The following is a 253,913-nucleotide window of genomic DNA, read 5'->3' on the forward strand; positions in this document are numbered from 1 at the left end:
TATGCATTTGTGTCAGCCTGGCAATCTGGAAAATACCCCTGACAAGTGTTTTGAAAGGTAAACTAGTATAGTGACAATCCAGATTTAAATTCAAACATGGCCCTTGGTTCATACCTGCAACGCACATTTATGATGAACCTGGGAGAATATTGCATTAATGAATGCAGCTTATACATTGCTGGAATAGATGATGTGACACAGATGGAGAGTTTGGGTTGAGATACATCCTTTTCTTTTGATACATTAAGCCAAGGGACTAAGTACAGTTCAGTTTCTCATGCTGAGGTATTTTTGACATATTTTTCCTTAGGTTTGCTTGTAAAGGCAGAATAAATTGCCCTTGACATTCATAAACATATTTCTTCTGTCAGTCCATGCCCTTTCCTCTCTATGCAATACCCCACGGAAACTGTACAAGGGGGAAGTCATGCTTAGTATTCTGCAGCATTGAGTGCCTGAGAGCTCTGAAATGGGAAGCTCTCCCCTCCAACAAATTACTGCAGTAAAAAATAGACCATGTTTGCTTTCAGCCTACAAATATTTGACTTTGTGAAGTGTAATACAGTTTGGGAAAACAATGCTGGTGGCATTTTCATGTGAATCTGGTTTTCTTGTATTACTGAGTAGCGGGAAAAAAATGAAAAGCCAAACCATCCAGATTATTCTAGATAAGAACATACTCCCTGGACTGTATTTGTCTGCCTAGAGTACTATGTTCAGCTCTGGAACACCCAGCATAAGCATAGACCTGTTAAAGTATGTTTAGAGGAGGGTCACAAGGATGATCATGGGGCTGGAGCACCTCCCATGTGAAAACAGGCTGAAAGAATTAGAGTTGTTCAGTGTGGAGAAGAGAAGGCTCCTAAGAGTCCTTATAACAGCCTTCCAGTACTTAAAGAGGACCTACAGGAAAGATGGGGAGAAACTTTATCAAGGAGTGTAGTGGTAGGAGGAAGGGTAACAGTTTTAACCTGAAAGAGAGAGATCTAGACATGATGAAGAAATTCTTTACTGTGAGGGAGAAGCTGTGGATGCCTCGTCCCTGAAAGTGTTCAAGACCAGGCTGGATGAAGCTTTGAGCAACTTGATCTAGTGGAAGACATCCCTGTCCATGGCACAGGAGTTGGTACTAGGTGATCTTTAAGGTCCCTTCCAATCCAAACCATTCTGTAATTCTATGTATACAATGGTCTTTGTGCATGTATGCAATCATGCATGTGTACATTATATAGTTGTTACCATCAAGGGGTAAAAATCCTACTCCAGAAACTACTGATGCTATCTGCAGTCCAGTCTTCCTCCTTCCCACATTCACTTTCCTTAAAGAGCTCATTTGAGATAGAGGTTGTGTATAGGTCTAATGCTGGTCCTGTGCAAATGTAAATCCATTTCAAACACTTGTCAATGTTGATCTGCTGCACAGGTCTATTCTTGCCTGTCTTGCCAGAATTGCCTGTCAGAGTCTCCTTTGTGATCCTGCTTAGCAAGAACTTGAATGTTTAGGCTGATAGTGCTGTGAGACCCTTGCTTGTCACGCTGACAAATACAATTGCAGTGTTTCTTTCTGATTTCTCTGCCTGTCTGGGTTAGTCTGCTGCCTCTAGCCTTGGACAAAGGGCAATGGGTGGAAGTTTAGGCATAGGAGGTTACATGTAAATGTGAGGAATTTTTTTTTTTCACTGTGAGGATGATGGTACACTGGAACAGGCTGCCCAGGGGGTTGTGGAGTCTCCCTCTCTGGAGATATTTAAATCTGCCTGGATGCATTCCTGTGTGATTTGGCATAGGTGATCCTGCTCTGGTGGGGGGGGTGTGGACTGGATGATCTTTTGAGATCCCTTCCAGCCCCTAACATTCTGTGATATACTTCTAGAACATGTTTTTTCATTTGCTTGCTTTGCTTTGAGTTGTACATCTCTTTGGGGAAAGGAGTGTTGGTCTTTAAGCATTACAGTAATGGAAATAAATAATAAATGAAAAGTGAACTCACTAATACCACACTCACACAGGATGAGCAATGAACAGCAAAGCCTGAAGGAATGAAAGTAAATTAAAACAGACAAAAGAGGCAAATAGAGGAAAGATAAAGAATGCAATGTTTTCTATTTGAAGAGCAATAGCACTTTCACAAGGTCCTTGTTGGCTAACTTAGACACACTAACATACCATAATTAAATATTTTCTTTCTTCTTTCAAAGAAGACAAACAAATAATTCCTAAACATCTGGTGATGCTTTCATGCATGCAGGCTCTTTATACCTGGAGAAGCTTTGGAATTTGGATGAGATTAGAGCACCTGCAAAATATAAACTGCATTAAATGCAGGGGACAGGCATTCTTTGCTCACAAAAGCTGCTGTGCTGCAATGCCACATGTATAGCTGAGCCGGTCTGCACTCTGTGGTCCAGCTCACAATGCTGGATTGCAGCTAAAGAGGTTGAAATGCTACTCTGCCTGTGTCCTCAATCTCCTTGTTGCTCCAGACATGGCTGAGGTGGTGCACAACGGGCAGCGTGCGCTTCAGCATCCCTTAATTTCAAATAAGCTAAAAATAAATTCATTGATAAATAGGCAAATAGAAGCTGGCAGCTGGTGCTGTGCAGTGAGCACGGGTGTGGCGGAGCCTGCAGGAAGTGCAGGGGTGTAAGTCAGTGGGAGTGCTTCACACAGGGGGTACTGAGTCTCCAGAGAAAGACATCTGTCATAACATGAAGATTGGCACTGCATATTTGTGGTACGTAATCAGTTTAGATTGTGTGGAAAGTGGGACCTGAACTCTGCTACACTTAACCCAAAACACTGCATGTGAGATGCCTCTGCAAGCTCGGTTTCCATGGCAATGAACACTATTATTAGCTTCCCTTGGTAAAGGGAATCTATTAGGCTGAGTTCAGTATTACAGGTATTTTATCCCAAGACATTCAGGGAGAAGATAAGGATTAGTTTAAAATCTGCACATGGCATTATAAGAGCATGGTTTGATTATTCCAGTGGGGCTTTGCAAGACGGGGAACTACGAGGCTGTGTTACGTAGGTAGAACAATACCCATTTATGCTGAGCTGACTCAGATGCTTAACTCTGCCAAAACCTTATGAAACTTGCACCAAAAGGAGGACAAAATAAACTTGAATATATCTGTCCTTGAATTAGACTTTATTACTGACACGATCTTCCAAAAATAGAATGAGTCTGGTTTCAGGAAGCAAGGGAGGTGTTTCAGTTGCCCTATTGATTATTTGTTTTTCCTTTCTTTACGATTAGGTTTACCTTAATTTCCTACAAGTAAATCCTCATCCTTACCACAACACTGACTTAGCTGATCATCTAAGTCAAGTGCAAAGTAGACCTGTTCTGTAATAATATTACAGAATAAGTTAAGTTCTATCTCAAGTGTGGAGGGAAGGTGGGATTTATATAGATTTTTTCGCAATGTACGTTACCAGAAAAACTGCCTGATGGGTTCCTCTCCCAGAGCTGTCAAAGAAGTGGCAAATCTCCAAGGAATATTCTGGAAGGGAAAAGTTTTAAAATAAACCAAAAGAGGTTTAAAAGATATTTTCAAAGCATGGCGGATCACTGAATTTTGACAGAATGAGTACAGTGTTTACTCAGTTCAAATGTGGTAATCTTATTTAGTGGTCAGTCAAGTGGCTAATACAGAAAAAATGGAACCTTTTTTCCCTCAGTAGATCCATTCTATTTTCATTTCTGTAAGCACTGGAGTCTGAGAATATCTATGGGACAGGGAGTGTTACGTCATGGCCCATGGATCATTAGTAGGATTGGTAATTAGAAACTCGGATGCAAAATCGTTAGTTTCTTTCTTTATGTGAGTGAAACCTAATAAGACTTCAGATCCTAGGCTGGATTTATGAAACTTGGTTCACAGTTAAATAAAAAATACTTCTGTGGAACCAAAGATAATTTGGCTCCCAAGGCAGAAAAACAACTAAACCTCTATCAAATTTTAAGTGTGTTCTTGGCTCTTTTAAGTCTTGACATAAAATAAGAGAAGGCTTCACATGGCCTACTATGCTGACATATGTCAGCTTGACTCCCAGAGTTTAGGATATGTTTTCACGGAAGATAAAGTAAGCAAGTCAGGATGCCTCTCCTGAAGGGCAGCACCACTACTCTCCCACAAAATCCTGCAGAACAGAGTTCCCATCATCCCATCCACACTGAATCATAGAATTATTTCAGTTGGAAAAGATCTGTAAGACCGAGTCCAGCCATTACTAACTACCAAGTTTGGTGTTAAACCATGTTCTCTAGCACTGCATTAGCAGCATCTTGCAGAACTGGGACTCTGACAAGCCATTCTGTCCTGGTAGGGGGGTGCAACAACTATTGAGACATTTAATGTCTTTTTGAAGCTGAGGAAGTTTTCCCATAGTCCAAACTTTCAGAGACCTGCTATGTAACCTCTCTATCCATAAAGTTTTCAGGTAAACCTGCCCAGTCTTTGGTCTATGTCATTATTGCTTGCCTTGCAAATCTCAAAGTATATGAGAAATCTATAATCCTTTAAAATGCATACTTCTGTCAGTCTGAAGCAAAACCATATTAAACCCAACCATTTAAAAATTCCACATAAGAAATGAAATGCTAACACAAATGAGGTTATAAGAATGTCTTACTGATGCAGCTAATTCTGTTGGGACATAACCTGATCTCCTACCCTGCAACAGTATGCTGTTTATAACCTGCTCTTTTAAATCAGTTCCTGAGCAAATCCATCCCCACTTAATTAAAAATCATTCTACAAAAGTAGCTAATAAAAGAACTAATTGGGACACAGTCCAACATCTCCCAGCTTCTTGAAAGAGTCCTGACATTTTAGGACTTTTAATTAAGTGTATGTGCTGGTGTTACAATGTGCAATAAATTGTTCAGTAAAAATGCAGAATAAATTTCAGAACTCTTTGGGGAGCATATAGATTTTTATTTTAGTTTTGAAGCAGATGGGCAAAGTCCTCTTAAAATTCTTCTCTTGAATAAATGCACCAAATTTTGGAAGCTTCTCCTCCTCTTGGTCTCATAATCCTGCAAAATCTTTCTGTTTCTAAGGTTTTCTAGATTTCATTGCCTGGAACAGAAGCATAAGGTTATTTATTTAAGTGTTTGTTTAATTAGTGATACTCTCAGCAGAGATCTGAAAATGAGAGTTCTGCTACTATGCTGGCTTTCTGTTTTGTTGCCAAGATCAGTTCATGTTTTCATTTATCCTCTCCTTCGTCAGCCTGAGGTGCAGAGTTTATTCTTCATATGGCACTTGCTGAAATCCTTGTTCCCATTGCCATTTAGGTAGATAGAAGCTCTGCAGCTGACATCTGTGCAAGCAGACTCAGCCTGGACAATAGATATGTGCAGAGACAACAGGCTGTTGTATAGAAAATGGGGGAGGGGCTAAAATGACTAAGGACATCATAGTATGAATAGGGACTTTGCTTGTACTCTTTCTATCCACACAAAAAACCTTATTGCTTGTCATTCCAGTGTCCCTTCCAACAGACACAGGTGAAGTCTGAGCTAAAATTTGGACTAAAAATTCACTTGGACTAGTAAACCACCCACTTCATAGCAAAGACAGGCGTGTACAATGCCACATACAATCTGATAGGCCACTCCTGCCTTCCCACTCTTTGCTTAATAAGCCAGAAGAAGAAACAAGGCTTCCTGTAACAGCACCAAACAGGTCAGGTCAAGGCAGCACAGAAGCTTGTGCACCACACTGCAAGACAGCCCAGTTGCATGGGATGTCTTCAGTGTGGCTCTGCCCATCCAGGTGTGGTTTGTAGAGTAGGTTGCTCACTCCAGCTAATTTTCAGTACAGCTGCAGTCTGAAGGTGATTGCCATGTAATAGATATTTCCAGAATTTAATCAGCTAAGTGATTTCAATCTGTTTTCATTTCAATCCATTTATTTTGACTGTAAAGCCATCAAGGGTGTTTCCTTTTGTTTGATCTTCTCAAATGAGAAGCCAGTGACTGGGTAGATAGTATGCAATTTCCACTGCACCCTTATAAGTCTGAGACTCAGACTGCTTCTGTGTATGCTTGTAATGTGTTCTGTGTATGCTTATAATAAACTGGAGCAACAATGTGGAAAGCTTGCTCTGTGGCTGCATGTATCTCTTTTATATTGTCAAAAAAATGTTATTTCTTGTCCAACATTGCCTGCAGGATGCTTTTCATAGGTGTATTAAGTCAACAAAAGGAAGGTCAGTGACATCAAAAGCAAAACTTGATATTTCTTATATCAAAGTTTAAACCATTTAAAAATGTTTATAATCTGAACTTGGAGGTCTGACTGTAATTATATCACTATTGCAGTGAGATAAAGGAAGAAACAAAAATTGCATATTTGAGATACATTTATCTGTTAACTGTTATCCATGTCCACCACCACACTGAAAATCCTAGACAACTGCAACAATATTTAGGTTAAGGAAGATGATAAAGCGATTAGCATCTGATCAGGCATCTCTAAACAAGTAATGTAAAAAACAGCTTTTTGCCCATAAAGCCTAGTTACTTTGGGACAAAATCCTTCTTTGAACCCAAGGGCAGAGCATGTGCTAGCTCTAATTTATGCTGATCCTTATATATTGTGCAGTAGGGATCTGCCTTATCCCTTGGCTGTCTCTACGTGACATGCAATTTTGCAGAGTACTTCTCAGTGATTTTCAGACTCCAGGAGCAATTCAGCATGGAGAACAATGGCAAGAGAGATGCGGTGAGTTGTGCCTGCTCATGGCAATGCAGTTATGTTATCTTCCAGCAATCTGAAAAGAGGTTGTATGTTACGACTACCACTTGCTCTTGTAACAGGTGTACAGCAGAAAATCATTTCTATCTCGTCTTTCACAATCTAGTCATGTTTCCCTTTAAAAGTAATTCCTATCTTTTCTTTCTTCCATTATTTCTTCTGTGTCAACATCTTCATTTAGTAAGGAGATGAAGCCATGCAACTCTGTGTGCAACAGCTAGCAGACATTCCATCAAATACAAAATATTTCCTCGGTATAACTTTTATGTTTATGATCTTTCTGAGAGCACTGCAAAATCCTTGGGTGATATTACTGGTACAGTAAGCATGACTATTTTAGGTGTATGTTCATATTTCAAGATTAACAGGGGAATCTTTTTTTTTTAACATGGCAGTTACTATAGTGACAGTGACAGTTTCAGAGAGGAAAGATGGTATTGTGATAAAGATGATGTACTGAGATACAGTTTGAATTGTCAGGAACTCTTCAGAGTGGATCACTTACATCTTTTTATTTTCCAGTATTTTTTTATTCTCATGGCGGTGCTCTGGTGAACAAATTGTTGACCTGAACTTCAGGAGTAGAGCTGGCTGGGAGTTGTTCTATATAGCTCTTCCACCTGTAAAAATGTTCTTTTTCTGTATAAAAACAACCTCAGTTTTTTGGGAAGCTATTTTGTGTAAGTAAAGGAAGTCATCTTAGGAAAGTCTAATGCTGAAGACCTGTGTTTTGTGCAGAAAGGTGTCCAGATTCTAGTCTTCCAACCTGTCCCAAAGAGGCTACAGGGATGAGGAAGTTGTTTTTCCCTTCATTCTGAAAAGAATACATAGAATACATTCATTATGGATTTGAAGAACAAATAAACAACACCCCCCTCCCCCAACCACCACCACCACAATAACAAAAACAAACCAAGAAATTGTTTCCTGGCAAGAAGTTTGTTGCAAGTGATATGCTGCTATGAAAAGCTGAGTTTCTAATGATTTGCTGTTTTTCAAAGACCTTTGTGGGGTTTCAAACAAACAAGCTGTAGCCTGCACAGCTATGCTGGTCAGTTTACAGGTATCTAAATAAAAGATGAGAGAGAATTGATCTGTATTGATTTCCTGAAGTAATTCTATAACTTCTGAGGCTGAGCACTAATTCAGGCTAAGTCAGAACACATCTGTTTGTATGTCAACTTTTCATCTATCACTAGAAAGCTACAGAAAACCCATGCTCAGAGTCACAGTCAAACACCTTCCTTGTGCTTGCCCAAGATGCAAAGATGGAGCTGTGCAGTTCAAATCCCTTCAACACATACTATGTAAGGGGGCTGCTGTCTCTCAGTGAATTCTCACTGCCCATGGTAACTATAAGCATAGCCATGATATTATCAGTGATGGAGCAAGTGGTCCATTCTTGCCTCTAGTGTCAGTAATACACTTGTTTTAAAGTATGACAAAACCCTTAGCATCCTAAATTCACCGTACATATGGAATCATTTGTGGCTGTTGGCAGCTAAAATGTTCATGGCTAAGGCCCCAGTGACAGATGAGACAAGGTTCAGGCTGTTGATCTTTACTTTGTTTCAGTAGCTGATTGCCAGCTTAGACCTGGTAATTAGATACCTGAGGTATTGCTGTCTGCGGCCCACAAGAGTAAGATATCAGTGTAGAAAAGCCTAGTCAAGGAATGCAGGATGCTGGTCACCAGCCTCAGCTGGAACTCATTGATCTTCTAGTTGTCTGCTAAACAAGGTCAATATCTCCATGGGCTGGCAGGAAAGTGCTAAGACCAAAATTTTTCCTGGTTTTAGCTGAGAAATGAATTTATCTCTTCACCTCTTAGCTACCTGTGAATACTCCAGGGAAAAGTCTACCAGCTTAGCTTCCACCACTGTGGTATCCATTGAACTGTTTAAACATTGCCCTGGAAGGACTGGCAGTCTCAGCATACTCAAGGAATTATAGAATTATGGCCCTCCTCTGGACACGCTCCATCAGGTCCATGTCCTTCCTATGGCTCCAGACCTGTACACAGTACTTCAGGTCTTACCAGAGCAGAGTAAAGTGGCAGAATCACCTCTCTGGATCTGCTGGCAACACATCTTTTGATGCAGTCCAGGATGCGATTTGCCTTCTGGACTGCAAGCTCACACTGCCTGCTCATGTCCAGATTCTCATCCATCAGCACCCCCAAGCCCTTTTCCACAGGGCTTTGTTCTATCACTTCATCCCCTTGTCTGTATTGACTGATAATTAGTGCATCAGGAAGCTTTCTAGATTATCTCTGTGCTGTAGTCTTAAAGTCTCTGTCCATTCCCTGTGCACCCATGCAGGAAGAACAGTAGGTTCCAGAGTGTCATAATGCCACATGGTAATCTTCTGGTAATATTGCTGTATCCAGACACATAAGGGTGTCCTATGATAGGCATGATGGTTTCTGGCAACATGAAATGCTTACTTCCCACTTCTGTGTTTTTCACCCTGTGGCTTTGGTAACCCTGCTTACAAGGGAATGATGGTAACTGTCTTCCAATAAAGGATAAGGAAATCAAATTTCTTTGTTGCTGCAGTGTTACTGGAGTGCTGCGATGACAATACAGTTATGTCTTATTTGGAGGCAATTTGGCTCATGTGAACAGCATTGGCATTCTTGCCATTTGGCATGGAGCTGAAAGGCCTAAAAAGCTGATTATGCTGGTGTGTTTGAAGAAGGGATTTGGGACACAGCCCTGAGAGCATTATAATCCTGCTCAAGCACAATGTGACTTAAAACCCCACTGTTCCATTTCAGCTACTTCCTCCCTGTGCCTGGAAATCTTCTGTATCCTTCAGTCCACTTCCGATTTTGAATAAGGTGATGCAAGGTCTGAAAGAAATGTTGTCACCTGAGCTCACTCCAGAAATTAGCTTTTCAGAGGCCATGGAATCAGAGCAAGTCTCTGTTGGTTCTGCTGTCAAGGAGTAAAACAAGTAGTATTTAGGTCTTGAGACTACAATTCCATCTGAGCTGGTTCTTTGTCCTGATCTATAATGTTTAGTAAGATGAGTTCAAATGGGTCACATTACCTTGGGTGAGCTGGATCACAGTGGGGCCCTATCCTGAGTACAAGCTCTGCAAGCCATCAACAGAAGAAGATGAATGCTTGAAATGGTCACCTACCTTATAAGACTAATAATAATCAGTTACAAGGGGAAGGTGAGGGTCACAATGGGAAGAAAACAGTAAGATTTTTAGAGACCTGTATCATCTTTAAGGCCTTAAGGCCATGGATGTGATAAAACACACATCCAGATACCCTCTTGCCCTGAAGACCTTTTCTGCTCTAAGTCCCTTAACGTAAAGTTATGGGCATAAGACAAACACCCTAAAGCACAAGCTTCACAGTGTGCCACTGAAAGCACCACCTTCCTGTTATTAGTGATCTGCAGCGCTTCTTGGGGCTGCTGGGTGAAGAAGTTTAGGTTTGCTCCTTGAACTGCCATCTCACTGCTAAGTAAGTATTGTGAGAAATGTTCAAAGTCACAAGAGGAATTGGGCTCAAAGCTCTGGCTGTTGATTTTCTTGAGACTCTCTTTTCATTCCATCACCTTGTATTATATTACTATCTTTTGAATCATTTTAGTTATCTGACAGGCTGTCATGTATATAATGGTGTGCTTGTGGGTTCAGCTCTTTCTTTTCTGAAGAGTTCCAGGACGTTGTTTCAAGCAGATCCTTTCCTGATTGTTATCCTAAAGAGTATTTTCAAAAGTTTCTGCTTTGCCATATGTACAAGGCCATGGCACAGGATGAGGAGACCATCAGGACACTATTGCCTCTCTCTGCAGAAACAGATATTACAGGACTTGTGTACTCCCAGGGACAAGTCCAGAGGAAAGGTGCAATGAAAAGGGCTGGGACGGGAGGAGACTCGGGCAAATGTAGCAGGGAGAGATTTACTACCCAGTAGTGTGGCTGTTTCCCAGATTATTGAAGGGATTTGTATTCCAAAAGCATGTATGTGTAGCAGGGTCAAGAAACACCTGATATCCCTGTTTCACAAAATTGTCATTATTAGAACTATTGTCAGATGGCCTACTGAACCCAAAGTAAGCCTGTAACACAAAAGACTAACAAGAAAGAAACATTTCTATCGATTCCGTTTGAACTTCACCAGGTCCATGAAAATTGTCATTGTCGTAGAATTATCCTTTTTGATACCTCCCATCAGGTCTGAGAGGGCTTTTTTTGTTTGTTTGTTTCTCGCCAGGACTACCAGTTTCGATATAAACTCCCAGTTCTGTGCATGTATTTCACCCAGTGACTTAAAGAGAAAATCCATGAACCGTGCCCCTTCTAGGAGCAGGGTTGGGATTGGATCTTAATCAACGGGACTGACACTTCAGCATGGCTAAATCAGCACTCCTCTTATTTAGACTCTTTTTACCCCTTCACATCTTGCATTCCTATCTGCACAGCGGCCCACATTAAAAATGGGGCTGGAAAATAGTTCCGTCACAATAGTATCGTTAGAGCCACCACCCTCAGTAAGAAGGTGAACTGGAAGCTATTTAAGTGGAGAAATGCTTAGAACAGAGCTCTCTCCAGACCAAATATTTATCCTACCAGAATGAGTGATTGTTACCTCCCATCCTCTAATTTATTCCTAGCTTGCCAACTATTCCCCCAAGAGATCAGAGAAGAGCCTGTTCAGACGCAGCCAGTGCCTGGGGTTTCCTGTGGGTTAGTCCTTGGCATCTCCCTGCACAACTTTCAAGATCACTCTATCATACAAGCTCCTCAACACCCTGCAGAGTTAGGAGAATGAGCTAAAAATGCTACCTGGGGTACTTCTTTGTGCAGCTGAAGTGCTTGCCTTTTAATAGTTTCAGCATCTGAAACTATTAAACTCTCTGAAACTATTAAACTCTCTGAAATGGTTGGATTCATCTCACCCACATTAGATGATCTGGAAGGTAGATGCTTGGTCCTGACTAATTATTTCAGCTCTTTATGTGTAATGATGGCACACTGGTACCTCCAGGGATCAGCTTCTCTCATTTAGCTCAGATACCTGTTTTAGTTATCTGCCTCTGCAACTGTCTGTCTTTCTGCAGTGATTTCTTAGGGAAGTTGTATTACTAATTCAGACTGAGTCTCCAATTTTAGGTGGGATAAGGTGAGTGGGGTATTATTTATTTGCACAGCATCCCATCAGAATATGGTCCATTGCAGTCCACACTTGATATAGAGTGGACAGCATTCAGTGTCTACCACTTACCAGATTGAGAGTGCACTGTTACAAGTCCATTAGAACCGATTCCATATAGGTATGATTACAGATCATAGAGTGCTGAGCCAGGCCAGCTTGTCCAAATTCAAGTTAGATGGGGCTAAAAGGAAAGAGAGAAAATGCTGGTCCAGGATGTGCACATTAGCGCACACAGCACAATGCACAGACTGTCCCGAAGGAGAAATTATCTGGTTGTAGCTTGTAGAGTGTTTGAAGTTTAGAAGATGATATTTTTACAACACTCTCCAGACATAACTATGCAGCTATACATATGTAGGACACTGAAAGAATGTTTCACTCAAGGGCAAAATGATACCCTACTTGCATAAGCTGTTCATCCCTTAGGGACTGTGAGATTATGCTGTCTTTTCCACTGAAGCCTTACTTGTGGCATTTAACCAGATCTAATACACTTGCTGTTAGACAAACACTGGGAGTTACAGTACCATAAAGATGCAAAGAAGGCTGCTTAAAGTGGAGGGATCCTACCATATTAGGAATAGTTGCATTTACTGCAGTTTAGCTCTTTGGATAGTATTTAATATTATTAAAAGATAATTTTTATACCTTTACAGGATATGCAAAGGTACTTTAACTTTTTTAATGCCTGAAAGGAAGGGAATCATGCATGCAGTTTGTGTAGGAAGCATTGCTTTTCAAGTAGCTCTAATTACAAAACAATATTTTTAAGAATATTGATGTTTGAGACTGGAAAGTTTATCTATTAACCAGATTGATTACCATGAGCTAGGAACTATTGGCCCAAATCATCTTCTGGTACTTGAAAGATGAAAGTACAATTCAGAAACAGCAGCAGTGGCTGCTTGGTCCTAAACTAGTTCTATGGTTGTGTACTTCCAGTTTCAACACAAGTAGCCTCAGGGCTGCTTTTGCTTGTACCAGTTTTCCAACTATCCAGCATTGCTGCTCTGATTGCTGAGAATACAGAGAGATATGGGGGGGGGGGAGGAGGCAGGCATGGGACGGTGTTCTCAACTAGAAGAGCCCAAGACCTGTGAAAAGTAGCAAAGATACTTAGAGAATCATAGAAGCAATAAGGTTGGAAAAGACCTCAGAGATCATCAAGTCCAACCTGTCACCCAACACCTCATGACTACTAAACCACGGCACCAAGTGCCATGTCCAATCCTCTCTTGAACACCTCCAGGGATGGTGACTCCACCACTTCCCTGGGCAGCCCATTCCAATGGCTAACAACTCTTTCTGTGAAGAACTTTCTCCTCACCTCGAGCCTAAACTTCCCCTGGCACAGCTTGAGACTGTGTCCTCTTGTTCTGGTGCTGGTTGCCTGGGAGAAGAGACCATTCCTCTTTGTGTTTGCTCTCTTTAGAGTAGATGTAGGGAATAATTTTAAGAGTCTTTCATGGTCTCACTCCAAAAATGCTTACATGTAAATGTAAATCATATCTGCTTACGTTGCAGCCTTAGTAAACACGAGAATAAAACATGTAGCCACAGATATTTTGTTCCTGATATTAGCTAACAACTTCCCAAAGCAAACACTTTCCCCTACAAACACATATAAAAGATACTCAGCAAACATCTTAACCTTGGTAGCAGATTTTCTGTACATAAAATTATAATAGGTTATCCATTCATAAAGTGTAATATGTCATGACATTACAGGCCCAGAAACAGAAAGGTTATCCTTTCAGCTACAGGAAATCTGCAGCCTACTAGGAACCATTACTAGTTGTCTGCCTAGATCTCAAGAAAATGTACTCAGAAGGCATGAGGCATGTTGTTTTCAGATGTTTTATGGAGTACTATTACAGATAAATCATATCAATTTATAAGGAGTAGGATATGGAATGTAGCTCTGGTAGCATATATAAAATCCTCTTAAATACTGTGCTTTATTTTCCCCTCCCCCTGTAATATATGTGAGGTCTCCCAACATCATATGTTCTGCAGGGGGTGTGAGAATTTTGCATACATAAGTTTTGCATGAACTACGTAACTGATTCATGGTTTGCCACCCACGTGCAGATAACTAGCCAAAAGCTGCTGATACTCCATGGAATGGCTATGTGTCATCAGATCATTTTCTAGTCAACGATAGACATTTGCATACTGAACCACAAAGTTCTAACTTCTTTGGGGAAAAAACCCAACAACCAAAACAAAACCAAAAGAACTATGATGCATAAATACATATGCATGTGTTTCCTCTTTGGTTTTAGGCTTTAATTTTCACAGTATCACCAAGGCTGGAAGAGACCTGAAAGATCATCAAGTCCAACCTGTCACCACAGACCTCATGACTAGACCATAGCACCAAGTGCCACATCCAATCCCCTCTTGAACCCCTCCAGGGATGGTGACTCCACCACTTCCCTGGGCAGCACATCCCAATGGCAAACAACTCTCTCTGTGAAGAACTTTCTCCTCACCTCGAGCCTAAACTCCCCCTGGCACAGCTTGAGACTGTGTCCTCTTGTTCTGGTGCTGGTTGCCTGAGAGAAGAGATCAACTCCCTCCTGGCTACAACCCCCCTTCAGGGAGTTGTAGACAGCAATGAGGTCTCCCCTGAGCCTCCTCTTCTCCAGGCTAAACAATCCCAGCTCCCATTTTCTTCATGAATGTCCCTTGATAGTCATTGTATGAATGTCTATCAGGGAAGGTTCTGCTCCAGATGACACAGAACACAATGTGGGAAACTTCTGCATTGGAACTGAGCAATTTATATGAAGATTAATACTCGTGTCTAAATCTTGACAGTAGCCTTTTAATCACATTTAGAAGAAAACCATCCACAGGATGAGAAAAGGGGTTAATGACACATCTTCCCTGGAAATAGCTTGGACAGACATGGTTCGCTATATAATTTCATTTTTTAGAACCAGATTTATAGATTACATCTCAGTGAATCAATTATTCCTGTAAATACAGAGGAAATAACTATCTTTCCAACAAGAAGCAGCTGTGTTTTTCCAATACTATTAACATTTGAATTAATACTTAAAGGAACAAAAAATGAAGGGAGTAAGTGGATTATAGGCATGACTTGTTCCAAATGATATAATTCCACCACAGGCTCTGCACTAAGTATTCGTTGTAAAATGATACTTCAGCTTTAAACTATTATTGCTGAGCTCTTGTTCATATTTACTGTAAATTCTTCTCTGTGGAATTGGCAATCACTCTCTTGAACAAAAGAAAGAAGCAAAACTCAACACGAATAAAAAGCTTTTAGCTTCAAAATGTGATTAATTAAGTCTCAGCTCTGCTCTTCACTGATTTCCTTCATGGAGGTGATGGCCAGTAGGGACCAATATAATCAGTTGGTCTGATCTTCTCTGTCTGAAGACTTTTGCTCAGAAGCTGGATTAAAGCATATTTTGTAGGAAGAAGCATAATAATTTCTTGAAGACCTAAGGCTGTAATAACTTACAGCCTCCTGATAAGCTGATCCAGTGTTTAACTACCTTCAGGAAATTACATTTCATTTTAGGGTTCAGAGTTGTTTTTTCCCCCTTTAACTCAATAGTTACTTAAATAGTTTCAGCTATTGGTTGTTAGAATGCCTTTGCCTGCAAGACTGGGAAACCCACCACTATCTGAACGAGTGTTTTGTTTGTGGTGGGTCAGATCTTAAGAAAAAAGCGGTAGTACTTCTCAGTCTCAATACTGTAAGTTTTGTCTTTCCTGACCTGAATTGGTTTTGGGCCACTTTGTGTACTCTGCAGCTTCCACATAGTTACTCAAATGGGACTGTCAAGAGTCAAGAAGAGGGTCTTGGTAATGGCCTTTAGCAATGCTGTGTTTGGAGGCAAAGTGCATTCCCAGCAACATCTTATTAAATGCCATGGCCACAACATTGAAATAGGTCAGTGAAGAGGCACTTTGGTGTTTCTAGTGATTACTTCAATGAGTCTCTTGCCCTGTAAGCACAGCTGGTGTTCTTTGTACCCAAATATGTGACACAGCACTTGCCTGCATTAGAGTACATTTCGTTAGACTATTATCAATGACTCGTTGCTAATGTCATTATTTACTGCCTCACCCATCTTGTTGGCATCTTTATTCTACAGAGAGGAACCATATGTTCTATAGCTCATAGATAAAAACAAATTCTTCTGGGAGGTTTCAGATGTTGTAGGTGCTGGATCTAGGAATGAGATGAAATTGTTTCATTAATATCTTAATATGCAGTCCTGAGTAGAGATGGGTGTTTTACACCTCCTTTGGCTCTCACTGCACTTTCAGGAGACTTTTCATCTGCCAGCATTTATAGAAGTTTTTGAAACAAATTTTGGCTTCCTCTTAATTTATCTGCATGCAGGTGACGGGTTGAATCTGTGAACCTATCTTTATAATTATCTTAGGTATTTTCAGGTAGTGACATTTAAAGCCTTACTTGTATGCAAGTTTCTGTGAGTAAGCAAAAGGCCAGAGAATGGCACCACATCCAAACTACCTTTGTATCATTCAAATAATCTCCAAATACTACCTGAGATAAGACTTAACATTTTCACACTGTATTTACATATATACAATGATTTCCTACAAGTCTGTTAGGACCTTACATACTGTAAGAGCTGCAGAAAAGTTAAGGTGAAACCTGCCAGCTTTTTTGTACATTCTTGGATGAGGGCAGTTGCACCAGGTTGACTTAAGGAAAAGAGTTTGGGACAAAAGTGAAAAATATTGGTGAAGATGAAATGCAGAGGAAGAATAATGGTGGAGAGACCCTTTAAAAGCAGTAGTGGTCACATTTCTCCACAATGTGAAAGAGCCAGTAAGTGGTCAAAAAACATGATCAAAATGCAGATGGTTTTAGCTGTCTGTAGTACCTCTCCTGGTTTTGCTGGGATGAAATGACAGGCCAGCCACAGGCTGCAAGCCATTAACAGTTCTGAGTCAGCCAGGGCAGCTGTCTTGGGCTGGCTTACCATGAGCATCACAACTAGTATTAAAGAGGCAGTTTGCAGAGAAAGGGAGAGCCTTCTGTTAGGGTTTTTCCTCACCATGCTCTTTTTCCCTCTCCTGCTCTTGAAGACCACCTTTCTGGGTATTTTAACTGCTGCAGATTTGCTGGTTTGCGTGTGTGTGTGTGTACACATATATATATATGGTACTGACATTGCTACTAATTTGGCTATTTCATGCAATCTATTTCATTTTAACCTGTGCCTTTTCTCCTTTTCCTAATGCCCCCTTCTCTGCTGGGGAGGGGTTATCAGGTGATAGAATAACTGCTATAGTTTAGCTCCAGATATGGGCTAAACGTTGGCAGCACCATGAGACATATGGATCTGACAAGGCACTTTCACAGACTGTCATATACAAAGGTGGAGGAAGAGAGTTAACCTGTAAGAATGGGTGAAAGCTCAGCCTCATGAAGGACACAGGATTCAGTTTGTTGGGAAGAGTTTTGTAGAAGTCCACAGGAAAAGATTAAGTAGTTTTGGGTGAGTGGGATAGGGATAGTTGTTGAGTCCGAATGGCAGTACCAACTTCTGTGAGGGTGAGCTGAGCATGGAGACAATGCCCCAGTAAACACAGTAGTAATCCTGTAATGCTGTGGGAAGGTCCAAGAGATATGAACAGCACTGCAATTTATTCTAGTTGGAGTATGCTACCGTTGAACTTCAGATCCTTGGTAAGTCAAAATGCTGTTCTGCAACAATCAGTCAAATTTAGAATAGTGATGATGTTTCTCCCATGTCAGTTCTTCTAGCAGGTCTAACCAGTACTGGACAAAGTGAAGCTTGAAGAGAGCTGCTGTCAGAATGTGGACTGGCTTATCAAACAGTCAAAGGAAATAGGTGTATGATGGTTTCTTCTGAGAAAGAAAATGTGATCAAGGATGTGAACCTGATATGAATGCTTGATGGAGTGCCTCTGCAGTCTGTTTTAGTAATGTGTGGTTTAGGCTATTCTTCACATGTACTACACTAAGGGCTAAACCCTTCCTCTCTTTCTAATACTGTGCTTCACAGAGTGACCAAAGGGCAGGATTTAGACGTAATGTCCTTGAGGCAGTGATTCTGCAGCCAGAAATGCAGGAATTAGCTTCTCCTCCTTAATATAGAAGCTTTGCCACCAACACAAGCCTGTGAGGCATTTTCCTTCTTTACCTCTAATGACACAGCTTCCTAAAGTTCTTAGCCTGAAAACCTGAATTTACCTCCGCTTCTCTCCATGTAGGATGAATGATTCATTCTGTTCCCTGATGCTGTTTCCAATTGCAAAACTGTTACATAAAGTTGTTGAGGCCTTCTGCTTCTTATTCAGCTTTGAAAATTTCCTTCTCTTGCCACCAAGACCTAGGTAGACTGAACCAGATGATGATTTTGAGTTAAATGTCAACAGTGCACACAGTATCTTTCTTATTGGTAAAATTTTTCAGTGCACCCTCTGGTATTTAACAGAGAGTGCTCCTACTTCAAAATTCAATATGTTTAAGCTAAGTACTCTTTCATTTTGTCTATGAAAGATCTCACCGCATAGCTAAATGACATTTATTCAGTCCCAGTTCCAGAAGACTGTGCTATTCAGGAGGGAATTCAGGTATCTGCTTAAATCACAAGACCATCAGTGGGAAGAATGTAAAAATCTTTAACTAATGAATAGGAGTGGACTACACTGAGAACTGGTTACTCCCCAAAAGACTTACATTTCTTTTTCTACTTCTCTTTGTCTAGTTTTAAAAACAAAAGTGCATATACTTTTAATTATGAGGTTCTTTGTCTTAATTATATTCCTGGTTCTCATTAATTTATTTTTTTTTTAATCTGTACTTGTGAGTTTTACACTTGTCTATGGATTCAAAGGTACTTCAAAAGTTCTTCACAGAGAGAGTTGTTAGCCATTGGAATGTGCTACCCAGGGAGGTGGTGGAGTCACCATCCCTGGAGGTGCTCAAGAGGGGATTGGACGTGGCACTTGGTGCCATGTTTTAGTCATGAGGTCTGTGGTGACAGGTTGGACTTGATGATCTTTGAGGTCTCTTCCAACCTTGGTGATTCTGTGAAGTATGTATCCTCTGACTAGGCAGGGGCCTCCCCACACATGCAATGTCTCTTCAACGCAGTAAGTCCTCAAAGAGCTGAGGGATGACACGTGTAGAGATATGCAATGGGCAGCTGAAGTCATCTTTTGCTACCTGACCCAGGTTTACTTTCTTTGTAATAAACTAGGATGTTGCTTTGCTCCCACCACAGTTATGAACCATTCCTGACAAAGTAATTTCCACTAGGTGAAACTTTCAGGTTTAACATTATTTTGAGTCTGGAAAACTGGTAGTTAGCATATGCTGAGATGGTATACATGACACTTTCTACTATTACCTCTGAAGCAAGGAAGGAAAAAAAAAAGCCAGGGGTAATGGACCAGAGTTAATTACATTTAGTTTGGAAAGTGCTATTAATATCCTTTATATAAAATCAAACATGTATTCAGTGCACTGTAAGCTATTAGAATGGAATAGAATTAACCAGGTTGGAAGAGACCTTTGAGATCATCGAGTCCAACCTATCACCCAACACCATCTAATCAACTAAACCATGGCACCAAGCACCCCATCCAGTCTCTTCCTAAACACTTATTACTGAGACAGAATAGAGGCTCTCATCATAGCATTCTAGATCATACACTTTTCTGTGTCCATGTGTTACACATGTGACAAATGTGTTAGCTAAGCATTGAAATGCTTTGTTTTGTTTGGGAAGGAGGGGATATACAGCAAAACAGCACTATTGGGCCATATTTTTAGCGGCTGCAAATTAACATAGCTCCACTGGGAGCAGTGCCAGGAATTTAAAATGAATGTTGAACTTACAGTATAATCAGCTACCGTGGTACTTCAGTGATACAGAGGGCTAGGGTGTAGGAAACATTTTAAAGAAAGAAAGATTGTCTGGGGTTAAGCTTTGCTTCAGTGCCAGGTGAACTGAATAAAATACTTCAAGCTGCAAAATATTGAATGTCTGTAATATGCATCAGTACAGGAATTATAAATGATCAATAGAGGGAAAGGTGGTGCATGGTACCCCCCCCCCATTTTTCTAATACAGTAGAAGGCTGTGTGCAGACTCTGAAGTAATGGCTAAAACCTCCTGTTGTTTATAATCGGCATGGGGATTCGCATGTTCTCTAATGAAATCTCTGTTAAATAAGCCATATGGTCATTGCAGTATGGTTGGAAGCAAGAGGGAAAGTATTATCCTGAATCAAATCATAGACTCACAGAATTCTAAAACTCAAATAAGAAGCAAATTCAAAACTCAGAGAGGAAGCATAAGACATAACAGTTAATAAATTTACCCTTTTTGGGGGGTTTTGTTTCAGATAGCAAAATGAGATAGCAACATTTGTGCTTTAAAATTAGACAATATTAGGAAAAAAACCCCAAACAAAATAGCTGGGAGCCATAATATTTTGTGATATAATAATATTACGTGAAACACAATATACACTGAAAGAAAGGCACTCGTCTAGTTATAGTGTGGCTGAATGTTAAATAAATTGTTTCCACATTCAAAAAAGCATTTGGCACCATGGAGGATAGGTTAGTGGAGTCACTGTTATCCAATGCAAGGTCCTAAAATCAAAGTCAGAATGTTGAAGGAATGGAGTGGAAAATGCAACTGAAAGTAATCCAGTATTGTGCAAATCACTCTTTCCTGAAATGCTGCGTTCGTCTCTGCTCAGCTTGCCTCAGCAGAGATATAAACAGGATGCAGGGTTCAAAACTGGGTCAGTGACACCACAAACAAGAGTGGAAGTCATCACCACCAGTCATTAAAATTGAGACCAAAAAAAAGAGACAATATTAATCTTATGGCAAATAAATTATGAAACCACCAACAATTACAGCATACAAGGCATCATCACAACTCAAACCGAAGGGAAAATTAAGTAAGGGATTACCAGGGCCAACAAGCCGCCTTTTGATAGGTCATGAGTAATTTGTCCCATCTGCTTTCAGTTCAATGGGTGCCTCACCAGCTGGCTGGCCAAACCCTGTCTCTGTAAACCAGGCACGAGAGGAGAGTCCTTGGTAATGACACCCAGCTCTGGGTGTAAATCTCAAAATGAAGAACATTATTACTGAAAGGAAAACTGAGGTTCTGAGGTAATTTCCTGATTAGTAAAAGGGAGGATTCTTAGCAAAAAGAACACACAGAGGATGTGATACCTCTTAAATAGCCTAGAATAAAGCAAAATAAAAATCATAATCCTGAAAGAAGAAACAAAGGTTACAGCCCACTGGCTGCTTTGACTGCTGCCAGGCTGGTGAGCAAAATCCACTCCTACGTGAACTGATTTCAGGCATTACTGAGAGCAGGATCCCAGTAACAAAATGCAAATAGATTCTTTTCCATTTCCACCCCAAATTATGGCTGCACCTTGGGTTCTGGTTTTAGTCTTTTTGAAGAGTAGTAGTGAAATGAGGCATTTCAGTCATTTGACATGTAACATTAATGTTCAGCCTTGGCTGGTTTCTTTTAACATGCAATTATTTCTTCCCTGATAAGGTTCAATTAATTGGTGAAATAATGAAGTAGCTATTCCCCAGGAATTATTACATAACTTGCATTATCTTCTCTCAACCCAATCAAAAATATTAAAGTTGGAAACCTTTAATTTCTTTTCTGTTTTCAGCTTTTTTTTTGCACATTTTTACATGGTAACTCTTCAGTATTGTAAAAAACTTCTAAGCCTCAGACATGTGGTGTTTCAACAGCACATCACTTCACTGATCTGCTTGGTGAATATTTGTTTTGTTTTTATTAACTACCAATATGCATGTAATGATACACTGGTTTGATTTCATTATGTTACACAGGCTTTCTAAAGCCATTACCTAAGGAGTGTAATCCAATCTGCTGAGCCCTAGGCAGAGTGATTTACAGAGTGCTCTACATTAACCTGTAGTTCATGCATCACTGAGCATTTTCATCTTCTAATTAGAGACCAGCCAATTGCACTATTTAGAATTACTTAATATGATGAAAATTTAGGTAGAGAGATTAAATAAGAGAGATTTACCAAACTCAGAGTAGCCTAAACATTTAATTAAAGCAGTAAGTTTTAGGATACTAGTATCTTTCAAAAGTTCTTTCTATTAGTTTTTTTTTTTGTTGTTTGAGACTGCTTTCTCCAGGTGGGAAACACCTTGGCATACTCACAACCCCCCCTCAGTCTTATACAGAAAGCACTGACACAAACGTCTTGTTTTGAATAAATGTGTTGATGCAGATAATGGTACATAGACTAGACTAGACTAGACTAGAATAGACCAGGTTGGAAAAGACCTTTGAGATCATCAAGTCCAACATATCACCCAACACCATCAAATCAACTAAACCATGGCACCAAGTGCCTCATCCAGTCCCCTCTTAAACACCTCCAGTGATGGTGACTCCACCACCTCCCCGGGCAGCCCATTCCAATGGCCAATCACTCTTTCTATGAAGAATTTCTTTCTAACATCCAGCCTAAACCTCCCCTGGTGCAGCCTGAGACTGTGTCCTCTTGTTCTGGTGCTGGCTGCCTGGGAGAAGACATCAACCCCCACCTGGATACAACCTCCCTTCAGGGACTTGTAGAGAGCACTAAGGTCTCCTCTGAGCCCCCTCTTCTCCAGGCTAAGCAACCCCAACTCCCTCAGCCTCTCCTCATAGGGCTTGTACTCCAAACCCCTCCCCAGCTTTGTTGCCCTTCTCTGGACATATTCCAGCAACTCAACATCTTTCCTAAACTGAGGGTCCCAGAACTGGACACAGGACTCGAGGTGCGGCCTAACCAGTGCAGTGTACAGGGGCAGAATGACCTCCCTGCTCCTGCTGGCCACACTGTTCCTGATACAGGCCAGGATGCCTTTGGCTTTCTTGGCCACCTGGGCACATTCCTTAAACATTCCATGGGTTACCTCACCTTTCTTCCAAAGCTGATGCACCCTCTTTTTTCCCCTTAATTCAGCCACAAGTTCATTGCCCATCCAGGCTGGCCACCTACCCTGGCGGCTCTTCTTCCGACACATTGGCACAGCCTGTTCCTGCGCCTTCAAGAATTCTTTCTTGAAGTGGGTCCAGCCCTCCTGGCCCCCTTTGGCTGTTTCCCAAGGTACCTTCCGAGTTAGTTCCTTGAGTAACCTGAAGTCCGCCCTCTGGAAGTCCAGAGTGGAGGTTTTGTTGTTGTCCCTCATAGCTTGACTGCATATTAAAAACTCAATTATCTCATGGTCACTGGACCCCAGACAGCCTCCAAGCACCACATCTCCCACCAGCCCTTCTGGTGGGTAAAAAGAAGGTCAAGCAAAGCCTTACCCTTGGTAGGCTCACACAGCAGCTGGGATAAGGAGCTATCCTCCACACATGCTAAAAACCTCCTAGACTGCCTCCTCTCTGCTGTGTTGAGTTCCCAGCAGATATCAGGCAGGTTAAAGTCTCCCATAAGAACAAGGTCTGGCGATCTTGAGACAGCTTCATCCTGGCTGGGTGGTCTATAACAGACTCCAACCAGTATGCCTGCCTTGTTGGTCTTCCCTCTAATTTTCATCCACAGGCACTCTACCTGATCATCCTTGATCTCTAGTTCCATGGCATCTAGTGCCTCCCTGATGTATAGGGCCACCCCTTCACCCCTTCTCCCTTGCCTGTGTTTCCTGAAGAGCCTGTAGCCATCAATTACAGTGTTCCAGTCATGTGAGTCATCCCACCACGTTTCTGTCATGGCAACTACATCATAACTTTCCCGCTGTAACAAGGCTTCCAGCTCCTCTTGTTTGTTGCCCATGCTGTGTGCATTAATGTACCTGCATTTCAGCTGGGCTTCTGATTTCACCCCTGACTCCAGCTTACCACCCCCAGACTCCTTCCCCTTACAGGAGTAATCATTCTGTACTCAGAGCTGTCACTAAATTATGTTGCAGTACAGTTAGGGGGTGGAGGGTAGCACAGCTCCTCTACAGATTTGTTTACAGCAGTTTTCTGGAAAAAAAATATTACTTTTTCATACTGAAAATTGGAAGAAAATAAACAACCCTCAAACCTGCCAAAAAAGCAGGTTTAGCATTGCGATCAGATGTGTTCTTGTTTCTTTCCTGTGGAACAAAGCTATTTCTAACCTTGTACAGATCAAAGCACTTCAGCTTTCTCAAGGTCTTTTGTCTTCTCCTTGCCTCCAACAAATTTCCTACTGCAGGTGCTAGAGCAACTCAGGTTGGCTCAATAAACCCAGTTGCTTGAATGATTACTGCTGTAGCAAGCTTGGATTGAACTGCTAATGATATGATTATGCAAGTAGTTGCTCTCTTGCTCTCTGATGCCAACTATCTGGATGATGCAGGTTTAAACAAAAAAAGGTGCTTAAAAAGATGTTTCCCCTAACCCAAGTCATACTGACAGAACCAGGTTACAGTGCAACTCCCTGTGACACTATCCAAACAGATTAGAGCTGAGCATCTGTGAGTGTGTGAGGGAAGAGATGATACCCTGATCAGATGCAGTCAATCATATCTTAGCAAAACAAAGACCCTAGCCTGTTTCTGTTCTGTTTTCAAAATATTTCTCACTTTTTCTGGGCTTATATCTGCAAATTAAATCACAGGATAAAAACTTTGGCATAAAATCTGATCCAAAAGTGTCTTGAGAGAGCCAAATAATATTTACATGTAATGGCAGAAATAAAATCTAACACCAGAGAGATTAAATTTTAAATCCCAACAAAAGTAAGACAGAGAAAGGAAATTATTTAGAAGAGCTAAGACAGTGAACACAAAGGAGCATTACAGTTCCAAAATGAGAAATAAGAAACTCTGGATGTTTCTGAAACAGCAAAGCAATACAGAGTATAGCCCATCATTTGTCAGCACCTTTCTGGGAGTGCTTTCAAACACTCATCTTTAATATTGCTCAACCTATAACATTTATGCAAATGAAAATGGATAAAGATTTACCACCATGAAACCAGGGGCTGAAACCTCTCACATGTCATGGCTAATATGTGCCACAGCTTTTCAATGAAAGAGATGGGACTCTGGGTGATTTCCTCCAGATGAAGCACAGGGAGTCCTTGTGGCCTCCTTCTCTATGCTGTTTCTATAGAGTCTCATTTGTTCCCCAAGAAACTACTGTTCACTGAGATAGCCAACATATACTGCAAATGAACAGTAGCTACATATCAATTGCCCACCATAAAAAAAGCAACAGAGGAGAAAGCCAAGCCTGTATTCAGGAAAAGTGTGTATGATACAGTACAAATGACACTTTTGCAGCTATATGTAGTGTACTTACTTTTGAAAAATTCATATATAGGTCCCTCAAGACAAGAGATGAAGCTCTCTAAGCAGTAGTGGGCAGACTATGGCTTATTATTAGCAGCATGTACGCTTCAGTTTAGTCAAAAAGAGGAAGGTGTGATGCCCTCCTTCTGGAGGAGAGAAAGGGCGACTGGGAAAAGGCACAAGGTATTCAATTAGCAACTGTGTCATCTGCCCACAAATAGTTGAGAACTGGTTAGATGTATGTTGGTTGCCACATGATGCTTTCAAAAAGGCAAGGCTGTATGTTTAACTTCCAAGACAAAGCTACACTGCTAGATAACTAATGTCAGTTCCTAATACTATCCAGTGCAATCTCTGTTGAAAAATATTCACAGAACCACAGAACTGTCAGGGTTGGAAGGGACCTCAAGGATCATCTAGTTCCACCACCCTACCATGGGCAGGGATACTTTCCACTATATCAGATTGCCCAGAGCCACATCCAGCCTTAAAAACTTCCAGGGATGAGGCTTCTACCACCTCCCTGGGCAACTTGTTCCAGTGTCTCACCATCCTCATGGTGAAGAACTTCTTAGTGTCTAATCTAAATCTCCCCTCCTCTAGCTTGGATCCATTCCCCCTAGTCCTGTCACTACGTGACATCCTAAAAAGTCCCTCACCAGCTTTCTTGTAGGCCCCCTTCAGATACTGGAAGACCACAATAAGGTCTCTTGAGACCCTTCTCTACTCCAAACTGAACAGCCCCAACTCTCTCAGCCTGTCCCCACAGGAGAAGTGCTCCAGCCCTCTGAGCATCCTTGTGGCCCTTCTCAGGACATGTATACTCTAGCCTAATTCACTAGACTGGAACAGTGGATTTCTTTCAAACTCCCTAATGTATATTCAGTTAAGAAAATACACAAAATCATCAGTGACTTGACACTAACACACTTCTGTTGTGAAGCAAAATGAGGGGACAAAGCCAAAGACAGTTGCATTTTGTCAGTCCTGTGGACTGATGGGGGCTGTGGAAAGGGCACAGCAGGAAGTGAGGGAGCCTTGCACTCAGGCTGCTGACTCACAGATTTCTCCACAGCTGGGCTCCACAATTATATGGCTGACCTGAAAGGAAAGTCTAGTACTGTCTGGTTCTGGTAGCACTGCTGGCATTCACTGAAGTATGCTTTCAAAGTAAAGATTTGTAGTTGTGAGGTTTAGGATAATGCTGTAGATTACAGGAAGAAACAAAAGCTCTGAGCTCTGCTTTATGCTACCCTTCTCCCCAGTAAGGTGGGCTCTTATGGCTCTTTAACTTGTTTTTGTTATTCTCTCTACCAAGCAAATCTAAATAAGTCAACTGTTACACAGATGCTTGGAAAAACTGCTGAAAATTGCTATATAAAGGAAAATACTAGTTTTGTAAACTGTTGTGCACTTTGGGCTAGTCACTTGCTCCTGTTTTTATGTCATAGTTCTAAAGCCTCTAATGTTTCACAAGGGCACTCAAGATCAACCTAGGGTTTCTTTGCCTCATGCTGAATGAAATGCTCATGCTAGAAATGTAAGGGTTTATTTCATATGTTACAGATAGCACAGTGATCACGTGAATACTGCCTTTGACACAAAGGATTTTCCTTAATAAAGGATGTTGCTTTTTGTGTTAGCAACCAAATTGGTCTCTTGTAAAACATCATTCAGCTTCTTAAATGGGCTGAAAAAGTTTGAGGCAGGTAATCCATGGCTATTATTTTAAAAGGTGCATTTCGTCTTCAGAAGATAAACAATGGAAGGGTAAAGTTATCCTAAAGGTAAAGTAAGGTCAAAGCTGTTCAGAGCCATCAAATGATTTATTCTGGAAAAAGAATACTGTGAGGCCAAGCTAATTGAAGAGTTTGGGTGACTGAACATTGGCTAACAATGTATGGAACTCTATTGACTTTCCAGAATGTGTCGATTCCTTTAGCTTCCCCTGTATTACTGTAACCATGGAAGTATGGCACACATCACAAGCTCTGATACAGTTCCAGCTACAAACAAGGAAAAGACTTCTGAAATACTGTTTAGTGCCTTTTAAACCTTAATACTTCCTCAGGCTGACAAAAAACTTTCTAAGACTAGAAAACCACTTGGTGCTTTCCCCAAGAACCTCTGTGCCTGTGAAGTAACATCTGTTGTGAGAAATCCTCTTTCTACAAAAATAATAAAACAAAACATTAATCCTGCCAGTTGTGCAGTCCTGGTTATATATTTGGAAAAAGCCAAGTAGCATTTGCAGTTTAGATTATATGTGATCTATAGAGCTATGATTTTCCAGAAAGGGAGTGCTTGTTATCAGCAATCAATATTGCTATACTCTCTTGCTCCTCTGATGGATTAAACCCAAGAATTTCCATTTCAGCTTGTGTTTCACCTTTGCCTTCCTTTGCTAGCAGTCCCTGGCTGCCATGAATCTTTCTCCCATTCTGCTAACTGAAGACCTTGTGACTTTGCTTCTTCCTCTTCACATGAGCTGCAATCAGTTTAACCTTTTATATAGTCTCCCCAACTGAATGAAGTAACATCCACTCAAGCTCCTGTGCAGCTCATGAAGTAATTAGCATTTGTAAGAAAGGGATAGAATCATAGAATCAATAAAGTTAGAAAAGACCTCAGAGATCATCGAGTCCAACCTATCACCCAATACCTCATAACTAAACCATGGCTTCAAGTGCCACATCCAATCCCCTCTTGAACACCTCCAGGGACAGTGACTCCACCACCTCCCTGGGCAGCACATTCCAATGACAAGTTACTCTTTCTGTGAAGAACTTTCTCCTCACCTCAAGTCTAAACTTCCCCTGGTGCAGCTTGAGACTGTGTCCTCTTGTTCTGGTGCTGGTTGTCTGGGAGAAGAGACCAACCCCCACCTGGCTACAACTTCCCTTCAGGTAGTTGTAGAGAGCAATAAGGTCTCCCCTGAGCCTCCTCTTCTCCAGGCTAAACAACCCCAGCTCCCTCAGCCTCTCCTCATAGGGCTTGTGCTCGATCATTCTACTCAGTGGCAGGAATGGGGAAGCAAATACCTAACCATACTGAGATAGAACTATCTACACAGCTCCTGTGCTCTCAGAGAAACCAGATGGTTCAGGACTTATGTAGTCTATGTAGCTGTCCTGCTATGCTGAAAAACAGAGAATTTATAGAGCTGCTAGGCCAATCCTGTATTCACCAGAGCATAAATCTACAATAATTCCATTAGCTTTTGTGGATTTATGTCACTGCAAGGAAAATTAGAAACTGACTCCTTGTTTTCTGTGTTTTATGTGATAAAAAACATGCTCATCATAAAAATAGAGCGTCAGGAAAATCCAAATTTTACATCATGGGGCTTGAAGTAGCTGCTCTTTAAAGTGGCTGGGCATCAGTTAAGAGGAAAAGATGTTCCTGATGAATACACACCCTAATTTCTAGCTCCTGTTCTTAACAAAGTCAGATCCAACACATTTTTCGAACCTGACTTTAATCAGAACAAAAAGAAACCTGTGTCATTTGCCAGTCTGTTTTTCTGAAGGGGTTCACCCTAGACAGTTCTGAAATGACAGCTTAGAGAGAAAGGAAGGAATTCAAGATGATATTTTTTATTTCCTTTAGCTAGATTTCAGAGTTTTGTGAGACTAAATTGTTGAGGACTCAACTTCAGGCATTTTAAGCTTAAGCAAAGACATCATAAAAAGCCCCTTGTTCGTCCTTGTCACAACTCTTAAGGTAAAGAAACTACATGTTTGACATATGACAACTCTGGATGCCCTCTGGTATTGAACACAAATTAGCTATGCTATGTACTGGACCACGCTACATGGTTAGTCACCTGCAATTTGGCCATTTGAAGGCTGACCTCTGGTATGAGGGTCTCCAGGATGGTCTCCAAGCAGTGAGCAGCTTGATGCAGCCAAGTTTGGAAGAGGAGCTGTGAAAGGATCAGCAATCATGGTGGGGGTGGCATCAGACTTGAGTTTGTGCCTAGGCTACACAGGCTCTTGCGCTTCCAGTTTCTGAATGATCCTGGCGTGGGAACAAAGCAGGTAGGTCATCCTCAGACTGTATGTGCTGAAAACAATACTTTGTTTCACGGTCTGAAGTGGGTCATAGACACTGATATTTGATCTTGCTGTGCTGCTCCTGGAGCTCTGTGTCCTGGTTCAAGGAGGAGCAGGGAAGTAAGGAAGGATGCACCTACTAAACTAGGGGGGTTTATTATGAAATTAGAACATCACAAAACATGGAAAGGTTGTCATTACCAACAAATTAGTCTGATCTCTGACTTTGTGTTGAATGTGCAGGGAGCTCTGAATCACTAGAAATCCATTTATAAGCTGCTGTAACTTCTTGTTTACATAATAGGCAATTATTACTACTAATCACTTCTGATAAACACATTTAGGGCTAATGACATATTTCCATAAATAGTATTCCTCACAGCCATTATGAGGCCAGAAACTAGTTATGATAATAGGCATCCTAAAATACTGTGGATGATACTGACTGTCAGCTGGGCCTGGATTTACTGGGCAAATGCAGATTTATAGCCCTGTATTAGCAGAGGGTGGTGTACCACAAGCACTGTATCATAGTATCGGTCAGGGTTGGAAGGGACCACAAGGATCATGTAGTTCCAACCCCCTGCCATGGGCAGGGACACCTCACACTGGATCAGGCTGGCCAGAGCCTCATCTAGCCTGATCTTAAACACCTCCAGGGACGGCGCCCCAACCACCTCCCTGGACAGCCCATTCCAGGGCTTCACCACTCTCATGGTGAAGAACTTCCTCCTCACGTCCAGCCTGAATCTCCCCACCTCCAGCTTCATTCCATTCCCCTTAGTCCTATCACTACCTGAGATCCTAAGAAGTCCCTCCCCAGCCTTCTTGTAGCCCCCTTCAGATACTGGAAGGCCACAATTAGGTCACCTTGGAGCCTTCTCGTCTCCAGACTGAACAGCCCCAACTCCTTCAGTCTGTCCTCACAGGAGAGGTGCTCCAGCCCTCTGATCATCCTCATGGCCCTTCTCTGAACACCTTCCAGAACCTCCATATCCCTCTTGTAATAGGGGCTCCAGAACTGGAGGCAGTACTCCAGGTGGGGTCTCACCAGAGCTGAGTAGAGGGGGAGAATCACCTCCCTTGACCTGCTGGCCACACTTCTCTTGATGCAGCCCAGGATCTGATTGGCTTTCCGGGCTGCAAGTGCACACTGAGAGCTCACGTTGAGCTTCTCATCCACCAGCACCCCCAAGTCTCTCTCCTCAGGGCTGCTTTCCAGCCAGTCACTGCCCAGCCTGTATTTGTGCCTGGGATTGCCTCGACCCAGAGGCAGGACCCTGCACTTGGTCTTGTTGAACCTCATGAGGTTGGCTTGTGCCCACCTCTCCAGCCTGTCAAGGTCCCTCTGGATGGCATCCCTTCCTTCCAGCATGTCTGCTGAACCACACAGCTTGGTGTCGTCACACTCTGTAGAAAAGGCAGTGCCAAAACCCTCAAAAACTGAAAAGGAGAAGCATTGCAGTGGTGGTTTACTGGAAGCTGGCAGATTGTGGCAAATAGTATTCTGAAAGGCAGACTTCTGCTGTAGCAGATATGGAGATGAAAACGCGACTTCAGGTTCCTGTTCCCTGCCAGTCTAGCCTGCAGTTTCTTACCATAGATGTTATGCTCCAAGGGAAATCTTTTGGGATTTCTAATCTAAAACATATTTCTAAAGACATATGGCTGATTGCTGTAACTGTCAATAAATTCTGTTGATGTCAAGCATCCCTAGTGTCAAAGATTCAGATCCCCATACACACCTGTCTGCATTGTTACTTCTTTGTTTGCCTGCATTTACTTGAAGTATTTCCAGACTGGACAGAAATTCAGACCAAGATTATGAATGAAAAATAGACATGTTTATGAAGAAAAAAAAAAAGTAACAGAAAGATCTTATTTTCAGACTGATTCTAGCTTATTGCCTTATATATTCAAGCTGGGGTGTTCTCATGTCAAAATCCACACATACTATATATATTTGGAGCAGCCTACATTGCCATTACCATTGCACTGAATTTCCAGAGAGGAAATCTTCCTTAAGCTGAAAGCAGTACAGAGCTGTAAGTGTATGCACAAGAGGATTACAAAGCAGATAAGCTTATTTTAGCCTGCAGTGTGCCCGGGCAGCCAAGAGGGCCAATGGCATCCTGGCCTGCATCAGGAACAGTGTGGCCAGCAGGAGCAGGGAGGTCATTCTGCCCCTGTACACTGCACTGGTTAGGCCACACCTTGAGTACTGTGTCCAGTTCTGGGCCCCTCAGTTTAGGAAGGAGGTTGACTTGCTGGAACGAGTCCAGAGAAGGGCAACGAAGTTGGTGAGGGGTTTGGAACACAAGCCCTACGAGGAGAGGCTGAGGGAGCTGGGGTTGCTTAGCCTGGAGAAGAGGAGACTCAGGGGTGACCTTATTGCTCTCTACAACTACCTGAAGGGAGGTTGTAGACAGGCAGATGTTGGTCTCTTCTCCCAGGCAGCCAGTACCAGAACAAGAGGACACAGTCTCAGGCTGCACCAGGGGAGGTTTAGGCTGGAGGTTAGGAGGAAGTTTTACACAGAGAGAGTGATTGCCCATTGGAATGAGCTACCCGAGGAGGTGGTGGAGTCACCATCACTGGAAGTGTTCAGAAGGAGACTTGACAGGGTGCTTGGTTGCATGGTTTAGTTGGTTGGGTGGTGTTGGATGATAGGTTGGACATGATGATCTTGAAGGTCTCTTCCAACCTGGTCTGGTCTATTCTATTCTATTCTATTCTATTCTATTCTATTCTATTCTATTCTATTCTATTCTATTCTATTCTAATATATGTTGTGAGCAAGCAGTGATCCAATTTAATTTCAAAACTGCTTGGAGACTTGGACCCAATGATTCACATCTTTCCAGTGATGCACTGGGTATTGGGAAGGCACAGCTTTCAAACTAGTTTTCTGCAGATGCAAGTTTTTGCTCTGGAGAAAAGAGAAGCTGTTATCTCTGCAGAACTAAATACTAATTTAATGAGATATTTCAGAACCTGAAGTCAGCAAAATACCCTGTGCCCAGAACATGCTGATAGCTGGTCATCTGGGGAATGGTCAGAGAGCAGAGGCGTGGGCAAAGGGAGCGGAAGCAAAGACTTCATAGCAGTGTGCACAGTGCTCTGTACAAGCCTTCTACAAATGGTCCATGCCCTTCTACCTCCATATCACATTTTAAGATTTATCACTTTGACATGCTATTACTCAGAAGAGCAGGACACAAGAAGATTTATGAGTAGGACTGGGTACTTGACAGACTTTTTAGGATGTCTTGTTTCATATTCTAGGCACCACATGCAAATCCTGCTACGAGAGGCAATTAACATCACCAAAATTACATGAAATTGTGGTGATGGTAGTGGGGTAGTAGAAAGATGTGATCTATGTGTGTGGGGGGCATGAGAGGCTTATTTCTATAGCATCCTGAGCACTTTTTTTTCTTTGCTTTTATGGTTTATTAGGTTATCCTTTCCTATCTGATTACATAGGTTAATCAAATGTGTAACTTACAGAAAATTAAGATACTACCTTCATCTAAACTAAAGTATTTGTGCATGTGTGTGTATCTGCATGCATGTGTGTGGGGGGATGTTTTATTTTTTCTAACTCTGGGGAAAAATACCTGTTATTTATACAGGAGTTAATGATTGTTTCAAAGTATAATGTTTGTGTTGCAGTAGCACCTACAATTCCAGCTGGAGATCAGGGCCCCTGCTTGGCACACACATTCAATTGCACTCTACACATCTATAACAAAAACATGCCCTGTCCCAAAATCTTACCATCTGCACCTTTAATGGAAGATAACAGTGGATACAGTAGGTAGAGCAGAACAAAGAAATGGAGATGCATTTTAATCAGTGTAATAGGAATCAACATGAGATGAGCCAAAGACTGACCTTTCAGTGCTTACTCAAGGCAATGGGTTCTGATATCTTCCTATACCTTTATTTTACACTGTGTAGAAAGAAATCCCTTCAGAAAGGTCATTCCCATTTCAGGCCATCAGTTATTGTCAGTGATATCAGAATGACAAAAAGAACCATTACTTTTGGATGCACACATTACAAACAGGAGGGTTTGCTCTGATAGAATAAAACAGGATAGAATAGACCAGGTTGGAAGAGACCTTCAAGATCATCACATCCAACCTATTATCCAACCCACCTAATCAACTAAACCATGCAACCAAGCACCCTATCATGTCTCCTCCTGAACACCTCAAATGATGGTGACTCCACCACCTCCCCAGGCAGACCATTCCAATGGGCAATCACTCTCTCTGTGTAGAACTTCCTCCTAACCTCCAGCCTAAACCTCCCCTGGTGCAGCTTGAGACTGTGTCCTCTTGTTCTGGTGCTGGTTGCCTGGGAGAAGAGACCAACCTCTGCCTGTCTACAACCTCCCTTCAGGTAGTTGTAGAGAGCAAGAAGGTCTCCCCCGAGCCTCCTCTTCTCCAGGCTAAGCAACCCCAGCTCCCTCAGCCTCTCCTCATAGGGCTGTGTTCCAAACACCTCACCAACTTTGTTGCCCTTCTCTGGACTTGTTCCAGCAAGTCAACCTCCTTCCTAAACTGAGGGGCCCAGAAGTGGACACAGTACTCGAGGTGCGGCCTAACCAGTGCAGTGTACAGGGGCAGAATGACCTCCCTGCTCCTGGTGGCCACACTGTTCCTGATGCAGGCCAGGATGCCATTGGCCCTCTTGGCTGCCTGGGCACACTGCAGGCTCATGTTCACAAGATTATGATCCTCAAGATTATACTATTTAAAAAAAAACCCACAATAATATGGAGCACAAGATGTATGTAAAATGTGGACTTCATGGTGCATTTTTATTTACTTCCATTTGATGGCAGATCCTGTTGACTCAAATCAGTTCCTGGCAGATGATTTTCATGCTAGCAAAATCACAATGACTGAACAGAAGCAGTCCCTTGAGTTGTCTTTTAGACAGTTTGGCCATTGCTAACCTGTTGAACGTTGCCCAAATGATCATATTTTGTGGTAAAGATAAGAAAAAGTAATTTACCCTAATTCACAATCTATCACACACCTTTAATTCTGAATCTGTTGCATTTTAAAGTACTTTTAATATAAACATTTAGCTTGTCCAAAGGTAGATATCTTCTCCAATTTTATACATCAAAGATATCTTTCTCCAAACACATATCAATGAAGAGATTTCCCCCTGCATATTTAATAAATAGTGGCTCACAAATTATAGCTCTCAAGCACCAACTTGGATAGCCAGCAGCCCAAAATAGAAAGGAAAGCCACACAGTGAGAAAATGCTTTCCATCTCCTTCTGGGCAAGCTTGTCTAAAAGCTTCCTGATAAATGAGAAGATAAAGGTTTCAGAAAATGTTTGGGTTGGGGTTTGGGGTTTTTTGTTTGTTTGTTTATTTTTGTTTTGTTTTGTTTTTCCCCTCTAGCAATTGGGGGTAGGATTAATGATTTCCTGCTTTCACATGCTATCACAGTATCACCAAGGTTGGAAGAGACCTCAAAGATCATCAAGTCCAACCTGTCACCACAGCAAGTCAACATCCTTCCTAAACTGAGGGGCCCAGAACTGGACACAGTACTCAAGGTGTGGCCTAACCAGTGCAGTGTACTGCCGTAACGAACCACAGATTCTATAGTTGTAGGACCAGAGAAGCTGAGGTCAGGTATTTCATGATCTATTTCTGCTGTTCAGCCTGTTTGTCCTGAAGGCCTTCCCATGAGAAATGGGTCTCCTGGAAATACATTTGGATTGGTCATGAGGATATAACAGAATGAACACGCTCCCAAACACAGTATTTCTTGTATTTGTTGAATATAGGAAAATATAGCTGTATCTTGCACCTTCATACCACAATAACATAACATCCAGCTCTCAGAATATATATATATGTATGTAACAAGTTCAGTAATCCAATACCTGGAGTGCATAATACCACAGTATGATGCAGGGGTTGATCTAGGACCAACCCAGGGCGAGGTTTGTCTGAGGATATACATGTGACTGCAGAAAGACACTGCTTTCTGGCTGGTTTTTGAAGCTGAAAACAATCCTTTCCAAAATATGTAATTTTGCATATGTATTGAGGAAAGGAAGGCATGTGCCATTCATTTGATAAAAAAGAAGGACTAATTATCAGGCAGCCAGATGGCAAAACACAAACTATAATTCACAGGCGAGCATTCAGCACAGATCAACACCTCCCGTATGGCTCCCACACCCCAACAGCAGTAAAAGCACAGAGCTACAGAAATGAAATGCTGCAAGGGTCTCAAGAAACCATCTAATCCATCTTCTTGCATTCAGCAAGGAAATTTTGGCTCAGGGCAGTACAATTTTATTCCACAGAAAGACCATATTGACCAAAGGTTTCAATAATTAAAAATTCCTACACACACAAAATGGACAACAACAACAACAACAAAAATATCCCCAAACCTCAGAGCAAAACCTTGAGAAATTTACTGAAACCCAAACCACAAAAACCTCAGAGGAGAGAATAACCACAACTCACATCCTGACCGCTGCAGACACATGCAGATCTTTAATGTGGTTACAAGTAGGGCACGCAGTGGGAACCTTGTATTGCACATGGGATCATTCATACACATACTGAGCGAACCAAAAATACCTTTCCATGACACGTGCACAAAACCCAGCATCTGAGACGGACTGCAAAACAAGCTTTGCTGTAACAGGCTCTGAGAGAGAAATGTGAAGGACAAGATACAAGAACCTGAACAGAATATGAATAGCATTCACCACAAATCAGTGCCAAGAAAAGGCAATTGATGAGTTTGCACAGGGAGGGGTACAGCTGCCATGCGCTGAATTTGTGAGGGATGATGAAGGTGCTTCTGCTCTGCCACAGAATGCAGTCCTCAACTGGCAGTGTGGAAGGGGACCCAAACCCTAAATCTTGCCCTCACAGAAATTGCTGTAAAACTCCTTTAAAGGACTGTAACTCCTACACTTACCCTGGACTCAGACACCCCCATAAGTCAGGGATCTTCCTTGTGTACCTCTTTATTTGCACAGGTACACTTGAGACACATTGCTGTGGCAACCTACAGTCTGGGGACCAGCTTTGTGTTTGTCTGCCTATGTGACACACCACCTGCTGACTGCTGAGAACAAATGGGAGACAATAGCATCTTACAGTACTGTGTGGTTTAATTAGATCTGTATTTCTGCTCTAGGTTCTTTAAGACAGAAGATATTATGGTGGAAGCCTTCTTATGCAATTGTAACTGTCAGCAGAGAATATATTTGGAGTTGTTTGCTTTGCACTCAGAAGAGAAAATAAGAAGTTGGAATGTATATACTTAATTAGTGATGTTTCTGAACAAAATTGCTAATTATCATTCATGGGAGTTTGCCTCTCACACTCAGGCCCAAATCTAGTCCAGTTACCTGGTCAAATGCCTGGAAAGGGTACAGTAGCAAAACATTGCAACTAGATTTTCACCCAGGGCAGTTTATAACTGAAGGGAAAGCTTTTTACTTTTGAAATTTAGCCTTCATGCTTTTGCACAACTCCTGTGGCTCTCAGTGACTGCTAAGGGCTTTTTTCCTCCCAGTTGATGCTTTGAACCTTAACTTTCCATATGAACTTGAAATGTAATAGACATTTGATGTATGTTGTGACCTAATTAACTACCTAAAGTATACCATCGAATTGAACTGATAAAGTGTAGGAAATGTTTGCACATGCTTATAGAGTGGCAACAGCAAATTGAACTTCATATTCTACAGGAATTACTGAACTGCTGGTAGCAGATTTATTTGAATTATCCTGGCTACACAAGATGTAACACAGGGAAGCAATAATGATGGAAATGTCATTATCTTTCGTATTCAGAATCTGCTGAAATATTGACTAGAAATTCGAATTTCAGGCCCTTGTTAATAGACTGGACTCTGAGAGGTGTCTCCATAACACTTCCCTTCCTTCTTGATTCCTTCAGTTGGAGATGATCTCTGCCTGAGTTGTCCTCTTTCTACCGTGCTTCAGATGCCTCTGGATGGCCCAGGCAAAAGGTTGCAGTAAGTCAAGAACCCAGAGGAACCAGAGTGGCTTTGTTGTGTAATATGAAAATGCTTAGGAAGTCTCTAAAGTGGGTGCTGGGATCTTAGTTTCCCTAGTGTTTAATTTTCACAAGATTACACAACAGTGTATGCCAAATGATAGACCAGATGAGATGTGTTGCAGTGAGTGCACAGATTCCCTGCTCAGATCTTCCCAATGGTTCTGCTTTCTAAATGGGAAGCATTTTTCTGTTCCCAACAGGAACTGTCACTGCCTACCTCTAATGTGCAAAGTCTTTTTGAGGATTCATATTTTGTGTCGCAATATTTACATGGTGTTTGACATCTGCAAACTACATTCATAATCTTAAGAGGTGTATTCTAGGCAATGTTTTTTTTCTGCAAGAAGCAGAGTGTAAATCAAAGGAGGTTCTTTTGGTTCGGGTTTTGATTTGGTTTTGTTGGTTTTGTGTGTGTGCGTTTTTTTCCTCCTCTTTTCTTTCAGAATATAGGGCTACCCAATGTAGTAACAGCATCAGAATCGTGTAGTGGAGATGACCTAAATAATTCAGGACAAGGGTGGTTGTTTCTGACATTCGATACTTACCCCACAAGTCCTTGATTTGTACCTTTGGAGCACAAATTAAAGATTTCTACAGTCTTTACAAATCACTATTGTGCCTACAGAAGACATTGTAAAATACTGAAACAAGAGGCTTCTCCTTATTCTGAGCAAGGTTCTGTCCTTACTGGAAAAGTAACCAAGAAGACAAAGTATAATGCCCTCCTTTCAGCTGACCACTTTGCTGAGAATAAAATATAAAAGGTATCACATAGTGGTGTCTTAATGGCAGTCAGGGTCTGGTACTGATCTCAGACATGGGCATAATTACTGCGAAACCATCTTCTCTGTAGGTCCATAAGCAAGAACTGATGTTGTAAAATCCTTTCTATGTATCTACCCAGGATTAAACCTTGTTGAGAAACTATCTTGATAAAGCAAACAGTCCTTAAAGGTTAATACAAACATGATTTGGGGACAAGATATCCACATGAATTGTCAGCTACAAGTACATGCTAATGTGCTACAATCACAGACATGGCTACAGTGGGGCAAGAGATGCACGGATGGTGACAGATGTGAGGGCTACCACCTCAGGGTGCTCCACAGGTCCAGGTTAGACTCTGGAACAAGCATCTGGCAGCTGAGAAGAGCACAGAGGGCAGTGAGACCATGGGGAGAGAGCTCCAGAGAAAAGAGCACTGAGGGAAATAAAGGAAACCAAAATGTCTTGCCCCTCTCTTTGGTGTGTGGACCAAACAGCTCTGTGTGTGGACCTGCAAGCCCTGTGTATCATCAGTGCATGGCTAATTTATCTTATTAAAATAATTTTATTTGGAGGGAAAGGAAAATCTTTGAGCATTTACTCATCTGAAATTGACTTGCATGAACAAATCTTCTAGTATTGCTTTATACATGATTTCGCTTGCCTCTGTTTTAGATTACTGTAATACCAGTTATTTCAGCAGATATTTTACACTTTAACATCTGAGGCCAGAACGGGTCCCTCAGAACAGACTTTAAGCATTGCAGCATTGAAGGGGATCTTTCATCTTGTGGGCTAAACATTTTTACTGAGAATATTCAGACCATAGTTTTTGTACACATTTTAAATCTTGTGTATAAGGGGCCACAAACAGCTTCTGTGGGAATGAAAGCTTGCAATCACAAGGCTGAAAGTTCGAGATATTTGCAAGATTCACCCTTCAGAGTCTCATTAGGGTGTACAATTCTGCTAGCAAAAAGGATTAGCTGGTTTTCCTGCTTCTGCATACCCCTTCTCACACAGCATGCATTACATGGCTAATGTGTAGGTCAGTAATCTATAGTTTTGAGATTTTCTACTTTGATTTCTCAGTCCACAGTATTTGACATTTGACCAAGATTATGCTTTGCATATTTCAGTGTAGGTGATGATTTTATCAGAAACTTAATTAAAGGACTCCAAGAGGAAATTTAACCTCTGTCATGCTTAGCTTGTAGCATTTGTGGACAAACACAGTGCTTACTGTGCATCTTTATTAGGGGATCTTCTTTCCATTAAACTTTATGCATTACCAACATGGTCCCCTGTTAAAACAAGAAGCCTACACAGGAATTGCACACAAGTGAGTTGTGTAACTCCACTGGCATCATCCCTCCCTTATCAGTGCTGCCTCCTACTGCTCTTCATTCCATGTCTTTAACTGTGTGCTACAGGGTGGTGGACATTCTTCTGCTAAGAAATGTCCTCTGTAATGCTCAAATGTAATTACAATGTGGAGAACTTGTCTGAAACCACTGCAGCCTGAAACCGCTGGAGACCTTATGGCCATCTACAGCTACCTGAAGGGAGGCTGTAGCCAGGTGGGGACTGGTTTCTTCTCCTAGACAACCTGTGTCAGAACGAGAGGACACAGTCTCAAGCTGCACCAGGGGAGGTTTAGGCTGGATGTCAGGAAGAAGTTCTTCACAGAAAGAGTGATTGGCCATTGGAATGTGCTGCCCAGGGAGGTGGTGGAGTCACCATCACTGGAAGTGTTTAAAGAGAGACTGGATGAGGCACTTGGTGCCATGGTGTAGTTGATTAGATGGTGTTGGATGATAGGTTGGACTTGATGATCTCAAACGTCTTTTCCAACCTGGTTTATTCTGTATTGTGTATTCAGCCAGCTGTAATGAAGTAAAGTCCATTACAAACATCTCTCTTACACTATGCTCATTTATGAGACACACACCCCTCCACACACCCCCTCTGGCACTGCATGACATTGTGAGGACACAGTGACTGAAATAATGAGTAGTCACTGTGCAGTAACATGTCATTTTACAGTGGGGAACCTGTGTCTGGTAGGCATGGTGCCACACAAAGACTGATTAGAACCAGATGGTAAAAAATGCATTGCAACTGATGCCCTGATGAGCTTGCTGGAGTGATTAGTAAAATGGTAGCTTGGTCCTCCTGAGGCACACACGCTCTCACTAAGGCGTTCCCTTGTGTGGTCTGAATTCCACATGTGGGTATTGGGATGGAAATGGCTGTAGCTGACCACACCATATGAATGTAATTATATTGGTGGTGTACAATAAAGAAGTCACATGCCTACCAAACTCCAATAAAGTCAAGTGTTCCTACAGTCTTTGCTCTGGTGCAGAAGTCAGAAAACCTGTGTTCAGATTCTGTCTTCACTATTTGCTGCCTGTACCACTGCAGTACCATTCTTGGGGGGCAAAGGCCTAATCCAATGGCTGTCACTAGCAACTGACCTGCACAGGGAGAGATTTTTCACTCTGAATCTTCATGTTCCTCATCTAGTAAATAAAGAAGATACTTCATTTCTCCTAGTACATCTGTCTATTGTTGCTTTATTTTAGAGCACTTTAGACAAAGACTTTTGCTAATTTTGACTCTTCTATAAAATTGTCAGTAGCAACCTGTGTCATCCCCAAATAACATCAGCATGTGACAACCCAAACATCAGTACAGTAAGTTTCTAGTAATCAAGTGTGGCCACCAATGGGTAGAAAAATATGGCTACTAATTTGTCAGAGGCTTACATGTGGCCCTATCCTATGATTAGCTTTTCCCACACCTTCACAGCCAGCACTGTATCAGGTGCACAGAAAACATAACAATGTTTTTCTGGAGTTCACTGGGAACTTAGAGCAGCTCAGCTGCCCCAAGTACACTGAACAATTAGATCACTCTGTTAACTACTCTCCCCAAAGTCTGATCATTTCAGCACAGCTGATACTTTCTAAAGTGGCCATTCTCAATTGGGGTAGATTAATGTGGTTAAGAATATTAAACTTAGACAGTCTCTGGCATAAAGGCCCTCAGTCTCAGTCAAAATCTCTCTGGGTTACAGTGATATAAATAATACTTCAATAATTACTGTGGGAATTAACTGCTATTTAGCAATTTCAGTTCTACTACAGTGCTCGCTCTTTGAAAGCCAAAGATGGAGCGATAGATTCTATAGGAGCTCTCAATACTTGTAGAAACACAACTGTGATTAATGGTAACAGCAAGATCTGTTCCGACGAAAATGTGATGAAATTTCACAGCAATTTTAGACTTGTTTCCCCCCCCCCCAGATTTGCAGCATTAGCCTATTTTAAAAGCATTTGTTTTGTTTATTTACATATTCTGCAATTTATTTTTGTTTTAAACATGTAAGTGCTGAAAGCATTCTGTGCTGAATTGCAAATTATCTTTGTAGTTCTCCTTCCGTGAGACGATCCATTCTACTGGAGCGAACCATGTATTTCTACTCTAGTCATTTCTTCCAGTGTGCTAGCTTTTGTCTTACACTACAGTACAGAATGAATAATTTTCCCTCATAAACAGGATTGTTTTCTCACTTAAGCAGAATTATTTTTTTTCTTCCCAATTTTCATCCTACCAGCGTTTAACTCACTTTGGGCCCATCTTCCATTCTAGCTAGTTGTGTAATTCATGCCCATCTGTTTCTGTGCAAAAGGCAAGGGTTCATTTTTATTTTTGAAATGTGTTCTGCTTTTGGTAGGTTGCAATAAATGTTACAATAATATTTTGCTGAGTGATTGGCTCTTTCCACCTGGTACAAAGGAAACTTAAAAAGGAGCGCTGGAGAGCTTCCTTAACACCTGTAAAGTTCACATTTAGTGCAATGATCTTCTTTGGTCACACAAAAAAAAATGAAAGCAACTGTTGCTGTGAGTGCCAGGTTTATTCTACACATCCACAGCCAAAGGCAAGTTCTAGTTTCTAAATGCAAGTGATTTAATATAGTCTCTCGGCTCTAGAAGAGTATGTAAGAACAAGGAACAGAAAAATCGTAGCTGAAATCCATCATAGCATTCTGCTCAGATCATGAACAGAGAGTGGGAAGCAAAATATATGAAGAACAAAAAGCAAAACAAAAGGGAAAAAAGAGATGTAGGTATTCAGAAGTAAAAATAGTGAAATGATTTCTCCCTTATAATAGGAAATTAGATTGCTTACTGTCAGTGGAAATATGAGTGTAACTCAAGAAGCTGTTGAACATCTTTGTTACAGTATATTATACTGGATTTATCCAACTTGTCCTCTTGTCCACACCAGTGGGAAAAGACTTCTTTCTGACCTTAGAAGCACTTCTCAGTTTAGGCTCCAGCTGCTGCTTAGCTCCCTTCCTTCCATTGTGGGAGAGACCTAGAGCAGCTACTACATAAGATGTTCATGATAATTTTCTCTGTCCCATATTCAAAGGGAAGGGCTAGAAGACAGTGCATCAGACATACAGCCTCCAAGGGCTGCTCCTGGAAGGAGTAGGTTACCCAGCACACTTTGCTTAGAGCTACCACTGAAGACACAGCCTAGTCTTTGGCTTTTTGTCTCCTGTGGCAGTTAGGCTTTCTCTTTTCAAACCTACAGGAAAAATCAGTTGCTTTAATGAGACACTTCAAACAATATCCCATGCTGTTGAATAGCTCTCTTGGCAGCAGGCTACCACTTCATGTGCTTTCATAAAAGATATATAGAGGGGTTCTGCTCTGAGCCTTCTCTTTCATTTGGAAATAAGCTATTGGCACCCTAGATTTGTGTCTCCTACTGAAGGGCTCCTGGAGCAAAGTTAAAGAATCATTCCAAGTAACTCTGAGCATACAGTGGACTTTGTCTGTTTTGAGGCATCCTCACTTTATTTTCTAGCCTACCTTTCCAAGGACATTGAGCTTATAAAATTACACAATTTGTTTATTCTTTAGCTGATTGGAAGCAGTTCCTGCCCTTCCCCTTCTTCTCATTGTCTTTGGTACCCTTTGACCAATTCCAGCCCTGAATAGCAGATGGTTAGAGATCTCAAATACAACAAATATCTACACTGAAATCAAGGTGCTGATTAAAGAAAAGATAATCTTCTGGTGCTTCCTCTGAAATAAAGGCAGAGAGAGTTCAAAGCGATCTCTTCAGCAGCATCGAGCTTGTCAGTCAGCAGACACAGAATCATAGAATCAATAAGGTTGGAAAAGATCTCAGAAATCATCAAGTCCAACCTGTCACCCAAGACCTCATGACTAACTATACCATGGCTTCAAGTGCCACATCCAATCCCCTCTTGAACACCTCCAGGGATAGTGACTCCACCACCTCCCTGGGCAGCACATTCCAGTGCCCTGACAGACCAGCTCTAGCATGCACATTTTACCAGTCTACTCAGCTAAAAGCTGAAAAAAGAGCTGGAATTCCTAAATGGTGAGAGGAGAACTAGGTTGACAGACTGGAGGACTACTGTGGTGTGAAGAGAGTATATGGGTCTTTGAAAAGAGGCTATATGCACTACAGGATAAGATAGGAGGACAACAGGTATCACAGCAGCACGGCAAAATGACATAAGGGCATCCTGAGTGTATTGCAGGGGGAGTATTTTAAAGGATACTACACAAACTCATAAGAAATCCAGGCTCACCAATTCCACTAACATCAGGAGTAAAAAGAGTCCATAGTTTGGAGATCCCAACAGAACTCTGGCAGCCGTGTTTTGCTGTGGAGCAGGCAGGGCTGAGATAGCCCAGCAAGCAACTTCAGTAGCAGCCCCAGCCATTTTGATTTAATGGCATCCCATAAACCTCAAAGAACCACTTTTTATTTCCCTTGTTCAGACAAGTCAATCTAGGACTAGATTGGGTATCTTTTATGTTGTCTGAGTACATTTTACCTGGCTCATTGCTTTTCCATTTTGATTTCATGGCTTGATCTTCTGCTTTCCTAATTTGTGTAACTACTTTGCCTCTTAATTTCTATGGATCTGAACTGAGAACACAGAACAGCAAAACAGGAGATTATTTTCCAGTCTTGCAGGATCCTCAACCTTCCTCCACACCTTATCTGACTGAAATTAAAGTTTTTGAAGAGGAAACAAGACAAAACCTGTACCTTCAGAATGGGAGAGCCCCGTGATGTGGGCATTCACACAGGATCTGCCTCACTACCAGGGGATTTAATTTAGATCCAAGCTTATAGCACTTTATGAATGCTTGATCTTTACTATATAGTGTGTGCATATAAACATCAAAATGCACAAACATATATCTATGGTTCACTTATCTGTCTGATGTGCAATACAGAAAACCCTGCAAAAACTATCTTCCCAGCCCTGCCACTTATATATGTATTACATGCATGTTTGTGTGTGTGTGTCTGGTCATGTATCAATACAGATATGTGCATCTACAAGAATCTGAAAATGCTGTCATGTTTGCAAGTCTGATTACAAAATAGCTAAGTCAAAATGAGTGCTTTTGCTTGCAGCTCCCAGCACAGTGAGGTTGGACACCTGTTCACTTCAGCCATCAGTGTAGCCATCAGGACTGGGTCAAGTTTAGCCCCATGCAGCTACCATTTGTGAACTATTTTATTTTGCTACTGAAGGTAATCTGTCAGGGTAGCTGAACTACAGGATGAGATGATGATTGCCTCTCTGAGCAGGTCCAGTGTCCTGGCAAGCCCTAGCAGCTCTTGGTTGGATTTGTTAGCCAAAAGGGGAAGCAGCACAGAAAAAACTAGTATTATGCTCCTGCTGAGCTATACCAATGGGAAGATAAACTGCTGCATTATTCACATGCCCTTTAATAGATTAAAAAATTAAGCAATAGGTGGACAACTCTTCCTTATAGTATAAGATCATTAAGCAAATTAACTTGGAAGTATTCCTAGACTTGCAATTATTCTTATCAAATTTAACAGTATCACAGGATGATGTGGGCAGCCAGCATGTTTCCTGATGCAGTTCAAGTGATGGGCTTCATGCTGTGTAATTTGAAGTCAAGTCATATTATTGCTTGTCATTATTTCTTTTCCATGTTGATTTTGCTCTCAGCAGAGTGCATACATGGTATCTTAGTGTTGGGAAGTATTTGTACTGTCTGTCTTTCGACAAGCACTCCTTGTTCACCAACAATTCACTTGAAAAGGAAAGATCAATAATGCGACAAAGCAGTCAATCTGGAGAATGGCCATTACTGACTTCCTACTCCTTGGCAATGGCCATCAGACAAATACATAGGTATGACTTTTCTACATAAGAAATGGAAAGGAAGCTAACTGTACAGACTCCCCATATTAAAGATTACTCCATCTCCCCTGGAAGAGAACTCAGGCTGCAATGAAATAAACACACTTTCTCTCTGCAATGACAATATTCTATGCCGCACCACAGCAATTTCCTAATATTGTTGTTACATCAAATTAGACGATACAAAAAGATTCTTTTTTTTTTTCTATTAATGCTTACTTCACATTCAACCAGAACTTGGTTGTGTTTAACTTTTGTTGAATGGTGAATTAAAAAGCAGGGCAGTTGAATTTCTGCTTGTTTGCTCAAAGTTCTGTGAACCTCTGCTGAGCATCTAGAAATCTGTAGCCAGCTATGAGTGCTATAGGCACACCAGTGTACTGTGCCTTTGGAAATGCCTAGCTGTCATTACATTTCATAGTACCACAGTATCACAGCATCACTAAGGTTGGAAGAGACCTCAAGGATCATCGAGTCCAACCTGTCACCACAGACCTCATGACTAGACCATGGCACCAAGTGCCATGTCCAGTCCCCTCTTGAACACCTCCAGGGATGGTGACTCCACCACCTCCCTGGGCAGCCCATTCCAATGACGAATGACTCGCTCGGTGAAGAACTTTCTCCTCACCTCGAGCCTAAACTTCCCCTGGTGCAGCTTGAGACTGTTTCCCCTTGTTCTGGTGCTGGTTGCTAGAGAGAAGAGACCAACCCCTTCCTGGCTACAACCACCTTCAGGTAGTTGTAGAGAGCAATGAGGTCACCTCTGAGCCTCCTCTTCTCCAGGCTAAACAATCCCAGCTCCCTCAGCCTCTCCTCACAGGGCTGTGCTCAAGGCCTCTCCCCAGCCTTGTTGCCCTTCTCTGGACACGTTCAAGTGTCTCGATGTCCTTCTTAAACTGAGGGGCCCAGAACTGGACACAGTACTCAAGGTGTGGTCTATTTGGAACCCAGATGAACACAGGAGGGGAAAGAAGAATAGGATGAATACAGAATTACAGTTCTGTCACATATACCCATCTATATACTAATAATGCTGTTTAGGTAGCAACTTTGAGGTCTTTTCCAACCTTGTTGATTCTATGATTCTAACTGATGTTGATCCCTTTACTGTCTTTGATGCCAAGAAAGCGTCTTTGCTGAAGGAGGCTCTTGCTTTGTATTTGAAAATGCGTTTTCACTAGCCATTCAAAGCTATCATGAGAAGACAGTGAACATTAGAGCCTCAATATTTCAAAATATTTCATTTCAATGGAAATGAATGGAAGTTTTCTAGCAATGATTATTAATTTTCTAGTACTCTGTCACTTCAGAAGTCAAGGTGCTTACAATGGAAATTTAACTGGAAAACATCAAGGTCATCTCTGAGCAATTATGGTCCAGCATGGTGTCTTTCTTTAGCCTCTCTGAAACAATTTCTGTGTATCTGCTAAGCCTTCTTATAAAGACATTTAGGTGCACATGCCCTAGGGCTCCCTGAAGGGAGATTGTAGACAGGCAGGGGCTGGTCTCTTCTCCCAGGCAACCAGCACCAGAACAAGAGGACACAGTCTCAAGCTGCACCAGGGGAGGATCAGACTGGATGTTAGGAAGAAATTCTACACAGAGTGATTGCCCATTGGAAGGGGCTGCCCGGGGAGGTGGTGGAGTCACCATCATTGGAGGTGTTTAGAAGGAGACTTGCTAGGGTGCTTGGTTGCATGGTTTAGTTGATTAGGTGGTGTTAGATGATGGGTGGGACGCAATGACCTCGAAGGTCTTTTCCTACCTGGTCCATTCCATTCCAATTCTAATTCTATTCTAAGCTGTTGGTGGCTATCACTGACTATCCATCTGCTTTCACTTTCTAAAAGTTTATTCTGATCAGGATCCTGGTTTACAATTACAATTTATTTCCTTTGGTCCCACGCATGTGGAGCAATGGGAAACAAACATCAGCATGGCATTCTAACTGTCAGGATTCCTCACTGCCTTATCAGCAGGGGCACTGACTGGCAGCTGCTTTCCTTCTCCTCTGTTGCACTGACAGGCTTTGTGCCTCTCTTCAGCTGATTAGCATTTTGAATTTTGCCACAAGATCGTTCTGTTTCTATAGTGATTTTGGCACCACTCGTGTAGGCTCATTTCCTATCAGTCATGGTTTACTTACGTCAACGAGCGCATTATTTTCAACTGCGTTTCTTTCATTCCCGCATCATGTAGGTCATTATATTTATATGCAGCCAATGAGACCAACAAGTTTCTAAAACTGCCAGAATATTTAGAGCAGTCTGACAAACTGTGCTGTGTTCCTGCCTATTAATGTGCCATTATGTTTGGAAAACAGGGCATAAGTAAACGCTAATTAGGAAAACAGATAGAAAAACTAGACAAATCCAGTACAGCAATCAGAAGCAAAAATCTAAAAGATATGGAAGTTAAAGAGTCAGAACACAATAATTTCATAGAGGCAGAAGTACTGAGTCCTAAAAGCTACACCAGGAGACTAGGAAAAGGGGAAAAAAAAAAAAAAGCTAAGAAAGCCTTCACAGAAACCATTATTGTTGTTTCTGCTTACTTGAGGTTCTATTATTTACTGTAACGTGCATATAGCACAGGGCAGATCCCATGTTCTGAGCTACCTTTTAAGAAGGCAGCTGTAAATCAGATAAATGAGCTTTTCTAATGTACTGAAAACACTTCACAATTGTCTATGCCAATTCATCTCTCCAGCCTTCAGTAGCCACTATAATGATTTTTTTGTTCTCTTGGATTATGAATGTGTATGTCGAAGGAGACCTCTGTTTCCAAACAAGGAGTGAATTCAAGATGAATTTGTCACTGAGTGGGACAGCTAGCAGGTAAAGACTTTCCCTGGATATGATTTATTCTTCTTCCACCACAAGTAATATAAAATGTACTGATGTAGCTTAGCTGTGACTGTTCAGAGAGTTTATTAAAGTGAGTTTGACTTTCTCTGACTTTTCTAAACCATGATTTCAATAAAAGTGTTGGAATTCTAGAGTCTATTGAGGTAAACCTTTGCAAAGGAAATTAAATCAATTAGCAAATGTTTCCATTTCAGTGGAAGACAAGTAGAAAAATGTGATGTTTTATAGCAAGGGTGGGTAGACATAAATGCAAATGTATTCCTTAATGATCACTTTGCTCTACTTTTCAGTAATGTTCACGGGGGGAAAAAAGGCTAAAGAGAATGAGTCTGCAGGCACAGAAATGGAGGTATAGCTACTCAATGTCATATTTATATCACTTCAGTTATCATCAACCTGTGAAACCAACCTGAAACTCCAGAGAAGGTTATTTGATTTTGAACTTGAATACATCACTACCTCTGCCACAAATATGGCTAGCTGTTTTATTAAAGGTACATCCATTAGAAACAGACTTTACAAAGCCTCTCCCCAAAGCAATATCTTTGATGAAAGGAAGGGTTTTCAAGGCAGGGATCAGTTATTATTTGCATTTGTGTTTTGTCTCTTGGAACAGGTGATTCTTACTGGCTAAGCTGTGCAAGAATGATTCTTTTGTTCAATAATACTTCAACAAAGTAGTGAAAGAAATTAAACTAGAAGGGACAAGAGTTATAAGTGGTCCCAGCACTGTAGAACACTGGAATGAAATTTTTGAGAGGCTTCTTTTTCTTTTTTTTTAATCTCTTCCCTCCCCCTCCCCCTCTTTCCCCCCTCCCCCTCTTTGCCCCCTCCCCCCCCTTAAATAAGTCACTGAAAAATACTGTACAGAGCTTAAGCAAATTGTAGGCTGGGGTCAAGTCTGCAGGTGATGTGCATAGGCATTGTATTGTTCTTTTGGTTGCTTGTTTCATACAAGAGCCAAGAATCTGGTCTTCAATAAATACGAAATTTGATTCTGTTAATTGACAAAGTTAAAGGATACCAAAGAAGGTGAAATCACAGAATCACAGAAACATTTAGGTTGGATCACCAAGTCCAACTGAAAACCCTGCTTTACAAAGTTCACCCCTAAACCATATTCCCAAGCGCCATGTCTAAATCACCTTTAAACGCATCCAGGGTTGGTGACTCAGCCACCTCCCTGGGCAGCACATTCCAATCCCTGACCGCTCTTTCTGTGAAATTTTTTTTCCTAATGTCCAGTCTAAACCTACCCAGTCATAGCTTGAGGCCATTCCCTCTTGTTCTATCACTAATTACCTGTGTGAAGAGACCAGCACCAGTCTCTCCACAACGTCCTTGCAGGTGGTTGTAGGGAGCAATGAGGTCTCAGCCTCTTCTTTTCCAAACTAAACAGCCCCAGCTCCTTACAGTTGCTCCTCATAAGACTTATTTTTCAGGCCCTTCACCAGCTTCATTGCCCTCCTCTACACTCACTCCAGCACCTCGCTCAAAATAGCTCTGTACCTAGAACAGCTCATGTTCAGATTCCCTGAACTCCATATCCACAAAGTGGATCTGAGAATAAACATTGCTGAAGACAACTATATTAACCATAACAATATCACAGCCAGACACTGAAGTAGAAATGAGACGAAGGTTTTAGTTTGAGCCAGTAACTAAATACAATAGCTGACTCAGGAAAACTTCTGATTAAAGGATCATTACAAAAATCTAAGCTGTTTGTCATGAAGAAAATGGAGGAATTAAAGAAGGTACACAATAGCAAATAAATAACTTGAGGGCCATGGTTCACTGTGTCAGTTGACTAGAAATGCTGCAGAGTAATTCAGACTAATATACCTACACTCCAAAATGTAAGAAAAATAGAGAACATCAATGCACAATTTTCTTTTTCATCTAATATCTTCAAATCAGACAGGTGAGGGAAAAGAGAAATATATTGATCAAAGAAATATTAGGAAAAGAGGAGGAGGTTTTGATGAGGATTCATAAGATTGTGGCAGGTAGTCAAAAATCAGCATTACAAATAAGGCAGGAGGTGAGTCACACTTATTTGTAGGTTGTTGTGAGAATTCTGGCATGTAAACAAATTGTATTGGTCAGGCTGTAGCACAAACATACATCCCGAGCAAGCCTGAAATCAGTGGTTGCCATCATGCAGTACATCTTGGCTCCTCAGAACTAGCTTTGAAAGTGTCACAAAAGGAAAATCTCTGCTAGCTGATAGAAAGATTTTCCATATAACAAGTGTTCGAGCAATACGGTATCATCAACCTATGCATTGATATTCACTATAAAATCACAGTATGTTAGGATTCTTTTTCAAAAGACTACTACAACTTCCACATTTCTCTGCCTGTAACATCTTTTTGAAACAATCTTTTTGAAACAATCTTTTAATGTCTTTTAAGTAATCGTTTTTTCTAAACATACCATTTCACTGCAAAGTATACACAGTATTGTCAAAATGTTATGCTTGAGAAAAACAGAGCAAAATAATGATCTTCTAGCTTTCATAGAAGAACCTTTGTGGCTAGGAATGGCCAAGAGAGAGCAATTTTGTCTCATTTGTGTGCCTATCAAAATGGTGGATGAAATGACTTCTCCTCATGCCTTTCCAGTTGGAAGAAGTGAAAAGACAGACTGCCAGTGGCCTCAACAACTGGGCAGTCATGTTTTGGAGCTGAGAACTGCCATGAAAACAGCAGTGAAATTTTCATGACTTCTGTCCCCACTTGATCAAAATTGAATGTTTGGACTCTTCACTGCCTACTGTAACAAAACAGGTTGAGACATTTTCTGATTTGTGTAAGTTGTGTTGCCTGCTTGCTCACTAGCATGCTCTATGGGTATTCAAAGCAGCACAGTACCAGTCTGACTAACGTTCCAGTTTCTGAAGCATCCCAAGACAAATTACCAGACATCAGTGTTCATTACAGTCCTCTGCCATATATCCATCTAAAAAGACATGATTCTGGAAACAGAATGGAAGCTGTACCCTCTATCATGTGCCTCAATGACAGCTAAGATAAACCAAAGTACTTCCTATTCCTCTTTGCTGCAGTTCACTCTCCCTCTGCAAAGTAATGTTAGTGTACAAAGATTTTCAGCCACACAGCCTCCATACAGTGTCTCACTGAGCTTCTCCTATTCAAAGTATCAACAGCCTTGACTTCTCTCTTCAACCAGAAAATAATTAGCACTTTTTTCTCTTGAAGTAATTGATAGAAGTCCAGCAATTTCTTTCCATAATTTGCTTATTACTCAGTTGAAGGGCTGAGACAGTAATTTATTTGCTTTGGTGTTGGTTGCATTTTGTCACTGTCACTTCACAGGATTTTCTAATATGCTGCTGGGTATGTTTTCACTTTCGGTAGTGACTTGCTTTAGAGTGAACCATGTATACATCCTGTTGCAGTAGTGATGATTAGCTAGGTAAACAATGCTGAAGAAGAAAGAGCAGCTCTCCTAATGCAATGAATGAAACTTATCTCAAGGACAGCACCCCCAGACTAAACCTTGCCTCGTTCACAAGATTTAATTAGTTTTTATTTCTGCTTCTGTGTTGCAACATGCAGCTGCTATCAAATATGTTATTTTATAGCTTTCATATACTAAGGCTGCTTTTTTTTTCTTTTCTATTTTTTTTTTCTCTCAACTTTTCCTCAACTACTGACCCAAAATGTTCAAAATAGTGTGCCAGCAAAGACCAGTTTAGGACTAGGCATTTTAAGCAGGGAAATAAATGAAGCAATATTGGATTGCAGTTTGGAGCCTTTGAACAGCTTACTGTAACCATATTGTTGCTCAAATCCCCTCACAGCATGACACAAAGAGAATATAAAGGCTTGGCACAGTCATCTTTGAACAATTTGTCAAATTCTGACTTTTCTGCATATTAATAATGCTTGTCCATCAGAATGGAAAATTACTTATCCTGTGACATGTCTAATTGCATATTTTCAGGATCTTCCATGGAAAAGGCCCATGACAATAATTAATACCTAATGCTATAAACACTATTGCTTTGGACATTGCTTAGCAACCAGCATCTCTTAGGCTTCCTAAGGGGCCGCAAATAAAGGCGAGAGAGGGATCCTTTCATATCACCATGGGTGAGAAGTAGTTTTGTGCTAGGCTGATGCTCTGTTCTGGTTGTTTCTAGAGTGATCTCTGCAAAAGAAATATCCCTTAAAAGGCTGCATGTCTGAAAAGCCTTTTCAGATGCTAAACAGATGCCAAATGCTGCACATGTTGGGTTTTTGTACTTTGTGATACCTTTTATGACCAGAAGTATGACCACTGTCCTCTTGTCATCCTTCAATAATAAAGCCTTGTTTCCAAAGGAAGTGTTTCTGTGGATTCATTTCTAATTGGAATAGTTTCCAGTGCAGATTTTGTCACAGTCAACTATTTTTCTGGATAAGCCATACATTAAATTTAAAAGATGACCTGGGATGTGAAATGTTTTTTATACAAATACTTTTGTATCTCAGTAGTATATACTGTGCAGAAATAACTTCAGCAAAATGCAGTCTTTCACAGCTGTGAAAGCATTCCTGTTTGATAGCGCCATTTTTTAAAGCACCAGTTCTCTCCCAGTGCAATCTCTTTATCTTGGCACAGGGACATTTAAATCTCATTTAATTTAATGTATGTATTTATTCAGATGGTCACTTCAACAAGAGCAAGAGCCTGGATAATAAGTATTCCAGGATTTCCTTTCTCAGCTGAACTGTTCTGTGATCCTTAGCAAATCAGTGAGATCTCCTTTATCATTTGTTTTTACATTGAAATAGCTGCTCAAGTATTTTCAGACTCAGATATTGTGGTGCTTACTTAGTAGCTACTATGCTATTTGATAGCCCTTAACAAAAAGTCATCAGGAGCAGGACATATTAAAATTTTGCCATAAATAATGCAGAACTTATATAGTTTTAAGCTAACACATTCAGCACTGTTTGAATAGAAAAGACAGAGCAAAAATTCAGATTTCAAAGTGATCCTTTTATCGACAGGACTGTGCAATACATTTGCTAGGATCTGGAAGAGGTTTGCTAGGATATGATTGGTAGTCCAGTCCTGTGTTTCCATGAGTCATATTTCATAGCTTTAAAATATCAAAGATGAAATATTACATAAATATTTTTCATTCCAAATCCACTGACTTTCCTTTTTTTCTGCCATTGTCCTGCAGCAGGATTATTCAGTGTTTTGAGATATTCTGTAAAGTCGTCATAATCACACAGATTTCCAGCTGCAGAAGTTCTTCTGTAGAGCTTTGGGTTTATATTCACACCTGGTCTTGAAATCTCCGAAGAAATTGTCAAAGCAGAGAAGGCAGGAGAGTCCTCAGCATTCAATGAGAGCTGACAAACCTAGACACCCTTTTCGTTTCTGTAACACAGCTAATTCATACTCATTTTAAGAATTTCATTCTCAATTCCCACTAAGGTAGACAAAGGGCACACTGAGAAGCAAAGTCCCAAACAAACTGATGGTGTAAAACATCTCAATCTTGAGGGACACGCCGAGCAAAATTCTAATGAAAGATAATCTTATGGATATCCAGAATTTAAATTGTACAGCAAAAGCAGAATCCCTAATCCCTGACTTCAAGATTTCAGTGAGGTTGTACACTGAAAGATGCTTGTTCTTGACAGGAAAGACTAGACAGGATTATCTCTTTCCTGCTCATTGCTTTTCCTCTCTCTGCCTCATTTACATGTAAATAAGTGCATTTTGCACTCATCCCGAATGCTGCACGAATTGCAATTTCACCTTTTTTACTTGTGATTTCACAATCAAAGTCTGTCTCATTGAATGTATTTTCTGATTAAAGCATTCATCAGCACTTGTGTTACCCATAAACTTGAATCACAGACTGGCACAGGAGTTGTCTGTCTTTAGTTCAGGTCACTATGAGTCTTGACCACACGATCACATTAGTGCACTTTATGGAACACACACTCTCAGTTCTCCTGTCTTCACATAACTATTTTTCAACTTTAAGAGTATAAATAAAGTAACTCTGCAAAAGTTGAATTGCATTGGTAAGTGCATCACTTTCCTAAAGGCAAGCAAATGTGTTCTTTCAGTCTAGCATATGGTTGTTTTCCAGGAGGGATTTAACTCCTCAACACAATGATTTCTGTTCTATGTCAGCAGCACAGGAGCTAATTCCCTTGGGCTGTGATTCTACAGTGTCAGTGGCGGAGCTAACAACCTATTGAAGCAGTTTTGTGTCATTAGCAAGGGGATTTCTCCCTGGTGGAGCATTTCAATACAAACAACATTTCATTACCGAGTCCCCATAAAGAAGTTCAATCCAAGTTCTAGGGTAGTTGCCACTTTTCCAAGATCCTTCCTGGCAATGAATTGATTAACCTCCCTTGAGATTTTATTTCTACAATTACAGAGTAAAGGTCCTCTTGAAGCACTTGCACATGAGCCCTCAGAGCAATAGCTGAGCTTTGGCAGACAGGACAGCCTCCACTGTGTGCGCTATCATTTTCATTCCAGCTGAGTTTCTTCTAAGATACAGCAGTCCCGTTTGGCAGTGGTACGGTTTCATCTCTACAGGGGGGCATTCAGCGATCCCATTTTGTTCATAGGATGACAGTAGCAGAAGAGAATTTCAAAATTAATCTTTTGCATAATAAAAAGGGGAAAATGCCAAAACAGTGGGGAAAACAATCAACAGATTAGGTTCTCGAAAGGAAAAACAAACAAGCAAAAATGAAATTAAAAACAAAACAAACAAAAAAAGGAAGGACAAAAAAAAGAGAGACTCTGCAATGAAGTGATTTAACAATTACTGAAGAAATTAATTTCATAATGTGGTGATTTGTGGGCTAAGAGTTAAATTCCAAAATGAGGTAGTGTACTTCCCAGCACTACAGATCACTGCCAGTGAGGGAACAAACTCTTCCACATCTGGCAGCTGCAGCATGAATTCCCCTGCTCTTGCCACTACCTCCAGTATGATCACAGCAGCATGCATTTCTCCTCTGTCCAGAGGAAAAAAAATACGTGTTTTTTTTGCTTGGAAGTGCTGATCCCTGTAAAATTACATTAGTCATCCTGCCTGCTCAGGGAAACTGATTCTGAGAATTACTGATTCCTGCACCTTTATTCTTTCAGTTAGCAATCTCTTGTGGATCTGCATCACATTCCTTACTTGTACCCATGACAAGATGAGTGAAAGAGAGGAATTCAGCTTTTCTGAATACTTTAGTACATTTTCACTTCAACAATTTTAACTGTCCTGTATCTTTTGAGTATTTTAAAAGCCCTACACTATTTCTTGCCTTGACAGCAAATGAACTGTCACTTTCTTCCTCATAGGGAAAGACATGCAAAACGAGCAAATAGCCATTTTTTTCAGGTGTTAGACTGAAAATAGACTTGAAATACATGGATACTCTAAGTAGAAGCTTACAGATTTCAACTCCAAGGAGATCAGTGCATGATCTTTTCTTTTTGCATAATGCAGACTGCAAAACTTCTCTATAATAAATGTTTCAAATTCATAGGCTGTACCCATTTTTAGTTTCTGGATTCCATTCTGGGCTCAGATTTCCAAAAGTTAGGCACAGCAACTGCTCAGATTTTAGCTTCCAGTTGGAGCTAGCTTTCCCTCTTCAAATGTTAAAATGAGATCTCACTTTGAATTCTCCTGCTCAAGGTTAGCATTTTGAAGTGTCACCTGTAATTTTGACACTTCCAGGTTGTTACAGTATTGGAGGACTGTTATAATTCAAGGTGAAGCCTTGCTGATAGTAGCTTCCTTTTTCTGTGTAAAAGACACTTAAGTATCTTGTAATTTTGTACTTTAAGTATGGTGTGAGGTTTGCAGCAGGTACTAATACATCATTTCATGTTTTAAACATTAAAACACCATTCACAAACATTTAAATAGCCTTTCCTGAGATGTCAGCAATGCTGACACACAGAACACTCCATTTTGATAATGTTTTCCTTTCTTTTTTCCATGCGTGCCTTTCTAAGCAGTTTATAGCCAGGTTTTCAACATTCCAGTCACATGGATCACATCACTAGCTTATAGCATAGCACTGTTGAGTTTATGCTCATAAATCAACAATTCCAACACTTTTTATTTATCAGCTATGCTCCTTGTGCATAGTCAATTAAATCATCTCTTCTGTTCATGCCTACTGGAGATTCCATTTTTTTCTCAACACTGATTTTTGTCTCCTTTTCACCTTACTTTTTTGAGGCAGGCTTTTTTGAGGCAGGCTTTTTTAACATCATTAGAAACAGCTAACATGTCTTCTAGAATTCAGAGGGCTGGAGCACCTCTCCTGTGAAGACAGGCTGGTCAGCCTGGAGAAGAGAAGGCTTTGGGGAGACCTTATAGCTACATTTCACTATTTGAAAGGAACCTACAGAAAGGCTGGGGAAGGGCTGTTTAGAAGGGATTGTAGTGATATGACAAGGGGCAAAGGTTTTAAACTGCAGCAGGGTAGATTTAGGCTGGACATAAGGCAAAAGTTGTTTACAGTGAGTAGTAAAATACTGGAACATGTTACCCAGAGATGTGGTTAAGTCTCCATCCCTGGAGACATTCAAGATCAGACTCAATGTGGCCCTGGGCAACTGGTCTAGTTGGAGGTGTCCCTTGCTCACTGCAGGGAGGTTTGACAAGATGACCTTTGAGGGTCCCTTCCAACCCAATGCAATCTGTGAATCTGTGAATCTTGATTCTTTTTCTATTGAATTTCATCCAGACAGCGGCATGACATCTTCCAGAGACAGCAAACCCCTTCTTCACAAAACCCAAGCTGATCAGAGTGTTCTGTATTGCTTATAGGTCATCAAGACCAAAGTTCCCTAAAGAGGTAATGAGTGCAGTGTTTGAATTATGTTGTTTGGCTTGGCTTGATGAGTCCTAGATGAGGGTCATGGTGGAAATGCCTCAAGTTAGCATGGGGTGGGTAACCTTTGAAAAGCTTGTGATCATACATTGATTAGTTACTTTTTAACAGATTACAGATATTCTATAAACATTTATATTGGGAATTCAACATCTCCTGCTTCCTTTAAATTCAGACACAGGCTTAGTTTTTAGCACAGGTGAATAAAATAGCGTTTTGCATTTTTCTGTTTCACTCAAATGGTTAGTAGCAAGGCAATAAAGCCTCAATGCGTTTGTTTCCTTGCTCATGTAAAGCCAAGGCATGCATTTTCTATCACAGCAGTTGTGTGCTAATGGAGGGAATGAGCACCAGCAGCTGCATCCTGTAAGGTGTGGACATTCCACAGCTTCGTGCCAGCTCTCTAATCATAGGAAAAAAATACAGTTAAAGCTCAGTTGTAAGGCTTGCTTCTAGGTCTGGCCTTTCACTCACGCCAAATAAAACTGGAACAGCAGAAAAAGAGTTAATTGCATTCAGGTTGCCAGCTACGTGCTAGTAGTAAAACAGTAAGCACCTTCCTCTGAGAAAGGCAGTCCATTTGCCTTACTGTAGTGATAAAACTATCTGTGAAAACACAGGCAATTTCTTCTTCTAGAAGGGTTCTGGTTTAATCATGCGTTAAAGAGGTGTTTCAGTCTGTATAATGCAGGCATCACAATGACACTGCACTATGGGAGCAGTTACAAAGTCATGCTGTCTTTTTGTCTCATTTACTATGTGTATAGACACTGTATTTCTGAGGGTTTAAAGCCAGTTCTGAAAGAGGGTATCAGTAGCACGAACAGACTAAACAGACAGTAAGTAAAACCTCACCCAGAGAGGCAGTACTATCAAGAAAAAAAACATTTCTTACTTTGAAGATGATCCTAAGTCCAAAGCAGCAATAACCTCCAAGGTATTTTGGCCCTACCACCATCACTGATGATGCAGCAACAATTCCTATGCAGCATGAGACTCTACTCCCAATAGCGACTGTTAACATGGCTTTCAGTGCTCTCGTGACAACAGTAAGCCTTGTTGCTGTCATTGGGGAAAGAGGGAAGAAACACAAACAATTACAAAAATCAGTCTTACTTTCAAAATGTTGTGATGATTGGAAGAATAATCATTTCTCTTTCAAAAGGATGCCTATCATCTTTTTGACCACAACGGCATGTCAAACTGTTTCCAATGCTTGGATGAGGTGCTGGATATTAGTTCTCTGGGGATGGGCTTTTAAATGAAGTGTTGCTAGTTCATCTACCCTATTAATTTATTGCTGGCTGAGATCTGAACATCCTCCATCTTTCTCAAAAATCATTCTAAATTTGTCTTCAGATGAGGAAAGAGATTGGTTCTCAAAACTGAGATGGAAAGCTATGACTAATCTAATATTCATTGTTATTTTGATAAATGTACATTTAGTAATTGATAAAATATCAGCTAAACCAGAGTTTATGATCTCAGCAGAGCAAGAGATAAATGGTGCAGCCTTTGCTACATCATTACTGTGATGTGGATGGAGTTTTAAATTTACCCTCTACATAGCGTTTGTGCTTTGTAACAATTCAGGTAGAAAGACACATCACTAACTCTGATGGTCATCAGATGCCATTGTCCCTTGTCTTATCACTACAGGCCTTTGTAAACATTCTCTCTCCATACTTCTTGTAGGTCCCTTTCAGGTACTGGAAGGCTGCTATTAGGTCTCCCCAGAGCTTCCTCTTGTCCAGGCTGAACAGCCTCAGTTCCCTCTGCCTGACTTTGTAGCAGAGGTGCTCCAACTCCCTGATCATTTTCATGGCCCTCTTCTGGACCTGCCCCATCAGGTCTATGTCCTTCCTATATTGAGGGCTCCAGACTGAGGGCTCCAGACCTGGACACGGTACTCTGAGTGAGATCTCACCATTGCAAAGTGGCAGAATCACCTCTCTGGATCTGCTGGCAACACATCTTTTGATGCAGCCCAGGATGTGATTTGCCTTCTGGGCTGCAAGCTCACACTGCCTGCTCATGTCCAGTTTCTGGTCCCTCAGCACCCCAAATCCTTTTCCACGGGACTGCTTTCTATCACCACATCCCCCAGTCTGTATTGACAGTGAGGATTGTTCTGGCACTTTGTTCTCAATGAAGCCAGCAAGCAACGAATATCCTAAAAACAGTTAAATGATATTATAGTTCTGGGAACCAAGAAAATAAAAATGGTTTAGGCTTTGTGTCATCAATGAGTTTCTCAGCTTCAGCAGTGCAAAGGATGCAAGTACTCACTATAGTTATAAAAAGTATAAAGCTTGTGTAGGAGGAAAGATCTATGATTTTTTTAACGAAAAGGGAAAGCAAATCCTAAACCCAGAGTGCAGGTATTTGATTGAATTTTATGTGCCTGTAATGGACCCTATACACTGCCTTCTGCTCACTCTGTTCAGTGCACATTTATGCTACAGTTTGAGTTTATTCTACTGGTGGCTTGTTGGTTCTCCATCCAATAGTACACGTGCATGCTTTTACATTCATCTTTAGCTGCTCTCTCTGATCCAGGGAAGGCATTGGCAAAGTCACTTTATAATGGCAGCAAGTTCATTCCACATTTGGGTTTGGTTTTGGTATACCATCCTCCTGGCTCACCACAAGTTCCCACTGTGGAGGGGAACATAGAGCAAGACATTGAGGAACACTCCCTGGAAGCAGACTGTGGCATAGATAAGCGGTGCACCTGGTGGGGCAATCTTAACCTGAGCGATCGAAGGTTTGGCTCAGCAGCCTGAATCTTCCTCAGGAGATAAAACAGGCTTTGGCTTCAGTAATGACCTGGAATGGCAAGGGGCAGCCCCAGGACAGGGTGGGCTCCAGTCCTGGGGCTGGGAGGTGTTGAAAGCCTGAGCCTGACATTTTGGGCCTGGATGAAGGTCCAGCCTCACACAGGCTCTGAGGCCATCCTGCTTTGAAAATAAGCCACTAAACAAGGGTTGTCAGCACAAATGTCGGCCCCCGAGACCCTCCACGGGGAGCTAGGAGGGAGAGATGACTCGGTCTGTCAGCACCTCCAGAAGAGGCGAAGAGATAACCTTCCCTCAACGGCTTTAGCTGGTTTAAAGATCTCACCGATTAGGTGAGTCAAGCCCACTGTAAAACCCTTTTTTTCCCGCCTTATCCATAACCTTTCCTTTCATTCTCCAGCCCCTTGCCACGGGGGAGTGGCAATAGGAGAGTGGTGCCTGCGTGGGGCCCGCGCAGCACAGTGGCGGGGGCACTCCTCTCAGCCACCACTGAGCCCCGGCAACCCACGCCACGATCCCGCTCCCCCCCTCCTCCTGGCTCTGGGCCGCCTTATGGCGGACGGGCAGGGGTGGGTGGGGAAGCCCGAGCGCCCGCCGGCGGGAGTCTCTCGCCTCGGCCGGCGAAGGGGGTGGCCCGGCTTCGGCAGCCCCGCCTGCGCGGCGCCGGAGGGGTTAAGGACTCCCCCCTCCCGGTGGGCTCGCTGCCGGCGGGGAGGGGGTTAAGCGCCTGGCGGAGGCTGCCGCCACTCGGCTCCGCGCTGTTCTCCGCGTCGGAGCCGTTACAGCGGGAAGATGGCGACGGACGGTGCGTGCGGCGAGCCGGTCTCCGACGGACGGGAGGACTCAGCGGCCACGGCAGCGGTAACTGGCTTGGCGGAAGAAGGGGGCTTCCTGTAGGGATGGGACGAAGCGGCGCTTGGAGACTTGCCTCCCCCGCTCCGTCCCTCCGCCCTTCTCCCCCGGGGCGGGACAGGTCTCGGCTGCGGGACTCGCCGCGGCCGAGCCCCGTCCCGCCCCGGGGGAATAGAGAAGGGGGCGCGAGGTCTGCCTCCCTGGCGGCATCCGTCTTCCCCTGAGCAGAGGCGGCGGGTTTTCTCCTCCATTGTTCCCGCTGCCCCGCCGCGGGGCTGGCGTGCGGCGCCCATGAGGGGGCACGGAGGCCGGGGTCCACCCCACGGTCTCGCCTCTCGCACACCCACTCCCTTTTTCCCGCCACTTGCCACAGCCAGGGCGGTTGCGCCCCGTCTCTCCGGGCGGGCGGAGGTGGTGACTGCGGCCAGGGCGGTGGGACCTGTCAGCGCAGGGCGAGGGGAGATGTTCCATCATTAACCCTTTGCCAGACCCGCGGGGAGCCTGCTTTCTCCTTCCTTCCTCCCCTGCGGTGTTTTTGGCGTCTGTTGAAACGGTGTCGGGTGGAGGCTGCGCTCACCTTGATGAGCGGCGGACTCCTGTCCTGCCTACCGGCCCGAACGGTAAGCCCCGGCGGGGCAGCTGGAATCGATCTCCTCGGGGGGGCCTGTTCCTTTGGTCGGCCCCCGGCTCCTCACCCGTACACTGGCAGACCCCTCTCAGCGCCGCAGCTCTCCCTTGCCCAGCGCATCCCCCCGAGCTGGCGTGATCAAACCTGCCTGGGCACAGACCGCGACTAATGCCCGTGTCAGCGCCTGGGTGACAGCCGTAGTGGGGGCGGCGTGGCCAGGTCCAAAATCAGGCTGCAAATGCTCGGCCTCTTAGCGACATGCAAAGTTTAGGGCACTAAAACCGTGTAGGTTTTGCGTGGGATCGTTTCTGAAGGTGATGACCCCGGAGGGGAGGAACACCAGTTTCTGTGAAATTGAGGTTATTGCTTGCATTTTGTTTGTTTGCTTTCTTTCAAACAGGCACTAATTGTTGTAAGTGCACTTAATCTTCCTTGCATGTTTTAACTTAGGCGGTGTTGTGGACATTTTTACTTAAAAAAAAAAATCCCTAAATCTTACACAGTGAATATTTATAAAATGACTGGATTTAAAAAAACCACATAGCCCTGACAATAGAATATTAAGGTAAGAGTTCACAAATGCTTACTTGTTAAACACCTTAAAGCCCAAGTTTTGAGTAAAAAAAAAAATTTATACTACATTCTTCAGTATAGCCAAATTATTTACTGGCTAAAGTTTCATTTTTCAAACTCTAACAAGTAGCACTCTAATATTGTCCTGTTAGGCAGCACAAATTTAGCCACTCATGCAATTTGTAGTCCTACTGTGGAAGTTACTAGCCACAGCTCTGCACTGCACCCTGCTTAAAAATATTTTTTTAAACATTTTTTTAAAAGTGAAGAGATGCTAGGAAGTAACCTGTGTATTGCTCCCTAGAAAAAGTAATAACTGTACTCATGCAGTAACAAAATATTTTGTGAATAACTGTTTTTAATTCACCTCTAGTCATTAAATATTTAAGATTCCGTTTCATCTTTTTTCCTCCTTGCCAATGTGTGGTGCAGTTTTTGATCCCGTTTTATCTCTTGTACAGGAAAGTAAAAATAATTCCTCTGTGCCATGAAAAGATGTTTTAAAAAATACACAGTTCTCCAATATTCCTTTTTGAAGTGCTAGTATGAATAGCTTATTTTCTGTCTTTAGACTCAAGATACAAAATCATGAATTGGATCATCTTGCTTACTTTTAGGATGACAGTAGGCATCCAGGTGACTTGTCTTGTAGGTCACACTGAGCTTCAGGTTTTTTATGAAATACTGTTTTCAGTACAGTTTTAGATCTTCTATCTTCAGTTCATAGAATCCTGATTGCAGAAATGGTTTTGCAAAAAAAAATTGTAAGAATCTTATTTGTGGTAATAATATGTTAATGTGCCAGTTTTATAGTGTAAGCAGGAGACACAGGACATTACAGCAGGATTTCTTGTTACTAAATGCTATTATTTTATCTTGGTACACTATCAGTAACATCACTGGAAAAAAAACCCTTCTTTTGCTGCTTTTAGAAGCACTGCAGAAAAGGATTAAAAGTGCCCACCTCCCTTCTTTTTTTACATTCACCAGGGAATTTGACTGAAAAAGCCTAGACTGTTCTATAGTGTGTTACATTTAGGAACAAAGCTGATATCTTGTCATTCTGAGTTTCCCTGGATGGAGCACAGCATTTGGTAAGCACAACACTTCTCCCCCACAAAACACTGGTATTTTTATAGTGGTAAGGATGACAAGGGAAAATATCAGGGGAGTGGTTCTGATTTGTTTTCATACCTGCACAGCTTAATTACATGGAAGCCAGGGAAATTGTGTTGGTGCAATTTGGACTGGAATTGAGGGAAAACATATGTGTGTGTGTTCTAAAATATCTTTGAATGACTTCCATCTGCATAATGTCTAACAATAATGATTATATAATAGCAAGAAATAATCCAGTTTGACAGTCTTTTTGTTGAAACATTGAACATCAGCCTGCTGTGCATAGAGGGCTGGCTTATCACATGTTACAGCTTCAGTGTAGCTTTAACAAAGCCTGTGAAAAGGCCCTTTTGTCAAAGATAAGTTTGTTTAAACTATTCTGTAAAGTTTCTGGGTTTGGTTTTGCTTGACCAGTGATCAAAAGCAAAAATGCTTGTTTTTCTCCAAAAAGCCATACCTTTCAATACCTGTGAAGCTGTACTTACAGAGGATATTGCTAGAATGGAATGTTCACTCCTCTGAAGTGAGTAGGGACTTTGCTGCTGTCTTCATTGGTCAACATGTCATTGAGAACTGTGTGCATCTTTAAAAGGATCAGTCTGGGTTGTTGTGGGTCACATAACAGTACAGAAAAGTTACTCTACGGGGAAAAAAATTGTCAATGTTACCAAAAAAAGTAAAATTGATAAATGGAGAAGAATTCCAGGACACTTAATGGTGATACTGTGTAGGATTTTATCCTGCCATTCTGGTCAATATAGTGAAATGCTAACTAGTGCTTTGACCAGATCAGTTATACAGGCTGATTTAGATCAGTTGAAAAGTTTCTTATCTGAAAAATATTGCAAATATCAGAAAATGAGACCATAACCCTTGAAAAGCAAAGGCTGTCTCTCTTATTAGGCATTACATCCTGGAAAATGGTCACTTGCAAAAGGACCTCCATTAATTACTACTGTTTAATCTGAATGTAACATTACTGTTCTGAGAAGTTATTTTCATCTAGTCATGTGTGATGCTATTGAGGTGGTCCATTATATAGGTAAGGTGCAGTGATAGTATAGTTCTGTCTGATTTAGTCCTGTTACTCCTTGATGCGAGACTGGCCTTGATCTACCTTTTAGTGGTACACTTCGAACCTTTCTGCATCTCCTCCCCCTGCTCCAAACTATAGCACTGCTTTTTCTATGCCTTTTGCTCCTTGACTTGCAGTGCAGCCTCTCATCCCTGGGGTACAAGAAAAGAAAGCCGCTAAATGTAGTCCGCATAAATGCTCCCATCTCTTCTAAATGTGGACTCATCACACTGCCTGTCCTTAAAGGTAAAATGCAGAGGGGCAGTGCTGTGAGCCAGTTGTGTGAAAGTGTCAAGGAGGTGCAAATATGTAGGATGCAATACAGCCTGCTGTTTTCCCAACTGCTTTGACTTCATTTGTGTAAGCATTGCTTTGGCCTCAGAGGTAAGCAGGATAGGAATAGAGATGGAAATTGCAGTAGGAAGGAAGGAGCTCAGGAAGACAAGAGCTTGAGGTCTGCCTCTGCAACCATTTCTGCCTAAAAAAGGGATCTGTTGATTTATAAAGCCTCTGTAATCCTTGAATATGTAGATGTTCCAGAAGGTGTCAAGCAGACTAAGGAAGGACATACTGCCTCTATGGTATGTGAGTTAAAGCTTTCTTGAGAATTGATTTTTTGGTTCTATGGTAGTGCAGGATGAGGTGTAAAATTCTAGAAGACTTAAAGATAGCTTCTGGAAAACTTCTAAATATAGCTTCAACAATATGTACCTGCATCTGGATCTAATCATATACTATTTGCCTTAGAAGTGACATCTGAAAGCAACTTTCTGAATAGAAATTACCTGTTAAATTTAAGCAAGAATTTAGATACGGATATTGAAGGGTTATGGGCCTAAGAGACTTAGTTACCTAACTTGCACTGAAATAAAAAATGACTAAGTACCTTTGTGGCTGTTAAAAGATTGCAAGTATGTTTTAGTAGCAATGACAATATCTGGGTATGTGTAAAGGTCAGTGTCTTACTAATTTTTGAGAGGTTGGGGGTTGTTTTTTTTTGTTTCCAAAATAAACTTCCCAGTTTTGAGGTATATTTATGTTTAATGTTGAAGCTGTTAACAGTTTTGCAGTTGGCAGAAACAAAAAAACCCTGCAACAACTAAACAAAACCTCCCCCCATACCTTTTAAAGAAACCTTTGAAAAAAAAGAAAGCCAGGGAGCTGTGCTTGGGAAGGAGGAGGGAAGAATAAGCAGGTAAATCTATGTGGTGGACAATCAAACAAAAGTCACTGAACTATTGGATGGGAATAATTAAATGCACATACAGTCCTCTCATGATCCCTCAGATACAATTGTATGAAGCTTTATATAAGAACTGGATGTTAACATCAGATGATATTCTCTTCTGTAAGAAATTCAGCATTAGTTGAGGAACAAATCCTCAACTGCAAGTTGTATGCAAGTTCCACAGCCTTGCTTTTCCTGGGAAGATATTTCTCTGTTTCCTTGTTTTTTTGTTTTTCTGTTGCCAAGAATATTCCTATTCATCTCATCTTACTTAAGTTCATTTTGGATGGGGTGGGAAATGGACATGTATTTGTGCAGCAGATAATTTGTGGAGTGCCATAGGATCACAGACCCACACCATATTTTCAAACTAGGTCTTCCATACCCAAAACAATAAATTTTTTTGTGGTTTTCCCTGAAGTATTCATGAATGGATATTATGGATATTGTAACTACTTATTTTAATACTCTGTTTGCAGAGTTCTGTATTAGAAAAGGGTTAGGATTCATTTGGCCATACTTTTGTTGAGCTAGGGCTTGAAACTTGCTTTTATAGTTCATAGAGTGAAGTAAGTAGTTAGAAGGAATAACCTGTTTTAGAAACAGGTTTGTGAGCTTCTCTGTTTTTGAGTGAAGTGACTTAGCTAACTTCTAAAGGTGTCGATGGAGTTTGAGACTCTTTAAATTTAGGTGTTTACACAGTGTTTAATACCCTGTTACAGGCAGTGGAAATCTGACCAATACAGTCAGTGGAGCCATGAACTAATGGTTCTGGTGGCTGGTTGGTTGAATAGCTTTCTTGGTTGGTTTGACTAGGCTGATGAGTTCTCCACTGAAAGCAAAGGGACATTAGATACCTGGCTTGTGGGTCTCACACCTACCTTTACATGCTTTAGTTCTGTCTTGAGGGCTTCCTTTAGTGGTCCGTATGTGATACTCTGGGGTATTTCAGCTGGCCTTCTGCTACCAGTCCAGATGGCATGGATGATTCTCCTAAGTGCTGGATCATATCTACCTGTCCCCGAAAGATATCTCTAATCCCTTAGACATTTCCAGTCACACTTGATACTTCTACTTCAGGCAGCTAAATAGAATTAGTCAAACCAGATTTTTATACTTGGTCAGATGAGTTGTACCTGGGGGTCATACTTGATGTTGTAAAATACATGAATCAAGATTGTGTTTCCCTGGTGCAGTTGCTTCTTGAGCCTGACAGCATCATGGTATTAAAAATTTACTTTGTACAGTCTAATATGTAATAGCAAAACTTTCTAATTTTAGAACTTCATCTTGGAAGTCTTTGTGAATCCTCAAGAGGGGGTTGTGTCTATTTAATGGAACTCAATATAAAATGTGTAACAGATGCAAATATGTACCTTTCAATTCTGCAAGGACTCTCTTTTGATGGCTTTTCACAGGAAAACAAAATGGCAGGGGTTGGAAGGGACATCCTTGTCCAACCCCCTGCTAAAGCAGGTTTGCCCAGATCAGGTTGCACAGGAGCATGTCCCAGCAGGATTTGAAAGTCATCAAAGAAGGAGACTCTGCAGCTTCTCTGGGCAACCTGTTCCAGTGCATTGTCACTCTCAAAAGTAAAGCAGTTTCCCCTTATGTTTAGGTGGAACTTCTGTGTTCTAGTTTGTGCCCATTGCCCTTTGTCCTGTCACTGGGCATCAGTGAGAAAAGACCAGCTCCATCCTCTTGATGCATATCCTTTAGATATTTATAGGCACTGATAAGACCTCCTCTCAGTCTTGTCCAGACTAAACAACCCCAGGTCTCTCAGTCTTTCCTCAGAATTATGCTCCACTTCCCTTACTAACCTTATAGCCCTCCATTGGACTCTCTGCATTAGTTCTGTCTCTTGAACTGGAGAGCCCAGAAATGGACAGAGTGCTCCACATGTGGCCCCACTAGGACACTTTCCTATGTGTTTTCTGTACACCATTTTTATACTTCTCCTTGCGTCTTTTCACTTCAGCTCTCTATTATGCTCCACAGATTCTTTCCCAAAGTCCTGGGTACCAAGCTCCATCTTTAAAAAGGCTATGTAGCTGCTTTCTGAGCAGGAAGGAGCTTGTTTTCTCTGGTCACTTGGAGTTAATCCACAGCTGACTTGTTTTTTGTCTTTGTTCTGCTTGGAGAAAGCACAAAGCTGTGCCTTTCATACTTAACCTATTCAGACTTCTGCGGAAGGCAGCAGTGTTTGTAATAGCTTCTGGGGGAGCACAATGAATGGCAGTCTTAGCTCCTGAAGTTGCAGGTGCTGTCAACTGGGCTAGGTCAGCAAAACCAAAGTATTGGCACTGTCAGTCCCAAACAAGATATTTGAGGGGGGGTTGGTTGGGTGGTTTGGTGGATTTTGTTGTTGGTTTGGTGGTGGTGGTGTGTTTGGGTTTGTTTTATTTTTTTATTTTTTTTGAATATTATTATTTTATCTTTTGGGAGTACGTGTGTGTGTGTTTTGGTTTGGCTTTTTTGGTGTTCTGTGTTTGTTTGGGTTTTGGTTGCTTGGTTTGTTTAAGGGAGAAGAGTGGGATAGACTTAATCCCCAAAACTTTTGCTATCTCTGCTCCAAAGAGTAATGCATGTGGGAAGCATTCCCTTCTGTCCCTGTGCCTCTTGGTGACCTTCCAATTTCCAAAGATGACAGAGGTGGAAAAATGCCTGTCCAGTTTGATCACTGTTGTCCTAAATCATCCTTCTCTTGCTCAGAAGATAGGCTTTTTTCTTTCTTTTTTTTTTTTCCCCTTCATGGTAGAGCTTCTTTTAATCTTTGGCAATGCAGGTTATTATTTTCCCTGTCCTCTCTTTGTGATGTGTGCACAGGTAGTTGAATGAGTTTTAGGTAATTAGCAGTTTGCTCTATTGTCAGTGCACTTGCTGCCAGGCAACACAGAACCCTTACAAAACTGATCTGAAAAATAGCATGTGGAGTTTTAGAGAGAAGTTGTAGTCTTTCAGGTACTTTATTCTTATAAATCATATAAACCAGACATTTTAAAATCCAAAAGAGGTAGAGGAAAAAATTCTCCTGTGTTTTGGTTGTACATGCCAAATGTCTCCCTGAGGCAACATATTCACGTATCTGTTATAAAACCAATATAATGGATGGCTTGGGTACATAGTTGTTAAATTGTTGGTTAAATTGTTACAGCTTGGCATTCTACCAGAGGCATTGTAGCTAAACCCCCAAATGACACATAAACCCTGAACTACTAATGCAAGTCTTTATTTTCTGGAGATCTAAGACTTACTGCCACACTGGAAGATGTTAGGAAGATTACTTTTCTAGCTCCAAACAACAGTTTTCTCTATGATTTAGGCTGTGCTTCATCTCCATAAAAACTTCAGGTGAGCCTGCCATGACTGACATCTTGATCCCCAGAAGATGGCAGGGAGTGTTTAAGAGAAAGGAGAGTCTTATTTCACCATATACTTTATGTACTCAATTTAAAAGAAAATATTTTTATGACTATACTTGAGAATATATTAAATCTTTATGTATTTTAGTCCAGTTAAGGTAAGCTATATTGTAGCTCCCTAAGTGCTGATTCAGAGGTGTGCGTGGGTAGATGTAATAGCTTCAGCAATTGCCCTGCATAAGGGGATTCAATGCGCTTTATCCATAGTGAACAAATCTGACTTGTCCTTTTCTGCTGGAAGAAAGTGGTCATTCCAATGTCAGTATTTGATGGACAAAGTTATGATAAGAAAGCCTCAGTGGGCATAAAATTATTCATGAACAAGACTTGAAAAATTATGTCTGCCTTCTTCATTCAAAAAGGCTCTTAAATTTTTAATTTCACCTTTTCCCCCCCTGTTTCTGTGTATTTTGTGGTTGATTTTGGATATCAGTTTTGGGAAAAGTCAGTTGTTCTTTGTGTGTATGAAGACTTGCCTGATACAGTGTGTAGCACAGAGGGTACGGGTGATACTAGATTGTTTTCCATGCTTAATGAATCAGAAGACATCAAACAGAAGTAGCTTATGGCAGACTGATAGCAAAGTTAGTGGTTCTTCATAAAATGTGCAGTTGTGCTGTGGAATGTTGTGGCTGCTAAAAATACACAGAGGTTCGAAAAGCAACAGGGCAAATTCACAACAGGTACATCAGCCAAGGGCTACTAGGTGTAAAATCGCAATTTCTTGCTCAGAAGGTTCTTAAGCTGAAAATTGCTGGAGTTTGGGAGAGTATTTCTGGGAAGTACCATTATGTGCTGTCTTATTCTGCTGCTGATTTCAAGGCATCAATTACTGGCTGCTTTTGGAGACAGAATGCTTGGCTAAGTGGGTTTTTTAGTGTGATGTGCTAGAACTGTTCCTATACGATGTGATTTTGCTAGTTCTTATTTCAAGTTTTTAAAATGAAAAATGTAAACCCTAACTTGTGTATCCTGTTGGCATGTCTTTCTATTTACATTTTTTTTTTCCAGTTTAATTTATATCTGACTGAAAATGACCTGAGAATACTGTTAATGTCTTTTCATATGATCTAGTTCAAGGTGTGTACTTGAGTTTAATTGCTTGACCGGATGCATAGTTAAAAAGTTCATCAATGAATCACGTATGTTGAAGAATGCCTCTCCTTTGTCAAGCATGTAAAAGTGTTTTCCTTTATGTCTTGTGGAATGAAGAGTTTCACCTATGATATACAACCAATCTTTTCACAAAGAGCTGCCCTATGTTATACTTCCTGACAAGCTGAATTTACTGACTTGGAGAAAAGAGTAGGATCGTGTTTCTTGCACTGTACTTTTGTGAATGCTTCTTTTAGCTAGTCTTATCTAGCTTTTACCTTAGCCTTATCAGAAACCTTGGGTGCCATTTTTGTCAGAGAAGGCAAGCATAGTTTAGAAAAGGATGATAATGTGGTGGTTAAACTAAAGAATAGAGACTTAAGACTGAATATTGGTTTTTGCACTACATGCTTTCTATGTTGTTTGGAAAAAAAATCTTTGCATCGATTTTCCATCTGAAAAACAAAGACAGTTTTTTTTCTTTTTCTGTTATGCAGGAAATTATGTGAATAAGTCAATTGCTGTACTTGAGCTATTAAGTATTATGAAGTGGTTCATAGAAGGTGGGTGGGTGAGTCCTGCCGACTGAATTAAATTAAGGAATACAGAGAATGAAATCTGCTGCAGCCTATAAGATAAATCTAGTCTGCTGACACTGGATTACGTGAGGAGCTGTATACACTTGGTAACTTCTCACTTCATGCACATCCCTAGATTGATGAGAAGTTGCTTCAGTGTATGTTGGAAAAAAGTCTTCAGAGGAACTGGTTCACTGACATGGAAGGGTTTGGATTGGAGGAATCCCTGACCTAGGCAGCAAAAAATAAGAGTGTGACTGTTGTTTGGTCTAGAAATACTGTTTAGAGTGGATGGCTCTGGCTATGAAACAATTTATGCTTCACAGAAATCATTGTTCCTCGTGTCGATCTGTGTTGTTCACATAAATGAAGTAGATCAATCCAGTGTACATTGAATGCAAATCACTGAAGTTCTAGCATACAGTTCTTGCTAGCCATTTGTGCACCTCTGTGTTGTTTTAAGTACAAAGTGAAAATGGAATACAGGGTAAATCTTACCTAGTTGTAGCTTGTGGGTAGGTTTGATCTATGACCTTCTAGCCTGAAGGAAGAACAAGTGTTTTGTGCTTCTCTGGCCTCGAGGAAGCAGAAATGGCATTTGCTTTAATTTTTGTTGGATTTTCCTGTGATGAAGTTAAGATCCTAGGTAGCTGGACTCTTAGCAAATAGGTAGTATATCCAGATACACAGTTCAGCTGATTTGGCAACTGATTCCTTCATACTAAAGACAGCTGAATGTCTGCATCTCAGGGCTTTGCTAGGAGATACATCTATATCATGGCAGGGACTGCAGTATTTCCCTTGTAGTGGATAGCATACTGGGAATCAAGCTGATCAGCTGAATCTAGCACATGGAATAAATACTGGTTTATCTCCCTTAAAATGATCCTCTTCTAATTTCAGTAAGTGTTACCTGTGGATATTGGTGAACAAGAGATTGTATCAATCTTATCTACTCTCTTTGTGGGTTTATAAATATTAATAACATTCCCCTGTCGCTACCTGCAAGATCAAGACTTTCAGCCTTCTAGGCTTTCCTCATATAGCAGTTGCTGCTTCTCTCTTCATCCTTTTAGTTGGCCAGTTTTGTACCTTTAAATAAGGACCCTATGCGGTACTTGAGATGTGGGTTTACCTGGGTTTTATATAGTAGGAAAATGAGAATGGTAACCCTTTTAAGTGAGATATTATGTGCCAGCTTCCACATGATATAGATGTCTCTGCCACTTCCCTATCCTTTTTCCAGGTTATTGATGAAGAAGTTGAATAAAGCTTGTCCGAGAGGTGCCCCACTGCTTCCCTGTCTCCATTTGAAAAGTGGTTGTTACTCATAGTGCTTGCTTCCTGTCCTTGAAGTGTCTTTTCATCCAGTGCTGTAGGATAGGAGTTTCTGTAAGAATATTTTATATAGAACCTTGTCCAAAAGTTTTTGAAAATCCATATGTATTGGCATCCAGTGGCTCCCCTTTACTCATGTGTCTATTGACATCGTTACAGAATTGTAGCAGTTTGTGAGGTGGATGTGGTTTTACAAAAGCCGTACTGATACTCTCAGCAGGTAGTGTTTATGTGTGTGCTCAGTCATCTTATTCATCAGTATGAACGCCTTCTCTCTTGCTGAGCTGAAAGTCAGACTCAACAGTCAGCTTGCTGACTTCCTCTTAAGCCTGAACTGTATCCTCCAGTCAAACAAGTGGGACTAAAGAAGGCATAGAGATAAGACTTTGCATCTTTTCACAAGTTTCATTTCACTGTATAGGGGAACTGTCAATTACAGCATTGTTTCTTACCATTTACTTTTGTCATTCACAAGACTTTGCAGGATCTTCTTGGCCACCTGAGCACATTGTTGGCTCGTGTTCAGATGGCTGACATCTAGCACCCCAGGTCCTTTTCTGCCAGGCTACTTTCCAGCTGCTCTGTCTGTGCCTGCAGCATTGCGTGGGGCTGGTGTGACCTGAGTGCAGGACCCTGCACTTGACTTTGCTAAACCTTGTACAACTAATCTCAGCTTATCAATCCAGCCTGACCAGAGCCTCCTTGCCCTCAAACATATCAACAGTCCCACTAGCTGCAAACTTAAGAGTGCACTCAATTCCCTCCACATCACTGATAAAGATATTAAATGTTTGCAAATGAGGCACAGGTTATGCTGAAATACATGTACTGGGGTGTAGGTTCTTTCACCATCCCTTGCCTTCATCAGCTGATTCTGCTGAATTGTTTCAGTGATTGTTCATCAGTGTGTTTTGTGTTTCTTTTCCTTGCAGAAAAGGGAGTTCGATGTGGATAGCTTGAGCAAGCCAGAATTGCGAATGCTGCTGAGTGTAATGGAAGGAGAACTAGAAGCACGAGACCTTGTTATTGAAGCCTTGAGGGTAAGTTACTGGGTGGTTGTGGGTTTTAAAGTTTTAGGTTGACTAAATCTTGGTAATCACATAATATTCCTTGTTTAGTTGTTGCCATTTGGTATAAAATGCTAACAAAAATTCAGTGAAATAAGTGAAAACTACAAAATTACTGCTTCTTTGAATTCTTCTGTATTGTAGGGTCTTATTTGTGAAAAGAAGGAATAACTCCAAAGGAAAATTCAGTCCATTTGTTGTCTGTTCTAGTGAACTATTTATTTGTGTATCTAGTCTCTCTTCAACACATTCATTTTCTGTGAGATGGAAGGAGGAACAAAACTGGATGGTCCTCTTAAAGAAGTTTTTTGTGTTGTTGCTTTTTTTCTTTGTTTGCCCCATTTTTCCCCCCTTAATAAATATGGGAGATATATATATATAATATATATGGCATATATAGATATAATATATGGCATATATGCTTTTACTAGCACACACAAGTACTTGATTAGATTTTTACTGTGCAAGGCACTTGTGAAGGTTGGTTTCCACCTTCAGAAGAATGGCAACATAGGAAAGTTGAATGGAAATACACAAACAAAACTGTGTATTAATCAAAAGATGAGAATTTTTTATTATTGTAATGGCTTTAAAATCAATGAAACAGAATAAAATTTAACAGAGCTGCTACACAGACTGCAGATTTGGGGGGAAAACTGTTTTACATAATTTGAAAACATTCATAGCTTCATAGTTGGAGAGAAGGTATGGCCTTCAAGATTTCTTGAAGCAAAATCTCAGTGTAATAAAGATATGTAATAGTAGTTTTTAATAACATATGTAATGATTGCCAAATAGTTTGGGGACATTTTCTACTTGTAATGTCAGAGTAGCAATTGTAAATGGATTTTTGTTCAATTTCAATTTGTTTTGTAATGGCTTCAGATCGCTTGATGCAAATGGACCTTCAAAGTAACTGTCACTGACGTACCTGCATTAGTAACTGAAGATCTTACAGGAATAATCCTTTCCTATAAAATTCAATTTTCATTTATTAATGAAAATAAGACACTGGGAGCAGTATGCTTCTGGGGGATTACTGCTGTTTGAAGTTGTTTGGTGTTTGGCCTTCAGGTGTATGCTTATGAAAAGGCAGTGCATTTCATCATCTAGCTGTTTCACAATTTCACATCTCATTTGCCTAAAATAGGAATTTTTATTTCCCTTGATTGCCAGCTAAGGTTTTGTAAAAAATGAAACCATGTGCACACCTTATCCAGAATCTCTCTTCTTTGACTCTTCTGACTTTGGAGGAAAGCAAATAGAATACTCAGACAATTTTTTATAATACATATTCATGAACAACCTACTATACTACTATACTGCATACCAAACAATGGGAGTATTGAAATTGAACTGAATTTAAAACAAAAAAGGGGGAAGGAAAAAGAAGATTCCTATGCACCTGATGAAATGGCTAGTAAGTACACAATGTTTATTGACTAATAAAGGGACCTCGACCGACTGGACAGATGGGCAGAGTCCAATGGAAGGCATTTAACAAGTCCAAGTGCTGGGTGCTGCACTTGGGTCGCGGCAACCCCATGCAGAGCTACAGGCTGGGGTCAGAGTGGCTGAGAGCTCCCAAACAGAGAGGGACCTGGGGATACTGATTGACAGCTGCCTAAACATGAGCCAGCAGTGTGCCCAGGTGGCCAAGAAGGCCAATGGCATCCTGGCCTGTATTAGGAATAGTGTGGCCAGCAGGAGCAGGGAGGTCATTGTGCCCCTGTACTCTGCATTGGTTAGGCCGCACCTTGAGTACTGTGTCCAGTTCTGGGCCCCTCAGTTTAAGAAGGACATCGAGACACTTGAACGTGTCCAGAGAAGGGCAACAAAGCTGGTGAGAGGCCTTGAGCACAAGCCCTATGAGGAGAGGCTGAGGGAGCTGGGATTGTTTAGTGTGGAGAAGAGAAGGCACAGGGGTGACCTCATTGCCTTCTACAACTACCTGAAAGGTGGTTGTAGACAGGCAGAAGTTGGTCTCTTCTTCCAGACAGCCAGCACCAGAACAAGAGGACACAGTCTCAAGCTGCACCAGGGGAGGTTTAGACTCGAGGTGAGGAGAAAGTTCTTCACAGAGAGAGTTGTTAGCCATTGGAATGGGCTGCCCAGGGAGGTGGTGGAGTCACCATCCCTGGAGGTGTTCAAGAGGAGATTGGACATGGCACTTGGTCTAGTCATGAGGTTTGTGAAGACAGGTTGGACTCGATGATCCTCGAGGTCTCTTCCAACCTTAGTGATACTGTGATACTGTAATATATACTAATATTAAAAATTGCCTCAGTTTCACATATGGTATATGAATGTTGAAAATTGATTTTATTTTGGGGTTTTTGGTTGTTTTCTTTGGTTAGTTTTTTTTTTTATTCTCTTGCATCTTGGTTTTCAGTTCTTGTGTTTTTGTAGTAAAATCCTCTAAATAAAGAAAATCCATGAGGAACTCAACTCTTCCCCTCAAAGGAGGCAGTCTTTGTGTAATTCTTTCTTATGAGCACTCATACTACATGAGATGACTTAGGATGGTTCTTTTGGAATCTGTAATTTCTTTATTTTAGTAGCTCCATGATCAGGATGACACTGCAGTTTAAAAATAAATTCAGAGAAACCTTTAAATCACGAAAGTTGTTTTGTTAATGAGACGTATCATGCTGTTTAATTGCTATTGAGAATGCATATACTTTAAAGACGGAGGGAGACTTAACTATAGCTGCTGCTTCCATCTGTCTCAATTATCCAAATAATCTGTGTGTAATAAGAGGGTGATGTATTCCTAATGTGGACATAATGTGGCCACATAATCACACACAGCTCTGGCTTCCCACAACTGTGATCTCTAATACAGCACTCATTTTTTGTTTGTTGCTGGGGTTTTTGGTTGGTATTGTTTGGGTTTGAGTTTGGTTAGTTTTGTTTTGGTTTTGTTTGTCTGGTTTTAATCCATCCATAAAATGGCTGTTTTATCTGCCTCCTTTCTAGTGGCTTTATTAAAGTGCAGTGACCTTCATATGATAAGGCTGGAGCACCTCTCCTGTGAAGACAGGCTAAAAGAATTGGGTCTGTTCTGCTTGGAGAAGAGAAGGCCCAGGAGAGACCTTAGAGTGGCCTTCCAGTACCTGAAGGAGGCCTACAAGAAAGCTGGGGAGGGACTGTTTACAAGGGCTTGTAGCGCTAGAACAAGGGGCAGTGGTTGTAAACTAGAGAAGGGTAGATCTAGGTTGGACATTAGGAAGAAGTTCTTTACAGTAAAGGTGGTGGAACACTGAAACAGGTTGCCCAGGGTAGAGGCCCCATCCCTGGAGACGTTTAAGGTCAGGCTTGATGGGAATCTGAGAAATCTGATCTAGTTGGGGATGTCCTTGCTTATTGCAGGGGAGTTTGACTAGATGATTTTTAAAGGTCCCTTCTAACCTAATGTATTCTATGACTATGATTTAAGGTGCAGTTGTTAGCTGTCAAGCATAGTAATAGTGATTCATAGTGATTCATATGATAGCATAGTATTGGTGATTCTCTCATAAAGTTAAATAATCAGTAGGTTATTGTTCATTTTAATTTTTAATGGCAAGTTTAGTTGGGATTTTTGGTTGGTTGGTTGGTTTTTAAATAATTTTATTTGCCTAAGTAAATTTCATTAAGTGGTAAGTGGTGAAATCATAGAATGGTCTGGGTTGGAAGATGCCTCCAAAGATCACCTAGTTCAACCCCCAAAGAGCATGTTTATTATACTTCTATAGTATACAGTAATTAATGTCAACAAAAAAAGCAAATTCCTGTCATACCAGATCCTTTAATATTCCACACTGCATAGATTTAGAAAGACTTCTTTGGGTTGTTAGGAAAAATCACCAGTGAAATAAAGGGCTAAAAGAATTGCCAATACCACCAATGGATATATTTTTGTTTAATTAAAATTGACTACAGTATCTATGGCAGTGGAGCAGTGTCTTTTCTCAGAGTTTAAGTGAGCTCCAGGTCAGCACAATCTATACATATGATGGCTGGGTGAGGAAGACAGGATGAGAATGGCAATGTGGATTAGGTTGTATGTGTTTCTTTGGTGTTGTGAAGTCCTAATGTATTACATTTTTGTCACAACTTCCAAAGTTGGGAAAACTTCTCTTGTGTGTGTTTCATAGAATCAATAAGGTTGGAAAAGACCTCAAAGATCATCAAGTCCAACCTGTCACCCAACACCTCATGACTACTAAACCATGGCTTCAAGTGCCATGTCCAGTCCCTTTCTGAATGCCTCCAGGGACGGTGACTCCACCACCTCCCTGGGCAGCACATTCCAATGGCCAACAACTCTCTCCGTGAAGAACTTTCTCCTCACCTCAAGCCTAAACTTCCCCTGGTGCAGCTTGAGACTGTGTCCTCTTGTTCTGGTGCCAGTTGCATGGGAGAAGAGACCAACCCTCACCTGGCTACAACCTCCCTTCAGGTAGTTGTAGAGAGCAATAAGGCCTCCCCTGAGCCTCCTCTTCCCCACACTAAACAGCCCCAGCTCCCTCAGCCTCTCCTCGTGGGGCTTGTGCTCAAGGCCTCTCACCAGCCTCGTTGCCTTCTCTGGACATGTTCAAGAGTCTCAATGTCCTTCTTAAACTGAGGGGCCCAGAACTGGACACAGTACTCAAGGTGTGGCCTAACCAGTGCAGACTACAGGGGCACAATGACTTCCTTGCCCCTGATGACCACACTATTTCTGATGCAGGCCAGGATGCCATTGGCCTTCTTGGCACACTGCTGGCTCATGTTTGTACCAATATCTGTTGAATCTTTTAGCCAGTTTCTGCAAAACTTGACAAAATGCTAAGCATACAGTGTTATAAAACCAGGCAGCTGGGTAAAAGAAGTCAAACTGTTGTCAGGGCCTTAGTTAAAGGAAGGGCAGAAATTTGCAGTGTTATTGAACGCATTGTACAAACTGTAGAATACAGAGGCAGGGAAAGTCAGACTTTAATTTAGCTACTCAGAGAATTTAAGTTAGACAATTGAAGTTTATAAAAAGATGAAAAGAAGATCTCTCCTGTTGGCATTAGTTCTGCCAGAATTGTAAGTACAGTCTATCTCCCTGAATCTAAGCATTTTGATAAGACTGTAGGCTAATCAGTAGATCTGGAAATGAATCATGCTTTCTATATATTATGTCTGAGTAGAAAATCTGTATAATATAATTTCTGACTTCCCATAGCAAGGCATATGAGTTTTTGAAAAGCAGTGAAGGTATGTACAGTAATGTAATGAATAGGTAGGTCAAAAGACAGAAATTAATGCATCATGGAACAAGCTGTCAGCCCATGGCTTGGATGGGAGCACACTGCGATGGGTTAGGAACTGGCTGGAGGGCCGAGCCCAGAGAGTGGTGGTGAATGGTGCCACATCCAGCTGGCAGCCAGTCACCAGTGGTGTGCCCCAGGGATCAGTGCTGGGCCCCTTGCTCTTTAACATCTTTATTGATGATCTGGACGAGGGCATCGAGTCCATCATCAGTAAATTTGCTGATGACACCAAGCTGGGGGCAGGAGTTGATCTGCTGGAGGGTAGAGAGGCTCTGCAGAGGGACCTCGACAGGCTGGGCAGATGGGCAGAGTCCAACGGCATGAGATTTAACACATCCAAGTGCCGGGTTCTGCACATTGGCCACAGCAACCCCATGCAGAGCTACAGGCTGGGGTCAGAGTGGCTGGAGAGCAGTCAGGCTGAGAGGGACCTGGGGGTGCTGGTCGACGGTAGACTGAACATGAGCCTGCAGTGTGCCCAGGCAGCTAAGAGGGCCAATGGCATCCTGGCCTGCATCAGGAACAGTGTGGCCAGCAGGAGCAGGGAGGTCATTCTGACCTTTTCACTGCACTGGTTAGGCCGCACCTCGAGTACTGTGTCCAGTTCTGGGCCCCTCAGTTTAGGAAGGATGTTGACTTGCTGGAACGAGTCCAGAGAAGAGCAACAAAGTTGGTGAGGGGTTTGGAACATAAGCCCTACGAGGAGAGGCTGAGGGAGCTGGGGTTGCTTAGCCTGGAGAAGAGGAGACTCAGGGGTGACCTTATTACTCTCTACAACTACCTGAAGGGAGGTTGTAGACAGACGGATGTTGGTCTCTTCTCCCAGGCAAGCAGTACCAGAACAAGAGGACACAGTCTCAGGCTGCGCCAGGGGAGATTCAGGCTGGATGTTAGAAAAAAGTTCTATACAGAAAGAGTGATTGCCCATTGGAATGGGCTGCCTGGGGAGGTGGTGGAGTCGCCATCACTGGAGGTTTTTAGGAGAAGACTTGACGGGGTACTTGGTACTGTGGGTTAGTTGTTTGGGCGGTGTTGGATTGGTTGATGGGTTGGACGCGGTGATCTTGAAGGTCTCTTCCAACCTGGTTTATTCTATGTATGTATTCTATGTATTCTATGTATAATACTTCATAGCAACGTTTAAGTTTAATAACCCATTCTATTACCTTTACCTTCAAAAGCTCACAGTCTAAAGAAAACCACCAACCAACCAAGCTAAAAAAAAATTAAAAAAAAAAAACCCAAACCCCACATCTTTTAGAAGGTATAGAAATGGCCTCAAATTTTTCACCAGAGGAGGTTTAGATTGGATAACAGGAAAAATTCTTTACTGAAAGGGTAGTCAGGCATTGGAATAGGGAAGTGGTGGAGTCTCCATTCCTGGAGGTATTAAAAATCATGACGACGTGGCACTTTGGGACATAGTCTAATGCCATGGTGGTGTTAGGTCTCAACAGCTGGACTCAATCTTAGAGGTCTTCTCCAGCCAAAACAATTTCATAATTCTATTAGTCTATGTTGCACTGCCTGATAATGTTGGTGTAGTCACTGCAGCCTATAAATGCTCTTTTCCAATGTTGTTTATATAAATAAAGTAGGACATATGAGCTGGTTTAGATGAAAAAAACCCCAAAACCAACTTAAATCTTAATGGTCTAAAACCAGGAGATCCCCAATGCATTCTGCCATTATCAAAAGATAGGCTTTCCTTGTGAAATTGCTGGACAGGTCATTGTTAAATGCTCTTCCAGAGATACCTCCCCAAAAGGCAGAAGGCATTTTCTGTTCAAGTTGGTTTGATTTCAAGTCCTGAGCTCTGCATTGTGGAAAGTGATTATTAGTAAACTTATCTTTTAATTTCAGTTTGCAATGATAAAGCACAGAAAATATACCTTTATTTTAATCTCATTGAAAACGTGAACTATTTTGATCATAACTTGTATGTACATATTTCTCTACCACTTTTGCAATTCACAGAATTAACCAGGTTGGAAAAGACCTTTGAGATCACCAAGTCGAACCTGTCACCCAACACCATCTAATCAACTAAACCATGGCACTAAGTCCTTCATCCAGTCTCTTTTTAAACACTCCCAGAGATGGTGATTCCACCACCTCCCTGGGCCGTCCATTCCAATGGGCAATCACTCTTTCTGTGAAGAACTTCTTCCTAACCTCCAGCCTAAACCTCCCCTGGTGCAGCTTGAGACTGTGTCCTCTTGTTCTGGTGCTGGTTGTCTGGGAGAAGAGACCAACCTCTGCCTGTCTACAACCTCCCTTCAGGTAGTTGTAGAGAGCAATAAGGTCTCCCCTGAGCCTCCTCTTCTCCAGGCTGAGCAACCCCAGCTCCCTCAGCCTCCCTTCATAGGGCTTGTGCTCCAAACCCCTCCCCAGCTTTGTTGCCTTCTTTGGACATGTTCCAGCAGCTCAACATCTTTCCTAAGCTGAGGGGCCCAGAACTGGACACAATACTCAGGGTGTGGCCTAACCAGTGCTGAGTACAGGGGCACAATGACTTCCCTGCTCCTGCTGGCCACACTGTTCCTGATACAGGCCAGGATGCCACTGGCCTTCTTGGCCCCCTGGGCACACTGCTGGCTCATGTTCAGCCTACTATCAACCAGTCCCCCCAGGTCCCTTTCTGCCTGGCTGCTCTCCAGCCACTCTGACCCCAGCTTGTAGCACTGCATGGGGTTGTTGTGGCCAATGTGTAGAACCCAGCACCTAGATACATTAAATCTCATGCCTTTGGACTCTGCCCATCTGCCCAGCCTGTCAAGGTCCCTCTGCAGTTCTTTAAGGGTATGTGAAGATCAAACTGTATATTAAAAAAAACCCCAAATCTAAGTTTATTGTAGTTTATCATAATAGTGTACTGTATAACAAGATTAGGTTTTTGGTTGGTAACTGAGAATTATACTGGAATAATGGCAAAATGTGGAGGCTTTCATGCCTGTTTCTTCATTTTCCATAATGAATTAGCTGCTTCTTGGAGAAAAAAATAAATCAGGTAAATATTAATTAAAATATTTGCAAGGAGAGTTGTAGGTACTTACAAGATGTACTTGCCTCATTTGACCTGTTTTCCCAGTGAGTTCTGTCTAGCAAAAGAACTTCCTTCACTTGGCCAGAGCAGAATTTTGCCTACTGTGTCTTGAGATTTTAGTTGAGAAATTTGATTTATCAGAGTTTACATGTCCATTTTATGTTATTGTTTTCTTCATCCTGTGATGAGGTCATACTTGGTTTTGCCTGTATTCCATGTGTTACATGTCACAATAGAATTGTTACCAGCAGCAGTATTGTCAGTTGCATGTGGATAACGTTTGTGTCCTGAACTACTGCACAGAGTCAACAAGAATTGTACTATAGGACTTAAGACTATAAGACTTCTAGAATGAACTTTGAAGAAATTGGAGAACTAGAAGGAAAAAGGGAATGAATTCATACAGTTCAGTTATTCTGAAATTGATTCATAGGTAGAAAAACTTCATGTGTAATACATGTTATCTGTCAAAGGAAGCTACAGCTCCTATAAATTGTGAAGAACCTCACCTGCAGAACGGCGTAAAGTTGTGAATAAAATGAAAAGCTGAATATGAATCCCACCAAAGAATGGAGCTAAGAGCACACAGAAGGTGTGCTTTAGAGATTTCTGGCAACCTGTTCTGTAGCAGGTGTCTTTGAAAAATGGCAATTAGGCAGAAGGAGAAGCAGAAGATGCTAAACTATATGTAACAGAAGGTTATTGTTGTAGAGAATATGATGGCAGTTGTTTGCCTTGGTGGCAGAAGTGAACCCTGAAATAAAGTCAGATAATGCCTAGTTTGCATTGTCATTTTTGCACCTTGCAATTTCACTATGAAAGTTTAATTTTTACTAAGTTTTGGGGAGATAGTGATCTGCAATTTGTGTGCTTGCTTATCTGATTACGACTTTTGATTTATTGGCTTCAATTATGATTGTATATATTTTTTTTTCTGCTCTTGAATATAGTTTGTCTTTACCTCTCCAGTGATTCTGGTTATGATTAAAGCTTTACTTTCTTAATGCTAATTATTTTTTTTTGGTAATTTTCTAAACATGGCTGTTAAAAAGTGTTGTTTCACTGTTGTAAGCTACTTACAATTGATTGCAAGGAAACTATGAAATATGAAGGAACCTTGGACAAGTTAATAGATCATTTTTTTTCAGTGCTTTGGAATGATTGCATCTGTAGTTTATCTAAAGTTTTAAAGGAATGCAGCATGCTTTTTCATTCACCTAATTGAAAAAAGTGTTGTTAGATATAACCTTAAAGAGTGTTCAGAATTTTGATTTTACTTTCAGGTGTTGTTTGGGTTTTCTTTTTTTAGTTTATATTGCGTCAGCTAAGTTTATTTCTATGAAATTGCTTGACTTGTTTTGATACACTGCTTTATTCTCAAGCAATTCAAGAAGCTAACACTGTTCCAGTAAATAACTGTGTGGGCCTCCATTTTTGAGAATTGCATGACTGGTTACAATGTAAGAAAAGTGCTTTCCTTTCATGACAACAGAAGGACCCAGCCTGCTTAAGATAGCAAAACCTGATGCTGTGCTTCGGTTTGCCATCCTGACTCATATTGCCAGCAGTTAGAAATGTTAACTGGGTCTTCTGTGTATTGTTATGGTAACTGAGGATGTGTCCTCTATGCCAATAAATGGTACAGTTAATAATTGTTCATGGTAGCACTAAAGTGCAGCTGGTAACACTGATTTCTTTTGTTTCTGAGTCTCTTCACATTACTGTTGCTGAAGAAAAAAAAAAGTGTTAAGTTTGTTCTTGGTTCTTCCAAATAAATTATGATAGTAACTTATAATTAAGAATAAGATAAGAGATTTGATTGGGGGCCTTTTAAAACGCATCCCTTGTGAAAATACTCACACAGCAGCAATTACTTTTGTTATTCTAGAGTGTATGTGTTCCCATGCTTTTCTCCTTCCCACTCTGTTTTGATGCTGTTCTGACTGGTGAAGTCTTTCCACCTGCAGTTCTTCCAGAAAGAGGAATCTATTAGAAGCTTCAGCAGCATACTAAAAATACTTAGCACTAGGTCTCTTATAAAAGCCAGTGTTCCATTTGTACAAATTTGAGAAAATAGAGCTTACTGTGATTGTAGTGAGTTCTCTCAAACAGCAGAGTCAAATTTTAGCTAGATATTGTGGAGATGTAAGCTGTTGTATGGCAATTTTTAAATCAGAAAGTTGTAAGTAATGGCATATGTAAAAAGAGCTAGAAAATTGTCTTAAAGTTTGAATAAAGGGCATAAAATCCAAAATATACAATTCAGATGTGTATTTTGTTTACTTAAAACAGTTTCATTCTAGAAATCTATTAATTAAGAGTTAATAGAATAGTTATGTGTATTCTATTCATTCAGTTTACCTTCCAGTGAATACTGGAAATAATTAAAGAACACTAAATTCTTTTACCTCAATTAAATCCATACTGTTAATAGAATAGGATAGATTATTGCAGTTGAAAGGGGCCTGTAATGATCATCTAGTTCAATTGCCTGATACATTCAGGGCTGACCAAGTTAAAGCATGTTATTGAGGATATTGTCCAAATGCCTCTTTAACACTGACTAGCTCTAGGAAGCCAATTCTGGTGTTTAACGACCCTCTCAGTGAAGAAATGCTTCTTCGTAGAATTGTCAGGGTTGGCAGGGACCTCAAGGATCATCCAGTTCCAACCCCCCTGCCATGGGCAGGGACACCTCACACCAGATCAGGTTGCTCAGAGCCACATCCAGCCGGGCCTTCAAAACCTCCAGGGACGAGGCTTCCACCACATCCCTGGGCAACCTGTTCCAGTGTCTCACCACCCTCATGGTGGAGAGCTTATTCCTAACATCCAATCTGAATCTACCCATTTCTATTTGTGCTCCATTCCCCTTAGTCATGTCATTACCTGACACCCTAAAAAGTCTGGCATAAACCTCTCCTGGTGCAGCTTTGAACCGTTCTCACACATTCTGTTACTGAGTATCAAGGAAAAGATATCAATACCTTGCTCTCCACTTCAGCTCCTCAGGAAGCTGTAGAGAGCAACTGGTTTGCCCTTCAGCCTCCTTTTCTCCAAACTAAACAAGCTCAAAGTCATAGGACATTGTTTGCAGCCCTTTCACCAGCTTTGTTCTCCTTTGGATTCATTCAGGGACCTTCACCCTCTTCTTATATTGTGGGGCTCAGACCGGCTCACAGTACTAGGGTGAGACTGCACCTAATCACCTCTCTTGACTGGCTGGTTGCCCTGCATTTGATGCACACCAGAATGTGGTTTGCCCTCTTGGCTGCCAGTCTTTGATAAGTTTTGACTGTTACTGAGCTGAAGAAACTTTTAAACTGCTAAGTGTGGGTGTTAAAATGTTCTTTTTTGGTTAGAGGTAAAGTCAGGTTTTCTTCAGCACTTCAGAAGGGCTGACATGTGCAAAGAATTATGAGGTGATTTGCATGAGTTTGAACATGCAAAAAAGTCTAGATGACAAATGATTGCTTAAAGTAACCAGAAAGCTCAAGTCTCTCCTATCCGTTGAGACTCATTGTCAGTATGAAAATCTGTATTATTTTCAGAAATAAATGTCTGGGTGGTTAGATAATGAGAACATCAAACAGTGATACTTCCTTACAAAATATTTGCCTATGATTTTCAAATGTTTAAGCATCAGACAACAAAGCTGTCAGAAAATAGGTCTAATGTATTTTTTATATAGAACATCTGGATGGCTTTTCTCAATTACAACCACGTGTTACTTCAGGACCTGAGCTTTTTTTCTTCTTCCTTATTTAGAAACTTAGTGCAAGGCTGGAGTTTCACCTATTACATCTGTAAGAAGTGTTTTGTATTGACTGTGTTGCTTGGGTTTCTTTCCTTACTGATACTGATCTGTTAATAACTGATCTTAGTTTTGTAATATTGTGCATTCCAATTTTAAATTCAGAACTCCAAAAAAGTGGATTTTCATTAAGGGAGAGAATTAGTAATGAAAAATTGGAAGCATGTGACTGTCCTGTCTGCACCTCTTTCCTGCATGGAGATTTTTCTTAAGGAACAGAGAGAAAGAGAAGGAGGTTGTGCTACTTCACAGTATCAGGGTAATAGTAAACTTGTGCTATTGGGTGATGCTGTCTTTCTCTGGAGTTAGACCCCTAAGGAAATTCAGGCTTCATCATTACCTTGGTTGTATAATTCTTCTGTAGTGCTTTCTGTTGTATTGTAAGCCAGAAGTGGTTAAGTGTTTATGTTTGTCCTCATACACAGGTAGATTTGGATTAATTAAGCAGGTTGTAGTTTTGTTGAGTCTGCTTCCTACTGCAGAGAGGAGGAAACAGAGCAGCTTTTTGCAAACCACTTTAATATTTGGATACTTGGCACGAAACAGAGAAAATCTGGTTTGCTGTTGTTTTTGTCAACTGTGAGGTAAGATCTGACTGTTGGTGCCTTAAAATGACGGGTTTGTTTAGTTTAAATGGAGGTTATTTAGGACAGCCTTGTAAAGCAACATACAGACTTGTAGGTAGAGCTTTCTTATTACCTTGAGAAAAACTTCCTAAAAGCTTGGATTTTAAACTATGGACTCTGAGAGAAACAGATGCTTTGTGAATCAGAAATTTCTGGGAAAAAACCCCATAGGTTTATGTGAATGATATAATAGTGCAGCTTCTTGTTATTACTCTTACTGTAATGGTTCATGTTTGGGATAACTTTCCTAGAAACTGGTTGTACCTCCAGTTTCTTGCCGTCCGCTTCACTGATCCAAGATAGTTTTGAATGCTTTTTATGAGCATTAGAAATTACTAAACAAGTGTATTCTATTATCTTTGTTAGTACCACTTTTAAAAGACTTTGAATTCTTTCATGATTCTGCTCAGTCATCTGTAAAGAGCAATTTTTATAGTATAGTATGAAGCAATTGTATAGGTCTGTCAGAGCATAACCAATTTGTGTGGTGGTTTTGTTTAACCTGTTGATTGCATTCTTCTATTTCTCAATACTCTCTACAGTTTTCACTCTTCTTAAACTAACAACCTATTAAAATCCTCAATCTTCTTCAGAGAGTCTTGATTATTTTTATCCCTAAAGTGTCTACACAAGTTTCTGTCTTATGATACTTGACACTTAACATGGATACAGACAATTTGTATATATTAGGCAGGTATTTTTTCATGTAATACTGCATTCATGAAAATCTAACTCACTTGTAGACTTTGCATAGATAGGCACTGTCACAGTGCTGAAGAGAGGAATGTAGACTGTAGTTGAGATTCTGAGAAGTTCATTAGTAGAAAGCCTGCTGCAGCATACGATTTCTTCAGCAGTCACTGATGTTTACATTTCCTTTTTCAGTCTGTTGTGTAAAACTATATGGAAGTAACATCTTAAATGATACTTTGAAGCATTCATTTACACCTGCATTTCAAAAATAAAAACACCCCAAAAAAGCTAACAACTATTACCATTCTTCCTTAATTAATCATCATATCCTCCACCTCACTCCCACCCATGTATTCTGCAGGTATCTCTGAAAGTACTGTTTTCATTATGAGTGCATATTAATTGCTTGAATTAATTAAATAAATAATTATTTGCACCAGCAAATAATGTCAAGACACTGTAATGCCAATGAATAAGACTTATGAACATGTTCTCCTTCAGACACTTTCCTCTTTGGAAAAAAAAATCTATTTCCCTTTCAAATTTGTTTAGAATTAATAATCCTTGTCTTTAACATAGTAAATAAAATAAGCTTTTGCTGCCTCCTCTTCTATGCTGTTTAATTTTAGGAAGCGTTTTTACCACTCCCTAATACATATGTCAAGAGAAAATGTTAATGTGAACTTATTGACATCTGCCGAAGCAATTTTGGTATATGTGGAAAAGGAAATTAATCAGAGGAACACACGCTCCTGAAAGGAAGGAAATTTTGTTTAAGGGCTAGGGGGCAGCTTTAATTCGCTTCCATTGTTCCACAGCAGTGTAGGACATGCAGTCCCATTTTTGATGTTTATCATCAATTGCTGATGAAAGATTTGGACTTGCTGAACTCTTAACTTGGCAGGTAACTGAAGAGGAAACTAAGATACATTGGGGCAAAAATGCAGGATTAACCTTAAAAATACTGTTGCTTATATATTCTGTTACTGATTATGTAAACTCATTTCATCAAATGTGTACAACTAATATGAATGTGGATTATGACCAACATAAAACTAATATGATATTACATGATCAATGTTATGGGGTTTGTTATTTGGCTAATATCTTACTTATTAATTGGTTCTTTTTCTTTTTCCTCACTTCGTTTATGTTTTAAGCTTGTAAGTCTACAGTAGGGTGGATAGAATTTGAAGGTCTCCCTGCCTTCTTACATACTTATTTCAATAACAGGGGTGGAAAAAAATATATCTAATTATACTTCAATAATTCTGTTTGGTCACTGAAAATAGATTTTTAAATTTTTTTTTTTAATCTTTTTTTTTTTCCCTTCCTTTTGAAGTGGAACATATGAAACAAATGACTGCAAACCAATTCCTGTACTGGATTTGCTACTTTTCGCACAGCACATCATCCACATACCCCCTCTCCTTTTGTTCCTCTCCTTGCACATTCTGCTGACAGTCTTTATCTGCCAGTACATAAGTGAGGTCAGTGACTGCAAAGGGTCAGCTTGAGAGATGTAAGTGTGAATGAGGTGTCTTGCTGTATGTGATAGGAGATAAGCTTCCCGAGAGTAAGAAAAGAATAATCTTATTTTACAGCCTGATCCTCCAGATTTGTGCTGGCTGCAAACCCAGGAGAGAATACTTGAGAGTACGCTTTCCTTCTGCATCACACAGCTGCATAATCCATAGGATTGTTCAATATTGAGATTTTTGTTTACAATATCACACAATAAAAGTTCTGTTTTCTAAGTCACACAATACAAAGTATTCTCATGATGTGAAACAAGGCATAATAAAGCTTGTTCCACAAGTTTGCTTGCTGCTTCTTCCTGTGAAAGCTCCTTTCTGTCATTTGTTACTTGAGGAGATTGCTAGTGTCTACAAGATAGAAAGTTAACAGTCCTAGAAGAAATCACTAATCAGAGAGTAATTTAGGTTGGAAGACACCTCGAGAGATTGTTCAGTGTAATCGTCTGCTTAAGAGCAGGACTAACGTCAAACATGGATTGAGTTTTTGATGGCCTTATCCAATCTAGTTTTGGAAATCTTCCAGTGACAGTGGTTATGTCTTTTCCCTGGGCAACACGTTCCGGTGCTTATCTGCTCTCAGCGAGAATAATTGGTGTCCAACTCCAGTTTCCCTCATTGGATCATGGGACAACTATTAGTTGCCCTGTCAGTGTGCAGACCTCTAGCATGACTCTCCTTCTTTGTTTCTGTTCCACACTGAAAAGTCCTGTTTACACTTAGCTTTTCCTTGAATGAGGCTGTGTGGTTTCTTCTGACCAACTTTCGCTCTTCCCTGAAGATGTTTTTTGATTCTACTTTTTTTTTACTATAAGCTTCTAGTCCATCCTTAATTTAACATACTGCTGTACACCAGCTTGTCTATAAAGGACCTTCAGGTTTACATTCTTTTTTAAGTAGCAGTTAAACTCATAGTTTAATCTCCTTGTTTAATGTTTCAGTTCCTGTGATTTAAAAGCTCTGTCTAACTGTGATATTCTTACTGGACTGAAGTCAAAAGCATTTGTAAATAAGTTTAAGCTGCTAGTCTATTACAGTAGTGAAATTAATGAATATTTAAGACTTCTTTCTTCTTCAGTTTTAGGTGTTTTCTCTTGATTTGTGTGTGCTGTCAGTTTTCATTAGCAGTTGCCAGTTGGAGGATTTATCTTAAGTCTCTAGCCATAATTTTGTGCACCACTGACACAGGCTAGCAAAATTACAAATTTCCTATGGTCATCTTTTCATACCTCTAAATACTTTCAGTCTAAGACCTTCCATTAGAAAGCTAGTCACTGTGCGAATGGGTATGTACAGAAGAACAGAGCTGACAGTTTACAAGTTCCTATAGCACCTCTCCCAGTGCAGCAGTCCTGATTACCTCCTACAGTAGCTGCATATTCTGTGGTTTTGAACTTTGTATGTGAGACACTGATAATGCTCTTTTAGCACAGCCACCATATTGTACAGACAATTTTAATGGGCTCATTGCCTATATGATATTGGACTGTACATTCTCTAAACAATGAGTGTTGTAAAAACCAGATATCTATTACTCATAGCTCTCAGGGCTGAAAGATGATCTAAGAGATAAAATCTTCTGATTCTAGTATTTCTGTTTCTCTCATCTGATACACTTCAGTGAAGTGCAGAAGGGCAGAAATAGTACTGAGATGCTGAAGGGATTGTGAGAAAACCCAAGCCTAGCTTGTCTTTCTGTCATTTTGCCACCTAAGTTTTAGTGAACTAGTCATTGTTTCCCTTCTACCAAGCTTTTGCTTTATTGTTTTAGTATTTTCATTGGAAATTTACTATTTTTAAAGATTTTACTCTGATACAATAATAGAATAGAATAGAATTAACCAGGTTGGAAGAGACCTTTGAGATCATCGGATCCAACCTATCACCCAACACCATCTAATCAACTAAACCATGGCACCAAGCGCCCCATCAAGTCTCCTCCTAAACACCTCCAGTGATGGTGACTCCACCACCTCCCTGGGCAGCCCATTCCAATGGCCAATCACTCTTTCTGTGAAGAACTTCTTCCTAACATCCAGCCTAAACCTCCCCTGGGGCAGCTGTGTCCTCCAAAGAAACAAAAATGTGTCAAGCAAACTACCTCTGTCCTTCACTATTTAATATTTTGTGTTATGACAATGAAGTGTTGTACTGCAGTTTGGAAAACTCTTTTCAAATAATGGCATGGAGAAACATGTCATCTCCCTGCTTGTCTCCTATTACTTACAAAAATCTCTATATATGTAAACATACCGTCAAACTATGTTTCCATATCTGGTAGTTAGCATCATGGTAGTACTCTGAAATAGGGAACTTCTTTTTGGAATATTTTTCTTCCCTTTTCTTTTTGTGTATCAGCCACTTTACAAGGTGTTATTTTTTTTTGATACTTCTGAAACTGCACCACATTGGTATTTCTGTACTGAATTGAGAGGGGGAAGGGGTACTTTTATGTGGTGAATTGTATTGACTGTAATAAAATCTCTGAGCAACATCCGTACTTTGTGTAGGAATTGTAAAAAAAATACCTGAAGAAAGTATTTTTACAGCCTAATACAACATTTTCCTGTGGTGTAGGATTCTTCTGTGTGGATATACTCCAAAGACTGCATTTAGGTTTATTTCTTTATCTGTTTGGTTTCTTTATTAGGCCCGGCGCAAAGAAGTTTTTATCCAGGAACGATACGGAAGATTTAATCTGAGTGACCCATTTCTGGCTCTTCAGAGAGACTTTGAGGCAGGTGCCGGTGATAAGGAAAAGAAGCCAATATGCATGAACCCTCTGTCCATTTTAGAAGCTGTTATGGCTCACTGCAGGAAAATGCAAGAAAGAATGGCAGCTCAGTTGGCTGCTGCTGAAAACAGACAAAAGAAGGTATCCTGCTACCAAACTTTTTTCCTTTTCCATCTGCTGATTTGTTCTTTCATACCACTTTTTAAAATGTGCATCTTTGTCTGACTTGGTTATCGTTAAGTATGTTAAAATGTTATCACTTAATAGTCCTATATGCTGGGGTGCTAATTTTCTGGTGATATTTTATGTGCATTTTATCTCATTGATTCTGTGAATTTAGCTCTACTTCTGGAATAAATAAAATATAACTGGTACAAGTCAATGCTGTATATAAGTGGATAGCTCAGGTGAGCTGAGAAAGCAAATCACAATACATTTTTAAATCAACACCATTGAAACCTAGAGCAGCTACTGTTACCTCTGTTTTAACCTAAATACCATAAACTAAAGAATTTATTTGCAGTTTATATTGGGTGTTTCTGTTTCATAAATCGCTGAAAATAAACTGTAGCTTTAAAAAATACTTTCTGCATATTTAGAACATTTGGTGTAAAAAGAAAATTATTCTGGAACAAGTATGCTGCAAAAAAACTCTTATAGAAGATAAACCAAAGTTGTGGACATATTTCACTAATAGCCATACATTCCTGAGTCATAGCTACATATGAATATGCTGTATGGGGATGGGGTTTCTGAGAGGAAAGAGGGGAACAGTAATAGAACTGACTAATTGTGGTGGTTTGAGCCTTAACTGGGACTTAAGAGCTCAGATGGGGACAAGGCTGAGAATCCCTCCCCAGCTCCCTCCTCCTCTTTCTCAATAGAGAGGAAAAAGAAAGGGAAGGAGCAAATCCACCAAGAAATAGTTTGGAGTTGGCTTGGAAGTAGAGAAGTAAAGAATTTTCTTTAAACAACATATGTAACAATAGCAGGTAGGGTTCACAAGGGTAAGGAGCAAGGATGGATGGGAGAAAAAAAAGAAAAGAATACAAAACCAGTCTCTTTGAAGAGGTGTGGAGGTAGCAGGGAGAAGGCCTGACCATGTGGCAGAGAAGCAGGGAGCCATCAGCAGTTCTTGTCCAATCAAAGGCAGGGGCCAAGAGACCTAATGGCTGCAGTATCCTCTTTCTTATAGCCTTGCTGGGCAGGGAGCGGGAGTGGAACAGACTAATTTAGTTTCCTAGGGGGAAAACCCCCTGCAGGGAGGGCAATACTCTCACAAGCCCTCCTCCCCCCCTCTGCTTTCAGGATGGGCATTAACCCATCAGACTAATACAGACCAGTTATTTTTTAATTAGAAAATAAATGCTAACTAGGTATTAAATTATCTTCACTGTGTATAAGATGGTTAGCATGTCTTCAGCAGCTGTGAAACAGCTCTTTGGTGACAGTTTTATGTTGATTTAAAAGAAAAAAACCACCCAGACAATGCTAAGACAATTAAAGTAAAATTGATTTTGGTACTAATTGCTTTTGGGGAAATAATAACGTCCACAAGAGTACTGGAAAGTATGATGCAAATGCATGCTCAAATTAAAGCAGCAAACCTTTTCTTATTAGCTTAGCTGTGTTATTTAGTTTACTTCAAGCATCCCTACCTACTGTGTTAAGACTTCAGAAAAACAGCACATATGAAAAATGAATAATACTAGAGTCTAGGTACGAGGTATAAATGTTAAAACAGTGTAGTGGCCTATGTAGTGAACTGTTACATGTACTCACCTAGTACTTCTTTTTGAGAGCTCTGAAATGCTGAATTTCATATGCTCTGTAAGTAAGTTGGTATTTTAGGGAAGGGATTGTCTCAGCATACAAAAATATGCTTATTATGGTGAAGAATGATATGGGGAGAGACCCTGAAACATTTGCATGGAAAATTTGATTAGTTTCTTGTTTCAGGGCATGACCATAAGTCTCTCCTAAACTCTTCATCTAGCTCTGATTTTTAGTATATGGGCAGATACATGCATGTTAGTTGGACCAGTGAACCAGTTAGTGTCCAAGGGAAACCAAAAACAGAAAGTAAGGGGAAGAGGGGTGTGTTCAGGGAGGATGCTGTTCCCTGAAGGGGAAATGCAGCTTTGAGAGTATGTCTCAAAGTCAGGGTATTGATACGTAAATTCAGTTTTTTGTTTACACACACCACCACCCCAAGTTCATTACTGAAGTCTGTAAGTCTGCATGTACAGGAAAGGATGCTCTTGTCTTGAAAGACCTGGAGCACATGACCTATGAGGAGTGTCTGGGAACCTGGGGTTGTTCAGCCTAGAGAAGAGAAGCCTGATGGGAGACTCATCACTCTACAACTACCTGAAGGGAGGTTGGAGCGAGGAGGGGGCAGCCTTTTCTCCTTGATGACAAGCAACAGGACTACAGGAAATGGTTTCAAGCTGTGCCATGGGACATTTAGGCTGGATGTTAGGAAATACTTTTTCACTGAAAGGGTTATCAAACATTGGAATGGTGTGTCCTGGGCAGGGGTGGAGTCACCATCCCTGGGGGTGCTCAAGCAGTATGTGGACCTGGCACACAAGGACATGTTTTAGTGTTGACTATTCAGTACTGGATCAAAGGTTGGACTGGATGGTCTTCGAGGTCTCTTCCAACCAAGTACATTCTGTGATTCTTAATTTATTTTCCAGTCTGAGTCTTGCCTTGAGTAGTACTTAAACCTCTCTAGTACACTCAATTCTGAGGTCTCTAACTTTCAAGCTAAACTTTAAAGCACTACACTTGGAAAAGATGTGTTGCTTTGAATGCTCGTCATTATGATTCTACCAAGTTTTACTCCTTGTAACAAACAGGAAATTTAAATATCACAGGAATGAAAACAAACTGCATGATGTTGAGCATTGGTGACCCAAAATAGGAGAGAAAAAATAAAAGTTAAGCCTAAGCAAACATGACCTAAATACAGAGCTGGCTGCACCTCCTCCCTCCAAGAGCGGATCCTCCCTCTCTAAATGTGTGATGCCTCTATCTTCATGTTTGTTATTGCCTCACTGTCTCACTCTTAATGAAATCTGTGTACAGCTGTGTTTATTTTCTCTGGATATTACTGGACTTTAAACAGGCTTAGACTTCATTCTTATTCCTGGGGATTTATAATCTGAATATAGTGACCTTAAAAGTGTTGTGGTTTAACCTCAGCTGGCAACTAAGCACCACCCAGGTCATTTCCCTTCAGTGGGACCAGGGAGAGAATCAGAAGGGTAAAAGTGGTAAAACTCATTAGTTGAGATAAAGACATTTTAATAGGTAAAGCAAAAGCTGTGCTCAAGCAAAGCAAAATAAGGAATTAATTCACCACTTCACATCAGCAGTTCAGTGATCTCCAAGAAAACAGGGCTCTATTACATGTAACAGTTACTTGGGAAGCAAACACCATCACACCAAACATCCCACCCTTTCTTTCTCTTGCCCCAGCTTTATATGCTGAACATGACATCATATGGTATAGAACATGTCTTTGGTCACTTGGGGTCAGCTGTGCCATCTGTGTCCCATTCCAGCTTCTTGTGCACCTCCAACCTACTCCCTGGTGGGATGATGAGAAGCAGAAAATACCTTGATACTGTGTAAGCACTGCTCAGCGGTAATGAAAACATCTCTGTGTTGTCAGCACTGCTTTCAGTACAAATGTGAAACAGAGCTCTGTACCAGCTACTATGAAGAAAATTGACTCTATCCCAGCCAAAACCAGCTTGACTATTCTTTGAATTAAATTTTTATTCGATTGTAAAAAGCAAGTTATAACAACCTGCCAAAACAGAGAAAAATGAGATGGGCACAAATGACTGTCTGTCGTAGGCTTACCACATAGCAAATACCTAATCCTCAGATGTCATCTGGTTTGTGTTAAGTCTCCATCCTCCATCCTCTACCATTTCTTTGAACGCTTTTCTTGGAGCTGCTATGAAAATGAATTTTGAGTTTTCTTGAGAACTCAAAAGCAGATAATCAAAATTACAGTTCTTGATTTGTCAGTTGTTTGTACAGATACATTGGTACTGGGGTACATGCTCATAGAAAGATGTGTTGGTTGAAGGAGGCCTATTGATGTGATTGAGTTTAACCTTGTTCTTAAAGCTGATTATCAGCAGCAGTACATCTGGTCATCTGTGAATTTGTCAAGCTCAGTCCTGAAAACCCTGAGGAATGGCAATACTGCATTCTTTCTGCACTGCTACCCTTGTGAAAATCTTGTGTTCAAGATTGAGCCTTTTAAAGGACAACTTTTCATGTTAGCGTTGTGTTATGAGACCCCCACCTGCCACTACCAAGAAGAATTTGACTCTGTCAGATCATCCTGCAGTATTTTTTTGTTTGCCTTTTCCTTTTTTCTCACTAGACTAAGCAAGCCAAGCTCCTTTGACCTTTTCTTACACAGCATGCACTCTGTCTCTCGCCTTTGGGGGACTTTTGCTGCTTACTTCTTTCTGGGATGCTATAAATTTCTCAGTATCTTTTTTTACCATTTTTCAAATCCTCTTGGACACATTTCCAGATGTTTGCATTACTCATATGGTTTAGTATATGCATGTGGTAAACTTTGCAAAAATCATGTTATAGTTAGTTCATAAACTCATAAATAATTACAGTTAGGTCCATATCTGTCATCTAAAGGAAAAAAATGCAGTCTTTAAGGGTTTTCCAATTCAAGATATTGTAGCCAAAACAAGCGTGGGGGAAGAGATAGAGGTAAAAGATAGGGTAAAATGAGAAACCAATGCTGCTCTTGTCAATTTGAAATCAAATAAGGGGCTTTATGTATTAGAGATTGATTCTGTATTTATGTGCAATGTTTGGCAAGCTGATTAGATCTCAAAATATATTAAAATCTGCTTGCAGTTATTTGGAAGTAACGTAGTTTCACAACAGTTAATTTATAGAACCAATCCCTCATCTGAAAGCAAAATGCAGCAATAATAAAACACAGATCATCTTGATAACATTTTCACTATAATCTTGTTGCATTTCTAGACTTTAAAAATTTATTTCTCACAATTTTTGTATCTGTTTTAAGCAAAAAGAAGCTGTTCAATGCGTAACTGCTGCTGTTGGGTACTTCACTTGATTTGAAGTGCTCGTAAAGCATCCAAATGCTATTGGATGCTTTGAAGAAATAATGAAATCACAGAATCACAGAATCACCAAGGTTGGAAGAGACCTCAAAGATCATCAAGTCCAACCTGTCACCACAGACCCCATGACTAAACCATGGCACCAAGTGCCACATCCAATCCTCTCTTGAACACCTCCAGGGACAGTGACTCTACCACCTCCCTGGGCAGCCCATTCCAATGGCGAACAACTCTCTCAGTGAAGAACTTTCTCCTCACCTCGAGCCTGAACTTCCCCTGTCGCAGTTTGAGACTTAAGTGCTTGAGAAAAAATAATCATTTTTCTGCATGTGAGGAACTGTGAATGGGGCCATTCCTAAATGCAGTATCATCATCATAGCTTGTTAAATGGTATGATTTCAGGAGGGAAATACCCTATTGCTATAATAAATACCATATTGATACTGCCGTATGCTTTTTACCCCTCTTATAGAAAATGTAAGACAAATTTACAGTGAGGTAGCATGATCAGAAATGCTGGGAAACTGAGACACATTCATCTATAAGTATGAATTCATGAAGGATTTAGTGTTTGCTCTCTCTGCCATTTCACTTCCCTTCTTTTTCAAGTGTTCTGTTGTGCTTTAATTCTGCTTTCCACTTGGAAAGAAATTATCCTGGACACAAGTGCAAACTTGCTCTCTCTTGTGCTCATCTCTTGATGGCATGAGTTTCAACTCCACTGTATAGTATAAGTCGAGAGTAATAAAACTCTTATCTAAAAATTGTAATAGCTTTTGTATAAATGCATTTTAATTAAAGATTAATTATAGACACAGCATGTGGAGAAAGCTTCCAGAGTTAAGAAATGTCTTCTTTTGTTGGAGACCACAGGAAACTGTATAGCTTCTATAAAGCTCTTGTATTGTAATGCCTGGTTTGTTGGAGTTTAGTGTTTGTTTTTTTTCATTGTTTTCTTGGTTGGGGTTTTTTGTGTCTGGTTTTTTGATGTTGTTGGGGTGGGTTTGTCTGTGGGTTTTTGTTTGTTTCTTTCTTTTTTGTTAGTTGGTTGGTTTTTTCCTTGCCTGGCTTTCTGTTTGTTTTCATCTAGCAGCCACAACAATATTTTAAGCATTGACTGAGAGAAGATATTTCATAGCTGTTACCAATCCCCAAGGCCATATTTTTTCCCACATTGCAATTTATAGTAAATATATTCATGACACTATATTGTCTTAAACTCTGTAATTAATATCATTTTACCATGATACTACAATTTGAATCTACAACACATAATTCTTCTTTCATCTATTGAAGCAAAATTTTTATTCATTGTAAGATTTTAAACTACTATTTGAGACAGCTCCTCTTAGTTATTTTTCTTTAGTACTGTAAAATGTTCTTGTATTGTAGAAGCTTGAAACAGTTTCCTGCTGCAGTAGAAATCAATCATTCATGCCTGTGAGCCCTTTATATTTTATTGTAAACTTTTTTATAGATACCTGAAAGGATTTTCCCAGAAAAAGTTCCCACATAGAAAATGTGCTTTAGTGGTACAGTTTTGAATTCTTAGTTCTGTATCAATATGTGTGTAAACTCACAAGGCTAAACCTTTAAAAAAAAAAAAAAAGTTAAAAAAAGGGGGGGGTACAGTAGAGGGAATTGTCAGCAGAGGGAATTCTCAGCACTTTCTTAGTGTTTTCTTCGTTTGCCTTTGTTAACAGTCACTCAGATAAGCCATATAGGGAGCGACCGCATCAGTATGTGAAGGAAGGAGCAGGAAGAAAGAAATCTTTTTTTATTTTATTGTTGTTTGACTTGTTTAAAAGTTTACTTGTGAAAATGCAAAACAATTTGAGTTGCATTATTACTAGTAGGTATTTTTATAAAATAGTGCATTAACAAGTGTTTCCCTTGCCTTTCTAGAACAGGGTCATTGAATAAAAGCAGAATCAGCGAGCAAGGTGAATTAGAGGTGATGGCTATATGAGTGAGGGCAAAAATTACTCTTATCCACTACCTGTGTGTAGCAGGTGGGTTTTTGATTCTAGCTTATAACATAGTTTATACATCACTGATGTCAGTGAGAGCCCACCTGCTCACTCTGCTCAGTAAGTGCAGGAAAATATTTTTGCCTGCATCAAAATGTTGATCCCCCAAATTATTGTATTTTTAATAAATATTGAAATAAGATATAAGGTGCTTATTATGGGCACAATGGACTGTGTAGAATGGAATAGAATAGAATAGAATAGAATAGAATAGGAATAGAATAGAATAGGAATAGAATAGAATAAAGCAGTTTGGAAGAGACCTTCAAGATCATCGCGTCCAACGCATCACCCAACACCATCTAATCAACTAAACCATGGCACAAAGCACTCCATCAAGTCTCCTCCTAAACACCTCCAGTGATGGTGACTCCACCACCTCCCCAGACAATCACTCTCTCTCTGAAAAATTTTTTCCTAACATCCAGTCTAAACCTTCCCTTGAGACCATGTCCTCTAATCTCCTTCAGTCTGAGGAAGACCTGAACCCTAAACATTTCATTTCTGGGCCCAAAGATTTTTTGCAAAGCTCATCTCTTGCTTTTGTCTGGTTCCATTACTGAGAAGAGAACTTTCTGTGTTGTCCTGAGCTTAATTTCTGGAGAACAGGTAGTTCCTCACTCAGGAATCGCAAGCATTTAATCATTTTAGGGAGTCCCTGTTTTGTCACCAGAGGAAAGTTGGTGGGCTTACTTAGTTTCTGAACTGCTCTTCAGGGATGCCTATCTCTTTGTTTGTGTAAGATTATAGGCACTTGTATAGATATCACAAATCACTTTCCTGGGGTCACATTCATTTAAGGCATACTTTCAAAGGTTACAATATCTGCGTCAGGTTAATACTAGTTAATGTTGAAAGTTTCCTTCTTGTTAATAAGAATTTTTCTCTGTGCTTTCTTACAGTTGGAAATGGAAAAATCTCAGTTACAGAGTCTTGAACTGGAGCACAAAAAGTTATCTGCTCGTCTTGAGGAGGAACGTGGAAAGAATAAGCATGTAGTATTGATGTTAGTGAAAGAGTGTAAGCAGTTGTCTGGCCGAATTGTAGAGGAAGCTCAGAAACTGGAAGAAGTGATGTCAAAATTTGAAGAGGAAAAGAAAAAGGCTACTGAGCTCGAGGAGTCTCTTGCAGCTGAGAAACAAAGGAGTACACAAATGGAAGCCCAAATGGAAAAGCAGCTGTCCGAGTTTGACACAGAGAGAGAGCAGTTGCGTGCCAAACTGCATAGAGAGGAAGCACACACCAGTGACCTCAGAGAAGAGAGAGATAAAATGATCAAAATGATTGAGCAATTAAAAAAGGAGAATGAAAGTAAAGCTAATTTCTCTCTAAAAAACAAAGATAAAAATAGAGATAGGAGTCTTGTTTCTGTTTCTGTTGAAACAGAAGAACCAAGTTCAAGAACTGTTGCCTGCCAAACAGATACTGTAGTGCTGGACAGTAGCACAGAAAGTGTTAAGAAGTTGCCTTTGACTGTATCTGTAAAGCCTTCTACAGTGAACACAACAATATCTGGCAATACAAAAATGAATGTGTGCACCAATGCAGCATTTGTGAAGCCTGTCATTGACAGGCAAACTTCATCTAGTGAACTTGTCCCTCCCACAACTCCTGTTCTTACACAGAATCAAAACAGAATTGAGGAAAATGGACCAAGTACAGACTCATCACCTGATTTACCAAGTAGCACTTCCCCTCTTCCAAATAGTACTTCCCTTTGCGCTCCTGCAGCACCCACTGTTGCAGCTCAGAATTCCTCACTTGCTTCATCTATGCAAAGTTTGCATTCACCATCTGCCAACACTGCTGGGCATCCAGGCCTAAATCCACGAGTCCAAGCAGCTAGATTTAGATTTCAAGCAAATGCTAATGATCAAGACCAAAATGGCAACACAACCCAAAGCCCTCCCTCTAGGGACGTATCCCCCACTAGTCGTGACAACCTAGTTGCCAAGCAGGTAGCTCGGAATACCGTTACCCAAGTCCTTTCAAGATTTACCAGCCCTCAGAGCAGCGCTCCGTCACGGCTGGGGACATCACATTCGATGGAAGTTGGCACTTACCCCCCAGTTGGTAGAATGAATTTAAAGACTCCCAGTGTATCAAGAATTGACAGAGGAAATCCTCCACCTATTCCTCCTAAAAAACCAGGGCTTTCGCAAACTCCTTCTCCACCACACCCACAGTTTAAGGTTTTAATGGATAGTAGTCGATCCCCAAACACAAGTGCAAAAACTGACAGCAAAACTATGACCTCACCTCTTTCAAGTTCACCACAAGGAATCAGGGTAATAAATGAGGAAATTATTTCTAAGTCCTCACCTCAGCTGCCACCAAAACCTGCTATAGATTTATCTGTGGCACCTGCAGGCTGTGCCATACCAGCCATAGCCTCATCTCAGGTGGGTGCCTGGCCTTCACACTTCCCTGGACTGAATCAACCTGCATGTTCAGAAAATTCCTTTGTCATTCCCACCACCATTGCTTGTAGCTCCTCCATAAACCCTGTTAGTGCTTCATCCTGTAGACCATGTGATTCAGACAGCCTCCTGGTAACAGCATCAGGTAAAGGGATTGATATGCTACAAACTGTCTCCCTCTAGCATAATATTTTGATTCTTCTATAAATCTATTGATTTATTAATCTTTTTATACCTTTCTCCTTTTTAATTTCTAAAAGGTGACATTTTCCTTTATATTTTTCCACGTTCCAGGGGTATGGAAATTCTTTTGCTGATTTAGTAATGTTATAAATTAGTTTGCTTCCTCAAGGAGATATCCAAATTGAAGGGTTTTTTATTTTTAGAGGTAAAGAGGACTAATGTTTAAAGTAAATAGTCTGCATGTGATGGCATCTTAAAGGAACTCCTCTTTGTTGTTTTTTTCCTTAGGGTTTTTCTGGGGTGTTTTAGTTTAGTTTGGGTTTGGGTTTTTCTTATGTGAATGCTGTTATTTTGGACTTCAAAATATCTTCTCAGTCTGAAATAGTGTTTTGAAAACTACTTCTGCTGGTGGTCTTCTATGGAAAATTTAGTGCTTTGTGAACCTTTCAGAAAATAGGGCATAGCTGGCACAGCTACTAGTCTCCTATGGCATGAGATGGTTGAACGTTAAGGTATAGAATCGCCCGGATAACAATGTAGCTTCAAATATGACACTTCATGCGTATAGAATGTGTTTCATTTTTATTTCTGTTGTTCTGTAGTTCTTTTGGTTTTAGTTATAGGCTTTGTTGTAGCCTTTGTGCAGCATCTCACAGGCTTGCTTCAGGTATTAGCAATAGTTTGCTGTTGGAGGATTAAAATCGAAATGTTAATAGACTGGATTAGGAATGTGTATCTGCTGTTCATTTTGCATTGTGATGGGCACTTTTTTGTGTGCCTAATGTGCTGCCAGCTTCAGGGTGTCTTCTTGGTGGCAGTCACATGAGCAAAGGTGGCCCTGATAAACCTTTCAGTTAATTGTAGAGCTCTTAAATCTTTGTCAGCATATTTCTCTGCTGGAATCAATATCAGTAGAACATTAAGTAGAAGCCCCTCTTCAGCTCCTCAGTTTAGGAATGATGTTGACTTGCTGGAGCGTGTCCAGAGAAGGGCAACAAAGTTGGTGAGGGGCTTGGAACACAAGCCCTATGAGGAGAGACTGAGGGAGCTGGGGTTGCTTAGCCTGGAGAAGAGGAGACTCAGGCGTGACCTTATTGCTGTCTACAACTACCTGAAGGAGGGTTGTAGTCAGGCAGAGGTTGGTCTCTTCTCCCAGGCAACCAGTACAACCAGTACCAGAACAAGAGGACACAGTCTCAAGCTGCACCAGGGGAGGTTTAGGCTGGAGGTTAGGAGGAAGTTTTACACAGAAAGAGTGATTGCCCATTGGAATGGGCTGCCCAAGGAGGTGGTGGGGTTGCTGTTGCTAGGGGTGTTCAGGGCGAGGCTTGACAGGATGCTTGGTTGCATGGTTTAGTTGATTAGGTGGTGTTGGATGATGGGTTGGACACGATGATCTTGACGGTCTCATCCAACCTGGTTTATTCTATTCTATTCTATTCTATTCTATTCTATTCTATTCTATTCTATTCTATTCTATTCTATTCTATTCTATTCTATTCACACTGCAGTGAGGAAGATGGACACACCCTTATGGAACACTTTAGACCTTTATCATCATCATCTCAGACTTTTAATAGTTACTGTCAGTTCAGTTACAGTACTTCAGACCCTCATATCTTTAGTCCCTGTATCATCATGTATGGAGTATAAAACCCCTACACAGCTGGTGTGTTTCCATCGCACAACCAACCACTTTCTGTTCGTAGCTGCACTACTGTCTGATACGACAGTTGAACACACTCATCAGTCTTGTGAAAACTATTCCAAAAGCAGAGTGTGGCAACAGTATCTGTTTGTACAGGAGAGATGTCAGAGTTAACATTATTGAGGAATTTTTATTCTGATTCCACCTCGCTGAAGATTTTCTGTGATTCTGGAGTCATGGTTTTAATATTTGGCTGTGGCACCATACTCTCAGAACCCTTCCTCATTTCTGAACTGTGCTGTAAAAATATTAGCTCAGAAACCTCATCTTCCTCTTGTCTACTACTAATCACAGTTAACAAATGTTGGATTTGATGGTATCCTTGTAGCTTGCTGGTTTTCATATGGATGTCCTAAATTTTCATCTTAAATTCTTATTCCTAGTTAGTCTCTCTCGTGTCAGAGCCCAGTGTTCCACACATTCTCCAAACTGTATTTGCCTTCAGGTTCTTTTGGGCTGAATAATGGAATTAAAATTTCATTTAAAATGAAAATAATGACTTCTATTAACATACAACAAATTATTGGCAAGATCAGCTTCAAAGTGAATAGTTTTTGTAGGCAAGAGGCCGTGTTCCACAAATCCTATTAGCATTAATTAGGCAGTATATTACAGTTAGTTTTAGCTTGAAAATTCTACTTGACTTTGTAACTCCATGTATTGTTCCTGCTTTAGTTTGTGCTTCTAAGTATAAGCTTTTTTATTATGACAATAAGCAGCCTTTCAAATAGGATTCCTCCACCAAACAGTCAATGTATGTTTCTTATGAAATTTGTCACATTCCTCATATTCAGTTCTCAGAGATAGGAGTTTTGTCTCAAAAGTGTTAGGATTTTTTTTTATTTGTGCTGTTTTTTTAGAGAGGTTAATTCACTATCCCTTTGTGCCTGACTACAAAGAGGATCAAGGAACTTTAAGAACTTCATTTGCAATATTCAAATATTCAGGAGCTCCTTCGTCTTTTATCCACACTAATGCTTATATTTCATTGCATTTATCCTCCAACCCCATTCTATTTATTTATCTGTTTTGGCCTAGCGTTCTGCCAAACTGCAGAACTAAATAAACTTTGAGTTGCAGATGTGATGCAATTTTGGAAAGACATTTCCTTCAAAATGTTATGCTGAGAAAAGCAAACAAAAAACCCCAACCCCCCAAGATTTTATAAATATATATAGAAATAGACCTTGTCGTTGAAAAGATAACCCAAGTTTGATAGCACTGTTGTGGCCAGTAATGCCTGAATTCATATTCACTTTCTTTTTTATTGTTTTCTTTAAGTGTGACTGGTTTCGAGGTGAACAACATCTAACACACCATAAATACCTCTGAAGCCTACTTTTCTATATCTGTATTTTCGTGCCTCTAGGCAGAGATTCAGTTAGTTTTGTTAATGTTCTGGTCAATTTTAATACATATACATATAATCTGGTTTATTTACTTCTTCCCACCCCCAAATGTTTGGAATTTCAGTTTTAGTTACAGCAGAGTATGGTGAAGTCTTACAAGTGTTTTATTGTGTAGTGAGTAGTGAGCTTCAGTCAGAATTGTTAGTATTTTTAAACAACAGTGCAAATCAAATCTAGCATATTAAAAGGGTATTGAAAGGATCTTCAATTTCTATTATTCGTTTTTATGTCAATAAATCCATGTTTCTTTCTTCTCACTGTGGAGTCAGAAGAATTAATAATAGCCTAATCACTGAAGTATTCTATTTATTAATTTCAAAACAGTTTCCAAGTTAGCTCAGCTTGCTTTCCGAACACAGCAGCGGTCTGATTTCACTAAGGAGTGTCTTGGTTCTGGGAAGAGCAACTACTAAGAGCAAACCTAAAATCCAAGCACTGATTTTTGTTTAGTTGTGTTCTACAAAAATAATGTGATGCTACCTTCTCTTAGAGAAAGGGCCTTGTACTGCATGTTGCTCTTTTCATCTCTTGTGGAAAGAGACACCGGCTTTTGTCATTAATGTTGAACAGACTGCACATAGAGAAATTACAATGAACATTTATGGTCTGATCCAAAATCTGTGACAGTGTTTTCATTAACTTCAGCAGCCTTTGAACTGGTGCCAGAATGCTTCTGCTCTGTTTGGATTTCTACATTTCAATGGCTGTTAAGACTTCAAAATGGAAATGAATGTAGGCAGTTGGATTTTCATACCCCTGGGATTTCTGCTTTTACTTTCTTCTTGGTTTTGCGCTATGTCATTCTTCAGTGAAGTATGGTTTTTATTTTGCTTGTTTCTATAATGATTGATTGATTATTATTTTTCTCTATATATACAATTGGCTTCAAAGATAAAAGGGGTTGGGGGAAGGGACTGATCTGGGCTCTGAAATTAACCATCTCACATTCTGAAGCTGATGCCAGAAGCTGTTTTTGTCTGTCCCTCTGCCCTTCATCACTGCATGTCCTACAAGCTTTCACAGATGCTTCACATTTCCTAACTTTTTGCATCTCTTAATGATGTACCTTATTTATTGCTATTTTCTAATGTTGCTGTAGTTTGTTGGATGAATTCAGCTTTATTATATTGCTTTACATTGATGCTAAAGTTATGCTATTGGTTTTTTGTATCTTTTTCAGTAAGACAATCTGTTGCTAACCTAGTATAATGAATTGCAACATGCTTTTAATTTCAAGGATTTGAAATGAAAGTTAAGGTACCACATATGTCACCAAAAAATTTATTGTATTTTGATATTTCTGTTAATGATGCTTTAAAAAAAAAAAGGGGGGAAACAAAACCAAAATAAAACACACACAAAAAATTTTCCCCTTGGACAATTTTCAAATAGGAAGGGAACCCAGAAATACTATTCATGTTGGAAAACTGCTTGGTAAAGTGAACTTCATTCTTACAGCTTAGTTTCAAGCTCCTCAAATTCCCCCACGTAATTACAATATATAACTTGGACAAAATATTAGCATCTGGAGTGCCACCCAAGCAATATCTGGTTAGTTATATGGTTATATGGTTATATGGTTAACTACCATGGCAAGTCAGTGAAAACGACAAGCACTGTGTTAAACCATATATATATATATATATATTTGTGTATGTATCTCTCTGTCTCTCTCTGCAGCACAGCTAGTTTCAAAGAGCAACAAAAAGTTGGAAACATAAAGTTACTTTTTGTTGTAGTGCGACGGTTTAGCCCACCGACACCAACAAAAAGCTCAGCCTAAACTGTCACACTTTTATATTGGAAAGGAAGAGCAAGAGTTATTCTTCAGACAGTTGGGGATTTTGTAAGAGTTACGTGTTCTCAAATCGTGAAAGTGGAAATAAATAAATAAATAAATAATTTACCCTATATATATTTTTTTTTTCCACTTAATGGATGAAGTTGACTTTTGTATATTGCTTATTTTTTTACAAACTTCAAAATCATCCAATTAAAAACATTGGAGAAACAAATTCTAGTAATTGTATTAATAGCCAGAAAGTAGATTCAGAATTGAAGTTATATGAAGGTAGAGTTAACATTGTAGTTTATTAGTGGTTCACAGTTGGATTTACCAGGTAACTTCTTAGCTGTGGTGGTGACATGTCAAGTCAAAATTAGGTCAATAAGTTGAATAATAAGCTAACATTGTGAAAATACTACAAATGTGTTTCTTTCACATGCTAATCTAGTAAACTTAATCTGAAATGACAAATCTTGCTTTAGAAACAAATGTAAAAATTCCTCCAAGCTTTTAATTGTTTTGTGTTTTGAACTGGGATCAAACTATGGCTTCTTCATTGGACCTACTCAGGTGATGGATTTTTGTGTAAGCCTGGACTTTAATTAAAATTTGTCCAAATCCTGCAAGCTTCCCAAATCTATTGCTTCTATAGAATTCTGATGGGAAATTCCATATTAATTTTTCCCCCCTTTTCCAAAATGTGGAGGAGATCATCCCAGCGTGGTTCAGCTGCAGCCACATGCTTTTTCTAGTTCCAGGTGTTGGAGGTTGTATGGCACTTGACCAGCTTGATGGAGCTGGAGGCAATGCCCTGTCATCTCCTCTTTAGTCTTGAATGTTGAAGAATCGCAGCAAAAGCTGGCTGAACTTCCTTTGTGTTCAGCCTCACATAATTTGTGGCCACAGAATATAAAATTATTTATTAAAGAGGGAAATGTAATGTGGATTTTCCAAAGTTAAGAGTAAAAATAAGAAAAAAAAAATCTGCTTTCTCTTTCAGTCTTTGATCAAGGAAGAATGCATAAAATTTTCTATGCTTTATGCAGCAAACTTCATTTTATTAACAAACTACCTACTAAAGCTGATAAATAATGAATAGAACATTTAATGAAGATAACTCCTAAGCTTTCAAAGTTTTGGAATGAGTATTTTTTTCTTATCAGGGTGAAACATTTCACTTGTAAATATTCTGTCATTCATACTGGAGCATTTTGTAACATATTGTACAATAAAATATTGCTGAGCAAAAGGAACATTACCTTAAGGTACAGCTTAGTAATAATTTGTTTCTATATTATTTGTCTAAATTATTCCTACTTTTCCCCTCCCCAATCTTACTGAAAATTGCTTAAAATTAGGGTTCTCTGCACAGTTTTTCTGTGTATATGCAGATGAGATATAAAGACTGAAGTTTGCACCAAGACTGTAAAGGCAAATGAAATTTCATATGAGAAGAAGTATTTTGTTTCGGAAACCTTTCTCGAAATATTTAGAAAAAAACCTTTCCCAGCATATCAGCAATTAGATTAAAACTTGAATAAACTTTCAGTAGTTTCTGAATTTTGATGATGTAATTTTTTTTCTGAGATAACCAGCTGCTACTTCAGTTCATAACTAGTTTCACGGTAACCTTTCGTAATGAAATCCTGTTCACTTGCATTAACAGCTGTCACCTCTGTACGCAGTTTTTGTTCTTCAGCATACTTTCTGATGTATACAGAAAGCATCATCACAAGACTTGTGCTAGACTAACAAATGCTGTCATCTTGACCTATTTTAAGTTTTAAAAGACAGATAAAGCAGGGCTTTATTTATGTGCTTTCTGTCTAACTCCTGTTGCTTTAACTCACAGGCTGGTCTTCCTCCCTAACCCCTTTGTTAGCAAGTGGTGGTCCTGTCCCCCTGGGTGGCAGGCCCACCCTTCTTCACCAAGCTGCTGCCCAGGGAAATGTCACTTTATTATCAATGCTGCTTAATGAAGAAGGACTGGACATTAATTACTCTTGTGAAGATGGCTATTCTGCCTTGTATTCTGCTGCTACAAACGGACATACAGGTAAGCGATACTAAGCTCTCTTATGGCATTTATGTGACAGTCAAAGCTTATGTCATGAGATTTTTAGGTCAAATGAATTTATTGTATTTTTTTAAATGATAAATTGAAACTGAGAGACAAAAATTTTATGACAAAAATCACAGTCTAGTGTATGTATAAGCAGTGGTTCATGAGGCAGAACTTGGGTCACAAAAACCATTCTTGCTTGTGGTAATTCTGCAGGAACATCCATTCTAATTGTCCTCTCCATTCCTATAAAAAGCCACTGGATTTCATCACTCCAGGTTCTGTGACAAACAAAAGATCCTTTGTAGAAAAGGCAGAAAAGAACAAACTTTGCAGGGAATAAGCAGAAAAGAATAGGTCATCACCAGTGTATTGACCTTCTGCTGTAGTGGCAAAAGTGATGGAAGATGGTATCAGGGTAGTGTGTTACTTGTGAAATAAAATGAACTGTCTTATTTTTGAATTAGATGAAATAGCCTTCTCTAGCCTCTGCTGAAATATTTAACGTTTTTCTTTCTATTTTCCTCACTACTCCAAGCCTCAGTCTCAAGGAGGTAACATTTCTGAACCTTTCAACAGTCAGTATTAATATTTTATGAATGTATTTATGAAATTAGGCAAATACATTAGCAGCAGATACGGATTTCATGGATACAAACTCCAAACGATAATTATCAGACTGTTAACAAAAGGCTCTCAAACAGCAGCTGTCTTTCCAGTACATGTTAATGTGGCTTTTTCTACTCACATAAAAATCTCCTAGATTCTTATATTGCAAATAATATCATTATACTGGTTTGGACACTAAAGATGAAATCCACCCAAACCAATGACAAAAATTGGATCAATTTTTAGTGAAGTCAAGACTTTATTTCCCTGTAGAAGATGGAACATAGTGCCACAGTGTCTTGAAAGACACTTCTGTCTTTCAAGAGTACTTTGTGGTTTAACAGTGTATTTATTAGTAACACAATTGGAAAGTCCTGTTCCAGTGTTCAAAATAACGCTTGGAGAGACTGCTCTCATTTTTCTAAACTGTTTTAAAAATCAAAGTAAATTCCACATCTAGGCTGATAGTGTACATTGCTCATCTTGTATTGCTTTGAAGCCCTGATTTTTAGTTACAATTACTTACTGACAGCAGAGGCAATTTAGTTTCTTGGTTTATTGTCAAAATTTCAAATGAGAGAGGCACTTGACATAAGAATGAGAACACAATAATAAAAACAAACACATGCCTATGCATTCTGAAGTTGTTCAGTGTATTTTAGTTTTAAAGATAAAAAATCTGTTACAAGGGTTTTAGTGTTGCTCTTCTATTTATGCTTGACAGGATGTGAAAAACATTTTGTTGTACAAATTGTCACATTTTAACAACTAAATGGATTGTGTTAATTGAGAATGAGAGAATCACACAGCAGCAGTATTTGTATCTCCTTAATACAGTACATGAACACTGAGATTAGATTAACTACATTTTTGGTGAAAGGTTTTTGTGTTTGAAATATAATCCTTTCTTTGTTACTTGCAGTTTGTCTCCAAGTGCATGGATAGATGAAGCTCTTCAAAGTGGAGGCTTTTGCAAACAGTCATGTAAAAATATAAATACTTAAGAAAAGAAGTAGAGGAATAAATCCCTTAAAGAATCCTTTTTAATAGTTATTTTTAACCATGTAGAAAGAATAGATACTGAAGTAATTTCAAGAAAGAAAAAAATCAATTATTGTACGTTTCTTTTTCATTGCATTGAGTGGGATTTGGTCCAGTTGATTAGTTAGGGTTAGGTCATCAGTTGGACTTGATGACCTTGAAGGTCTCTTCCAACCTAATTGATTCCATGATCGTCAGTGGTAAAATAGTGTAGTTTGGATGCCTTTTTCTCCTTAGAATCATAGAATCACTTAGCTTGGAAAAGAACTTTAAGGTCTTAAGTTTACCTGGGTGGGTAATCACACTGTGATCTTTATTGAGAATACTTTCAACCTTGGAGACAGTGATTAAAGAGATTCAAGGATTTCCAGGGCCCCTTGTTTCTTCTGAGTCAACTAACCAGATTTTCTCATTTCTCATGGGAAATACCTGTCCAGAAGAAAAGAATAGCTCTAGATTTGTTGAGGGCCAGCATAATGTATATATCCCTTCTGAAGCAAACATGATGTTGCAGAGCCTGGGCGCAGTAGAAAGTGAATGATCTCCACACATTTTCAGTTTAGATATACAGTATTTGAGAAGTACAGATAGCTAGAGAATAGTAAATTGTAACCAGTGTGGTGGCAGCAGCTGGTATGTGCTCTCAGCCCAGTCTGTAGAGAAAACTGAATTACAGAAGAAAAGAGAGCACTCAAATGTTCTTTCCTGATCTGTCCTATTTGCAAAATGTCCTGTTCATAAACAGTTGCCTTTTGAGAGCTGCAGCTGAGGGGTTTTCAGCGCATGAAGCAGCTGCTTTGTTTCCTGCACACACTGTCCCCAGTTCTGTTAATCTGAGAGAGTGAATCTCATTCTACAAATACACACTAAATACTTTCTTTGTGTATGAATGGACACAAGGAAACTTCAATTTTGTGATTTCACCACTAGGCTGGGTTAACTGAACAGATTGTTTTGTCAGCCCGTCTTGGTTTGATCCAATAACAAAGCAGTAGGCACTTCACTTGACATGTGCATTAGTTCATAATAACAAAGCAGTAGGCACTTTACTTGACATTTGCATTAGTTCATTTAGCTAATACATCTGCATTGTGTTGCCACACAAGAGGCAGTTGAGAAAGAGAATTAAATAATAAGAGTTCTTGAACCTGAGACATGTAAAGAGATTAATAGTATCCTTTGGACTCAGCTATATGCTAATCTTATGCATTTGTGCTATAATTGATTCTCTTCTATCCTGAGTATTTGGAGGCTGTGGCACCCTGATTGATAGGAAAAACTGGAATGATGTGGGAACTAGAAAGGAGTGAGGTGCAAAGACATACAGCTACATGGATTCAGCTCTGCCGAGCCACAGGATGTATCTGCATGGTGTTTGCCATCACTCTCGAAGAACTAAGTACCCAGCTGTGGTGGAGAGCAGTAAAGTCTCCAGGTGTTTGTGCTAATATGCTTTCATGTTTTGCTTTTGTTTTGACCAAAACCTTTAACAACATGAATGTGTGTCTCGTGCCTGCCCTTTTGCCCAGTTTCTCCACTGCTGACTACTTCTGTGGCAGACAGCAGTGAACTCGAGTTAATGAGCCTGGGTTGACTCAGTTTGCCCTTCTCCAAATCCCAATCAAAAGCCCATCCAGAGGACCCAGGCTTCCTGGAGATGCTGCTCTTTTATTCAATATGCCACCAGAAACAGCTCATGTAGAGCTTACTAGCTCACATGGTATGCCTTAAGAAAGTAGCTGTATTTCCTCGTGCTTGCACCTATCCCTGAGAATAAAAAGCTCTTTACATTGATCTTCATCAGAATCAGTATTTTCACATAGACAGGCAACCACCCAAATGATCTGCCTATCCATAATTCTGAGTTAACTGTATCTTTCTAGAGAGGTGGTCTTGTTCTGTGTGTTCTTCATGGCTTTTGCATGGCTAATGTATGCTTTATGAAGAAACCAAGAAGTATTCTAAGCAAATACCTGAAACGGCTAGAAAAAATGTTTTCAGTATCCTTCATAAACTATAGAAGTGTTTTAGGATGTCAGGCAGGAATATGTATTTTTTAATTAATTTTTACTACAAGACTGGGATTGACAATAGAGAAGAAAAATGTCATTATTAGCAGAGTACTTTTTGTGATTGAAAGTACAGTTTGATTTTATGTGATATTATCTGACAAATATAAATATTAGATAAGCTACTTAACTGAAAGCTTCTTTATGACTTAAAGAAATATGTCCATGTGAAGTCATAGAATCATAGAAGCAGTCAGGGTTGGAAGGGACCACAAGGATCATCTAGTTCCAACCCCCCTGCCATGGGCAGGGACACCTCACACTAGATCAGGCTGGCCAGAGCCTCATTCAGCCTGGTCTTAAACACCTCCAGGGACAGGGCTTCAACCACCTCCCTGGACAACCCATTCCAGGGCTTCACCACTCTCACGGTGAAGAACTTCCTCCTCACATCCAGTCTGAATCTCCCCACCTCCAGCTTCATTCTGTTCCCCCTAGCCCTATCACTACCTGGTAGCTTGTCTTGGCAACCAATTAAAATATATTTAAAAAGTCATTTCACATCAGATTCCTTATTTAAAAATTTAAGAATTGTAGTTTACAATATAATAATTTACAGTGTTTTGAAGTCTTAATTATTAATGTTAATTTATTTATTCAATCAAATCCACAACATCTGTGGTAATATTTAAAAGAATTGTGCCAGGATTAAGTATGTTCAGGAATGGTTTAGATTAGTTAGGCTTCTGAGTAATTCTCAATGCATGTTTCTGGTATCTAGAGATAACCCTCACTAGCAAAGCTTGGCTTCAGGATCTTACCCACTGCAATAAGCTTGCTCAGAAATCAGGTCAGGAGTTTATAATTGGTGTTCTAGCTGAGCATATTTTCAAAGTAGTAGTTTTAGCTACAAAAGATTTGTTTTATTTTGGTCTAGAACCAATTTTGAGACTATAGAGCAGATTAAGTGTTTTCTTCAAACTTAATTGCATCAAATGATATTCCATTTTGTGGATGAAAAGCAGTCTAATTGCTATGTCATTAATTATCTTAATTTAGCTGTAGGATGGTAGAATCAGGCTGGAACTATTTTTAGAATGTCATTTTGGAAATACATGAATTTGGAGTGGTTTGAGGAGGTTTGAGTTTGTCAGTTTTTCTGATTTGTCATTGCAATCCCAAGTCAAAGTATCTTAGGAAAAGATTGGCCAGTGCCAGCGTGTTGCTCGAGTTAGGTCTAGTTTGTGAGCATCCCGGCCATGGCTGTCATATTTGGGATGTGACAGTAGTGGGTCGCTGCTGAATTTAGGGGCTGATGGGTAATTCATATTCCTCACTTAGTAGGTAAATTAGCTAACACTGCTGGAGTTGCCAGTGAGGGGCAGGTATTTGAATCCCAGTAGAACCCAACCGAAGTTGTTTTTACAAATGAGCGATGGTGCCCCCCAGGGAGTCAATTCTCACCTCTCTTCTGCAAACTACTTCCTGAGCTTTTACTTCCATTCACTAAGTTGTGTGATACAGAAGTAAACAGACCAGTTGCTGTTGCCTCTTGAGCAGGTTTTAATGTACATTGGCTTTAATCATTTGGTTTTTTGCATCAGTTTGTTTTTGCTCAATTTATAGAATGTGTGAGATTGCTGCTGACTGCAGAAGCACAAGTTGATGCTGCTGATAAAAATGGCTTTACACCCTTGTGTTCAGCAGTTGCTCAGGGACATGTCAAGTAAGTGAAGTGTCAAGCTTTTGCCTGTTGGTTACTACTCAATGTTATATTCTCTTTATATTTCATTATATTATATGCTTCTTCATTGCATTACTGTTACACTCTTAGTTATGAATGCATTGAACTATAATCTGTTGAAAGCATCTGCAGAAACTCGTGTTCATATGGCATTATGGTTTTCCTGTTTTTCCATTTGTTTGTCTCCAATTGCAGCTCATAAGATTGCTGAACATGTATTCTGAATAACCACGTTATGAAACTGGTCTGCAGAGGTGTCATATCTTTTAATTTTGCACAGATTTTTTGAAACACTGATAACTGTGAATATATTCAGAGACAAAAGAACATTCATCTGAGTATTATCTGGAGCAATATAGAATCAAATGATCTAAAAAACAAAACAGGTTGAAGGGGGTTTTTTTTATATGACTAACTTTGAAAGTAGAAAATGATGTATGAGTCAAAAACTATTTCTAACAGCATTCTTCAAAATACACTTACCATAATTTCCTTTTATTTTTTGAAACTCTTGATTTTATGAAGAATGGTATTTTATGACAGCATGATTGGAAAATTCTGTCTTCTTTTTACACCAAGAACCAGTACACAGCAACTCATCCATATGATTGGATATTTCCTCCCTTTTCTTCCCATCACCAGAGGTGCTGAGGGCTGATTTTGTTTCCACTCTTCAGCTTTATTGTGTATCATAAAAACATAACAAGTGGAACTGAAAGTTGGAAGCAGCCCTTAGATAACCTCTTCCAGAGCATCGTTATCCAGACAAAACTATTTTATGAATGCAAAAAGTCTTGAATAGCATGACTAGGAATCTGTGTTACAGATTTTACCTTTGGTTTGTGTCTTTGGTTTTACTTACTTTTCAGGTTTTGGTTCTTCTGATGTTGCTATTTACTATTTTTAAAGATTTTACTCTGATACAATAATAGAATAGAATAGAATTAACCAGGTTGGAAGAGACCTTTGAGATCATCGCATCCAACCTATCACCCAACACCATCTAATCAACTAAACCATGGCACAAAGCACTCCATCAAATCTCCTCCTAAACACCTCCAGTGATGGTGACTCCACCACCTCCCTGGGCAACCCATTCCAATGGGCAATCACTCTCTCTATGAAGAACTTTTTCCTAACATCCAGTCTAAACCTCCCCTGGTGCAGCTTGAGGCTGTGTCCTCTTGTTCTGGTGCTGGTTGCCTGGGAGAAGCGACCATAACATATAGGAAGCAGAGTCTTTCAGTGTTACTATATTGGGATAGGCCCAGATCTAACAATAAGAGTGGAATCTCTGTCCTTATCATCTGCCATGAGTATATAAGGATCTTGCCACTTCTTGGATAACTCCAACCTTATCAACTAATGGGTATCTTCTGCTGGAAGTCTTAATCCAAAAGCAGCAGATTCCCACTAGGTGTTTTGAGCATAGAAATGCATATCTTGTTAAATGTTTCAGTGTTTTGCATAAAATATTTTTTAAAATGTGATTTGATACACTCTTCATATTCTCTCACTAAAATAAATACCTCAGACTGTTTACATAGGAAGCTATTTGTTTCTCTGGCTTGCCCTCACAGCACTTTGCTATATATCATCGGCTGTGTTAAGATATTGCAGACCTGATATTCTTTCCTCTTTCAATGGCCTCCCTATACCTGCTGGCCATGCTTTGCTCTGCCACGGCACTTTGCTGGCTCCTGTCAAGCACTTCATCCACCAGTAACCCCAGGTCCTTCCCTGCAGGGCTGCTCTCAGTCCACTATCACCCAGCCTGTACTTGTGCTTGGGATTGCACTGACCCAGGTGCAGGAAGTGCAGCTAAGTAATTCATATTAATATCTGGTTTACTCTAGTCTGAAACAACATTTTGTCTTGAATTTGATTGATTTTCAGATGAAATAACTTACTAAAAAGATGTCTGTTTTTTTTAATCTGCAATTTCTTACATGCTTATATTCTTAGCTATACCTTACTTTGTTTTAATTATTTTATCTCGTTTGTTATAGCGTGGTCTCCTAAGCCATCGTTATTTGGCCAGCATTGCATTAATTGTTTTGTGGTTTTGTTATTTATATACTGCTGTTTTTATTAATTGAGAAATATTGGGCCCGAGACATGGGGAATTAGACTTGTTTACAGCTCTTGTTTGAACTGCAGAGGAAATAGACTGGCATTAAGATTTTTTTGAAAGTCTTGAGAGTGGTTGAAAACACAGCTTTGGGAAGGGAAAGAGAGACAACCGTGGCATGTGAACTGGGAAGAAAGCTGGACCTTGTGCTGCAGGGTTGTGAGGAAGTATGCTGCCCTAAGCAAATGTCCCTTTTGCTGGTATCTAAAGATAGACCCAGTCCTACTTTTTTTTTTTTTCCTTTTAAAAAATATTTGAAGTATTAGTACTCAGAAAATAAATGTCACTATTTTTTCTCAGCTGAAGTTTTGTATTAAACAACTATCATCAAGTGTTCATTCGCCTTCTGAGATCAAATGGTTTACATTCACATTTTTAAATGCAGCTAAAGTACTTCAAGGTTTACAGGTTTAAAGTAACCTGATTTTCTGTCTTCATAACTATGCATAAAATTATACCTTGTACTTGTGTATCTGTGATGGCTAAAACCCACAGGTAGATCTCTATGTTAAAAATCAGTGCTTTATAAAAAATAATTTTAAAAAACCCCATTATATTTAAGATGTCAAATGTAAGATAATTTTACTACCTCATTGTTTGCTGTAGGTGTGCAGAATTATTAATTATGTATCAGGCTGATGTTAACCATGCTGCTGAAAGAGGACAGACACCTTTGTACCTGGCCTGTAAAAATGGAAATAATGATTGTATTAAGCTACTGTTGGAAGCTGGAGCAGATCGAACCGTTAAAACCAGCGTAAGTTACAATAGTTTATAAACTTAGAGTATCTTGTGTAGTACTGAATAACTGCAAACAGCTAAGAAAGATTTGCATTGAAATATTTATTTATAGTTTTCTTTAAAGCTGCAATAAACTGTGTAATTTGAAATTAGTATATTGTTCTTTTCATCATACTTTCTGTGGGGTTTTTTTCTGAGGTGTGTACTGTCCAAAATCTGCCAGATTATGTGACTTTCATATTATTTGAAGTATTTCAGATCCCACCTGCAGTTTGCTGCAGATTTTTCTTCAGCTCTGGATTTGCAGAACAGAACAAGAGTTATTTGACTTATTTTTAAGGTGGAGAAGTGGTGGCAGGGATTTTGTTCCATCTTTCATGTTTGGGTGCCTTATTGCTGTCCTTCAGGGGACCTGCCACCCCCAAATTTGTCAACCAGTGTTGTAAAGTCTCATATATCACAAATGGGAGAATATGGCCCCAAAAAAATCTGTATATACAGGAGAAATGGAGGAGAGCTGTCTCAGAATTAATGTCTAGGTATTGCCCTTTTCAGGAAGTTTGCCCTTTCCTGAAGTTTTAAGAATTGTTAAGAAATGTGGAATATAGGCTGTCTAGAAACACAGCACCAAGAGTATTGTTTTTTACTCTGTACATTCTGCTCCTCTGTTGCATTATTTTTTTCTATTCATTTATTTTGGATACGAAAAGTAAATATATATTTTTGCCTTGAAAGTTATGATTTAAAAACCATGAAAATATCTGATTGATAATTTGATTAGTGGAACGTGAAAAAAATTATTGATTGGTAGAACTGTGTTAGTTCAATACATGATAAGGAAACAGTTTATTAGCAGCATGGAACTTCTGTATCATTTGGACTCTTCTGAAAATTGAAAGTCTCCTGACTGTTGAACTGTCCTTAGAGAAAGCTATACAATTATTTCTGCTACATTTTCTTCCCTTTCATCCACCCCAAACACATACAAGAAGCTCTGTTTTCCCAAAGGATTATTATGTCGCCCTTGCTTGTCTTAAATTTCCAAACAGAGCCATCAATTCAGGTTCTGCAAACAAGTCTCTATGTGTTTGCTGGGAGTGTGCTTTTTGCTTTTGCTTTGTTTTTTTTAGGATGGCTGGTCACCAGTTCATGCAGCAGTGGATTCTGGTAATGTTGACAGTCTCAAGCTTCTTATGTACTATGGAGAGCCAAACAACAGAAACCCTTTGACTGATGCAGAACCTAATTTAGACTACTTTGATTTGGAGAAGAGAGAAGACAACTACAGCAGTCGAATAAAGCCTGTTATTTCTGCAGATCTCCTCAACCATGCCGACAAAGAGGGTTGGACTGCTGCCCACATAGCAGCATCAAAAGGCTTTAAGGTCAGTCTTTGTGGCCAAGTTACAGTAACCTGACAGAATTTAGGCAGGATAAATATTTTTTATCTTTGAAGAACTGAAAGTTAGCTGTCAAAGCTGTCAAATCTAAGTTTGTTACCTAGTTTATGGTCATGCTTGGTTTAACAGAGACAGAGATACTTCTGGGGGACAATTTACCTCAGAAGCTAAGTGTCAAATGGGGTGGATTGGTGTGTTTAAATGTCTATTTTTTTTTTTTAACAATAATGAAAAGAGAAAACATGAGTACTTGAGTTTCACATTTTCAAAGTGATGTTGAGCTGAATGCCACTCTAAATGTCTATTCATTGAGCATCCTTTGCTTATAGATAGTGGATGGACTGAGTTTCCAGTTACAGTTGAAGATGATATAATTGCGAACAATTTTTTTCCTGTGGGAGGAAAGAAAATGCATTTTTAGAAGCAAATTTATGCAGCAATATGTTGTTTAATTTGTTATTTCAGGCAGACTTTTTAGCAGGCAATGAATACAGTTTTTGGGGGTTGGGATAACTGATGATACGGAGAATGACCTGAAAGATTTTGCCTGATGATAAGCAGGAAGATCTCTGGAAATGGAATACTTCTTGAAGCACTTGACATCAGAAGCTTTACACTTCTAGCACTGACTGTTTAAAGATTTTTGAGGGGTTTTGTGACAGCTGACAGTCAGAGCTTACTGTGAAGCTTTTACCCAGGGAAAAAACAGAGGATACTAAACAGAAAAGAGTGAATTTGGGGAAAATATAGTCCAAGACTTCAAAAATCAACATGTGATTTCATGCCTAATTCAGTGTTTATCAATATGTTTGATTTTTTTTCTTGGTAAGTTGACTATGATAAATTTAAAATAAGCACAGATTTAAGATTCAGTCTATTAAATTACGGATTTTTGGGGACCAGCCACTACTTACTCAGCATTTTACATCTCACAGTCAATATTCCATTACTGGTGTCTGTTAGGCAGAGGTAAACTCTGATTTCAGTTTTTATTCTTCTAAATTTACATGGAGTTATTATTTGTTACAGAGTGCATCATGTTGCAGCTTTCTGCAATAATGTAAGCCACAGGAACTTGAAAACTAGATTTTACTTCCTGTCTAAAAGAGGAATTGGCTAGGTGTTCTTTCTGAAGGCTCTGACATTGGAAGTCTTCAAATATGCCTTTCATGAATACCTCATGGTTTTGAATTTCTGAGTGTGTTCCAAGTCAGCCGTTCAATAATACTTTTATTGAGGGCTAAGGATATTCTCTCAGATGAAAGCAATATATAGCTGGCAGTTGGATTCCTGGGTTTGATGTTGCAGGCACATTATATAATTGCATTTGATTAAATGTGTTTATTGACTTCAGAGATGTTTGGGATATTAAGAAGTGAAAGAAAGCTTAATAGCCATCTTCAAGTACTGTGAACACTTCAGCTTCATTCTCTAATCCTTTATCTGCGCTGCATGTCATTCATAACATTACATGATAGTTGCACATAAACAGTGCTGGCACTTGCACCCTTTTCTTTCAAGATTGCTGGCTGCCATTTTTTAGAGATGAATTATGCTAGGGCATCTTAGCTGCTATTTCACAGGCAGCAGATCCAGCAAAACTTCTCATTTTACTAAGGAAAATCAGCCTCGTTTCTTTGTTCTCTCCCACATCTTTCTGCACTTTTCACTTCCTGCTTTCAGCCTCGTGGTTCAGTCCCCTGCCTTCTGCTGTCTTTGCCATTCATTACACCCATTTGAGAAACAAGGTTAACTTCCTAGCCTGGCAAGAATATATGCTCTTCCTTTTTTTTTTCTTTTTCTGGTTAATTTTCTTCTGGCAAAGTTAGTGAGCTAATTAATTATATTTTTAAAAACTCTTAAAAGTGCTGGAACCAGAATCTGGTAAAATTTCATTCCACAGGGAAATACACCTTGAATGACTCTTATGTTTAAGAAATGTGCCAGAGACAGACAAAAGTCTTTCTGTAAGAACAGCTACAAAACAAGTGACAGTAGCCAAATTTACAAGATGTCATTGTCCTGAGTGGAAATACTTACTAGTTGCTTCTGTGTGTTTTCAAGGTTTGGTTTCTCTTGCTTTGATCAGCCCCAGAGGTTATCAATACACCATTCACTAGTATCACTTCTGGTGGTGCTGTCATTTAATACACATATGTGTCCTTTAAAGGAATGTCTGAGGATGACAAAGCTTTCATGAAGGCCGTCTCTAATGTTGCCGAATGGGTGATCATAAAAACTGGAACTTCATCAGTCTTCTGATTGCTGATAAATCAACATATAAGTGCAGATTTGTAAGGGTTCTTCCTCTGCCCCACCCTGGGTAGTTTGAGAAGATCAATATAAGTAATTTTTTTTTCCCATGTATGATTGTGCCAATATGAATTTGTTGTACTGGCGGCTTGTTTGTAATTAATTGTCATTAATCTTTCTTTTGTTGAACATAGGACATTTTTTTAAGTCTTTGAAGAGGCCATCATGTTGTTGTCATCCACAAAATGTTTGTGGTCTGATTTTAATAGATAGGCATTTTTATTTCACTGCATTATTACAACGTTTGCTGAAATTCAGGCTTAGCTGCCAAGGAAGAGGCTTGCAAGGTGATTTTAAAATGATTGAGACTTTTTGCTGTGTCCCACTCAGATGTCAGGCATGATGAGAACTCCTGCTTGGTGAATTGCAAAGTGAAACCTTGTTTTATGGACTACCATCTGAACAGATTGATTAATTAGTCGATATTAAGATTTAGAATAGGCTTTTTAGTATTGTATGAATACTGAGGCCAAGCTGTTCAAAACACAATGCGTATTTGGGTTTCTGTTTGCATATGTGGATACCTAAACTGGCCAGATGTTAAGACTTTCTCAATTCAACTGATTAGCACTTGGAGACTCTAAAAGCTTGGGTGTGTATGTTCTGCTTTTTCAAAATCTTGATTTGAGATATTGAAGTCTGCTAGAAAATATTTTTGCCCTTGGCTTTCAGCTGTGTGAGGAACATTATTTCGACACATATATTGGAACTCTGTAGCTGTCTTTGGTAATGCATATATAAGAATTTCAATCAGGAGTCTAACTGCACATTGGTAGTACAGCAAATAGACAACTAAATAATACAGTTCTTACCTTTGCAGAACTGCCTAGAAATCCTTTGTAGCCATGGTGGACTAGAGGCTGAGAGAAAAGATAAGTGTAATCGAACATTGCATGATGTTGCTACTGATGATTGCAAACATCTCCTAGAAAACTTAAGTAAGTAAATGCTATCTGCACTATATAAAAATGTTTTAGTAAAGACCTTGTGGGACAGAAATGAGAAATATTAAAAAGGTAGTTGTTCCTTCCTTTTTTGGAAGCACAAAATGAAGTTTTCTTAACCTAGCAAGTTTCTGCTCTTTAAACTTGGCAAAAGCACGTGATAAAAATTTGTTGGAGGTTATTAAATTACTTATGTCTGTGTTCTTAAACCATTTGAAAAGATGGGATATAATATATATTTGCAAGCATCCATACCCTCTTAAAATTTCTGAATTTAATATTCAATAATTTAATAAGTAGTTACTTTTTCCAAAGCTTCTTCCTTCTTTTCTCTAAACTGTTGCAGAAAAATCACCTAGTGGTGGATTGCTATCGTATTTCCTCATGTTAAGCCAATCATCTAGTCATACCTGAATCTCTTTTAAGAGAATAGTCTTATTTGTCACTTTTTTGTTGTTGAGAGGATAATTTTTTTCATTCCTTAAAAAATTCTTAGAGACAGCATCAAGCATTTTTTCCCACTATCAGTAACTGCTGTCAGAAGATTTTTGTTGGAATTTGATCTCATTTTCCTTCTCTCTGAGTTTTCTCAAAATTCAGTACAGGAGGCTCACACGTGTATCTTGAGTTAGAACTTCATCTGTCCCCTCACAAGCTCTCTGGTTTCTACTTCTCTGTAGTCAGAAGTACTCTCTTGTAGATACGCTTTGTATCTATTTTAGATAAATACGCTTTGTATTTATTGGCCTTTTTCATGTTTGTATGGTGGGATGTAGGGCTGTAGGTAGTCAAGTTCACTGAATATCAACAAATTAGTGAAGATTTCTGTGTGCTGCTTCCGATCTTCCTCTTCAGCTATAGGTATTGTGGGTCTTTTCCTGTTTTACTATAGCTACACATACCTTACTTTCTATTAGAAAGCAGTCTATTTCATCTTACAAGGATGAAACATCTTACAAGGATGAAATATCTTACAAAGTCAATATTTGATGGCTGAATTTGTAGCCAGTTAAGTTGATGCTTGTATTATTTTCATCAGTCATAGCACCCTGTTTCCCTGTCAGGCTTACCATGAATCCAATTGCTTTTATCAGGTCAAAACCTTTGGGCTCCATTTCCCTTCTCTTTCTTTTGTTAGGCCTGTAGTTAACATCAGTGCAATCATAATTAGCTTTTTTTCTCCTGTAATATCTGGAAGCTTGGAAATACCACTCTCAGCTGGGTCTATGCCTTAGCAAGCCAAGACTGTCTTCTGGATAAGATGCGTATGAACCATCCTCTACCTTCCTCACAGTCCTGTGAGGTGTCCACTGTAAAGAATTACATGGGTGCAGAACAAGAGGATGTGCTCTGACAGGTCTGAAAGACTAGGGGCTAGGATTGCTGGTTATGTCACAGAGGTCACATGCAGTGAGATTTGGGCATACACTGTACCTCTGTCCCAGAAGCCTGTTTCCTTGTAGAGAGCTCTCTATTTCTTATAGCCATTGCTCATTTCCCTGTGGTCCAGCCATCAGAAAGGCAAGCTCCTGTTTTATTTCTCACAGTCCCACTTCTGAAGGATGCCTTTGAGTAAACTTTTCCCTGTGGTAGGCTAGTGGGTTTAAATCAGAGATTTTATGATGTCATTGTTTTGTATCAGATGATGACAACAACTAATGAACTCAAAAGCAAAACTAAGATCATACTGCAAGATTTCATAATAAGATGGTTTTTGGATTGGGTTTTTGGTTTTGTTTTGTTTGGGTTTTTGTGGTACACCTGTTTAATTTCAGGGATAATTCCTGAAAGGTATTGTTTTCACATGTAAGTTAGAGTTTCATTTTCACACTTAGTCTTCCAAATAATCCACATGGACTGCTGCTTCTTTTAAAAAACAAGATCTTTAATAACATCATTACATTAATTTTGTTTCCAGAATACACATGTAAATTTTCTACTGTCTTTTTTTTTTTTTTTTAATATTTTGTCAATTTATTTTGTAGCAAATCCAGTATATACTTCCAAGTGATTTTCTGTCTTAGCATTTCACTTGGAGATATTTGGCTCAGCTAACTGTGTTTTCCACTTGTATGCAAGTGCCATAATATTCCTTTCTGTATTGATAATAAAAATGTGCATAACCACAATAAATGGAATCATTGAGACATTACCTACTGCCTGTCTTAATTTAAGTAATTAGTCTGTAAAGAGAAAATAAGGTTTGTCTGGTTTCCAGTGATTTAACCACAATAATAACAGCAATAGAACCAATAGAACAAACCAGGTTGGAAGAGAATGGGCTGCCTGGGGAAGTGGTGGAGTCACCGTCATTGGAGGTGTTCAGGAGGAGACTTGATGGGGTGCTTGGTACCATGGCTTAGTTGTTTAGGTGGGTTGGATTGGTTGATGGGTTGAAGGTCTCTTCCAACCTGGTTTATTCTATTCTATTCTATTCTATTCTAGTCTAGACCTTCAAGGTCATCGCGTCCACAATAGTTTGTAATGTAAAAAATCCCAGCAACATAGATAACCATAATATTTGGTTTTCATCAGTGCTCTGATTTTCTGGTGCTGACCTGTGCTGCTCAGTAACATTTGCTTTCCTGCAGCAAGAGTTATTTTGTAGCTTTCCTTTACAATATTAGATGTTGTTGGTCTTTAATAATAGGATTTTTTTTTTTAATTGAGTTTTACTGGTTTTCTCATTCTTGGTTTTCTGGTTTTCAACAGATGCTCTTAATGTACCAGTAAGGATTTCTGTCAGTGGCATTGAACCAGCCCGTTGTGGTGCAGAAGAATTTGATACGGAAAACACAATATGTGCTTTAAATATCCGCAAACAGACATCATGGGATGATTTTTCAAAAGCCGTGAGTCAGGCAGTGATGAACCACTTCCAAGCAATCACTTCTGATGGATGGAGGAGCCTAGAAGACCTGTCATACAGTAGTGCTGCAGAATCCAGCATTGGCCTCAGTGCAAGCAGTATATTATCTGTCAAACTAGGTATCAACATTGGTGTTAGAAAAGCAAAAAATTGTGGGTTTTCTTGACTTTCTGAAATCTGACAAGCAGGATAAAAATATCTTTAGATTTTCTCCTCTTTCTGTTAAACATTAGAATAAGAAAGACCAATACTAAAATGAAACTCAGAAGAGTGCTAGCATGAAAACATCCTTTCCTTTTAGTTATATGTGTGGTTACAATTCATTAAGCACTACATTATCATCTGGGGGGCCTTGTGGTTGTATGCTAATAAGTCCTTTACTCAGTTTAGAACTCCAGAGGAGAGATCTGTACTACTGGTGAAGCATAACAATTTAAAGCAAAGTCCACGCTTTATTTACAGTACTTCCAGAACGTAGAGTAAATCCAGACTGTAAATCATCACATGAATAGAACAGAAATGCTCCTGTTTTATGTAGCTTCCTTTATCAAGGTGAAGCAGAAAAAAATCTTTTAAATTATGAGATTGGCCAGAATGTGGTGGTAGAAGTAACAGTTGCGTAGCAGTCTGAAAATTCATTCCCCTTCCCCACCTTCACCTGCCCACCACCCCTGAGAATCTCATGTATTCACATTAGACTGGGCAAATTTCTCTTTTGTTACTTTATTTTACATGTAAAGATGTAAAGACAGGCTAGCTATGAAACTTGTGTCTCAAACTGGCATAAATCATTGGTAACCATACCAAGTAATAGTATGGTTTAGTACATGGAACTGGTGTGTTTGTCCAATCTGTCAGTGTCTGCACATCATCTTTGTAAGCAAGTGAATATGCTCAAGCACAGAACACTTCATACAGATGAAGGGAATATCTCTTTTTTTTTCTTTTTTCTCCTCTTTGACAGGAAACATTTCATGGTCAACAGGTCAGATGTTTTCTCAGCCACCGTGGGACTTCTTGAAGAACAACAGAGCTGAGCACATCACAGTGTTTCTGTTCGGTAATTTTCAATTAATAATTTTCAGGTTTTAAAGTTAAGAGACTCCATATGAAATACATAATTTGAGAATCATTTGCTACTGGCTTTGTTCAAGAATGGGGCTTGATCCTCAGAAATACATCCAATTAGTTGTTTAACTAGATTTGAAAGGATCTGCAACATTTAGAAAACATGCTGGCACAGAAAAGCTTTACTACCTTTTTCAGTTCTATACCCATATCAGTTTTAGTTATGTCACAGATACCTGTGAATCTATGTTGCTACCTAAATGCCTTTCTTTTCTTCACCATTTTAATTTGTGTAGCCTGTAAATTTTAGGAGATTTTAGATGGTGTTGGATGATGGGTTGGACACAATGATCTTGAAGGTCTCTTCCAACCTGGTCTATTCTATTCTGTTCTATTCTACTCCACTCCACTCCACTCCACTCCACTCTGCTCCGCTCCACTCCACTCCACTCCATTCCATTCCATTCCATTCCATTCCATTCCATTCCATTCCATTCCATAACAACAGGCACCAGAAAGGTTAGGGGCTGCCCTGCTGGAAAGCAGCTTTAAGGAGAAAGACCTTGGAGTCCTAGTGGACAGAAAGTATCCATCATATGTGCTTGTAAATATAAAAGATTTACACAATTAGTTTGTTTATCTTCTTTTTAAAGGACCTCAAGAAGGCTGTCTAAATAGTGTGACTTATGCATCTATGGTCCACCTTCAGACACTTCAGAATTACCTCCGCCTGGTAAATACTAAGCTAGCTCCTGTTTGCATGCTATTTGTAGGTGAAAATACTTCTGCAATAGTATTGAATAATAAAAAAATTGATCTTCTACTCTGTGAAAGAATGTCAAGACTTCTGAAAAATAAAATGGAAGGAAAGCTGTCATTTTAAAGTTTTCTGTAATTCTTACCCCAATAACTTTAGTCACATGAAACCATGTTTTTCTTTAATTAGCTGCCATCTGATTAACTGAACTGCTTAAGAAAATATATTAAAAACTCTGTGATGTGTCATCTGTTCCCAAAGTTATTTCATGGCACTTTTTGAGGGGAAAGGAAATTTGAATAACATTCATGTAAGCAATTATTTGAGACTTGAATGTCATTACTTGCTTATACATTTATCTCCTGAAACTTTTTTTTTTTAATTATTATTTTTATTCTTCTCTCTAGCAATTTATTTATTACCTTAAAATGGAATGTTAATTTGGCTAATGTGACTTAACTTTCAAGATCTTTTTAACATTCCTATGCAAATCAGATTTAGTTTGAAATCTGTGTAATTTCCGCTATGTCTTTGAATAGTTTTTTACGTTGTTGGAACAATTCTGTGCCGTAGGTTTCTGTTGTATTCAGCACACTGCCCAATGATACAAGTGTATTCCCTTACTGATGTTTTAAGTGGTTAAGTCATTTTACACTTAAGGCAGATGAAATAATTTTTATTCTACTGTATTGATAATATCCCATTTCAACTGGAAATGAACTCCTTAGTCTAAGTCCTTATGTTAGCAGTGATATAAACTACTCTTTGACAATTTTAACATCATTCTGGTTTATCTATTTCAATTCAAAATCAACTAAATATTGTATATCCCAGACTCCTCCTTCCTACATGAATTTTTCAAGTTTTACAGATTGTTATGATGACCTTTTCATATAGCTTTACAAATTAGGATATAAATGTATCAGTCTATTTTCAAGATGTTGAATGCAAATATCACCTATTTGGAAACTAACGTAGTACTGATTACAAAGTTCAGTAGTGTAAACTAAAGAATTTTGTCTGTTCAGGTGCTGATTGTCTCATCAAGATTAAACAAAACCAAACCCAAGTTGATGAATTTTCCAGAACTGCTTTTTGTCTGTCTGTAGGTTGAACAATACCGTAATGTCATTTTCCATGGTCCAGAAGGAAGTTTGCAGGACTACATAGCGTATCAGATAGCAGCCTGCATCAAGGTATTGACACAAAGCATCTCAAGTAAATTAGTTCAGAAGCTAGGATTTTCACAATTTCACCAAGTCTATACATTTTCAACACAGCAAAAGCAAGTGTCAGCAGGATCCACGTGTGAAATTGTTAAAGTTGAAGTGGATGCTGGTTTCTCCAAGGAGCAGCTTGCAGAACTCTTCATCAATAGTGGTAAGATTATTTCAGCAGGACTGATTTTGGTAGTTTGTAAGAAAAATTGTACCAAAATACATGAAAACATTTTGCATAGTGGGTGGCGTTTTTTCAACAGAACCTATCGATTTCCAGGTGCTTGGGGGAAAATGATATGAGTCTAAACTAGTAGAACAAAGTGTGACAGTCCAGTAGGGAACTCTGCCAGAAGTTTGTGCTATTTAATGAAAATTAGTACTTCTTAATGATTTTTTTTGTCTCATTCCATTTCCCCTTTGTTTGTGAGCCTTTAAAAGTTGGTTGCTACGGTTCACATCTACTGAATCAGAAATAAAAGTCTGTTGTTGTCTTATTGTAACTGCTGTAATTATTATTGGGATGGGGAAAAAAAAAGATACAAAAAGGGAAGCTATAATTATTACCTTTCTGTGAGTAAGAGTTCTGTGAAAGAGTTCTTAAAAAATCAGACCAATTGCTTTTGATACAGGCTTGTTTACTAGGTACTTAGGTGGGGATCTCAGCCAAATTTTGTCAGCCGTGCCAGGGAAATGTTACTGTGTGGGTTCTGACTCATTCCTAAAGCACGAAGTTGAATTTCTGTTAAAATGAACAATTTTCTCTTAATGGTTGTGAATAGCTACATGTAGATTAAAGTTCTCTTACTTGGGTGCTCCACAGTGAAGTATTCTCAGTAGTCAGTAGGCTGTACGTCTGTAAATTCATAGTGAATAAATGGTAAGTGTGAAAAAGGGCAAAGTAGACAAGAATGACAGAAATTAAGTATGGCAGCAGAAGAATGGGGGCACATGGGGTAGTCAGAAGTAGGAAGGAAAACATAAAAAATATGAAAGGAGTAGAATAGTGCTAAAAGCAAAGGAAAAAGCAGTATTTTTTGTGGAGCACAGGTTGTACTGCATTTTGCCTGCACTCCTGTATTTGAACTCTGATGTCTTCTATTTCACCATAGTATTAGCCATATGATATTAATATATAGAATCATACAATGGTATGGGTTGGAAGGGACCTTAAAGTCATCTAGTTCCAACCTCCCTGCAATGGACTGGGACACCTCTCACTAGACCAGGTTGTTCAAGTCCCTGTCCAGTCTGGTCTTGAGCACCTCTGTGAAGGGGGCATCCACAACTTCCTGGGCAACCTGCTCCAGTGTCTGAGCACCCTCACTGTAAATAATTCTTTCCTAATATCCAGTCTAAATCTACCCTCTTCCAGCTTCAATCCATTCACTCATCCTGTCACTACAAGCCCTTTTTCTTGGCCCCCTTCAGATACTGGAAGGCTGCTATAAGGTCTTCCCAGAGCCTTCTCTCCTCCAGGCTGAACAGCCTCTTCTCTGGCAGCCTGTCCTCATAAGGAAGGTGCTCCAGCCCCCTGCTCATCTTTGTGGCCCTCCTCTGGACCTGCTCCATGTCCTTGTGTTGGGGGCCCCAGAACTGAATGCTGAAGAAATTACTGTTCAGCGAGTGAGACTGAATGCTGTCAGCTACTTGCTCTGTGCCTGCAGCGTGATGCCTGTTCTTCAAGCACACTTGCATTCTGTAGCTTTCACTGACTTTCTTATTTGCAACAAACTGAACAGTCCCTTCTGGTAACAGCTGAGCTCACAAGCAGAAACAGCCATGCCATGGACTTGTGCAATGGTGTGCCGGTGTTCCATTCTATTTGGTAGCATACTTATGGCATAACTTCCACCTATGTCAGTTTATTTCTTCCGGGAAATCCCAGTCACAGTTTGGAGAGTATCATCTGTCAGTGATTATTCCCACATTATTTTCAGTGCCATCACATTGCTGGGAGAGAGGAGACCACTGAATCAGAAGTCAGCTATGCTTTGCTGTCTGGCCTACAGGCGGGAACATTATTCATAGTCTGGTTTGTTTACTAGCCACTTTCTCTTAGGAAAGCTTCTTCTTTTGGATGCTTTGCTTTGTGTCAGCAGCACACTCTTCTTAACAGTCTTAAATGCTTGCATTTCAGCATTGTGCTGCTGTATGAGACAGCAGCATCTCCTCTCCTAGGAGAGCACTCTTCTCCCCTAAATGATTCCATCAGACACAGAGAGTGTACCTGTCCTCTGCTGTCCAGCTGTATACTATTAGGAAAATAGGGCATGATATTCAGGAAACTGCAAATAGCAGTCATTAGCAACAGTCAGTTGCTCTTAAGTTTTTGCCTGTTGTTTATCATTTTCCTTAAGGGCCATCTTTAGTACTACCTTCAAAAAGTTCTGAAAAAATGAAAAATTGTTGTGTTTAATACTTATAATACAGAAGCATTCATCTGGGATTTAGTGTTACAGGACCACTTGCAAAGGCTGTATCTTTCTAAAACCAGTACCTAAAATATGAACAAAGGAGATCTAGATGCGTGATCTTAATGCCTCTTAGGTTCAGGTGCTATTGTTTGTGCATCACATTAGCTCTGATTATTTGGGTGATTCTTAAATATATTGAAGGAAATTTTGAAGAAAGGATAGTAGCAAACAAAGAGTCAATCTCATAGAATGATTAAGTTTCTTACAAAGATGGAATATTCTGAATCCTTTTATAACTATATGGTATCAAGAGTACATCTTATGCTTGTAGGATGTGTTGCAGCAAATGAAGGAAATGCTGGGGGGGACCTTATTGCTCTCTACAACTACCTGAAGGGAGGTTGTAGACAGGTGGGGGCTGGTCTCTTCTCCCAGGCAACCAGCACCAGAACAAGAGGACACAATCTCAAGCTGTGCCAGGGGAGGTTTAGACTGGATGTTAGGAAGAAATTCTTCATAGAGAGAGTGATTGCCCATTGGAATGGGCTGCCCAGGGAGGTGGTGGAGTCACCATCATTGGAGGTGTTTAGGAGGAGGCTTGATGGGGTGCTTGGTTGCATGGTTTAGTTGATTAGATGGTGTCGGATGATGGGTTGGATGCAGTGATCTTGAAGGTCTCTTCCAACCTGGTTTATTCTAAATTCTTATTCTAAATTCTTTCAGACTTCTTTGCTGTCTTTTCTGTTGGATTTGGTTCAAGTGCGTCGAAATCCTTCCTATCTATGAAAATCCAATGATAGCTATTGCAGGATAATAGCTTTCAGATTTTTTTTTCTTATTGCAAATACAATATTCTTTCTACAGTTTGGCTTTTGTGCTTCCAGTGTGGAAGGTATTACACAGTCTGTCTGCTTATGTGAAACTTGGGAGGCAGAAGATAAACATTTCCTTTGTTGCATGAGTAAAATCTGTGTACCTAAATAAAAGTCAATTTTCATAAGTAGACATTAATGGGATTTATTTTTTAATATTTCAGCTTGTCTGATCCCAGTTAAACAGCCTCCTGTGAGCAAGACAATCATTGTGATTTTAGAAAATCTGGAGAGGACTTCTTTGTCTGAATTACTAGGAGATTTTCTGGCACCTCTTGAGAATCGGAGTTCGGAAAATCCTTGCACTATTCAAAGAGGTATTTAAAGAATTTGGAATGGAGAAATGGTTTTACTACAGTGCCGATGTGCTATAATACAGGACAAACAGGGAGCAGGAGAAAAATGTAATTTTTTTTATTGCTAACAGTATTTCTTAACCAAATATAGCATGTTTTAAGGCTGATTTTTGGTGGATTTCTTTTCCTTCTCGTTATGTCCCTGCTTCTTGCTTTTGTAGGAGATCCTGTCAAAGTATTACAATAAAATGTTGCACGGTTTATTTTTAGCAAATGGAGCTTCTGGTGCTTTCTACTTTCATGAGAACTGCTTTTTACTGGGGACAATTGCAAAATGTCATCTTCATGGCTCTGACCTGCTGGTTCAGCAGCATTTCCGCTGGGTTCAACTTAGGTGGGATGGAGAACCAATGCGTGGCTTGCTTCAAAGATTTTTAAGAAGAAAAGTTATAAACAAGGTAAGAGCTTGAATCAGCTCCCACAATTTTGTCTGTGGAATATCTGCAACATGTCAAAACTGAGCAGATAGCTAAGTTGTTGTGGAGAAGAGAGCATTCGTTTCTGGGAAATTCCAGGCTGTGTATTTGTAAATGCTGTGCTTGGCTTCATAGAGGAAGGTGTCTGGCCATGGCTAAGTAGTATAAACACACAGGCTGGCTGCAAATAATGACACCATAGATACTTGCTTATCTTGCCTGCAGTATGAAGACTTCTTTAAGTAATTTTTTTCATCTTCTCTGTGAGAATGATGGTACGTATCTGTTCAGCAAATGTAAAATCCCTTTCTTGAGGAATTTATTGTATATATTTAAAATAAGATAGTGATATGTCCAGTTGTGTACTGTCTGAGTTTTAAGCAGCCACAAAAAAAAAAAGGTTTCATAATTTTCAAATCAAAGAGGAAAGAGGGGTGAAGATATATCAGTAGGGAAGTTGTTTTGAGCCAGTAGGCCTGCTGAACTTGGAACACAAGTTCAAAAGAGAATAAAGATGGGAACTCTGCTTCAACATGAATAAATAAATGAAAGATGGGAAATGAAAAGAAGGATGTGGGCACAAACAGAATTGTGGAATTTTCACAGTTATTTGGAAGCAAATCATTTAATGTGATAGCAGCTACTGCAGACAGTCAGGCAGTGTTAGACTTTGGAAGGGGAAGTTTAATCAAAGCAGCTGCAAAGGAAAATAATCTTGGCAGCAGAGTTATGAACAGACTTTAAAAGGGAGATTGTTCTAGGAATAGAAAAAACTGTCTGTAGTAGGGGATCCTGGTTTGGGACAACAGACCCACTGTCAGTTCGGAGTGTTCAGCTGTGTGTGTCTTGGTTATCCTTGGGGACGTCATCTCCTGTGCTCTGTGCTACAGTTCACATCTACAAAAGCTTAATAACTCAAAGAGATCCCAAAGAGGAAATGTGTGGTAATGGAACTTTCCAGTGATGATAATGAGGAAATTCAGAAATATTCCAAGGTATTTTTTAATAGCAAGAACAGGAATAATGAATATAAAGTAATGTGAAATACATCAATGACACTTTTAATGTATTATTTTTCTTAGCTTACTTTTTTCAATAGACTAGACTAGACTAGACTAGACTAGAATAGAATAGAATAGAATAGAATTAACCAGCTTGGAAGAGACCTCTGAGATCATCAAGTCCAACCTATCATCCAACACTATCTAATCAACTAAACCACGGCACCAAGCACCCCATCCAGTCTCTTCCTAAGTGCATAGTTATTTCATAGAACATAGAATCATTTAGGTTAGAAAAGACTTCTAACATCATCAAGTCTCACCACCAACGTAATACTGTCAGGTCCACCACTGAACTGTGTCCCTAAGCATCACATCTACACCTCTTTTAAATACCCTTAGGGATGGTGACTCAACCACTTCCCTAGGTAATCATAAAACATATTGCAGGGAAAGACCAGAATCTGACAAAAACAAGTTCCCCCTCCATGATATGAATGTGTCATTAGAACTAGGATAGAAGAGAAAAGGAAAAAGACCCAGACATTTAGAAGTATGTAAGAACTATTGAATCTCACAGTTACTTCGGGCCTGATTCTCTGAGATGCCAAGTATTTGGCAAGGACAACATTCAGGTAAGCAAGACATTATGAATAAGTACTTTTTTTCAGTGTGAAATGTTTTCTTTGTTCTCCATGTGTGCTTTACATCTTTGAGTCTCTACAGCCATGGGAAACTGAAACCATTGTGAGTAGTTATCTAGACAAGGATATGAATAGTTTCAAGGGTCCTTGCAAATTAAAAGGAGGCTTGCAATGGTCTGTGGGACAGTAGGTGGGTTGGTTGAAACTAGTATGTTGCAGATACGCTGTAGTGCCATACAGATGCAGTATAGGCCTTCGGACAGCACAATGAAAGTATGTAGCAGAATTTTCATTCATCCATCCTCTTAAGGTGAAAGATTGTATTCTCAAATCTACACTGGAGAACAGCTAGTGATCTAAGCCCCTTTCTAAAAGGGTAGAAACACTTTGATCCTAGAAGAATCAAGATCAAAGAGAAGGATGTCTTCAACTGAGCATAAGGCCAACAAATACAGCAATGAAGACAACTGTAGCAGCGGTGGTATTCTGAACTGTTCCCAAAGGCTGGTTCAACCTTATTCTGCCAAACAGCTTTGGCTCCCAGAAGGTACAACATCATGCAACAGATGTTGTTCAGGCTATTGCATTTAGGCTTATAAACAATCCTTAGTCTTATGAGTTAGGGTTTGACAAGGTAGTGGGTTCCTACCTCTGAATTTGAGCAGAATTTGGGTAGTAATCTCATTGAGTTTATTTTCTCTAAAGCACATGGTGGCTCTTTGGAGAAAAAGGCCATGTAACTTTCTGTGCCTTCCCTAATTAAACAATGAAACAAAATGCCCAGTGTGCTAGTTACCAAAAAAAAAAAAAAAGCAGCATATATGTGCCATATGCAAACTCAAATGCTAGTTGGTAGGAGGCTTAAATTAGTGTATTTCAAAGTTAAAAATAGAAGAAAGATTTACCTTCTACCAAAATGTAAGGGAAAGTAAAAGCACATTGTTGCTGTGTACTCTAATACCCCTTTTTTTGTGCCTTAATATTCATGTTTTCAGATTAAAAATTCTTTCCCCCTTATTTTGGACTATTAGGATATATGGGAACAGTTTAAACGGTTTACTATACTATATTGTTCATCTGCAGACTCTGTCAAGGCACTTTGGCTTCAGTGCTGACAAACAGTATCCCTAGTGCATCTTTTAATGCTTCCTTTAATTCAAACTGTTCCAGAGGATAATCCCAGGATTGGGATGCTGAAGGCTGTAATTTGGAGTCAGATAAAATAAAAGATTTTCTGGCATCAAATAATTTGCCTTTAACAAGGCATACTAAGAACTGTAAATATCAGAGGAAGGCATCTTTCCTTCATTGCTGCTAAATCTAAAATCAATATGGAAATCCATGGAGAATATGCCTGGATCAGACATTCCTGTTCAGTGTGATTGTATGGGAGTTTTTATATGCCTTATTTATATCATCTAAATTGCAGAGAATATGGTAAATGTCTCTTGTAATTTTCATTTTAAACACCATAAAAGGAGCAGTGGCACCAAATTTGTGTCTCAGTTTCCCACAAGAAAGTAAAGACATGTCAATGTGTTGATAAGGAGATATCTGTTTAAGTGTAGCAGAGGGAAATAAGTTTTAATACAACAAGGCCTCAGTATACTTCATTAAAAAAGTTTGACCAGTTTTTGACTGTTCCTAATTTATGTAACAGCAATATACCAGGTTAAAATAAACACAAGCCTTGGGGGTTCAAGGAAAGTGTTTGCAGCAGAGCTTTTATGTCAAACATCATCTCTCTCTGCAGTTCAGAGGCAAAGTACCTCCTCCATGTGATCCTGTGTGCAAGATCATAGACTGGATCCTCGCTGTTTGGCACCAGCTGAACTCTTGCTTATCACGTCTAGGAGCACCTGAAGCACTTATGGGGCCAAAACATTTCTTCTCTTGTCCTGTGGTGCCAGGGCACAGCCAAGCAACAGTGAAGTAAGATTTCTGTTTCCTGTTTGAGGCTGCTCAGTGCCAAAGAGATATCTATTACAAATGTAGTTACATTTCTCCCCAAACTGATCTAACTGATATTTAATTACTAGAGGGGCAATTTTGAAAGCCACAAGTGGGAACTGAGTGTGTGATACTGATTGATAAATCAGTCCTCTTGTGATCTTCAGTTATTGTCTGACAGAAGTTACAAAATATTCCTTGTACTGGAATGGCTGATATTGCTTAGGTGTTTAAAGGTTTTATTCTTTATTTCAAGACAGCACTGCAAAGAAAGCAGTTCATTAGTGAACAGACCAAAATGAGATTCAAGAATTCTGAGTTTAAAAATGTCATAGTTTCCTTTTCAAGTTGTATATGAGGGAAATTTGGAGACTGATTTCTCACTTGTAAAACCATACTACATTTTTAAGCATATATACAGTTTCACAGATCTGTCAGCTTAGTAAATGAGGCAGATGTATACATTTAGATATGCATAGGGTTAGATGCCCAATTACATAAAAGAATGATGAAAATTTTGTCTTTTCTTGCTTATAATTGCATGAACAACTGCTCACCTTCTAGCTTCTCTGCAGATGCAGAGAAGTTACAGACTTGTAAAACATATTCATTTCGTGCTAAGATGTTACTTGGCTATATTAGGCAAGGAGTCCCTAATTAAGACTCAGAATTCAAGTAACATTGGTTTGTGGAGATGGGATGTTACTTTTCTCACCCTGCTTCACAGCATTCTGCTGAATTGCCATTTCTGCTTCCTCTCTGACTTGTCTTTCATACTGGTTTCTGCTGACTGTTCTTCCAGGGCCCTGTGCTTAGCATGTGCACCAGCTATCTCATCTTTTGTTCTGTCTGCAGATCTTGATACATTTTCCATATTCATGTTTCTTTTTCTTTTTTCTCCTTTTGTTTTTCTCCTGAAATGACAAATTATCTAACATCCAGAGTAATTCTCAAAGTCTAAATGTGGATGTGCATTAACGTAAAGTTTTATGGGGGCTGAGAAATAAAACAATAAAATACACTGTGTGTCTGTCTCCTATTTCCCTCTTGAATCATGACCTCTGAAATGTCTTAATCATTTATTTATTGCAATGGCATTAGTACAGGACTGAAAAACGATTCTCTAGATCCCTTAATTATGCATTTCTGAGTTTGTATTTCTCCTAAGCGTAACTTTGACTGGCTCGACAATGCTTTATTTTGAGCACAACCCCAAAATGTCTTCTATAGCAGCAATATGCTATTGGACTCCTCATTTTAAGGTACTTCCTGTCTACTAATGAAAAATTTAAAAGCAGAGCTCCAATGAGCACTTACTGGATGTTTTTGGTTTAGCAGTAGGATGGCTAACAGTGTGGTCATAAACTAGCAATAAATAGCTTTAATTAGCAGCTCACTGGTAGCTGTTACTTCATCTAATTAATCACTTATGGCCTCATGCCCCTCCTCTCCACTGTGCTATTCTGCTGGTATTTTGCATTTATTAAAGCTTTACTGAGTCAGTTAGCTTCATTAAGACAGCAGACAGCTATCTTTTTGTTCTGGGCTAAGTGTTAGCATGATGCAAATGGTAGACGCAGGCAGCTGGGAAGGAAAAGAGAAGGCGTGACAGCGAATTGTTCCCTGCTGTTACTAATTCATGTAGCTTCACGTGTTTTGGAGAGTAGAGTGAACAAATAAGGAAAATTTTAGCTACATTTTTTTTTCCTGGTGTTAATCTAGGGAATGAAAGATGATGTTCCAACAGAAAATAATTTCACTTTTCAGCTCTTTTGAGGCCCAGGAGGTTTCTGCACCTTTCCTAAGTATTACCTCTATCAGGGGACTGGATCAAGATGAGCACAAACTTAAGACTAGATTCAAACTGGAACTTTATTTAGAGAGGATGGCATTGTACAGCCCATCAGTTGTTAATTGTAATGGTAGAATGGGCTCAATTTATTTTATCTTTACAGCACTCATTTCCAACCATTTCTACTAGCAGTATCAAAAGCTTTCCTAGGCATAAATGGAGAGAGAGTGTTCTTTTCACTAACATGAAAGTAATGGTTTATTTTGGTAGCTTAACTCAGGCTGTATGTATATGGAATGGTATCTACAAGAGGAAGCTAAGGAAGCTTCAAGGAACATCTCCAATATGCATTTTACTTACAACTGCACTAATTACTCTTCTAAGCAATTTAACTTTTCTCAAGCTTATGCCAGCATTTTGTAGTGTGGCTACATATTATTAAAACTCAGTCTTAATGCTTCATAACTAACCAAATACGAAATGATTCAGGCATTCTAATTAATAGAAAAAAAAGACAGAAAAACAACCCCACAAATGATTGTCTCCGTGTGTTATAGATGTGATCTGAGCTCTAAGCCTGAAACTCCTAGCCTTTATCCCTTGAGAACTGTAAGCTGTAAGAAATAGCATTTATTTACTTATTTCCTAATACAATTTTTTTGCTTCTGTGCTAAAACAATGTGATATTTCTATCTTAGAAGAGCAAAAGGCCCAGAAAAGCCATGTCCCTTTGAATCACAATTTTTGTAGTAAGGCTCAGTTTGTAAACCAGACAATCTGGAAAATCCACAGCATCCTGGAAAGAGCACTCCATACATCAAACAAACAAAAGGAGAGTGAGAGGAAGGCAGTTGTACAAAAGAAGGGTCTTGTAAATTGAACAAGTTTGGAAATGGAAGAATACTGGAAAGGATGCAAGCATAACTGAATACCTCCTTTTCCCCACACTGGCAACAGATAGACTATGAATAAGCAGCTGCCATCATGGAAATTCCTGCATTTACTGGGAAAGATAAAGGAGCTTTTTGTCTTGGTGTATATAACTTGAATCTTTAGGGGACATTCTATCTTTTAGCCCTAAAATGAAAAGGTTGTTTTATAGTCTTTACCTGAAGGAGGAAAAGCATCAGATGGCTAACAGTTTGAAAGGCAACTTGAAGAAAATTAATTCAAATAACTAAATGTAAACCAAACTTTGAATAAAATCAATTCCTTTCTCAAACAGGGTACAATAGGAAGTCCAAAAGATATGGGCTTCTTGCAAATGCAAAATCTTATATGTTACCCAAAATATAGAATCTTTAGTAATTGCCTCTGAAGTTAAGGGATTGTTTGTGTGCCTACAGGTGGATGTCCAAGTTATGGAATGCTGTGATAGCTCCCAGAGTCCAGGAAGCAATACTCTCCAGAGCCTCTGTGAAAAGACCATCTGTACCAGGACAAGCAGTATCAAAAAAAAGTCCAAGCCAAGGTCAACAGGCTGTTGTTAAAGCTGCTCTCAGTATCTTGCTAAATAAAGCCGTTTTGCATGGCTGCCCTCTACCCAGAGCAGGTAACAGTGAACGATCTCAAAGGCGAGTAGTTTAACATTGACAAAGTGAGACCTTGAACTGTTCCATTCCTTGCTTAAAACTTCCACAAAACATAACTGTGGTTACTGTGGATGAGTGATGTGTGGTTAACAGCATAGCAGTCACCAAACTGAGCACTTGTACGAGGTAGTCTAAAAAGCACCATTTGCAACACTATGTCCATAACACTGTTCCACTTTTGTTTCAGAGCTAGATAATTATATAGCAGATTTTAAGGGAGGAAATTTTCCTTTGTCTGTTGTTTCGAGCTACAAAAATTGTAGTAAGAAAAGAGGTGACAATGCTTCTTGGAGAAAAGTGAGCACAAGTCCTCGCAAAAAGTCAGGCCATTTATCCTCCCAGGCATGGAATAAACAGGAGACCAATACTGAAGGTAAAGCTTTCTATTTTCAGTTCTAAAAGCGGGTGTGGGTGTTCAAGATTAATAGATCATTAATCTAATTTTTCTTCTGTGTCAGTTCTCACTTAAATGAAACTCATGTTTATCAGGACAAAATTGTTTACTTTTTTAACCTAAAGTTCTCTTTTGTGACTGTGAGGTATCCTAATTCATTCTTGTTAGGTTGTTCTAATACCCTTCATGTTGTCTGGTAATAAGGTAAGCGTTGGCTCAGATGGTGGAAAACTAAGCAGTAGTTCCACCTCATATTGCATGGAATGATGTTCTGTTACTCTTTTCCTCAACATTGCATGAGAGAAAACTTACTAAATTGGTATTTATTCCTTAGTTCTACTCCTAATGACCTTAATCACTTGTGTTTTTACAAATACTTTTTAGCTGCTCTTCAATAATTTCATTGTCTGAATCCAAGTGAAAAAAATAAAGAGAATGTGCATCCTCAGATCATGCATCCCTTGCTCAATTGTACCTGATAATTTGGGCAGATTAATTTAGAAGTCCTTTAGTGGAAGGAAGAGATCTTTGGTTTAAAATCAAAGATTTTTGTTTGATTTTCACTTTAATTAAAAAAAATAAGTAAATATGAGCAGTCAAAGCTTCTGTAAAGTTTCCTACATCATTTTCATTATGGTGTTTGATAAATAAGGGTTTACGTGACTGTTTGCATGGTGAAGTTATCTAATATCACTAAGGGGATTTAAAGAACCAAATGAACATAGTATCATAGAATCAGTCAGGGTTGGAAGGGACCACAAGGATCATCTAGTTCCAACCCCCCTGCCATGGGCAGGGACACCTCACACTAGATCAGGCTGGCCAGAGCCTCATCCAGCCTGGTCTTAAACACCTCCAGGGATGGGGCCCCAGCCACCTCCCTGGACAACCCATTCCAGGGCTTCACCACTGTCATGGTGAGGAACTTCTTCCTCATGTCGAGTCTGAATCTCCCCACCTCCAGCTTCATTCCATTCCCCCTAGTCCTATCACTACCTGATATCCTGACAAGTCCCTCTCCATCTTTCTTGTAGGCCCCCTTCAGATACTGGAAGGCCACAATTAGGTCACCTCGGAGCCTTCTCTTCTCCAGACTGAACAGCCCCAACTCCTTCAGTCTGTCCTCACAGGAGAGGTGCTCCAGCCCTCTGATCATCCTCATGGCCCTTCTCTGGACACATTCCAGCACCTCCATATCCCTCTTGTAATAGGGGCTCCAGAACTGGATGTAGTACTCCAGATGGGGTCTCACCAGTGCTGAGTAGAGGGGGAGAATCACCTCCCTTGACCTGCTGGCCACACTTCTCTTGATGCAGCCCAGGATCCGATTGGCTTTCCGGGCTGCAAGTGCACACTGAGAGCTCATGTTGAGCTTCTCATCCACCAGCACCCCCAAGTCTCTCTCCTCAGGGCTGCTTTCCAGCCAGTCACTGCCCAGCCTATATTTGTGCCTGGGGTTGCCTCAACCCAGAGGCACTTGGTCTTGTTGAACCTCATGAGGTTGGCTAACCTGAAGCAGCATGGTTGACACTGTAGCTTGTACATCCATCCTGAGGATGTTCTTGGAGACCAGTTAGTATCTGTGAATAAAAGTGAAAAATGGAATGGTGAATTTAATTTTAGTAGCCTTCCATTTCCATCAGAATCAAATATTTACCCAAGTAAGGGTAAATTGTATTACTGTACTTAAATGAAGCAAACTTTTTTCCTGTTGACAAATGGTTTCTCTTTGAGAGAACCATTAAGGGTTGTTCAGGTGCCTCACACAGCAGCCTCGTGTTTAGTCTTCCACAAAAGCTTGCACAACTCATGCCCCATTTGCCTTTTTAGCAGTTCCTCATGCTACTCTGACCGCCTTCAAGGGATATATTCTGATCTTTGTCAGACTCTTGATATAATTAGCCAGTAAATGGGAATGCATTTCCCCTGTTTGTCACAGCTTTTAGAATAAAGAAATCAACACACGTGGTAATACACTAATACATCAATTGTTCTTCTCTGCAGGTATAAAATCTAGGACTATGTTGCAACCAAGCTGTAAGAAAAGTGCTTCTCTCGCCACAAAGTAAGTTTTAATTTCTGGTATTCATAGCACTTAATGAACAAAGATGATAAAATTGTGTTGTAAACCAGCACATTCTGATGAAGAGTTTGAATTTGGTAGTGTTTTGGTCCTATATATGGAGAAGGATTCCTTTGAATCCTTCAAGAGAAAATAAAATGTATCTACTTCGATATAATTTTAGAACACGTTCCTGTACTTCAAACCTTGCAGCACTGCGTGTTTTTTTATGTAACAGAATAGTGGATGACTTAAAAATGTATTATGTAACACTTATTCTGCCATGAAAAGCCAGCTGTATGGTTCTCTCAACTGGCATTATCTTTTAAAAACTCCTCTGGCTCTTTGAGCTCGCTGAATGGCAAATCCAAATGGTGCAGTGCGTGTGCTTCGGTCAAAGCCATACAGTTTCTCTAAGCGAGTGCATGAATTAGCCAGAAGGAAATGCATTTGAGACTTGACTTCAGTCTGAAGCCATATTCACAGACACAAGAAGCACAGAATACTTATCCTTCTAGTCTGCCACAGGGTTTTATTAAGTGTTTGGGATTAAGTCCAAAAAGGAGAGTGGAGTAAACTGATTGCTCCATCTTACAAAGAGGTAAATTTGTGAAGGTAGTAGGCAGAATAATCCTTTGTTAGAACTTCAGAATGGAGGGAGCAGTTCTGCTAGAAAAAGTAATCTATTATGATAGAACAACTACTGAAACTATTGCTGCCACTTAATTAGATGTTCTTTTAGTTCTCTTTGTGGTAGTAAAGGTCATTTGGAAAGAAATTGCTGTTTTCCAGGTGTGTATAGTATTAGATCTAAAATTCTGTACCATAGCTCAGTTTTAATTGTTCTCTCAGTTTGTTTGTTGTGGTGTTGTTTTTTTTTAACCAGATCTTCAGAGAAGGATCAATTGAGAACATTAAATATAGAGCAAAGGCTGTCCCTTGGTTCTGATGATGAAGTAGATCTTGTGCAGGAACTTCAAAGTATGTGTTCCAGCAAATCAGAGCCTGATATCAGTAAGGTAAACACAAGGTTTTTAAATAATTTACATCATTACCATATGCAGTTGCTTGCTACGTGTTTATAATAAATTTTTAATTTACAAGCACTGCCTGAGCTGAAGAAAATTATTAAATTATTTGGGAACAAGCCAAAGTCAACTAATAAATTATACATTTGAGGGCAAGTGCTCTAGTTTCGTATATATTATTTTAAATTGCACCTTTTGCTATTTTGTGTTGCAGGGATTTTTGCAGTGGAAGCTGAAGTTTATAAGTTCACAAATGCCTTCAACAAGAGCCTTTTCTGCATTATTGTTCCCCATGTGTCTTTCATGCTATTGTTGCTTCCACTGGGAAATTTTTGTAGTCTTAAAGACAGGAAGATTGCCCTAATATGCACTGCACATTTGGTTTGTTTAATGTTAGAATACATAGAATACATAGAATAAACCAGGTTGGAAGAGACCTTCAAGATCATCGCGTCCAACCCATAATTTTAGCCATCATAGCAGTGCCTAAACTGTCTTCTGCTGTGTAGGCAAAATGCACTCTTGCACCCTCAAGCAAGAAAGAATGGATTGACTTAATTCTTTAATAGTGGCAGAAGGATGAAGAATGTTTCCAAGTTTCATAGGTCTGAGGCTAAATTCTATGCTGGAATGGGTTGTGGGTGGTTATGAGAGGCCTGTTGGAGCAGAGCGTGGAGCTGTGGATCTCTTTCACATTTTTTCTACACCTGGAGCATCCTTTAGCCGTGGCAATTTCTTCTTTTCTTCCTTTGATTCTAGCATAGCTGAAGTAGATGGCTGTGACAGCAGGCTGGTTCACACCAGATCAGCTGATCTGTATCTTTTGAAACCCAGTCAGTCAGCCATAGGCTATTGCCCAGTTAGGCTGTGCATTGCATCCTCGAGGATCTTCCCACACAGCAGTGCCATTCATTTTGCTTTATTAAATATTCTCTTTAGCCTGAGAAGTCAACCAAGTTTTTATTAAAAAAAATAAATAAAAGCTTGGGAAGATTTTTCAACCTATTTAATAAAATCCTGTATTACAGTGGTTTGGTTTTATTTCTTTTGGTTTTTTAAGTATTTACAGTACTTGCATGAGTCACATGAAAACAGAATCACAGAATTAACCAGGTTGGACAAGACCAACCTATCACCCTACACCATCTAAACAACTAAACCATGGCACTGAGTGCCTCATCCAGTCTTATTTTAAACACTTCCAGTGATGGTGACTCTACCACCTCCCTGGGCAGTGCATTGCAATGGCCAGTCACTCTTTCTGTGAAGAGCTTCCACCCAACATCCAATCTGAATCTACCCATTTCTATTTTTTTTCCCATCCCCCCCAGTCCTATCACTCCCTGACACCCTAGAAGTCCCTCACCTGCCCCTTTTTCCACTCAAATCCCAGAGCACCTGGGCTCTGTTGGAGTCTCCTCCCACCCCAGGTGTGGCCACTTGGCCCTCCCCACCCACTCCCCTATTTAATCCCCCTCAGGAAAGGCAGAAGCCCCAAGCTGAGCCCATCTGGGCTGAGGGATCCTCCTCTCATCACTGGTGAGTGCCCATGGTGCACACTGGGTGATGGTGGTGGTGACAACAAAGGCCGGGGGGCCTGGTGGCCCCCCGGTTAGGTAGGGCAATGATTGATGACTCCTCTGGTATCATCCATGGGTGCTGGCTGGGCTTCCTTACTGGGATTGAGCTCCTCTGGCTCAGGAGGCCAGTTGTCCAGAAGACAACCTATCCTGCTGTTAAAAATTGAGGCAAAGAAGGTGTTAAGTACCTCTGCCTTTTCCTCATCTTTACTTACTATGTTCCCCTCCATGTCCACCAAGGAGTGGAGGTTGTCCTTGCCCCTGCTCTTGCCATTAATGTATTTGTAAAAGGGTTTTTTGTTGTCCTTCACAGCAGAGGCCAGTCTAAGCTCTAAATGGGCTTTTGCCTCTCTAATGTTTTTTTTCCTACATGACCTAGCAACATCAAACATTAAATCATTAAACATTTCATGGGTAACCTCTCTTTCCTTTCAAAGATGATACACCCTCATTTTTCCCCTTAATTTGCTCAGAAGTTCATTGCCCATCCAGGCTGGCCACCTACCCGGGGAGCTCATCTTCCAGCACATTGGCACAGCCTCTTCCTGTGCCTTCAGGAATTCTTTCTTGAAGTAGGTCCAGCCCTCCTGGACCCCTTTGTTTTTAAGGGCTGTTTCCCAAGGTACCTTGTGAGTTAGTTCCTTAAGTAACTGAAGTCTGCCCTCCAGAAGTCCAGAGTGGAGGTTTCGTTGATGCCACTCTTAGTTTGACAGCGTTATTGAAAATTCAATTATTTCATGGTCACATTGGAAACTCAGTTGTTCCCTGGTCACAGCCATTATTTCATGCACCCAGCTCGCAAGCTAATCACTAGGCATTTAGCAGGGACTTGCTGCCTCTATCCTTGAAAGAAAGGGATGTGCTTAAAGAAATGGTAACCAACTTAAAAATTTTGTTTAGTAGCATGTCAAATATAATCCCTTGTTGTTGACAATTCAAGGAAATATGGGTTAGATAAGGAAGGAGATAGATGTCACTGTCTTTTGTTCAGTTTCCTCACCATGGGTGGGGCCATCCATGGCTGGAATTTCTGTTACTAACTTCCTAGCTGCTTAGGAGAGCTTTAGAGAGGTAAAGGTGCTGTTACAGATTTTCTTTGTGTGCTGTAATTTCAGGCTGCCATCAAAAAAATTACTACTCTCTAATTTGCTCTTTCATTCAAGCTTGTTTCTGCTGCCTCTCTTATGTTGGGAACAGAACTGTGAAGCTGTGGCAGTTGCAGATTTGAATGTTGATACAGAATACAGAATTAACCAGGTTGGAAAGGATCTTCAAGATCATCAAGTCCAACCTATCACCCAACATTATGTAATCAACTGCCTCATCCAGTCTCTTTCTAAACACTTCCAATGATGGTGACTCTACCATCTCCCTGGGCAGCCCATTTCAATGGCCAATCACTCCTTCTGTGAAGAATTTCTTCCTAACATCCAGCCTAAACCTCGCTGGTGCAGCTTGAGACTGTCTCTTCTCATTCTGTCACAGGTTGTCTGGGAGAAGAAACCAAACCCCAGCTGGCTACAACCTCCCTTCAGGTAGTTGTAGACAGCAATAAGGTCTCCCCTGAGCCTCCTCTTCTCCAGGCTAAGCAACCCCAGCCCCCACAGCCTCTCCTCATAGGGCTTGTGTTCCAAACTCCTCACCAGCTTTGTTGCCCTTCTCTGGACACTTTCCAGCAACTCAACTCTTTCCTAAATTGAGGGGTTTGATCAGCTTGCCCCAGGATCAAATACCAAGCTTTCAGTGAGGACAGAAAGAGGATCAGGTGCTTACCTGCTATTGAATGGTTACCAGGTCAATGGAAAATAGTAGGGGAGAAATATAGCAGGAGAAAAAGAAAAGGATCATTTCTTCCTGTCATGTTCCTGAGGATGGGTAAAATTTAATGGGAAACTGTCCTTAAGCATCGCTGAATTGTATTGCTCTGGAAATACAGACTTCACTTTCCTCTGATAATAGCCAATGTGAAATCCCTCTCGCATCTTCTGCAAACACACTCAGGAGTAAAACAAAAACTTTTCAATTGTCCTTTGGATATTTACTCATTGCATTGCTCAGAAGCTATGGTCAAATAAAATAGAGACTCCCAAATTGGACAAATGAAACTGCTGTGAGTAATAATTTAAAAAAATAATCACTTTTGTATCCTTATTAGATTGCAGATTCTAAGGATGAGTTGTTGACATTCAGTAACTCCCAGAATAATCCTGCATTCTCAGCCAGTGGTACTAATCCAAGTGAAACAACAGCACAAAAGGTAGGTGAAACAAGTTTTACAGTAGGACAGGGAAGGACTTTCTCCAAAACCTGAAGTCCGTATTAGATCCAAAGAATTAACGTTCCAGTGCCATGTTTATCACAAAAATAAACTGGCATGATTCTTGGGAAACTTGCTAGACACACCATGCCAAGTTTCTTCCATGTGTCTTAATGGAAACTAAAGATTTATCAAACAGTGGACATATTTGTTTCCGGTTTTGTGTTTACAGAAAACATCTCCCCAAGTGAAAAATTGTTGACATTACTTTGACATTCTATGTTTTTTGCCTCAGATTTTGAGAGAAATAAAAGCCTCAGGTTCATGTTATTCAGTAAGTTTGCAAAAGCACAAGCTTCTATAAATTCAGGCTGGATATGGCTCTGAGCAACCTGATCTACTGTGAGGGCTCCCTGACCATGGCAGGGGGGTAGGAACTAGATGATCCTTGAGGTCCCTTCCAACCCTAACAATTCTGTGATTCTTGATGCAAAATTGCTGGTTAATGGTTCACTTTTCTACTCCTGTAGTGATTACCATAGAATTCTGTAGGTAACAAAAGCAATAGAATTCTGTAGGTAACAAAAGCAATACTGCATGAGTTGAGGAGATTTTAACAGTAAGGAGATAAATTATTGAAAAGGGCAACATATGCCTTCTTTTAATTGAGTGGAAGAAAAAAATGCTTTCAAATATATGAAGGAGAAAGAAAACTGCTAAGAGTTCAGAATCTTTGATCCAGGATGCAAACAAATTGATTAAAAGTAATTATCAAGGAATAGACAGGGATGAGTAGTCTGTTGGTCTGCCACCAACCTTTATGTGAAGAGCAGTAGCTGATGATGAAAATGAACTGGTTAACATTGCTGCCCAGAGAGTGATCTGGATTCAGCTGTTGTTAACAGATAAGGTTCTAATTTTGCTTCCCTGCCAGTGGAAAGATGGGCATCTCCCATGAAAGATAGATATATATTAGTGACCATCAGCAAATGGCTTACCTAACTTCTTTCTCTTTGACTGTAAAGGAATAAAAAGTAACAACATACCTGACCAGAACTTCAGGTATGTAAATTTGGGCAGAGTGAATACAGGCCAATTTTTAAGACTGTAGCTTCTTAGCATAAATAATGTGAGATGCTCAAATGCAATTCCTAACAGCCTGGAAGATTATGGATTAAAATGTGACCAGCATTTCAACTTCCCTTTCCAACTTCCATTCTTGAAGTGTTGTTTTTGGCAGGATTATTTTGTTGCAATTTATGATCTTGGTGGTACAAAAGGAGAAAAAAAAAGGCAAACCAAAGAAGTTAATCTCTTTGGTCAAGCTGTAAAGATGATTTCTTATTTTTTTTTTGGCTCATAACTACCTAACTTTCCAATTCTTGCCTTTCAGCTGTGGCTGCAGCTGTCATTTCTCCACAGTAACGAAAGAAATAAAATGTGTTTTTAACATTCCTGAAACTGAGGCTCCTGTGGTAGTTTTAGGCTATGCCTTTTGTAATTATAATGTGTGATGTGGTGGGTTGAAATTTCCCCGTCCAACAGCACCTAAGGATCAAATTTAAGGGTTTAGAATAGAATAGAATAAACCAGGTTGGAAGAGACCTTCAAGATCATCACGTCCAACCCATCAACCAATCCAACACCGCCCAAACAACTAACCCATGGCACCAAGCATCCCATCAAGTCTCCTCCTGAACACCTCCAATGACGGTGACTCCACCACCTCCCCAGGCAGCCCATTCCAATGGGCAATCACTCTCTCTGTATAGAACGTCTTCCTAACACCCAGCCTAAACTTCCCCTGGCGCAGCCTGAGACTGTGTCCTCTTGTTCTGGTGCTGGCCGCCTGGGAGAAGAGACCAACATCCACCTGTCTACAACTTCCCTTCAGGTAGTTGTAGAGAGCAATAAGGTCACCCCTGAGTCTCCTCTTCTCCAGGCTAAGCAACCCCAGCTCCCTCAGCCTCTCCTTATAGGGCTTGTTTCTTGCAATGGCAATGCACAAACCCCACTCAGCTGTTGATGATATTTCCTTTCAGTCAAAGATGCGAAAAAGAGCCATAGTTTGTTCACCAAGTATAAGAAGCTGTCATATTACACAGTGTAATACTGTAAATCACAAGGGTTCTGCAGGGCTGGTAGGGTTGATTGTCTGTTTTTCAAGTTGGGCAGTAATGATTTTGTGTACAGAAAATGCTTTTTCTCTTACCCGCAGGATGGAATGCGTCCTCTCAGCAGCAGTCGAACTGTGGAAAGCAGCAACAGTAAATCAAAGACAGAGCTGGGTGTTTCAAGGGTTAAATCTTTCCTTCCTGTTCCTAGAAGTAAAGTCACCCAGCCTTCGCAGAATACTAAAAAAAGCAGCAGCAGTAATACAAGGCAAATAGAGGCAGACAACACCACCAAAAGAGAGATTTGGAATTTGCACAAAAAAGAACAAACAGAAAAACCTAATAACTGAACCCGCCTACAGTACAACTCTGTGTTCACACGCAGGGTTCTCTGAGGCAAGGAACCAAGTACTAAAATCTGTAAATATTTCTTTTTTTAAAAAAATAAACTGTCTCCCTGTAATATAAAAAGTTTGTACAGGACCACAGTTTTATTTCTATGTAAATCAGCTGGAGATGATATTGATTTAAACTTTAGGAAGAGGCAGTTTTGCCACCTTCGTAGATGTTTGGGGGTTTCTTTTCCCCTCCTCCTTTTAGTAGGACAATTACTCATTGAAGTGATAATTTTCAGGGGTATTACCACAGGACTCTGAGTGTGTATATACTGTATCTAAATCTATTCTATTAAGCTCATGTGTTAAACTGCGTTCAGATGAGTTGCACAATATGTACAGCAGTGGCTAAAAGCTATCATCCGTGCGTTTTAAAGACCTTTTTATTTTCACTTTATGAAAAACTAATGGAATGTGGCAATAACTAAAATGATTGCAAATACAGACCAATTACTTTCAGCTACAAGCCATATTAAATGCTTTGATTTCCCCATCACCTGCCTGCTGAACTGTGATTTTGTTTCTCTCAAGCTTCTCTTCATCTACAGTGTCATTAATTTCCATTTTAACTTTCACCTTTGGAAGAAAAAAAAAAAAAAGAGAGATTGAGAAGTTAGAATGCAATAAAAGTTATTTTTCTCAGACTCTTATTCTTTGATAGAAGCTAAGAAAATGTGATCATTTATTAACTTAGTTTTTCTTGTATACTGTAAAAACTTTTCTATACTTCATTAGTGTTTCAAAAAGAAATAACAGTGTTTTACAGAAACAGGTTTTATTGAAAAGGAATTTGAGCACAACCTTAACTACAGTATTATCAGAGGTAATGTAGTAGTGATAACATGAGTTACAGTGTAATTAGCAATTTCTATTATGGATTTAAGCTGTAATTGCCATGAAATGATGCTTCAGTTGCAGTTAAAATGAAGTCTCCCTCATTTTTCCCCTCTGCTACAGAGGTAGATCATGTTCCCGTGTGGGAGAGTTTCTACAAAGAGAGTATTTCCTCCGCCTCTCCTGCAGTAGCCGTGTTTGTATACTTATGAATGGTAATAATGTGGAAATGCTCACTGTCTTGATACCTCATCTGGTAGGCAAAGGAAAGTGCTGATTTTTCTTGAGGTCAGACTTTGATGCCTTCCAATGGGCTTAGCCAGGAGATGGTTTTGAAAACCATGAGTGGTAACACAGTCATGCCTGTAATTCCTGAAGTAGCTTTTTTTTCCTCAAGATAGGCATGGAAGAGGGAAGGATTAGCTAGCTGTCTCCTAACACTTCACCTTTGTCATCCCAAACTCATGTCAATAAAAGTTTTGTACTGCATATTGTCTGTCTGTTTCTTAGTTTGTGTGTGTTATCTCTTCAGATATGGAATATTTGAAGCTTATTTCTGTAACCATTTTCCACACAATGCATTTAGCAAATATCACTGTTGTATTAAAACTTCCATTTCTTGTGTGATAGCAACATATAACCACAGAGTGATGATTTCTCTGGAGGTGGACTTGGTGTTCTTTCTTTTTTTTGTCATTAATTTTGGTGCTGAAAACCAGGCTGCTGCTTTTGCAGCTGGTTCTTTGCAGAATGAGTCAGCTGCGAATTGCTGCAGCTCAGAGCAATGGGGCTCAGCGATTAGCGTCCCTTACACACTTGAAGCCAGCAGTGTGGTAGCTTGAGTGAAAAGCACATGGATTTTTTGTGGTGAGCAGGAACACAAAACAGGCAACATCTTTTTTGTAGTGAAGACATGAGCTGCAACATCAGGATGTGTAGTAACAAATTTTTGTTTTTATAGAAAAACTATAAGAAAATAATTCTGACATCTAAGCGAGGTTTGTGCTACCTTGAAAATACACCTTGGAAATGGCAGACCTCATTTAGATCAAGAGTTAGCAGTGTGTTTCTGTGTGGGAAGATCTTAAGCATAGCGTCCTAAAGCACGTTTTGAGATCTGTTTTAAGACCTGTATATTGTCTGTGAGAATCAGAGGTCTTCTGTGCTGTACTTTAGAGTGAAAATCTGCTGAAGGCCGAGCAACTTTGATCATCTGTTCACGGTTTGAAAGTCAGGTCTCTGCTAAATTTAGGCTTGCCTTTCAATGCCCTCGTTATCCTTTCTTTTCAGCCTGCTGTCCTCTCTCCATCTGTATCTTTTACCTGTTTGACTTCCACCTGCTGTCATTTTGTGTGTCTAATTCAGTCCAACACAGTCTGTGATCTTCATGCATCTTTAATCACTCGGTATTTTGCAGATCTCCTCACTCAACTTTACCTTCTGTAGAGACTGTTAAGTTCTCTCATTAGGCCATATCAGTTCCACATAACTATAAAATACTTTGCATGTGAACATACTGGCTTCTCCATCAGTTTATTCTTTGGATTGTGCCATTGTCCAGAAGCAAGGCAAGGCTCTGTTCATGAGTTCAAGGCTTCATTGTATCTTCAGATTCTTCCTGTGATGCTACAAACAGCACTTCTCCTACCTGACTTGTAATACCAGCTACTCTTGGATTAGTAATGGGCAAAGCAGCTGTCAAGGCAGAATAATGTGTCTTTGTGCTAGGCTGTAGCAAAGGCAGACTCAGAAGGCAGACGTTTGCATGTAGGTGAACTATTGGAAAGGAAGGGCTTTTAATTCCAGCAGAAGAAAGCCTGGACGAGGGGAGATAGTTCCTCACCACAGTGGTAGCCCAAATCTGGTTAGGATAATACTAGCTCAAAAGGGAGCTGAAATGTCACACAGTGCAGTGCAGGCTTAGGAGAAAGTAAAGCACGAGTAACTAGCAAGTCCAGTCGGAGCCTTGGTCCTTCTCCAGCTACAGGGGCTGCACCTAACTCAGTCTCAGCACAGGCACAGTAGCAGTAACTAGGCCCCTGTACATATCAGAGTGACCAAAATTCATTTTCACAGAGTATGCTTGCACATTAAAGCTTTGATCATCATGAGAGGGAAGCTGTTAAGAAAGAAAATAACAACCCAGAAAGCTAGACATCACTTGAAAAAAAACAGCTGCATTTATAAGGGTTGTATTTTGAGAATGAAGCAAGTCCTGGTGAATACAGTTGGTAGTAATATTGCTTATCCTAGGAATGGGAAATTGGGCTTGGAAAATAGGGTTTGTAAAGGAAATGTGTTTGTGCATTGCACTGATTGTTGCTTTTTCTCAGGAGTTTTGGGTGGCAATTGTCCATTCATGAACAATTGCACATGGAGTTCCAAAGCCATATCTTTTTTTCCTACATGTTAAATTGCAGCCAAGTAATGGTAATATATATATATCTATATATAATGTATATAGATTGATCTGCATAAGAAAGAGGAGAAAGTAAATAACTGAATATTTTTAGATAACTAAAATGCAACAAATTACATTGCTTTGAACTGACATCTAGGAATGCAAATTCAGAATTAACATTATTGTGAGGAAATGTTTTAAAAGGCACATTTTCCAAGGGCTGCCACTTGGTGCTTGAACAGTGTAGTATTTGAGAAGTGTGGAAGCCATCAGGTGTCCAGCGGCTCCAACACTAACAGAGGGATGTGGGACTTGTGGAAATGGAGGCTGTGGATGTCAAGAAGACTTAGAAATAGGCATTTAATGAATAAAATACTGAAGGTGGTAAGATGCAGTTAAGGAGGAACTGTGAATCTCAGTTTATGTTTGGAATAGCAGCTTTGTCAGACCTCAGTGAGCTATTGAGCAGTTCTCACTGATGATGTTTATCAAGCTGCTTTGTGTAGTTATTTTGTATGTAAGACTTATAAAGGTGGCAAAACATGCTCAGTTCAAGTTTGTTTAAGGCTAACCTTGTTTGTATGTTGCTGTCCTAAAAGCTTCCCAGGGCTGTATTAGCAGCTTGGCCATCCTTCTCCTCTGTACTTGGGGAGAGCTACAGAGCCTCTGCAGAGTAATTTCACACAGTTCAGCTTTTTTTGGCTTCTTCCTAGCAGGCTGTAAAATTAAATATTCATGTGTGGTATTAGAGTCAGCATGCTCTTCTCTTTGGCTGTATGTTGTGCACACACACACATGCCTCCCCTTTAACAGTTCAAGCGTGTAAGTGCTTTGGGAGGAGTCCTTTTATTATATAGCTGTTAAGGTTTATCAAATGTATGCAAAGTGAAGCATGTGAAAGGAAAAATTTTCTTATGAAGGTTGTTTGCTCTTCCACTGTGCTTGGTTCATGGCCTCATTTTTATTATTTTTTAATCTCTTATCTCTTGTGCTCTGTTTTCCACTGTGAACAGCATGTGCAACTTCCCAGCTTAGCTTCAGGCAAACAGTCCTGAGAGCCATTATCCCACAGGCAGCAAGTAAAAGAACATTTGTTCTAGAAGGTCTTCTCAGCCTTTGTTGGGAAGCAAATACTGTCCTCCTCGTTATGGAGGTTGGTACTGACTTACCTCCTGTTCCAGCCTGAACTCCACAGTAGCTGAAGCAGTATTTTTGAACTGAAAGGAAAGTCATGGTCTTCTCCAGCCTTTTCCACTTGCCCTCAGAGGGCAGACAGACAAATGATTTCTACAGCATCTTGCCTGGGCTCTTTGAGATAGGCAGTATGGTGGTGGTAGCAAGGGGGTGATGGCAGAAGCTGTTTCAGTGAGTGCTATGCTACAGTCAGGTGACTGTCTCCTGCGAAGTGCTCCTTCTGAGTTTATCAGCAGCTTACACATCTGTCCCATCTACTCCATGCTCCTGCTCTATTTACCTTTTCCTTTCCTGAAGTGTCTCCTTGTTCACTCAGTCCCACTTGCCACTCCCAATTCTAACAATGACACCCCCCCCAAAAAAAATTTAACTCTACTAATTGTGTCAGCTTTGAAGTGTGGTTCTGATGACACAGTGGTTCTTTTCTGCTGATCCTTCCATGTCATCTTGTTTATTCAGATAATTACACTTTCCCACATGGTGTGTCTGCTACTCTAGAAGCATCCTGAAAGAAAAAAAACAAAACACTGTTTCTTGGCATTCTTCCTTGGGTTTGGCTGTACTGTATAAGCCCTGGCCTCCTGGCCAGACTTGACAGCATACACTCTTAAACACTTGTACAAAGTGAGAGCTGGCTGTGTGAGTACAGTGATACACAGTGTGAGGGGGCAGGGGACTGGAGTTGTTACAAAGGCTAAAGCAAACAGAGCTTCGTGGCAGAAAGGGTATCCCCAACTCCCTGTGGGCAAGAGGCATTGCCAGGTGGAGAAAATCAGTCAATACAAGATGTACAAGCAGGCAGTACAATGGCAGAAGATAGAAGTAAGGATAAAAGTACAGTATGAGCGACCAGGTGTGGGAAAAAAGTATATTTGCAGAGGAAAGATGTAACAGGAGACAGAAATACGTAATGTGTGACAGACCTAGAGAAAACGACGGCAGAGCATGGTGAGCAGCGGCTTGGGAGTGGGCTCTGGCGCTTGCAGGCTCAGCCTGGTGCACAGCACCCAGCCCAGCTAGTTGCTCTCCCAGGCTGGGGACATCGCTGCTGCTGCTGCTACAGCTGCTGCTACAAAATGCTTGAAAGAGTTAATTTTCAAGACTCGCATGTGCTGCTCTTTGCAGCTTTAGGGCTCCAGTGGTGTGACAAATAGAAAGCTTCATATTTGTGAAGCATTTGAGTGCTAGCGCTGCCAACCGGCTGCTGCTGGTGGCCTCAAATAGGCTCTTTTTTTGAGCCTTTCCTTTCTTCAAATTACTGCGTTTGCCAAATCCCTCCGCCACGGGAATAAAGGGAAGCGGGTCGCAACTCGGACGTCCTTGCCTGCAGCGGCTGCTCGGGCTCGGTCCACCAGGAGCAGCCCTGCCGCCAGAGGCAGGCGCCAGGCGCCGCGGCCGCCGGGACGCTTAGGAGCACCGCAGCACCACCTAGCGCTCCCCGGCCCGGCCGCCAACACGGGCTGAGGCCCGGGGGCGGGCCAGGGACGAGCCCTGGGTGTCACCGACGCCTCTTGTAGTAAGCCAGTCGCATGTACGAGTGAGAATGCTGCGCGTGCTTTGCTAGGTAGCGAGGACTAAAGTGGAAATAGCAGAACAGGTCTGCGGTGTCTGCAGCGGGGGAGGGGGTGGTGTGTGCTGTAACAGGTCGTACAAGCTCCTTCGTTTACATTTTGTTCGTTTATTTAAAGAAAAAAAAAATCTAAAACGCATGTATCACTAGAATAGTGCACAAAGCATTGGGCAGTACCTGGCCTAACTCTAGGGCTGCCCTTGTTTTTAACAGCTCTATCATAATGTGACATCAAAGACTAGTAGCAATCCCCCAACCTCCCTCCCTCCTCCCCCCCCCCCCCCCCCCAATCCAAATATAAAACTTTTTGTACAAATATATTTTTCTTTATGGTACATAATCACTCTTAAAATACATCATTTCCTTAGTAAATGTTTGCAACAATATTAAAATAAATAAAATATCCTAGAGAAAGTTCTCTTTCATCATAAAACTACAAACCAGAAGAGTATAAAAATTAATTTCATTATTAAAGTCTAGTTTTGAGAGGTTTGTCTTTGTTTTGTTTTAGACCACAGTAGAAAGCATCTAAAGGTGCCAGACCTGTGCAGACTATTAAGAGTTCCGCTGGCAGATGTTCTACCTTTCACTACGCACTGACGTCAGCTTGCACTCATCCCACTGGGAGTGTGTGCAGGGTCGGGTTGGCAGTCTCCTAGGCTTTAGAAGGAAATATCAGTTCTCCCTTAACTGTGGAGAAGTGACAGATGTTGACTGGCTTGCAAGTCAGTATCCTCTCTTCCTTCATTCTCACCTACGCACATGAAGCTGCGCGCTGTTACGAAAGGGCACTTGGCCTTTTCTGCTAAATGGAAATTACAGTTGCTGCATGTAAAAAAAAACAGAGGAGGAAGCTTTCTGTGTTCCTTGCTGAGATTGTGCCTTAATTTGTTTGCAGGAAGTGAATCCAAAGAATCTTTTTACATTCTGATTTCTCTATTTTTCCACGCAGGCAGGATTATTTTCCTCACCTCCTTCCTTGTTGCTGTCTGGTCCTCTCATCCCAGGTAGAACAATTCTGAAAGTGTTCTGAAATGATTATATTGGGCAAAGCAGGTCACTTCTGCTTGCCATCTCGTTAGTACCAATCAGAGCAGCTTTTCAAAGGAAATCTGGTTTCACCATTAAAAGTGGCAAAAAAAAAGGAAGAATGTACTAACTTGTATGCTATTAACCACGGGAGGGAAGCAATTCCCAAACGTAGTTGCTGCAGCAAACACCTCCCGCAAGGTTTGGTTTGCGCACGGCTCCAGCAGATTCCTGTCACACTCGGGCACTGCTAATGATTCACTCCGCAAAGAGTGTGCCCACACCGAGTCTCACAGCCTTGTCTCCTGTACTTCTTCCTCTGTCTCCTCCTGCAAGGCAGCGATTTGGGGTCGAGGTTTGCGTTTGCTGGAGTTCCTGTGATGTACTGGCAGTAGCTTAAGGCGGTCAGCGTGGCTGATGGCTTGCCTGAAGGAGCTCTTTTCACTCAGCAGCTTCTGGATGGACTCATACTGCCGCAATTTATTGTCCTCGATTACCTGAAGAAACATTTCACTCTGTCAGATAAGTAATGGTGGTGCCAACAAAATTCAGCTAACACAACTAACGAAGCAGACATAACAGAGATCTTCCAACAGGAAAAGCCCAGCTGGCAGTTTGTAATTTCTAATTACAACTGTAAAAGTAGACATTAAAAATGTTAATGCAGAGAATGTGCCCATTGCTTGTTACAAAGTGACATTGGGCTTGCTGCTTTCTTCGTGCAACTTGATTTTTACATCTGAGATTTTTTTGTTCAGGTATCCAGGCACCATGGCATTTCCTTAGCACTGCTAAATTGCCAGGTTAAGAAAGTGTTAACTGCAGAAAACAGAGTCCTATGACAAGCAGGGGGAGAAGGATGCCAGCAAGGTGCCAGGCCTTCTTAGCTTTCTTCTTGCCAAACAAGGAAGTGCTGCTGGCCTGTGTTTGAAGGAGACGACAGGTTTGCCCTGTATGGCTGTGCCAGACTCTCCTGTCAGGCTGGAGATATGAAAAATTAGGCTCCTCTGCTGGCACTGCAATGCCAGCACACCTCGGGTGAGGGCACCGGTCTGAAGGGAAAAAGCTTTTAGAGATCTGTTGCTGAAATATTGTCTGGAGGATGGGAAGCCTGCTCTGGGTGGTGCTCCTGCCAGGGCTCTGCCAGCACAGCCTGCAGGCCAGTGGCAAGGCTTAAGTCCAGAACACGCATAGGAGAGGCACATCCAAAAGGATATGCAAGCTGTCTATTGACAGGCTTGCCTCACCTTCAGGCTGTATTCCTTGTGCTGTGCTAGTAGCAAATACACATGGAAAATAATATTTCACCCTGCTAACAAAATAAAGGTCCTCTCTTATGGAAGAGCCAAGAAAACACAGAGGAAGGAACCTCATTTTAAAGAACAGTTACATAACTTACCTTTCATTTCCTTGCTAACCATTTTTATATAACAAAGGAAACACCCCAGGACTTCGATACTTGGTTGCTTTGATTAAATGAGCAAGTGGCTTAATGAAAGAAATCAGTGATTTTTGCCCATCAGCTTTACTCTTTGGAAACCCCTCTGCCACATGGAGCCTCCCATTGCTCAAGAGCAAGTGCAGCTTTTTCTGCATAAGCAATGGTAAAGCTCCATGAGGTGCTGGGATTTTTCTGAAGCTCCTGAGCCAACTGGCAATGTGATCTACACAACTGTCCTTCTGGTTGAAAGAAGGAATCCATAATGTGACCCAGATCATCTGAACACAGGTGTCTATGACAGCTGAGGTTAAAAAGCAAACAGGACCCTGATGCTCTTCCGCAAGTGACTAGTTTGCTCCAGAGTCCTGAATGACCCACGTCAATCCAGCCAGCTTCCTCAGTTCTTCTTGGTGTGTTTTGCACAGTAAAGAAACAGGAGTACAGGAGACTAGGAGAAAAAAATGCTCACTAAAAATCGCTGGCACTCCAGCATCGCCTCCAGCCTGTGTTCCGAGAGTATCACCGTGCAGTTGGCAAACGCATGCTTCAGGGTCTTCCTGATCACTTGGGACGTTCTGAGAGACAAACAAGCAGTGTTTTAGACTGCAATGTGTATGACAGCACAGCTCATAACTATACTGATGGTATTGAAAAGTCTAACTGCATGCACAGACACCAGCACCCTGCAGTCTCTCAGTATGCCACATTCCTCCTGTGAAAATGCATATCAGCCACAAAGCTAAGGTTCTGACTAGGCTGCTCTGATCCCTCATGATGAATTACTAACACACATTACTTAAATCAGGTTTAGTAATGAACCATACAAGTTAGAGGAGGACACTTTTGGTGGCGCTGCCTCACTGATTTTTCTCATTTCATATCAGAAGACAGAACAAATGATCAAAACGTACACAGGGTCCAGGTGAGCACTCGGTTCATCGAGCAGCAAGATTTTAGCTTTGCTGAGAACTGACCGGGCAAGGCATATCAGCTGTTTGTGGCCGTGGCTGAGGACACAGCCTCCATCCACAAGAACAAAATCAAGCTGGCCTGGAAATTGCTCAATTACAGATTTCAGCCCAACCTGCCAGAAAAAAAAAGGGGAAAAAATGGTGAGATACAGCTACTGCTGACTGTAGGTACAGCAACCAATGCCTTTACTTTCCTTGCCTTTCATTTCAGACAACAAAGTGAAAACTTGCTATGATTTATATAGAGAAGCTGACAGTTAATGCTTTGTTTGTTTGCCACATACAGTGAGTTTTAGCATTTTGACCAAAACATTTGGAGTTAGGAGGCAAGAGAAAGCAGTGTATCTGAAATGCCTTATCCAGCAGGGACGTACGTCATTGGAAATGTTAAGGAGCGTGATTCTCGAAAGGACACCAGGCTGCTTTGGTTACTAGGAAGGTAAAAAGAAACAACCCAAATCCCCATGCTATATTACAGCAACAGCACAAATAACCCAGGTCACCACAGCCATTACCTTTATGGCTCATAGAGCAGTTGCTTGTTTCTCTTGCTGCCCCAAAGGTCTTGTGCACTTTGTGCATACTAATGGCATCACAGACTTCCCTCTGGCACTGTGAACAAAAACTTTAGAGGGGTGCCCATTCCAAGTGAAGCTGCTTCACTTGGACCTAAAACCAGAATCCAGCCCATTAGATGTCTTCTCAGTGTTTCTCCAAGGGCTTTTTTTTGGGGGGACTTTCATTAGGAGATTTGTCCACCTCAAAACAAAGCTTTGCAGCTCCCATAGGTCCAAACTGACTGACTTCATATTGGCAAAATCAGCAGCATTTCCAGAGAAACCTTTTTACAATGAGAGAACTAAGAAACACATCTGAGTTGCATTGCTCTGACAGATGTTATGAGAATGTGATACAACCCAAATGTTCATGAAAAGCTCTCCCTTGGATTTTTAACATATTCTTGATCTGCAATTCATTTCCATTCCAGGGTAATACATAAATAAATAAATAAATCTGCCATTGTGTTTCCATTTTACTTATTAAACTATGGCGGTTGTCTGTACGTCTGTTGTTTCAGAAGGGTTCTTGATTTTATTTATGAGCAAATCGGAGCCACAGCTTTGTTTCTCACTCCTCTTTTGAACCCACATTGTGTCCATTAATGATTTTTTTCAACTAATGGCTGAAAAAAGTGCTTTCTTCTTAAAACTGCAGAAGGTGTTTCTGTATACCTGTGGGGTCCAGACAGGAGACTTGCAGGAGTAAAGTTGACACGAGGCAATCTGCTGATTCAGGTGCTGATATATGGGGGCAATAAGAAATTATCTCCCTGACATCTGCTCTGTGCAGGTGATTATGGGGAGCACAAAAAAGCTGATGCAGATCTCAGCAGCCCCATGGGTCAGGGATAAGCTGACAGCTGACTTTCTTTCTGTGCCATGGTCCCAAAGTTAGACTAACTCAGTGTTGCTAATAAGACAGATTTCATGAGCATGAACTTTGTAAACAAGCAAATCACTCTTAAAAGGTATTACAGCTCTTCTTCTTTTCTATTTGCTCTGCTCTCTCACCTGTACAATGAAAAATGGTATCACATATGGATTTGCCAAACTCCTTAATAATAAACACTTCAAAATAATGTTTTCTCACGCCACTGTAGATGAGGTTTAGGTCTTTAAAATCCCAGGTTTGATTCACACAGTGTGAACAATCCTCAAAAGCAGAAGCTGGGCTTGTCTTCTTTGAGAAAGAGTGTTAACTCACATTCCTTTTTGCCGCAGAGAAGCACAGCACTGAGCACCCTAACCATCTGAAAAGCTCCTGTCACATCATTGAGCAAAAAGTGTCATAGTTTTATTTACAGTACATTACTCACAGAAAGTGGCTGCTTTCTTTTCCAAACACAGAGAACAAATTAGATAAAACCTAAAGACAGCAAAGACACAGCTAACCTCCTGGATGGGAAATGACACTTTTTTATTAAGTCCAACACTTGTGTTTTCTGATACTTGAGACTTGCTATGAAAGAAAAATGGCACCAATTAATTATTAAGTAGGTATCAATTAGGGCATCGCTACCCTGGAAACAGAAATCTGCTTTCTAGGCTGCAGCTCCTTCCCTCCTGTAACTGTCATCTACCTGTTCTCCAGGCATGACATACACCTGTGCAAACTATTAGCACTGTTAGAGCCAATAGGTGGCACCTGACAACCATAATGCACAGGGTTGTGTTCAGTAGGGAAACAAAAACGTAATAATCTGGCCCCTAATCTTGGCGAAGGGTGGGGGGGGGAGGGGGAACGTGCTAAAACCTCAACATAAAATTAGGAGAAAACCTTCAAGTTCACTAAATCTAGTACTTCATGAATCACTACATGTAAAGTACTTTGGAGAAAGATTTTTCTAAGCTGAATATAAATATGGCCTAGTGCAGTAACACCAGTCTTGTTTCTAGGACAGGCCACCGCAGTTTTTCTGTTTTATTTCTAGTTTCCGGTGTCTGCTAGTCATTTTTACACATTTCGGTAGAAAAACGCCTTTTAAGAGATTCCATATATTTGCCAAAGCATTAAAATGAGAAAAGGTTACAGGATGTTTTGCTGTCTCAGCTTCCTCCCCCTTTTTACTTTGTTCTCAGGGTTACCCAGAGGAGCCAAACGTAAAACCTCACCTACGCTAAATCACAGCATGAGGAACCCAGACTGTGATGCATGGAAGCTTATCTTTAAAGAAAATAACATTTAAAATCTCTGACAAAGGCATCTTTTTATCAGGTAACAAGGAAGCATGGTTTAGAGCATAGCATAGTCTCTCCTCAGCAGTTTCTTTCCCCCTAAGACTCCATATAAATGTAACATATGACGATCATTTGACTTGCTTTGCACTCTGCCATAACCACTTTACGAGAGGTATACAAATAGCACTGAACTGGTTTACCTCCTCTGCAACTTTCCATATTTCTTCATCATTCCACTGCCCATAAGGATCCAAATTCATCCGAAAAGTCCCAGAAAATATGAACACTTTCTGTAAGAAAAGAAAGCTAAATGGACACAAGTAGACACCTTGTGCAAAGCGTAATGGTGTAAATTGTGAAGCGCACAGGTAAAGGATAGCCTCCCACCGTTCTCAGGTAGAACCTACTGCAGATTAGTCAGACTTCTGGAAAGTTTTGTTCCTAAACCAGTTATTTTTAAAAGTGTTAAATTCATTTTTTGTTAATGATCTTAAGAAAAACTTACCTTTTTTTTTTTTTGTTTTGTTTTACAAAACCAAACAAAAAAAAAGTAGAAATGAGAGGTCAGGAGCTTTGGGGATAAAAGATTCCCGTTTTGGAATAAGCCTCTGAAAAATTACTTTTTATCAAGTGAAGCCTATTCAATCAAAACAAAATGGTCATGGTCCCAAAGCATGCAGCTCCACAATTGTATTTTGGGACAAAGCAAACTAGTTGGGACAAACTAGGTTGGTTTTCATCAGTGAATTTTCTTTTTCTAATCAACTGTAGCCAAATAGGTATTAGCATCATTCTGTTACCTGACATTTCAGAATGTGCCAGTCCTATCTCAGAAGATCTTTCTTTCACTCTCATGTTACTGAGATGTGATGCAGCACAACCTGATTAGCAACTGTAGCAGCAACTTCTCTGATTTTCCTACAGTTCATGTTCTCTCCCTGCTCCATCCTGCACCTCCCTTCTGGCACACAAGATCCCAGAATCAGAACCATAGAATGGTGGGGTTTGGAAGGGACCACTGGAAAGCATGTAGTCCAACTCCCCTGCCAAAGCAGGATCATTTGGGGCAAGCTGCACAGGAATGCATCCAGGTGGGTTTTGAAAGTCTCCAGAGAAGGAGACTCCACAACCTCTCAGCAGCCTGTTGCAGTGCTCCATCATCCTCACAATAAAGAAGCGTCTCCTCATGTGGATCTTTGTCCATTGCCCCTTAATATATCACTGGGCACCACTGAAAAGAGTTGGACCCTATCCCCTAGACTCCTAACCTTTAGCTCTTGCTGAACATTGAGAAGATCCCCTCTAAGGCTGCTTTTCCTCCTCACAGGGATGCTCCAGTCCTCTCAGTAGCTTTGTAGCCTCTGTTGGACTCTTTGCAGTAGTTCCCTGCCTCTCTTGAAATGCGGAGCCCAGATCTGGACACAATACCTGAGATGTGGCCTCACCATGTCAGAGTACAGGGCATGCACATATCCTGGCCTTGACAGCACATGCTTCTTGCACTGAAGTTTACTACTCAGTTCTGCTTTTCTCATCAGTCTAGGCAAATAGATTTAAGTGAGTATCACTTAGATATACATTTTGTAACTCAAAAAGCAGTGACTCAGACAAAATTAAATATTTGTTTAATCTCTTTTTACATGATGAAGGTGTGTCATAGTCTGGTGAAAATGAATTTCACCAAGGGACAGTGAGGTTGCACAACATTTCTTATGAGATAAAACCAAGCTGTTGCTTTCTATGCTGTGAGGTACACCTGCTGCTTGTAGCAGGGAGAACTTGCTCTCAAAGAATTTAAGTGCCTTCTTGAGACATATTACCATTTGCTTGCTCTTTGCTTATACATACAGAACAAATACCAAGAGGAAATATTTGAGACAATTACTTTCTTTTGTCTTCCTAAAGAAAATATTTATTTAGAGAAAAGTGTGTTGAAATACCAGTGGTTCACAGCCATATAACTTATTGGAGTCTTGGTAGTCAAATGCTACTGAAAGCAGTGAAGGACTAGCTGTCCCAGCAGAAAAATGCTGAGAGAAATACTTAGCATGTGATTTCCCAGAGTTTGGCCAGTCTGCCACAATATCCTTCTGATCTAACCTGGGAACTTGGCATTCTTTCCTTGGGTTTCAAAGTGATTTATGCACACATTTACATTAATCATTTAATTATGATTCATTCAAAGTTTAAAAGTGGCAAAGAAAAATTAATTACATTAATTAATTTACTTAACTAAGATATGTAAGCCTTCTACAATAACTTATTTCATGTAAGAGAGAAGGAAGAACCAGAGAAGAGCAACAGCTGCACCATGATGCCCAGCAGGGTACATGGAAGTGTCATGATACCTCGACCATGCACCCAGCAGCACACTAACCCAGCCGCAGCAGGGGCAGCAGCACACACAGCTCAAAGTCATTGAAGCCCTTTTGGTAGGTAGTAGGGGGAAAGAAGAATCTTTCCTTTATAATCATGATTAATAAGAGTGAATGCTTCAGTGAAGTATAGTGCAGCCCTTTTCCTGTGTCCTGGTTTGGTGGCATGAGTCGGGCAATGTATTTGCAGTGGGATTAGATGCTTCCAAGCAGTGGGTGCGGTGGAAATAATAATGCTGTGGGAACAGTGTCAGACACGGGTCTAGTCACACTTCAAGCACCATAGATTTAACTAATGGAATAGATATGCTCATTTCTCAGTGGTGAAGAATAGTTCACTGAACAAACCTGTTTTAAAGAAGACAGAGCTGAATAACATTCCTGCCGAAGTGCAGTGGGCAGCAAAATAAAAGAAAGCATTTTCTTCAGCAATGGCTGTTATTCCTAATTACTGCTTTCAAGAAGCAGGACTCTAAAAGCAACCTATTCCCAAAAGTACTTTTTCTGTTGGTTTTTTTCCTCCCACCCCCACACAAGGCAAACATTTCAACACCCCCTTCCTCCTAGCTCATTGCAGACCACATAGGGTTCACCCGAGTAAATGTCATGTAAGTCGCATGGGCAGTTTAGGGTCCACCTGAAAAGAAGCAGAACAAAAAAACACCCCAAAACAGAAAACCAAACAAAACCCCACAAACAAACAAAAAACCCCTCCCACCAAAATTCTTAAAAGCTAGAAGTCTAAAGTGAAAAAAATCACAAATGAATCCCATGGGTTTACATTTTGTTTGTAAATATGGAAGAAGTAGTAATAAAGAGAGCATTGGAAGAGGGAATGGAGGGCAGTTGCCTTCTGGGTCACTTGTTCAAACTCACCCAGGATGATAACAAGTGTCACCATACAACAAATAGTTTCTCAGACCTGACATCCACCCACAGGAAAAACACTCAAAAATATAAATACAGTGATGTTTATGTCCTGATCACCCCAAATATTGTAAATCAATACTTGCATTAATCTTCCTCAGCCATGTGAGCCTCTGCATATTGGTTATGATATGGGACGCATCCAGCTTGTGGCAATAATCTTTCTAAGTGATTTGAGTGTTATATGGAGAACCAAGACTGTGGAGTACAGTGTACAGAAGAGTAAAGGATCAGCTGGCAAAGTCTACTAAGGAGTGAAAGCATCCTGGCAAGACAACTCATGTGGAGATCCTCAATCAGATCCATGGACCTCTTTCATCCTGCTGGTCACAGATTTTTGATACAGCCCAGGACACACTTGGCTTCTGGGCTGCAAACACATGTTGCTGGCTCATGTTGAGTTTTTCATCAACTGACACCCCCATAGTCCATGTCCTTGAAAATGCCCTCAAGCCACTCCTCACCCAGCCTACGTGTGTGCTTGGGATTGCCCCAGCACAGGACCTTGCACTTGGGCTTGGAACTTCATGAGGTTGGCTTAGACCCACCTCTTAAGTCTGCCCCCTCTGTGGGGTGTCTTGGACAGGCTTGAGACATGGCATGGGCCCACCTCTCAAGCCTGTCCTTTCTTCATTTCTTAAGTAAAATAAAGGAGCAAAAGTGATTTTTTTTTTTTTTTGGTCAGCTGGCAGTCCCACAAACTGCAGTAATCTTTTCTCTCTGTTAGGCTTGATTTTACATGTAGAAAACTGTGACACGTGCCAGGATGCAGTGGAATAGCACTCAAGAAGACATTGGAAGTCATCCCCTTCCTTTGAGTTAGCAGCATCTTGTAAGTCACAGGTTCCTCTTCATTTGTTTTAATGAAAAATTTGGTGCAGGTCTCCCATCCTCCATTCAACCCCAAATTTCTGAAGGCATTTCCTCAGTTTGACTCCATTAAATATTTCAGGATGCAAACTGCATGAGGACCTGTAGGCAAAGGAGCTTCAGTGCGTTGAAATCAGATGCAGCTGAATATCCTCACCTTGGAAATGTGGTGGAGAAACTCCAGAAGATTATGACAGGCTTTGGTTATACTTCAAACAGCACGGTATGCTGGAGTAATTGCTTTGCATGAGAATTGCAAACATCCTGTAAGAGCAGTGCTGTGGGCAGGCTGTGTGCTTTAGCAGCACAGGCCCAAGAGCAGCTACAGGAAGGAAATTCATTTTGGGTGCTGCAGGAAACAAGTTTTATGTGATTTACCCCTTCACATCACCGCAATGCAGTGACAGCTGGATTTGAGATAGTGAAAGAAACAGGTTTTTACCTTTGCTCTGGCTCAGGGTGATCCCTGACCACCCTGTAGGGCATTCCAGCATTGCCTGCCTGGAGCAAACATAGGATGCTGCATGTGCTATGCAAGTGCACATCAGTGAGGTTCCCACAGAGGAATACTACTTTTCTTCTAAGTTGGGAAAGTTTTAAGGAAGAAGCATGGCTCTTGTAATGCTCCATTCCCCTTTTGTTACCAAAGGCTCCCCTGTTTTCCTGGAGACAGCAAATATCCAGGTGTTGCTGCAGGCCAGCCTTCCAGGAAAGGACAGGCAACTCCTTTTTATTTTTTTTTCCTTTCTTTCATTCTGAAGCCATAGATGAATGGCAAAGAACAAAAGGCTCCCTTTGTTCTGCCAGGAAAGGCAGGGTGGTATATACAATTTCTCATCTCTGCTGGGAAAGTGCTGGTGAAAACTTCATTTTGTTCTGAATGTGGGAACTTCTCGTGCATACTGTGCGATTCTTCAGCAAGGCTTTGAGACAGGAGCTGGGAACTGAAGCACACAAACAAGCTGGCAACTCCCATGACCTTCCAGAGAACGGAGAGCTAGGATTTTTTAGTATTGATCCACGTATCAGAAACTTCCAACTAAATGTGTAATAATTTTAACGATGACCTAACAACGCCCCTCACCATCAGAAGAACAAGTTACACGGCTCATGTAATACATGTCTCTTGCATTTTGATGATGGCAGCAGAATGGTATTTTCTATACCATTAGTAATCCATAGTGAGTACTCAGCTATGAGAATTATTAGTCATATTTTTCACTGGGACAACAAGGCTAATTGTTACCAAGTGTTTGGGTTTCACCACAGTTCATGCATTCCCAAGGACGGCTGGAGATGGAAAGCAGAAACCCTGCTGGGCACCCACATCCCAGAGTGAGAAAAGGCTGAGAGCAAAAAGATGACTACGGGAGAAGCAGAGAAGCTTTCAAAGAAGAGAAGGCCAGTATGTGTTACTCCTTATGAGTTTTGTTGGAAAGGTCTGACAGCTTTTGACAACAAAAATACAAAACATGGCGTTAAAATTATGATGAGGCCTTGAGCAATCAACTGTAGTTGAGAGGTGTCCCTGATCGTGGCAGGGAGGTTGGAGTAGATGATCTCTGAGGTTCCTTCCAGCCTAAGCTGTTCTGTGATTGGATTCTATGATACTGTCAGTTTTCATTCCTACATGTTTTAGTGTTACTGCATGCAGCCAATGATGTTATTTTTTGAGACAGATAATGCAGAGCTGTAACAAATACAGGACACTGGTCCAGTGGTAGAGATATTATCAAGGGACTCAGAACACCTAGGTTTAATTGTTTGCTCCTGCTCAGACTATTTTCCTTACTTCAATTATTTGAGAGTATTAGGGTGCCTAAACCCATGTGAGGAGCTGCTTCCTTTTTCACCTCTGAGATGGTATTACTTCCCATATGCTAGTATTGTGCTGCAAGGTTAAATATCACTAAGTTCTCCTTTATACAAACACCGTGACACAGTAAGAGAGGTGACAGTGATGAGTCCAAGTTTGGGATCAGTAAAATAGGAGCAAAGCAGTAATTTTGCTACTGGCCTGCCAGGCAAAACAGGCAATGTATTATAACCACATGTTAACCATAATATGTGATGTAGGGCTTTAGAAAACATTAGCTGAGATCACCACTGATTGCATTTTTCTCTGCAGGTGGCACTATCTTATTTTGAACTGACACACAAACTGTTTCAGAGGTGCAGGGATAAGCAGGCTGTGAATACTCCTGTATGAATATGCTGCAGCTTACCATTTCTGGACTTTTTTTGTGAGTGGATTTTGTGAGTGAATTAGAGACCTTCAAAAAGTAGTTTGCTGCAACTCACTCATTCCATCCATCCATCCATCCATCCATCCATCCATCCATCCATCCATCCATCCATCCCACTCCCCTTTTCACAAAATCTTTGTGTTTTTTTCCCCCTGTTTCTAGGCATAAACAGCTGCCTTCCATCTTGAAAGTAACTATGTGCATATGGATATAGAACCCACAAAAATGAAGGCACACAAATATACCATAATCTCATTACCTGAGGAATCACTCCAAATGCCTTTCTCCATTGCTGCAAGCTGACCGTGTCCCAGGAGATTCCATCAAGCTGGATATCCCCTTCTGTATTCAGCAGTCTTAAAAATGCAAAAAGTAAAGTGCTCTTTCCTGAGCCAGTTCTTCCTAGAAGGCCCACCTGCAATGCAAATCATAAACCCAAATGTTTAATACTGTTCACATATCACTAGATGATCTTTTGAGGTCCCTCCCAACCCCTAATATTCTGTGATTATGTGATTCTTTGATTAACCACAGGCTAAGGCAGAAAGATTTAGAGATCTTGGGTATGGAGATGATACCATACTGGGAGATGCAGTTGACTCCTGTGGGACAAGAGATCTTGAAGAGGGATCTAGATAGATTGGAGCATTGGGTAGCAATTAATGGGATGAAATGTAACAAGGTGAAATGCCATGCCATGCCTTTGGATGGAGTAACACTGGGCACAAGCGTAAACTGGGAGAGGAGTGGCTGGAGAACAGTCCTTCAGAAAGAGATCTGGGAATGCTGGTTGACAACAGACTCAATGAGAGTCAGCAGTGCCCTGGTAGCCAAGAGGGCAAAGAGCATCCTGGGGACATCACACACAGGATCACCAGCCTGTCAAGACAGGTGATTATTGCGCTGCATTCAGCATTGGTGCAGCCTCATCTTGAGCATTGTGTGCATCTCTGGGACCTAACGTTTAAGAAGGATGTGAAGGTCCTTGATTGTATCCAGAGGAAGGCAACAAAGTTGGAGAGAGGACTGGGAGAAATGCCCTTTGAGCAGCAGCTAAGGACCTGGGGCTTGCCTAGTTTGGAGAAAAGGAGGCTGAAGTGTCCAATTGCTCTCTACAGCTTCCTGAGGAAAGGTAGTGGAAAGGTAGGTGCCAATCTCTTCTCCCTGGTATCCAGTGATAGGACATGTGGGAATGTCTTAAAATTGTACCAGGAGAGGTTTGGACTGGAATTTCTTTACTGAGAGGCGCATTAAACACTGGAACAGGCTTCCTAGAGCGGTAGTTGATGTCCCATAGCTGTCAATTCTTAAGAGGCATTTGCACAATGACCTTAGCATGCTTTAACTTTTGGTCAGTCCTGAATTGTCTGGCAGTTGGACTAGATGATTGCTACAGATTTCTTCCTACTGAAATATTCTAGTCTAGTCTAGTCTAGTCTAATCTATTCCTTCATCAAAGGAGAGCTTTCCTGCTTGTTTCACACATTTGCCTGTGGGGTTGAGACAAAACCTCTCCAGGTGAAGAAACATGCTTCAATTCTGGAAATACTACCGCCGAGTCTATGGCTTATCATTGAAATTGGATCAAGTTCCTAAATCATAATGGTGTTGAGACAGATCTTCTCCAGTTTAAGAAGCATGCTCCAATTCTGGAAATGCTATCTCTGAGTCTATGGCTTATCAATGAAATTGGATCAGGTTCCTAAACCATAATAATTGAAAATAGAATCTTTGTTTTAATTGCTCTGTCCTCTCTCTGTACAGGGCAAAAGTGCCTTTCGTTTTCAGTACTCCATTGATTCAAGGGATTTTTCAGGAAGTAAATTCACCAAAAATAAGTGGCACCTGCACCCCCATGCTCCAGGAATGACAGGTGCCTCTATTCCAAAGGCAGAGCAGTTTCAAGGCAGTGCTACAGGCAGTTAGATCCCCAGTTTCAATATCTGGATGCTCTCAGACTTAGTAAATTAAATACTCGTTTAATGTAAACCGAGACGGATTTACCATACCTGTCAGAGACTGGTGCTATCCAAACTAGGGGTGAAGAGCTACATTGGGACAAGGCCAGGAAGCTGTCACTGAACACATTTTCTCATCTACACAGGAGAGTTAAAAAATCTCCTTTTCATCTCTATGGCTCCAGCACAATAAATTGATTGATCCTTTCTCCCTACCCCACCAAGGATGGTCCTTCATCATGAACTTAAAGAAAGTGTTAAACCTCTACCTAATGGCTGTCCTGAAACTAAAGCTGTTTCTTGAACAGAAGCCCAAACACATATGAAGATTAATTAAAGGTTTGTCAATCTTGTAAAGAATGGAGTTGTTTATGATTTGTTACATAATAATTCGGGGTGGCATAAAGCCCTCATCGAACGGATGAGATGGCACCTCCACACTCCGGCTGTGGAGCCAGTGGAGCGTTACCCTTGGCACAGTGGCTGGTATTCTTTCATGTCCTGCTCCACCTGGGTCAGGCTGCCCCCAGCACCTGCAGTTACCATCAAGCTTCCCTCTCCCCAGGAGAAGGCGGTAGATGGCTTCTGGCACAGCAACACAACTTGGAGACCAGCTGCATACATATTTTATCAGTATATTCTGATCCTCATGGCAAGCAAACATCCCCACTGTATTTCACTGAGGTGTAAATAGCCTCAAGATAACTGAAGATAACCGAGGCAGATTTTCCTTCCCTTCCCCCCACCCCCCCCCCGCCCCCTTTGTAGCAAATAATCCTAGAGACCAGCTCTTTTTAAGAAGAGACATAAGACATTTCTGCTCTTCATTTGCTTTGCACGATTGCTTTGTTTTGTAACAACTTCATTTACAAAACATTAGTGAGCTCAACCTCCTCCGTAGTCAGCAAATAGGGTTTATAATGATACTTTTGTAGTTAAGATTAATAGAAGTCAGATCAAACACAACAAAACAGTGCCTCACCCTCTGCCCTGAACTTATTGTAAAGGAAATGTTTTCTAACACAGCAGCTCCTCCTTCACTGTATTTGGCTGTAAGATCCTTCACAATCATTTGGCCGCCATACGGCCAGTTCTTCTCTTCCTTCACATGCCTGTTTTCAATTACAAGGGCATCTGACAGCTGGTTATTCTTCTGTGGCTTCATGTTTTTCATCTCTTCTGTTGGCATGTCAATGAATTTAAATATTCGTCCGACAGACCGCATCTACAAATTAAAACAAACAGCGTTCTAACTGTAATTGTTACTTAGCTATCGAAACAAATTAAATCAAATTATTCCTAATTCCTAGCCCTGAGCACTGGATGCCTTTTCTGTGCAAGCTATACCATGATATAATTTGCAAAGATAGGATACTTCTCGTCTAGGGCTTTAGATTCTATTGCTCTTGTACTGTTGACATTGGCCCAACATGTGATTCCTGCTTGCTTCCTTTTTAAGTGTACAATAGCTCTTTCTACCTTTACCAGTGTATTTTGAAAACTACAGGTGACCTGTAATTACGAAAACAAAGCACGATCATGAAAGCAACCTTGGAGTCTTTGACTCCTTCCTTCTGTAGGGGGTTGCCCAACCCCAAACCTGAAATTCCTTGAATAGTGATTGATCTCTGAAGATAAGCCGACTGTGTAGAATTTGAGAGATGTAAAGCAGTAGCACTAAGTGAAAAGGAACAATCCCAGATGTTAACATCTGAGGTATTCATGAGAAATTACCTATAGTTTTTACCAAAAAAAAAAAAAAATGAATAGGAAATTCCAAGATAATTAATCCTACATCTGTAATTATGTAATAATTTCTGTAGTTCATGAATTTCAGACAGAAGTTGCTCCTAGCAACCTTGGTGAATTTTCAAAGGAGCATAGGACTATAAAGATCCTCTTGATTTCATTTTATTTTTTTTTTTAATGGGTTAAGGGTCAATTTGTAGCTACTTAATTCATCTCCACTAAAAATGCACTGCTCCTGGGGTCAGAAAACATATCTTTAATTCTACAGACCAGTTTGTTCTTGTAAATTTATTAGTTTTACATGCTAAATAGTTCTTTGTTCTCCAGGACTAAAGAAAATCCAGGTTTAAGCCTCTTTCTTAACATATGTTCTTCTTCAAACATCCCAGTTCAAATTAGTCTTTCCTATCTGATCAGAATGCATGAAGCATGTTGGGTGATGCTTCACAAGAACATTGGGCAAAGGCATTGATACTCTCCTATATGTATTAGGAATATTTTGGTGAACACATTCTAGGGTCATATGCTCTTTTCTTCACAGTCATGTCTTGTAGTCACCCTCTGGCTGAGCAGTGGTCAGGCCAGCTTTCCTCTGTTAGCCATTTCAAACCAAAGAGATCCTTACTTACAACAGAGGTTATTTTTAGCAGTCCCTAAATTCAAGCCTTTGAACTTTGGTTACTGAAATCTGTTTTTTATCTGCCATTTGAGGTCACCTAATACCTTTCCACTCCCAGCATCCTTCATGCTAACATTGCCTTTCAGCTTTGTGCCTTTAGCAGATTTCTTCAATGCAATATTTTTCTTTGTTGAGAGTATTTCAGAAAGATTAAAAGGAGCTCTGTCACAAATCTAATCTTTGTTGAATAGCCTCCCTACAGCTTAATACTTACTTCTTAATGCCATTTCCTTTCTGTCCAACTCATTAACTAGTTTACAGTTCTTGTAATAATCCTAATCTCCTTAATTTCTTAATATCTGAAACACAGCTACAGCTGGTGCTTTTCTGGAAACAAATGAGATCTACTGCATTACTTTTGATGGAAAATAAATCATGTATCACAGTTATCAGGTTAGTCTGATGTAACCCAAATGTCAGCAAACCTGAGTAAATTCACTCTAAGTACTGCATCTTTAATTACTTCTTCAAAATAGCTTCTGAAGACTGCTAGCATCGAGCTAACTAACTGATGGTGGTATCCATGACTTCACATTTCTCCTTCTTAACTCAAAGTGTCAGCTGTTATTCTATCATGTGCCACTACCACTGCAGTCTTTGAAATGACTGTTACTAGATCTCCAGTTTCTCAGCCAGTTCTTCCTGAACCCTTGGATGAGACGTCTTGTTCCACCTCGTCTGCATGCATGTTTTGTGTTTAACTGGTATTTCCAACTGCAGAACCCAATCACACTGAGTTGAGACTCTAGATTTAGATGGACTCACTCATGGGTGGTGCATGTGTTCCTCCATGGGTACAGGAAATTTAGGGCAACCAGGATTCTAACTCAGGCACTTTGGCTACATGCTCATAGCTAGGCTGGTTTTTACATACAATTTCCATCTCAGATAGTGTAAATCACATTTCTGCTTTCTACTTTCTGCTCCAATTTCTGCTCCCCAGGATGCCATTTTACTCATCCACTGCCCTTTTACTGAAAACTGAGATCAAATATTTATCCAGAATTTGGGCCATTTGCAAGTCTACATCAAATTTTTCAAGTCTCTCTTCTCTATCTACTGTTTGACCTCCAACACATCTCTTGCTTTCATTAACTAATCCATTCTGTAGAGGCTGTAATTTCCACTATACATTCAGGGAATGCTGTTCATGCTGGTAGTCCTGGGGGCTTTAAAAGTTCCTGTTGTTTTTCTCTTCTATTCAGAAAAACAAATTTCAGCTCCTCACTTGAATAAGACATGACTTTACATCCAGGTTCTTAAGTGCTGGAGTCCAACTAGCTTCATTAACTAGATCACAGTATCACAGTATCACCAAGGTTGGAAGAGATCTTGAGGATCATCGAGTCCAACCTGTCACCACAGACCTCATGTGGCATGTCCACAGACCAAGTGCCATGTCCAATCTCCTCTTTGTCCTTCTGAACAACAAGAGGAAACCATAAGATAATGTGGATTCTTATTGCCAGAAATTATTTAGAAAAATTAACTAATAAAAAGATAGATACCTGCATAGCTGCTGCATCCAGGAATATTATTAACATTTGTTCTCCAATCTGTATTCCCAGTAATATGGCTCTCCTTACTAGCGTTGTGGAAAACTCTTTGTACATCTTTGATCTTGTTTAACTGTTTCTGTATTCCTTCTGCAAAGCAATTCTGCCTGATGTATCATCGTTCCCTCCTGCTTTTTGACCCCAGCTGAAACAGTGCTAGGTGGATTTTCCATGTGGAAACAAATCTGAGGAATCATAGCTTACATCTCAGCATCTTAAAACACCGCTGTGACAGAAATTTTGCAAAGCATGCTAGCATCCAAGCCTATCAATTACAATTTCCATCTCGACCACTGTGCAAGATGGAAAGGCATCATCATGTTATGAATGTCATCTCATTTCGGTGAGGAAGACCTTGGATCAGACTGGCCATTTTCTTCCTGTCAGTAGTAAATCCCACAATGAGCACCACGCATTTGTTTTAATGGGTGTATGATGATGAATTGATTTTCACAAGTCTTTTCTTTACCACTTCTAAAATGAAGGAGTTTCCTGACTTCATCGAGAGCTGTGAATGTTTGTACAGGCAGGGATTACCTGTAATTGCCCAAGAGATCCTACCATTACACACTAGTTAAAATCTGCTGAAGCCAGCTGGACAGTGAGCTTTCCATTATGACAGAAAATGTCATCTTTATGTCCCAGGTTCCCTGACACATTTGTCAGTCACATCATGTATGCAGATATCTTAGACAGCTTAATACATTAAATCAATTGAAAAGGACATTTTCCTGGTTCTGCAATTTGAATTGTGATTTTGATCTGGGCAGAATGCAGCATAATTGTCATTAACATTGTACAAAGATATCCATTCTTCCTTTCACAGGTAGAACTCTTCTGTCATTCATAATGACAGGTATAGTGTAGGTGACAGCATGTTTCTTATCCCTTATTCTCATCAGCAATGCACCTGCTATAGTCACATTCTTTAACTAATGCTTTAGAATAAAAGAGTGTATTTACTACTTCCATCTAAAAATATCCAGAGCATAATGCATTCTTTGTAGCCTTGCCTAACTGTATTTTACTGAGATTTTAATAACATTGCAAATTCTTTAATTTACTTTCTGCACTGGAAAGTGCAGTGTACAACTCACAGATCTTCTAAGAGTTTGATCCAATGGCTCATTCAAAAAGCCCTGTGCATTAGAATCATAGAATGGTAGAGGTTGGAAGGGACCTCTGCAGATCATCTAGTCCAACCCTCCTGCTAATGCAGGTATGCCCAGATCAGGTTGCACAGCAACATGTCCAGCTGGGTTTTGAAAGTCTCCAGAGAAGGAGACTCCATAGCTCTGGGCAGCCTGTTCCAGTGATCCATCATCCTCAAAGCAAAAAAAAATTAAACCAAGTGTGCTTAAGTATTCTTGTCCTCCTGCATTCTAGTTTGTACTCATTGCCCCTTGTCCTATTGCTGGCCTCCACTGAAACGAGCCCAGCCCCACGCTCATGACCTCCACACTTCAGGTATTTATAAGCATTGTTAAGATCCTCTCTCAGTCTTCAGGTTAAGCAGCCTTCGGTCTCTCAGCCCTTCCTTGTAAGAGAGATGCTCCAGTCTCCTAATCACCCTCATGGCTCTCTGTTGGCCTCTTTCCAGTAGTTCCCTGTCCTTGAACTGGGGAGCCCAGAAATAGACACAATACTCCAGGTGAGGCCTCACCAGGGTAGAGTAGAGAGGAAGAACTTCCCTTGACCTGCTGGTCACATTCCTCGTGATGCACCCCAGAACACCTTTGGCCTTCTTGACCACAAGGGCATATTTCTAGCTCATGGTGAACTTGTCATCTACCAGCACTCCAAGGTCCTTCTCCACAGAGCTGCTTTCCAGCATGTCAGCACCTAATCTGTACTGGTGCATGGGGGTTGTTCCTCCCTAGGTGTAGGACTCTACAATTGCCTTTGTTGAACTTCATTAGGTTACTCTCTGCCCAACTCTCCAGCCTGTTCAGGTCTGGTTGAATGGCAGCACAGTTTTCTGGTGTGTCAGCTACTCCTCCCAGTTCTGTGACATTGGCAAACATGCTGAGAATACAATCTGTCCCTTAATCTGGGTTGTTGATGAATATGTTGAGTGAGACTGGATCTGGTACTGACCCCTGGTCACCACTACCTACAGACCTCCAACTAGACCCTGCACCTTTGATCACAACCCTCTGTGCTCTGTCATTCAGCCAGTTCTCAATTCACTTCCCTGTCCATTCATCTAACCCACACTTCCTAAGCTTGCTTAAGAGGATGTTATGTAAGACAGTGCCAAAAGCCTTGCTGAAGTTGAGATAGACAACATCCATGGCTCTCCCCTCATCTATCCAGCTGGTCACACCACCATAGAAGGCTATCAGATCAGCCAAGCATGTTTTCTGCTTCATGAATCCATGCTGACTACTACTGAGAATCATCTTTTCCTCCACAGGCTTGGCAGATGACCTCCAAATTGAGCTGTTCCATCACCTTTCCTGGGATGGAGGTGAGGCTGACTGGCCTGTAGTTTCCTGGGTCCTCCTTGCCCTTTTTGAAGATTGGAGTAACACTGCCTTTCCTCCAGTCCTCAGGCACCTCCCCTGTTCCCCATGACTTTTGAGAAATAGTGGAGAGTGGCTTAGTAATAACTATAGCCAGTTCCCAAAGTACTCATGGGTAAATCCCACTGGGGCCAATGGATTTTTGGGTGTCCAGCTTGCCTGGGCGGTCTTTAACCCAGTTCTCCTTGACCAAGGGAGAGTCTTTCTTCCTTCAAACTTTTTCTCTTTCCTCCAGGGACTGAGGGCTGTCCTTAGCAGTAAAGACTGAAACAAAGAAGGCATTCAGGAACTCCACCTTCTCTGTATCCTGTGTCACCAGGACACCCACCTCATTCTGCAGTGGTCCCACATTTTGCCTGGAGTTCCTTTTCCTGCTAATATACTTGAAGCCCTTCTTGTTATTTTTCACATCCTTTGCCAGATTTAATTCAAAGAGGGCCTTAGATCTCCTTATAGCATCCCTACATAGGCTGGCAACATTCCTGTATTCCTCCCAAGTGGCCAGTCCCTTTTTCAACATACTGTGGAAAAAATCACGGCAAAAACTGGGCCAATGCAGGCAGACCATACTGTTTTACTGGGATTTCACATCTTCTGCTCTTGCAGTTTGGGTGCACTTACAGGACATGTACTCCTGTTCAAAACTGTAAAAATGAAGTATTTAGTCCCTGTCAAAGTTGCACTGAATTTTCCATTCTTTCTCACACTGCTTTACAGGAAGAAAAGGAAATGTTCTAAAAGATTTTTCTTGATTCTCTTCTCTTCCACGTGACCAACACCTGACTTAGAGAACTGGCATTCTGTTGCAGATTTTACGGTGAAATATTTAGCCTACTTAAACTTTGGAAATTAATAGAGTTCTCAAATTCAACAAATACAATTGAAAACATTAAAGGAGAAGTAAAATCACAAAAATCAGCTGTAAAAGCACCATTATTTTTCACAGTCCTGATTTTTACTTTGGTCCTCTTCTCTACCATCTACTGCAATTCTCCCTCCAGCATCACTAATACACCGGGTGGGGCACTGGGAGGTTTAGCAAATGTGGTTTTAATATCTCTGTGGGGGATTCTTTTTATATCTCCTTACATAAGTAATCTTGGCAACAGCAGAAGCATGGCATTTTCTCCTTCCTTGCTAAAAGGAATTGTCCTTCTCAGTTATAGTACTGCTACCGCAGGATGCACATCAGTGAAGGAGGAGGTTATAAAGTACTAAAACAGTCCACAGGAACTAACCAATGCTTATCTGTGACAGCAGTGCTTAGTGGAAAATGTATTTGCTATTTTGTTACGAAGGAAAAGTATTAAAAATATTGCATGACTGGCTGGAGGTGTGAGGAAGAGACTAAAACCTAGGTAAAGGGTTATTAGCAGAAATGATCAAAGGAGAAAGATAAATCTAGTCTAACTGGCAACTTCAAATGAAACAATGGAGAGCTGTCAGAGTGACCACTTAATTTTTAATAATTAAAAATAAAAAAGGAAAAAAAAAAAAGGTAGGGCAGATAAAGTATCAGGGCTGTAGAGAACAAAATGCCCAAACCATTATGGGATAGTAAAAGGCAATGAGGATTTTTCAGTTAAAGCCAAACCAGTTACACAGAAATTACTTGAAAGAGAATATCTGTGTATTAATAAATAAATCAATAAAAAAATCCCATCTAGAAACTCAGATATCTTCAATATGTTTGCCAGTGTCACAGAAAGCTGAAGAGGGAGATTGTGTGGAATAAATTCATGTCTGCCACCTAACCATGTTTGGCCAGTAGTTTTTCCAGTACATTTTTATCTTCTTCATGTGATTCTGCTTTACTGCTCTCCTGACTTCCTGTCCTTTTGCTTGCATTAATTTCATATTCTGTGCCTTGTGTATCCTGTAAAACAACTCAGTATGAGCTTAATGTTATGTACCAATTAAAGCAGCTATGCCTTTGCACATGGGTTTTAACCACTTGCAGAAAACTCCAGCTTATCTGACAACCAAAGACTGGTACCTACAAACCCCCTGTACACTCAGGTATGCTTGTGTGCAGGCTTGGAAGCACAGATATTACAGCTGGTCAAAGAAGAGTAAGAGTGGTGCATGCATATCTGGAACTGCAGATGCAGGAGATGCAATTCTAGTCAATTTGGTCTTGTGAGGAGCTTCAAAGTACCTCTTGAGAGAAAAACAGTATAACCAAATAGACTACTAAGTCAGGCACACATGTAAGCCTTTGCAGGACATTTGTACCCAAGTAACTGTAAAATAAGTTAAAGAGGGAAGTGTTAAATGTAGAGAATACAGTGAATCACCCAGTGAAGCAGATTTATTATCTTGAAACCATGAAGCTATTCTTAGCTGCTTGTGTACAGGAGCAGCTTTTGAATGTCAGGAAAAACATCCTGCCAACCATATAGACTAGTTTGTCATCTGGGATGCATAAAAATCCATGAGATGGGGGTGGCAGCTATCCATTGTTGAAAGAAGTCTAGAGGATCCACCTATGAACTGATGCACCTTAGAAGACTCTCATTAATATAATATAACCAGTGCTCCAGTTTGTCTTAATATGGAGAAAAGTATTCACAAATGTTTGAAGCAACTTAAGACTCTCTTTTCATGGGAAAATGAGTTGCTTCCTTATTGCTACTAATAAATGACATTTTAACATCACTGTATTTTTAAATACAGGAAGTTCTTCATTAAAACAGTAGTGTGTCTAGCAACCTCTGAATCTCACAGTAAGACTTTCTGTTGCTCTTGTGAAACACCTTCAAGTTCTGATGGGTTGTATAATGCATGCACATGATTCTTGTACAGATCGTTATACTGAAAGTGATCACATTATGCCTTACAGGCCTAAGATGAAGTTTAGCAACAAGAGCTGACTGAACATTGCTTTCACTGCTGTGCCTTACCAATAGCACATTTTCCTTTATTATCAGTCACACAGCTCTCATTCAGTGTGCCTTGCAGTTATGGCAAACAGCCCTGTTGCAAAGTGCTTGCTGTTGAAGACAGGCAGTTCTAACAATCAAAGAGTCAGCATAAAACAATTAGTGGATAGGGAAAAAATGTGTCCCTGAATGGTAGTCAGCTTTCTGGACTATCACCAGTCACATGCGTAAACAAGAGATTAGATAGTGTAAGTGGTTAATTCCCAGTTTTGGGGCTCTTAAGGATTTCCTTCAGGATGAGGGTGGTTGAACCACTTAATTAAAAAAATTATGTTCAAGTGCCAAATCTTCCTTCACTGTCACCATCCACCCCAGTTATTTATTTTTTTTTTAATGATAACTCGTTTCAGCTAATCAGGATTTAATGGTCTCCAAGATCTGCTGTAAAAGCTGTTTGTTTTCCAGTACTGAGATGGTTGGCTCGAGAAGCTGATTTAGGGTTCAGAGAGGGTATGACTGGATGTGGGATATTGTTTTCTTCTCTACTATAGTTCATTGAAAGAATTCTATCGAAAATAAAACCTAGAATGCCCGAAGTGTAAAGAGAGAAGTAACTATTGCATTTAGAAATAACCTCTGAAACTTTTCATGCATTTAAGCTAAGGTACAATGAATACTGCAAGAAAAAATGTCTTGGTTTTTGAGTTTCCTGTCTGATTCTCATATCCCAACAAATAGGTGATGATGAGTTAACCTTGTGAAACATTTTGTTTCGAAGCCAATCCCAACTAACAGCCTAATGACGCAAATTAAAGGGGTAAGCACGTGTAGCTCTAAAGCCTTATGTCAGAGGGTATTTTACACAACACCAGGAAAACATCCATAGAGAAGTCTAGGACAAATTTTTAAAACACTATTGATTTTGCATGAAGGGAGCTCAGCTGTGCACAGCCCTTAACTATAGCAACTAAGAGATATTATACATCTTGGTAAGGTATATAATTATAACAAAATAACTCAAAGCCTTTTTCGCATCACTGCTGCATCTGCAATATGAATCCTCAAATGCAATCGTTTGCTGTTGCCTATTCTATTCCTGGAAAAATTTTGATCACAGAAAAATTCAGTTTGTGTTGTGAAAAAGCTGGTAGCTTTTCTGACACATCTGCCTGATACCCAACTCTGAAAATAGCTCACTGAACACCCATAATCAACAGAATAAGGCAAGTTCTCAAAAGAATGCATGGCACAGTGTATTTTATGCTTACCAAGCTATCGACATCTATGCTTGAGTTTACTGCCCACTGCAAGGTTCCCATGATGTTCATAGCTAAAGTGAGAATAATGCCAACTCTACCTGGTCCATCACCTGCAGAGAGTAAAACACATTCAATTTATATGCAAATAAAAATCCAGCAGAAATCAGAAATTTAGCATGTATGCTGTAAAATACATATTCACATTCTCTCTTCTTTCATGAAGAAAACATGGATTTGTTAAGTATACAAAGGACCGAGATCTTAATCATCAGCCACAGGCAGCATTTCCAATACAAGTAGCAAGGTATAGAGCGATTCCCATTTGTGTAGTGGGTTTACTAGGAGTGGTGAGCCATTTTTTTAAGGGGATTTTGAATGGAATTTGCAAAACTTCACACTGGCAAGTAGGTCAGTGTGTTGGGAATTAGAGAAATGGATGACTGTTTCTGCTGCTGGCATGGCTTTCAAAGATCATCAGAACTTTGCATGTCTTAGCCATTCGCAAGTAAGAGAAACATTATCTTCTGTTTACTAAGAAAAGCTCTACAGATGATAATCAACAGGCAAGCATTTCAGTGCATGAACGTGGTTCCATGAATGTGGTTTAAAACACATGCGATTACTTGTACAGCAATTAAAGAAGAGGAAAGATCTTCAGATACTGTCTCCAGATTAATCCCTTTAATGACTTCTCTACAACATCCCACTGCAGATAATAATAGTTTAATTTCTAGTTTGATTTAATCATGGTTACTGTTATGATGTGCTTCAATCAGTGAGTGTATGCTAGATTTTGCAACCATTCATTTCCCTCAGAAGTTTCTAGAGCTGAGCTGTTAGGCAGAAACAGAAGGCTTCCATTTCAGTACTGGAATAAAGTTACCATACCTGTAGTTATGATAGAGATGAATGCCACAGCAATGAAAAAGACAACAAAAATCATTTCTATTCTCATCTGGAACCAGCGCAGCGTTGACAGGTAGAGAAACCAGTTTGCCGTGTGTAGGTTCAGGGCTTTGTGAAATAAGGTCTCAAAATATGGCTGCCGCCCGAAAGCTCTCAGTGTCCATAGCCCTTTTAAGCTTGTAACAAGATGGGTAAATATTGGACTCCGAGCTGTAAAGTGTTTAAATTAGAAATATCATAAACACTCACAAGCAAATACCTTTGATATACTGCAAACACACAGCCCTATGCTCTAACTAATGCCAGTGATTAATTTACATGTTGGAATACCTGATTGGAGTAATCCTAGCATAGGATATACAGCAACAGCCTCTTGCACAAATGGGTTGACATTCCATTCAGTGTATTGGCAGGAGGGGATCACATTAATTCTTCATAGTTAGCATACAGCTTGGGGAAGCTCCTGGCCTGCTGTAAGAAGCCATAAAAGAAGGATGGCTCTTCCCCAGCCAAAATGAATTCTTGCAATTCTGACAACTTCATCAAATGAACTTTTTTTTTTTAGCACAGAATACTGTAGTGCTTTGGATTCAACTGTACTGACATGGTAATTTTAAGCACATCTTGCATAACATTAAAAATGGTAAGCCAATGCTGGATTCCTGTGAACATCAAGGAAATTTAGATTTAGACCTGAGGAACTTCAGAATCACACTTCAGTAAAAGGGAAGATGATCATCAGTGTTGAAGATTCAGGACTGCTTTGCTTAGAATTTGCCAGTTTGTTGTAAAGCCAGGTCACAGTGCCTGATGTGCAAACCCACACTTCAGAATAATGTTTTCCATTTTATTGGGAACATGTTATTCTCTTAATGTGGGGAGAAGAAGGAAATTTAGTCAAGTGACTGCATCAGAAATAAGAGTTCTTTGTAATCAAGACACATCTGTTCTAAATTTTTCTCACACAGAAACAAACTCATAGGGCACATACCAAGTCTGACCACAATTTTTGAAGTCATGTTTACTCTCAAGAAAACTGTATGTCAGGACTTTATTTGTTTTCAGCTGCAGTGGTGATAACGCCCACCCTTAAAAAGCTCTTTTCCATTGGTCTTTGGCAGCAGAGCACTCAGTATTGGCTGCATCAGTAACAACACTGGCTTTAAGGAGACGAGTGTTCTGCTCCCAGAGACAACAGCATCTTTCAAGAGAAAAGACAAAGAAGAGGCGAAAGGGTGAATCACTTCTCAACTGATTTGTTGTGGATTTAGAAATCTACCAATTTTGCTGCTCCTACCTTCAGATTCCAGTTGTTTCAGCTGCTGAGAAGTGTGGAGGAAGTATGCCCTTAACACAATAAAGGCTGCTATCACAGGCACTGATGCCAGGAAGATGTAGGGTTGTAATATTGAGACTACTGTTATAGCGCCAATCACAATCAGTATTAACTGTAGAATGAAAGAAAAATACTATTGATACAGTAAACTTGTCATTTTATAGACTAGAGATCCGTGATAAATCTTCTTCCCATGGCAACTATTTATTGTTTCAACAAATATAAAGTGCTAATCTAAGTGGAATTTGCAGCTGAGAACAAACCTCCATGAAAAGATCATGATTAACTGAGATCAGATGCATAACCTGTCAGAATAAGCTGTCATCTTTTCTAATAGAAGGATGAAATGTTTTCTGCAGTACAACCAGAACTGCAGGCTTTTAAATTATGAAGCCACACAACATCAGCCGTAGCTAGGCACTCACTCTCCAGTTAAAATTGTAAGGAAAACATTTGTGCTATCTGCATCAACCTTCCAAACCTTCTGGTGCTGTCCCTGTCTTGTCTGCGCTAGGCATACCAGACTATCAGGACCTGAGTAACAGGCGCAGGCCAAGCAGTTTTTCTGAGGTTCAGAAGAAGTGGAAAGTCACGTATCATTGCTTGGTCAAGGGACTGTAACTCACACATGAAACTAGCACCACTACTTGTCCTGATCATAGGTCATAAGAGGACTTGTGGTATGAAAAGTTAGCAGTTTTCAGAAGAAAAAGATGGTTTAAGGTGACAGATGACTCGAAAGGAAAAGGTAATGTGTTTAACCCACAAGAGACTACTACCATTCTCACAAGATTTTTTCTTTGGTAGCTCCAGATTTATCTAAATCAGGCCTTGATCTTTACTCTAGAAGCATCTTACAAACTTAAACTGATTTTGTCTCTTCCCTAAAAGATGCAAATCAAGTGTATCAGTGTACACGGAATAGCAAAACTCTGCTTTGTATCAGTGTGTTGCCTTTCACACTAAGCAACTGCATGAAATTTACCAGCCTAAACCAACTGCAAATTGACAATTTGGACACAGTTTTGAATGTCACATTGAAACATCACTGCAAATGACCAGACAGCAAAGAAAGAGATGGAAAGCAAAACTAATTTCACATTAGGAAGAAAGCTGCAATTGGTGCCTTTGCTACTGCATTCACACAAATCCGAGGATTTAAATTCACAGTACTTCAAGTCAGGGGTCTCTCACAAACAGGTACATGTCTTCCAGGTTTCCTCCCCTTTTTTCATCAGAAATCTGAGCAATGCAATAGCAGTATCAAAGTTTATGAAAAAAAAAAAAAAAGTATTGTAACAGTTGAACTAGTTAAAGATTTCTTTATTTTTCCTAATTTCTCTAAGAAGAACGGTGGCACATGTATAGCACTGGTCTGTAACAATGGTAAGGCCACACCTCGAGTCCTGTGTCCAGTTCTGGGCCCCTCAGTTTAGGAAGGAGGTTGACTTGCTGGAACGAGTCCAGAGAAGAGCAACAAAGTTGGTGAGGGGTTTGGAACATAAGCCCTATGAGGAGAGGCTGAGGGAGCTGGGGGTGCTTAGCCTGGAGAAGAGGAGACTCAGGGGTGACCTTATTGCTCTCTACAACTACCTGAAGGGAGGTTGTAGACAGACGGATGTTGGTCTCTTCTCCCAGGCGGCCAGTACCAGAACAAGAGGACACAGTCTCAGGCTGCGCCAGGGGAGGTTCAGGCTGGATGTTAGGAAAAAGTTCTATACAGAAAGAGTGATTGCCCATTGGAACGGGCTGCCTGGGGAGGTGGTGGAGTCGCCATCACTGGAGGTTTTCAGGAGAAGACTTGATGGGGTGCTTGGTGCCGTGGGTTAGTTGTTTGGGTGGTGTTGGATTGGTTGATGGGTTGGACGCGATGATCTTGAAGGTCTCTTCCAACCTGGTTTATTCTATGTATTCTATGTAATGCAAGAATGTGTTTGTCTTTACTCGCTAATTCAAACTGCAAAATTTTGTACATCACGTATCTCTAATTGTTAGAAAGGGAATGAGCTGGTCACTTGATATTGAGGTAAGTTACACAGCTCTCACATTGCTTGAGATAACAATCACACAGTGACTGTGTAAATTCCTATTTCTAATGTTTACTCAAATTTTGCAAAGGCCACTATAATGCCATAATGTCCTCACTGCTGGTCCAGCAGTTATTTCACTAAAAAGTTGAACATGAAAATGTGTGTTCTTTCAATAACCCCAGACATAAAGTAAGTGTAAAATCAAACAGAAGATGACATCTTCTCTAAAAGGGCAGTAGCAAAAATCAACATGTAAGCCAAACTTTGGCATATGGTTGGTGAATAGCAGCAGAAGGCTTGTGCAACCCAGTTAAGAGCCATAGTGATGTGCATCAGAGGCCTCAGGTGCTGAGCTTTCAGGCCTGGGACAGAGGCCAGACGGGGATACACATTTCAGTATTTCTTCTGTGTCATCTGTTTGGAAAATGCAGCTGGTGATGGAGACAGCAATTCAGCAGGGATTCAGGGTAGTGATGACTGCAGCAGTCAATGTGGTCAACCAGTAGGGGTATATAATTTAGGGAAAATCAGTCATGACCATAGACATAAATGTTCAATGAATTCACTAATACTTTTTGAGTATGACTACGTTAAACCTTAGAGACAAGCAATATATGGTAACAGCATCTCACAGGAAGGATCTCTAAGAAATGATGCCCCCACTGTTAGGACTGGTAGAAAACCAAGATGTGTAACTAGTGGTAACACTACTGCACTCCTTAGCTGTCTTCAATTCAAACCCGAGACATACAGAAGCAGGCCAGATAGCTGTCAAAGAATACAGCACAGATGTTGTCTCTTGTCATTGATGTAAAGGTTGATACCATTTCTTTTATGGGAAACTAGTTATATCACAGTGACTGGAGAGTAGCTCTGACCCCTTTTATCCTTAAGCATCATCCATCCTGGATGAAAAGCCCTGCTCTCTGAAATATATAATGCCTCTAAAAGTCCTAAGAAAAACTATTTTGTTAAATCCACAGCAGCAACAGAGAAGAAGGCAGTGTGTCTAAACAAGGAGTTAGCCAGAGTCATATACCAGCTCATTTTCACAGAAGGGAAGTGATCCTTCCCCTCTCTTCAGCACCCGTGAGACAATGCCTGGGCATTTCCATACAAAAGAGATACAGACATAGCGGAGTGAGTCCAGTGAAAGGACTTGAAAATGATAAATGGACTGGAGCACCTCACATACAAGGATAGATTGATAGAGCTGAGATTGTATAGCCTTAAGAGAAGGCCTAGGGAGACCTTATCACTTCATATAAGAATCTGGTGGTACAAGAAGGATTCAGAGAAGGTCTCAATGTCCACGTTTACTCATTCAGCAAATCTTTGTGGCATCAGCAGGACATGAAGTAGAGCTGTAGTGTCCTTGAACCTCTTCACGTGGAGTTGCATTGCTCCCTCTAAAGTCATGAGCCAAAGTTATCAATTACTAACAAAGACACAGGGGAAGTACTTGATTTTGACAAAGAGTCCTGGTGGTAGGGACTGCAAAGCAGAGCAAACTCACAGACAGAACAGTCAGTCTGTGGAGGAGAGTGTTGGACTTAAGTCATGCCTGCATACCTCCTACATAAAGGTAGAGAGAAACAGAAGAGCTGAGGAAAATTTGCTTTTATTTCTTAAATATTCTGGTAACCATCTTGTAGCTGAGAAAAAGATTATGTTGGTGGTCAGACATTAATGAGGGGTGCTGGGATACACAGAGAGCTGTAAAGACTTGGAGTAAGCAGGGTGGGGAGCAAACAAAGTCATCCTCTTTGAGAAAGCTGGAATTCCCTCTCTGTATTTCTTCAATGTTCTCTTCAGTGTCAATGAATTGGAAGGTCACTCACAACTCAAGATTTTGCAGTGCATGATGTTTATCAGGATGTGTGCTGGTAATAAGGCTTTCCATCAAAATAAAAATAAAAAGCTTTCAATTCTACAAGTCAGGAAAAAGAATTCCTCCATGACTTAGAGTCATCTAAAGCTATCCTCCATCACAAAGCCATCCAGTGCCTGATGGACTCAGCTTACATCCTAGAGACTCAGAGGAAGCCAGGAAGATGTGAAAGATAAAAGAATTAGACAGTCAAACTTGAGCTGGGGAAATATATATTAAAAAAAAAAAAAGCCCAAACTGCCCAATTGAGAGCTGAAAGCACATCATCATGGGACAAACTGTGCATGAAGGCATTGGAAGAGTTTCTACAGAAGATAAAAGAACAGAAAAACAAAGACTACATTCAACAAGAGAAGTAAATTAAGGGTGATGCCAGCTAACTGGGACCAGAAGCGTCTAAGGAGGTAAAGTCACAAAAATAACTGAATACAATAAAAGATAGCTTGGGAAAAAAAAAGCTAATACTGAGCTAAAATAACTGAAAGAAACTAAGGAGTGCCTGTAACATGCTCGAAGTTGAATGTGAGCAGCAGTAGGGGTACTTGTACTGTGGGGGCCTGCAGGGCAAGAATGTTTCTGAGCCTAAATACTGACAGTGGCTTCTACAAACACTGTAGGTACATAGACAGGCAAGTGCTACGAAACAGTGGAGTTGACTTACAAGCAGCAATGTAAATAGATACACACATTAAAAAAAAAGGAAGGGGGATTCATTCCAATTGTTATTCCTTCTTCTTCTTATGGTTTCTTTTGCATGATGTACAGCTAAAACTTTACAATGCTGTAAGACAGCAAAATTTAGGTATTTTATTCTACAAACCTGAATGAAGTCAAATACTGTAAGTGGAAGCAAGTCATCCAGTACTGCTGTATCTTTTGAGAATCTGTTAAGCATACCACCTATGGATTAAGGAGAAGAAAAGGAGAAAAAAAAAGGCAACTGTTTTAACACCCAAAGATCCTACTTTTATTACTTGAGCAAAAAGTACACCTTCTATGAATTAAAAATGAAAAAAAAAAAAGAAAGATCAGTACAAGGTTTTTTCTAGTACAAGCAATTTCATTGCATCTTAGTGCAGCTACAGCTTCTTAACCCATTGAGGGATTTGGCTTCTGTTTCAGCCATTGTAATATTTGAAAAAAACCCAGCTTCTTTCCCAGTTGAAGAATTTGGTTTCTGTTTCAGCTCTTGGAATATTGGAAAACCAAGAAACATAGGTAAACAGGACAGAAACAGAGGCACAAAGCTTAAGGTCTGCACCCCTTATGCAGAAGGCTGTGCTTATAAACAGGTAATTTGCACACCAGCATTGCATAAGTTTGTACATAATTATTTTTGTTGCTGTTGAGTAGAGTTACTGTATTAATCACCAGGTAACAACAGAATTAAGAATGTAATAGGAAAATAAAGGATAAACTCTAGTTATATTGTTATTTTCCATTGTCTCCTGTAACCTAGTGCACACCAGTAAGAAGGCTATGGGATAGGAATTTTGTGTATACTGGGAGATGGAATTTGCTGCACCAGTTATATAATGAACTCTGTATCAACTCCAGAGCCAAATCTGGATACATGTACCATTATTCACACTAGTTGAAGTTTAATGTCATTTTAGTAGGATTACTTGTGAAATAAAGCACTACTTATCATCCACACCTGCCTCCTTGTCACTCACCACATAGCTGACTGTATCTTTTCAATTGCAGTTTTAGTCAGTCTTTTCATTAGAAGTTATTCTAGTTTTATTGTCTCAAACAGTTAACATCTAATCTTCTCCAATTCACAAGGTGGTATTTCAGAATCAGAATTGACAACTGAAATATGTCACATTGAAAGTGCAATCAAGGTTCATTAAAAGATTCACAAATTACTTTATGTGAGAAATTCTTAACATTGAGCTTGACTGAAAATGTAAATGAAACGCAACAATAGCCTTTAGCACAATGAAAACTGTTTAACTGAAATGAAACCCATACATGACCCAATCAATTCACATCTAAGTTACCTGCTTTCCAAGAGTTGAACGCTGACATAGGTGCATGAAGAACTGCATGAACCATCTTTTGATGAAGAGTTTTGGACACTGTTATAAGTGTATGCACGAGGGGCAAACCTCTGAATATTCCCATGGCAAGCAGCGTATCTGCCACTCCCACGTAGATGTAGATGATGTAGTAGGAGCTAGTGTCAGTGATAATCACAGGAGGTTTGTCAGAGGTACTGTTGTCTGATTGTGTTGCATTTGCTTTCAAAGCTGTCCTGTGTGATGGAAATTGAAAACAAACACGTTACTGGAAATTGCGAGGTTTCTCTCTTTGATTGTACTGAACTAACTAGTATTACAGTTTTCATTTGTCTTAAAATTATGTTCATGTTTATGTACATATATATGTAGAATTTTTAAATGTTGCCCTGTATGTATGAGATGGCTCCTATCAGTATTTGCAGTAGTTTTTGACATTAGTTGTGCAATGAAGGGTTTTTCCCAAGATGGAAATGAAGCCATTGATATATAACTACCACCCTGCCAACAGTTCTCTCCAAAACTGCTGTGAAAATGTACTGCTTTGGTAGGCTCTTGCAAATCTACTTCCTGTTTAATCACTGACAAAACTAGCCTGATCATGGAAAATTCATCCACTACTTTTAACCAGAAAAAATAGTGCAAGTGTTGAGGAAAGTGAATTATTATGGAAGTAAAATGCTTTAGATATACTGCACAAACCAAAGACCTTAGTGACCTATGGTAAGGGGATATCGACATAAATCCCTCCTCCTCCAGACCAGACCTAAATCACCATATGCCTTCTATACTCAAACATGGAGACTTAAGTCTGCAGGACAAAAAGGAGGATCAAAGGCTTTAACCCAGGAAAAGCCATAACTCTGCTCAGTATGTTTTAACCGTCACCAGCTTGACCTTGTACCTTCTGGGATTTTATTATACATGAGCAGAGGAAACAAGAGAAACTGCTCCCTTAAAATGCTCCTAAGCAAATGTCTCACCTAGCACCTCTGAAAGACAGTGGTGAAACACAGTGTACTCAGGATAATCAAGTCCATGCATCTCTGGAGTAAGCTGACCCAGGAAAAGTCTTGCATGAGTTATATGCTCAATAACAAGGCACAAACCATTTGATCGTTAGCACTTAAAGCACCAGCTTAAGATACCACCTATATGAAGTATTTAGCTCATCCATCAATGTATCATTTTTCAAAATGTAAGACAGTGCCTGTCCATGTAGAATTCTAGTGGAATTTATTTATTGTTTACATATGTGTATATATATACACGTATATAAACATAATAAAATACAAACAAACCCACAAACAAACAAACATAGGAGTCCTGAGTTTCTCAATAAACGGTAACTGCTACTTACTTTTTAAGAAACCATAACCCAGCAAGAGAAGCAGCTACCTGCAACCAAAGAAAACAGAGTCACTTTTTTTTTGTCTTGTCACATTATGTATTTTTTCTTATCTTCTTTCATTGAGTTTATCATTGTCTTTAGTGAGAGCGTTATAAACTGATGGAAGGAAAAAAATCCTGCAATCATACCTGCTTCTCTGTCCCAGAAACCATTTAGTACATCCTACCTGGAAAGCTACTGTGGTGGGTTGATATTTCCCATCCTCCCCCTCACCCCCTAACAATAACTGTGCCAGACCAGCTCAGTTGGAAGCAAATGAAAGTTGTACCCTAAAACCTCCACAGCTTCATTTAGACTTGTATTGCAATTGGGCTCTCAAGTGCCTAAATACTCTTTTACTGGTTTTTACCATAACAAAGGCTTGTTATGCATTCTTAATGACAAGGAATGTTCACTCCATGCTTTAACATATTTCAAGTTTTAAACATTAATAGTTCTTGATGGTCCTAAAAGAATAAGTCTCTCAGTATCTTCAAAGGCAGGTCTTCAAATATGAATGTCAAAACCTTTTGTATTATTGCTGTGGCTGATATCTACATTTGATGTATCTATGTGTCTGAAGTATCTTGCTTGCTAGCTTGACATAATTCTCCACATAACCTGATTACACCTTTTTATTGTGAGATGATTCCTTTGCAAGACATCTTGTTGTCTGCCTGCTGAGACACTGGAGATCTTCATCTAGTCCGCTATATTTCCAGCTGTTCTATTTCTGCCTATGAACTTTTCAGTAAGTGTTAAAACCATTATAGCACTGGTACAGGAATGTATTGCAATAACAGTTCAGCATGTAGTTAAAGTTTTCTCCTTGGAAACCAGTAACTTTTGCAGATCTTGCAGTAAATAACTCAAAATTGACTGTGATGCCCTGAAATTAAGCATTTGTAAGGATCAGCCTTCTTTTAGAATAATATTTTTACATGTCCTAACAGAATTCCTTTCTCAGCTCAACTCCTAACAACACAGGGTTTTTTCAGATGTGAAGAAGAGGGTAGGCAATATTGTGACAGAATAACTTCACAAAGTCGTTCTATATGTTTCCAATTATAACTGTTCTTTGTCCAGTTCAGCAACCCTAGTCCCTATATATTACATCTAGGGACAATTTAGAGCCACCTAAGCAAACTACACACACACACACATCCAAATATTGGAAGAATATACAGCTGATGCCCTATTTATGGTGATCTATGTGGACTCGCCTTGGAAGCTACAATGCAAAACAACCCATTCTAAATCTAAAATAGCATCTCTAGAATTTCCACAATAGTCCCACCCAACTCTCAAGGCTGTCAAAACTTCACTTTCAGTTTGCCGCTGCTTTATCAATTCAGCACCTGGATGATCACCATTGGCCTCTCTTCATTTTCTAAGGTTAGAAGGGTGCAAACTGTTAGCACAGGTATTTCATCACTTGAACTGTAGAAAGGTCACTGCAACATCACTTAACAGTAACTGCAATACATACTGGAGCTAAAGTCTTTATGTTTTATCCATATATCCTTTTATCACAAACAACAGATTGAGAAAGCATCATTTTTAGTTACATGACATAGAGCACAGATTTTTCTTACCTCAACTAAGAAGACAGTCACACACAAAATTAGAACAAAAATCAAGTTTCTGTGGACAGTAATGTATCTGAAATAGGTATTCCACGTGGTAACAGTACCCATGCTTTCAGCATCATCAGTGAAGCATTCCTGCCAAAGAATTGATAAGACCATAGTAAGAATTATAATAATATCTATATATGAGAATTTTGGACACATGAATGCTTTCTGCTAATTCACTCCCAATAACTGAATTGCAGCATGGCTGATAGTGGCTGGAGATGAAGGTACTGACTGGTTGAGTCATATTTGACACAACAATACAGTTTAGAGGTATTTGACATTTTCAGATAACATTGAAAGAAGCAACCAAGATTTGTCCAGCACTACCTGAAACCCAGAAATGGTTAATCAATAGCTATTTTCTTCCATCTGAGGTTGTTATTGTGCTGGTAGATTAAATTTGCAAATACTCTGAGGGCAGGTTTTATTTGGGTTTTTTTTGTGTGTTTGTTGGGTTTTTTATTTTTCCCTGCTGAGATCAATAAAGAGAAAAACTGGGCAGTGCTTCATCAAATTACAAGTTTAAGTATTTGTTGTAGATATTCTTCCATCTAGAAAGTTGCTTCAGAGAATTTTCCAATCCTGTGAAAGTCAACTGTCTGTTTTGAAAATGAAAGTAGTTCATTAGGACAGGTTGATAGTTATTAGAGAAAAGGAATTTTGGACCAGTTTTTTCGGTATAAAACTCAACCTTAATTGCACAACTTCCAGCACATCCATAAAACCAGAGTAACATTCAGCTTACCCTTCTGTTCATGATCTGTACACAGCTTAAGAGCTAAACTGTCTGAAAAATTTGTCAAATTTGATCAAATTCCAGCTTTAGAAACTGTGCTGGCACTTCAAATGTATTTTATTTTTTTTCCATGAACCTTAAGGCTTCAAATGGCAATTTTACATAAATACCTTAAACCAATGTTTTTCCATGTTATGGTTTCAAATTTCATTTTAGCATAAGTAATCTTAAAGGCAGATCAAAGTGCAGAATTCTGTTTTGAACTTCTCTACAGATACTGTAGAAAAAACCCATAAAAAATCAGGCAAAAAACAGTATCTAGATGATATTTGAGTTTTAAAAAAAATAATCACATATACTCCAAAAAAAATATTCCACAGATAAATACTGCATTAGGAATTACCTAGTCAAATAGAATCACAAAATCACAGAATATTAGAGGTTGTAAGGGACCTCCAGAGAACGTCAAGCCAACACCCCTACCTAAAGCAGGATCACCTAGGGTAGTCTGCACAGGAACGCATCCAGATGGGTTTTGAAAGTCTCCAGAGAAGGAGACTCCACAACCCCACTGGGCAGAACATTATAGGAAGTATATTGAACCAAGCTATCACCATATCAGAACTCAAGATGAATGTAAATAACACAAACCTTCAAATCCTCTTCATTGATTTCATCAGTTATGTCCAAGACACTGTCTCGAGACAAGCGCCTGGCGTAGATGTCTATCTCGGAAGACAGGTTTGTCTGAGGCACCATAGACATTTTCCGAAACGTTGTACTTCCCTTTTTGGAAAAGTTTGGTCCATAGTTCACAGAGGTGCCTGTCATCAAGTTTAAGACAGATTGCCTCCTCCGACCTTGCAGCATATGGTCAGCATTTAGCATGTTACTCCGGAGCATCCCTACGTCTCCCTGTTCCAAGTCAGGTACCAGCGAGAGTCTCCTTTCTGGTGGGTCATCCTCTATCCCATTGACTTGGATCCCATTCTTCTGCACTACTGAAAACTTCCTGCTTGCATTAAGGGGGTTAATAATGATGGAGTTCTTCCTTTTGTCATTAAAATCTGATGTTTGTTTAAAAGATTGCTTCTTTATTTCATTTCGTGGTCCCGTGCCTTCTCCTTCAATGGAAAATCGACGGAGAGTCTCAGTCAGAATTGAATTTCTTCTCTCTGCACTGAACTGGTCAAAAGAATCAAATCCCATCAGCTCTGAGCTGAATTCTGGCCGTTGACCTTGGAGTTCAGAAAATGTTCCATAAAAATAGCAGCTCCCCTCATGTAAAATTAATATTTTGTCAGCAATCTTTAAATGTTCCAGTTTTGAAGTAACCAAGATCCTGGTTTTATTTGCCATCAACTTGCACACACAGCTGTAAAAGATGAAAATGTTAAAAATTGTGATTTTTTCTTCATGATTAAATGTTTATTTATCCTTTTCACTCTGAATTTATTTGCTTTTATCTGCCCCCTTCCCACTATGAGCAGTCTTGGGTACACCCTCACACTACAAAGATGGTGAAATATGTAAAGGGTGAGTCCTTTATCACAGGAAACAAAAAAAAAGACAGACATTTTAATCACTTCCAGGTCAACCCAAAAACCGCAGTTCGAATAAAAGTTAAATATTCCTTTTCATCCTAGGGTCACTTAGATCATCTGCTACCTAACTTAAAAATATCTCAGTTTCAAAGCTTTAATCTTATGATGTCTGAAAAGTTCATGGCTGCCGCCATGTGTCGTTACTGTTTTGAGCTACCCAACCAGGACAAGCCAAAAGTCTCTGTCTTTGGCCAACCTGCTGCAAATCCCTTGGCCAGTGGGCACTTTCAGGTGACCAGTCTTTCAGTGATTGTTGGGGGGGGGGGAAGAGAGAGAGAGAAAATACATTTTTTTGGTAAAAATTTGTACTTAAAAAGCAGGTAAGTGGTTTAAAATTAAAGCCTTTCTGGTACACAGACATACCAGATATAAAGCCATGCACTCTGGGAGTGAAGGATTGTAGTAAGCTCAATATGTTGAAACGGAAGAGTGAGCAGTAATGTTCACATCTGGCCAGGCTTGTTCCCAGCACGGTGTGCTAACACAAAATATTCAGTTACAAGAATATCTAAAAATAATCCCCAAAAGGTGTAATTTTGATCACAGCATTTATGTTCTTAGTTTTACTTTGTGCTGCTTCATGGGATTCTTAAATGCAATCTATCAAAACATACAGTACCTTTCAAATATCTCTTTTTCTGTAAAAATATCCAAATGTCCAAAAGGAGAATCCAGGAGATACAAATCAGCATCTTTGTACACTGCTCTGAACAGAGGAAATGGAAATGACATTAACTTCCACAAGTCTTATAAAATTACATAAATACAACTTAAACCCAATGTCTTTACTATTTTGTCTCAAAAACCTGCAGTTGACATTTTTACAGCATCAATATGGAGTTGGACTTCAATGTCAAATCTGCTTATAAGACACCTTTCAATAAAGCCTTTTCTTGCTGCAGACTGCTTTACAAACTAGCTGTGTTTCCCATTGATTTCTGTGCAAAGAAAGCAATGCAGATGTCTAAAGAACTGTTTATAGCCTGACTCTAACAGCCCTCATCAATGTACAATGACCATTTTTACGGGAATCAAGTGTAATGTCTTCTGGTGCCTGAATGAATGTTGCAATGTTAGCTTGAATGTAAATAATGGTGTTAAAAGACAAGCCTTGGCATTTCATTTTCAAAGTACTTCAGAGTAACTGTTGGAAAATGAGTCGTGCATTGGTGACCTATGATCCTGCAAATATCTGAAAAGGAACTGTACAATATTTTGGGTTCAGGAATGAAAAACTATTTGTAAAATCAGGGCCTTAAGCTGTATGTGCCTGTGTGTGGCTCACTGCATCCTAAACCTGTGGTTAGGAGTTGTTTTTTTTAATATCAAGTTTCCACAGAAGTTCACAAAGGCCCCTTCCTCTGTGAGTATGAAAATTACGTGATATGAATTGGGGAGTGATTAGTAAAGAAAATGTGAATAGCTGCATTTCAGTACCTTCTGAAGTACCACAAAAATTAGTTTCAAAATTATTATATTAATCAATGTGAAAATATTTATCCACTGGGAGAAAAAGTCCTCAGTAATAAGGTATATTGCTAATAAACCAAACAATTTTATTGAAAAATCCTCTATCAGTATGGATTTGACTGACCATACATTACAATGTAGTGGTTGCATGACAAAGAAGACACAGCATTTTTGGCACCTTCATCAGCTATAAGTTTGCAGGTTTTTTCCTAGAATAAAGGTAGCACTCAAATCAGTGATATAATTTGTATGTTGGACTTAGTAGCTACACATTAACTGGCTTTATGGTACCAGGCCAGTAAGCTAGCTCAAATCCAGGGCATGGAGTTTTTAACCCTTGGTCCTTTCTTTACCTGAGTTGTAACTGCATGCACTGACAGTGCACTGTAAGAAACATGTCCTCAGACAATCTCCATCTGCTTCTTGTGACAACTGGTTGATGGAACTTCCAGCAGGGGCTCTCATTTCACATGACTGCACGGAGTACATTAGACACAGGTATGCACCGAGCCCAAGCAAATGATCTCCAGATTATCATCAGTGCAAACAGTCACAACCTGAGGCTGTCGTGCTAAATTTTATCCTCTGTCTTTCTCAGATCTTCATCTGCAACCCATGTCTCAACACCTGCACACCTTGTAGCATGCTGAGCTTAGACTGGAGCCCAAATATAATGTAAATCAAATACAGCTACTGTGTTTGGGACATGCAATCATTTAAAAAATGATAATTATGTAGCTGACAATAAATATATCAGTTCTGTGACTCTCCAGTAAATGAACTGACAATCTGAAAAGTGACAAATCTGAAAGATATTTCATATAAATGTTGCATTTTAAATGAAAGTCTAAGTAGCTTGTGTTGGTTGGCCTTTTTTTCTCTGAAAGTTTTGCCTGCTCCTGCCCTTCTCTCTTATCTTACAGATAAGATAAAAAAGAATCATCCATAAGTCTCTTCCCTCTCATAAATCCACTAGAAAGATCAACACTGAGATCCTCTGTTTTGATGAAGCCATCTTTTAGCCTCACACACACGTGTACCTCTTTCATGGGATGTGAGTGTGAATCATTTTAATGTGATTTTACTTCTATCTGGTGTTTCTGAGCATGGGAACCAGCACAGTTTGCACTTGGCACAGAAATAAATGGGGCCATTTACACACCAGAGCTGTCATTACGGATTTCTGATGATAGCTAAGTGATTCTGCTGAAACACATGGCTAATTCATAAGGCAAACACCTATGTTATTGTTCTGTAGACCTTCAGAATTACTTGCTAACATTAGAAGGTCAAATAGACAAGGCCAAACCATTATTTACAGGTAAATAATTAGCAATATTTTTTGCAACATGGCCTTTTAAATTTTTTTCTTTTTTATTACCAGCAGACAGAAAGTGTGTCATTAATCACTGTATAAACTGCTTTATAGAAGTGTCATAGCAGGGAGGGATACTTAAATGTATCTTTCTATGGATTTCTTCAGAAGTTAGAGAGCTGCATTTAAAGGTCTGAATCTCCAAACAGAATATTGCATCAGGGAGGGAAAGATTCCACAGCTGAGCCATAGCATGCATGTGCCATCAAACTTTTAAAAGTCTACAAATAAATATGCAGGTGTATCACAAGCCTCACATTTTTGGTAGTAAAATGAGGATATTTATTTAACAAGACATTGTCCACAGGTATTTAAGTGGTTAGTCATAACCCTCTCCTTGTATATTAAGCAGTACACCACATAGAGAGTAAAATACTCACCTTGCTAGTGAGATTCGTGCTCGCTGGCCTCCACTCAGAATGATTCCACCCTCACCAAGCACTGTATAATCTTTATCTGGGAACTTGGAGATGTCCTGTTGATGATTTTATTTTTAAGAATCAGACATATATTTTCCATATCCAAGAAACTGAAGCTACAGACTAGACAGAAGCATAGTGTGCAACAGTGTACAGACATTAGATAGAAGTTGTGGGGAGACCAAAAAAAAAGGTCCCAGAGAGGTTTCTTTCTTTCATTTGTTTATGTAATCAGAAATGGTGATAGAAGACAACATAATTCTATCATAGAGAGGGATCATGAGCTACAAGATCTCATGAACAAATATTTGTCTTAATTGCTAAATTCCCACAAAAGCAGGGAAAGTACCTTCATACAATAGAATCCACAATGTTAACCATTTAAGTGTTCTATCAAATAATAATGATAAATGCATTTGCCACTGAAGTTAGAGCAAGGAGCAAACCCTAGAGCTGCTCTCTTCAAAACTCAGGGAAATTTATACTTTCAGGCAGGTTCATTCAAAAAGGTTTACACAAAATACCTGGTAGGAATGCTCAAGGCTTGCAAGTGTTTGGGAGCCAAGCTCTACTGCTTGGGCTGTAAGCAACTTACAACTCATGGCAATGCTAAACATGAATTTTTAGCCAGTGATAAAAATAGAAAATACCACCTCACTCTCGCATGAGACAGAGAGAGGAGAAAAGGATGTGCATCCTCATGCCCCACCAACAGAGGTAACCAGGAATTTTCTTGAGAGGAGTATTTAGCTCTGAAACTATGGATCTGGGCAAACCGCAATAATGCATGGAAGTGGAGGCATCGAGAATGGTTTGGAGGCTGCGTAGATTTTCTACTTTTACAGTAGCTCAGATAAAAAAACATTAATTCTGCATCAAGCCTTACCCAGCCTATGTCATTAAGCCGGTACAATGACACCATTATAACTGTGGTATTGGTAGATTCAGGGGACTTCTCTCAGAAATGTGGGCTGGATGACTCCCCTGTGCCCCAGGGTACCTAGGTTTCCAGTAAGTAGGACTTCAAGGCAGTTTGCCAAACAAATTGGGATTCTAAGTTGAGCTACCTTCTAGAAGATCACATTTCATATAGAGCCAAATGTAATCCAATTTTTATTACCCCTATTGCAACTTTGATGCTTAATCACTCTCTGTTGGGCAGCCCTTTGGCATTCCAAGCCTCAAAGGTTTTGCAGAATAAATAAATAAATGGGTAAATAAATAAATAAATGTCCTTCCAGATAAATATTTCCTTCTTCCTCCTCAGTAAATTGCCCTGACCTCAGGAACAGAATGAACAATGCTGTTCAGGCCTGGATCAGTGACAGATACAAGGTCCAGCCACTCAAGGACTAGAAATTGACTGGTCTGTCAGGAAATGGGAGATTCTCCCAACTCTTTAATTTGCTAATAGCATTTACTTCCTGGCTTAGAGGATTCTGACTTGAAATCAAGATGATCTTACTTATGGAAAATCTATTGCAGGTGATTTTAAAACTCTTCTCATGTTAACTAGTTATTTCACTCTTATAAAAGGAAAGCCACACAAACAAATCCCTGGTGCTAACAAAACAGCTCAGGTATTGATATAAAAAGGGATGTGAAAATCAGTGCCAGCAACATTTTTAATAGAAGACTTTCTGAATATGACATAAATCATTAAATATTTAGAGAGAATATGTGAAATTCTGGCATAAAAGTTTTTCTGGCACTTATATGAGATGATCTCCTCAGATCACTTGTAGTTTCATTTTCCCTGTAGGAGTCATGTTATTAATCTGTAACTTCAACATTTGCCCAATATCTTCACCTGAACATTGGGATTCACATGGTTAAGTGTATAAATATCTAAGATGGTTTAAACTCTTGTCCAGTTCTACCAGTACTGTGCTGACAGTTGTGTTTCCTTCAAAAAATACCTAGGTGAAGAACTGGACTCAGTGTGTCCTCCCCTGAAAACAGGGTAAACCACTCTCCCTACTGGAATTAATTCCAGGGCTCCCATTGTTTTAAAAGGTAGGATTTCGTCAGATATATTTCTTTGCATGTGTGTCAACATGGAAATTTAATTAGGCTTTTAATGAGTTCCCCTTCTGCTCTCTTCCACCCTTCACCTCAGGATAATATATGGGACGGAACAGACAAAGAACTTTTCAGGCTATGATTATAATAATTAAAAAATATTTAGTAATTTCTTTCAAAGGTGTAAACAGTGTGATGAAGCCCAATAGGCACACAATGCTATTTGTTGGAACATGCGTTACCTATTGTAAAAAAGTACATAGGGCTGGTCCAAATACATCCTTGCTGTCGGTTTATGCAGGAAGTGAAATCAAGCCAGGGACAAGCCTAATGCAGTGATGCTGAACGGCACAAACTCCAGCATATTAATGGAGGAGCCGCGAATTATTTTTTTAAACATATTTATCTCTGAATGCTTAAATTGAGAAAACTATTGGTAGCTATTCTGAGAACAGCCTCACAGTTCCCACAGACATTAATTACTTTCCTGGGTGATTTTGATATCAGGAGCTAACAAATCACAAGTTGTACACCCAAGGAGAAGGTACCTCTTTTGCTATAAACATTCCCCGTATTTATTTTCACAGTTCCCACACACAACCTCTCCCCTTCACATTTCTATCGCCTTCTTACCTCCCAGAGTACTCCCTTTTTCACCTTCTATTTGTGTTTTAAAGAAGCTGCCTCTGAACACACTTTGCAATTCTCTTTATGTCATACAGGCTCTTTGCAGTAAAACAGGAAAAAAAAACACCTGAAGCCTTTATTGTATAAAATGCCAAGTAATCGAGAATCCTGGAGAAGAGAAGGCTCAGGGGTGACCTCATTGCCCTCTACAACTACCTGAAAGGTGGTTGTAGACAGGAAGGGGTTGGTCTCTTCTCCCAGGCAACCAGCACCAGAACAAGGGGACACAGTCTCAAGCTGTGCCAGGGGAGGTTTAGACTCGAGGTGAGGAAAAAGTTCTTCACCAAGCGAGTCATTCGTCATTGGAATGTGCTGCCCAGGGAGGTGGTGGAGTCACCATCCCTGGAGGTGTTCAAGGGGAGATTGGACGTGGCACTTGGTGCCATGGTCTAGTCATGAGGTCTGTTGGGACAGGTTGGACTTGATGATCCTTGGGGTCTCTTCCAACCTTAGTTATACTGTGATACTGTGATACTGTAATCAAAAGCAGCATCAAGGGTTTCAAGCTGAAACTGCAATTCTGTTCCACCCTATTTGATAACTTTTCTCCTTAGCTATAAGAGGAAAAATTTCAGACAATAAATTATCTTGGAAGTTAGACAGGTATAAACTAAACTGCAAAACTGGAAGTTTTCAAAGTTTTGAAAATGAGTCTCGAATTTCAGACTCACACCTACGAGTGAACATTTCTGTTAATTCTTAATAGGCAAAGGATTTTCAGCTTTTGTGTAACCAGCTTGAGCATAGAATACATAGAATACATAGAATAAACCAGGTTGGAAGAGACCTTCAAGATCATCTCAACTCCTCATTTTCTTGGGCCAGAAGCCAGAAACCCACATCTCTAATTTAAAGAATTTTAAATCAGAAATAATTGTTAAATATTTATTTATTTATTTATTTATTAAGGTAACTCTCTGCTTACAATTCCTAAAGCTGAGGCTTTTGTTAGATTTCGGCAGAGCCATTTCTGAAGCATAAGCTTTGTTTTCGCAAGAGTTTGTGACCTTGAGCAGAGAGTCAGGCTCACCCAAAACTTGCATGAATGCTGGCAAAACTCACTTTCCCTATGGTGAAACATTCCCATGGAACAGATTTTTGAAACATGAAGTAGTTGGTATGCTGCTTGTGGGTAGGTTAAACTCAGGGTAAGGGAATCAAATACGATTCCAGGAGTGACACAGAAGATAGGACAACATCCAATGTAATCAGTTCAGAGCCCTGTACCTAAGACAGGGAAAGGGGTGGGGAGAGTTGTCTTGACTCAAACAGGTTTATGACTAAATTATATCAACACTGAACATTGCAGAGGGATTCTCGTAAAGATATTTGATTGCTGGCAAACTTCTGATGTATTTGGTGCATTTGGGAATTTGAATCTATTTCTTTCTCTAATCAAGATCTTTCCCTGCTACAAAGACACTGTACTAGTCTAGTTACTTCCAGTTCCCCCCGGGAAAATTGCTGTGTCAGCAGCTTCACATCTGACCTGCCCATGATTTTGGACCATGGACAAGAATTACAGTTAGAGGAGTCTGCTTATGCCAGTAAATCATACCACAGCAAGGTGGAAAGAGATACAAAGGTATCCAGCTTTTGGGCCCACGTGTCCAAGATGCAATTGTTGTAGTGGGAGATTTGACATATTTTGAGGTATTTGTGCTATTTTAGCTTTTTGCATTAGGGTGAGATGAACTTCACCTTGACATGCATGTTGCACTACCCAGCTATGAAGACAGGCTAAGTAACTTGCTTTCACATAGTTTGTACTGTAGACATGTACCTGATTAAGTAACCAAGCTACCTTTTAAAATCCTGTTGTAGAGAATGACCTACTACAAAGCACTCAGTTCCAGACTTAAACTCTTATTGTTCCTCTCTTCCACACACACACTGTAATCTGCCAATTTCTCCCGTGAAAAGCAGGCACAAAGTCAGGGCACAAAGTGTTTCACGCACCAACATAATAACCTTTTAACTCCCACTGATTTAGTTATCTGCCAAAAAAATCCCTGACCAACCAACCAATCAATTAACCAACTAACCAACCAAAACCCATCACAGATTAAAAGGGCTGAAGCAGTACAGTGGGATGCAAGAATATGTATTTCTGTTTCAGGGCATACTTCACCTTGCAGTAAACTCAGAAATGTTGAACATGCAGAAACACTAACCAAGGCTTGGCATACTGACTGTCTCTAGTTATTCTCTTGATAACCTAAGGTCTTAAGTGAAAATAAATCTCCCGAATTCCCTGTATAACCAGATCAAAAAACCACAGGATCTGGCCACAGATTTCTTAGTGCTATTACATGATTTGATATAATGTGGAAATACTTTCCCTATTTGCATGCCATGTTAAATATTACATTCATGAGCAGCTGGTGGCTCTCAAATCAGTACATGTGTTTACTTTAAGAGTGGTAATCTCTTAAAGATGGTTTGCCATTAAGTGTTTATGGTCTCTTATGTAACTATTGAAGGATCAAATGAACTAACAAGGTGGAAAAATAGCTACACTGTGAAAAGGTAAAGACAGAAGTTATGGAAGTATGGCTTCAAAACAAAGGTATTACCACACCTCTTCAAATGGGATACAATTCTTGTTTATTTTTTAACAAGAACAACTATAACAGGCCTGCTTCTGCAGTCTGGTCTGGAGGAACACATTCACTTAACATGATACTGCTTCCTGTTAACGGATTTTAGACACAAAGATTCCTGTTTCAACTGTCCAGAGGTTTTATCTTTTTGACTCAGCAAGTGCTAATACCAAACAAAAATCCCACACCCTATGTATAGTAGGCTATTAATACTGATTTTTTTTTTCTACCTAAAAATCTGAAAATCAAGCAATAATCCTTCCCCATTTTCATTCCATTAGCTATACAGATTTTGTGAGTCCAATGGTTACTCCTACAAATTCAAAGTTATATTCATGACTTTAATACAACCCTTCAGTCTCTGGGGAATTATGCCAACTTGAGTAGTAATATCCACAGGCATATAAACTCATCCATTTCACATCTCCCAGTGGCTTTTGCTATTGAGCCATGAGAATAAAAATCAATTAATTATGCAGGACAGTTTCTTGGTGTTAAATTTGTTCCTCCTTGGTCCTTAATTTAAACTGCTAGGCAAGTTCACCTTCTCTTGCTAATAGACTTTTATCATGAACATGATGAAAAATACTTGATAAAAAGGGTAAAACACCTTGTCAAAAGAAACAAAAGAAGTATAAGCCAAAGCAGCATCCATTCATCTTATTGAGTACCTTCAAGCTTCAGAAAAAAGAATGCCTTTAGAAAACTATTTCAGAATCTGTACCAATTATGACCTGGCTTCTCTCTATAGTAGCATGTAAGATTTTAAAGGAAACAGATTTGTGGTAACAGCTGCATACTCAAAATTGATCCACTTCAAACAATTTATTTTGAAAAATATTCTGAATAAAGGACAAATGGTAAGGACTACTCATCTGCACTGAAATGGTTTGGTATAGTAATTGAAAACCTTAACTTACGTATTTGCAGACTGAGACCTTCATTTTAGAAGGCGTGTTCTTACCCTGTTTTCGTTAACAGGTGTACTGGCACAACTGAAGGGTAAGTGAATCACAGAATCACAGAATGTTAGGGGTTGGAAGGGACCTCGAAAGACCATCCAGTCCAACCCCCCACCAGAGCAGGACCACCTATACCAGATCACACTGGAATGTATCCAGGCGGGTTTTGAATCTCTCCAATGAGGGAAACTCCACAACTCCCCTGGGCAGCCTGTTCCAGTGTTCTGTCACCCTCACAGTGAAAACATTTTCCCTTCTGTTTCCATGGAACTTCCTATGCCTCAACTTCCACCCATTGCCCCTTGTCCTGTCACTGGGCATCACCGAGAAGAGCCTGACTCCATCCTCTTGGCACTCACCTTTTACATATTTATAAACAATAATGAAGTCACCCCTTAGTCTCCTCTTCTCTAAGCTAAAGAGCCCCAGCTCCCTCAGTCTCTCCTTGTAAGGAAGACGTTCTCCTCCCTTAATTGTTTTTGTGGCTCTGTGCTGGACTCTTTCAAGCAGTTCCCTGTCCTTCTTGAACTGAGATGTCCAGAACTGGACAAAATATTCCAGATGCAGCCTCACAAAGGCAGAGTAGAGGGGAAGGCGAACATACTAACCATACCTCTTCTTGGTGACAAGAGCACATTGCAGCAAGGGCACAAGAATAAGAAACTGAAAGCAGAAAGCAAGCAGGAAGTACAACGTGTAGCTACCTAGCTGGACTCTTTGGACTAAAAAATATTGACTTGCACTTTCTATCTTTCATAATGACTTTCAGATAAATTTACCTCAAGTACTTAACAATTGTAAAGAGGCTGTGGTAACTCCTTAACGTAACAACTATGTACCCATCCAAAAAGTGAAGCAGAAAAATATAGCACTGACTTTTCTGAAAATTGTCATGCACTCTGAATTAATTTGCACTTGCTTAAGAGCTGTATGTTAACTGACTTTGAGCAGACATGCAATAAGGAAATAAATGCCCTTTTATCGCCAATCTTTGGTTCACCTTGAAGAGCACATATAAGAACTATACTCAGCAACAGGCCTATGTTCAGGTCTACCTAGGAACATTGAAGAGAAGGGGGCAAAGTGAACTGCCTTAGGCAAAAACCCTCTGGTAGCTCTCCTTTCTGAAGAATCAGAAGACACACAACCACAATTCAAAAAAGCACTAGCCCTTATTATTTGAAATACACCCTTCAGTCTGCCATAATAAGTCCTGTTCAGCAACTAAGATGCAACAGCTAAAGAGACTAGAAAGCATAATAGCAATAAGGTAATGCATTTGGCTTCTTTCCAGACCATTCATCCTTCTCTTCAGGCCAACCCAGTGTATTCAGCTTCAGTCTAGAAGAAAATACCCTTATAAGTATCAAATACGAGCTCAAATAATGAGCCCTGATGGGAGGTGAAGCATATCATTCTGCACAGAGCTGCACCAACACAGATCAAAGCTGGTTTGGTTGAGCCTGTTTGAGGAACAAAGTGGCACAGCCTACCAAGACACCAAGCCGTCCAACACTGAAACACTGAGCTGTCACTGCCTGGAGACAGTGAGCCATCCCTACAACACTGAGACACCAAGCCATCCCAAGATGGCCATCATTAACCACCTTTTGCTCTATGAAAAGCCAGTCTGGGAAGTCTCTTTGGACAAGAACAGCTTTGAATGGCTGAAGTCAGTTGTTTCTTGGAGCTTTGGCACTAACTACAGTTTTTAGAATGAGGGTTAAGAACTACTCTCTTCAGAAAGTCTGACAAAGAAGTTGTTTACTCTCCTGTGTTCAGAAGCTTTCAAAAAATATTTCCAGCAAACCTCAATACAAACACAAGCTGAAATGGCCATAAACATACAAGAAAAGATTACTTTATCACTTAACTATACCCTCCTGTGAGATAAAGCACAGTAACCTCATCTTATTTTAAAACAGACTGCCTATTGTTTTCTTGCTTGACTGGCATTAAAGGAAAATATGTTTCACTGTGTGGCCTAAAGACAGATCCTATTCAGTACAGTTTCATATTTATTGTTTTCATCCGCATGTTATAGCCAAAATGCATGATCTTAAACCAGAGCAGTAAGGGCAGAAAGGTCTAAAATTTTCACTCCTTTTTCACCTTGCAATGTGAAAAGACATATTTTCCTACGCTACCTTCTGGCAACATCAAACACACACAAGGACATTTGCACAGCATTGTACAAATTGAGAGCTACATGTCACATGAAGATCAACCCTGCAATAATTTCCAGCGTGAGGATTTTCTGTGCACACAGAAACACCTCCGTTTCAGACAAGATTTTCTTCTAAATAATTAAGGTTTCTGGCACAGAGTTCTAATTATTCCTGGAGACATTTTTGAAGTGCAAAAGAAAGGAGGAGAACAGGCTAACTTCCAAGATTGCAAGGAAAGTCTTTAGGGGAAAGAAACATGCAAAAATAATTGTAGAAACAATACTTTTTGCATAATTTCTTTGACATTAATATGTTTAGCGATCAAGGAACACTGAGAAGGCAGTCACCATATAATATCTGAGCCAGCTTATTAAGTTCCTGTTGTATAGACTACGAGTGTTGGCACCATCATCGTTATCTCCAAAGGAGCTGGCAACTGGCTGTCTTGCAATTCCACGAAATTGGAATGCCAAGCTGAGTTCCTTAACTCTCAGAAATGTCTCACTTTTATACAAAGTTTCACTCCCTCACTTTTTCTTTGGATTTTTTTTTGACTGGGGTTGGATCATTAGTCTTAGGAGTCCCAGGCCACTGACCTCTTCTAGTTGGCAGGCTTTGACGACACTCTTGTACCGGTATTCATCATAAGAAACACCAAAAATTATATTTTCTTTTATTGTTCCAGGCATGATCCAGGAGACTTGAGGTGAGAAGGATATCCTTCCACTGTGTTTAATTTTACCCTGCGAAGGCTCCAATTCTCCCATTATCAACATCAGAAGGGAAGTCTGAAAAATCATTAACACTCATTCAATATATAATAATATAATATAATATATATCAGAGATCTGATAATATATATCAGAGAGCTGTACAACCATTAGAAATGATAAACAAAGTGAGAGTTGCTCTGCTAAGTCACTTAAATGGTACATTTGTCTTGTGAAGTGTGTCACTATAAGTACAGATCTAGTACAAACTGTAGTTACTGGAGATTTTCATGATACACGTGCAAGGCCTCTGAAATTAGAGAAACTTCTTTCAGCGAATGATAAAAATGGTGTAAGATGTCATTGTGTGAGATGCCTTGTAAAAAAGGGCGTGCTGCTCCAAAGTTTGTATTTTTAATTAAGCCTCTAGTAATTTTACAGCATAAAAATGTATCTGTGAGACACAGACATAAGGTATTAGTATTTATGGAGAACGTCACTCAATTTTTAACATTATCAGTGACTACTTGGCTTGTTCTTTGTACAACACAATTTATGTTCATAATTTGGCTAGCATTTATAAGCCTTTTATCTGTACTGCCTTGAAAAATGCAATTTCTCTGTGTGTGTGTATACAATTACTCACAAACTGCTCAGTGTGATTTGAATTTTTCTCTATAACTGTTAACTCATTTACGTGAATGCATGACCTAAGTATATTTAGCATTTCCCTTCATAAAAGAATTGATGGCAGTTTCAGTACTGACATGTTATAATTTCAAAGTTAATCAGTAGCTTGTAGTAACCTTGTCACACAGCGCTGGCTACTAGATCAAAGAATACAATTGAGAAATACAAGGAAAAATATGTTACAATGCCATTCCAGTGGTGTTGTTATCACTAATAAACAGTCAACAAAGCTAGGACGTGACAGCCAAAGATCTAGAAATCTGTCTAAGTCACAGTTTCATGCTGTCAAGAGCAGAGCGCCTTTGACAAGCTACACAATACGTGGGGCAGTCTTATGAACTTTACAACTCTTATTTTTTTCTGTCATACCAGATTCTGCCTTTTCCAAAATGCTGAGTAAGAAGTTTATGGTCTTGCAAAAGGCAGATGCTTAGTAGTATGCTTTGTGCACTGAATGTTAAACGACTGTATCTTGTGTCATAAAACATAAATGGAACCAAACTGCAACCAAAACCATAAAAGAAATCTCCCCCCAAACCTCCAAAAAACAGCCCTATCTAATATTGAAGCAGTGCTAAAGAGCTGATGCCAGGCTTCACACCTGTGGTAGATAAAACAGGTGTGCATTCTATTTCACAGGCCTGTCAGTTCCTGGAACATTCTCAAGCAACATGAAGGAAACCTTAAATTAAGAGGGTGAAGGGAAGGAGAACTCTTTTTTTTTAGGGAAGTGCAAAGCTTATTTTTGGTGAATCTTTTAGTTAATGTTATAATCCTTTTTTCTTCATTAACTTGAAATATGCAGATTTGTTTTATGCATATGTCCACATAAACTGCTTAGTGTTACTTGAATTTTCCTCAGTTTTCTAAATAGGTGAATAAAAGAGTTATCCATATCTCCTTCAGCACTTGTATTAGAAGTGTCAGATTTAGTGATAGCCATCTGAGATTATCAGCAACACAGCAAAAGTGGTCATTTAGAAGTATCACAGTCAAATACACCTCATATCAGCTTGAGGAGAGCCTCATGTCCTGAGTTCCTTACTCTTTCCTATTGGTATCACTAATGAAAACTAACACAGAAGACATGATAATATTGAAGTTGATGGCTCCTTTGCTCCAGTAGACCAAATATTTTACCCCATGCAAATAAATAATAAAACCAATCACATTAAACAGGAAAAGTAAACAAACACATAACGAATATTTGTTTTGACTTTCATGTCTACTCAGAAAACCCACTGACGATGGCAGACTCATCTAATGATTTGCTGTTCAATATTAATGTTAATTAATATTAATGAGGTAAATCAGATGTGTTATCTGCAAACTAAATGTACTGATAACATTTAGGGATTCTCAGATTATGGTTAATCTAAACCAGAATTTCTCAGAAAACCACCAGCTTCAGCAGGACCTCTCCAGGCTTTCACATGGGTCTCAGGAAGTATGTTTGAGTGAAGCTTTATAGGAACCAGAGCAGAAGCAATCAGGTATGCCACATGTTCTGGGCATGCATCTTAGTGACTTGGCTAATCCATGTCAGGCTTGTCAGGTTACTGACCATTTTGTATATTTTTTTTCCTCAAAATGTTAGCAAGTGAGTTAAAAAGGCTGGGGGAGGGAAAAGTCATGTTTTCTGGCACACAGGAGAAGGCTCTGGGGAGACCTTGCAACTACATTTTAATAATTGGAGGGAACCCACAAGAAGGCTAGGGAAGGACTGTTTAGAAGGGCTTGTAGTGATAGGACAAGGGGCAATGATTTTAAACTGGAGCAGGGTAGATTTAGATTGGATGTAAGGAGGAAGTTCTTTATAATGAGTGGTAAAATACTGGAACAGGTTGCCAGGGAATGTGGTTGAGGGCAAGTCCTTGGAGGCATTTAAGATCAGACTTTATGTAGCCCTGGGCAGACTGGTCTAGTTGGAGGTGTCCCTGCTCACTGCAGGGGGATTGGACAAGATACACTTTAAGGGGCCCTTCCAACCTAATGCAATCTGTAAACCTGTGAATCTGTATATCTGCGCTTTGTTCTCCAGTTAATTGTTTTGAAGGCAAGGAGATTCTGACCATGAGCATTAACTCCAGGTTTCGGTCTGCATTATTCCTGAAAATCTCCTTATACTTTCTACGAAAATTAGCGCTGTCATTTAAATTACTATTTCTTTATTAAGTCTGTATCCTTGTATGTACAAAAAATACCCAGTAAACTCTTTCTTATATTGGGCATGGAGTAAAATTTTACATAACTATTGGCTATTTTACTGAAATTTAAAGTTTAGCCATACTTTTCCCTGCAGCCATCACTTTTACAGTGAGCACAGCAAGAATACAGTACCAGTACAGATAACAACACAATATTATTTCTTAAAACTATTAGGACTTTTGTTGAAACAACATAAATAGAAATACCTTGCCTGCTCCAGTAGATCCAGATACAGCCAATAACTCTCCCTTCTCGATCTTGAAATTTATATCTTGAAGAACAGGAGAAGCATGAAGAGGAAAATTACTGAAGAAGAGATTGTTTTCAGTACGAGGAGATTTGCTGTTGTTGTTTTCCTGGTTTGCTTTTACAAACAGCTCCCCAATTCCCTGCAAACATACACAGATGTGTACTTGTATGCATATAAAAAAACATAGATGAAACATGCATATGCAGACATGCAGATGTGCTATCTATAACATATTCATTATATTTTTAATTAAGTATGTTCTTAAATATATATATTTAATGTATGTATTGGATTTGCTCCTAAATTTGTGGACACAAAGAAAGTTTGCCTGTTATCTGCTCTCCAATGATTATTCATGCCACAGTTGGATTGTTTTCAGGCTGGCTTAAATCAGAAATAGCTACTTATTGCAGATCTCAACACTCATTAAAAGGTCTCTTCCAAAGTTTCTCAAACATTGATATTTTGATATCATGCATTCATTACTTCTCTGCTGATAACTGAAGCCAGTTTGGACAAAAGTACTAACCTCATCCCAAAAAGCTGTTACTCTGTCCAGCTCAACCCCAGTGGTTGTTAGATTATACTCCAGGGCTTTATATTCTTTTTTCAGCAAGAAATCCTAGAAACACCATGAAAGCAGATGAGAGGAAATGGTAAGTGATGACAGCCCTAACACATCCTGGACAGTACAGTACATACTTGACAATGCTGAGCACTAACTTGTATTTCTAATGGTGTAACTGCATTGTAGGATCTTAAGAGAGACATAAATTCATTGCTACTGAAAGCATAACCATAAACATATTTGTTTCTGGTTTAAAAATGGTATCAAAACCTGGCATTTCCTTTCCTTGCAGGACTTCTATAAGGCACCATTACACCTTCCACCCTAATCCCTTTCAAATAAAGCTTTGGGCTTGGAGTAGGAAGTGGGAGGATGCGTTCTGTTAAACAGTCAAACAAAGCAACTACATGTTGCTATCTCCCTGTTCCAAAACTTCAGAGCTTAAAAGATTTAGAATGATGTCTCTAATGACAAACAAACAAAAAAACCCCACACAGACAAAAAACAAACAAGCAAGCCAGCCAAAAGACAGATTAAGATCCTGGCCAGTGCAGCACCAAAATAATGTAATTTCAAGGGACACAAGTCAACAACCTGATGCTTGTGTTAGGAAAGAGTAACGTTACACTACTGCAGGAAAGACAGCTTCTTTATTCCACGCTTTTTTTAAGGTTAGTCTGGAGGTATCATCTCTTCTAAATGTTCTTTTAAATTATTGTGGTACCAAATGAGTCTGTACAGGCAATAAGGTGGACAAACTAAGCAGACGTGACAGAAAACCAGTTCTTTATAGTATGTTTGCAAATTTCCCAATTGAAACAAGTAGAAGGTAAAAAGCAGATGGATGAGAGGGCAGGAACTGAAAAACTGAAGGCAAAATACACTGTTTATATAAATATAAACAAATAAGTAAATAAATAAATAAGGAAATGGTAGCTGGGGTTTCATAACGAAGGTGGTGGGGTGATCCAGTGGAGTTGCTGGAGCAGTTGTAGCTGGAGAAAGCACACTGATCCTGAAACACTTAATGGTTTCAAAAACATGGCTCTAGCTACAGGGAAAATACAATAACCAAGGGGACAAACGTGAGAAATGTATGAGTGGTTTATTGGTTATGTTTCTTTTGACTAATAAAGGGCATTGGTGTTCTCTGAAGTCTGTCTAAGGAGTCAGTACTGAATCTGTCACAAAGAGATGATTATTTATGGATTCTGGAGCATCCACAGAGCTAATGACCCAAAAGACAAGTGTAGAGCAAATTGAGGGCAATGGTCTGAAAATAGGGCTTGCCAGTTCTGTGACAGGGCACTGGATGCACTCTTCAAGGAACAAGGAGAGACAAGATACTTCTACTGACACCTAGGGAGTCTGAAAGCACAAGGACAGCCTACAAGCATGCTTCTGAGTGTTGAACAGAAAAGTTTATGGCTAGATTTCTCAAAATTTCTGCCCAGAAAATATGATATTTGCTCAGATTTCTGATTTCACTTCCATATTAGGTGTTTTTATCACACTAATTATAATAAAATATATATTTTACTATTAAAGTCTGTAAATATAGGTGTGTTTTTTTAAAGCCAATGATTTCTCCCTGAAATACAGTAAAAAATATTTTCATGAGGAATGATTCCAAAACAGCAGATAAAACTGAAAGAGTTAATGAGAATTTACCCTGATTTGGCTCTACAGATAAGCCTCTCATGCTGGTATATGAGCAATTGATCTCAGTAGGTAAGGTAGGCAATAATTATTTGACCGGTACCTTAATTATGTTTACTACTCATAATGAATGAGATGCACATTTGCATAAGATGTGCAAAATCTCCTGCTGTTCTTGCCACTAATAGGTAGGAAAACAGAAGATCTGTGACGCTACCTGCTGAAAGCCCTGCTATATAAAACATGTACTAATTTTGTCCTTCCTTTTCTGAAAGAAAAACATCTCCTGAGCACCACAACTCATGATACATTTTTATTAATTTTCTTATTCTGCAGTGACAATAAATAAGCAAATGCCATCACTTAAATAAAACAAAACAGGGTGCAGGTAGCATGAGAGTCCTGTGGTTATGCTGCCTGGGGAACCACATAACATGAAGATTGATAGCGACATTTCATGGTGTGTAGTCAAAGCAATATATAGTATGTTCAGAAAGTCTGCACAAATGCTGTGTTCTTTTGTTGATCAAGTGACAAGATAACATGCTATAAAGAATTAGCTTACGTACTTGGGAAGATTTTAGTGTATGTGCCCTACCTGTATTTTGTTTATAGCTCCAACAGAGTCATACCAGGTCTGCACAGACCCAGGAAACTGCCTGGTCACTGTCATTCGGAGAACAATGCAGAAGGAAATGGTGGTGAATATTTTTCGGAGAATAATTCCTTTGGTCACAGCATATGGAAGTACAGCTAAAAACACCACAAAAAAGCCTGAAAAGAAGAAGGCTGAGCTGTTGAAGTATCTCACATAAGCAGCTTTTCGGGTAAGCTTCAGCTCAGTTCTGTTAAAAAAAACCAACAAATACAAATAATTAATATAAGATTCTACAGCTTACATCTTACAAATATTTTGGATGGAACTGCTGGTAAAACAATTAACCCAGAGGCTCATTTCATCCTTCTTATTTTCTAGCACTGCAATTAAAAAAACAAGATTCAAAACTATTCTTGACAGAAAAAAAATGATTGGACTCAAATTTTGGCACTAATGTTCAGGGATGTCAGGCAAAATAACAATGATCTATGTCATGATTTATATACTTTGTAAACCACAAGCCTCTACAATTCCTGGCACAATCCTCCTTAAGCATATAATGTGATATATGATACACTCCCGGAAGCATCACCTCATACTCATGTAGTCAGGTAGATTCCCTACATATCTAGGTATCCCCCCTGAAAATAAGATACTATGAAATGCAGTTTTGGTATGCATTACCATTAAAAAACAAACAAACAAACAAAAAACCCAAAACCAACCAACCAAAAAAAACCCAACAAAAAACCCCAATCCACAATCCAAATGTAGTGTCATCTCCTTTTGCAGAGCAGCCTACTAGCAGCTTCACCCATGAAGTGAGGCATCAGGTATCCTCAGCTTGAAGAGGTGGAATGCAGGGAGTCTGCTCTCTACCTTCTTTTCTCTATTGCAGCCCTGTCTATGGAGTAGCCTACTGACTGCTGTGCAGTTAGGAATGCAGCTGGTTATTACTTGGATTTAAGGCCAGGGTGGATGTGGTTTTGAGCAACCTGCTCTAGTGGAAGGTAATCCTGCCTATGGCAGAGGGTTGGAACTGGATGGTCTTTAACATCCCTTCCAATCCAAACCATTCTATGATCCTATGACATGGGACCAGTCTTACTGGTACAATGTGGCAACCTGGAGAGAGATGCAAGGGCAACTATGAGGCTCCTGCATGTATAGAGCTTAGACCAGTGTATGCCTGTTCATGAAGTGATGCTGAAGGAATCAGTACACATATGTGAGCTTCAGATTCCTTGCTTTGTATAAAAATGTATGTTCCACTGACAAAGTGTAGATACTTCCAGCCTTGGACTTCACCTTCTCTAGTGCTATACTATGGCTCAGGGGAAGAGTTTAGTGTGGTGGTTTTTCACTTTTCTAAATACATTGCAAATCCCATAGAATTGCAGGTATGTTTTATTCAGACTCCTGTTAGCAACAGTTATTACCAGTTAATTACCACTTAAGAGGGCGTACAGGAGGCAGTCCATATTGCTCCCTTTGAGTGCCCCCACAACAGTTTGCCTGCAGCAGTCTTATACCTGGAGGATGGCCAGGCCTGGCAGCTCAAGTCTACCAGAGTAAGAACACAAGTCTATATGGTTCATTAAAGTTGATTAAACTGTATAGCATCAGAAAATGACTGCATACAGAAATAGCTTGGTAATGACTGGGTTATAACTCACTACTGCTAAAATACAGATACAGCTTCATACACAGCTCTCAGTCCCACCAGCTTAACAAGCCAACTGACTGAGAGGCCCTGCAGAGCTGGTTCAGTTAGCAAAATTCACCTGGAGCTGACATTCAGGGGTGACCTGCTCTGCTGATATTTTTTACCAAGTGACCTGTTGGAGCTCTCTCTCTCAAAAAAAAAAAAAAAAAAAAGAGGTATTTTGATGCATAGAAGAGAGAGACTTTGATCTTGTAATACTGTTCACACACTTGCCTTTTAAGAACCCATTCATAATACAATAAAAAATTAATTCCAGCATTACAAAATTCAATACAAATTATTGTAGAAAGCATAGACCATACAATGGTAGCCTGTTGTTTCCACATTTCTGTGACCATTTTGTAGACTCAAATTTATTTCATTATTTCTACTGTATTTTCTCACAAGATGTGGTCTCAAATCTCCTAAGAGCAATGCACGTGAGACCAGGGAAATCCTAGCCTGGTTCCATCCTGAAGGTAGAATCCCAGCCTGGATTCAGATTGAGTTTTCTCTGATTGTTTACAGTATATCATTACAAATTTCAAGATCGTCCTTCTTCTGAAGGTAAAGATCACTCTGTTTTTCCTAGATTGTCTTTCAGAAAGCAGCTGAACAATGAAGTGTTTGTGTTACAATATCATTTAATCTCTTTTATTTATGTGATAATATGACACTTTTATTTCTTTGCTTTTATTTTATTTTCCCAATCACACACCTGGCACAGAATTTTAATTCTCTGTAAAGGCCTAAACAAATACATGTGACAGCTTTACTTACTTCAATGTCACCCACCAATCAATACGTCACTTCTCCCTTCCCTCAAGACTCGCTGTCAGGAACAAAGATATCCTTCTCATAGCTCTCAGCTAACTAGGCTAGAGCTTTTATATCCTTTCTGCTTCAGGTCTGGTAGTTCCAGGTAAATTCTTCTGTTAATTAAATAAGCATTATATAGGGCTATCTACACATAATATATGTGAATGCAGTTGTAGAGGACGAATGCATGAAGCTGCACTGTTTTAATCCTCTCATGGATTGCATGCAACATTTGAAACCAGCTTTATTGCATTTCTCAGAGAATGGCTGCAGAGCACTCTTACTATTTCCTTCACCGCAGAATAGGAAAGTCCGCAAACTCTTAAGTAACCATCACAAAAGAGCTTTTTATTGTAAGGTGAGGATAGGGTTGGCCAGAAACAAACACAGATGCCACAATTGTTTTACCTGCGCAATCTCACCAGTGAAATACCATTATAACAAATGAGGAAGGAAAAAACCCCAAAGTAATGAACTTGACAAATTGGGGGGAAAAAATCCCCAAGCTACAGTATGGGAATGTAGTTAGGTTATGGAGTTATTTATTTGCTTTAGCTCTTAACTAACAAGATCACAGATGGTGTCCATAGACACCTAGCATATTTTTTTCCTGATCACATTAAAAAAATGGACTGACAAAAGGGAGCACTTACTCACGGATGCTTTCAATCATTTTTTCCATTGCATCTTCCCAACAATAGGCTTTAACTGATTGAATATTTTCAATTATTTCTGATGTGATGACAAGTCTCTCATTGATCTTTCCTGCTCTCTTATTCCTACAAAGTAAAAAGGCAGTAGGTCAGTCTTCATCTTTTTCATCTTGTATAGTTAGTTTCTATCCCTTTATATTTTATGAAAACAATTCCCCTACAGGGCCTGTGCTTAAAATGTTTATTTTAACAGAATTGTTATGAAGAATATGAGAGCAATCATTAGAAATACAGTAATTGCTTTACTAAGGAGAAAAAAAATAAAGCTCTAAAAAGAATAAATCAAGTCACTAACAAGAAGTTTTAATTCTACAAAGCATTAGCACTATTTACTGCTTGTTAGTCCTTTCATTTTGTTGAGTCTAGACAGCTGCTGCTAAATAAGTCCGTGATTTTCCCAGCACAGCTAACACGCTTTAGAGTCCACTTATGTGACAATGTCCTCATTAGAGAGTCTCAATCAAGTGGTATAAGTTTCTTAAACCAATATGTTTCAGGAAAATACACTGGAATATTTTAAAACAGTCTCATCACCTGTATTTCATCATCATTTGTCCCAGCCAAGCTTGGAAAAAGGCCAGGACTATTAGAAAAGCAAGTCCAGAAAATGCAGAAGCTTCTAACATGTCCCAGAGCAGTCCCATCAGCAGTGCCACTTGTAAAGGGGCAATCCATACAAAATGAGCCAGAGCAAGACCCTGTGAAAGCCCACAGCAAAAATAATAGAAGTTACAGATGTGCTCTGAAAACTACACAGAAAGAAAGAAGTCATTAAAGTGACACTTTGAAAAACGTAATGAAGAATGGTACAAATATTTCCACTAGTAAAACAAGTTTATAAAGGAGGATATGTGATCCTGAGCACATAGCATTCTGGGTGTTAATTATGGTGACAATGTAGCAATACATAGACATTCCTCACCTAAACTGTGATTTTTGTGAGATAAAGTTCAGTCTGCAGTTGCCTGTTTGCTGTGCATATGCACAAGGAAAAAAATCCCAGCTTTGTAAAAGTAAACAGAATTTGCCATTGGTGCTGGCCTTTTCAACCACTGCATATGAGAAAAATACACAAAAGAATCTCCTGAGAGTGATTTAATCTGATACAGGAGGCAAACACTACTTTGGTGAAGAGATGAGTTCTGTGTGAACACAACTACTTTCAGACTGCTGCCTGTCAGTCATGTTCACATCAGGCAGATTTTAGACCAAATCCTGTGATCAGGTTGCACTGGGGGTCTGTGTTACTGCAGCTGCACTGTTGCAGTGACAGGGTGCTTGTCCTAGCTTGCTAGGTGCTAGCTGACATTGCTCTATGTAGTAACACAATGCTTAAAGTAAATGCACCCTACAGCTCCGGCCATATGTCTACAGTCTCTGATCTTGCTTCTTTTATCGGAGGCAAACCTCATACTATCAGTGAGACAACTAAGCATACATATTACACAGAAGTTCGTAGAGTTTCTGGTCTCCAAACACACTAGAGGGGATTTTCCTGTATCTTAAATGAAAGAGAAGTTTTAGAGGAGACTGGAAATATTTTGCAAGACAGATGTATTAGGAATGATTCCTAATAAGGTTTTACATTGACACTTACTAACTTTTAGGACAGTTGGTAATAGTAGCCATAGGATGCTGAATATCACTTGTTCAGTGATAAGAACACAGAGTCACCTTAGTGAAAAAAGTACGGTGGTCAGGAAAAAAGGATGGGAGGACTGAACCAGCAAATTCTGACCTCTGTGAAACTGTGTAACCCAGAGTTTTCCTGGCAGGTTCTCAGCGGACTGTAGAACAAGCATGTAAAAATGTACCTGGTTTTGGTTTTCTCTGCTAATCAGCATAAGGGGATAAAGGATGTCATAAGTATCAGAACAAGCATTTCCATGACCATGTGCCAACACATTTTCTCAGGGTAGTGATGTGCATTATATCTACGATGAGCAATCAGTGCAGTTCATCATTTATGCTCCTTCCTTCCTTAATATTTGTCATGAAAGGCTTGAAGTGTTGCATTTGTATTTGATGGATCACCAAGTGGACAAAACAACTGATGACATACCTCGTCAAATTTATTCAGATTGTTGGAAAGAAGACTGACCAATTGCCCAGTGCTTATTTTATCTAGAACTCTGCTTGACAGTTTTAATATCTGTAAAAGAAAACAAACCCATGTAACTAATAGCCATATAACTCATCCCCCAAAACCAGACTACAGATAAAAATAACAAGCAATGGTACAGTAGTATAAATAATAATTCACTTACCAGTTTGTGCTGTAAAGGAAGTCTCATTAAACTTGTTATTTGTGTCACTTGAATTTAATATAGTCATTAAACTGCTTTACAAATATTGATTTATTGACATAGTCCAGCTTTCTGTTGAATATTTTATGTATATAGATATATATGCAAATCTAAGTTTTAATTAGGCACACATGCTGTGTGCTGCTCTGCATCCCCAAAGGTCTCCTACTGTGCCTGTCTTGACAAATATATTTGAAAAGTGTTTGCACAGTGAGCTGTTAACTAGAGTAACTAACATGTTTGTTTAAATTAGCTGCTTTGGTATTGGTAAAACCAAATACCTTTTTTAATCTTTGGATTTGTGAACACATGATGGATCTGTATCTGTTGATCTCTTCATCAGAGATCTCACAGTATCATTCAAACTCAATTCCTTCTATGTTGTATGTATTGTTTAAATCTTTACTTCTAATCCCCTTTGGAAAACGTTCTTTGGCCACCAGCATGTGAGCTTCTTCCTTTGAATTACAAGCATACAATAGGAGCACAGAACAATTAAGCCATTTCATCACAAATCCAGCAATTACAGAGGCTGACTTCAGTCAAACCAGCTGTAGACAAGTATTTAATACTTAGAACTTACGAAAGAGAGAGAGCTGTCAAAAACTGATGTTAGCCACATTAGTCTTTTGTGTATTTTGTGTGCCTTGACTAACAAATCTATCAATCTTTCAACAAATTGGCCTAAAAGTTACATAGGCTACAGGCAGAGGTTTGGCTTTGAGAGTAAATTAAACAATTACCTTCTTATAAATCAAACTAAACATAGCTATCCTCATTTGCATTCCTATATGATGAAGACCAAATATAGCAGGATGTATGAGCAGTGTTCTCACAAGGAAGAGAAGGCACAAGCCGATTGCCAGGTAGTAGGCTATGGATCTTTCGTCAGAGTTGTCTGGATCATAGGAAGCTATTATTCTTCCTAGCAGAAGTGGTTGCACAGATTTTGTTACTTCCTGCAGATGAAAATGAGAAAAATAATTTTGGTCAGCAATTAATTCATTTTTACAAAAAGGTTAATATTTTAATTTCAAGTCTTACCAAGCTCCTGAAGGAGCCAGGACTGCTACACTACAAGACATCCAACTGATCTGCTGCAGTCCTGACTTTACCTTTGCCTGCTGTTACATTCAGCCTTAGCCTCCTTTTCTGTTGTGATTAAACCCTCTTAGTGTTATCTCACCTTTGCCTTCCATTTCCCTTCACGATCCCATCGTTCTCATATTTTTACTTCCATAACCTCATCCTTTTCCAGCTCTGCTTCTTGCCCACTCCTTCCCTATTCCTTCCTCAAGAAATGCAAAACAAAAATTAAAAAAAATCAATGTGCTGATGTTTAATGATTTGCTTCATCTTCTGCATGAGCATCTGGTTAATTCTATTCTATTCTATTCTATTCTATGTATGTGCTTCATTGCTATACTCAGTGTAAAAATATCTAGTGCTGTGCCACCTTCTTTCTGTTCTCAGCAGAAAGCATTTGATACTGCAAAAATAGCAAGAAACTATAGAATTAGCTTTTGTACAAGTGTGTTAAATTCTGCCATAAAGCTATTAGTAGAGCCTTTCAGCCAAAAATAACACGGACCAGCAAACAGAGACTCAGAGAGAAGTGAACTAGTGAAGTTCATCTGTAATTAACCTGTTAGAGTAATAATTCGTCAGGGAAATCTCTCTTTTTTTTTTTTTCTTCTTTTTTCCCCTTCTCCTTTGGGTTCCTTTTGGTTTCTTACACAAAACCAATCCAAATCCCAAGTAATTCTACAACCTATACTGTAATTCCTTTTAAATGTCACAGTTGGTGGAGCTTTTTCCCCAGATGAGATGAAATTTTGCATCTCAAATAGGACGCCTGTGCTACTCACCAGAGTTCCCAAATTAAACACCACTCTGCCTCAACACAAATGCTGTAAATCTGGAGCCAGCTTTGACAAAAACTTCAGTGTTATTAGTAGGCAAAGGGAGGGGTGTTTATTAAAACACACATGACCCAAGTCAGCTGTGCTTAGACCATATGCATCCTGAAGCCGCAAACCAAAACTCCTCAAAACTCACAAAATACGAAACAGTCACCTCTCAAGGACAATGTAGTGGTGTCATACTCTCAGAGATTCCAAGATAAGCTTTCATATATAGGCTGAAAATAGCAAGATCTTTTTTTCTGTATTTACTGTTATTCCAGTGAAAATGCCATGCTCTGCTGCTGTGTTTGTTGTGACTATAAAGGTATTGCATACATGCCTAGCTCACTGGGGAAAAAAAAGGTGATTACAGACTAAGGGTAGAATAATGGCTGGCTATAAGCCAAATCATTTTCTATCTCATGGGGCATAAAACTCCACTGGTTTGCAGTGGAGATTTATCAGCTTGCTTTCTGAAGATACAAATCTACATACAAATGAAAGCAGAACTACCCATTTTTCATTTTTCTCTTGTAACCTCAAAATTACCCACTGATATAAATGTGGATAAATTAACTGATTAGAATGACCTGCCTAAAAAAAAAAAAATAAATATGGGATTTATGCACCTGACAGAAAATGCAGTTTCCAAGATTTATAATTTTCCTTCTCCTGTCCCTCTTCCCTCTGTATCCATCATAGGCCATTGAGAAACTCAGAAATGCCCCCCTCATAGAAATTTTAATTAAAAGAGCAATGATCTGAAGAGAAATGAGAGCATGACACAGGATATTGTGCTAATCCTAGCTGGTATGACTATTCTTATGCAATAAGAACTTTCACATTGTATGTATTCCCCATATGCTCAATCACTCTGTATTTAAAGACAATAACGCACATCTCTGTTTTGGCACATGCCCAAGAAGTGCTTCAGGACTTTCATATCCTTCCCTGCCTCCTCACTCACACCCGTGACCTATATGCAAGAACTTCAGGAAATCCTCATTAGAGTCCTTTGGGATATGATAGTAAAACCATTTCTAAGTTAATGTTAGCAGCTGCTGTGCCTGAGTGGAAATATACATTTCATGGGGACGAATATAAAAGAAAATTGTAAGTAGAATCAAGCTGATCCTTACCACAAAGAACACAAGTTTTTAGCTGGTACTATGCTAAAAAGCAAGATTTTTGTTTTGCTGCCAATATCACCTTTGCAAGATGCATCTGCTGGTGAGGTGAAGCGTGGAAGCTGTTTCAAATAGCAGGGGAGGAGATACATTAAGTGCAGCAACTCAACGCGCCTAACACAACACTGTTTATGAGGGAGAGCCGTAGTACTCCTGGGGGCCAGAGCACAAGTGTCCACCCTGCAATAACATCATTACCTATGGTGTGTGAGGCAAAATGGGGAGACAGAGAAACCACCAGAGCTAATGAGAGCAAAGCTGTGATGCCACAAACAACAGGGATGTCAGTAGAGTTGAAACCACGTTCCAAGAAAGGTTCCATGAGAGCAGCTCAGCGGTGAGAACAGCTCAGGGATTATACAAGAGAAGAGTTGAAAGTAAAGTGAAGTTCAAAAGAATGCACAACTTTGTTGCACCTATGCCAGTACGGCACAACATCCTGTCCCCGCTCAATTTAATGGCAAAGCTCCCATTAATTTCCGTGAGCAGAGCCTGAAAAGAACACCAGCAGCTTTAGCAGCAAGTTTTTCCTCTTATAGCTTTCAATAGTATGAAGACTGATGATAACAGAACCAATAATTTAAACTAAGACCTAATTTTTCCATGTTCGTTGTGAAAGGTGCAGATTTTTACTATGTACTGAATTGCACATCTGCAATTTCTTAAATAAATAACCCAACAAAAGAAAACAAAGACTATGACTCCAAAATCCTGCAGTCCTGATCTATCCTCACTTGGTCTAAAGTTCTATGTCATTGGAAAAGTCCGCACCAAGAAATCAACCCTGCACAGTCCCCACATGTGCATGCCCACATGCACTTCACTTGCCTGTACTCTGGGAAAGGAAACTATCCTTAAAATTGCTCATAAAATCCCTCAGACACCGCTTAACTTCTAACAGGAATGCATTACTGTGAAAGTTTCAGCTGGCAGATGCTGCAGGAACATCTGCTATAGTGCATGATAGGCTACATTTGTGGAACTGCTGGGTTTATTTAAAATACAAAACTGACACGAATAAGGAGCTTCTTGCTTGGTGAGGAAAAAAGTTAAAAAATTAAAGGTAGTAATGAGATTGCAGAAGTAAAAAAAAGAAAGAATTGGCTAGGAATCCATGAAGAAAAGGTTTCATCACAGAGAAGTTGCCAAACAAGGTGAAGAGCTTAAAGAGAAGGATTAATACACAATTCCTTAGTCAGTAAGAGAATAAGCCCTGTTCTAGATGGTTAACTGCCCTGCTTAAACAAGGACAAACAATCAATTGACTCACCAGCTTCCATTCTAGGCACTTTGCCTCCTGCCAGACCTGCAAGGCACTAAATGGAGGGCAGAAAAACCCTCTACAATGAGCAGAGACCATCATAAAGATCAACTCCTCTCCTTTTTCCTTGTGCAGCTGTTTTGTATGGAGAAGATAAGCACTGCACAGCACATCTCTTCGGACCACATCTGCATCAGTGGCAACTTCAGACTAAGGCAAGTGGCAGTGAGAAGACACCTGAGGCTCTTCACTAGTGACAAGAGCCTTACAAGTGGAAGAGACTTAAACTGGGAGACAGCAAAGTTGGTTTGGGAGCTAATTTCTTGATTCCTCTATTTTTAGTCAGAATTTTTGTACATATATGGGAGTGCATCTATCCACAGGAAAGAGGCAAAAAGATAAAATGTTAAGAACTTTTTCACTCTGGGTTTTATTTTTTAGATCAAGCCTTGGCTCCAAGAAATTTCAGACTTATTCTTTATGAGCCATATCTTGGGAACAGCCTAAATGTGATTGCAAAGGCTTAAGGCCTATGGGATTTTTATTTTTTTTTTGATGGACTGAGCTACATCCTGAATTTAGTATAGACTAAAAAGAATCTGAATGTTTCATTTTGAAGGAAACATTTTCCATTTTCTTTAGAGAATTTCTTCTTTTTTTCTTTATTTATGACTTTCTGTTTTTATTACTGGTACTGCTTTCCCATGGACATGGTATTACAGTTTTTCCACAATAGTTAAGGCAAAATCTGAAGTGAAATTACAGTCCATTATTAATTACCTAAATCAAATTAACAGTGATCAAAACCAGAACATTCACATCATTAACAGTCCAAATGAATACAATTAGGAATATTTTATAGCATTTTCATCCCCAGACTCTAAATGAATTTACCTATTTTGTAATTTGCAAGGTCAGCCTGTCTTTCACACAGCCAAACAAAAAGGAAGGACTTCATGGAAGTTTATTGGGGTAGAACCATTTCAGCATGAAACTAGCAGAAGACAGGCTCCAAATGTGATGCTTAACCTGGAAAATGCTCCTTGACCTAAAACGCTGCCTGATGCATTAAAACTTTCCACTCTTGAAGAGTTCCCTATAGTGTTCTGTACAAAATTATTAAAACTTGAGCATATAGGTGTTGGTGTGGTTTCACTTAGCATACCTCTGTCATGGCTGCCATAGAGTTCATGATCTTTCTTCATCTACCTTCTAGAAGATCTACCTAGCTTGACACTTCCTTTCTTACTACTGACTCCTCTGGAGTTCAGTCAGGATGACAGCTCTCCACACTACTCTCCTCTTTTTGACTGAGGCCATTCGAATGGGCATGAAGGTTTGCATTTCTATAACTCTGCAGTTCTTTTGGAATAGTTCCTTGGGATATTTAATAGACAGCCAGGGGAAAAGAGTTTGGTTTTGCAGCAAACAACACAAACTCCAGAGACATTCGTGAGCTACTTTTCCATAAATTATATGTTAGGGGTTGGAAAGGACCTTGAAATATCATCTAGTCCAATCCCCCTACCAGAACAGGATCACCTGGAGCAGGTCACACAGGAATGCATCCAGGCAGGTTTTGAATGTTTCCACAGAAGGAGACTCCACAACCTCTCTGGGCAGCCTGTTCTAGTGCTCTGTCACCCCCCCAGTGACAAAGTTTTTCCTTATGTTTACATGGAACCTTGCACCCATTGTGCCTTGTCCTATCATTGGACATCACTGAGAAGAGCCTGGCTCTGTCCTGCTGGCGCTCGCCCTGCACATATTTATAAACATTAATGAGGTCATCCCTCAGTCTCCACTTCTCCAAGCTCCCTCAGTCTTTCCTCATAAGGGAGATGTTCCCATGCACTCTTCTTCAGCCCAATCCATGGATCTTGAAAGTACAGCTAAACTAGACCACATTTAATACTAATGCCAGTGGAATTAATTCCTTTTTGAATCAGTTTTCTGAATATAAAGATCTGGCCTAGAGATCCATCTTGCATTTGAAAGTAGTGACTATGTGAGTACATCTGACCACTTCAGGCCATTCAGGCTATTATAACTCCAGCTTCTGAGGTCACAGCATTTTGAACAAAGAAGCATGGAGTGCAATATCTCACTTTTACTGCTGAACTGCCAATACTTGAAAATAACATGGATATTTTATGTGCATATTTGTTAACAGTAATTTTCAGTTGGGCTATTCAGCACATCTAATGAGACACATTTAATAACAAACTATCATCACAGCTCCTAAACTCAGGATTGCTGAGTAGGTGGCACTTGGTATGTCAGAGTAATCCTAACTAATATGTTGGAAACATGATAAAACATTATCAGCTCAGAATTTCACATCAAGTTTCCAATCATAAACCTTGTAGCAGTAACAGCAACAAGATCCAAATACTTTTCACGTGGTTATTTATGTGGAATCGTTATCAGTAACAAAATTAACCTGTTTATTGCATACATAAGCCCGAATAAAGCAATTAACTATGAAGCTGGCTGATAGCCACTTTGACAACACTGACCAAATTGTGTGAAATCACACTGCCATTTGTTTTAATGTAAAGGCAGAAAATTCTTTAGAAACTGCTGAAAAAAATTGCAACAAGAGATAATACTTTATTTCAGCAGTGATGCAAAACTTCAGGTGCTCCACCTGCACTTAGAGAAGCATGTGCCAGCAGCTAGTATTATGTATATTTCAAAATGTTAACATATAGTAATGTTTTAATATCTTTAAAACACTGTCAGAAATTACTTTCTTAATGAAAGTCTGTAAGTACCTTTCTGTATTTATCATTACAAGGAATACACAGAGCAAAATCTTTAGCTATTTGCAGTATTCTGTATTAATTTATTAATCCCTAACGTTTTTATCTATTTATGGAACACTAAATGTTTGTAGAAAAAAAAAAAAAAACAAGCAAATCTTACCCCTAAATATAACATTATTCCATAAAACATAAATTTCCAGAAAAAGCATCGTCGGAGAGCATTAATAAGTTTGGGTTTTTTCTTTGAAGTTGCCAGCTCTCTGTCCCACTCTCTGAAAAGGAACCAAAAAACAAGACCAGTAAGTTGCATGAGCGAATGTATGGGTCTATGGCTCTGACATACTTCATTTCACTCAAGTATATCCAAGAAGATTTAGCTAAAATGACTAATGAAAGAAAGCTTTGCAGAGACCCCAAAGACTTGGCCTTCATTGACTTGGTATTTCAATAGAAGTTCAAACCTAGTTCAGCCACATATTTGGCAGTTTCAAATACTCAGCCATACATCACCCCACAGGGAATTAACTCATGAAAAGGTCACATTACATGTTTTAAAGAAACCTGCTGTACTTAAGACCAAAGCACGAATAATAGGCGAATAAATGTTTTGGAGCTCTTCCAATCTGCAAAGAAAGAAAACACCAACAAAGCACCAAAAATGTAACTATTGTACTGCTTTTCTTTCTTTAACCTGTGTTGCTGGGACAATAATTTGCTATTGGATAATAAATTACTGATCAGAAACAATTATTTATATATATATATATATATATATATATATATAAAGTATGTGTTCAGTCAAAATTCAGTTCCCAGATTAAAGCACTCCTATGAATTTTCTCTCCATTTTTCAACAACTAAATAAGCAGTGTACTCCATTTATAAACTATCAAAATGCATTAAGCATAACAAAATTCTCAGTACTTTTCACCAGTTTTGATTACATGTGTCACACTGCAATTAAATTTAATTGGATTGGTACACAAGTGCAGACCTGAGCTGCCCCAGCACACCAGGGAAGGCTATACCAGAGGAGTAGGGAGAGGTACTGGGTTTAGGCACTTGTATCTGTAAGAATTAGTCCCAAGTGCAGCACCATTTCTGAATTAGGACCCACTGAAATAGGGTAGCTACAAGAGGAAGCCTAAATGAGGTAAGTCAGGGTATGATTTCTGCAGAAACAATCTTTCAGTGGTGTTATCAAAAGAATTTAAGTATGTTATTTAGTGAAGGAAAACCGAAACAAAACCAAGGTTTTACAAGGATATTTTGGGAAGAAAACCCAGCAGAATAGGGAATTCACATTAAAACTGTCAGTCTAGCCTCCCTAGTCAATGGGCAGATGTCACATGTAACTATATATAGTAATTTAGATCATCCAGGTGATAAACTTACATCAGGGATCCCAGTTAGCTCCAAAGGACAACTGCTGAATGAGGACACACTTGAACCAGGGAATGGGTTTGCACCCCATGCTATTTAAACATTTAATCCAACAGCTTTTTAATGAAAATTGCAAAGTGGTACCTGCAAAATTATTTCATGGCTTTCCCATACCTTTCTAGTTTCTCGGAAAGATTATCAGCAGAGTCCGCAGAAGGGATTTGATAAATATCTGACAGCTCCAACCGCCGTCTGTAACCCTTTCTCAAAATTGGCTTTGTCCATCTAAGGAGAAGGAAAAAAATAATGAAAAACCCCCAACAGTTTCTGAGGTTAATTCTGGAGTTGCATTGTCACACAACAGACTGCAGCTCTCTGCCTTATACTCACAAACTGTATTGACAAACACAGCATTAAAAGAACAATTGTGAAAACTTCTGCAACCATACCATGGTTTCAGATGAATCATATGGGCTTTAGATCCATTTATGACAACTGAGAAATAACACACTATTCATGGTATTTGACAGCAAGGCAACTGGGAGAGTCCACTTTGGAGAGTGATTAGTAAAACATCCATGAACTTTACTTCAACTGGAAATGGGGGACCAGTGTTTTCAGGAATATGAGAAATGGATTAGGATAAAACTTTTTAATTTAGATAATGTGAAATGATAGATGATGTGAAAATCTTTCATGGTCACTGCAAATGGTAAATCAGGTATTGTTTTGTATTTTGCCAGCTCCTGATGGGAGGAAGGACCAGCTGCTATTGTCTTTGTGCACATACAATCATAGAATGGTCCAGGCCGGAAGGGACCTCCAAAGGTCATCCAGTCCAACCTCCCCGCAGTCAACAGGAACATCCCCAACTAGACCAAGCTTCCCAGAGCCTCGTCAAGCCTTGAATATTTCCAGGGAAAGGGCCTCAACCACCACCCTGGGCAACCTGTTTGTGTATTCCACCACCCTCATAGTGAAGAACTTCTTCCTGATATCTAATCTAAATCATCTCTTCTCTAGTTTGAAGCCATTGCACCTCATTCTGTGACCACAGATCCTTGTAAACAGTCTCTCCATCCTTTCTGTAGGCTCCCCTCAGGTACTGGCAGGCTGCTATTAGGTCTCCCTGGAGCCTCCTCTCTCCAGGCTGAACAACCTCAGTTCCCTCCATCTGGAGGGAACTCTTCATCTGGACCTCAAGCCATTAAGCACCATCCAGCCAATTCCTTATCCACTGAACAGTCCACCCATCAATCCATATCTCTCCAATTTGACAAGCAGGATGTTGTGCGGGACTGTGTCAAAGGCCTTGCAGAAGTCTAGATAGATCACATCCATAGGTCATCCCTTATCTACTGACATAGTCACTCTATCATAGAAGGCCACAAGGTCAGGCAGGACCTGCCTCTAGAAAAGCCATGATGGCTGTCCTGAATCATCTCCCTATCCTCCATGTGTCTTAACATGGCTTCTAGGAGGATCTGTTCCATGATCTTCCCAGGCACAGTGGTGAGGCTGATAGGTTGGTAGTTCCCAGGGTTCTCCTATCTACCCTTTTTAAAACTGGGTGTCATGTTTCCTTTCTTCCAGCCCCCAGGGACCTCACCTGACTGTCAGGACTTCTCAGATATCATGGAGAGTGGCCTGACAACCTCATCAGCCAATTCCCTCAGGATTCTGGGATGCGTTTCATTAGGCCCCATGGACTTGCATATCTTCAGGTTCCTCAGCTGATCACACACCTTGTCTTCACTTACAGTGAGACCATTTCACCCTGGTCTCCAACTTGTGGTCCATCCACATGAGAGCAATGGGGAGAGTGGTTGCCAGTGAAGACTGAGGCAAAAAAGTTGTTAAGAATCTCAGCCTTTTCCCTGTTCATTGACACAAGTTCCCCACTGTTGCTCATCAGGGGTGGGACACCTTCTTTAACCTTCCTTTTCTGGTTAATGTACCTGTAGAAGGCTTTCTTGTTTTTCTTTACATCCCTTGCCAAGTTCAGTTCCAGCTGTGCCTTGGCCTTCCTGATCTTGTCCCTACACAGCTGGGCAACGTTCCTAGGTCTTTCCAGGATGCTTGTCCCTCCTTCCATTTCCTGTGAAGCCCCAACTCGCTCTTTAGTTTGACCAGCAGCTCAACCATGGAGTTCTCTTGCCCTCCTTGTCCAATTTCTTGCATGTGAGGACTAGGATCTTTTGTACTCTATAGAGAGCATCCTCAAAGATCTGCTGGATCTGTTCCGCTCCCTTGTCCCTGAGGGTCATTTCCCATTGGCTCCTATTTACTACTCCTTGGAAAACTGAAAGTTTGCTTTCCTAAAATTTAGAGTCCTAACTGCTTCTTATGGGCTTCATACTTCTTAAGGCAGCGAACTGCACTAGGTTATGATCACTGCAGCCCAGGCTGCCTTCGACTTTGACAGCCCTGCTGATTTCACTTGCATTTGTGACTAGCAGGTCCAACAACACATCTCTTGTAGGACTGTTAATTTCTTGTCTTAAGAAACTATCCTCTAGGCACTTGTGGTGGGCTGAAACTAAAACTACCACAGCACTCCAGGAGCCTCCTGGATTGCCTGCAGCTAGCCATGCTGCTTTTCCAGCAGATGTCAGGGTGGTTAAAATCCCCCAGCAGGAAGAGAGCCTGTGATCACAATGCCTTCTCAAGCTGGAGTAAGGAAGCTTCATCGATAGGCTCCACTTGGTCAGGTAGCCTATAGAAGACTCCTACCACAAGACTCCCCTTGTTGTCCCAATCCCTAATACCAATACATAAGCTTTCAACCTGCTCATGGCTATTCTTTACTGACAACTCTTCGCACTCTATCCACTTATTTACATAGAGGGCAATACCTCCACCCCTTCTTCCTCTCCTGTCCCTTCTGAACAGCTTGTAGCCATCAATATCTACGCTCCAGTCATAGGATTCATCCCACCAAGTTTCTGTAATTGGCACCATGTTGTGGCTTTCCTGTAGAAGGACAGCTTCCAATTCCTCCTGTTTGTTGCCTGTGCTGCATGCATTGGTGTAGAGGCACTTCGGCTGGGCTGCTGGCCGTGTCACCTTCTTAGAGGGGCACTCCACTGCTCCCCCAAGGCACTTCATGGCTCCTACCCTTCTGTCTCCTATTATCTCAGAAGCTTTTGGATCAGCTCTGTAAGACCTTGCTGCAGCGTTCACAGCATGCTTCAGCGCAACAGTTTGGAGGCCCTTACTATCACCCCATCCTTCCAACCCTGATGTGTCATCCTGCCACTTGCCACAGACATTTTGCTATTGTCATCATCCCCCACCTCAACTGAAACGGCAGACTGAAGGTTATCCTTAGGCTCCTCTCTAGTGCACGTGTTTTTAACCCCCTCCCTCTTCAAGCCTAGTTTAAAGCCGTTTCAACAATCCCTGCCAATTTATGTGCCAGGATCTTTCTTCCCCTTTGAGACAGAAGTACTCCATCTGTTGCTAGCAGACCCGGTGCCATATAAAGTTGGAGAAATGGCTAATCCTTGTCCTTTGGGATCAGAAACTCTCATGGACTGGCTTCACTGAATGTTCTATATACACAGATATATTGACAATGATCAAATGAATGCAAATTACAGGACACTAAACCACTACTGCAGCTAATGCAAGTAAGAGTACTTCCTAAGCAACTACTTTCATTCCCACTACCATAGGTAAGTGATAACATCTCTGAGCCCCTTAACGTTTTGAGACTGCAATAAGCAATTCTTAACTTGTCTTGACAAATGAGAAATGCTTTACAGTTTCAGACTTTGTATCTTTAGGGAAAACATTTTTCATTATGCTGTTTCCCTGCACACATTTGATTTTATTTATACTTTTGATTAGCACCTAGCCTGGCATTTTGCCACTGCCTGAAGTAACAGTATGTGACTACATTTAAAAAGCAAGTGAAGTGGCTGGTTTATCATTTAAGGAAAGCAGAATGCTTAGCAGATTTACTGTACCCCTCTTGTTCAGGCTGCACTTATCAGTGATACCTAAATTATGTGGTCCCTAAGATATCCTACTCTCCCAAATCAATATGTTTGATACAGACTTAATGCAGTCCTTGTCCTCACCTCTCTGCTTTTCATGGTAGCTGCAATTACAGTAGATTAAGTCCTCCAGCCATCTAAAGGAGCGGTGCTGACACCTTTCCCCAGGGTCCTCCTAGTCCACAGCCAGGTTCCTGCTGCTGGCAGGGCTTGCACAGAGATGTTAATCTCCCAGCTGCCCTGGCCTTCCTGGGAAGTCCCACCCTAACTAAATCTAGCCAATTTGCAAGCTGTGCCAAGTGGCTTCAGGTTGGAGTGGTAATCATGGGAAGAGTTGGCCTGTCATGAGCTGTTTGTCTCAAGGCAGATTTTTTAGCAGCTGCTTGGATTGTGCTGTCAAGAAGTGTGAGAGACAGTATATATTTTATTTTAAGTAGTATCTTAGACCTAGAATACATAAATCCTCCCAAACTCCAGCTTTTGAGTCCAACAGCGTCCGGCTTATCACTATTTTCTGGATTCTTTGCAAAGTTTCATAATGCAAAATCACTATAGATTTGTTTCAGATGGCAACATAATCTGTATTTATCAATGTTTCTTTATCAGCAGGTAACACAGCTCCATCAGAGTTTGTCAGCAAATATGGCTGTTCTGTTTTTAGGCTTAATAGAAATGATTTGTCAGTGTTACTTCTCAGTTTTTACTTGTTGTGGTTGCTGAGAACAAGAAAATTCTTTTGAAAGGAAGAGAGAAAGAAGGAAGGGAAACAGATTGGCTTTGCAGCATTACGTTAGCAAATGCCACCGGATTACTGGCTGGCAGTTAATGAACTCTTTCAAAGAGAAACCTGTAGTGCTGTCAGTTTTGTCACTAACTAGGAATGTTATTATGGGTACACACACACATGGAACCCAGCAGGGGACAAGTTTCAAGGGTGTACAGTAGGAAAGAAGAAAAGAAGGAAAACAAGTTCCACTTCTGTTATTGATTGCCTGTAGCAAAAAATACCTTACAAGATCGACATGTAAATATCGTATACATAATACACTGTTTAACTTCTCTTTTGGTGGATTTCTAATGACCATTCCTTTGTCATTCACTTCAGCAATATATAATAGATTTCCTACTGCAGCGATTTCTTTCTCCAGCCTGTTCAGTCTCATTCCACTCAAGCGAATTGTACTGAAAGGACAGATGTCTTTCATTTTCCGGAGAGCATTAACACAGACTGTTAACTTGTCAATAGGATTTGACTCTCCCTTAAGGCTGCTTTGCATGTCACTGAAGACAGAAGGAGCCTCCGTGTTGCTAAGCCAACTGCCCAGATCTTCCTACCAGACACAGGGATTCCCCAGCTCCATCAGGTCCTTCAGGTCAAGAAGCACAGGGTGTGGGGACAGTGACAGAGCAGCAGGGCAGGACTGCCCAAGACCTGCAGGGCAGAGCAGCTCTCCGGCAAGGCTCCCTGATCAGGCTGGTACCATTCCGACAGGTGTCCTGTGCACAGCACTATCTATTCAGCAGTACAAAAGTGACCACGACTTCACTTCCTTCTCTTACAAAGCACTGACACTTCTAGGCAATATAGTTAGGCAAAATGCATGCATCTCCTAAGGAACAGGGCCTAAATCTGAAGGCAGACAGAGAAAGGAAAGGTCTCTGGCTTTATCTTACCCCTTGGTTTAATGGTTAAAGGAGGGAAGGGGGCAAGGACTATAATCAAGTCGTGATTGTGATGCTTTGGAGCCTAAGTTATACAGGGTGTTTGTAAAGCCACAAAGTCCTATTGACTGCAGGAAAAGACTGAGGTACCATGTACATCTCAAACAGTCCCAAAGGGTCAAACCAGACCAGACTCTGTCAGAGGCTCTGCACTCCCATCCTCTCCCAAAAGCTACCAATCACTCTGGTGGCAGAACAAATTGTAAATTGTTGGGTATTTTATACTGGAGGGGGCCACCTTATCACACTCAAAACTTTCTCCGGAAGAGTGTCTGCACCACAGGCTCTCTTCTCTGAGCATTCTGCAATGTAGCTGTAAAGGGTGAGTCTAGCTCTGCATGATTCTTTCTAACTGATGGGACAAGTCAGCACGCCCACAGAGCTCAACTGCCATGCACCACAGCCGAATTCCTGCACCTTGGTTACCCTCAACAGAGGAGAGTTGCAGTTATTTTGTTTCACAGGGTAACCTTCTAAAACAACACATTACATATTCTGAAAACTGTATTAAAACCTCAGTATATTGCCTTTATTTAAAAAATAAAGCAAGACATTCAGTTTAATATTTACCCATAATCACCAACAGTGCCAGGTAAATGCAGACCATACTGATTTCTGCCTTTGTTGTTTTAACCCAGATCACAGAAATTAAGATTTAAATTTCCTTGCTAATAAACAATTCTTCCCCATGAGGTGTTATTTGATATGGAAAAAATATTTAGCCACAATATCATTGATTCTGCTCCTAGCTGTGAGCAGCACCATTTCAAGAATAATCAATGTTCTGCTGAAACCCCAGGATTTCAATAGTGAATCTTAATTAGGATTGCTCCACAGCAATTCTTGGGGAAGGCTTGCCTTTTCACACCCAGTTTTTGTGCAGTGAAACTTGTTCAGATTATTATCTAACCTCTAAATGTTTTTTAAGGCTCAGATTTTCAGCAGAAAAGCAATTCATTAAAATCAACATAATTGTTAGTTTAATGTATTAAAAACTGTCAATTGTTTATATGCCAAAGACGAGTATAATTTATGCCTCAAATATTTACCAAAGCTATCAAAATAACATAGTGGTGATGATACGCTATGAAGAAGGTTTGCAAGGCTATTTCAGCATATACCTACAGAAAGACAAGCTTGGACAGAGAGTTTCTTTATTTTTACTCTTTTTCTCAGTTGTATATCCCATAGCACAAATAGGAGAAAGAGGCTTGATTCTCCTTGTCTTTTGAAAAGTCAAGGAATGTTACGGAAAGCTTGCATCAGCAAAACTATTGCAGAGCTGTGCTATTCATGATTGAACTGAATTTTAACATCTCCCAGATATGTCACTAATGTGACAGCAATGAATTTCACTACATTCAGCACTCCATTGTCTAAACCACACATTTATAAATACACTTCATAACAAAATAGCATGCAGTTACACATCAAGTGTAATGGCTCTTTCCAAATCTGTTATTTGTTCCAGTGCCGGTGATCGGTATGTGATTGGGTACAAACACATCCACAAACTGGTGAACACATTTGGGACAGTTCAAACAGGAAGTCAAGGGTGGGAAGATTGCTTTGGGGATTTTTATTTAAATACCAAGTATCAAGGTGTAAATTGTCACTACACTAACATGGAATTAAACCTGAATTAGGGGATGCTTCTCTTTCTACTTGCTCTTTGCCGTCTTCTCTGTATCCTGGTATTTGATGTTGTTAACTCTTCGGTCTGACCCTTGCAAGTTAATGAGAAAATATCTCACATCTTCTGATTTCAAAAATGATCTTGAGCTTTGAACAAAGCAAGGTTGGGTCAATTTGTTTAGTTTTCTTAGTAATTGCTACCTCCAGAGAATTAAAGGCATCCCAGATTTTATAGATTAACCTTAAACCGAGTTAAGCTGAAACAAGTGAAATGTCAGATTGACTCAAATACAACAAAGGTTCACATATTTTGTTTTTAAAATTGGGTGAAAAGAAAAATAGTAAAAGATCAATGGCAACATTAAAATATGGGAATATACCTGAAAGCAGTCAAGCACTTTTCCCAGCTGTTACTTAGGATTTCCTTCTAAGGCACAACCATGCCCAAGGCATTAGTATTGCAGTATGCCACACTAACCACTGCCTTTCAGGATCAAACCCTCTCCTGAAAGAAGGAGGCTTATGGTTTCCGTGGGAAAACAATGTCATTTAAAAATATCTCTTTAAAACCTATTGATACTCTCCTAATCTGGGGAGCTTCAGGAAAATGCCACCTTGGATTAACTACTTGCTGTGAAAATGCTCATTCAGATCCTTTTGCTTACATGAGAAAGAGTGATATGTAAACACAACTTGTTAGCTCTTGCTCATCTCACCTAGACATATCCCCTCTCATGGAAGGCAGTTGAATTGCATCTATAAGCTTGCACTGCAAAATTTTGCACCATGCATCACTTAAGTCAGATAATAAACCTACTTCCCATGTCATTGCCTACAGTATTAAAAAAAGAATGCAAGGATTTTGATGGATCATTTTCCATCTCACCAAAACCAAACAGGGTGAACAAAAAGGTCTGCAAATCTCTCAAGTGCTTGATAATTTTATTTTAAATATCAAGATGGAAAGCCTTCCTCCTGCAGGAGGAAAAGAAGATTTACATATATTTCAGAAACTCAGATGCAACTTGGTACAGGCAACTGTGCTTTAGAGGTGCAAAGCAGTCAGAGAAGGTCACTGCACTATGCGGGGTTTGTATTTCTGCTCATTAGTCCAAAGATGCAGTATCAGGTTGAGCAATGGACAAAATTTAGCCTTATTGTTAAATAAGGTATTCCTGTGGCTGAAATTATTTCAGAGTACGAGACTCAGCATCCTTTCTCCACTTCCAAGTTTTATGTTAATAGAAATCAGTTTTTCAAAAGGAATCCAAAATTTCTGTCCACATCTTTGAAGTCTCCAAAGGTTGACTCTCCAAGGACCACTTGTGGCAGCGGACAAAGGCAGCAGGAAGCCTTGCTGTGCCTGTATCTGTGCTTGGTCATCACCAACAGCCAGGATTTTTGATTACCTGGAATCAGTGACTAGACCCACAAAAAGCCCTAGGAACAAGCTATAAGAAATTTGCCTTGTATAAGTGCCTAAGCCACCTGCCCCAGCAACTGAATCATCATGCTGTGCAAATCATTCCACCAGATCAGAGCTTCCAATATACACAGAAGCTCCCTGCTTGGAGAGGAAAGATGAGCAAGAGGCTACAGCTAGGTATTGGTACAGGATGCTCCAAATATATGTTGGTTATGACGTTTTTGAGCCATCTGCCCTCTAGAGTGAAATTTATAAGCATGAATTAGGTCTTTAAGCTTCCTATACAATTTCTGGGATTTTTAGGAAAACAGAAGAGTTTCAGAGAAAGTTTTGAGGACAAATGTACACATTAAATCCCAAACTTCTCCAGGAAAATAAGCACATAAATCCCTCTCTATTAAGGAATGAAAATTCTTTTGGTATTAAATCTTAAGATTTATAGTTCAAGAATACAGCAGGGACTGTGTAGGGCAGGTCTGGCTTTGTGTCCTTTCTTTGAAGGGATTCAAATTAATTTTCATAAGAATACCTTTTCCAAATAGAAAGTGTATTGGTTAAGGCACTCTCAAACTTGCAATTATTACTGAATTAAGATGGAAAGTGTGAAAAAATAATCATGTCTGTGGCTCTTGAGCTAGATACTCTCAAAACCTAAGTCCTGGATTTTATTATGCACTCTAAAGGCTATTAACAAACATCATAGAAAGTGCCCTCAGAACAGAAATCAAAACTTGCAGATGAGTTTCTTACCCAGTAGACTACTCTTGCTCTTATGTTTTAAAGAGTAGCAGAGCCAGAGACAGAGAATTAAACTGCCATCATTACCATACAATGGTCACACTGGTCCTATTTCCTAGCAGAGGTGAAGTGTGGAATTGAACTCCTTTTCCCATCCCTCCCAGCATACACACCACAGGAAAAAGAAATGCAAGATTTATCCTCTGCATGCTAAATTTTTCTTTGACCCACTAGCATAAAAAGGTGGCAAGTTAGATTTTCTCTAATTGGGGGGGGGGGGGGGGGGGGGGAAGGGAGCTGGTGAGGGGGTGGTGGAGAGAGGGGAATAAAGCAACCATGACAAGGCACAGCACATCTTGCTTAGTTTTCATTTCTCGTTTACTCATTTGGATCTCATAATGAGTCAGGCATTGAACTACCTGGTCTTGCCAAGACACTTGTCACATTTGGCAAGTATCAAAGCCAAAGTATATGGCTAGAGACAGGACTACAAGGATCCCTTTTTGTGAATTTGTATTTAACTATCTAAATATTCATATTTAACAAATAAATGAATAATCATAATAGTCTCAGAGTTGCAATTATTCCTGAAACTTGAACAACAATTCTGTGTTCCAGTACCCAGATAAAAAAGAAAAATAATAATTAATTAATTAACTTGCCTTAATAAAACCGTAACAATACTTCCTTATCCCAGTTAATCTACAATAAAAACTAAGAGACTGTAAAGTGCTCTGATGTTATTTGCTACAAAAGGTATGGCCTTGACCCTGGAAAGCTCTAAGAACTTAAGTAACTGTTATAAAGACAAAAATGAAGCTTCACAATGAACACAAAATTAAGCACATGACCACCTGGCTGCTTCTGCATATAACTCTGGTTTGTTTAAACAAGATAAAAAGTTTCCAGTGCACAGATAAATGTCTTGCATGTGCTTGGAAACAAAAGGGATGACATCTGAAATGTAACAAGGGAAATGGAATAAAAATCCAAAGGAAACTCTGAAACTTCAAACGCTTGGTATTTTGTGTTTTAGAAGTGTCATCCTAATGGAAGATCTCAAACCACTTGTCTTCATGCCTCAAATTTTAACCACCAAAACTCGGTTTCTAAACAAAAAATGGTTCAAATTTTAGGATGAATGTTGATTTCTAATGTCTAAATTCTTTCTATCATGATCATCCCAAGGAATTATCCCGGTTTGTCCCACCAAAGTCATTACTCTTAGGGAAAATGTTACCTTTTTTTTGGAATTCTAAAATATTATTCTTTGTACCCACATGACAGTTTCAACTTTGGGACATAAGCAATAAAGAAAAGATGTACAAACTATACTGTAACGTGTCTAAATTACCCACTTACAAGCAAGGAGCTCCATTCTGACTTGAAGACATTTAAAACTATGCCTTTATCCCAAATATGGCACATTATGAAGAAATAAAACCTTACCAATATGTTTATAGATGCTGGTATCAAGATGCTGACAACAGCTCATCCAATATTAAATAATAATATTACATGTCAGCAAAAATTCCTGAATAATAACAACTAATGCTTTAGTGTCACTTCTGCTAGTGCAAGCTATTGCATTATATTCAGATTGGTTCTTCACACGATTGCATAGAAGCCTCCTATAAAAGTTGCATCACTAAAGCATTCTGTACTTGTACATGGAAGCATCTTTTGTTTGTTTGTTTGTTTAAAGAAACAACTGACTAATTATATCAGATATAATGCCCTTGAGCTCTGTCTCACACATTTTCATGGAAGTATGTACTAAAAGGTAGGCATGTTCTGGAGTGATTAACTAAACACGACCAGTATCAGAAAACAGTAATGTGTTGAAATGCTACCAGAATATTCTGACATTTTAAAAAACCTTGTTCCAATCTCACTCATTAATCACTACTTTGTGGATGTTTCCACTTGAGTGGACAGGTCTCTTGTTACTGATATGTAGCAAGTGCTTCTGACTTTGGAAAGCTCATCACAAATAATATACTTCACAGCACTATGGAATTCTCATACCTGGAGGAATCTTTGTTCTGTGATAACTTACCTTTCGATAATCTCCAACACTGATCCTGATCTACTTTTGGTGAGACAGAAACTGATGGAGTCTTTGAAGACTGAAGGGATACATTTTAAAAGAAGGTAACATGTTTCATCACTAGAAAGTATATTTTCAAAGTGCTTATTTATTTAATTATTTTAAAAACAAAGACATGCTTGCTGCCAGTTCAGACGTAATGAATTTTATTGTCTTGTGGCTTTCACCTTTGTGACCTTTTCAATTGTTTTGTACATTTGTGATTAAGCAAAGCCATTGACAGTGTGTGTGGTAAAACACAAGTAAGCAAAGACTTTGTCATTCACAGAAACATCATTTTGGAGAGATGAAAAACATTTGCTTTATAGATGTTGGCTGGTTTTACCTGGCAAACAATGTTTACTTTGACAGCTTGCTTTTGCTATGAAACAATGTTGCCGTAAAGTTTTATAAAGAAATTTCTCTGCTCTAGTCAGTTACACACCTAATGAGCATGATCTGCATCTGGTTTCAGCTACAGGAACTTTAACTCATCAGAAGAATATTTGCCTTATCTTACTGTGGTTTTATTCTTGACACTTTCAGCATCACAGGTTCCAGAAGAGAGCAACTCCAACAGAAGCTTTACAAATAAATAAAATTAAATGGACACAAGTGGCTGCTTGAGCAATGAATTTAATAGGCAGCTTTATTTCCTACATATTTGTATCTTGTCAACAGTAAGAGCACTGACTGAAGCTTTCTCTATGGAAAATTAAAGTCTTACACTCACATAATCCACACTCTCTGGCTCTTAACAGTATTTGAAAGCAGGTACAGCTTCTTTCCCACTGCAGCACCACTGAAGTACATCCTCATCTTTACCTGGATGCTTATAAAACTTTAGGAACAGGTTCCATTTGGGAACCTTCCCCACTAAAATGAGCTCAGGTGGGAGAGGAAGGCAGAGTCAATCTTACAGACCCACTTCCCTAAGACATGTTCAATAAAGGTCCAATCCAACCTGCTGAAAAGGAAAGGCATCCCAAAAGGATTAAAAAGTGAGCTAAAAGACTTTAGTTGGTAAGGCAGAGATCTCATGCCAATGTTATGGTTTTACATCACATGTTCCCATTTCAGTCATCATGTTCATGTCTTACACAAGATTTCTTCCCTCCCCTCCCTCCTGTTCGAAAGACCCTCAAGTAACAGAAGTGGGGGAACCAGCACCCTGGCAAAACCAGTGGCACATGGGCCAAAGCCAGAAAGACTATTTGCTCTTCCCAGCTGGCAGTGTCATTTCTAGCAGTGTCATGTAAAACATGTTTATGCTTCTGTATTGTCCTATGAAGTACGTTGTGCCCAGGCATGGGTATTTGCTCCTTCTTCTCTTTTTATTTGCACTTGTGAGAAAGAGAAGACGTCGGGGACTTTGCTTTCATGAGAACACTTTCAAGAAACTGTTTCCAGTAAGATCTTGTATTGCACCCATACACTGAGCAAATGCTGGGACACCCGAAAAGCCAAACAGAATATTTGCTCTGAAAGCATTTCCCCTTGCTCCCCTCACCCCAGCCCCTCCCCACCCCGCCGTGCTCTCACCGTTTACAGTGAAATAAGAGATTAGCTAGTTGAGCAATTTACCAAAGGTTGCTCAAATTATGCCATAAATTCATCTGTCCGGGTCCAAGGAGGTTTTATGACACCTGACTGACAGAGCCCTTTCCTAGTGCGAAAACCCCAGCAACAGCAACAACAAAAAAGAGAGCTCTCATCATGTGGCAGCAAGAAAAACTCACGCTGCTCTCCCCGCAAACCTTTCCAGAGCTACCTGGAGCCCGCAAACCTTTCCAGAGCTAACTGGAGCCCAGCGCTCGGCCCCCTTCTCCACCGAGTAGGGTGGGGAGAGCAGCCCCCACCGCGTCCCCGTTGCCTGCCCACGTCCGCTGCCCCGGGCCCGCGTGTCCCGCCGCGCCAGGGTTCCCACCTGAACAGAAGTTTGGAGAAGATGTTTGCCTTCTCCAGGGGGGACCTCTGCATGGTGCCCGCAGCGGTCCGGCGGCAGCCTCTAATCACTGGCGCCTCACTCGATCCGCTCCTGCGGCTCTCCCACCTTATCCGCCCGGCCGGCTCTGATGTCACCGCCTGCCCCTGCTCCTCTCCCCGCCTCTGTTTTGCCAGGTTCAAAAGCGGGAGGGCTGGAGCCCGCGCGCTTCAGCGACACCGCCGCCTCCTCCCCCAGCACCGCGCATCGGGCGCGTCCCGCGGCTCCCTCCCGCCGCCGCCTCCTCCGCGGCCCCCCTTCGACCAGTGCGTTAACTCCACCTGTCGACTCCGCTTCACGAGTCACCCCAGCCAGATCGCCAGCCTCCTCCCAGCACTAAACCCCTCTCCAGACCAGGGGAGAAAACTATCCCGCTCCAGACTTGCCTTTTGCCCTCGCACCGGGTAGGCGGGGACGGTGCAGCGAGTAGAGCCCACTTCACAGGGCACGGAGATCCCCGAACGCGCAGCTACCCGCCGCGGAGCTTGCCCCAGCGCACCAGCCGCCTGCCTACAACACCACTAAGAACCGTGGGAACCGAAGCCGCGTTTAGAGAGATTTGGCTTTGATGGTTACCCGCGGCCTGAGCCAGAAGCCCCTGTACCCCCTCCTGGGCTACCCCCTACACCTGTGCTCGGTCCCGTGGGAGCGCGCAGTGGCGCAGGGGACTTGGAGCAAAGAGCGGACAGTGAGCCCAGGGGAGAACAAATGTGAACAGGAGCGCGATCGTAATCGCTTCAAAATACACTTGCTTTAGTTTTTTCAAGTTTTCTGGCAGGCGCAGCCACCTGAACCGAGAAGAACGGGAACTGAAGGTATAACCTTCAGAAGTTTAGACTAAGCACCCGGGTTTAACACTAACTCTGTTTCTGAAGCGTTGTACACGTGCCATACACACAATACCACAGCTTTCACAACGCACAGTAGAAGAATGCTTAAAAGAAAGCAGAGATGACAAGAAAAAAGCGGGGGAAACCCCCTGCAATTTCATTTTGTATCAGATTTCATTTTATTTAAAGCTTTACTGTGATATTTACACACCCCGGTTTCCTTTTACTTCTGTAACTTCCAAAAATACGGACGGAAAAGGTCTCATATTCCTAAGCATGCAGCCATTCCCCTCTAAAACTATCTCTGTTATAAAGAGGCAAACGTGCTTCTTCATGGACTTATAGATTGTGCTGCAATTTAACCAGCTGTTAGTCTTTGCAAACTTTGCAGACAATTTGTATTTCACCACTTCTCGCTGCACCCCACTGTGTTTTCATAAATAATTTCTCTTTGCCTTGGCGATTCTGCCTCGCAGACTGCGAATAGCAAAGAAGTGCCCTCTTACCCTGGCACCGAACCGCGATCCTTTGTGTCTCAGACTTCCCTCCGATCCTTCCCGATTCTGCTTTATTAATGACAAAACCAGTAAGAAGCACGGGGCAGGCAGGACTCCAGGAAACTGTCCGCACTCTATCATGTCCTCAGACAATGCGTAACCCGCCCTGGCTCCGGACAGTAAAGTCGAGCCTTTCGGTGTCCTGCCACCTAGTGGAGCCGGACTCGGGGCTGCACCCCGCCCGCCCCCCCAAACTGCACCCTGTACCTCGCTTCCAGCACTGCACTCCGCACCGCGGCCCGGCCTCGCAGGGCGCCCGGTGCCGGGCGCCAGGGAGACAGCTCCCGCCGCTCCCTGACGCGGTGGTGACAGACGCGCAGAGATCGGGATGCTCAAATAGGAGCTCAAATCGGGACGCAGATCGCTCCTTTGCTGGACCACGGCTGTGATGCCACACGTTCCATCCACCTCTGAAGGAAGTTCTTTGGGTAGGCCCTGGCATGCAGATCACCTAAGCCTCCAAGAGTCTTTTAGCTCATTAGAAAATGGTGAAATGCCAACTTAAAGACAGACTGGACGCCGAGTCTTCTAAGCAATACACATGCTTTTGCTATGGGCTCTTTCCTAGAGTTCAGATCTCTGATGCTGGTGAATAAAGCAGAAACTGAGCATGGATTAGGCTTTTTTTTTTTTGTTTTGTAATTCACATTAGAAGGCGAGGTATGTTAGTAATTTAAAACCTTCCCTGGATCAGGTCCAACCTGCTTAAAATGTCAATGGCTAATGGAGTGTTTTTCATAACAGTATCTCCCCATTGCTGTTAACACCAGAGCTGACTTACAAGCATACATAGCAAATTTGGAACTTACAAAGGCATCCCATCAGTCACTGTTATTGTGTAATTTTTCACATGAAAGATTCCACCACCTTTTATATGTTAAGCTCTCTCAAGGCTTAACTTTGAACGCTTCTTCCCTAAAAGTAAGAGTATTTCTTGGTCTGCTTAAAGCACTATCAGCAAGGGCTATGCTCAGCACCACCAGAACCCAGGGAGTGATTCTTTCCCTGCTCTGTGACCTACTAGTTTTGCAGCTAACTCAGCTACTTTCACACACTCATGCCCCCTTTACTAGTTATGTTTTATGGAATTATTTCAAGTAATTTTTATCTTGGCTGTTACTACAAATTTTCAAATGGTACATTTCCTTCCCCCTCCCCCCCTTTTTGTTGTTGTTTGTTGGGGTTTTTTTGTTTGTTTGTTTTGTTTTGTTTTAACTGAATATTTTGTAGTTTCAGAACAACTGTTACTTCCCATCTTCTCAGGGATCTTGAACATGCTCAGCTGACATGAATGTGAAACTTGTCATTAGCATCACTGTGAGCAGGAATAAATTGCAGTATTTCTATTCTCTCTAGGGACTGAAATACCTCCAATTTCAATATTATCTATGAATTTCATTTACATGATCTTTTACTTCTGCAGGAATGCAACCTGATGTGACAACAGCTACTTTATCCTTTAATCGTATCCATATCCAGTGTCTTTCTAACTACTCTGCATCTCTGAAGAAACCACAGTGAGGCTGTTACAGAGCCAGGTGGCAGGTGGATGGGGGGACAAGGGAAGGTTGGTTTCCTGTGCCATCACTGAAGTTACTCTGGCTACTGCGCTTGCATTGGAGGTCCCTCAACCAGAACCAGTGTGCCATGGTCAGTTTGAAGATGTACACATGGGAAACAGACTGGCTGGTTAGATGCTTTCATGTTCAACTTCAATGTTCATGTGCAAACTTAAAGGGCTTTATGCCCTGGAGGCTGAAACCCTGGCCGTTCTCCTGCCCTTGTTTACAACGCTCCCTTCCCGGACCACCAGACTGCATATGAAGCTGCTTCAGGCTTCCAGTTTAGCTGAAAACACCACCAGAGTGGTGCATTTTCAGTGAGATCTGAACTTAGGAGGAAAACTTGCTTAACACTGGTGCCAAGGAGGGAGGTCATAGGAGTGTGAACCCAATGGCAGGAGAAATGCAGGAAAAGTAGGAAAAGCTGGCTCTAGCTGCCACCAATGGAATTTTTGCATCCCCTTTCTTAGGTACAGCAATACATTAGGGGTTCAGAGCTTTTTTGGGCTTTATCCAGCTTCTGATTTTCAAGAAAGGTAGAAGAAATTAATTGCATTTCAAACTTTGATTAGCTAACATCAATGTGCAAAGGGCTAGAAATTAGTAGAAAGAAAAAGTATGACATTAAATACCATCTCCTTAGAAAATAACACTTCAAGTCACTGACTTTTTTGTTGTTGCTTAAAATGAAAAAGTGTTCTGTTTGCTCATGATTCTGATCTTCTGAAAATTTCATCCTTTAAAATAACCCTGGGGAAAAAAAAAAAAAAAAAAAAGAATAATGGTCCTTTACTGCAGGGATAGGGAGAGAGAAAACAGATATCAAGGTGAAGTTAATTTCCTTTGTTCAGTGGTTGAAGCAACCAGACCTAACAATCAAATTTCTAACCAAACCTTCATTTTTTTTTTCTGAATCTGTCAATTAACTGGAAATCACTTGGTTGCACTATTTCACTTAACCCAAAAGAAGTCTGATCTATTCTCCAGACTTGATCCACAATGCTTTTCCTTCATGCTTCCATGTTCCTAGCTGGACACTAGCACACTTTGGGGTTCATTCCTCATTCTGAGTGATTTAAATGAAGGCCTTGCTTCCAGTCATCCTAAATGGTTGCCCTTAAGAGATGGGTTCAGGTATAGTTCTTAAATATCTCTTGTGAGATGGCTTCATCTCAATTCAACCTATTCTTGGGAGCAGGAAAAACAATCTGTCCACCTTTCCATAACATAGGGCCTTACTTTATCCTATAGTTTTGATTTGCAAAAATACGATTACTCAGTCTCAGAGCTGCTTACACACCAGACAGATACAATCTTTAAAAAGGGTTCAAAATAGTAAAGCAGTAACAATGAAGAACTCTACCAACTCAATTGTTGTATACTTCAATATTCAACAAAAGTATTCTACCTGATCGCTTACAAATATTTTTAGTTGCTGTAGTCCCCGGAGTGCTCTCTAGTTGTAGGTAGATTAGCAATGTCTTGCATTTCATATTGCTTGTCATTTTTGGCTTACACTACTACAGATTCCAGATAGCTTTCCTATACTCAGGAATACAATAAAAACAGAGTCATATTCAAGATAAAAGCTATATCAGCATTCTTTGGGGGCGGGAAACTATTCACAGATGTTTACCATGCAAATAGACTTAGATTCCACCTTCATAATACTTCTAGGATACAGATGGACAGAATCTTTTATTTTCAGATGCAGAAGATGCCAGCCTGACAGCTGCTGGATTATTTACACAAGCAAAAACTGTACCCCAATGCACTGTCTTAATGCTGCCAAAATTGCTTCAGCCAATGTACAGCAGATACTTTTGCCAGAGTCCTGTATGCTTCCCCACACTGCATCAGTATCTATGCCTGTTCAATGTACAGTCTCAATAAATCCTGAAAGCAGTTTAGTATTGCAGGTGAACTAAGCAGATCTTCTATGAGGCCTGAATTTTTGTCATACAAGGTACGTAGCTGGGAGGTGAAATACTGTGATAGTAACAGAACTGTCATTCTGGACAGGCGAAATGGGCAGACAGTCACATTTTGATAAGCTCTTGCATAAAAATCATGGAAGTGATGAATATATCACAGGCCTGATGTAAGAACAGAACAGCTGTGTGTTGGTGTTCAGGGCAACTCATACTGAATTTGCAGAGGTTGATTCTACAGACACTCCAGAACAACTTCTTCAAAGCACTCCAAACATGCATAATTTTCAACAAAAATCAGAACATCACACTAGAAGGAACCACCAGACAAAAGGCAGATGTTTATAGGCTGCCATTTGGTCTATGAAGTTGATAACAACTGTAAGAATACCTTTTCAAACTGGAAGATATTTTAAGCACTATGGAATTTTTCATGCACAATAAGGGAAGTGAAAATATATTATTTTGCTCAGAAGCACAGAATTCCGTGACAACCCATTTCTATTTATGCTGGTGGATGAACCTCACTGTGTCTAAACCAGTTAAAACTGAAGTGTCATCTTGATCTTCCTTGCTACATGAGCTAGCCAAGTACTCACCAAGGTCTTGCTGACTAAGTTTACATCAAATATAGGCATGAAGGAACTAGAATCTTGAGAAGAGAAAGTTTAGATTGTGGTCTTGATTATACGCAAAAGTCATACTATTAGTTTTTAAACAAAATTTCTAGAAGACTTGCTAAAATGGTTGAAGCCCTGCTGGTAATAACTTTCATAATATAAAGATTTGTGGAGGGTTTTGTCACAGCTTGGGGTTTAGACACAGCTTAATCAGAAATGAGATTGGTCCTGGCAGAAAGGGCAGCTGCATTTTTTAATTTATTTTTTTTAAGGGAAAAAAAATAAAAAGGAGATACTGTGGACAAATAGTGAAGTTGAAGAAAAAACCAAACTGAGTCAAGATGATGCAGCAATATAACAGAACAGTTAAGAGTCTGAAAATCCAAGTCTGACAAGCTTGCAAGGTTTATGCTTCCAAAGATAGCTTTAACTTCTTCCTCTTCACACTGTCACGTAATAATGCCAGAACAATGATTTTACTGAAGTTAGAAGGGCAAAAATCCAAGACTGATACCTTCTGTTCCTCAACAAAAGGCACATGCCAACAATCTTAAACAGTTGAGCAACAAAGATTATTGAACCACCTAGAGCATAACAAGAAGCGCTTAATTATTTACAACTGTTTAAGAGAAAGAACTCAAGTTCCTGACAGCATCGAGATTGGCATCTTCTTTACTGGAATCTTACCACAAAGATCATGCAGTGTAAAGTCTGCCATGTGAATCCAGGCAGTGTAATGAATCCTTAACCCACTGCTTTTTGAAAGAGTGCTTATTCTGCTTTATGCTGTTCTTGCTCAAAATAACTCCATATGGGTTCAAGTATTTTCTGATCTTAATAGAAAAAGTTTGAAGTGAACACCACCATTACTCATGTTCTAGTCTTGAAATAGCCTAAAATTGCCTCTACAATTGCCTTTTCAGTAAGGAAGTTGCCTCAATCTTCAGAATCAAAATTAGGGTGGGGGGTGGGGGAGGGGGAAATGAAGGAAGCATAACTGCCTCCCTAAAGATACTCAAGGACTCTTTGCTTGTTGTGGAGGTAAATGGGCAGACAGTCTCCAAATGGAGACAGAAGGCCAGGAGTCATGCAATACCCTGTTCTCCACAAAGTTTTCTCGGAATTCTCAGCCCACATCCATCCCACTTCCCAGGACATGCTGAGATACAGGTTAGTAGGCAACAGTCCTTTGCTTAGTCAGGCTTCAGAAAACCTATAACATTTTCAAGTACATACTGACATTTTAACAAAGGATTTTCTCTCAGCCAGAATATGAACTGAGACTAGATTATTTTTTAATGGCAGCTGGCAGCATAATATTATGAGTTACTGAGTTTAATTAAAAGCCTTTCAAGTTGTACACAATGGAAAATTTATATGATGTGATCTTGCAGCTACTTCTGCTAACCCAGACAGGTGCAGCTGCATTTTAAATAGTTCGGATGTCTAAGGCTAAAAGCAAAACCTATGAATTTGTGTAAATTTATGTAAAGCTGTAATTTACAGAAGTGACAGTAAGAGAAACCCCCTATTAAATAGCTGTGGAAGACAACCACCTTTTCTTTTTCTTCTATTTACAAAATACTTTGTGAGTTTTCTACAAGAAAAATGCTTACATTACAGGAAGGTAAGAATCATGCTAGACAATCACAGCGCAGTGGTATCAGTGCACAAAGTAGGTATCAGCCTTCAAGAAATTGTCTGTAGAACTGAAAAAAAACCCCAATATTCTTCCACTTAGAAAAGAATTCTGATGACAGCTTTAAAAATTGCTAAGCCATCAAAAGTTTGATCAAGCCCTGCCTGCCACTGTTGCAAGTAGACCTGCAGAGCAATTCAATACTGCACACTTCCAGATGCTGTAGGCCAGAAAACACTTCCTTGAGTTCTAGAAAAAAATAAGGCTTGTTGTAAAATACTAGCTACCACAGTTAACACTGCAAGCATAGGGGAGCAAGGGACATTAAGGGCAATATAAAGCAACTCAGGCCCTTGACTTTTCAGTTACTTTCTTACCAATGAAACAAAGTTTACATACTGAGGATATAATGGCTGATATGTAAAAGAATCTCGTTAACCAGAGGTTAAGGACGTTTGCTTCTTAAAGGTGAAATCCATGCTCCACTGCATTCTGACCATTACCTTGAACTCTGATCTCCCATACTGTGAGAGATCTACGTAGGTGACCATTCTGAGATGAGTCTTCTGGTTCCACTTGATGACAGCCAAGGACCCACAGTCATGACCAGCTTAGTGGAACACAAGTTTCATTTCTTTACTTGAACTCTGTCTTTCAAATGAGATTTTTTTTCTGAAAGGAAAGGCACTCATTGACAGAAGGAGGAAAACCAACCAAACAACAAACAATAAAACAACAAAGAAACCAAAATCCCAAACTTGTCAGGTGTCTCAGTTTCTTCCCACAGCAGAATGAGACAATGGATCATCTCACTTGTTTTCTTTGGTATGTGACCTGAGAGAGACAGTAACAAAAATTTAAAATAAAAAACAACCAACCAAACAAAGCAAAACCAAACCAAACCAAACAACCCCCCCAAAACAAAACAAAACAAGCCCAGCACTGAGCATTGAAATTAGAAATTCAAATATCTCTAAAGTATTTATTGGAGAAAGCATTTTTAGATTAGATTCCAGAATCTACAAAAGCTTTTTTAAAAGTTCATTCGTGTTTTCCCACCCAGGGGTTTCTATAGCTAGCTACAATATGGACTATTATATTGCTTAATGTCAGCTTTAAGTGGACAAACATTACCAAAACATGCTCATAATTATCTCCCAAAACAGCTAATATTCACAATATTTTTAAAGAAGAGTTTTAAAAAGCTAGGTACACATTAAAAATAATTATAACTCACACATCAGCTTTCTTAAGAAAGAGAAAACATTAGCAGATATAACAGCTTCATTTCTAACTGCATTTATCACAGAAATTAAAAATAGGAATTTAATACTCTACCCCTGGATAAACTTCTCCCTTGCTGGCAAACAAAAACTTAATTTACACTTCCCTGTGCCAGTATGAAAGGAACAATATGATCTATTCATGCACTCTAATGGGTTATGAATTAGTGTAACCATTGAGGGAAAGAACCAGCTGTGGGTCTAATTGTACAAAGCACAAGGAAACAGGGTGGACAACAGGAGATGTAAATCTAATTTATGAGATAGAAACTAATAATTAAAACATTTCACTTTATTATAGAGAAATGTAACCATTTCTTAAATATTTGTTTCAGTCTCATTCACCTTTTCTCAGAAATAATGCAATAATAGAGTACAATTTAGAGAACAATTAAAAACTTATTTAAAATACTATATGGGAAAGACAAAGAACATCAAGCACTTCTGTTTACACTTTTGCATAGTACATAAGTAAGAGGAAATTCTTTTGTTATTCAACACATAATTAAACTGTGAAACTCAATGACCCATAACTGCTAAGTTTAGGTCTATGGACACAGATATTTACATAGAAAGGAAAATATTTAAAGCATTTATACTGGTTATTTGTCAAAATGTGAAATTCCTTTGTCTTAATGCACAGAATGCATCTGGTATATGCACCCTACCACAAAACATTCTGTTTGTTACTGCAGCTGAGCTTTTTTTTTTAACTTTTTTTTTCCTGTGACATCCTATACCTGATCCTGGCTGGGGTTGGCAAGCACAGTAGACCATCATATGCATTTGGCTGCATGAAACTAAAGACATTTTAATTGACATAAATTATGACAATCTTTTTCTGACAGAAATACAGTACCGCTCTGGACTTTTAGAACTAGAAAGTAATGAACGTGAGTACTAGCAAGAGAACAACAGAATAAGATTAGTTATGCATTCATTGGCCACGCAATAATTTCATGTCTTCAATCAGAAATAAGAGACATATTCAGTTTATTTATTCTATTACCTTATAAAGTGCTTTCTGTATTATTGTGGTATATGGTCAGCTAAATCAAGATTCCACTGAACACACACAGAAAGAAAATTATGCTTTCAAAATTCTTCCAGTTTGGAAGTAAGAGAGATGGAAGACAAGCTGTGATAAAACAAGAAGAGGCAGCAGCATGCATAACAGAGGCCACTGTTTAATCTAATGCTTTTCCCAACCTCAACCATCTCTCTGCTGCTTTAGTAAATCAGACCAAATGTGCTTTTGGAAGAACATGTCCACCCAGTCAGGGCATACCTGGGAGGGTAAGAGGATGCCTGGGATGCATAAGAAGAGAGAAGTAAAAAAAAAAGAGAAGTAGACAGTAGAAAGTAGTTAAACAGAGGTGTGGTGTGATGTGATTTCTTACCTCCTTCCTTAAGATAATTAAAAATACCAGTAAAATGACCAAAGCTAGAAAAAACAGTTGAAGGTTGTGTTCCCTGAACTTCAGCTGAGGGGAGAGTAGAATCTCTGAAGGCTAGAAGAAAGGGAGTAATGGAAATAATTAACTTTTGTTCTTCAAAGATTAAGCCAGGAAAGAAAATGAAAGGGCAATTTTTAAATGGATACCACATTGAAAGACTACAGAATCAACCAGGTTGGAAAAGACCTGAGAGATCACCAAGTCCAACCTACTACTTAATACCCAACACCTCCTGACAACTAAACCACGGCTCCAAGTGCCACATCCAATCCTTTTTTGAACACCTCCAGGGACGGTGACTCCACCACCTCCCTGGGCAGCACATTTCAATGGCTGAACTTTCTCCTCACCTCGAGTCTAAACTTCCCCTGGCACAGCTTGAGACTGTGTCCTCTTGTTCTGCCACTGGTTGCCTGGGAGAAGAGACCCCACCTGGCTACAACCTCCTTTAAGGAAGTTGTAGAATGCAATAAGGTCTCCCTGGAGCCTCCTCTACTCCTGACCCCAGCTCCCTCAGCCTCTCCTCGTAGGGCTTGTACTTGAGACCTCTCACCAGCCTTGTTGCCCTTCTCTGGATGCGTTCAGGTATCTCAATATCTTTCTTAAATTGAGGAGCCCAGAACTGGTCACAGTACTCAAGGTGTGGCCTAACCAGTGCTGAGTATAGGGGCAGAATGACTTCCCTAGTCCTCCTGGCCACGCTATTTCTGATGCAGGCCAGGATGCCATTGGCCTTCTTGGCTACCTGGGCACACTGCTAGCTCATGTTCAGCTGGCTGTTAACCAGATCCAGCTAAAACTCTACTTGTATTGTTGATCCACCTCATTTCATGTACATATTGATGGGGAAAAAAACCACTATAAACAATAATATAACAAAACCAACCAACCAAACCTAAACTGAAACCTATATATGTCTTAAGGAGTGTGAAGAGGAGGCTTTTCTAAGCAATGAGACCTTTCTTCACCATTCAAGCACCTCCTTATCTAACTACAAATGCCTGTATTTTACTATAAATGCCTGGGGGAAAACTTACTCTCAAAATAGAGTATAAAACAACAAGTGCCTACACCCAGTCTAATACATTTTCTATATCCAATGTACTTGATTTGGTAACCTGTCGCAAACACTCTGCCTCAGCAGACATAAAGAGCAGATTCCACTGCAAAAGAAGGTGGCCTTTAAAACACAAACAGAAAGTGCAACTGTCCAGATGTAGCTGACCCTCATCAAGAACCTCATTAATGCCAGAACAAAATTTTTATTTATAAAACAGTGAAGAAGAAATATCCTCCATGTAATAGAGTTCATGAAGAGAGAATGCTGGAGATTTCTCTGTAGGTATTATATTGGTTGCAAATGCATAGAGACCAATAGATTCCCACTCAGGATACCCCCCAGGAATAAATCCATGAAAAATTAAACAAAACAGGTGCATATTAACACTGCTCCAAGTGAAGAGCAACTACTGAGTGAGATTTCCCTTACTGATCCATGATTTTCAGGAACCGAGTTTCTATAAAAAAAAAACCATCCTTTGTGTTCTTCTAGAAGGCTAACATTTTTTCTGAGTCGTTCAGCCTAACTGCAGCCAGGATCCACACCCATCACAGACTTGCAAAACTTGGAAGGCTTCAGATATCATTTATCTAAAAAGGGCCCTTAAATCCTGCTTCCTGCAATTTTATATATCTTTTTAAGACTGAAATAATGAAGGCTGAGAAAGGTAAACAATAGCCTATATAACCAAACCAAATAGAATGTTTCCTAAGTTTCAGCTGCAACTCAGTAACAGGTAAAGCAACCGATGCAGAACCCAGCCTAATAAATAGAAAAATCTCTCTTTTTTAACTTTTATTTTCCCTTTCTTTTTTTTTTTTTTCTTTTTGTTGTTGTTGTTTGTTTGTTTGTTTTGGCTTTTAATCATCTCTAGGTCAATTAAATCTATTATTCCAACATAGCATGCTTCTGATTAAATTTATTTTCAGACTGCAGTTTCAGTGCTGTTAACTGAACAACTACATCATCAAATGGAAAACACTGCCTTTCTTTATACTTAATCCACTGTTCTCATTTTGCAATTGCTGTGATCATTAACTGTATCACTAGAAGTGACTTAATAAGTACTCATTGCTTCTAGAAGCCTTATTATAATATTCTTCCTTATACCCTCAGGTTTTCGGGGGGGGGGAGGGGAATCTTTTTAATATAATCACCTGTTGAAACTTTTAATCCTATCTCAAGAGACACCTACAGTTTTAATAGAGTCTCTCAAAAGCATTACAACAGCAAGATTAACAATTCAGTAGAGCAATTAGGTGTTTAGGCTGCTTGATTACAGCATGAGAACCCATCTGTAATAAAAGGAAGTCTCTTCCCAAAGGTCCTGTCCAGTAACGCTGAAGCAAGACATACACTACTCTTCGCAGAAAAAATCCACTAATCAAGATCTGTATTTATCACCTTGTGCTCAAATTTAACACAGTTCCTTCTTGCATCTGCTGACAATTCATTAGAAATTAAATGCTTCAGGTGATTAACATTAGGCATTTATGCCTGAAAATATTCATTCTGCCCCTTTGTATATAGTTTTAAAGTGTCAAATAGACCTTTCTAATTTTTTTTATATATATTTATAGGAAGTCAAGCATTTTGAAATGTGTTTTAGTGTTGTAGTCAAAAATGTCTTTTTTTGTATAGTTATATCTTTTTAAAATTGGTGTAACAAACTGGGAAATTGCATACTTCATTAAGGAACAAATTTAAGGGTAACTGATGGTGTTGAACTACATGCTTCCTCCATATTTACAAAACAATTATCTCTTTAGCAAACATTGAATGTCTAACCATTACTTTCTCAAAACATGACACAGAACATGTTATATTTGAACTTCTATCACTGAAACACCAAGCAGGAAGGACAGAGAAATAAACATCAAGTGCAGAAAGAGGAGGCATGAATACCCCACTAGTTCTGTGGAAAATACTCTAGGAATTATGATTCAATAACCCAACAGAGTAAGTGGGGATAAAAATGTGAATGGAATTGTGAAATGTGTTAACAGGAGTGGGGTATGTAGACCATACAAGACAGTGACACTGTTATGTTTGGCACTCGAGCTGCAGCTGAACTGAATTGGTTTTCCAGGCAGTGCTATGTAATAAAATGATTGTGGCCTAGGGAAAGACCTAAAAAATGATTCATTCATTTTTAGAATCTATAAAACCTGAATGTTCAAATACCTCTAAAAATGACAGATGGTCCTCCTATCTGCCAACAAGAACTACAATGATTTACAATAAAGGACCAGAAAAATCTTGCCATTCTAAGGGTAGGAAAGTACTTCCTCCCTCTCAAAGCAAGTTACACAAAATACCTGTCAAGAAATATAGAGGTATACTGCATTTTGTTTCAGTGCAAGGGTTGGGTAGATGACTTCTCAATGTCTGTTACAACAAGTTAACACTGCATTTTGAGAATTTGTCCCCTGACCCAGTTATGACACTGTGTCAAGTGTATGAACCCATGCTCATTATCAGATAAAATCTTGTCATGAGCTTAAGAAATGAAGGCAAAAAGTGGTCCCATTTTTACCTCTGGCACAAATCCAAATATTGCAAGTATGCGCCCATCAGAGCACACTCAGATTTATCCCACTACATCTCAATTCACTGCCTTCATATATCCCATAATAACAGGGCTTTTCTCAAAAATGTCAAAAACATGATTCCAAATGGAGATGTGATTTCCAGATAGCTATCACTTGAGCAGTCTCTTTGTTGTGCATTTGTGCTGCATGGAGACACAGTCATAACGGGGACATGATCATAGCTCAAGAAGTCTTTGCTCACTCCATGGTTGTGCTGCATGGAGACACAGTCATAACGGGGACATGATCACAGATCAAGAAGTCTTTGTTCACTCCATGGTCTAGCTGCAACATGTTTAAAAAAAAAATCTGTAGATTTTCTACTCATAACCTCATCAGAATTTCTTTAGCTTCTCTAAGTTCTCACTTTACTTCAATAGATCCAAGTTTTGGAAACACCTAGACTGAAAGAATCCATAGTTAGGTATCTGCATAAAAAAGTCCACTCACACTTGAGAAAGACAAGACAGAAGACTCATTAGACTTTCTGTTGACAGCATTTAAATAAACTAAATCATGTCAGCAAAAATGACAAGATCATTTTCTGTGATCCAACAGGATTGTATATTGCTTTTTCTTAAATAAAAATTAAGAGTCTGGAATTAGACAGCATGGATACTAGAAGTAGGCACTCCAGCCATCTAGGACCTTTCATTTCACAGGGACCCAGTCCTTCAAGCACACCATGCACTCTCAACAGGAAACTCTTGTTCTTACCCTGGCACTGTCTTCACTACACCACCTTTTGTCTCACAGATCTGGAGAACAGCTGGAAACAAAATACCTTGGTACTAATTCATGAAAGATGAAAGTGACCCTCACAACTCCACCATGAACTGTACATACTTTCTATACAAACTTATTGTGGAATGATGGAAACATTGTTTTTTCATTACATTTAACCACCATGCAACCACCTTTCTGTAAATATTTATGGCACTACAAGCATTTCAAATAGAAAATAATTGTCTGCTGTGGCAGTCACAGTTCCCATTTTCTTCTACTCCAGATTGTTTTACTCTTCCTATCATCACATCTAGTGAACATTATTTTAAAATGTAGTTTCAATATTGTACATTTTTTTTTTGTCCTGGTTCTTCTAAAAGATTCAGTGTATAAAGGCCTTCTTAATTCGGCATAAATACAGCTTATAAAGCATAAACAATTCCATTCTTAATGTACTGATCTGACCTTATTTTAGCCAAAGCAAAGCCTAGATATTCAACTTGCATTTTAAACATTATCTTGAGGGACAAAAAAATAAGAAAAAGTCTGTAAACATGATTCCTTGTTTGCTTCCAAATGCTCTATCAAAACTATTTTGCATCAGAAGAAATATGGAGACTGAGAAAAAGGGAAATAAAAATTAACTAGGAAAGGGAATACGTTAACATTTCTTTACATTAATTTACCTTCCTTCAACTTTGTTAGTTACTGATGTATCAGAGGGCTCAAGGAAAAAAAGAGATGACTTGTTATAAAACCAGAAAAAAAGTCTCAAAAGCTCTCAGGAGTAGCCAGCACTACCAAGCTGCATAGGAGCCTAGCCTGTCTGCTACCTTCTCTCTTCTCCTGACATAGGGAACCTCCTTTGCCCTCTGTTTGGTAGAAATCAGTCATTATCTCTACTCTCAGTACAAAGATCAGATTCCTTTCCTTCTCTACCTTGTCTTCTCCCTCCTTCAGATAAATCTATGTGGAAATTTAATGGGTGTTGTATAATTAACACAGCTTCCTTTCTTGTTGTGATGCATTTAGTTCTTGGTAAAATTAAGCGAAATCAACTGGAGAGGCAGCCAACTCTCAAACAGAGGAGGAAGCGTAACAGCATGCCTAGTTCATTAGAGCTGGGATGGAAAGGATGTTTTGATGTAGGAATAAACAGGGAAGCATACTAGGTAAAACCCAGGTGAAAGAGCAGTCTCTTTGTATCTCTGCTGAAGTCTTCAGACTAATTTTACTATTGAATATACAGTGTTTAACTTTGAAAAATGCTAAATCAGGTAAAAACTAGAATACAGACATTTCTAAAACCTATGTTAAATATGTGAATACTGAAAAGACAGAATCACAGAATGTTAGAGGCTGGAAGGGACCTGCAGAGATCATCAAGTCAAAAGTCAAAACCCACTGTAATTCTTTATTTTGTAGGGGTCTTTTCTCTTTTCCCCACAGTATTATGATACAGTCTTTAATTGTATCTTAATCTGTATCTAAATTTGCCTATGCCACTCCAGAAAACACAAACCATGTATGTAAGGAGACAGTCAAACAAATAAAACACTAAACCAAGGAAACAAAAAATAAAAGACCCTTGCTAGGACTTTCCTGACTCAATCACAAATAATATATCCTGACACTTAACTGAAATTTCAGCTTCCCAGGATAGTATTTCAAATACAGTCTT

At 40.0% G+C, this 253,913-nt stretch overlaps 2 protein-coding genes across 2 annotated transcripts; one reads left to right on the forward strand and one right to left on the reverse strand.

Moving 5' to 3' along the window:
- Window positions 1-60,592: 60,592 nt before the first annotated feature.
- CTTNBP2 (cortactin binding protein 2) lies at window positions 60,593-147,225 on the forward strand. The gene is made up of 23 exons (XM_054178984.1): window positions 60,593-60,886; window positions 72,869-72,976; window positions 90,650-90,874; window positions 98,810-100,472; window positions 107,266-107,469; window positions 112,761-112,860; window positions 115,616-115,766; window positions 116,881-117,135; window positions 120,284-120,401; window positions 123,120-123,395; window positions 124,241-124,336; window positions 124,998-125,077; window positions 126,211-126,297; window positions 126,382-126,481; window positions 129,772-129,924; window positions 130,174-130,361; window positions 133,778-133,956; window positions 137,113-137,318; window positions 137,546-137,731; window positions 139,757-139,817; window positions 140,701-140,833; window positions 144,578-144,679; window positions 146,898-147,225. The coding sequence occupies exons 1-23, from the start codon at window positions 60,818-60,820 to the stop codon at window positions 147,141-147,143; spliced, it is 4,986 nt and encodes a 1,661-aa protein (XP_054034959.1). The 5' UTR covers window positions 60,593-60,817; the 3' UTR covers window positions 147,144-147,225.
- Window positions 147,226-154,469: 7,244 nt separating this feature from the next.
- CFTR (CF transmembrane conductance regulator) lies at window positions 154,470-226,293 on the reverse strand. The gene is made up of 27 exons (XM_054177860.1): window positions 226,142-226,293; window positions 224,556-224,666; window positions 223,159-223,270; window positions 216,622-216,837; window positions 215,635-215,724; window positions 214,107-214,270; window positions 213,513-213,638; window positions 210,336-210,582; window positions 208,040-208,132; window positions 207,467-207,649; window positions 204,249-204,440; window positions 195,172-195,266; window positions 192,566-192,652; window positions 190,994-191,717; window positions 189,565-189,693; window positions 187,940-187,977; window positions 186,562-186,815; window positions 185,376-185,455; window positions 180,596-180,746; window positions 179,281-179,508; window positions 178,402-178,502; window positions 168,725-168,967; window positions 166,044-166,199; window positions 159,567-159,656; window positions 156,569-156,741; window positions 156,127-156,232; window positions 154,470-154,713 (listed from the first exon to the last, which is right to left on the reverse strand). Exons 1-27 carry the CDS (start codon window positions 226,291-226,293, stop codon window positions 154,507-154,509), a joined length of 4,548 nt encoding a protein of 1,515 aa, XP_054033835.1. The 3' UTR covers window positions 154,470-154,506.
- Between the last annotated feature and the right edge of the window lie 27,620 nt (window positions 226,294-253,913).

The sequence above is a fragment of the Dryobates pubescens genome, chromosome Z (assembly GCF_014839835.1).
Source record: "Dryobates pubescens isolate bDryPub1 chromosome Z, bDryPub1.pri, whole genome shotgun sequence".
Taxonomy (NCBI): domain Eukaryota; kingdom Metazoa; phylum Chordata; class Aves; order Piciformes; family Picidae; genus Dryobates; species Dryobates pubescens.

Coding starts and splice junctions, on each gene's coding strand:
- CTTNBP2 (XM_054178984.1), top strand. CDS start 60,818: ATGGCGACGGACGGTGCGTGCGGCGAGCCGGTCTCCGACGGACGGGAG. Junction 90,875..98,809: donor CTGAAAACAGACAAAAGAAG/GTATCCTGCTAC, acceptor GCTTTCTTACAG/TTGGAAATGGAAAAATCTCA. Junction 100,473..107,265: donor CCTCCTGGTAACAGCATCAG/GTAAAGGGATTG, acceptor TTTAACTCACAG/GCTGGTCTTCCTCCCTAACC.
- CFTR (XM_054177860.1), bottom strand. CDS start 226,293: ATGAGCAACAGTGGGGAACTTGTGTCAATGAACAGGGAAAAGGCTGAG. Junction 191,718..192,565: donor GAAAAAGAGATATTTGAAAG/GTACTGTATGTT, acceptor CATCTTTTACAG/CTGTGTGTGCAAGTTGATGG. Junction 154,714..156,126: donor TGGAGTGCCAGCGATTTTTA/GTGAGCATTTTT, acceptor ATGTTTCTTCAG/GTAATCGAGGACAATAAATT.